General features: G+C 49.1%; 3 protein-coding genes and 1 long non-coding RNA gene across 11 annotated transcripts; 2 read left to right on the forward strand and 2 right to left on the reverse strand.

Moving 5' to 3' along the window:
- Window positions 1–28,290: 28,290 nt before the first annotated feature.
- On the reverse strand, window positions 28,291–30,040 carry TLNRD1 (talin rod domain containing 1). The gene has a single exon (XM_058542587.1). The coding sequence runs from the start codon at window positions 30,037–30,039 to the stop codon at window positions 28,951–28,953; it is 1,089 nt and encodes a 362-aa protein (XP_058398570.1). The 5' UTR covers window position 30,040; the 3' UTR covers window positions 28,291–28,950.
- Window positions 30,041–31,493: 1,453 nt separating this feature from the next.
- On the forward strand, window positions 31,494–41,549 carry LOC131406524 (uncharacterized). Its single transcript, XR_009220165.1, has 3 exons — window positions 31,494–32,232; window positions 39,187–39,337; window positions 41,148–41,549. It is a non-coding gene; the product is annotated as an uncharacterized LOC131406524 (long non-coding RNA).
- Window positions 41,550–41,678: 129 nt separating this feature from the next.
- On the forward strand, window positions 41,679–50,264 carry MESD (mesoderm development LRP chaperone). Its single transcript, XM_058542589.1, has 3 exons — window positions 41,679–41,905; window positions 48,203–48,435; window positions 49,753–50,264. The coding sequence occupies exons 1-3, from the start codon at window positions 41,702–41,704 to the stop codon at window positions 50,009–50,011; spliced, it is 696 nt and encodes a 231-aa protein (XP_058398572.1). The 5' UTR covers window positions 41,679–41,701; the 3' UTR covers window positions 50,012–50,264.
- Window positions 50,265–67,885: 17,621 nt separating this feature from the next.
- CEMIP (cell migration inducing hyaluronidase 1) lies at window positions 67,886–227,504 on the reverse strand. Of its 8 annotated transcripts, none has more exons than XM_058542597.1 (30): window positions 227,346–227,485; window positions 141,498–141,580; window positions 140,064–140,173; window positions 134,909–135,055; window positions 134,258–134,396; window positions 133,307–133,543; window positions 130,660–130,839; window positions 127,826–127,896; window positions 127,164–127,259; window positions 126,448–126,569; window positions 120,859–120,991; window positions 119,870–120,061; window positions 108,723–108,898; window positions 106,561–106,770; window positions 97,498–97,703; window positions 96,687–96,756; window positions 95,721–95,849; window positions 93,306–93,391; window positions 92,229–92,360; window positions 89,241–89,276; window positions 89,004–89,159; window positions 86,254–86,434; window positions 84,860–85,075; window positions 81,979–82,190; window positions 80,835–81,020; window positions 76,965–77,169; window positions 76,685–76,771; window positions 75,863–76,020; window positions 72,590–72,690; window positions 67,886–70,940 (listed from the first exon to the last, which is right to left on the reverse strand). In XM_058542597.1, the coding sequence occupies exons 3-30, from the start codon at window positions 140,155–140,157 to the stop codon at window positions 70,813–70,815; spliced, it is 4,086 nt and encodes a 1,361-aa protein (XP_058398580.1). In that variant the 5' UTR covers window positions 140,158–140,173; window positions 141,498–141,580; window positions 227,346–227,485; the 3' UTR covers window positions 67,886–70,812. The 8 variants fall into 8 exon arrangements, with proteins under 8 accessions (XP_058398580.1, XP_058398575.1, XP_058398574.1 ...); XM_058542592.1 differs by lacking the exon at window positions 141,498–141,580 and adding an exon at window positions 224,106–225,027 and having other exon boundaries at window positions 226,349–227,413; XM_058542591.1 differs by lacking the exon at window positions 141,498–141,580 and adding an exon at window positions 224,106–224,312 and having other exon boundaries at window positions 224,853–227,413.
- Between the last annotated feature and the right edge of the window lie 13,568 nt (window positions 227,505–241,072).

The raw sequence follows: 241,072 nt of genomic DNA on the forward strand, positions 1-241,072 counted from the left end.
TTTGAACAAATCTTGACAGAGCAACAGGAATTTTTCAGATGCACAAAGGCAAGAAGGGCACTCCACACAGGAAGAACAGAATGTGCAGAAGCATAGACCTAGTGCCCAGTGGCGTAGTGGTTAAGTTTGGCACGCTCCACTTTGGCAGCCCCAAGTTTGTGGGTTCGGATCCTGGGTATGGACCTACATGAATCATGAAGCCATGCTGTGGCAGCAACCCACGTACAAAATAGAGGAAGGGTGGAACAAATGTTGGCTCAGGGCCAATCTTCCTCACCCCCCCCCCCAAAAAAAAAAAGCATACAGCAAGAGACCTACCAGAAATGGGAGTGCAGATTGGGAGCGAGGGAGAGATGGAGCTGGGGAGAGAGATATAGGGGCAAAATCAGAAATCAGTTTAGGTCTTTTTCTTTGGAGCAATAGGGGAGTCCTTGAAAGCTTTAAAGCAGGAAGATAAAGAGGAATTTATAGTTTGGAAAGATAACTCTGCCAGGAGAGCATATGACAGATAAAAGAAAGAAGAGAGGAAAGTGTGGAGGATGCTGGGAGATTATTGGAATCTTACAGGTAAGAAACGCTAAGACCTGAACTAAGCAAAGGATTTGTAAAATAAATGTTGGAATCTAATCTAAAATTGCAGAGAACTATACCCACACATGCATGAATGCATATAAAAACTGGTGGAAACTCAATAAGGACTATAGTCTGGTTAACAGTGTTGTATCACTGTCAGTGTCCTGGTTGTGACACTGTACCAAAGTCATGTAAGATGTCACCATTGGGGAAGCTGGGTGAAGGGCACACAGTACTTTATGGACTATTTTAGCAGCTTCCTGTGAGTCTATAATTATCTCAAAATGAAAAGTTTAATAGGTTTTAAAAGTTTTTAAAATTTTTCTATAAGAATCTAGGCTTTTAAAAGAAAACAAATTACTTAGGGAGGAACAGAAGTCAAGCAGTCTCCAAAAAGCTAAACGCCAAGCAGACAAGAGAGTGGTGTTTACGACATTTTGAGGAGAAATCAAAATTAGGATCTCAAGAATGGGGAAGACATAGCTTGCAAGTACTAAAAGTGAGCAATGTAATAATTTAAACAATTGAGTTGTCTTTTGAGATTGCTTCTGATTTACTTTTAAAACATTTTGCTAATGTAAAAATATAATTCTTTAAAGACAAGATGTATGTTATAAAAATAATTATTATATACATACATACATACATAAATAAATAAATGTTGGATTATTTTTCCTTTTGCTCTTCTAACTCCTGGGCCAGTGTATGCTCTCTTGGGCTGGTGGTTTTTGCATTCCGTTTTCAAGAATGAACGTTCTGGGGCTGGCCCAGTGGCATAGTGGTTAAGTTCACACACTCCGCTTTGGCGACCCTGGGTTCACGGGTTCGGATCCTGGGCGCAGACCTATGCACCGCTCATCAAGGCATGCTGTGGCAGCATCCCACATCCAAAAAATAGAGGAAGATGGTCACAGATGTTAGCTCAGGGACAATCTTCCTTGGGCAAAAAGAGGAAGATTGGCAATAAATGTTAGCTCAGGGCCAATCTTCTTCACCAAAAATAATAATAATAATAATAATACAAATTAAAAACATTTTAAAAAAAAGAATGAACATTCTCTTTGGCCATCAGCCTCTAGGAGCAGGTCTGAGGTCACCCTGGCCTAGAAGCCTGTGCCCTAAGCCACCAGAGTAATGGCCTCCCTTGGCCCCTTCTCAGGGCTCTAAAGGATCTTCCACGAGCTCCAGAGCTGCCACCCAGGACCCAGGCACCCCTTCTTTCTGCTCTGTCTGATAGCTCTGCCTGCACTGACCAGTAGCCACACTGGCCCTCTGCAGTCACGTGCTCTCTTGCTGGCCTGACCCACACCCTCTGGTTGCCCTGAGCCTCTGGTGTCTGCTCTTCTATCGCGCTGGCCCTCCAAACAGAATGAGCCATCCCCTACCAGGCTGGGAGACGCAATTTCTCCCAGTCTGTGATTTCAGATTGGAAGCAATAATTGCAGGACAGCATTCCCCAAACTGTGTTTTATAAAATACTAGGGTCCCATGAGATGTTAATGGGAAGTTTAAAAAAAAACTTCCACTATTAAACTAAGGCAAAGTTAAACAGTGTTATTGTTACCATAAATCATCTCAGAGTTTTTAATAAGATAATATATATCATAAACATTGTGTCCAAAACTAATTTGAGGACCTTTATTTGTGGAAATCCTAGTTCCCTTACTCAGAATTTTAGACATTTCTAGAACTATAGCTTGGAGAAATGCCGTGTCAGGGTGAGTGTCCCCAAGGAATAACAAACCCCTCCTCTCTATCCTTTCCTTTCCCTGCCATATTCCCAAGCCTTGCTAGCAAAGGAAAAATGGCTGCAATCCAGGAATAAGAGTCCAGTTCCTTCTGTGCAAGAAAAGGAGGATGAAGCCACCCAGTCCCTTGAAGGATTGGCAATGAGATTGTGAATGCACAGGGAAGACAGACAGGAGGGAGGCTGAAGAGGTGGAAAAAGGGTGCGGACTCTCTTGCTTCCCCTGATACAAAACCCTCTGGTTATTAGAAATGCCTCTGCTCACTCAGGTTGTTGATATTTCAAAGCAAAGAACAAAGTAGGTGGTAAGTAGAGAAAACTGGAAGTGGGGCAGGAGAGGAACACAGAGCTAAATATAGTCCTCTCCTTCTGGATGCTCTTCTATTTTAGTCTCTTCCTCTCTCCCTCCTGTGCTCTTTCTTTCTTTCTCTTCCTCTCTCTTTCTAAATGCCAATTACCCTAATGCTATTTGACTCTATTTCCTCTGTCAAAGCTGTCTTCTCAAGCCCAACAAAACTTTACTTATCTCACATTTAGGATCTGGTTTGAAACACCTTAGCAAAAAATAAAACAAAGGAAAAATGTTCATAGTAATTGAAGTCGGGCGATAGGGGTTCATCATACAACTTTTCGTATTTTTTTGTGTGTGTGTGAGATCAGCCCTGTGCTAACATCTGCCAATACTCCTTTTTTTTTTGACTGAGGAAGACTGGCCCTGGGCTAACATCCATGCCCATCTTCCTCCACTTTATATGGGATGCTGCCACAGCATGGCTTGCCAAGCAGTGCGTCGTGCACACCTGGGATCCCACCCGGTGAACCCGGGGCCGCGGCAGCGGAGCACGCGCACTTAACCGCCTGCGCCACCAGGCCGACCCCACAACTTTTTGTATTTTTAAAAGCTTCCATGATAAAATAAATAAACAAAATCAACATGTCCTTTGCCTCACTATGGGAATAGACTTACCTAGCAATCAGAGTTCCTACAAGAAGTTACAAGACAAACCAAAATTCATAAAACAAAAGAAACAAAAGCCAAAGAAACAAAAAGCCCAAATATGCATAAGGCCTTGGCGGTGGGTAATCACAGAATTTTAAAGTTCAAAGTCCTGATGAGTCTGCTGATAAGCGACCAGTACTGCAGTTGCCTCCAGTCACAGCCCGAAACAGGAGTCCAGGACGGATGACGAGAACCTGCCCTCGGAAACAGGGCTCCTGAAGTCCTGGTGCAATTTTAAGCCTTAATCATATCAGAGGTGTAAATAAATACTGCAAACCTACCCAAAAAATCATCTGAATTTTCAGTTATTCAAGTTTCTTTTAGACCTTTTTAGTTTTGTGAATTTGGAACAATCCATTTTTAATTTTAATTTTTTGTTTCAGTCAATGTTTACCATCTGCAGGCAGGAACAATATTTTCTTCTATTTATTTATTTATTTTTTGTGTGTGTGAGGAAGATTAGCCCCGAGCTAACATCCATGTTAACCCTCCTCTTTTTGCTGAGGAAGACCGGCTCTGAGCTAACATCTATTGCCAATCCTCCTCCTTTTTTTTTCCCCAAAGCCCCAGTAGATAGTTGTATGTCATAGTTGCACATCCTGCTAGTTGCTGTATGTGGGATGCGGCCTCAGCATGGCCGGAGAAGCGGTGCGTCACCGCACGCCCGGGACCCGAACCCGGGCCGCCAGCAGCGGAGCGCGCGCGCGCACTCAATGGCTAAGCCACAGGGCTGGCCCTTCTAAATTTCTAATTAAAAAATGTATTGTTCAAAATTCACAAATTCACTAAGTGTAAATGAAATTTAAATAATTACATTTTTAAATGACCTCTTTTGTAGGTTTAATTTATACTCCTGAAATTGTTAAAGCTTAGAATTGCACTAAAGCTTCTGGAATACTATGCTATACATCTTAAGTATGACCAGATAGTAATATGTTATTGGCTTTGGGGACCTGGGGGCGGTTCTCAAAGGGCTTGAAATTTCCCCAGGTCATGCCTGGCTCCTGATCCGCATTCTCTCACACCTGTGTCTGTCTCTACCCGCCTCACCCTTGACCACCCCCATTCGAGAATTAGACTCTGGTTGTGTTTTGGGGCCGAGAGGGGGATGGAAGCACTGGCAGGACACTCAAATTTCATGTTTTTGCCCATCTTTCTCTCCTCTGAGCACCAAAGGGCTTTTTACACCTCATTTCTGCCTGACAGGAATTCCCCCGTCTTCTTTCCCTGCCCCATGAACTATTATGTATCTGTCCTCTCCTTCCTATGGGCAAATAAGCCTTATGGTTTTGCCTTGATGATTAAAATGGCTACAAGGAAGGAAAAACAGACAATAATCAACAAGAGAGAAATTGGGTATTTTAAGCTAACATATTTTCCCTTTTTCCCCTTTCACACGAACGTCCTTCAAATCTGAGAGGACTGCCTTTCCCACATTCCTACTCCAGCGGTTCTGAAATTCTGCTGTCCATCCTGGTCAGGTGGCGTGCTTGACACCAATGCCTGGGCCATTCTTGTCCAGTAGGTTTGGGGCAGCACCTAGGGCGGTCCCCGTGGCCACACGTGGAGAGACTTTGACTTACTCCCACCCTCTGCCCAGGCTTCTCCCCTCCCCCAACGGCCCCTCTGCCAGTTGAGGAGCCCCAGGAAACGAAGTGAGTCTGGACATGTGAAGAGGGGTGGCCTCATGGTGAAGAGGGCTGTCTTTGGAGTTAGAGTGGGCTGTGGACCATGACCCTGTGGATCAATGTCCTCAACTATAGAAATGGGTCACTAAAGGTAACCCTCCTCACTGGATTCTGGTGAGCATTGACTAAAACAATCCACACGGCACACTGATTGGTACTTGGTAAGTCCTCAATAAAAATAAGCTATTTTAATTTCTAAGTGCATGTAGACCCCCAATAATATCTATTTTATTTCCCAGCTGTTCATATGCCATCATCTTTAGAGACTCATCTAGAAATGTGCCATAAGTTAAAATTAATTCACTGTTAGAGAGTTTCTGGATTACCCCTTTTCTTCTCCCTTTATTAAAAGAACTTAGAGCAAGGTTGACCATTTCTAATTTCCAACTTGACCCCCCCCTTTCCCACTGCCCTTGGTTTCTGGAAGATTACTAACACTGCTTCTGCTTTCACAGCTGCACTTCCTCTCAGGCCGTTGGAATTTAATTCATCTGAGCCCAAAGACTTGAGTCCAGTTAAAGTAGTTAGACACTCTCTTCCTTCCCCCTCACATACCTTTATTCATTCATTCAACAAACATTCTTGAGCAAGAGCACTATGCCAGTGCAGCGTTAGTTAGATGCTGGCAAGACAAAGGCCATAGTCTAATGTCTTAAACACCAGTTCCCTTTGCGTGCCATTTGTCTCATCCTTTTTAGATTAAAGATGATTCTTCTTGCTGTGGAAAATGGAATCAAGGTAGGAGTTGAGCAGCTTGGCTTCCTCTTTGTCCTTGGTAATTTTGTCATCTCCTCCAAGCAAGGGGCCTTTCCTTGTCTTGTTCTTCTTCTGGATCTAAGCAGAGCCTTAAAGGCCCCTTCTGATGAGTTCAGCATTTCCCCCAAGCCTCTGCTCCTCCTAGGTTCTATTTCTGCCTGGAGCCCCACTTCCATCTTTCATATATGATCCAAAGCTGTGCCTAGGGAGAGCTTCTGTGCAGCTGCACCAGTTTCCTCAGATGCCTCTCCCTTTCCTCTCTCACTGTGAAGAATATTAGTCAGGATTAGCCAGTTTTTGCTGCAACAACAAACGCCACCTGTGTCTTAAAGCAACAGTGAATGATAGTTTAATTCTTAATGACTTAGCAAAACAGGCTGACAGAGGCTCATCATCCTATATGGCCTCCCTGGAACACCAGCCCTTCTCAGTCAACGTGGTGGGGGAAGAGAGTACTGGAGGGTCTCATGCCAGCAGGTAAATGCTGCAGCAGGGGCGTGATGCACGTCACTTTCACTCACAAACCAACAGCCAGAAGTTGCCACATGGCTCCACTGAACTGCAAGGGGGTCGGGAAGGGAGGACCAGAAAGGAGAAGAGCAGAGATGGGTGAACACAAGAAGTTCATACCATAGTCTGAGTCACAATCACACGATTAGAATTTCATGTTTCAGACCCTCCCAGTCCTTAAGCAGTACGGATCCTTTGAGATCCTCTGACTCTAGGATCACACCTATTTCTTGCTGACTCCTCTTTTCTAAAATCTGTGTTCTATGTCCAATGGCTCCCAAACTTTCCCTTCTCCACGCCTGATCCTCCTTGGTGAGATTCCTCAGTGAGAAACTCTAGTTGTTCTGACTTTATTCCTGAATACTCTTTTGAGCAACTGAGGGAGATTTGATTTGAGCAAGATAGCCCTGTTGGGGACAATGAGAAGATGAGAGTTTAGGCGCTAGAAAGAGAAGTAAAGCAGATGACAGAGAGCGAAGGTTTCTGCTGAGGGGTTGGAGACACAAAGCAGACTAAGGAGAAGAAAGTGTCACACTGGGGCCCTGCCTCGACACTCAGAGAGAGGGTCCCTCACTAGCCGCCCCTGCATCCTCTGACTCAGCCCCACCCCAGACCTGCTGGGTCAAAACCTGCATTCTCACTGGATCCCCAGGGCTTCATGCACACAGCACAATTTGAGAAGCCCTGCATCAGAGTACGTCAGAACACACCTGCTGGGAGGGAAGCCCTGGAAAAGATCTTGGAACCCAGTGAGAACCGGCAGACAGGATTCAGCAAACCTATATCTTAAAGACAGAGTGGTTTAGACAGTCACACACAGGGTAGAGACTGTATGGTGCTGGTGGCATCATAGACATATTTTCAGCAGCAAAACACGACAAACTTACAAGCATCTTGTTAAAACCAATGAGGAAAGAGATTCTGGAAAGCTTTTACCAAGTAGGAATAATAAATGAGAATTAATTATCTAATACTTACCATTGCTGATATGAGGTATGCTGAATGTTACTGCTGTTCTCTTAATTTAGTATTTCATTTTAGTAAAAGTGCAAATATTACACTGGCTTTCCAAGGCCCACTTGTGTCCTCAGCCCTCACATGCTCGTTTTTGGTCAGTGTTAATTCGCATTGGAAGTGTCAGGATCCAACTGTCCCTCTTACCACCACTGGTTAAAGATGAAGAGACTGCAGCGTTCGCTTCTGTCACTTCCAAATGCCCAACTTTCTTACTGCCAACTCTCCAAATCTCCTTTCTCTGGACTGCACTGTTGGCCCTTGTCTCTGAACCGTTGCCCTTCTTCATTTTAAGAGGTCACAACCCCCAAATTTACAGACTATTCTTCACCATTTCACTGGCGGTTGGTTACTTTCTAATGGCATCTGGAGAGGCATCTGAGCCGTGGGTAATTGGGAACAAATCCCAAATGAAAAGACTGATTTCACTGATTTCAGAGCCAAACAGATTTCACTCAAAGGAAGAGCTATTGCCTGCACTTCTGATCTGCCAGGCTTGGTTTGTTTCACTCTTTGGTTTGAAGAACTACTTTATATCATCATAGATATAGATATAAATATAGACATATATGTATTCATTTATTCATGCATGGATATAGAATATCTGTTTTCCACCACGTGGACCATAAGCGGTGGTCATGCCGCTCACCATAGGGAAAAATCTATTGCTTAATGAGAATGAAGCCAACACACCAAAAGATGCAGAGCAGAAGGGAGAGCAAGCCCCCTGAGCACTCAAGGCTCCAAGATGACGATTCCAGAGGCGTAGTGACCATCTGCTTCTTGACTCAGCCTTTTCTTAGAGACCATGAGCCAACTCCCTTTTGTGCAAGTTAGTTCAAGCCAGGTTTCTGTTGCCTGGAACCAAGAGCCATTCTCTAAGGCCTCACCTCTCCCTCCTCAGCACTACTCTCTGGATAGGCCCAGAGCCTAACTATAACAGGCTATAATATCAGAACATTTTGACCACAGCAGAAATAGAGGCGGGGCTACTTGCAGCCATATCATGATGCTAGTAATGGAATTAACCCATCCATAGATTAAGGGAAGAAAGGCTCTGTCGCCTCCAATCTTATATCCCCGGGCAAGCTAACCGAGAAAGCAGGAGCTTGTGAGCAGCTCTGCATGTCTTTCACCATTCCAGAACAATTCAAATGCATGCCCTGTTGAACTCAGGCAAGAGTGGGGCCATGGTCCAAAACATTTCCACTAGAAGCCTTGTGCTGTGGGAGGCTGAACGCACGCATTCCATTGCTCCTGGGGCTGGGACAGTCTGGGAGGAGAGGGAATGTTTTTGGAGAATCTACACCTGCCAGGCTTTGTGCGTTATCTCCACTGGCCATCCGTTGGCTTATAAATGCCGTAGCATCGGGAACATAATCATCATTACAGAGGAGGAGACTGTGGCTCAGTGACAGGCTCGAGGTCATCAGATAGTAAATGGCAGAGGTAGGACTTGAACCCAGATCTGCTAGATTCTAAAGCCCGTTCTCTCCTCCGACGGCTGTGCTTCTCAAGTTGTACCGAGCATGCAAATCACGTGGGGACCTTGTGGAAACACAGTTTCTGAGTCCGAAGTTCTAGACTTCAGGGTGGGAACAGAGTCTGCACTTCTAACAAGCTCTCAGGTGACGTCAACACTGCCAGTCTCTGGACCCACTTTGGGTAACAAAACTTTAGAGGACAACATGGCCCTGAGAGCTCCAGTTCCTTGAGAATTAGGAGCAATCATGGGGAGGGATTTTGACATTCATGAACCATGGAATTGGTAGAGGTTTGAGCTAATTTTACATAGCTCTTATGGGGTGAGGAGGCCTCCAGCTAACATCTGGGCTACATAAGTATTTAGTTGTACGGAACACAACTCTTTTTTATTTTCCTAAGATGCAAAGGAGTTTGAAAATTCCTTTTTTGGTCTGCAAGCAAAAGCTTCCCTGGAGAAAGAAGACATCTCCTGCTGGACCCTGTTCCTTCCAGAGCTTGTTCTGCACTACCCAGCTCTTCGTGTCACCCCGGCCGTCTGTGGGCACCCTGGTCAGCCAGCCATCAGCTAGCTGTAGCAGGAACTGCCTGATCTCCTCACATCCCTCTGCCACTGCATGCTTTCCAAAATGTTAAAATCACAGCAACTCTGTGAATTGCTGTGAAAGATGGAACTGTGAGAAATGGATTAGCACAATGGAGCACATATCATAAACCCAGGGGAAAGTCCAGCTTTTCAGGAAAAACAAAAATTAAAAAAAAATTTTTTTTTGCACATCTTCCAGAAAGGGAGGCGGGAGGGAGGGCAAAGAAAGTTGGCCTAGGGAAACTCCTAGCTGAGAGTCTAGGAAACCTAAAATGACTGTTGGCAGCTTTCTGCTGGGATGGGGTGTGGTCCCCTCTCATGACAGCTCCAAGACACTGCTCAAGGACGAAAGTGGCTTTGAGCTGCATCTCAAAAGCAAGTAAGATGTTGCTACAGCTTTCTGTCATGATATGAAATTTGAGCTCATCTCCAGTCTATTAGGAGCTGCAGCTTTAACCCCATCTCCCAACTTGTTTCACAGCTGCCACTTAAAATTCAACCTATCAAAACCCAGGCGCGTGTTTGCCAGCGTCTACACAAGCTGAACGCACACACACTCTGTGACCCTGCAAGTCTACTCCTCAGTACACACCCGAGAGACGTGTTCACGTGTGCACCAAAGACAGAAACGAGGCAGCTCAGGGAAGCCCTGTTCCCGACAGCTCTGAACTGGGAACACTCAAATGTCTGCCTATAACGGATGAGATGAATGAGCTGTGCTACATTCACAGAGGGATACTGGGGATGAATGAGCCATAACCACACGCAACAACATATTGACAGAAAGACAAAAGTAACCTACGGTTTTGGAAGTCACGTGGTGACATCCTTGCCAGAAGGGGAGAGAAAGGAAGGGGACCCAGAGGGAAGGGGGTCTGGGGTGCTGGTGTGCTCAGTTTCCTGCTCTGGGTGCTGGTCACACCAGTATGTTCACTGTGTGAAGATTCGTCAAGGTGTGTACTCACCTATACTTGAATTAAAAAGTTTACTTAAAAAAAGAGAAAGCTTCACATTCCCTTCTAAATCAAAACCTCTTTTCTTTTAATATTTTCAAAGCAGCACCTCGAAGGTGTCTGAACCTTTCTCCCCTGCCTCCACAGTCCAGCTTTGTGGAATATTCTGTGACTGGCGTCCGTCTCCTCCCTTCCTGTTTCGCAGCCACTTCCCCGGCCAGGGCCTCAGCCCCTCAGACCTGTTGTGAATGAAATCATGGGCTCGCTAGGCTCCCTGCTTCCTGTCTCCCCTCCAGCAACTTCCAAAGTGATTATTCCACATCTCTGCTTCATCGTGACCTTCCTTTTGAAACCTGCAGTGCCTACATCACCACCACCGTCAAGTCCAGAATAAAACCCAACTCCTCTGCATGGCACTCAGGTCCTCTCACTTTAACATATCAGGCCACAAGGTCCCTTCCAACTTTATCTACTCTGTGCTCCCTAATGAACCAATCCTCCAGCCGAGCAGCCTCCTCGCTGTCACCGCCCCTCCTGCTTGTTGCCTGCATCCCGAGCAGGCGAGAACACCCAGGTCTCCTCAGTCTTGTTCCTTCTTCCCAGAAGGGCCCACTCGGATTTCTTTCGCCTTCCTGGGGAGGACTTGACCTTGGCCTCATCCAGTCCCTCTCTCCCCTGAGTGTTGGCTGTCCACGCTTACTTGCCCAAACCGTTCAGGGTGTATCCCTTGAAAGGAGCTGGAGAGAAAAGTTTCTGAATGTTTTTTTCACCCCAGACACCCAATCTGGTCCTGAAACTTCAAAATACACAAAAAGTAAACTCAGCAGGGAGAAAGCTGCCCACTGACTACTACAGATGACACAGTGTGAGTATTTCTTCCAGCTACACCATGGGGAAGCTGAGTAATAGTGGAATTCACTGAGGGACGGAGACTAAGGTCACAGGGGTTTTAAGGTCAGCTGCAACCCGACTGCCATATTTTCCCTTCCTCTTGGGTAAAGCCTCTCCCAGAAACCCCGCTTTTTCAGAGCATCCAGGCTGGAGTCACTGCCCAGGCAGTTCCTGGCCTGCCGGCCTGGGCTGGGCACTTCTCGGCCCTTCCCCTGGGGTCAGGCGGCAGGAGGATTTGAGACAGCATGAGGCGATGCTGGCGCGGCAGCTGCCGAGGAAGCCTCTGAAGCTCTGCCCCAGTTGCAATTGCAGTACTGAGCTTGGAAGGAAGCAAATCAGCAGAAGCAAGCAGTAATTTGCATGCAAACAATAGGAGTCAAAACGGAATTTCTGACCCTGCACAGGTGCTCCTCCAAAGAATGTAATTACAGTAGTCATCAACAAGCCAGAAAAAGGCCAGTGAAATGGTCCTGAAGAATGCACACGTCAGAGTCAAGACAATTCTGGGTCCAAATTCTGGCCCTGCTATTCATTTACTGTGTGACCTTGGACAAGTTGCCTAAAATCTCTGAGACTCTGATTCCTCATCTGTAAGATGGTGATAATAATGTGCATATTTCACAGAGGTGTTGTATGAAAGGAACGTCTATGTAAATTCCCTACCACGTAGCAGAGCTCAACCAATAGCATTAGGTTCTATGGGCTTATGGGAACCTCTGCCGTCTTTAGTTTATTAATCCTCTACATTTAACCCTCCCTCACATGTTTTGCTTACCTTGCCCTGCATCCTTGCAAACACTGAAGCCGCTGTGAAAGCTGGGAGGTGAAAGTGAAGACGTTATCCAAAGCAAGTCCAGTTCAGCAGAGTCGGCCAAGGGGGCAGATCCTAAACAGGATTACTCTATTCCTAAACATCTCTCTCCTATGCTGTCTCATTATCTGAAATTCTACCAATCTATTGGGTACCTAGCATCCTCTTTGCAAACCCTTCTGTGAAGATGAGATCTCTGTATTTGTCATTCACAAGCTGGAGGTAAATTAGCAATCTGTTCCATACGGGACTCAGGGTTTTGACTGGGAGTTGAAGGATGTAATTAATTCAGGAGCACAGACCATTCAGAGGGGTAGGCCTGGGCCAGATGGGGCTTCCCCTGAATGGCTCTGGGTAGCAGCATCCTTAAGGGCATGGATTCTGGAACCACAAAGCCCAGGTTCAAATCCCATTTTCATCACTTACCAGCTGTGATCTTGAGAAAGCTATTTGATCTCTCTGGGCCTCAGTTTCCTCATCTACAAAATGGGGATGATGATCATAGGGTTATCAATCATAAAGATGAGTCATTATGTATAAGTGCTTAGAACTGAGCCTAGAACATAGTAATATCATATACATGTTGGTTATTACTAAGAAATTAGGGAACCTGGGGCAAAGGATACTGAATTACAAGGAAGGTGATGCCAAAGACAAATTTCTCCCATTTCCAGAGTTGGGGCCCAGCCAGAACCACTGTTCTTCCCCTCAACCCAGCCATTTCCATTTCCACAGTGCTTTGCTGCCAACGCAGGGCTCCTCTACTATACAGCTCAGCCACATTCGGGGGAACAAGAATGTGGGGGTTGCTCAAGGATCCTAAGCAGCAGTTTTAGTACATTTTCCACAGGCTAAATGCACTTAAGGCTCCAAACTACCAGCTTTTACCAACGGTTTTGTGGGTCAAGGTCTTATCTGGCTCATCCTAAGGCATCCCTATGGAAACAGAAAACTGCAGGAGGGGGACATGCAACTTTGTGACAGGAGGAAAGATGCACTGGAGCTAAGAGGGGTGTGGGGGGGAGGCTGTTACTTTTATAAACACAGTGCCTAAGATTAAAGCTCTTATTATCACAATTATCCTTCTAAAGAAACCTCATAAAATACCCTTGTTAGACCTTATTTTGCTTTTCTTTGCATTTTGGCCATGACCTCACTTTCCCTGTGGCAATACCCTAAAGCAGTTCGTGTCTCCTCTTTGAGCCTCAAGTTCCTCATCTGTAAAATAGGGATAAAACACTTACCTCCCAGAGCTTTAGAAGTTTCAAAGAAATAATGTATGCAATGAGTGTGGAGACACCACCGCATAGTTGCTGAGAGTTACATTGTTACCATTAACATTCATTTCCAATGCCAAATAAATTGCATCTCCTTAAAAAGCTCCTCCTTTTAAGAGCTCTTCATTTCTCAGCTCCTCTTTGCTATAAACCTGGACCCTGCTCCTTCATCAATAATTTGGTTTGTACAAAGGTGTCACTGTAGAGACCCAGAGCAGAAATGAACCCTGGGCTACCTCAACACCTTCCAGTAAGTCCCACAGAAACTGTCCCAGATTGTTAGACATAACCAGACACCTAAAAAAGGAAAATATACACTCATGCTCACCCCCACTCTTCAACCATGTAAGGGGCAAAGAAAGGCACCAGGAGCAGTGACCTAATCCAATGACCTCATTTAAAGGTGAGAAAAGCAAGGCCTGGAGAGGACAACTCACCCAAGGTCAGGAAGCAAGGCGAAGGCAAGCCCCCCTTAGAGCCCTCGCCCTTGACCCCCAAGGAGCACTGAATTCTTCTTCCAGGTGCTCACGCACCACAAGAAGGAAGGTTCTTCAGAAAGCACTTGTAGAGATAACAGTAGTTCTCTTTCTCTTTGAGATGAGAGCTATTTGTGTTTCCATCTTATTCGCCACCTAGACTCTGAGCTACCTGAAGGCGGGAACCAAGTGCAGGGATTTCTCCACCAATGCCTTGTACTCACCAAACACATGTTGCTAAGTGTAGAGACAGTTTGTACACAGTTCAGGTAACTTAAAATAAAGCTGTTCACTTATTTCTAAAAATCTATCCCAGTAAGTGATGAGAATACAGAGGAAAAACAGCCATTCATGAAAATGTCCATGCAGGGACTACTTTTAATAGTGAACTGTTGATAAAAAACAACCAAAATGCTTAACTATGAGGGAATGACCAATTCTATTGTAGTTTACCCATGCAATAGTATTGAAAGCATATTTTAATAACATTTTAGTTAATTTTAACAAAACGGGAAAATGTTAAGTTAAAAAGCAGATTACAAAATAATTTTTTTAAAACAACCATGTCAAAAAATATAGAAAAAAATTCTTGGAAGGATACACACCAGAAACTAAGAGTGGTTATCCCTAGATAGTGGGTTGTGGGGTATTTCTTTTCCTTAGATTTTTTGGTATTTTTTAAATTGTCTACAGTGGGCAAACATTTTATGACAGAAAAAATGTCACTGTAAAAGTAACAATTGAGAAGCCACTTTTTAGAAGAGTATCTGGATCAGATCTCACTGTACCAGAGAATTCTCATTGCAGCAGAGAAATTTATTGCTCCCCAAATGCCATGTGCTCCTCTGCATTCCCAGTTCTCTTACAGTTCGGGCACGTGACTGCCTCTGGCCAGTCAGAGCTGACGCAGAGCATTCTGTGCCACTTCTGGGCTGACTTGCTGAAGAACCAGCTGACTAGCTCTTTCCCTGCTGTGGGAACTGAGATCACGCGTTGCAGACGGTGTGGACTGCACCCGCCTGGGCACCTGAGTGACTGCAGACCAGAGCATGCCCCTCTCCTCCACATCCTATTTGGACACATAGCATGAGAAATAAACTTTAATGGGTAAGCCACTAAGATCACAAAGATTTTCAGAGTTAAATCTGTTACCTAGTCCCGTGGTCCTCAGACTACCAATTACTTGGGGCCCTTCTAAGAATCCCAGTGCCCAAGGTACCTCAGATAATTAAATCAGAATCTCTAGGGGTAGGACCCAGGCATCATCATTTTTTGTAACTCCCCTAATGACTCCAACGTGCGGCAAAGGTTGAGAATCAGGTGCTGCTCCAGTGGTTCTCAGTGTGTGGGCCCAACCAGCAGCATCAGCACCACCCGGGAACTTGTTAGAAGTGCAGATTTTCAGGCCCCACCCCAGACCTGCTGAGTCAGAAACTCTGGGGGTGGGATCCGACAATTTCTGTCTAACAAGCCCTCCAGGTGATTCCAATGCATGCTCAAGTTTGGGAAACATTGGCCTGGTTGCCTTGGCCTTGAGTAATATACTCATATTTCCTCAAGTTGGTTAATGGAAGATAAATTTATTAATAAAATTAAGTAGTGGTTCTGTTATAACGCGGTATGTTGCAGTTCTTCAGAAATGCTTCTTTTCTTGGACCTACCTTTGAAAGTATTTTTACATACACTTTTCCAAAAATGATTGCACTAACTCAAAAACGTTACGAAAGAAAAACCCTAGGACTCAAAATATTTCATGGATGCCCAAGGTAAGTGGTTCTCAGACTTTGATATTTTTGTGTATTTTTGAGTACACAATATATATATTTTTTAATGTTGGGAGCACCAAATAAGGTTAATGTCTAATTTTACAATGCAACAATATTTTTAAAAATTACAACTACTACCAGCCACCACCATTGCTTTTATAAGATGACATTTTAATAAGAAAGAAGAAGGAGGGATATAATCTCAGAATAAAGAAAGTCCACAAAAGTCCTTGTCATAACCTTACATTTCACTGTCTTCTTTTCCCATTTTGCCCTGATTGGTGAAATCTTTGTCACACACAGTCTCTGGTCCTCAGCCAGCATCTTGGAACCACTGATCTAGGTGACAATTAAGGCCAACTCTCTATTCCCCAGGACATTATGTAATATCCAAAGCCTTCCAAATCGTACCAGGAGTGGAAACTTCTAAGCACTGCTATAACCTTCAGCACCAAATTGCTACAGCTCACAAATTCTTCTCCTTCTTCCAGTGTCCCCATCCCACATAGGCCTCAAGGCTTAGCTATTTCATGTCTACAGCAGAATTCATGCATTCCCCCAATCTTCAACACTGAAAGCAATGACCAGGCCAGAGCACGTTGTTAAGCATGTCCGTAAGTAAGGCCCATTTATGAAGACAGAAGTTGTGCCCAGTCTGATCCCCCCTTCCCCCAGGATGACCCCACCACCACTCTAAAGGGACAGAGTACTTCTCTCCCAGGGGACAAGTCACCAAGTACAATCTCAATAAGTTTTTGTCACATTCAGTTATGAGTTGGCGGATTGTCTGGGCACCAAGCATAATATCCTCCCTTTTGAGTTGGTGGGGAAGGCCTGAAATTGATGCTCATAGATGAGGTTATGAGTACTAAGGGCAGAGAGATGCCAGTTGAGCAATTCAAAGGGCACCAAGTCCACATTTCTGTTTCAAATATGTTTTGCCCAGGAAACACTACCTCGGATTTATTCCTCTGAGCCTTTCAGGATTTGGGGTTTCAGTGATAGCTACTGAAATGCAAGTTATGTTCTATGAGCATTAATTCTTCTTTAAGCATTGGGAGTGGATCTTACTCTTGTAACATTGATGCCCGACCCGAGAGTAGGTTTCCAGGAGCTGCTAGCTGAAATGATTCAAGCAGACCCAGGCTGGCAGTGGACTGGCTCTCGGCCTATTGAGAAGGACCCACTTGATAGGAGGTACGGTATGTTAGGCATCAGGCAGTCAGCCGAGGAAGCGCTCCCCTCAGAGGATCTCACGGCGGGGCTATTGTGAGAAGGCTGGTGAGCCTGCCCAGCTGCTTGAGCCAACCTCTGAGGGTTCGGATGCAGGCTTCCCAGGGTAGGACATATTCGAGGAGTGTCTGGGGAGAAGGCAGCGAGGCGCAAAGTCAGAGAGCACACACTCGGCCTCTCACAACTGCCCTCTCCCTGTGAGTCATGACTCTTCCTGGTGCCGGGGCTGTGGGGGGTGGGGTAGGACCCTGGGTTGTGTCTCTGAGCCTGACGCAAGTTTTCACACATGCTTAAAGCGGGGCCACTAAAATCATTCTTCTTTTCCCTTAGCATTTCCTTCAAAGACAAAAACCACAGTTCGAGAGAAGCTGAGTTACTTGGCGACCAACATACCACGGCCCTACACCACAGCTGCTCCGCTGGCGACAAAAGCAAGACCTCCAGCCGCGTCCAGTGCTCTTACGATCCATGTCACATCACCAGAAAGGGGACATGAGCAACTCAGTCAGTTTTTATGGAAACTGATGTGGCAATTTACTGTGGCTGTGGTGACTCTACCTGCTTATCACTCTGTTGACACTGGAACTTCAGTGCTGGAAGGAGAAAGTTAAATAATTAAGTAGATATAATGCCTTTGTTTTAAATAAATCCTTTAATTTCAATAAGATAACCATAATCTTATATTTTTAGGTAGCATCAACAATCAAATGCAAAAAGAAAAAACATTTCATGAAACTATTCAGACTGTAGGTATAAAATGGAAATTCAGCCCGAGGCCCAGGTGCCAGTTTGCTGCTGACATTGAGGCCTCGAAGGCTTTCAGTGCCCCCTATTCTGGGTGGCCTTGGCATAGCACCCCCTTTCTCTTCCCTAGGGCTTCAGTTTCTTTCCTCCACTCACAGGAGCCTGGGGCTGGCAGGAAAGCCATACGCAGAAGCTGCTGCCGGGCACCGCTCACCCCAGAGGTCTGCTTAAGTACACTAGTGCAACACAAACCTGATTACGGAAGTCGTGGGTAAATTCCATGTTATAACAATCATGAGACTGAAAGCCAGGACTCACTCCCGAGTCCATTCTCATGCTGGCTCCAAGGGCTCCCCGGAGAATATGGTTCTAAGTCCGTTTGCGAGAAAAATGCTCCCTTCCCAGGGTGGTGCATGGTTTCCATAAGCCCACTGGGCCCAGCACCACCCTGAGGAGGTTGATGAGAATCATCACCAGGTCAGCATCCAGTCTTGCAGGATGACCCTGAGGAAGACAGACCAGGTGAGGGAAGAGGGTTTGGTCCCTCCGGGGCCTCTCAAGTCTCTCCTTGGAATCCACCCAGACCTCTGGAGGGTCTTGCAAGGACCAGACATATCAGGACAGCCCTGAGAGTCCTACTCTTAGGACCTTGGATGCAGTCTGGGCTCAAGGGGTTAGCAACTGTTCAGAGGGACAGGAAAGACATTTCACGGAGAGGCCAACAAGGAGAGCTAGGAACAAGAGCACGTGGGACGGCATGAAGTCCGTCATGCTGGAACAGCGGCTTAGGCTGGGGGTGGCAGGAGATGACGGCCACAGCCCGAGTAGGGCCTGGTCCTATCCACTGTGGGACCAGTCCAGCGGCATACTCTAGGTGCTCAATACATGTATTGAAATATTGACTACTTGAAGTTGCAGTTAAAAGTCTAAACTTATTGGACCAAAGCACAAGTGATGGGCAGGGAGATGATGAGAACAGGCTTGATTTGGCCACATGATCCAGGCTCCAGCCAGGAGACTCATTACGTAGGCTCGCCCACGTGGAGGCCAGTGAGGACCTGGACTAGGGTCCCAGCCATGCAGCTGGGGGTGAGGAACAGATGCTGAGGGCACTAGAAAGGAGAATTCAAAAGAACTTAGTAACTGATAAAGGGATCCCAGACAAAGGGAAAGGTTAGTGAAATACTTCATTCCTGGGCCTCCTCTCTAAAAGCTCGATATGACCCATGAACAACACATGTGTTCATGTAGAAATGGGTAGTGGGGCCTACTATGTGTTAGGGAACTGCGTTAGTCACTGGAGATAAGATGACTCTACAGATTTGATGATGATGCTACAGACCCGGGACATGGACAAGTAAACAGAGAATTATAATAACCCGATACGTACTAATACAGGGGAAATTCTGGGTACTACAGGGACCCACAGGAGAGGCTGCACCCAGGCTGAGGAGGCAGGGAGGCAGGAGGGGCACAAGCAGGGTGCAGGATGACTTGTCCAAGAAGAGACAGCTTGTGCAAAAGCTCAGAGCTAAGAAGACAGCATGACAATGAAAGGAACTCTGCAAGTATTATTATGGAGGGAAGGTAGTTTGCAGGGAGCTGTGAGACCAGACTAGCTAGAAATGCCTCAATTTGGAGTTTGGCTTTCATCCTAAAGTCAACAGGAAAACCATGGAGTGTTGCAAGTGGGCAAATAACAAAAAGATGTCTGTTTTAGAAATGTGAGTGGAGGTTACTTGACAAATCAGAGGTCGATCTTCCTTGAGCATCTTCCAGGATACCAGGATCACGCAGCAGGTAGAGAGCCATCTGTCCATGTAATCGGCTCTGCCTGAGGCTTTATGAGGGAGCTGTGGGCACCCGGGGCCCTCTGCAAATGGTCCAGGAGGGGCTCAGACCAAAGGCTTATGTGAGGCTCAGGAAACCCACAGAAATCGTCATTGGTAAGGTTAAAAAATAATGGAGTTGGGGAGCATTTCAACCTCAAAGGGCAGAGGGACTCCATCCTAGAAGTTCACTCATTCACTGTAGCCAAGTGGCCAAGAATGCTGGGCTCTGTCAGACAGACCTTGATGCTCATCTTTATCCCACTAGTACTTCCTACTTTGTGATCCCAGGCAAGTGGGGGTGAGGAACAGACGCTGAGCGCACTAGCAAGGAGAATTCAAAAGAACGTGGTAACTGACAAAGGGATCCCAGACAAAGGGAAAGGTTAATGAAATATTTCACTCCTGGGGTCTTCCTCTCTAAAAGCTCAATATTACTCACCTGTAAAATGAGCACAGCACGCTCATCTGTAAGATGAGAACAACTCTTCGTACCTCAAAGGGTTGCTTTAAGGACTGAGAGACACGGTGTAAAGTTCCTGACATACGTAGTAGGAGCTCAGAAATGCCAGCTAGCACTTTTCTTCATCAAGCAAACATTACTGAGCATGCTGGCCACCTGCTAGGGATGACAGAGATGAGAAAGACCCGCTCTCGGGAGGCTCCCAGTCTACCAGCCAGACCCCGCTCCCGGCCGTACGCAGGTCCAGGGGCCCTAGCTTAGCTCTCGGTGATCCGAAAAGATGGCAGGCAGCCAGGCCTCGGACCTCTCTGCAGGTAAGCTGGTCCCACGGCCCACCCCGGGCTCCTGATCCAAGGCCAGGCCAGCAGCCTGAATGGAGGAATGAAAAGTTGTTCTGGTCCCTGCAGAGCAGACCCAGTCCAGGGACAGGCCTCTACTCTGCATCAACACTACTCGAAATTAATGAGCAGAAAAGAAAGTGACCCCTGGGCCTTGGAACAAAGCCCACTCTTTACAGCACCTGCCATCTTTAACTGAAAACTACCTTCCAGCTGCACAGAAAATAAATTCAATGAAATTCCCACTTAAATTATATGCAGTCATCTGGTCCTGAGAGTAGGAAATACCGGTTCTGATGCAACATCCTTGGTCCTCGTCACCACGACAATATATCCAATTGGATCAAATCTAGGGACTACAAAATTCCCAAGGAGCCAAAGACCCAGACTAGAGGGCCCTTATTAGCATGAGTTATCTTGGTCTCCTGTAATTTGTTCTCCTTTCCTATCACTGCGCTACATTCTAAACCAATCATATTCCCAGTGCCTCGTACGGAATCAGTCTTAAGAAATCTCTATTGGACACAGCCAAAAAACCGAGGGGGAGGCTCCCATCTTGATATCCCCAGGAGGCGCCAATGAATGTCCTGTACTCTGTATGGAGTTTGTGAGCCGTTTCTCTTCTCAGCCAGAAAAAATGGGCCAAAACAACGTAGGAGGAACAATTTAGGTTAGGCAATTAGGAAGTCCTTCAAAAAATCTAAATGGACTCCCAAAGGACACTGCAGAATTCACTTCTCAAGTTATTAAGATGGTGGAAACATCTAAAGTCTCTCAGCCCCAAGATCTGAAAATCCACAGAAGTTCACACCACATGGAATCTCATGGACACATTTACATGGGAAAAGATCAAATTGGCTCAAATTTTTTTTTTAATAATTTTATTTATTTATTTTTTCCCCCAAAGCCCCAGTAGATAGTTGTATGTCATAGCTGCACATCTTTCTAGTTGCTGTATGTGGGACGTGGCCTCAGCATGGCCGGAGAAGTGGTGCGTCGGTGCGCGCCTGGGATCCGAACCCGGGCCGCCAGCAGTGGAGCACACGCACTTAACCACTACGCCACGGGGCCGGCCCTCAAATTTTTAATATATGTTTAAAACCTTTTCCTTGTAGTATTTAATTTGTTTTTTTTCCCCAAAGGCCCAGTAGATAGTGTATGTCAATCCTTATAGTATTTAAAGAGAATAATCCTCATATGTCCAAAAAGGAATCAACCTCTATACTAAAACAATTTATCAAATCTAAAGAGATGTTCTGGCAAATCATGGCAATGCCTACTCACTACTCTTCAGTGATCTAAACAGTGAGTACTCCTAAAGCCATGCTTTCCCAGGCCTGTTCTTTCCAGTTATATCGATGTGACACAAGAGCATGATGTACCTGGAAAACATCTCTACTGGAAGACAAACAGCATCCCAAATTGATTTTATTGAGGAAGACAAAGAATGGGGCATCTGGGATTGTTTCTAACAGATAGTAGCTATGTGGCTTTGAGTTGTTCCTCTTAAATAAGGTAATATAGAGAACGTGACTAATACTGTCCCAGACACTTAGTAAATGTTTGCTAAATCATAAACGCTTTACCATCAGACTTGCTAAACCCAACACTACTTTAGCCCCAACTAATGACGTAGTGTCATTGTCAGCAACCTGACCCCATGTGACAACGGTCTCACATACCCATCTATTATTAGTGTGGCTCTATCAGGTGTTCTGTGGATGCCCAAGATGAAGCAAGAAGTTCTAGTGAAGTCAAGAATTGCCAGTGTTTTCAGAAGCCTTATTGGGCAAGAAGCTTCAGGTTGAGCTCCAGACAGAGAGGGATGAAGGACCTGGAACACTTGAACCACCTATAAGGAGGCATCTTTTCTGTGTGTGTATGAGGAAAATTAGCCCTGAACTAACATCTGTTGCCAATCCTCCTCTTTTTGCTGAGGAAGATTGGCCCTGGGCTAGCATCTGTGCCCATCTTCCTCTACTTTATATGGGACGCCCCCACAGCATGGCTTGATAAGTGGTGCATAGGTCCACCCGAGAACCCCAGGCCGCCGAAGCGGAGTGTGTGAACTTAACCGCTACACCACCAGGCTGGCCCCTGGATGCATCTTTAAAATTATTTCCTATCTATTCTCGATAGTTCTGCTTTAGTCATACAGGTAATCTTGGTGGAAAAACTCCTATTTTGTCCTGAATTATCAGAGTCATTGTGGCTGAGCCAAAATGGACTTAAAGCCATATTCCTGGGACTCCCTTGGGTCACAAGCCACATCTATCTACTGCCCATAGCACAGCCTCCACTTAAAGAAATAATATCATGGAAATTGCTATGGATTAGTATGATTCCATCATCAGGAGAGCTGAAATATCAGATGATCTATTTTTGTCCGTTCTATGGACAACTTTCCATAGCATTACTACCACAAAATACCTACGCACCTTAAAAAGTAAATTCCAAGTGATAATAAAACTAGAATCATATTTATGTTTGTAGAAATATCTTTATCATGGAACTTACAGGAGAAGGAATGTTTAAGTAAAACCTGGCTGCCAAGGAAACTTTTAGGAAAATCTTTACACTAAAATTCTATCTGAAGGAAAGTGCTGGAATGACTTGGCCATTAATTTTAGAACAGGAAAGCTGATGGTCGTCAAAACAAGAAAAGTTGAAACTGAAAGGGAATCAGAAAGCACTAAATTGACCTAGGTTTCCTACAATATATCTCTAATTTCTGGAGGTTTGACATCAATCCAGGTCTCCTAAAAAGTTGACTGATAGGGCCAGCCCCGTGGCTTAGCGGTTAAGTGCACGTGCTCCGCTGCTGGTGGCCCGGGTTGGGATCCCAGGCGTGCACAGACGTACCGCTTCTCAGGCCATGCTGAGGCTGTGTCCCACATACAGCAAATAGAAGGATGTGCAACTATGACATACAACTATCTAGTGGGGCTTTGGGGGAAAAAATAAATAAATAAATAAAATTATTAAAAAAAAAAAAAAGTTGACTGATAATATAACCAAGGCAACTAATTAGTGATTTTTCACTTGATCAGTATGTTAAGTACCATCTAAAACTTAGGCAAATTAAAAGGAAGTTGGAAACTATTAACACTTTGGGGATGCTCTGCAATTTCAGCAAAAGTTTTTCAGGGCGGTATCCTCATTAATCCTGAATGCATGGCATACATGTTTCCCTTCCTGAAACACAGGATGAAAAAAAGTTCCCTCTCTGTGTCCTAATCTGGATACATGTATGTTATTAATGAATACTTAAAATAAAGTTTAAAATCAGTAAATGAATTCATTTTTAAATTATGCTAACAAATCTAAATCAGGATGCAAACGTTTCCCTGCAGCTTGAAACATCTGACCGACGTTGTGGTTTTAAGAACTTAACATATCCGATGTTTCAGAGAACCTGGGCAGTCCGCCACACAGAATAACAGAGGAAGACTTAGAAGACAGGGCTATGCTCTTTATCTGGGCCATCCTTGAGGGTGTCACAATACACTTGCTGTGCCAAATTACCGGAAGGATAGAGGCAAGATTATTAGGGGAAATTGACTTTAACATAAAGTGTTTTAGATAATACTTTCCACGACCTATGAAGTAGATAGAACGAGTCTGTGGAGCTCAGCGTGAGGCCTTGGGCTGCATGGAAATTCATCATAAATATTTAACTTGTACAACGGGAAAAGCGGGGTACAGATGTTTAGACATGTACAATGAGTTATACCTGCCTACCTCAGAAGACGGCTCCAAGGACCCAGTTACATAACATACATGAACACGCTTTATAAACCGAAAAGATCTCAATAAACATGATGAATGCCTAAGTGCCCATAGGAAAGAATAAAGCCATGATTCACCCATGGCCATGACATTTACCTCCTAAAAGACTGTTTCTCAAATTCAATGTGCACAGACACCACCTAGAGATCTTGCCAAAGAGTAGATTCTGATTGGATAGGTCTAGGGTGGGGCCAAGATTCTGCCATCTACCAAGTTCCTGGGTGATGCCAATGCCAGCTCCCAGGACCACACTTGTGAGTAAGGAGGCTCTAAAAATCATCCTAACTCTTTGTGCACAGTTGGCCTGAAGGGGCATATTTCCTGAGTATGTTGCAGACTTCAGTTATCTCTAAGATGAGCATTGGAATAAGTCTGTATGCTTCATTGGTTCTGAACATTTTACAAACTCCATAGCAAAGTGCTCTTTCTTGGGCAGCCAAAGAGCTACAGGGCTGATTTTTAATTAGGTTGTATGCTAGTTCCAGTTTTCCAGGACCAGAGTCAACAACACGCAAAAACATAGAAAGCTAACTTGCCAGCTTAAGGCGGGTGGGAGATGGGGGAGAACTCCGTACTTATAAACACTCACACATACACACATGTGCACCCCAAAAGAAAAACCTGCCAATTCCAAATTGGCAGGAGAGACTAAATTATCTTCTCTATCTGAAGAAAAGGGCTCAAAATATCCAGGAGAAAAAAACACCTGAGCAAACAAGAAACTTGCAAAAATGCTGCCACCTCCTGACACAGCAGCATTGTGGACTTACAGCGCGGGAGGAGAAAAAAGGAAAGCAGCAGGCTCCACAGACCAGTGGTTCTCCTGAGTGGGCATGCATCAGCCACCTGGGAGGGACTGATAAGACTCAGACTGCTCCGCCCCCAAAGTTTCTGACTGCGTAGGCCTGAGGTAGGCCGAGGATGAGGCTGCTGCTCATGCTGTGGGTCCACCAACCACGCATGGAGCAGCACTGAGTCTTCCCAAGGGGAGGAACCAGGTGTCACTCACAGCTGTACCCCGTGCCCAGCACAGGGCCTGGCACACACATTTGGCCCCCAGTAAATATTTACGGAATGAATGCCCATTATAACCTTCATTTCCAGAAACAATTTTACCACTTGCTTATGTATACGCGCTGCAGGCATCCTGTACACACATTCATTTCAAAACACAACTACACACGTGCCAGACACCACAGCCCCTGACCTGAAGAGGCCTTGCACTTCACTTAAATCAACTCCAGTCACAGACACTAGGACCATGCTTCCTCTATACACACTATCTGGACAGTTCAATCTTTGAGATTTCTGCCACTGAAGTGGAAGCAGACAAGTCATCTATCCAAACAACCCTAAAGAAAAACCCTCCTTAGGTAAACAGGCCAATTCATTTCACGTACTCATGCAAAAAAAAAAGTTTTTTTTAATCAAGACAAGAATTTGCCTGCAGGGAACAAATATCTGTGTCCACGTTGGGAACCAGAGACGGTCTCCTTCAGGGCTCCTCCCGTTGCTGCAGACCAGAGCACCGGGCCAGGGGACGGCCCTCAGGCAGAAGTGCTGCTCAAGTCATATGGATTTCTTCTCTAACTCCTTTCCCGTGGCTTTGGCAGGCGTTTTTCAAATCCTCTGCCTGATCTGCATGTTACCAGAGTCACATTCATTCTGAAAAACAGTTGTTTCTGTTAAAATTAGCTGTTCCAAACTGTCAAATATTTTAGATCCCTATGCCACCTTAAAAAAAAAAGTGTTTGTAAAATAACCAATCCGATGTTAACTAACGCTTCCAGAATTACAAACTCTTTCGATATTTCTTGAGAAATATGACCCTAAATTAGAAAAAACTGATAGAGATTAGGATGGGGGAGAAAAAAAGACACACACACACACACACGTAATTTTTGCATTTACTAACATCAACTCAGAATAAGTAATAGAAAAAGGCCAAGCTTAAAACAGCCAAGGAAAGACAGAGCTGTGCTTTTCTCTAGTTAAGTCAAGTCTTGAGTTTGAAAGCCTTTTGTCCCATTTACTTGGGCTGACTGTCATAAATAACAGGTTTTGTTCTGAGAACTTAGCCATAATGATTTCCTTCTCTCACGACCATTCAAAGGAAGAAGGTTTTCAACATTCGAGGTCAGGATGGTGCCCATTAACACTGTGTAAGAAAACTTGCCCTTGGAAGTCAGAGGAGCCCAAGGACTGATGTCTTAAAATAACTCTGGCATGGTTTAATTAAAAAAAAAAATCAGGCCACTCTGATTTTATTCCTGGAACCACCATCTCTGCTGACCTTATTAAAAGCAATGAAATAGGTCTGAGATGCTCCTTTTTAAAAATCAGCGCTATTTAAAAAACACGTTTAACAGCCTGGTGCACTGGAAGAAAGTTAAAATGTCAGAGACCTGTGCCCAAATCCCTTGCCTAGCTAAGCAGTACAGACACACAGAAACCCTGTGCGTTTCCTCACTCTGGTTTCCTGAAACCTGCTGGAAAAAACATACACAGAATTCATTTCAAGCCACCTGCTGGAAGAAAAATCCCAAACTTCATCTTAGAGACAGATGGAAAAAAAAGAGGTTAGAACACCACTGAAACTTATAACAACTTCAGAGGACAGAGATTTTGAATATTACAAGTCAAAATCTTTAACATACAGAATCATTAAGAGCAACTGTCACTTGGCTAAGAGAAAAAGAAGTTTCAAAATTAATTTGGTGACTAGCTGGTTAACTTCATCTAAGTAGATAAGGAAAGTGATTTTTTTTTTTTGGCTTGCATTGTCCTGAAAATTGCTTCTGCAAGGAATGAGTCCAAGGAACAATCAGCAAATTCTTTTTTTCTTAATCAAATACCAAATTTACAGATTTCTGGCCCTAATTTTATTTTACTTTTTTCCTTTCAATTTACTCTTTGTGATCTGCATAGGCTAAATGAACCTTGTAATTATAAACCGTAGCATTACTTTCGTAAATCCAACAAATAAAAATAAGTAAAAATTCCTATATAAATGCAGGATTCTCATTGGCACATGGGTTAGGTTTTCTACCTCCAAAATACTTCCTGAACTTGACTGATCCAGACTTAAAGAAGGACAGGGGAAGAGGAATAGACATTCTCAAGGTCATTTTCATCCTTTAAAAACTTTAAAATTTAAATCTACCAGGACCTACGAGAGAAAAACAATGGCTTCCCTGACCACTTTTTTAAACACACACACCCTACCATTCTGAGACTTGTTCAAACTTCAAATCCAGAAAAGCCGAACAGTCCTAGTCTCACCCAACACAGGTTTAAAGAGGTTTGACACGTGGAATAGGATGTTCTTGCAATAAATACAGGCATTCAAGTAAAACAGTCAACATGACTTTCCTCTCTCTAACATACTACAGTGAAGAATTCTTTCTTTATAGATCTATGGAGGTTTAGGCACAACAAATCCCAAGAAAAATGTAAATTGACAAATTTAAAGCATGTATGAGTTTTTCCCCATGTGGCTTTTCAAGGGCAAGCACTGCAAATAAATCTGCTGTGCTTTCAGGGGGAAAAGGTTCAAAACCTAACTAGGGTCAGCAAAACTATACAACCTTCTCCCTTCAAAAAGTTCTTCTTAAAATGCCTGCAGAAAGGACACACTGTCTTAAAATAACTCCAAATTTCAATTAACAAAGCATTCTTGCAACACACAATCAAGCAGGGTATCTTAGATCAAGGTCACAAAAATAAGTCCTTTGCCTGCAATTATGCTGTGGCTCTAGAAAGTTCTAAACACTTTCCAGAATATCTCTCTCTGTTAAACAGTCTAGAACACTCTATGCTTTTTTCTAAAATCATGAGTAAATGGATTTTGTCTGAATAGATCTGTCTACGTGAAAGAGGCCACATACTCTCATTTGATATACAGTACTTTTACTGTTCCAGGCACAGACCTTCTGACCTGAGAAGGCTGGCATACCACTCGAGATTAGGAAGAGTCTGGAAAAGACAGGCAGAATACAATCAGACTTCAGTCCGCCTGAACCACTGTTCATCAGGACAGAAAGATGAGCAGAGACAAAGGGTTCTAAATTACTTTCCAGGAGAAACTAGAGACAAGACAAAAACCCCAATAGCCCCGTTCCAGCACTGTACACAGTCCAATCACGTTGGTGTCACCTGCCTTTACAAGGTGAGTGTTATACACAGTTCTCTTGTCTTGAATTCTAGGCTACTCAAAGAACTCAAGGGTAAAGCAGAAAGGGTTGAGGATTGGGGACCCCTACCTCACTGCTACTTAAGTAGACTTTCCAGGGCACCTTTCCATAGATGACATGCGGCATGCAACATTACAATTATTGAGAATCAACAATAATTGCAAAAAGCCATCTGAGAAACATAACATTTTAATAGATGAAATAAATACTCCAGTACATGCAAGGTAAAAACTTGACATTGGGGGAAGAAAATCACTCTATAGTGTAAATTAAAAAATAAAACACACACTCACAGTAGCTCCTCCCCCCATTTGCAAATCACATGGCAAAGTAATACTCTTTCCACACCAAGAACACACCTAACCCAACACGATTGCTTAAAAAAATACTATACAAAAAAGTAGCTACATCCATGTCTAAGGAGTGAAAACTGAGGTAACTTTTCTTTTAATTAGAGGGAAAAAAAAGACCAAAAAAGAAATGAACCCATGACTTCCTTCCTGCCCAATTAAGAATAAAATTTAGTTGAGGAATTCCAGAAGAGGAGCTGGGGTGGGGTGTGGGAATTACACCGCAACCAGCAGATGACACATCTTCCATCTCCCGGTCCCTACTGAGGATGGGCTGGTGGGCCCCAGGGCCCTCCAAGTGCGTGTGTAAATCGTATGCACGGCCCTGTCTTCTGGAAGATTCCTCTCGAGCATTCAGCATGGGGGGGTTGGGAGTGGGGGGCACTTCACCTATGATTTCTTTGGTATAAATGGAGAGGGGCAGAGGATAAGTATCTTCCTTTAGTCTGGGGGTGGAAGAATGGGTATGGGGCCGGGGATGCTAATTCACAGAATTGGAATTCACTGGCGGTAAAGTCCTGGGCGAAGACCTCTCCCTTAAAGCCTGAGATAGCAGGGTGCAGCCTTCAGACACGGCGCAGGCCGAGTTCCTCAGCCTCTCCCTGTGGTCCGACATCTTGGCGCCCCCGTCGGGGTGCTGCGCCAGATCCCTGAGGCACTGGGTCAGAAGCACGCAGGCAGACACCACGCTCATGGCGCCGCCCAGGATGGCGGTCTGCACCGCCTTGCCTTCGGCGCTCACGGCCGCCGCGCGACCCAGGAACTGCGGCTCGGTGGCGAAGCCCACCAGGGCGCCCACGGCCTGCACCAAGGGCCCGCTGAAGAGTGCGCAGCGGCTGCGGGCCAGCTCGCTGGGCGCCACCTTAACCTCTCGCACGCAGGCCAGCAACGCCGACGCACTCGTGCTCATGCACTTGACGCCCAGCTTGAATTGCTCGCGCGAAAAGCGGTCCCGAGACTTGTCGCTGGCCAGGGCGCACGCGTCCGTCAGGAACTTGAGGTTGCGCGACAGGCCCTGCGATACCTCCAGCAGCAGCTGCGGCGTCATATCGGCCAGCGGCGTGGCGCGCAGCACGGCGCAGCCCTGCTCCACCTCGTGGCGGCAGCGCGTCACGCGGTAGCGGTCCACCAGGCCGGGCTGCGCGGGCTGCGCGCCCGGTGTGGCCACGGCCGCCAGATAGGCCGCGTGGGCAGAGCACTCGGTCAGCGACACCACCAGGTCGCCCAGCTCCACCAGGCTGTCCCCCGCCTCCCCGAAGCGGCCCATATTGAGCTGGCTCTGCACGTCGTGGGTGAGGATGGAGAGCCCCTTGGTGCGCGCGATGATGGTGTCCCGGCACTGCTCGAAGGACTCGGTGCCGGCACAAGAGGAGGCGGGGCCCTCGAAGAGCACGGGCCGCGCCTCGCTCGACAGCAGCAGCAGATCGGCCACCAGCTGCATCTTGCCCTTGCAGTGGTCGCAGACGGTCACCAGCCTCTTCCGCGGCTGCGAGCAGGCCCCGCCGACGGCGCTCGCAGGAGCCGGAGAAGCCGCCTCGCCAGTGGGCTTCCCAGCGCTGCCGCTAGCCATCGCGCCCGGGGGGCACTGGCATGCCGCTGGGGAGCCCACTACCACCGCCACTGCCACTGCCGCCGCCCCCGCGGCCGTCGCGACTCAGCTGGCCAAGGCCGCGGTGCCTTCTCCGCACCATCATGCCATCCACCGCCGCGGGCAGAGGGCACTGGGCTGCGGCGGCCGGAGCCCGGGCGGCGCGGGGCGGGTCCGAGGGCAAGGGAACGCAGGAGGCTCTTCGGGGTGCGAGGAGGCGCTGCAGCGTTCGGCCTCTCCGAGGGCTTGCCGGAACCATGAACCGAGGCAGAGCGAACTCACAGATCCCGCTCCTCGTCGCCGGGCTGCCAGGAAAGTCCCTTCGGTTGGGCCGCCGCCGCCGCCTTCCTGGGCATGGCCCGGCCCGACCGCCGAGCGGGGAGGGCGGGAGGGGGGAGCTGGGAGTTGTCTTTCCTTCCTTCCTTTCTTTGAAATCAAAATCCTTTCCTCGGGGAGGAGCGCGGGCGGCGGCTCCGCGGACTCTGCTGTCAGCCACCTCGGGCTCGGCGGCGCACGTGGGCTTCAGGCGCCGCGACCCCGCCGGGCGGCACTTCCCCGCGACGGCCGCCGGGGCTGGCGCTTCGGGACGTGCGGCCGCCCCGGGCGCATCTCCTGGGTCCGGCTCTCGGGAAGCGGCGCCGGCGGCGGCGGCAGGGCCGAGGGTGTGGCCGGTCTGGCGCGGCCGCGCCGAGTCAGAGTCGGGCGGGAGCCTGCCCCGATTGCGCACAGCGGCCGTCCCGCTCGCGCTCTCGCCCGCCCGCCACGCCCGGGTGTGCCGCGCGGTCCCTTCCCGCCTCGCAGTTCACAGAGCGCGGCCCGGCGCCCGGGCGGCACGCCCTCCCTGCCCGCGCGCCCCGCGGCCCGCCGCCCGCTGTCGGCGCGAGTCCATGCCCGTCGCCTCCTCGCCTCGGGCCCGCGGCGGCTGAGCTCTCCCCGGACCCCGGGCCCTGCGCATCGGACGCCCCTGCGCGCGTCTCCTCGCGGCCACGCCAACTCAGAAGGTCCCCGCGGCGCTGCGGCACCCCGCCCGGGCCCCGGCTCCTGCCATTTTTGTCAACCTCCAACTTCCGAGCGAGCCGGGAGAAACTGAAAGGAAGGGCGGGGGCCGAAAGGCAGCGGGGAAAACACCCGCCTCCTCTCCCCGCGCGCTTCACCTCGGAGCGCGGCCGTGGGTGCGCCGGCGCCTGCTGGGGCCGCTGGAGGCTTTTCCTCTTCCCGTCCGCGCCTCGCCCCCGGGCTCGCCGCGCCTCGGCCGTAACCTCCCTGGAGCCTATAGAAATCTTTTGTGTGGCGTCACCGCCTTTCGTTTAAATCCCGCTTCCTCCTCTCGCCCTTCCTCCCGCCCCCACCGCCGCTCCCGGATGCTTGCGCGATGCGCTGCTCCTCCCCCGGGAAGCTGGGTGGCTGCGGGCGGACGCCGCCGCCCAACGCCGTCGCCGCCGGCGCCCGGCCCGGGGTCCCGATCCTCCTCGGCGGTCCCCGGCCGAGAGCGGGGGGCGCGGACGGGAGGGAGGCCTGCTCCGGGCCGGGGGCTCCGCGCACACCCTCGGGAGACTGGGGCGCAGCCGCCAGTTGGCCTTACGTAAGCTCTCAGCCAGACCGGGGGGCTCCACGCGTCCTTCCCGCCAAGGAAGCAAGTCTAAAAGGTGGCCAGTTCTCTGGACTGAAGGGCGGCGGACACTCCATACCATCCCCTAGTGATAAGCTGGGGTCCGACCATCGCGTTTTGCGGGACATGGAGCAGCTTTCCAAGCTCTCCCCCTACGCTTTGTTGTGTTTGATCCTCTTCTATGGTGGGATTCTGAGGAGGCTGTGCAGGGTAATGAAGGAGCACTGGATATGGAGTCCAAAGAGCGGGGCTGGATGCTCGCCGCTTCCTCCCTTTAACTAAATGCCCCTTACATAGAGCGCGGGCTTTGAACTAGACTTCCCGGCGTCAGTCTCTCCCCAGCCATTTCTGAGTTGTGTGACCTTGTGCAAGTTCTGTCTCGAAGTATCCGTTTTCTCATCTCGAAATCAGATACTGTGCACCGACCGAGGACTTGGCTCATAAATAGTAGCTGTTAGAATTATGAGCCTCGATCGTCACAGTTTGCCCTCTCGTAACTTCTGTGCCTTCGGCTCAATAATGGAATAATAGTGGCCACTGTTAAATGAAAGAAGCAGCCTTTGGAGGTAAGCATTGTTATACCCGTTTTACAGGTAAGGAAACTGATGCTCAGATGGCTTAAGAGCCTTTCTAAGGTCAGGAAGACAGCAGATGGCTGCGGAGGAGCGCACCGCCAGCCTCTTTTCCTTTTACCCAGACCTTGTTCTTCAGGAAGTGGTTGAAGGTCCTGGGCTTCCTCCGCCTGAAGTGCCCCACCCCTTAGTCCTCAAACAGGCCCTGTAGGTGCCCAGCCAGACAAGCTGGGGATGTTTAGCGAACGGAAGTGTTTGTTTCTCTGTCCCTTCCTAGGAGCCAGGGTCACCTTTTTTCAGTTACTTATAACTAGGATGACCTTAGAACGTGTCGTCCAAACCGAAACAGTTTTGAGACATGCTGTTTGAACTGAGACATGCTATTAATAGATTAATCAGGAACGACAGATACACACCCAGATGGTCTCCCCACTTATAACTGAAAGCGTCCCTAAAGATCTTCTAGAATATAGACAAACCCACTTACTTTGTATACTGAGGCCAATAAAACTGACAGTTTTCTAAACAAGCAGCAATTCTGTAGGGTTAATCTATGTTACTTTTCTACGAGGGAAAAGCACTTGGATAAATCACGCTCTTTTTCTGGTAGCCCAGGAATAGCACCCTAGTCCTCCGTAGCTCCAGAAACTTATTATAAATGAGAAAGAAGTCAGACCCTTCCCTCTATGCCTGATGTATTCGCCAAACCGCTCTAAGACCAGCGATGCTAGGCACACAAGTAATATGAGGGCGCTACACTTTCTGAAGGGTCGAGTCCAGAGAGGGCAGCAGAGTCACACGAGTCATCACAGTTTCACTATTGGTGTAGTGAGGGCACAGAGTAGAGACACTACAGCAAAGATGACACTGCTCACCAAATAGTCCGATTGCAATCAGGCAGGGGCGTGTGATCAGTTCTGCCCAGTGAAATGTAAGTGGAAGTGATGTGCGGGGCTGAGGCAATAAAGAGCCAATCTGGGGGCCTGCCGGGTGGTGTAGTGGTTTAGTGCACGCAATCCGCTGTGGCGGCCCAGTGTTTGGATCCCTGGCGCGCACCTACGCTTGTCAGGCCATGCTGCCATGGCATCCCATATAAGGTGGAGAAAGATGGGCACAGATGTTAGCCCAGAGCCAGTCTTCCTCAGCAGAAAGAGGATTGGTGAGAGATGTTAGCTCAGGGCTAATCTTCCTCACGAAACAAAATATAAATTAAAAAAAAAAAAAGAGCCAATCTGTATTTCTCCACTCTTATCTAGCAGGAACAACCGAGGAGACTGCTAAGTGGTGCAGCTAAAACATGGCAGAGTCTCCATTAGCCTAGGTGACTGCGGAGCAGACCCTCCATTGACCTGTGTTGCACAGGTGACACGAGCCAGAAGTATACTCCGTGCTAAGCCGTGAGATCTGAGGGTGGTTTGTTGCTATAGCATATTTTAGTCTAACTTGATTAATAGAGAAGGGCCGTTTGTGTCTGTCCCTAGAGTCCCTGGAGTGAGGGCTTTCTCTTTAGAAAACTCCACCTATTATCCCTTTGAACCCTCTTTTAAAAATAAAACATGGTATGAACTAAGGTACTATGCAAAGTATTTTTCATTAAAATGGAAATTGAGTGAGAGAAGAAAGCTGAAAACATGTGGCCTGGGGGCTTGGCTGGGCAAGGTGAAGGGAGCAGACCAGCAGGTGCAGAAGATGGCATGGCCACTGGAGAATGTAGCCTCAGTGCCTGGCTCAGGGGCAACACCTAGTAGGCGTTTAGTAAATAAATGAATGAACAAGATGCAAATAGCGAGCCAACTGAGGGTTTGGGGAGGAAAGGTGGAATTGACCGAGGTTGGGGCAGTCAGGATTGGGGAAACATCCTTTCTGTCCTTCCTTGCCTTGTTCTAGAAGGTGCTTCCACCACCTGGACGTTAGGCAGGTATAAGACAACAGGATGAGCACTCTAGATTTTTTTTTTATTGCGGTAAAATATTCATAATGTAAAATTGACCTTCTTAGCCATTTTTGTGAACTTAACCATAGTTCAGTGGTATTAAGTGCATTCACGTTGTTATGCAACCATCACCACCATCTAGCTCCAGAAATCTTGCATCTTCCCAAACTGAAGGTCTGTACCCGTTAAACAACAACTCCTTATTCCCCGTTCCGCCAGCCCCTAGTAACCACCATTCTACTTTCTGTCTCTAAATTTGACTCCTCTAGGGACCTCATAAGTGGAATCATAAATAGTTGTCCCTGTGTGTCTGGCTTATTTCACTTAGAATAATGTGTTCAAAGTTCATTGTTATCGTGGCAGGTATCAGAATTTCCTTCCCTTTTAAAGCTGAATAATATCCCATTGTATGCATACGAGGCAAGGAAAAGCCAATCTGTAATTCTGTGAAGTTGTAATCTGTAAAGTTAGATATGCAACTTGCACACCGCACCCCAGACTTTATAGACCAATAACCAAGCTGTGTCTGATCTACAGTGCCGCCTGCTGGTCAGTAAGGGGCATTCTTTGTCCTAATGTGTCTTTCCTTCTGCGCACTGTCTGTGCTTTCCGTTTGTGCTCACAGATGGGCCAAATCAATCTCAGGCGGTCTTTCTTACAAATAGCCAAACATCAGCCTTTATTATCTTCCTTTAATATCTCTTCTAAAGAAAAGAGATTTATATCTGGAAAATTTATCCCTACCCCTCATGTCCCCTGACTCACTCATGCCTCCCAGTGAAGGATGAGAGTCTGACATTGGTTGGGCCACAGTTCATAAGGGAGCAGGACCACTCTGTGACAGGCCACTCTCCTTACCCAGCGTGTCCTCTTGCTCTCTGGTGTGTTTTGTTCCCAGCAGGATTTCGACCATCATTCTCACATCCTCCCCATACCCACCTCCCACCCACCCTCCCTCCCTCCATGCTGTCTCTCTGTTCACCTGAGGCTGAGTGTGTGAGGGAGGCCTGTGGGCAGCAACAGTCATACCTTGGCAGGCACACCTGGGCATTCAGGTCCCAAGACCTAGGAGATCTGGAATCTTCTCCAATCTAGTTTATCAGAGAGCCCTGCATGGAGATGAAGACTGCTTTCACAGATCAATTCTCTACCCCATTTCCCTACTGGCCCATGATCTTGGGATGTATTTTCCGTTCTCCAGAATCCTGTAGGGGAAAAGAGGTAAGTGTTAAGATGCGGGCTCCTGGACTCCTGACACCACTCATGCCTGACCAAGTTTTGACATCTCTCACGGTGCCCAGCACACACTCAGTCAATAACCATAGATTGACAGATTTATTGTTCCTTCGAAAGGAGCCTGCTTGGCCCCCAGACAGATCAGGCATTTTCTGCCCGTCTGCACCGACTGTGCTGTGTGCACAGCTTCAGTGTGGCCATTAGTGTAGTGTATTTGTAACCATTGGTGTGACTCTGTGTTCATCTCTCCCCCACACCTCATGCACTGCATGTCATCAATAAATGTTTGTGGAAGTAATAAGTTAATGAATTAGTTCATTTGCAATTCTCTGTAAGAAAGGCGGCCTGAACGAAAATCTGGTTGCCCACAGCTTTCACTCAGTAACGGACAGAAAGTCATGGACATTCATGAACGCACAGCAGGGCAGCCCTTTTGTGATAGTGATCTATAGCTCAGGGCTCTAAGATCGAAGCGTAGGTCCGAGGCCTGTTTGCTTAGCAAGTGTGTTCACCCTGTTCCTCTTACAGCTTGTTTGGGAGAATCCAGGGAGATGATTCTTTGGAAACAGAGATCGAGTTCTCTAAACAAAATTGCACATATGTGCGCTGCAAAGTACAGGCAATGTTTCAGATAACACAGATAAAAGTCTTGCCTTTTCCTCTCAGGAGATTCAGATCTCATCCCCAGATTTTCAAGTCAATTGCAGTATTATGGATAATTTGGATTAACTGTATTATTCTGAAAATTTCGGTTGAAATTGGACTTTTTCTTCTCAAATCTTAGTGGAGAGAACGGTATCAATCAATATTTTGGGGGCATCAGTGTGGTTATGTGCATTCCCTCCCTTTTAAAATACAACCGATATGAAATCCCACTCAGAGGTAGCCATCATATACATATTTGCTTCTATTTTCCCATGCATATCCATATAATTTTAATACCATTTTATAACATTATATCATTTAGTAATATAAAATGAACATCTTTAATACCAACAAATATATATCTATGATATCATATTTAATGATTGCAGTGCTTCTATTGTATGAGTGGACTATAATTTACAATATGTAATTACAGGTTTTACCATCTACTATTTTTGAACATTTAGAATGGTTCCTGTTTTCCCCTCTTAGGAAAGTGTTAGTAGCATCATTACAATGAATGAATGAAGAAATACACGTAATGCATTCAGAAGAGTACCTGCCACATAGCGAGTGCTCCATATTATTATCATTACTATTATTTCCGATGTTTATTCTTGGAGTCAGTTCTCCGAAGTGGAATTGCTAATCAGAGATTATGCACATTTTTGAGGGTTTTGATACATTTCATCTAAATTTCATGCAGAAAAACTCCACCCCCAGAGGTGAAAGAGAATATTGTTTCCGGAGCCTTGCCAGCAGTGTACACTATCCTTGTTTTTATCCTGGCCCAACTGACAGGCAAAAAATTAGATCTTGTTTGAATTTGCATTTCTTTGATACCTAGTGAGGTTCTGCACTTTTTTTCATATATAAATTCGTCATTTATTTATTTTGGATACATAAAAATATTGTTCATATCCTTTCCCATTTTTCAATTGGGGCGTTCATCTTTTTCTTACTGATTTGGAAGATATTTTTGTATGTGCCATGTTGGAGTTTTCCTCCCACTTTACTATTTGTCTTTTAGCTTTTTTTCATGGTGTTTGGCAAACAGAAATTTTTTTGTTTTTTGGGTTTTTTAAATACAGTTTATTTATTTATGCTTTTTTTTTTTTTTCTGGGGAAGACTCGCCCAGAGCTAACATCTGTTGCCAATCTTCCTCTTTTTGCTTGGGGAAGATGCACCCTGAGCTAACATTTGTTGCCAATCTTCCTCTACTTTGTATGTGGGATGCCACCACAGCATGGCTGCTGCCGAGTTGTGTAGGTCCATGCCCGGGAACAGAACCCTGAGCCACTGAAGCATAATGTGCCAAACTTAACCACTAGGCCACGGGGCTGGCCCCAAACACAAGTTTTAATTGTTATATTTAATTATATGAGTCCTGCTCTCCTGTTCACAAGTAATGATGGTGACCAGGAATGAATATCCGTCCCAGCCTGGGCCAATCACATTCCCTCCTGAAAATCAGGAATTACAGTAAAAGATAATCAGTTGGTTGCTATATGTGAGTAAATTTAGGGGCGGGTAAAGGTCAGGAGATGCGCGATGCCTCTTCTTGCACTGGATTAAAAAGGAGCAAAAGAATGGTAAATAGTCCCTGCCTCCCCTATCTCCAACCTGGTCCCACCCCCCAGGACCTTCCTCGCCCAGTGCCCCATGATCCAGTCTTTAAAGGGTTAATGTTTGCTCCACCAGAGCCTCCAGAACATGCTTTACCTTTCAGGTCATAGGCCTCAGTTCTGATTACATGGTAACTGTGCCATTTCAGTTTTTCAATATTTTGAGGATCACCCCTGCCTGATTCCAAACATTGCTAGAACTCTTGCTGCACCCTCCAGCTGAGGCATCCTTCCTTTGTTGTGGGATGACACAGGCCAAGATGACCCCAGGTTAGGACACAAGTTAGATCTGAGATTCCATTTTACCATCTGCAGTCACCAAACCACTTAGAGGTGTGGTTAGTATTAAATCCCAGAGCAATGAGAGGCTAGTGGCTTCATTTAGGCCATAACCATACAATCTCTTTCACTTTTGTCCCCTCCTCTCCTGCTCTGCTACCCTGCCTCAGACCTGGTTCAGATTCTCCTCTCACCCCATCTGAGCATTCCCGCCTTCAGACTCCTTTTCAATGGAACTCTCATAGGGTTCCCAGTCCAACTATGCTGAGTGCCTGGATGAGTAACCCAGACCATGCCATGGTGGAGGAAAGACACACCTCATCATCCAGTACCCCTTGGCTCAGATTCTTGCCGCTTCACTAGCTGTGTGATCTCAGACAAATTATGTAATTCCAAAACCAGGGTTTCCTTTTATTTGAAATAAGGATATTATTCTCATCATATCAGGTCCTGACCTCCTGTAATACACACTCTACTCACTGTGTGTTGTTTCTCTTCTCTGCTGGCCTGCAGTCTCTGTGGAGCAGGGACCTTGTTCAATTAATCTCCCCATCGGTGTCTCGCCTGGTTCTTGGTTGACAGGAGGCCCTTGGGAAATAAATTCTTGCAGAGGTGAACTGAATCAAGTTCCAAACACCAAAATGGTGAAAATGCCATCAATCCAGATGTTTTCACATCGGTGGATTATAAACTGAATTGATTTCCTCCTTAGATGAAAGTCAGTAGCCCTGGAATTTTTTTACACAATCCCAACAGTTTCTGTAAAACACTTAATGACTTTTATTCTATAGAACTAGATACTGTGGACAAGAAATCCCAGCACTTCTGCACCTTAACTTGGCAGCTGGCAAAATGGATTACCAGGGTGACCCCTCCCAGAAGAGCACATGATCGACCACAGCTGTGCATGTTTTTTAGCATGACTGCACCAGGACACGGCTCCAAGCCACTGGGTGGAGCAATGCGCCCTGGGGAGAAAGCTTATGACATTTCCCCTATGATTTCAGAAAAGAAAAGAAAAGAAAAAACCCTCTTTCTCTTATGAGTTGTTTCTGCTCACCGTCGACAGAAAACGCTTGTATATAGATACATGCACGCATATGTAGAACATCAGCCACCACTCCAGGACAGAGAATTTAAACAGCAGTGGTCCTAAGAGCGAAGGTGAGGCAGACATCGTCAGCTAGCTGCCTACTCGACATCCACTTCCTCTTCTCCCTTGTTAACAGAGCCCAGCGTTATTTGGGGTGACAATGTATGGAGCTGGAAGGCTGTTTCAGCCTCCCTTGGAGGGCTGGGTTCCAGCCAATGGAATGTAAACAGCAGTGCTCCGTGGCACGTCCAAGAAGGCTGCTTACAGGAAGCTGACTCCATTGAAAGGTATGCTCCCTTTGGCCTTCCTCCCTTCTTTCTTCCTCTGGATGAAAGTCACCTTGATGGCTGGAGCTCCAGTAGCCATCTCGGAACTTGCGGTGAGCTTGAGGATGGAAGCCATAGGCCAGTGTGATGGAGCAGGATGAGAAAGAGGCTAGGTGCCAGATGACTGGGGAGCCACAATATCAGCCCTAGATGCTCAGTTTCCATAAAAGAAAAATCAGACAATAACAACAAAGCCCTCTGTCTTGTTTAAACCACTTTTTAAAAAAATTCCATTTTCTGGGCTGGCCCCGTGGCTTAGCGGCTAAGTGCATGCGCTCCGCTTCTGGCGGCCTGGGTTCGGATCCCAGGCGTGCACCGACGCACCGCTTCTCCAGCCATGCCGAGGCCGCGTCCCACATACAGCAACTAGAAGGATGTGCAACTATGACATACAACTATCTACTGAGGCTTCACGGGGGGAAAAAAAAAGGAGGAGGATTGGCAATAGATGTTAGCTCAGAGCTGGTCTTCCTCAGCAAAAAATGAGGAGGATTAGCACGGATGCTAGCTCAGGGCTGATCTTCCTCACAAGAAAGTAAATAAATAAATAAAACTGTTAAAAAAAATTCCATTTTCTGTTATATGCAGCTTATTAATCCTATCCGAAAAGGTGTATTAGTGTGCTAGGACTGCCGTAAAAAAGTACCACAGACTATGTGGCTTAAACAACAGAAATTTATTTTCTCATAGCTCTGGAGGCTAGAAGTCCCAGATGAAGGTGTCAGCAAGGTTGGTTTCTTCTGAGATCTCTCCCCCTGGCTTGCAGACTGCCATCTTTCCCTGGGTCTTCACATGGTCTCCTCCCAAACATGATTATGTCCAAATTTCCAGTTCTAATAAGGACATCAGTCCTATTGGATTACAGCCCACCCTAATGACTTCATTTTAACTTAGCTCTTTAAAGACCTTACCTCCAAATACAGTCACATTCTGAGGGGCTGGGGAGTAGGACTTCAACATATGAAATTTTGGGGGATACAATTCAGCCCACAACATGAGGCATGAATAAAGAGAGATATCATGGCTCTATTTTTTTTGTAATAGGGGAAAAATTGGTAATAAAGGCCCATCAAAAGAGTAATAAGGAGCGGCCGGTGCAGTGGTGCAGTGGTTAAGTGTGCGCGCTCCACTTCAGCAGCCTGGGGTTTGCAGGTTTGGATCCCGGGCATGCACCGATGCACCGTTTGTCAAGCCATGCTGTGGTGGCGTCCCATATAAAGTAGAGGAAGAGGGGCACGGGTGTTAGCCCAGGGCCAATCTTCCTTGGCAGAAAAAGGAGACGTTAGCTCAGGACTGATCTTTCTCAAAAAAAAAAAAAAAAAGAGTAATAAGGAAATAAACTATTTGTACAGTATGTTGCCATAAACACACATATAAATGCAACAAAACCATTTCTAGAGACATTTGATGTTTGTAAATGCACAGAAAAATGTATATGGTACGCAACAAACTGGTAACTGTGGTGGGTGTGGAGTAGAATTGTGGGGTAGAGTCAAAGTCTGGAACTTTGTATAATGTTCAAACGTTTTACAGCTGCAGTGAGTGATTCATGTCTTTCTTATGTAATTAAAAATGTAAAAGAAAGCAGATCAGCCATTTAGAACTTGTGGAGTTTTAAAGCGTCTCTAGCCAGAATCTTTTTAAGTAAGAAAACAAAAGATAGAATGATTCAACCTTGAAAAGGATTAGTCAGAGCCTACAGTATGAGGTTAAAATCAGAAGAAATACTGAAGCGCTTTTAAAAACGAAAAGTAATGACTTTTTGAACGAGCTTTCCGAGTTGGAGCGATGACAGCGGCATGGAAGCCGGCGAACTGAACCTCCGAGCCCAGCAGGAAGCCGCGGGCCAGACGCCCCGCCCTCCTCTCCCCGGCCACTCTCAGGGACCGCGGAGAACCGGGGACACTCCGAACCGGCGGCCACCGAACTTCCAGCTCCACTCCATCCCACGGCAGAGAGAGAAACTGAGGCCCCGGAGGATTTGAGGGTTCCTGGCCGCGTGGGAACCCGTGACCCGGCCCGCGCGTCAGAGAACGGAAGGCCGGCCTCGGGCGGGAAGTGAACCCGAGGCCTCGGTGCGGCCAGCCAGGGCAGAGAGGCTCAGCGCGGCCGCGGGGCGGAGCCGCGGGGCGGGGCGGGGCCAACATGGCGGAGAGGCGGGGCTCCCGGGGGCGGAGGCTGGAGGAACTAGGACGGGGCGGGGCCTGGTAGGCTAGCGCGGGCCGGGGGCGGAGCTAGAGGCGGCAGGGGCGGGGCTAGAGAGTCAGCGGGGGCGGGGCCCGACGCGCTCACGGCTGGTGTGCGCGGCGGCACGGCGCGGCGAAAATGGCGGCGTCCGGCTGGGCGCGCGCTGCCGTGGTCCTCCTCTGTGCCTCGGACCTGCTGCTGCAGCTGCCACCGCCTCGGGCCTGCGCGGCGGAGAGCCCGGCCGCGACGCCCGGCGAGGCCAGCCTGTCTCCCCGGAAGAAGAAGAAGGACATCCGCGACTACAACGACGCGGACATGGCGCGTCTCCTGGAGCAGTGGGAGGTCCGCGGCGCGCTCCCCCGGCTCTGCTCCGTCCCGTCTCCAACCCCGCTGACCTCTCACCCCGACAGCTAACCTCTCTCCTCTTGCCGTGCGTCCCTGCTGACGCCCTCGAGCCCCCGCTGACCCTCGGTGCCTCCTCCGACCCCCGCCCCGGGCCTCTCCCGGGCCGCCCGCATCCCGGGTCAGCCCTCACTCTTCAGCCCTGCTGTGCGTGCCCCGCGGTCGGTGCGCGGTGCGGGTGGGGCGGGAGACCTTCCCCTCCGCTCCTGCAGGACGGGGCGAGGGGCGGGCGAGGCCCCCTTTCAGGAGGGGCCTCGCAGCGTTGGTAGTTCTGCCGTCCTCTAAACCCGTGGGATTTCAGGCTCCCCGTTTTGGTATATTTCCCTGCTGAGAGTTTTGGAGTTTTGTGGGTGGATTTACTTTGGGGGGTGGGTGGGCGCCGCAAAAGCTGATAGCTCTCTGTCGCGGAATTCACACTTTTCATATGAAGGAGGAATAACTTGTTTTTCTGAGAGTGAGTTTTTTGGTTTGTTACTTGAATGCACTGCAGCGTATAATTAGAGGGTGCGTATACAAGGTGTTTAGATAAAGTTCACTAACCAAAACCACGTTGCTGCCTTTCTTCCTTCCATAGCGGGTTGAGCTGCCCTGGTTATTTGGCACGGCTGGTGGAGTAGAGTCGGAAACATGCGTTCTCCCCACTGTGTAACCTTGGGCAAGTCCTGTCTCTTCTCTAGGCCTCGGGTTTCTTATCTGCAAAGTGAGGGCATTTTACTGGATGATTCCATCCGACACTCTTTTATCATTTTGTGGCAGTCTCTGTGCGTGCCTGTCTGAGGAGGCTTTCAGACATGAGTTTGAGTGCTATCTGCTGCGTTTGACTGGAAGAAAGTGGACGTGTGTTTTCGCGTTTATCTGCTGCTGAAGGAAAGGTGGGGGCGGGTTTGAGTGTGCAGACCGCTGATGAGGAGGGAACTTGCAGCAGTTCCTTCCCCCTTCACCATCGCCGTTGAGACCTCCCGATTTACTTCTGGACTCGAGCAAATGTTCCTTTCATCTGCTCCAGTAAGAACGCCTCATGAGGAACCTTTCCTGGAGATACTCAGACCTTCAGCCAGAGTGCTGCAGAGATGAACAAGGGGTCCACTCATCGGGGACAATAGATGATGATAAAAATAACCATAATGCAAAGTAGAAACTGCTGAGCCCTATAAAAGAAAGTGCTGTGCCAATCTCAGAGGGTTTCAGGGAAGAAATGGCATTTTAGGCCAAGGAAAGTGTGGGAGAAGGACATTACTGATGGAGCAGCCTGAGCTGAGGGTGGAATGTGTGGGAACTGGGAAGAATGGTGCAAATATTGAAAGCCTGGGCTGTGGAGTTAGACTGCCTGGGTCAAACCACTGAAATGTGAATGTGGGCTCGTAAGGAAGCTCTCTCTGCCTAGTTTCCTTGTCTGCAAAACAGAGGTGTTAGTAGTACCCACCTCGGAGTAGTTCTAAGGATTCACTGAGAAAACATGGAAAGAACTTAGCCTGGTGCAATCCAGTCATTAGCTATGCTGAAATAAATGATCTCGGTGGCTGGAGCAGACTGCGTCTGAAGCACAGTAGTGGGGAGCAGGTATGGAAAGGTTGGTGGGGACCAGGTCATGCTAGGCTTTGAGTGCTATGAGCTTTGAACTCTATTTAGAAGGAAACATGCAATCTATAATGAGTTTGAAAAGTTGTGTTACCTAAACATTACAATACCGGAATGTTTATATTTAATCGTCCATAACTTCATCCCAAAACATGTGTTCACTCTTGTGTGTGCCCTTCCATTTGCAGACGTAATTTTTGCAGCTCAAAGCAGCATCGATGGAATTTTCTGCTGTTCCTTTTTTCATTTGAGATATATTAAGCATTTCCCCAAGTTGCTACATAGTCTTCATAATATTTTTAAAAGACTTCAGAATATGCCCTAGAGTGGATGTTTTAGTTATTGAAGGTTTTTGAATAGTGGAATATCATGATCAGGGCTAAACTTCAGAAAAATTATTTGCTCAGCAAAGTTTAGGATGAATGGGCAGGGAGAGAATCTGAAGGCAGAGATAACTTAGTATTTATTGAGTGTTCATTAGGTAACAGGACTGTTCTAAGCACATTATCTCATTTAATCCTCTTACCATATTGATGAGGGAGGTTCTTATCCCTATTTTCTAAATGATGACATTGAGGCACAGAGAGGTTAAGTAACTTGCCCAAGGTCGCACAGCACGTTAGCTGAATTTCAGATTAAGTCACTTGATTTTAAAGCCTGTTCTTTTAACTGTTTTACTACACTGCTGTGTGCTTTGGTGAACAGAAGTGCAAATGAGGAGGACCTAGATTAAGTTAGAAGCTGTGGGAATGGAGTAGAAGGGAGAAATGTGAGAGATTTTACGCTCTTAACAGGACTTGGTGGTTGATTGTGTGACCAGAAAGATGACAGCATAATGTAGTCAAAAGACAGAGGTGTCAGACCTAGCTCTACCACTAGGTAACTGTGGTCCTCACTTTCCTTGTCCGTAAAGCCGGAGAACATCCCACTTTGCAGGGTGCCATGCAGACAAAGGAACTGATGTTTGCAGGCTCTCTGCGAATGTGAGCGTCCTTCCCTAGGAGCAGTGATTTCTCTGTGGGAGTGCATCCGTGTCTGTGGTGCTTTTTGTGGGAAGCAGTTCTTCCCCCAGTGGCGATCCCTGAATCCACCCCCCATTCCTTCCCGATAGTGTGGGCACCAGAGCTTCAGCGAGAGGCCTGCCTCCGGTGTGGAGTAGGGAGCAAAGGGGAGGACTCCTTCCACTGTGGTAGAGCTGATGCTGAGTCCCCAGTGGTATAGAAAAACCAAATTTCATTTCTTTCATTTTACATCACGGTAACAGGTGCAATGGGAAGGCGCGGGTGAGGGGATTCAGAGCCAGAAATGTGGGTCTGCTTTTCATTGCCACCCCTCCTAGCATGTGACCTTGAATAAGTTATTTATTTTATCTGAGCCTCATCTTCATATATTCAGTGGAGACCTTGTAGGGTTGGCCTGAAGGTTGGAAATATAAAATAGAAGGTCCCTGGGATATAGTATCTACTCAGTAGATGGTAGCTGGTGTTGTTATCAGGGACAAATGGGAGGAAGGAAAGGATTTGCAGAGAAGGGGAGTTCATTGAGTTTGACAGCAATGGAGAAGTGGGGAAGCCATCCAAAAATGCCAGACTGGCCTGGAGGCAGGGCTGGGCCTGGGGTCTGGGGAGTGCCTCACTTGCTCACGCCATCCCAGCCCTGCCTGGGGCTGCAGATTGACTGCTTCCAGCATAGAGAAAGTGATGAGAGCAGGTAAGGTTACCCAGGGAGGCACTGGGACTGTCAAGGGTAGTACGGAGCACGGAGCATTTCCCTGCACCTAGGGCACGATGTTTCAGTTTTTTTTTTTTTTTCCTGCAACTGTAACACAAAGACGTATAAAATGGAAACTAAAGTTTCTTGAAACAGTCCTTCCCCCGGTTGAATGCATTACTAGACTTCTGGTTATTTAATTATATTTTCATTAAAAAAATGCTGCTTGTGACCTACTGAGGTAATTTCATGGCCGTTAGTGAAATCAGTTTGAAAAGTACAAATATCCTAGGTTACTAAACCAACTGGAAGTCTTGAAGTGTTTAAAGAGAGCATAATGAATTTTGTGGACAAGTAGGAAGGAATGAAGACAGAAACAGATTGTGACTTTGGCAACCAGGAGCTTCTATGTGACTTTGAGAGTGTGATCTCCATGGTTGGTTGGAGGCAGATTACAGGGGGCCAACAGGTCCTGAGTGTCTGCTGCTTGCCTGTGTGTCAGTCAACCCCCCAAACAACCCTACGACGGAGGTACTGTTATTCCCCTCTCTTCCACTGTAGGTGAAGAAAGTGATTTTCAAACTTGTCCAAGGCCACAGGGCTAAAGGGTGGAGCCTGGAGCTGAACCCGAGCCCTCTGATGGCAGCACAGGCCACTGTCTACCGCCATGAACTCTTAAAGCAAAGAGAGGAGGAAACGGGGCGGCTGAGATGGTGGCTGAGTTGAGGAGAAAGCCGGTGTGTTGTGTGTGGAGATCACCAGTTGTGCCTTTTCTTTCATGGGTGAGGGGCAGGCCTAGAGGAGTGAGGAGTCTTCCCACAGTCCCGCGGGCAGTCAGGTAGAGCTGAAGCCAGAGCCTAGGTCGCCTTCACCTGCAACCACTGCTGCAGGATTTTCTTGTTCTCATCTTCCATTAAAAATATGTTAATGCAGGGCCGGCCTCGTGGTTTAGCAGTTAAGTGCGTGCGCTCCGCTACCGGTGGCCCGGGTTTGGATCCTGGGTGTGCACCGACGCACCGCTTGTCCGGCCATGCTGAGGCCGCGTCCCACGTACAGCAACTAGAAGGATGTGCAGCTATGACATACAACTATCTACTGGGGCTTTGGGGGAAAATAAATAAATAAAATTATAAAAAATATATATATATTTTAATTCAATACATTAGTGTTGGTGTCTTAAGTCTCAGCCCTTCAATGATTTGTCAAGAGGACCAAGTAAGAGTGATATAGGGGTTTTTGTTTTATTTTAGGGTTTTTCTTAATAACAGCTTTATCAAGATATAATTCACATGCCATATGATTCACCCAAATGTACAGTGTACATTTCAGTGGTTCTTAGTATATTTGAGTCGAGTTGTGCAACCATCACCACAATCAATTCTAGAACATTTTCATCACCCCAAAAAGGAACTCTGTGGTCTCCATGCCCCCTCCTCCATTCCTCCCCGCTCTCCACCTGCCCCAGGCAACCACTCACCTACTTTCTATCTGTAGATTTGTTTCTTCTGGACATTTTGTATTAATGGACACATACAGTGTGTGGTCCTTTGTGTCTGGCTTCTTTCACTCACCTTAATGTTTCCAGATATCGTCCGTATGGGAGCCTCTATCAGTACTCCATTTCTTTTTGTTGCTGGAATTAGCCTTTTCTCCACGGAACACTGGTTCTTTTAAGTACTTTTATCCATCTATCTATCTATCTTCTATTTATTAGTTGGTATTCTACTGTTAGTAATTTATTCATTCATTTATATCAATATGGACTCAGTGGTTTATAGTTTATTTTGGGGGTTATAAGTCATTCTGTCATTTATTTTCATCTTCAGAGTATTGCCTATTAGGCCCCTGAGCCCTGCGTCACGTCGGCTTCTCTGTCCCTTTGACACTTCCCCTCATTCTTTGAGCACTTTCTTACTCTCTGATACAAAAAGATGTTCCAGGCTATCTTCTGTTTTCCTTGCTGGAATTAACCTTTTCTCCAAGATACCTTAATTCTTATAAATATTTTTTATCTATGTATCTATCTATCTATCTATTAAAAATCATGAGTTCCTTCTGATGCCTCCAGTTGCAGCCTGATACCACAGGGTACATTCTTCCTCCTTCCGTATTTCTGAGTTCCTTTCCAAAAGTGAGGAACCCAGTTCTCATTATCCTCATATATTTACTCCTTTACTCAAGCCTAGAGTTCACAGAAGGTAGTTTCAGAATTGCTATTTCATACTGCTGCAGAAACCAAACCTACAACTCGATTGAATATTTGGTTACAGTTCTTACTTTTTAGGTCAAATAGGTGTACACGAAATGCAGATTTTAAGTATCCAGTGCCGTGAGTCTTGACAAATGGGTACATCTATGGTATCCACACCCCTGTCAAAACATAGAGCATTTCCATCACCCCAGAAAGTTCCCCCGTGTGCAACCTCAGTCAGTCCCCCTCACACACCCCTGCCAGGGGCAGCTCTTGCTCCGCTTGCTGTCATTCCAGATTAGTTTTGCCTATTCTTGAACTTAAGTAAATGAGATTGTACATCTGATTTTGTGCTTGGCTTCTGTCAATCAATATGATAGTTTCGAGATTTGTTGCATGTGTCAGTATTTATTATTCTTCATTGCTGTGTAGTATGTCATTGTATGAGCAAACTGGAATGTGGCCATTTTTACAGTCTCTCAGAATTGGTAGATGCTTTGAGAGTGAAAAAGCCTGTAGAAACTCGTCACATGGGGACTCTGACTGGTGACCTGGAGTGACGGGTAGTAGGCAACTGCCTGAAACTGAGACTTTGCTTGAAAGTCCAGGAGAAGAGGAACACTCCCTGGGTTTTCCCTTTTCTGTTATAACTTAGGTCATAACCTGCACCTGATGTGATAGGCAGGTGTTTTTGCCCGTGCCAGTTGAAAAGCACATTTCTGATGACAGGTTGAATGCTTTTTCCCCCGTCCTGATAGAAAGACGATGACATAGAAGAAGGAGATCTCCCGGAGCACAAAAGACCCTCCGCACCGATCGACTTCTCCCAGATAGACCCGGGCAAGCCCGAGAGCATACTGAAAATGACGAAGAAAGGGAAGACGCTCATGATGTTCGTCACGGTGTCAGGAAACCCCACTGAGAAGGAGACGGAGGAGATCACCAGTCTCTGGCAGGGCAGCCTTTTCAACGCCAACTACGACGTGCAGAGGTAAAGTGCCCACGTGTGTGGAGAGCACCATGCGGGTGTGGGGCCTGTTCCTGGGGCGGTAGAGCAGGTGCCCTTTCTGGCAGTACTGACGGCCCTGGACTCGCCTCTCTAGTGTTTCTTCTCGTACATTTATTTAGTTATCTAATTGTTTTTCTTTAAAGAAGAGCATTCATTATTGGTCAAAGCCAGTAAGTTGTGTTTTTTTTAAAATGTCTCATTTGATCCTGAAGGTTTATGTATCTTTGTGTCTTTAACTTGTATTTTATCTGAGTAAACAGTGGTGGGGGCAGATTCATTGTGGTTTGACAGTGTGCTTCCTTTAGAAGTCTGCTCCCTGGAGGATGCCTTTGTGTGCACTGTGTTTAGAGTGCTCAAGATAACTAATTTAAGGTGAAGAGGTCTGGTTTTCACAGCTCAGTTTGATCCTGAGGTGCAATTTTAAGGAATTTCCTTTTTCCTCCTCAATAATAGTTCTGAAATTCAGGGTCTTCAAATGTCTTAGCTTAGGAAATATGAAAGCAATGAAAGAAGTGGAGGAATACTAGGAGATGCAGAATGCTGTTCCTTAGCTTAAGTGGACACTCGAGGAAACGAATAAGTGTTTTGGTAATGACTGGCCCAGAGCTGCCACTGGTCTCTGGAGGGCTGGGGGCAGTAACCTGAAGGTGGAAGTGTGGGGGTAGCCCCTCAGCAATGGAGCGATCATAGCCCACTGGCCACACTGGTGGCCCACCCAGCCCCATCCCATTCCTCTTTGCTCCTGGGGACCTGTTGAGTGTGGGCATACTTGGGCTACTTGCTGTTAACCTCCAGGGTCAGCATTTCTGTCCAGTAGCTGGGTGTCCTCTCGAGCCCTTCCTGGGTCTCTTTTCATGACTCCATCTAAACCAGTGGTTTTCAGCCTTTATCAGCAGAAGCCTTTTGTCAAATGAAACTCACTGGGCAGCTCAGAATGTAAACAAGACTCATCTGGCAGCCTCCCCGCTGTGTCTACCACAGCCACCCCCGAGTGGTGTCTGCAGCACCCTGAGAGCTCTGCCTAATTCTGACTCTCAACAGGAGCATCCCCTTGTACCCTAAAGGGTCATCTGGGTCTGTTTCTATTTAGATCTTAGCTGAGGTATTAAATAATTCAGCCAGCTAGTATTTTCAGACATCAAGTGTCAATAGCTACTAGGCTTTGGAATATAGGATTTTTTGTTCTGTATTCATGTAGAATTTGAAAGGAACTGTTTTTCTTGGTTAAGAGCCATAGAATCGCTCTGAGCCCTTAGTACTTTACTAGTGTGTGCTGACTGTAAGGTCGCGTCTGTGCAGGTTCATCGTGGGCTCAGACCGTGCCATCTTCATGCTGCGAGATGGGAGCTACGCCTGGGAGATCAAGGATTTTCTGGTCAGTCAGGACAGGTGTGCTGATGTAACTCTGGAGGGACAGGTGTACCCGGGCAAAGGAGGAGGAAGCAAAGAGAAAAATAAAACCAAGCAAGAGAAGGGCAAAAAGAAGAAGGAGGGAGACCCGAAATCTCGGGCTCCAAAGGAAGACAATCGAGCTAGGAATAAAAGAGAAGACCTGTAATGGGGCAGCCCTGCGCTCTGCGGAGGATCACACGGGACAGAGCACGGCCAGGGCTCTCAGGGATGGGGGTGGACGTGGAACTGCACACTGGATGAGATTCTCGTTTCTTCTAGAAAAGGTCTGCCACATGACCAGTTTGTGGTCAGTATAAGATTTCTCATTTTAAAGGCTTCACGTAAGAAGGGAGCAGTTTTTTAATTAACATTGGACACTGACAAATTCATGTTTACTATAAAGTCATTTTAAATGGAAACCTGACTGTGTTGCTTTTTCTCGTTTAAATTTGGGGAGTTGTCAACACTACTGTGGCACCACTCCCCTCATCGCACCTGCTCTGATCTGGTGGCCTGCTGTGTCCGTGCTTTTTATTTTCTGTTAACTGAAAGGATACCAGGTTCTAATCAGACGAACTTAAGACTCTTGACTTAATTGAATCAGGCTCTTCATTCTGCAAACATCATTTTCATTACTGTGAAATTAAAACACGCCATGGGAACACCACATGGAGCTCTGGTATTTAATATACTATCAGGACGCCAGGATGTGTAAATCCCAAATCTATGCAGAGAACACCTCAGAGAACAGAAGATCATATGATGTGGAAGTCCTAAGTATTCACTTTGAATTTCTTTGACTTGAATCCTCTCGTCAGTTACAGAGAACTCTTGGTATCCATCAGGTTTAATGTGGCTGAGTTCAGGGGTTCTGTTCTGTGTCCTTATTTAGGAATGAGTAATGCTGGTGTTGAGGGTCGTATGTTCCATTTAATGTGACGGTTTTAAAGGGTGTAAATTGGGAAGCAGAGTCCTTTGCAGAGTATGGCAGAAGACTCCATAACCTCATTCATTTCTAAATGTTTTTCTTTGATAAACTGCCTAAATTTGTGGTGTTTTTGTATGGTACTAACATGACGTGCTACCTGTTAATGTCTGATTTTGCAGTTCATGTTTAGCCTACTCTGAGTAAGAGTGACAGAATTTATATACGTGTCATTTTTAAGAACTAAAATTATTTGTAAAAAACTTCCGTTATGATTTTTAACAAATTAAAAATAGCACATGTACATGGTTAGACAATGTCGTGTGAAGAATGGTACAAAGTGAGAAGTCGGTGCCCACGCTGCTGCCACTGCCTTGTCCCAGAGGGAGCTGCTCTTCATTTGTTTAAGAAAAAAACATGGGCATTTACCAGCTCATAGTGATGTGTGTGTTGGCCTCGCAGTATCTATTTCTCCTTACTTTGGTAACTCAGATTTCCTACTGGTGAGCCACACCCTCTCTACTCCCACTTCTGTGCTTTGAGTGGGACATTCGCCCTGCAGGCCGTCCCCTTCCAGGCCCCCCTCTCCAGGGGTGAAGGGCAGGAGGCCCAGGCGGAGCTAATCCTGGGTGAATTTGCTTGAGCCACCTCGGGAGGAAGTGGTTTTTGTTTCTCCTACAATTTGAACCTGGGGTATGTGCAGCTGGTGCTGCTGCAGCCATCTTGCCCTGTGCAGAGGAGAGCTGTCAGGAGGGAGCCGACACGGGCAGTGTGAGAAGCGAGGAGAGCCAGGTCCTGGTGGTACCATCTAGGCCCCTGAATCCAGCCAGGTCTGAGGCAAGCCTTGTCCCTCAGTGTTGTCAGGTTTTACCGAGGGCAGTTGGTGGTGTTTCTGTCATCTGTAGCCGTGATGGTCCAGCATAGAGCCACTTTCCTGACTGGATAATTGTTGTAACGAGGCAGAGGGGAGCATACCCCGTGCTCTGCCCTGTGCCTTATGTTTTTATGTGTCAGAATGTACACCTCCATCGCACTGCTTCCTGCACAGCCCTCTCAGCCCGTACTTACTGAATGTTACGTGCTGGGTCCTACTGGGTGCCAGGGACAGTGCAGATATAGCCCCTGCCACTGTGAAGCTTAACGGTTTGGTGGGGAAAGACAAATATGAATCTCATACAGGGCCGGCCCCGTGGCTTAGTGGTTAGGTGCGCGTGCTCTGCTGCTGGCGGCCCGGGTTTGGATCCCGGGCGCACACTGATGCACCGCTTCTCCGGCCATGCTGAGGCCGTGTCCCACATACAGCAACTAGAAGGATGTGCAGCTATGACATACAACTATCTACTGGGGCTTTGGGGGAAAAAAATAAATAAAAATTAAAAAAAAAAAATATGAGTCTCATACAAAGTAAAATGGCAACTGGTAGAAATATGAAGGAAGTCCACAGGCCAAGAGGTGGGGTGGAGGTGGGTGGAATCTCGGGATGGTCAGAGAGGACCTCTGTGAGGCAGGAGGAGGCGGGAGAAATGGAACCATCTAGGCAGAGGAAACAGTCCATGCAAAGGCCCTGTATTTAGAAGTAGCAGAGGAGGGACAGCCCATGTGCGGGCTGGAGAGGTAAGAGGTACATGGGGTCTTGTAGGAATTTGGGATGCCCTGAAGGATTTAGAGCTGTGGTGGGGTGGGCATGAGAAAATCCATTCTGTACTTTTTGCACTGAAGGATTGATTGGCGGGGCTCCAGTGGCCGTGAGAGCCAAGTTGGGAGTTGAGGAGTTAGGCCTTCGTTGAAGATGGCCCAGATTAGCAGGGCGGTTGTGGGGTTCGGCACAGTCTCTGCTGATGGGCTTTCAAGTTTTCAGGGGTTTGCTAGTATATACAATGGTGAAATGGACATTTTATATACATTAATACGAAATAATTACATTACAAAATATTTTGTAATATATCACATTGCAAAATATTTTGGTAAACTTTTGTTTATATCTGAAGGGAAAATTCCTAGCAGTGGAATTGCTAGAACACACCAAATTTAACATTTTGGTGTATACTGCCAAATTGCTCTCTCAAGTAGTTTCATTAACTTAACCTTTGCTAGCAATAGATCCCAGCTCCTTGCCAGTACTGGGCCTTACACTTGCCAGTTTAATAGATGTAAACACTGTATCTCCATTGGCTGCGCTGAAGCCACCATACTGGAGAAGACATGTACAGAAGCCTCATAGAGGTAGAGATACCCAGGCAGCACCAGCTGTCTGAGCAGGTGAGCCTTCAGATGCTTCCGGCCCCAGCCTTCAAGACGTCCCAGCTCTGAAGAGAACAGAGGAGCTGTCCAGAAAGGCCGTGCCCAGTCTGCAGATCCGTGAACAAGAAAAATGTTGAGTGTAAGGGAGGTGGAGGGCATATATACACGTACATATATAAATTTACTTTTACTTTTTTCTGTTGGTTTAATGATTCTTGGTCTAATACATTTGCATGCTGCCTTTTGACCCTCAGCCATGAAATGTGAGAAGTTAATCAGATAAACACCCTTCCACTTCCTTTCATCTTCGTGACCTCTAGTTTTTGATGGCTGTCCTGTAGTTTTTAGTACTTCTGATGGTTGCCTTTACAATGTTAAACCTCTTTTTCTTTTTTAATAAACCAATTTAGATAGTATGTATCAACCTCTAGTCAAGGGGAGAATTCAGGAACTTCCTGCTGTGTCCCCGATTCTTGTTTTAACAGGGTTGTTTGTACACTGACACCATGCAGTGTATCTCCTCCTCCACTGGGGCTCTGAGACCGGCCTTACCTCTCCCCCTAAAGTGACTGCTTTGCTCTCTGAGTGCCTGGGGAGCCGTCCTCATTCCCAACGGTTAGTAATTTTGCTAGGAGAAGTCTTAGTGTTGATTTTTTGGGGTCATTTTTGCTATGCTCCGAGAACATGGGGGGTCATTTCCAATTACAGATTCAGGTTTTTTCCCCATCATTTTGGAAAAATTTATATTCTATTGTTAGCTTAATTTTAGTTTTATGTTGGTGTTTTCGGCATCAGTTTTTTCTTAGCTCTGAAATGAGTTTTTTTTTTTTTTTTAATCTCATTCCATTTTTAAGCTGCTGAGCTGTTTTTATTAAGTTCCATGAACTCAAAAAGTCCAAATGGAGAATCTCCACCTTGGTTTATAATTTTTTCCCAGAACAGAATAGCTACCTGTATTTGTATGTGTATTTTGTTGTTGTTTACTGATTGCAGAAGGTTCGGCTGGATGCCGCATCTTTGTCTTTCTCGATCGTGTTTATGCTGAGCAGACACGCTTTCCCCCGACTGTGGCCACAGCATCTGTTTTGGGTGCTCTCCCCCGACCCCTCTGTCCTTGTCTGAGGTTGTGTTTCCCTGGAGCTGTGATTCAAGGCTGAGTGTTGCTGTGCCTCAGCCTTTCTAAAACTGAGCAGGACAGGGAGGGGCTCAGGAAGGCTGCGTGTGGCCTGGCCTAACAGGTGCGCTCTGCCCTCCTGTGGTTTTCCCAAGTGTCATAGACTAGGCTTCTCTTCCCCCGCTGTTCCTTGGAGGTTCCTCCAGTTAGCAGTGGACCTTGGGCCCTTGCTCCCCTCAGGGAGGTCGGGCTGCGGTGTTCCTTACTTCACTTATCTCCCTCCAATAACTGTTTTCCTTCCGCCCCCTGCAGGAGGAGGAAAGGCCATGCAACATGCGGCTTTAACCCGGGCAGGTCTAGGGCGTGGAGAGTGGGCCCTTGCTGCAGGCGCATGGTGTGAGGGGGGCCACAAAACTCAGTCATCAAGAAGCCATATTTCACGCTGTACAGCCGTCCCTCAGTGTCTGTGGGAGATTGGTTCCAGGACCCCGGCAGATCAAAATTCTCCAGTGCTCAAGTCCCTCAGTCGGCCCTTTGTGTCCACGAGTCCCACATCCAAGGACATGGAGGGCTGACTGTATCTAAAAAATCAAGTTAATGTTAAAAACACTACCGAACAGAAGATGTAAATGTTCAAGACAGGCTCGGGCAGGGAGGGGGTTAAGGTGAGGCCTAACCTCACAGCAGTGAGGCCAAGCTGTGCCAGAGTCTGGGGAACCTACTGTTTTAGACCCGCAGTCTTTAGTATTTCTTCTTAAAAACTCGTATCACCTGACTTCCTGGGTTCCTGCTTTCAGACTAAGAACTGAAGTCTTTATTTTCATTAAAATAATGTGACAGTGACATTAAAAGATCTTTGTAAAAGAAAGACATTCATCTACCAACACACCATCCCAGTTATTCAAGCCATTTTCGTCTGACCGAGCTTCCTTTCAGAGGAACCATTATCTCTGAACTTTATATTCACAGAGTAGTCATCATAGTGGAAATAGAAATTTGTTTTCCGTGTTTCCCACTTAGCATCATATTCCAGTGAAGTTTCCACGTTGCTGCATGGTCTTTAAGTCTGATGTGTAGTGGCTGTGTAATATTCCCATCCTTTCACTGTGCCATAGTTTTACTCAACAGACTGATGTATCGGAGAAGGTCAGGCCAGACCACGGCTCCAGGCATGGCCCTGTCACTTACAAGGGCACGAGTCTGATCTCCAGCTCACCATCAACATCCCCTTCCAGGAGCGTCTGCTTCAACCCAAGACTGATAGCCCTGTTTGCATAAGTGACTCTCCCCCACTCCCACCCCTTTGGAGGGTTGTGGCCATTTGGACCAGAGGTGGGCACCTCACCTGGGGCGCCACACACCAGGGTGGCAAATCAGACCCTCTCTCGGCCAGAGCCTGAATGATTTGGTAGCTGAGTCATCAGTAGTGGAGCAACTAGAGGGAAGGTTTCAGAACATATGTTGGTAAGTTTCTAGACTTGCCTTGAGTTTCTGACTTCTTGGGTCTTGATTATTCAGGTTGTCCCTGGATTCTGAGAACTCTGGATTCTTATACAGTGATGCGTTCCTTAACGATGGGGATATGTTTTGAGAGATGTGTCATTAGGCAATTTCGTCATTGTGTGAACATCACAGTATACTTACATAAACCTAAATGGTATAGCCCACCACACACCTAGACTGTGTGGTCCTAATCTTATGGGACCACCATCGTATATGCGGTCTGTTGTTGACCCAAATGTCGTTATGCGGTGCATGATTGTAGGTCAATATACATGAACCTCTTAATCACAAACCAAAAACCAACAATAGATACCCAAAAAATAAAGAGAAGAGAACTCAAACATAACACTAAAGAAAACCATCAAACCACAAGGGAAGAGAGCAAGAGAAGAAGAAAGGAACAGAGAAGAACCACAAAAACAACCAGAAAACAACTAAGAAAATGGCAGTAAGTACATACCTATCAATAATCTCTTTAAATGTAAATGGACTAAATGCTCCAATCAAAAGACATAGAGTGGCTGAATGGATGAAAACACAAGACCCATCTATACGCTGCATATAAGAGACTCACTTCAGATCTAAAGACACAGACTGAAAGTGAAGGGATGGAAAAAGATATTTCATGCAAATAGCAATGAAAAGAAAGCTGAGGTAGCAATACTTATATCAGACAAAATAGACTTAAAAACTGTAACAAGAGACAAAGCAGGGCACTACATAATGATCAAGGGAACAATCCAACAAGAGGATATAACACGTAAATATCTATGCACCCAACACAGGAGCACTTAAATACATAAAGCAATTATTAACAGACACAGAAGGAGAAATAGACAGTAGCACAATAATAGGAGGGGACTTTAATATCCCTCTTACACCAATAGATAGATCATCCAGACAGAAGATCAATAAGGAAACATTGGCTTTAAATGACACCTTAGACCAGAAGGACTTAGTAGATATATACAGAATATTTCATCCAAAAACCACAGAATACACATTCTTTTTCAAATGCTCGTGGAACATTCTCCAGGATAAGTCATATGTTAGGCCACAAAACAAATTCAATAAATTTAAGATTGAAGTCATATGAAGCATCTTTTCTGACCACAACAGCATGAAACTAGAAATCAATCACAAGAAGAAGACTGGAAAACACAAACATGTGGAGGCTAAACAGCATGCTACTAACCAATGAGTTAACAAAGAAATCAGAGAGGAGATCAAAAAATACCTGGAGATAAATGAAAATGGAAACATAACTTTTCAAAATCTATGGGATGCAGCAAAAGCAGTTCTAAGATGGAAGTTTATAGTGATACAGGCCTACCTCAACAAACAAGAAAAATCTCAAACAGTCTAACTTTACACCTAAAGGAACTAGAAAAAGAAGAATAAACACAGCCCAAAGTTAGTGGAAGGAAGGAAATAATAAAGATCAGAGTGGAAATAACCAAATAGAGACTAAAAAAACAATAGAAAAGATCAGTGAAACTAAAAGCTGGTTCTTTGAAAAGATGAATAAAATTGGGGGTGGCGGGGTGGTGTAGTGGTTAAATTCTGCCCACTCCACTTTGGTGGCCCAGGTTCGTGGGTTCGGATCCCAGGCACAAAGCTACACCACTCGTCAGCCACACTGTGGGGTGACCCACATACAAAATAGAGGAAGATTGGCACAGATGTTAGGTCAGGGACAGTCTTCCTCACAAAAAGAAAAAAATAAATAAAATTGATAAACGTTTAGCCAGACTCATCTAGAAAAAAAGAGAGAGGGCCCAAATAAATAAAATGAGAAACAAATGTTACTAAGAGGAAGTTGATCCGATATCAAGGGAGGGGGATTTCGCAGGATTCTTTGCTAAAACTGGGCTCAGCAGGCCAAATTCGAGGCCTAGATGAGACAAGGGCTCAGAGGAGCCTAACTGAAGTTTGGTCCAGGAGGGGTCTCCAGTTTTTGTATTGTGTGTGCTCTTTATTGAACACAGAAATTAACCCTTTAACTGAAATCTGATGAAAAAAATGTTTTCCTGCAGTGCGCCAGTGCGGGACCTTGTTGACCAAGTAAGATGAGGCCAGGGCCTGGAGCTGAGAGGGCCTTATGGTGGGCCAAGATGGGCTCTTCACTGGTGGTTTTGGAGGAGGGAAGTCTGAGAGAAGTCCTGAAGAACAGGAGGGGCCGGGTGGATGCCCAGGCTCAGCTGGGGCCGGGGGCAGAGCAGGAAGACGCTGATGACAATGACAAGCACGTTTGCACTCGAGCGGTCACCCACGCCTCCCGTCACCCGCCTCCCGGGGGCCTCGCGCCCTGCTCTGGCGGGGCTGCAGCCCCGCTGTCCCGGCTGCGAGCCCGGCCCGGCCGGCGGGCGCTCTCCTGCGCAGAAGCCATCGAGAGGCAGCGCTTTGTTCTCCTTGCCGGCAGTCCAGGAGGCCCACAGCTGGGCCGGGCGAGGTGGCCAGAACTCCCTACAGTGACCGAGACTGCTCCCATGTAGGACAGCCAGGTCAGAATGAGGGGATGTGGCCACTAGGCGGCAGCAGAGGCCGGCCGGGCCCTGGGCCTCCGCGCCTGACGCTGCTGGGCCTGCGCCCAGCCTTCAGTGAGAATGCTCCAGCTGTGGTTTTAATTAAAAGACCACTCAATCTGTGCTTGCCAAGTATCTGTGCAAGTCTGCATACACCTCTCTCTCTGAATTTCTCTTTGAAACCTGAATTTCAGGGATGATCTGATCCGCGTGCACCGTTCTAGATATATTGATTTACCTCATAGCAATTCCGTGGGGGAGATATGATATACCATCCCCGTTCGACACAAGAAAACTGGGGCACAGAGAAGTTAGGTATTTTTCCGAGGGTCACACAGTTAGGAAGTGACAAAGCCAGGATTTGAACTCAGGCGGTAGGGTTCTGCCCGGGAAAAGGGCTGCTCCTGTGCTCCGGACCTCGTCACACACCCACGTGCCGTTGGTGCACACGCTCGCCAAGTACGCTGAGCCCCAGCCAGTTCCTGGAGCCGTGCGGGCGCAGGCGGTGACGGTGTTTGCAGACTATTAACAGCAGCGCCGTGTCTGGCGTCCCCGGAGCGCCGCTGTCACAGGTTCTCACACCTGACTCCCTCCTCTCCGGGCCCCCGCGCGGTCGAGCGCGTTGGACCGGAGGCCCGGAGAGCACAGCTCGGCCGGCGGCCCTGTGCGGGGAGCCGGGGGTCTCGGCGTGCTGGAAGCGCTCCCCGGAGCCCTGGGGACGACGGGGAGCCCCTCCTCGTGGAGGTGCAGTGAGGGGTCAATGGGCGGACCCTCGGAAGCGCACCACACGGCACCGGCCCGCGGTAACCCGCCTGCCCACAGAGAAAGGCTCGTGAGGGCTAGCCCCTTGCCCCTTGTCACTGCTAGGAGCAGGCAGGATGGCGCCTGGACTCGGGGTTCTCCTCCGAGGCGGCACTCCATCCACTGCGGCACAGCACCCTACGGGAGGGCCGGGACGGAAGTCTGGACGGCCGCAGAGACCGTTCCAGAAGGAGAACGGCCGTCTGCGCGGTGCCCTGTGGGCAGGAGCCGGGAGGGTCTGCTTCCCTTCATGCAGGAGCGTCTGCGGGCCCCGCTCCTTGGAGCCGTCCTCTCAGGCGCTCGCCTGACCGAGGCCTTCCCTCTTAGGAAAGGTGGCTTGGCCTTGAGAGGGGGAAGACCAGGGCAGAGCTGCCCGGGGCCACGAGGGGCCGCAGGAGACCGCAGGCTGACCACGCTGTTTGCCAGGACAGGGGCATTTACGGTGGGCACATTTCAGGAGGTCCCACTCAAGTGTCACAAGCCAGAAACTGGGGGGCCCTGTGCGTTTGGTCCAGCATCTGGGGACACCTGAGCCTGAGGCCGGGTGCATGGTGAACTCTTCATAGATCTTGTGGAGTTGACTCATGCCCACGGTCAGCCTGTCATTCAAGTTCTAGCACCCTGGATCTGAGCAGCCCTGCCCACAGGATTTATATATTCTAGAGCACAGCACCCTGGCCAGCCCAGAACAATGTTTTTTTCTCCAGAGAAGTCTGCCAAAGTTTCTAAGGTGAGGTTTCCAAGCCCATGAATCCAGAGTTAGGCAGCACCCCGGGCAAGGAGGACTGCTGTCCTGGAATGTCGGGAATTCCCAGGCACCTCTGGTCTGCTCTGCATCTGCTCTTTCCGCCAGCACCGCATTCTTCCTTGCCGGGAGCGTCCTGGACACACTGCGGCCTCTTTGATCCTGGCCTCCCGCCTCAGCCCTGAGTGGGATGACCTTGAGTGCAATATTTGATGTCCCTGGGCCTCACTCTTCTATAGAAGGGTGACAAGTTCTGCCAGCCTGAAATTTACATACCAGGGTCTGGAAGAAACAGGACAAAAGGGACTCATTCCAATGCAAAGGAGGTCTCCGAACCCCTAGGATAGAACCTTCCTTACCAATTCCCCGAGATCTTTGCTCCTCCTTGAGAACCCTAGAGGGTGAGGATGGCGCTTCCTGCCTCTGGGCTCCGTCTAAGCTTAAATCAATGTGTGCCCCAGGTCAGAATGTCTCACCTCTCTGGACCTCAGCTGGATCGGACCAGCACTCGCCAAGGAATTCAACCAGGAGCTCTCCAGATGCAGAACCAGGAGTGGGGGAAGAGGTTCCGGAGGAAGAGATGCAAAGGCCTTGGTGGGAGGGAGAGTGGACGCAGAGGGAGGCACCTTGAGAAGGGATGGGAGGGAGGGTGGCCTCACGGCCTCAAGGGGCGGTGGCAGAGCTGGAGGGGGGTGTGTGTGTGTGTGTGTGTATGTGTGAGAGAGAAAACATCTCTAATGTGGGAAATGCTCAGCCAGCTGAGCTCTAAGGTCTTTTAGCCTGTAATACTCTGTGACCTCCAAAACCCACGGGGATTCTGCAACTGACTCTGAAAATGAGAGTTTGTTATTACAAACTCTTTGTAAATATTTCAACGAGGTCTAATAGTTCATGAAATGAAACCATGATCTATTTAGTCATTCCTGTGTAGTGGAACATTTAGTTTCCTTGAACCTGTCAAATGATTATAAATAATGCCATAATGAACATCTCGATATCTAAGCTTTGTTTCCTTAGGCTAAATTCCCAGAAGAGTAATTAGTAGGTCAAAAAAAATGACTATTTTTCAGGCTCTTGATTCGTAATGCTAAATACTTTCTAAAGCAGTTATTTCAAATTTTCAAAAACTTTTTACCGTGGAAATTTTTTAAATGTACACACGCAAAAAATAGAGTGAATGGTATAATGAATCCCCATTCCTTAACATCCAGCTTTAATAATTATCAGCATTTCAACAATCATTTTTAAGCTTTATTTTGGGAAAAGGAGTATATCTCAATTTAACCGATCTCTGATTGTTGACTATCTAGGTTGTTTCAGAGTTTTCATTATCATATAGAATGCTGCAGTGACTATCCTCGTCGCAAATCCCTGGGCACCCCTGGAGCTCTTCCTGTAGGATAAATTCTTGGGCAGAATTTTGGAGCCAAAGTTTGCACACATTTTCAAATCACTTTTACGTAATTGTTTTGTAGAAAAGTTGTACCAAGTTATTCTTCTATCATTGTCTAAGAGTGTCCAGTTCCTCTTGTCTTTTAGGGTTCTTTTTAATATTTTCAGTTCAATGGGTTATTAATAGATCTCACTGTTGTGTCAGTTTGCATCTCATAATTACCAATGAGGTTGAATTTTTAGATGTATTTATTTCCCATTTCTGTTTTTTCTTATGTGAATTGGCCCCTCCTTGTCTTTCTTTTGGTGTTTTCCTTTTTTTCCTACCATTACTGCTTTGTCAGAGCTTCTCATGTATAAAGTGTCAGTAGAATCCCAGCAGGAAGCAGATGGCATAGTAAGGATCCTTTGACGAAGGGGCCATTTGCAAATTATGTGAATAAAGTTTAGGGACCCCAACAAGGAGCAGTGCAGTAACCCTGGGCTTGCAACAGTGGGGAGCACTTACCACCCCTTGGCCCAGAGACACCAGGAGCCAGGGCACTTCCTGGGCCCCAGGGGGATGGTGGTGTAGAGAGACCCCCTGACCGAAACCCTGTCTTCCTCAGAGGGAGACAGCAACCCACAGAGACCCGGCAAGGAGGGGAGTGGAGACATAAATTCCCTGACCCAGCACTTTCCTCCCTCCCTTCCATCTCCTGAAGGTGCCTCCAATTGGCCAAACCAACAGGAAGCAAAGGACCAAAGACCTTCTAATGGCTCCTGTCAGCCCAAAGCAGGGTGTGGAAGGTGTAGAGATCTGGGAGCAAACAGAAGATGCCAAGCACGTATCCAAAAATATTAATTTTCTTATCTTGGATATATATTTTAAGCTCATTTCCTCAGTCTGTCTTCAGTATTTTTTAGGATTTTAAATTTTAATAATTTCACATTGTCATATCAACCAACTGTGATGGTTTCACCTGTGGAGTTTGCTGAGGAGAGCATGCCCCATCCCCAGCATTGTGTCATTGTTCAACCAGATACAGTGTTTTCTCTAGAGAGCAGGAAGAAAAAAAAATTGGCTTAAAAGACAGAACAAAGCAAAACTCCATTTTAGCAGCTTCTTCTTCTAGCAGAGACTACCTATTACCTTTCAGCGGTGTGTAATCCTTACGCTCCTCCCTTGCACTCTGTGTGATTGGCTTGTTGAAGGAACTGATCTCATAGGGCACAAACTGGCAGAGGGTTGTATGTTTAATCAGTGCTGCTTCAGACCCCTCTGTTGACTCAGCCTCCAGCAGCGATGAGCTGGAGTCGACTAGGCCCAGCTGCAAAACCAATGGTTACACAGACAGGAATCTTGGGATCTGCCATTAAACCACTGGAGCCTGAAGCTGGCCTTGGTGGGACTGTTTACACCACAGGCATCGGCAGACGCTACAGATCAGGGCTCTCCCCGCTGCCCCCAGAGCCCATTTACCGCACACCCCTGCTCTCCCACCGCAGGCCTTCTCTTTGAGGCCCTGTGGGGAGGACAGGGGCGTGGGCTGTTCTTTTCTCTTCTTCTGCCTTGCTTTCCTTCTCCATTTCCCCCTTCCGTCCCCATGCCCACTGGCTCCTACAGGCTTGGGGCACAGAGCGGGGTTAGAGGGAGTAGAAAGTCTGCAATAGTTTATGTGCTCGTAGACTGTCCTTGAGTGCTCTCTGTTATGGCAGGTGTTACGGCTCTTGGATATGGGACGTGTTCTGGATTACTCCAAGATACTCCTTGCCCACTTTGATCACCAGTTCTAGACTGGTGAAGCTCCTCCCTCCTCCAGCTCCTGCCTTTGGTGGTATCCCATAGCCTCTTTCTGTCAGGAATCTGCTCACCTGAGCAGGCAGCCATTTGGGGCCAGATCTCTTCAAGCCAGCTCACCCCGTGGCTAATTCCTTGGGCTAAGCTCCATGTTGTGTGCTGGGCTCGTGGGGAACCTCCTGCATCCTTGCTCAGCCAAAAAGAGACAGTGCATTTACCTAGAGGCTGTCGTCTGTTTTCCCGGGAACTGCAGGCAGCTCTAGCCTGCGTCCACTTTCAGTTACCCCCAGACGAGAGGAGAGGCACCTTCAGCCTCTGCTCTCCTAAACGGTGGGGACTTATGACAGGCTCTCCAGAGAACTCTCATCCCCAGCTCTGGTCGCAGCTGGGTGGCCTGTGAGTTTTGGGGCTCAGCAAGTGTCTAGCTGAGAAGTGAAATGTCAGTCTCCTCTTCCTGCAAATACTCCCAGTCTCCCCAAGAGGGGCTCTCTTGGTGCCTCCCACTTGGTGTAGGGGGTGCACCCCGAGAGAGGGGAAACCCCAGAGCACAGTCTACCCTCCTGAATTCCCTTCAGAGAATTTCCCCTTCCATGGATCTCTAGCCTTCTCTTCCCACGCCTGGAGGTGGGCAGTGGAGCCCAGTGCAGCCATCTCTTTCCAAGGCCTTCAGAGATGAGTCTAGCAGCTCTTCCTTGGAATGTGGGGGTAATTGTCACCTGTTGTCCTCAACGAGTCCCATTCCATGTACTCACCCATGGAGGTCTTTGGAAAAGACAACATTACTTACAACTTGATCATGTTAAAGAGGCTATAATTGCAAGGGCTCTGCAGATTCTTTGTACTGCTAAAGGGTGGGGACCCAGAGGAAATAGTTCTTTGTTTAGTAGAACACCTGGAAGATGCCTGGGACAAATTTTTTTATTGGTGAGGGGAGAGCAACAATGCTATGTGCCATAAGGTGGGGAGAATTCTGATGTTCCAGAAATGGCCTGAATCGGGAAACTACTTAAGGTATGTGTGTCGCGGGAGGGGAGGCGGAGGAACTTTCGGGCAATGATGACTAATATTCTATTTTAACTTGTTGCTATGCCATATTCCCAAACCTTCCGCAAAATTCTGTGACAAGTAACTTCCTTGTGTTCGTGTAATTTGGAGAAATCAAGAAGGAAGGAGGCAAGTTTCACATGGAGGTCATTGTGGGGTGGAGAAAGAGAACAACTCCATCAGGTGAGACAAAGGAGGTCAAGAAGTGGAAGCAAGCAGGACATGGGAGAATATAGGCTCATGGACTCATCATCCTGTGTGTGTGTGTGTGTGTGTGTGTGTGTGTGTGTGTGTGTGTGTGTGTGTGTGTTGGGCAGTGGGTGGAGTTACTGAGTTTTTTCCAATCACAGGAGCTTAAGCAGGTTCATTGAACCATTAAGAGAAGAGGTGGTCCCCAAATGCTGAAGACACCAGATCAGCCAGTGTTTATTGTGATAAGCCTACAGTCAGCAAATTGTTAATTTTGTGTTCTTAACGGGATCTGAGGGTCTTTGATTTCTAGCCAGGAAACTGAGGTTGTTTGTGTCCTATTATCGCTGGAATGGCTGTCAGCAGCTCTGACAGCTGACAACCCCCACGCTGTGTGGTCGTTTTTATGTGTTCCCATCGTAATCTTTCTAGTCTCACCTTAAGCAGACTGGATGTCATTTGCTTCCATCTCCTGTAGTGGTCTGGAAAGGAGAAGTCGTTTTAAATGCTATTAATCACCGTCACTAGCTTTTGTTTTCATTCTGAAACCTACAGTTGCAAAACTCTCAATGTCCAAGACAAGTAAGATATTTTCCTTCCGCAACAGAAGACGGGAATTCAACGCCACCCCCCCTACACACCCCCACCCCCCGCTCACTCGCTCCTCCTCCTTGGGTTCAGTACCAGTCTGGGTTTATGAAACCCAACTTCCATTTGTGAATAACACCATTCAGCTGTCTCAAAATGGCTTTTGGCTTTGCACCCCAATCACAGTTTATATTTATAAAACTCATTTCCATATTTTTGTGTGTTTAACTGATTTTGAGGTTTTCTGTCCCCTCTTCCTTATTCTTGAATTCTTAATTTTGTTTCTTCTGTCTGATTTGGAGGATACTCTGGAGGAATTTTTTCAGGAAGAGCACTCAGGTGACACTCTTTCTAGACACACATATCAGAGAATGATTTTCATTTGCTCTCACCCTGAAAAATGCCCAAAGCTCCAGCTTTTCTGTAGGCACAGCCCTTGTCGCCTGGAGTCCAGGGAGTGGGGACCAGCGGAGGACAGGAGGAATCCCCTGCAGTAGAGGGAACATTTCGACGTCTTCTGATTCTTAACCCCGAGCCCTCTGTCCACCACACCCCACCTCCTCGTGGCTGGGCACCTCATTTATAAAGTTCATTCTGAGTTTGTTTCCTAGGCTCTTACTGGACCCTCAAGCCCACGCTTCTTAAACGTTATCTTGCCAACAAGTGCCCCGGGTCTCTTATTAAGATGCAGAGTCTGAGTCAGCAGATCTGGGAAGGCCCGCGAGACTGCATTTCCAGCAGGTTCCTGGGTGACGGTGCTGTTGCTGCTGGTCCACAGACCGCACAGAGTAGCAGTCTTCAGAGCTGGCAAAGCACTTTCGTGAATATTGCTTACCGCCTTTGATTCTCGTGACTGTTTTCTCCGAGGGAGGCCAGGGAGAATAGTGGGGGAGAAGGGGGCCCCTGGCCTGGAACAGTGAGTTCCTCTCCCTCCTCCCATCCCCACCCGCTCCCCTGCCCACCCCCAGCTCAGCCCCGAGGAGTGAGGGCCCTGCCAGGTGCCTGCGGACCTGCTTCTCCCCGATGGGAGCAGTGCTTCTCCCCTCCACTTCCTACTCCTTTCCCTGCCCTGAGGAGAAGACTTCCCCCTTCCCCAGACCCTGGGGTACGGGAGCTCAGGGAGGAGCGGAGAGGAGCTGAGTCCTGACTTCAGTGACAGAAAGAGGAGACTGGGTCAGCTATGCCTTCATTCAGCACACGATGTCCATCCATAGAGCAGGGCTCTGCCCCACGGAAGCCTCTGGGTGGAAGGGGTGAGTGACAGCCTGCCGTCCTGGAGGAGGGTGCCATGGGGCCAGAGTGGGTCAGAGAAGGCTTTTTGTGGAACAAAGGCTTAGAGAGTGAGTAGGCATAAGCCAAGTGGAGAAGACAGAGGGAAAGTGTGCCAGGTGGAGGGGACAGGTCACAGGCGATGCTGTGGGGACACTAAGCCCCTTGGGTGGAGAGAAGTGATGAGATTTCTATGTGCCTGGGGCTCAGCGGGAGATGGAGAGGCAGTGGCGGGTGATGAGGCGGGAGATGCAGGCAGATGCCAGGTCAGGGACTGCCTATGTATCCAGCTTGGGTTGTCCTGTGGATCTGGGCACAGAATTCCCAAACTCCTGCTTCTGACTTCATACTACTGCATTTAAGCAGATGGTCTTCACTCTGACTTTACTGACCTCTCAAGGCCATCCCAAGTTATCTCTGAGTGGACATCTGTCTCCTCCCTCCCCTCTGTGGGGAAGAGCCCCACCCCCTTCCCTGCAGCCTCTCCTCCTGCCTTTGCCTCTGGGCTTTGTAAGCCCTATTCTCATCAGGAATGTTCTTCCTGCCCTTCTTCACTTCCTCAATTCCTACTCGCTCTGCAAAACCCCCTCTGCCTCTTCCCTGACCTGCGTCCCCTCCCAGATGGTCAGGTGGAGTGTCTTCCTAGTCTGTCTCCGTGCAACAGGGGCCAGTGTGCTCCCCTTGTCACTAACGTCCTGTGCGGTGATGTCCTGTGGACCTCTGGGGACTCGACGGGACAAATGTTGATGGGTACCCAGTCCTACCTCTCTCTCCACTCTGGTTTATCTATGGCTCCTCTCGCTCTGTGTCTAGCTGGGGGCATCTCCCGTTGCCCAGTTGACTCTTCATTTGAACCTGTTCCCTAGCCTCCCCAGATGCCTTTTCCACGTCACCAACTGAATCAGCCAGTGGGCTGTGCCCTCCTCCCACCAGTGAAGCTGCTGAGAAGTCACTAGGGACCCCCATCAGATCCAGTGGTCCCTGAAACCTGTCCAGTGACTGGCTGACCCACCTTCCCACCTCTCTTCTCCCCCCTGCTCCCAATTTAGGCCCAGCCATCCTCAAGGCCACAGCTCTGGCACTTTCCTTTTGCCCAGGCTGTGCCTCATGAAAAGACCCCATCCCTCATCTGCCCCTGACTGCCAGTCCCGCCTCCACTCAGTGGCCCCTGACAACTCCAGGAGATAATTCCTCCCTGCCCGCAGGACTCTACCCCCCCCCCCCCCACTTACAGGACGTGGAGCTACGTGTTCTCCATGGGGTCTTTTATGTTCTTCTTTGGGCAGTGCCTGGCACAGAGCAGGTGCTCAAAAATATTTGTCAAATGAGTGTGCAAATGTGATCTCTTCCTCCAAGTGAAGTTTCCTGAGGGCAGGGCTCTTGTATTCTCCACCGCATACTGACATGGAATGCCTAAGCTGGTCTGCCAGGTGTGTTTGTTGATTCACAACTTGATACCCACCAATCTGATGCCAGTCCCTTTAAGTGGACTAAGTAAACATACACACCCCCTAGGGGCACGGATGTTAAAAGTCCAATGTATGAGCCCCAACAGCTCTCCGGAAATCAAGAGAGCTTTCTGTGAGGCTGAGAATGTTTTATATCTGCTTCTAATCCAGACCCTGTTGGCCCCTCCTGGCTTCCCTCGGGGGAGGGTGCCGCTCTGACAACTTACTGATGGTTTAGGAGCATAGCAGACACAGCATGTCCCCGGGCATGGCCAGTCACGTGAATGACATCTTCTTTCTCATAGGACCATTTCCACTAGCTCTTATGGGCGCCCCTTTGGGGCAGGGTGAGGTCGAACTTTGATATATGAATAATTCTTGGGAACAAGGCTATGGAAGTGAGAGAGGCGGATCCATCAGGTAATTTCATCAATCTTATTTTCCTTAGATATCTGGCCTAAAATGAGGCCCACATTAATGGAAAACAAAACAAGCAGACAGGATGATGGCATTCTTTGTATGTTTACTATGATATACCAAGATTTTCCAAACCAGAGCTCGTGTCCTCTGCTGCTAGCAGAAGGCTCTGGGTACACTCCTTCAAGTAGTCCAAAGGACATCCCCAAACGTGACATTTAAGACAATTCTTCATTTCTGTGACAATGACTTCTCGAAGTGCATATATAATAAATAAATAGAAAATATATCTTTGTTGATGGTGATGCCTACAAGAAATGTTCACAAACAAAACAGACTATATATCTAATTCCCGAAAAAGGACCAGCTATTTCGGCAACAGGAAAAAGACAAGCATTTCAGAGGAGGTTGTTTTCCTTGCAGGCCTAACTTGTTTTCGTGCTTACAAACAGGATGACAAGAACAATTCTGTAAGCAACAAAAAATTTGTGCTCCCAAGAACACACCTGGACCCTGGCTCTTGGTGAATGGTTTAGAAAAGAAGGTTTTATGTGCAAATCCTGCACTGTCAGACATATGTACAACTCTGAGGATTTTCAAATAGATATTGTTTGAAATGAATGAACCAGACAGTCAAAGTTCCTGGCCACTTGAAGTGATCACATCCTAAGTGGTTCACAGTGTGAGACCCTTGCATTAAGGAGTTTGGAAAACTCAACAGAACTTAGACAAGAACATGAGGTCATGTAACTCCTCCCTGTCGCCACTAATCTGCCTGGAAGAGTCCTTCCTGGGATTAGGGCCTTTGAAGCAGCCATGTTTTAAGAGGCGGAGTCCCATCACCACCTCCTAGCAGCTGAAAGAACTGTTTGGTTGGAAATACCTCTCTGCAGTGGGTTCAACCTGGGGTGTGGACTCGCTGGCTGAGTCTCATGGTGCAGCTGGACAGAGGGAGCCAAGAAAGCCCTCCTAGAAGGGAAGAGTTTGTGGGTGGGGCAGGAAAGGGGACAAATGCAGCTCCTCATGGGACCCAGGAACCCTGGCACCTCACCAGAGAGTATAAACCACAGGTGGAGTTTTCCTCCTTCTGGGAGCTCTCTTAGCTCCCTCCAGGTTGGGCAAGGGAGAGAGCAGGGCAGGAAGCAGTAACTGCGAGGGCCTGGGGTGGACCGAGAGCAGCCTGGTTGGCTCACCACAAGCACTTTGGCGAGCCGGCGCTGTCTGCTGGGTGCACCTGTGGACCTGCAGAGACAGGTAGCACAGTGGGTCACCGCAGCCGCCCTGTGCCCCACGGGGCTGGCAGGTGGTCTGAACAGAGTGGAGGCTGCGGGGCCGCCACAGCCAGAGGAGGGCAGCCATATGTGCGCAGAGGGCCGGGAGGGAAATAGTCATTGGCCAATTCTCTTTCTATTCTGGTCATTTTCTCCCTCCGAGGAGGCTTGCTCCCATTTCAGGAAGCTCCTGCAGGAGCGCCCAGATGCTCCAGGCCGGCGGGTGAGGCAGTGTGGTGTGGTATCAAGTGCTGGCGGTGGGCTTCCGGCCTGGCCTGGCCTTTGCCCTGTGGTTCTTCCCCATCTCAGGGTCTCATGTGCCCCATCTGTAAAAGAAGGCTTTGGACTAGATATTTCCTAAGGTCCTTTCCAGCTCTGAAATCCCAGGCTCACTGAAGTGTGAGCATGTTCTCGGGGCCTCTGGAGTGCTCTCACGTCCCCGAGTAAAGAGCAAATGAGGCCTCAAAGTAGGAGCTCGCTTCCCTCGACTTGGCTCCACCCTCTCCTGAAGTCAGAGATGGGGCTGGCTGGGGACCAAATTCCTCAGGGATCTGGGCATAGCAAGCCCAGCCCATTCCTCCCTCTACGCACGCTTCTCTGCTTCTCCTTTCTGAGTAAGCCAACAAGTCAAGGGCAAAGGGTGACCTTGCAGTCACTCAGCTTTGGCAGATGGGGGCAGGAAGGGCTCTGCCTCTGAACCACTCCAGAGGCTGCGTCATCTCTGCCCACTATTCCTGCAAGCCCATTGCCTCCTCCTATAGGAAGCCCTCCTGACCCACCCAAGCATATAAAACCTTTCCCTCCTCTGAACTGTCATTGGTCTCCATTTGACCTCTCTTCACTCTCTCTGCCTGGCATCAGAGGGCACAAACACCTGACTGCCATCCTACCAGACGGCAAGCCCCTCGCTCCAGGCATTACTCCTCACCCCTCCATCCTGTATGCCCCGCTGGGGCAACCAGCATTATGGATGTTGGCTGAAAAGAATGTTCTCATCCACTGCTGGGTTCCAGGTACAATGTGAAAAGTGACAGTCTTCAGGAATCTCAGAACTGAAAGGGCCTTTAAAAGTCACCTAGTCCAACTCCCAAACTGGGACCTGAAGTCTCCTGAGCGGTTGAACCCCTCCAGAGGCAGGCCTCACCCTTCCCAAGGGTAGATGGTTCCACCTTGGCAAGCTCTGCCTATACAGCAGCTCCTAATCCCAGGGATTAGTAGTTAGCAAGTTGGTTCTTGCTTACAAGAATAAAGATTCCTTAAGACCAGGGCTCTTTTTCCCACATCTAGCACCCTAATGTACGTGTTGGAGAGCATGGGGATCTGTGAATGACCCAGCCCCCCAGGCTGCCTCTCAGCTGGAGCAGGACTCCTGCCAAAGGGGACCTTGGTGCCAGCACAGCCTGGGTCTCCTCGTATGGTCCCCACACCCCCCACTGAAGAGGCACGGATAGGAGAGAAGCACCCAAGAGGCTGCAGGAAAGAAGTTTCCAGCATCGGCCAACACCGCCCCTGGGGCTGCAGGTAGACACTTGAGTAGGGGCAGCTGGCAGCACTAGGGGTCTCTGATAGCCTTCTCTTGGCCCATCAGGACTGACACATGGCCCTTCCAGTAGCTGCTAGACAGGGGCCAGGGGAACCAGCCATCCTGCCCTAGTCTGCTGCCAAGAGTCCACATCATAGTCCACCATGGGGCAGCACCGAGGAGGCAGCCATCCTTACAACTTCTTCTTCTTCACCACAGGGATGGGCACAACTTGGAAGATTTTGGCCTTGTGGTCATCAGTGTCCAGAGTCACCCAGGTGGGCCGGAAGCTGCCTTTGAACCCAATGAATGCCATTTTCTCTGAAAAGCAGTGATGAGTCACATGAGCAGAAACCCCAAGAGAGAAGAGCTATACCCCACCACCTTCCAAGGCTCCCCATTGTCATTCTGCTGCCCCTACCAGGCACCACATGGCCTAGCCACACTAGACTGTGTCCCCCTGCAAAGAGCTCTGTGCCCACCTACTGATGGCATCTGACGTTTGTTTGTACGGGGCACTCAGGGTCTCACTGAGCCTCACAGCCACCTGTGCAGGACGGTGGCTCTGCTTTCCACAGCAGACCTCCCAGGAGCCCCAGCCACCTTTGAGCTGACCCTATGATCACCGGTGAGTCCGTGCCCGTCTCTTAAGCCCAGTGTCCCCATCTGTCAAACATTTATCTACAAGATTTCTTCTCCCACTTTCACGTTCCGTGGCTTTAGAAGGAATCGTCCAAGGGCAGACTAAATAGTGCAGCCCAGACCAGAGCTCCAGACCCTGAGCCCACGCAGCACTCTCTGGCTGGCATTCAGAGTTTGACCATCGGAGGAGTGTGGGGATCTAAGTCTACACTCTGGAACGGCCCAGCTGGCAAGCAGGACACATTTATCACCACTGGGAAAGTACCATTCAACTTAGGTCACCCTATGTACATCAGCTTTTGGCAATGAGGTCTTAATTTAAAAGATAGAGGCTCCAAAATGATTTCAAGATGGGGCTGGAGAAGATGCTTCTCTTTCGGCTCTTTCAAAGGGTTTTCGTTGCTCCCTATTTTACTCTGGGATAAATGTCCCATATGACGGTCTGCTGGTTTTGATGGTTTTTGCAGTCAGGATAGCATGGCAGCGAAGAAGCCTGGCTTTGGATTAGAAAAACCAGGACCCAAATTCTCATCTTAAGCAAGTTACTCAACAGTCTAATTCTCAGTTTCCTCATCATAAATGGAAATAGTAGTACCTGTTGCACAGGTTATTAATGAACAAGTGACATAATTATAAAATGTTCAGCAAGGTGCAGGGCTGAACATTACATGGTAACTACAATGGGCACGCTCATTATCACCTGTAGAGCTGTTCCGCCTCCCCCCATAACCTCCCCAGGACCCTCTCTGCAGTCTGTGATCATGGTAATGAGTGTCATGCTGACATTTCTGTCCTGGCTGGCTTCTTCTCTGTGGGGTCTGTGCTTGGCTTTGTCACCAAAGAGCTGCGTGACCTTGGACAAGCCACATAGATTCTCTGGGCTTCCATTTTCTCCCTCCCTCCCCACCTCTGAGGAACAAATAAGAGCTCTGAAAGCTGTCAAGGGCTGTACAAATGTTGGACACTGGCTGGCATGTTGAGGAAGAGGTAGGACCTCTGGCCGGTCTGAGCAGCAGGAACTGGGGTCAGAGGGTCAGACCAAGCCACTTTTCTGCCTATACTTTTATTGACAAAAGGGCCACTTGCTGAGTAGATGGGTGAACAACTCTAGCGATTTCCTTCCAGCGTCTGGTCGCAAGTTAAAGTGAAGCTGCTGTTGTGCAGGGATGGTGAATAGGTGGCATCTTGCCCATGTAACCCAACAGACCTCTAGTTGTATTGAGGATTCTGAGGCCGTACCCAGGTTCTGGTCTCAGCAAGGGGTAGCAGCAGCCCACACCCCGCAGCTGGACCAAGGGTAAGTGTAAATCCCAGTGCCACCCCATTACCTTTCAGCTTGAGACCCTTGTCTGCCCCGAGCTTCTCCAGCACTCTGGTCCACGGGCCTCTGGAGATGTATCTTCCCTTCGATGCCATGAGAACTATGGAACTGAGCAAGAAGGGACCCATTAGAGGACTAGAAGGACAGGGCGAATTAGAGTGAGTTCACTGGGAGGGCTGTTGGATTGTGTGTGCAGGGACTTGACTTAGCAGTCCCAGAGGCCCGGCCAGGGACTTGGCAAAGGGCAGCCTCTCCTGAGTTGTGAGTTGACCGGCTCTTTCCATGTGGTGACCGACATCCTCAACACCCCTCCCACACATCTGGCCGCAGTTGGCGCCCAGGGCCTTCTCCAAGCCTGCACTCAGCTCGCTGCCTTTACATGTCTGTCCCCAAAGAGGACACAGTAGGTAGGCAGGGCACACAATCTGGGGTGTGGGGGGCAGCATCTATGCCAGGGCCGGGGACACAGGAGGACTTCAATATGCATTTCTTAATTTGAATGTTCTCAACCCTGTTTGGATGGAAACACAGTGATGGAGAAAGTCAGAACAGAGTTACCATGTGGTCAGGGGAGGGTTAATCTCTCATGTTCGTGTCACCTTCTCCTCTGGTCAGGTGAAACAGGGTTACTGCTCTATTTTGCAAATGGGGAGATGGAGGCAAATAGTTACTAAGTATCTGAGAGGACCTGCTGAAGGAGAGCCATGCTTGGGTCCAGGCAGAGCCTAGAGCAACGGGTGTGCCCAGCCTGAAGGTCCCAACTTACAAAAGCCCAACTTGGGAGCAAGGAGTCTCTACCCCCTGCCCTGGTTGTGTTCGGGCCAAAGCGCTGGGACAGCAGCCTTCGTGGTGGCAGACTCAGCATGCCAGGCCAGACAGGAGGAAGTGAACACCTCCCTAGGAACAGAAACAGTGCAGAGGCCCAGTGGGGCTTCTAGTTCGCATCTCAAAGGAATCTCATAACCACAGACCACAGTCCAGACATGGAAAAATTGTATAGGATTCTGGAACTTGTTGTTACCCCCACTCGTGTCCCATTGGGAGCAGAAGTAAGGCTCTTAAAATGCAAAGGGCTCGTGTGCAGTCAGAACAGATGGGAAAGGAGCTGGGGGCTGCATTTGGCTCTCAGGAAACTGGGGAGGAAAGCCCAAGGAGTGTGTGGCTGTTAAGGAGTGGGAGCATCACAAACACATCCTCAACTTTGGATTTGGGCTCTGTCCCCAGGAGGCTGTTTCCCCACTGTCCCAATTCAGAAGAAAAGCTAAAGGCCCTTTGGCTCAGCTGAGCCTTCCTACTGGGGTGGAATTAAATAAAGGTCATGCCCTCCACAAGGGGCTCTGGGTCAGCTCACAGGATAGGGACACAGAGACAGGGCTTCTCGGCACCCAGGAGCCTGCCTGCCCGCTCTGGGTGTTCCTCTGCCTGGTGGGAGGTTCTCACGGCCTCCAAGCCCCTGCACCTGTCAGCATGGAATTTCCCACAGGATGTCAGGGCAGAGGCAGTTCCTAGAAGCCACCCTTGATGTTTTTGGTGTGAGCAGCTGCCTCCTTCTTTCCTGGGATGCTGGGCCCAGTGGCAGTCCTATGGATGGGGTAGGAAGGGTGGGCAGGCCTGGGTTGGGCCTGTACTGACAGTGGGCAGAACCTGCCTTGCCTCATTCCCTGCTCCTTTCCAAGAGGTCAGAGGGGGTCTGGTGGTACCCAATTCCTGCCTGGGTACCCAGCGCCAAGCAGGGCCTGGCTCCCACCAGGTGCTCTGTGAGGGCTTCCCCCAGCGAGGTGCCTTGGGGCTGCTGCCCGGCTGAGAGGAGCCCCGGGCCGGGTGGGCCCACGCCGCTCACCCCTGTTCTAAACAGAGTAGCTCTGCATTTCAGTTTCTTGATTCTAGGCTTTCGCAGCCTGCTGCATTTCAAGAAAAAGTTCTCTGGCTAAAAAAGGCATGAAAACGACTGATCTCTAGACGATAATGTATTTTCCCCAAATTGGTAAGTCTGATCTTTCTGTATGAGTCTGCATGTGGAAAATGTAATGCTGAAGAAGCTTGTGCTGGGGGAATGGAGCGGAGACTAAGTGGCTAAGAAAAACCCCGTTCTCCAGAATCTTACACAGTGTCCAGTTCAGGTCATGCCCATCACACAGTTAGCATCTGGGAAGTCCATCTATTTCATCAATAAGTATTTGCCCAGCACCTACTAAGTGGCAGACACCACCTTAAGCACTTTCCTTAGACTTTCTGCTGTGCCAGGTGGTGGCTCTTGAGTGAATTCTCACCCGTTTAACTAAATATGCAAGTATGAGTTAGACATGGTCCCAACATCAAGAAGTCCATGCTCTAGATGGGGGAGTGGATGTGTCCACCGGTCCTAGGGAGCAGTGCTTTAATAGAGGTAGGACGTTTGTTTGGATTGGAAGAGACCTCACCAAAGAGGTGATCTGCATGTTAGGTTTGGAAGGTGGTGGGGAATTACCAAAGATTTCTAGGAAAGGGCTCAGCAGATAACTACATGTAAGAAGTTCAAACCCGCGGCCAGTATGGTAGATGGATTTGAGTGGGGGAGACTGGAGGAGGAAGGCCTATTAGGAGACTGTGCCAACACTATTGGCACCAGACAGGAAGGGCCCGGGCAGAGCCGTGATGGAGAGGACACAGTGGAGGGGACTGGTGGGAGAGCAACAGTGCATAAAGAGTTGATGGGATCTGGTTATAGAGCATGGCCAAATGAAAGAGAGAGAAGAGCCAAGCACGATGCCTAGACTCTGGTCTAACTATCTGGCTAGAGGATGACCATTTAATCAAAACAGGGAAAACAAGAGGAGTGGCTGGCCTGGGGGGGTTAAACAAAAACAACGAGAATTCAGTTCCATAGGAGACATCCAGGTGGCACTGTCCAAATAGCAGTTGGATAGGAATGTCCGAAGTTTAGGAGAGATTGGGGCTAGAGATACTCAAAAGCCACCAGCATTTGGATCGTATTGAAGGTGTGGGAGGGGATGACAGCATGCTGGAGAGTGTGTCATGACTGGGGAAGAGGGCCAGGGCAGGCTTCCCATTTGTGTCTGCCTCAGCCTGATCTACATTCACAGCGGCCCTGGCTCCAATGTGAGGGCCACCAGGTGGAGAAGTTTCCCAACCCAGCACCCAGTACTTGTGCACAGACTGTAGAGACTCCCTAAGCTTTCCCAGACTGCACTGTGACAAAGGTCCCAGGGACAGGGAGGGGGCCTAGATCAGGGGTCTGTTGTGCCATTGGCCAGTTACAGAAGCAGAGGCACCGACTCACTTGTCGGGGATGGCTGCCACGTAATTGAAGACCTGCCACGGTATGCCCTGCAGAATGGCGTTCCTGAAGCTCGCGTGGCTCACCACATGCCCTTGGCTCCCGTCAATCACTATCACCTGGATGCCGTCTTCTGAGCCTGAGTACTTCTTCCCATCCACCTGCAGATGACAAGGAACGCGAAGTGTGAGGTGAGGTCCTGAAAGCCCCGAGGATGGCCTGCCGGGGGTTCCCATACAGACTCTAAAGATAGAGGTTGCCTATGCAGCTGTTCAAAGCATAAAACCCACTTAAATCAGTTCCTTGTAGCCCTCTGTAGTGGGTTGAATGATGGCGCCCCCCAAAAGATATGTCTACCTGGAACCTGTGAAAGTGACCTTATTTGGAAGGGCCTTTGCAGATGTAATTAAGTTGAGGATCTCAAGAGGAGATCATCCTGGATCAAGGATGGGCCCTAAATCCAATGATAGGTGCCCTAAAAGAGAAGGCAGAAGGAGATGCAAGACTCAGACACAGATGGGAGAGACCATGCCAAGATGGAGGCAGAGATTGGAGGGATGCATCTACAAGCCAAGGACCATCAAGGATTGCCAGCAGCCACCAGAAGTCAGAAGAGGCCTGGAACAGACTCTCCCTCAGAGCGTCCCGAAGGAGCCAACCCTGCCGACACCTTGATTTTGGACTTCTGTTTCTAGAAGTGCAAGAGAATAAATTTCTGTTGTGTTAAGCCACCTGGTTTGTGGTCGTTTGTGACAAGAGCCTTACGAAATTAACACCACCTCTCAGTGAGCAGACCAGGGCCCAGCAGGGGTCGGAGGAGCTTACTTCAATGTAGGCACAGTCATTCAGCAGGTGGAAGAAGCGCTGTTTGGAACTCTCCATCTTCACCTCCAAGAAGTGGTCCTTCGTCTTCTGGAAAACACATAAAACCCCGTGTGGTTGTTAGGTTTGAGGAGTCCAGTATACAACCCGATGGGTGGTCATCTCCCATGAGCCACCAGGCACGGGAAACGGTTGTGCAGCTGAGCAGACATCCGGGAGGATCCTAACTGGGTCTGGGTCTGACAGAAGGCAAAGGGGGCCCAGGTCACTGTCAGCCACTCACCAGCTGAGACCCGAAGAGCTTCTTGGGCATCGGCACGTCCACCACGGCCCTCTCGGCGAACCTAGGGTAGGCTGTGGCCGTGCAGTCGCTGACGCCTGCGTTCTTCGGGATCACAGCTTTTATCTTTATTCTCTCACAGCCTTTCACAGAGCAGAAGGCAAACTTCTCTCTCTCGTTCTGAGCCTTCAGCTTCAGGAACAGCAGCCTGCACATGGGGGCACAGCTGGATGGTTTGCTTTGGCATTCAGAAGCTCCTCCTCCCCGTCTTCCTCCTCCTCTCCCTCCTCCTCCCACAGAGATATCTACCAAGCACTGTGTGCTGGCCGCTGTGGTTAGAGCCAGTAGGCCTTACAAAATGGAGCTGTGTCTCCCCAGAGGATTATATGTGGTTGGAGAAATAAAAAAACAAATGCATTGAAGAAAAAGCTAATAGTACTGACAGTGGTCATTTTCTGAGCACGTACTAATATGCTATGCTAGGCATATACCATAAACTGACATATGATCTCATTTAATCTTCCAACAATCCTGTCCAATAGGTACTGTTATCATCCTGATTTCTCAGATGGGGAAACCATGGCTCAGAGAAGTAAAGTGACTTGCCCAGGACCACACAGCCAGGAAAGGACAGAGCTGGGATTTTCCATCCTATCACGGTGCCTGGTAAGGAAAACACCATTAGGTTTCCTAACTCAACTTTGCTCCAAACCACACTTTGTTCCCACTTGTTGTGAAGGACTGAAGCTGAGCCAGGGGTACAGGGAGGCAGAGATGAGGAAACAAGGAATTAACTTGGGTTTCATGATCATTGTTCTTTTACCTCTGAAACATGCTTTCAGGCTGGTTCCCACATCTGAAAGAGCAGAAGTGTAATACAGGCTCTCTGTATTAAAGACTCCTGTCTGGGAGCAGACCCTCCGCTGAGCCCAGTCTGCCCAGTGAGCTGGGTTTGCACCATGACGCCATGACTCCTCCCCCCACCGCACAGCTGACTAGACCAGGGGCATGCACACACCGGACCTACAGAGGGGCCACTAGTGGCTACCCAAGGACCAAAAAGATTCTCCCTCTCGTGAATTTGAATTAAGAGAGCCAGTGGCTCTTGTCAACTACTGGTTGGTACTTGAACTAAAAGGACACGGAGCTGGGGTTGGAGCAACTGTTTCATGCCTTGTGCTGCTGAGGAACTGGAGAGGAAGGCAGTTTGCAGCAGGAAGCCAATGCAAGAGGCCAAGCAAGCAAGGGAACATGTGTGAATGTGAGGAGAAAGAGGGAGGCAGGAGCTGGGCAGGCCACCTCGTCCTGAGGGCTTTGTAGTTTTCAGCACCAGAGCCCACGGGGCCAGGGCTGGGCTTATTTCCTGGATATGCCTTGGGTTCCTCTCACGAACACCTCCACTTTATTTGAGCTCACTTGAGTGGCTTTATCCAGTGATCCCTGCATAAAATAGGCAGGATGGCTGCAGAGGCTCATGCTCACGGCCAAGAGCAGAGCTGCCCCGTCTCCGTCCGTGCTCTGCACTGGGGAGCTGGGGAGGCAGGACGGGTGCCCCCTTTGAGCAGCTTAGGAGAAAGGGGATTCAGTGCTGCCCGCGGTCACATCTCCAATGCAGGCTTCCACACGTGGTCAGAAAGCAGTCCAGGAGACCAGTTCCAATGGCAAGGTCCTGCAAGGAGACCTAGGTGCAGAGTGGGACTGGTCCTAGGGCTTCTGCACAGTATTCAGTCCTCCTTGCTGTCACGATGTATCAGATTATCTGGACTGGAGAGGCCTGAAAGGCCATCAAGCCCAGGCCCCTTATCTTACAGATAGCAGCTGCCTTCCCTAATCCTCACCTGCTATGGATGTGGCCAAGTCACCTGCACTGGGAGGCCCTAGCAGGTAGGAATGAATACGGGCCCTGGCATCAGTAAGGCCCAGGGCCCAAATCCTGGCTGTGACCAGGATTTGTAAGGTTTCTGAGCAACGCTACCAATGGCTGTGCACCTAAATGCTACACTTATCTTTAATTTAGCAACACCTCACTCAGGTGGCATCTGGCAAACTCAGCTATCCAGAACACAGCTAAAATCACGCGAGTGATTTTTGTTAACCTTGGAAAATTATGAGAGGTGATTCAGAGCTCATATATTTCACACTGCAGAAACCCCTCACTTTTAACCTGCTTATTTGTATTCTACCCCCAATTATAGCAAGCTGGTTGTCAAGCAGCCTAGCCCACAGCAGAACAGAAGGTAGCCACCGAAGACAGGTGCTCTGAGTCTGAGCAAGAAACAACAACAAATTTATAAGGCAGAAAGATCATTAAAAACGGCTGTGAAATTCAAAAAGCCCAAGAGTTTGGGCTTCTGCATAGGAAACAAACATCTTATAACCCAGCTCAAGTCCCCGAGGACATCACTGAATTAAAGCACAGCCTAGTAATCAACAAGCAGAATGAGAAACTAAAGCTACCAACAAAAAGGTTGAATTATGCAGCAAAAACTGCTTAAAGGTAACAAGGGGGAAAACCATAGATTTTTAAATGTTTTGATCAAAAAGGTTCAACTTATTTAGCGGCAGTTTCCATTTGAAAAATTCACATCTTTGGAACATCCCGTTTCCCAAGATCCCAAAAGAAGGGAATATGCACAGATGGTACCATAAGGATCTGGTTTTTTAATCATAATACTTTCTACTGGTGTATGAGGGATATGTAATTCCTCCTCTAGTCTTCATATGGAAGGATTTTTCTAAACCCCCCTGGACCCAGGCCCATCCCTCACTCACTTCTTCCCGGAGGAGGTGGAGTGACTCATCTGACTGGTGGGCGTAGGTATGTAGGTCAGCCTGTGGAGTGCGGGCACTCTGGTCCACCCCTCCATACCTCAGTGTTGGGGGTTGGGCTCTATGTGGGGAATCCAAGACTGCTCAGCACTGCCTGGGGCTGGGTAGGTATAACTGGGGACAGTATTGGGGAACTCTGTTCTCCAACAGCTCCAGCATCAATAAGACTGACAGTTCCCTCTTTACCTGCTGTCTTGTCTGTCCCATGTGTGGGGCAGGGGTGCTATTTACTGCCCTCCAATCCCAACATTTTACTTATGCTTCTGATTGTCAAATTACAATTTTCTTTTAATCAAATTGATAGAGCCGTATCTCTCATAACAAAAAAAAAAAGAAAAGAGAGCACTTGTTATCTATTTCCTTATCCTTGATGTCAATACAAGGATGGAAAAATGGCTGTGAAGTGATCCTTCACCCTGACTCCCCAGAGGGCTGCTTTCTACAGCCTCATTGCTATGGACATGTGCTGGCCTTCTTACGGGATTGGACTAACTCTCTTTTTGGGGGAGAGGACCAAATAGCTCCCTTATCTCCACAAACAGGTGCTACCTCCACTATATCTCTGTTGAATGGAACCCAGTGCAGTTTAGCAAAGGGTGAGGGCTCTGGGTCCAGAGAGACTCAGGGTTCAGCACCAGCTGTGCGAAGTCTGTGCTGTGGCCTCTGGGCAGGTCACTGCTGTTTTCCCTGTGCCTTCTTCACCCATCTCTAAGTCAGAGATGTCTCATCAGCTCCAGTTGGGTTGTCCTGAGGATTGAGGTTATGTACCATGTTTCCTTGATTCTGAGATTCACTGATTTCACTTCTCTGAATTAGGCATATTCCCTGCAATCCACGTGTTTATTTGTTTGTTTTACTCCCAAAGCTTAACAGCTTTAAAAATGTCACTGGTGGACGGTACAGTCAGCCTTAGAACAGAAGTCCCTAGCAGGGTACCCTGCTCTCACCACACTCCCTGCACTGGTGGTTCTTAGGCTTCCTGGAAGGGCCAGGGGGACACAAGAGGCTGAGCTGCTTTCCTGCAGCCTCGTGGGCACTCCTCACCCTGAGTCCTCATCCCAATAGTAGTGGCTCCTGCCGGGAGGGCTCTGCTCCACTTTGTCCATTTGTAAGGTCCTCACGAACGTGCCTGTCTTTGACGTTTGCTTCAGCAGGCGATTGTGAACATCTGAGAGGATGGAAAAGCTGGTGCCTCTCGGGTAGCAGAGCCCCACGCGGATCCAGTCGCCCCTAGGACGGGAAGCAGAGTCAGTTTACAAGCAAGGAGGCCAGGCCACAGAGCCTCCTGGGTGTGCCTCAGAGAGAGACCAAGAGACTTCTCCACCACATGGCACCTCCACTCTGTCATGGGAATTCTGAAAGAACACTTGCTGTTGGTAATGACTGAACCACAAAATGTTCCAGGAGAGGGGGAGACGGTGACCAAGGGGGATCATTGGAATGGGTCAGGTGGGCATCCCCAGGGCCTACACCGGGGTGCTCCGGATGGGACTTTGGTTGGGAAAGACGTCCTTTCCACAGGGCAGTGGTGAAAGAGCCCGGGACCTGCAGGACCTGTAGGACCTGCGTTCAGCCTCTGCTGGTCCAGCCTGATCGTGGGGCCCATTTCATCTCTCTGGGTCTCATTTTCCACATCTGATAAATGTCTGTTGCACAGAAATGCTGTGATGGGCAAATAACGTGGACAGAAAATACGTGACCATAAATATATGCAGCCTTATCGGGATGCCCTCAGCTCCGTCTCTTTACCTCACAGAGCCTCGTTTCCCTCTCTGTAAAGTGGGCACAGAGCTGCCAGGCGTTTTTTGCCGTCTATTGAACACTTGGTCAAGCAGGTCCTGGGTGAAATGCCTGTCGTACGTTATCTCACTGATCCCGGTTGCGTTCCCGCAAGGTGATACCACCCCATCTCCTAGGTGGAGGGACTGAGGCTCCAGGGGTTAGATGCCCTCCCTGAGGTCACCCCTGCCCAGAATGGGGGCTCCACTCACGTCTTCTGATTCTTAACCTCTGGGTGAAGTCAACCCTTCTAGACACATCCTTCTACAGGGATGACGTGGGCTAGCCTGAGGGTCTGTGTGCGGCAAGCCTGGGACTTTGCAATGAGGCATTGTTACCCCCACTGCCTTGAGCTCCATCAGAGCAGCTGTCCCTGGGTCACACTGCTCCTGGGTGGGCATCCACTCACTTGTTGAAGTTGATGAGCCAGATGGTGAGCTCAGTGGGGGCCGTCTGGTCCCAGTGGATGGTATAGCCCTTCTGCAGAGTGATGACTGGCTGGTACTGCTGGTAGTGGGTACTCCTGGTCAGAGCCCCCTCCAGGTAGAGAGGGTGGCTGGGGAAGTCATTCTTGATGATCTTCATTCGCAGGTTACTGGTCTTGTAGGCCTGAATGTACATCTTTTAAAACCCAAAAAGGAAACACACAACCAGGCAATTACAAGGGATCCTTCCAAGAGCGTCTGGTTAACATCTGACTACAGATTGCACTTTCAAAGGCACTCTCTCTTAACAGAGCCCTTTTTAGAAGGCTTGAAGGAAAGAAAGGCCAAATAAGGAGGCATCTCTTTCTGCTGGTGGAGGCAGCCCAACCTGTACTGTGCAATCTACCTAATGCTTTCTGTGCATCTTCAAAAAAGTGCTCTATTGAGGAGATACCAGTGGAAACTTGGGAGGAGTCTGCTTAATGGTCAGATGGCAAATTCTGGGAAAAGGTGGGGGATCTGCAAGAAGGAGGAAGGGAGAGAGAGGGAGAGAGAGTTTTTGCAATCTGCTGCAAATGCAGCTCCCCCTTCATGGGCTGTTGTCCTGCCTGCATTTGAGAGAGAGCCTGGGTGTGCTGCCCTGCCTCTCCCTCTGATTCCCAGTGTCTGGCCCATGTGGCCAGTCTATGTGGGTGTCAGTACACGACAGATGAATGAATGGCATCTCATCTCAGAGGAAAAAGTGAAAGCAAGACTGTCAGCCACTGAGTCCCAGGGACCAATGAGCCCAATGCTTTGGGCCAGCCTCAGTATAAAAGACTGTGTCCGGTTTAACGACATGTCCCATATTCATAAGGTGACATCCCTGTAGCTGTGGCCAAGAGAGACCATCATCACATCAATGTGTAATAACGCTGTGCCTTTGGAAGGAAGGGGTTATCTTCCCCTCCAGTTCTATTGCATGTAATATGGAAAAAGAAACTTTAACCCTGCCCATTATATGGAGTAGTCATAAGTATAAAAATTTAAAGGTACATTAAAGCACTTTGTAAGCTGTAAAGTGAAGGAAGGAGGTTATTAATAATTATTAACCAGTAGCCAGTTATGATAACCTGGCAAGTTCTAATAGAAGGCAAGCAATGTATCAGGAAGAAAGGGCGGGAGGGAAGATGGAGATCAAGGTTCCACGTGGGATATCTCGTCTTTGAATCAGAGATGCCATGTAATGCCCAAAGTATGGATGCAAGGCTTGGGGGCTTGGTCACCCTCAATTATTCAGGGCGTGGCTCCCATTATCGACTCCCTTCTGACTCAACTTCCCTTCTTGTCTTCCTTAGACCATCACGTCAACTGCTTGCTCCCACAGCATCAAATCCCTTGCCTTGTCTACAGATGCCACAGAAATGTTGCCCTGGATCATTCCACAGGTCCGCCTCCTCCACCAGGGCTCTCGAGTGGGATGAGAAAACCCCAAAGCCTGGGAGTGAGGTGCCCCTTCCAGTGCACCATCTTCCATCTGCACTGGTTTTCACCATGGCCCGCGCTCCTCCCCACGCCTCTTGTCAGCATTTTCCACTCTACAGCAGCTCCTCTGAACCTCATCACTGTCTGCGCGCCACCTCCTCAGGCCCACTCTCTGCCTCCTCAGCGCATGACCTCACCTCCTACTGTAGAAAGAAACGCCCTCGACTTCCTGCCCCTGACCCCTGCCCTGTCTTCCTCTGGGCCTTCCTCCTGCTAAACGCCGGCTCCTCCCACCTCCGCTGCGCCTGCGCCCACCTTGCCCACTGGCCCTTTCCCTCAGCCTCACACTAGCTCCTCTCCCATCCCTCTCCAAACCTCAAACTACTTTTTAGCTCTTTTCTACCCACGGACAGCCACAGTGGTGATAACAGTGTGTTATCTGCCTTGTAGGATAGCTATGAGGACAACCTCTTCACTCACACACGTTTCCTGACCCCTTGGGCCTCTCTCCTCTTACGCATTTATTCATCAGCCATTCGTCCAACTCATAACAATAACAATAACCATAACATAATAATAGCTAACTAATACTCTTAGTTCTGCCACATTGCAGGCACTGTAAGCCAGCGCTGTTCCACGCAATAGCCATCGGCCACGTGTGGCCACTGACCGCTGGAAACGTGGCCAGTGTGGCTGAGGACATAAATTTTAAATTTTATTCTAATTAATTTAAATTTCAAACCAAAAAGCAGTGCAAAATATTTTCCGTTAAACCCAACTTATCTGTTTTGGTAGGACTAGCTGTCACTTTGTTGATAAGTTGCATCCAAATTGAGGGAGCTCTAAGTATAAAATATACAGTGGATTTTGAAGACTTAGAACAAGAAAAAATATAAAGTGTCTCATTAATGATCTTTTATATTGATTACATGTTGAGATGACTATTTTGAGTCTACTGAGTTAAATAAAATGTATTGTTAAAATTAATTTCACCTGTTTCTTTTTCCTTTTTAACATGGGTACTAGAAAATTTAAGATCACGTGTGGCTTGCATTACACTTCTGGAGGACACAGCTGGTGAAGCACTTTACACGCACTATATGAAGCCAGCCCCAATTCCGATTTTACAGATGAGGACACTGAGGCACCAGGAGGTTCACTTGTCCAGGGTCACATAGTGAGTAAGTGCTGGAGCCTGACTGGAATCTGGGCACTTGACTTCAGAGTGCTCTTTTTGTAAGCAGAATGCTTACAAAGTGTTTTCACTTTGACTATTTGAAAACTCTATTGGGTGAGGAGGAAAAATAAAAAGAAGGAAAAAAAGAAGGAAAAAGAAGCGTGGGCTTGTCGCGGGAGTGAGTGACTGGTGACACCCAGGGAGGTGCGCCCTTGCGTCTGCACCTGTGCATAGCGCCCACTGCAGATGGCCCCTCTCCAGTCCGGGACGTTGATGCAGTCTGGGTGCCGGACCAGCCAGTTGTCATCCTTGGTGAGGTAGGACCCCGGGTACTCGGACACGGAGCCATCAACATCGTGGAACACCGACGTCTTATCCCCATCCATGTCCAGCTGATTGAACCAGGGCCCAGGCTCTCCGAAGAACACTCTGGAAGTAATCTAAACAGATCCCGGGAAAGTTAGGCTGGGCCAGAAGGTGCAGGGAAACTGCAGCCGTCATCAGGCCAAGGGGAAGTTTCCGATTTCCGCTGCCATTACAGACCAGCCAAACCAAAGATGCTCTCAGGCACTTGGGAAACGCATGGCTGACGTCACAGATGGAGCTGGAAAAACAGCCAAACGTTCACTGGGCCTCAACTCTCAGACGTCTGCTCACGGGAAGGTTGGCTGCTGTGGGTGACCCTGGAGGGTGCTCTGACACACGGCCAGAACACTGCAGAGATGGGAGGGGGACGTGGGAGTGTGTGTGGGTGAGAGAGAGGGAGGGAGAGTGAGACTGAGGTGGTGGGGAATGTTTGTATGAGAAAGTACACACACACACATGTGGGGGGCATGTGTGTGAGAGAGAACGTGTGTGTGAGTGTGTGGTGTGTTTCAGGAAGACAGTCTTTCAACATGAGCCCTTGGAGATTTCCATGACTGACCACTTTCAGGCCTTCAGTGGCCTGAGTAAAGAAATTAAGTAACTTAAGTTTCACATCTTTTCCCTCAGCCTGCCAGTAACTGGGCAGACAGGCAAAGGGCAGGAGCAGAGGGACGAGGAGGAGGAGAGGTCTGGGAACTGCGTAACCTGAAGAAAACGCACCAGGAGGTCTGGGCGGCCCAGCCTCCAAGGGCGCCCTCTGTCCTGATCTCCTCACTCCCAGATCTTGATCTGTCGGCTGTCTTGGGGAGGAGGCCCCTGTTTATTATGCCCCATGCGCAGGGGGAGATTAAACAGAGCATCTTCAGCAAAGATTCCTTTGGACACTGTTGGCTTTTTGGATTAATTGTGCCAATTCAAGTGGCCCGGTCACAGGACTCACCAGGTCAAAACCAAGACCCTTGGAGGAACAGCCTCGAACCTTGAGTCCAGCGTAAGGTTCCTGCTGAGGCTTGGGTGGGTTTTGGGCAGGGTGAGGGCAAGCTGGCATTTACCCAGACTTGACCTGTGGGGCAACCTAGGCTCGTACTTTTCCAGTTTGGATGCAGACAGAACTGGGATGTGGCCCAACCTACTTGGAGGAGGCTGTTCAACCCCTGTGGTGGTGGCAACAGCTCAAACTCCAGCTCCGGGGACTTGTGAATCACTGCCCCACGTCTGGTCTGCCAGGAGCCTGCCCTGCCGCCTCACTCACCGGGACGTCCTCAAAGGCGACACTGGTCACATTGTTGTGGGGGCAGCTCTGCCAGGCATTGTTCAGGCGAAAGGCCAGGGCGCTGGTGTGCCGGCCCTCCAGGGCTGCAAACTTGCGGAAAGTGCAGTTCTGGATGTTGATGGGGCCATCGTAGAACTGAATTCCTCGGATTGGAAAATTCCTGTGAAGTTAAGGAAGTCAGATGTCAGGCCAACCACCACATCGTGCCACCATGTTGTTTGTACCCTCTGAGGTGGATGGTGACAGAGACTTCCTGGTTAAGCCATTGTTGATTCCCACCCCAAACAACTCCCCCACTGCAGAACATTATTGATTCATTAATTAATTCACTGAGAAAGCATTGATGGACACAGTCGATGACAATAAATGATTGCTGGATGAATTATTGGATGGCTAGATGGATGAATAAATGAGTATCTGTCTAGTTGCTGGCTTGGGGTTTACAGGATATTCAAGCATTTTCCACAATTTTTCCATCCTATGAAGAGTCACTGGGTAAATACCGTCAATACTGCTGGAGAGGGCCAACGCTATGTCCCTTGGGAGAGTAGAGCCATTAGTCATTATCGCCTAGTCTTAGTTGCTATAACAGTTTAATCAGATGAAGACCCAGATAAGTTTCCTCTCTGTGAGTAAGCCTTTCGATTGGGAGGATGCTGGGTTTGGGAAACAGAGGGCAGAGGAAAGACAGAATGGAAGGTGATAACCATGTGGTAAAATAACCTCGATGTAACTTGTCAAGCATCCCTAGAAAAGAGGGCAGGCCCCCAAGAAGGCCCTGATACCCAGGAGGCAGGGACAGGATGCGGGAAGAGGCAGCAGATGGAGATGGAGGTAGGAGGGACTAAGGCTAACGGGTGACTTGAAACTCTTCCTTGGGCCCAGCAGGGGCTGGGTGCTCGGAGACGCCTCCCTCATCTGCCTCAGACTCCTGAGCAGGGCGTGGGAAGCAGGGGCCTTGGAGGGGCTGGCTGGGTTTCCTGGTGGACCTTCTTGGGCCTGGCCCTGAATCTCAGCTTGCTCATTCTTCAAGCCCAACATTTACGCTTTTACTAGTATCTCTACCTCTGGGCCAAGGCCCTCTCCTTCCACAGCAAACATAAAGAAGAAAGGGTAGAAAGAGGGAAAAGAAAGCAGAAAAGGGATCTGTCCATGGGGAGAGCCCACACTCTAGCCATCCCGTCTTCAACACTGGGGTCCCCTCCATTCAGATACAGATCCCTGAGGAAGACCCTACTCACACCAGTCTTGGCAATGTGCCTTCAGTGGACACCAAGGACTTCTTGTATTTCTGTATTTTTCATATTTGTAATTGGTTAACATCCTCACCTTGATCCCTTCTTGATTCTCATGGGGTAGATCTGTACATTTTTCCATTTAAGGTATTTCAGAGACAGCCCGTTCTTACTAGCTCTATATTTAAACTGTGGCTTACTTTTCCTTCAGACTCCAACCCAGGCCCATACGGGATGAATTACCCACGATTAGGACGGCACGGTCCCAGGTTCCTGCTCACAGACGTAGTTTGAGGAACCTGCCTGAGTCTGACAGAGCTGTCAGGCCTCCATAAACAAAGTCACCTCTGGAAGTCATCAGAACACTCCGGCCCTGGGAGGCTGATAACCTTCAGCAAAGCAACCCCAAATGTGCAGACCCAGAGTTGCTCATAAAAATGATCTGAAGGGACCGCTACATCACTTAGGTTAGACAGAAACAAGGGATTCTCTACAGCGTATGCCAAAGGACGCCATGGTTCCATCTGCAAAACCTTTTCAAAGATACACATGCCCTCAGGTTGGGAGTTTAGGCTGTGTCTTGCCTATAAAGGTAGGCATTATATTTTCCTAGAGAAAGAGAAGAAAGCTCAGGGGGGCAGGAAGGGCTGATCTCAGCACTCGGAGAACAGGGACCCCCATGCTGCTCAGAGCCTTGCTCTCCAGCTTGAATTCATATCTGAACAGAAACACCATCAGAAGGAGGAGAGACTGACCCAGGCTGTGGCTGAGGAATGGACCAAGTCCATTTGCTCTGTTAATTCTCCAAGTCACCCCTCCCTCTCCAATCACCCAGTCGTCAGAGCAAGCCCCCAACTCCTCAGGACAGCTCCACTCTTCTGTTGTTGAACAAATCTGATGGCTAGAAAATTCTTCCCTGCACCAAACCAATTTTAACCCTCAGGGTCCACGTAGAATGAGTTTCATCTTATATGCACGAGGCAGCCCCGAGAATGTATGACAACATCTCTCATGCTGTCCCCCAAGGACGATCTCATCTTCTGGTTGAAGATCCCAACCTGCATGTAGCATGACTTTGGGTTTTGTCCCCCTCCTGGTTATTCTCCTGTGAGTGTGCTTTGGCCTGAGTCTATCACTCAACCGTCCTCAGAAGTGGATAAAATGCTCCAAGTGGGTGTGCCGTCAGAGGAGAAAGGAACCCGTGGTCACTGATCCTGGACACCGAATTCCCACCAACGTGGCCCAGAACCACACTGTGCATTTTGATAGCTATGTCCCCTGAGTTATATTTAACACAGTATTTTGACTTCTCCCATGCTCGATTTCACCCCACTGCTGGTTAATCTCCGTTGTTTCAGTGATTGCTCTGACTAGTAGAGGACAGAGGAATTCATAGTCAACAGGTAGAAATCACATCCTAGCATCTTTCCTTCCATTGCTGCCACTTAGGCTAAGCCATGCAGAACAAGGAAGCTGCCATGGTTGCAAACCTACTGGCCTATAGGAAGGGTCCTTCCACTGTGGTCCAAGCCGCCTGGGCCCCAGATCCTGTTGTCCATCATCTCTGTCCCCACGTTGCCACTCTCACCAACAAACAGGCTGTTCTTTATCTCCTGCTTGGAGCCATCATCATACGGGAAGGTTCCACCACTGTAGAGAGAAGATCTCTGAGAAGAGATGTCCAGAGACAGCCTCCCACAGAGGGCTAAGCACAAGAACAGCTGCTCTTACCTGGCCAGGGTCAGGCCGATGCCATTGTCAGCAAACCTGGGACAAGAGCAGACAGTCAGAGCATGCTCTAGCTCCACATTCAGCGAAGTCATGGCAGGAAGGACCCTTCCCTGCCTGGAGTCATACTGTGGGTACTGTGTGGGGAAGGAGTCTTTCCATGAGTGTAGAGGGTTTCCTGAGGGAGCTGTGGCCTCTCCCATTCTGTATAATAAGGGGACATTCTAGGCCCCCTCCCACTCAGCGTCTGATGCCACCTTGCATTTGCAGCATGCAGCCTGGGCTCCATGAGCTTCCCTCTCCAGTCCATGCTCATCTGTGATTCCAGGGCTTCTGGGAGGTGGGGCCAGGGGCACGTGGAGGGCCTTGCCACTCCCAGGGCCAGCACTGGGTAAAGGCGGGCTATGTGGGTGCAGTTCCATTTCCCCTTAGCCATCCTCCCTGCTATGTCAGCTGTAGCAAGGAGGACAAATAGCACTGAGGTCCAAGTTTCCCAGAAGTCAAGCAGACGCTGGCCCTGAGAAGGACAATTACACTGTGGCCATCTCATCAGCTCCCTTTTGCCTCTGTCTCCTTTGAGGGTCAGGAGGAGCACACTTCTGGAAGGAGTCTGGTTGTGAGTGACAAGGGATGGCACAGAATCTGAGCTGAGCCTTGGGGCTGCCCTGCCCCAGACCCTAGGGCCAAAGATGTGGCTGCCTTCGTTCCCTTGTCCCCGGGGCAGATGTACCTGGGTCTCCTTCCGCCTGTTCTGTACACCCGCCAGGCTCCTCTCCTCAAAGTGCCATTCTCCCCGACACTCTCTGCTTCCTAAACTCCAGTGGCTTCAAATCGTCCATAAACCTAAGCCCAAATCCTTGCGCTTGTGCTCAAGGCCATGGGGAGTCCACTTTCCCACTGCTTCAGCCACGCCAGGCTGGTCCCGGTTGCCCCAGTGGTCTCTGGTTCCTGGTTTGCTCCTGCTTGCCCTGCTCCCTCTCCTCTGGGACACTTGCACTTCTCTCTCTCTCTGAAGCCCATCCAGTTCAGATCAATCATTCACGGCCATCTTCCAGGGCCTTGTGCTCTCCAGTTCTTTCCCCAAACTTCCTGGGTCTTGTCTCTCAGTCCCTTCATGGCTCCTCCTCACCGTTGCTGTCCCCCAGTGCTCTGCCCAAGGTCCTCTCATGCTCCACCATGTCCCTGGGGACCTCACAGAGACTCACAGCTTCCATCCCTGCTGGTCTGCTGCTCACTCTCAAATCACCTGCCCTTCTCGTCTGCTCTTCCAAAGTTTGGGGTATTTCCACTGAATATCTCAAAAGCATCTCAAGGTCAGCATGTCTAAAACAACACAATTATCTTCCTTCTAAGCCTGTTCAGGGTCCCGAAAGCTCGGTTTCAGCTAAGCTCTCGCCAGACTGTGGCAGTAGTATCTTAGTTGTCTTTCCCACCTCCAGGAGAGCCCCCTCCCACCCCCGCCTGCATCTCATGGTTGCTAGAGTGATCTTTCTGGAATGGACACAATGGCCAAATGTTCAAAGTCCTTGAAGGGATCCCCATCTTCTGTCAGCCCCTGACTGTGCCAACCCTACCCCTTGGGGGCCTGCCCCCTCGGCGCCAGCCAGATTCTGGGCTATCTCGAAGGGAGTCTGGCAGAGGGCTGGAAGATCCAACCCCATTGGCAAGGGCTTCACAGCTTGTCTTGCTGCCCCAAGTCTGGCACCCACTGTCTCTGTGGGTACTTGACCTCTTGGGAACCAAGATGTTCCCTGGCCTTGGAGCGCCGCAGAGGCTTGGCGCAGGTGCCGTCTGTCTTCTCCCCTCCTCACCTCCTGCAAAACCTCTCTCCTGGCGCCATCGGGCCTCTGCTCTGGGGATGAACAGCTCACCTCATTGACTAATACTTTGTCTTGCGGGAAAGCTCCTCCTTCGGTTGAGCTGGAATTTGCCCTGTGCCTATAAACTTCTGCCCTCCAGAGCCAATCAGAACAAGCCTGCCTCCTCATCCCCTAAATGCCTTCAGAAACCCCGAAGTGGCTCTCTTCTTCCCTTTCCCCTCTTCTCAAAACCCATGACCTCTCTGACCCCATGAAAAGAATGCCCACCCGTTTCTCTGCCAGTGACATTTCCTTTGCCTCTCCCAGCCACGTTCTGCTCTCTCTGGGGCTGCCTGGGGCTCCATCAGTGTCTGTCTCTCCCTGGCCTCTGCTTTTCTGAGCAGGCTTTCTCTCTCTCTCTCCCTGTCTTTCTCTCTCCGTGTATGTATGTGAACTCTGTGTCTCCATGTCCCTCCTCACACTCTTTCACTTCCTCTTCCTCCCTTTCACCTTTATTGCTCCTTTAATTGGTCACAATAAAATGGAGAAATACATTTACTTCCTATGTAGAGTTTCTGATCTCCGACTTTTAACACAAAAGGCAGACAAGGAGAACATTTCATGATATTCCTTTAAAACAAATCCCAACTCAGCGGCCTGTCCCTTCCGACCCTTGTCCAGCGTGGGCTAGTGGCTCCCCAGGGGGCCTTATATCAGAACTCAGGGTTCCTTGTCTTCTGTGTTTGGGCCTCGGAGTCCAATGAGCTAAAATTTCAAGTCTCAGCTCAACCACTTACCTTTTGGAAATTCACTGAACTGAGCCTCAGTTTGTCATCTCTAAAATGGAGATGATAATTTATATCTTTGAGAAACATGGTAAGAAACGCAACCAGGGATTCAGCACATAGTAGGTGCCTAGAACAGGCTAGTTTTTCTTCTTCTTCCTTCCTGTCGCTGACTGGCTGTGTGGCCTGAGAGAGCCAAGCTCAGTGACTATTTGGGGGCAAATCATGACCCACAGCACCTGGCCTTGTGGGCTGAAGCCATATGCTATTGTTAGGGTTTTTTGGGGGGTTCCTGCCTGCTGCCATTCTATGCCCCTGCCTGGTTGGGGGACCAGAAACCAAAGGTTGGTGTGTCTTGTTTCCTCTCTCTGCCTTGCTCTCATCTCTCCCCTGCCCGGAGGACTCACCGGCAGCTGTCCAGCCACACATCCCCACCGCGCAGCCAGGCCCCGTGGTCCTGGTTCTTGTAGGCGGTGAAATGCTTGATGATGGCCGGCTCCCGAGGCTTCAGCGGGTCAGCATCCTGGTGAGGGCTGTATCTAGAACACACACAGGTCGGGTGTTGGGGGGGCTCCTGAACAGACTCCCTGCTGGGCTGTGAGCTTCTCTCTGCTCACAGTGCCCTGGAAGACACTGACTAAACAGCAGCCGACTCACATCCCCTGGGCTCTGGAATGAGCTTTCTCAGCTCAGCCCAGAAGCAAAAGATCTTTTCTCTAAGGTCCAGCCTCATGCAGGCTACAGACACTTCACTTCTCTTGTTCATCTGCACCACTGAGGAGCGCTCCCAGGCAGCAGCAGAGCACAGAGGAAAGTTCAGACAGCCAATCCCAAACCCAGCCTGCGATGCTGCCCCACTAACCGGGGGACCCTTGACCGAGGGCCTTTTCTGGGCTTCTGTCTCTCAGCTACAAAATGGAGTGCTGAGCGTGGATGCTCACTGATGTCCAGTCCAGCAAAAGTTTTCCGGGGACATTATCATGTCACTAGTGTCACCCACTTGTGACGGAGACCAAGCAACTTGGTCTCGTTAAAGGGTACTGGTTTTCCTAATTGCCTTGAGGTTTTGACAGCACCTTTTAAAAAGTGGCCCCTGGCCTTCAGCTGAGCTCCAGATTTATTTGTAGGTACCACCTGCGTGTTCTTTCCCGTTAAATTGATGGTGAAATTCTTCCCTTCTTTTCTCTTCACCTTTTGCTCCCAGCCCAACCCACGGTGGCCCCAGCCACGCCTGTTGACTAACCAGGTATTGGCTTTTGCTGAGGGATTCAGAAACCTCTAGGAATTTCTACTTCCCTTCGGGTGCTGGAGCCTAAACTCTAATTCTGATTTTACCCCTCTCAGTATCCCCAGCAATTAGTTCAATGTGCAGGACATAGAAAGGGCTCAACAGATACCTAATGAACGAATGAATGAATGAACAAAGGGAATGGGGCTGAGTTGAGTGGTCACATGGAGTGTATGTGTTCCTGAGGGTTGATTACCTGGCAGAGATGATGGAGAGGAAGGGCCGTTTGTCCTTGGCAGAGGCCTCTGTAGTTTTGACTCCATTGTCTATGATCATGCCAGCCTGGGGAGAGGAGACATTCAGGGACACATTAGCTTCTACTGCAGACCCAGGCATCTTCTCACCCAGCCTCACTGCACATTCTTGAGTGTTCTGTTAAACCAGCTTTGCTCTCAGGATGCATTAATGGAAGCAGGGGGTCTGCAGTGAGGGAGGTGAAGAGCCTGCATTGTTATGCATTGCTCAGCTCAAATCTGGAATGTGTCCTCTTTGAGGTGCAGATGAGGAAACTGAGGTCTAGAGGGGTTAAGGATCTTGTCTAAGGCCACACAGCTAAGTCCATGCCCAGAATTCACACTGCTTTGGGCAGTTATGAGCCCAGGCCCCAAATCAAGGATGACAGGTATGCATTCTTGGGAAACGTGTCTGCAGAGATTTAATAAAATGCTAAACTTAAGTCTTGCCTTGGCCTTGGGCCAGGGGTCTGTGATCCTCCCACGGTCTTGTCTTGGTTCCTGCCTGACTCGAGGACAGAACCTCACTTTCTTATTTGGCTCCAAAGGTGGCACTTTGTCAGCCAAGGGTAAGTGGGCATTGAGGCAGCTGGAGGATGCTGCCCAGGGGGCACGTTCAGCCTTCCTTCATTCCTGGACTCCCGTGGCCTCTTAGGAAGGCTCCAGCTCGGGTTTCGCTTCTTTAGACAGTCGGAGGACACTCTGACCGTTGTATTCTTCAGCTGACTTAGAGCTAAGCAATAGTGATGCGAGTCAGGAGATGCGGAGCTAGACTCCCAGCTCTTCTCTGATGAGCTATGACTTTGGGTAAGTCATAGCTCTGGAGCCTCAGTCACAGCCTCTGTAAGATGGGCTGATAACACTGATTTCCCAGGAGGGCTGGGAGGACTACGTAAGCTAGCCCAGGGGCAGAGTCCCGGGACAGGACGCTCACACAGTGGATGTGGACTCAGGCTCACTGGGCGTGGACATCAGCGGGGGCTTCCTCCTCCACTCAGACAATGAATCAATCAGCTGGGGCTTCCTCTTGCTCCTTTCCTGCCCTGCCACCTTCCTCCAGGCCGCCCGTCCCCCTGTGCCCATGAGTCCTTGCCTACTTCTTTGTTGGAAACTATCCTCCCTCGCATATTCCTCCCCTTCCAACCTCTCCAAACAGCCATGTACTACGTGGCCACCCCTGCTCAGGGGAAGGCTTCTCAAGGGCGAGGTCTCAACAAGCAGCCAACATTCTCTCCACGGCTCTCGCTGCCCCCACAGCGGATGGCCCCTGTGCCTGTTCCACATGGCGACAGCTCTCCCAGGCCACGGCCCTCGGAAATGCCCATTCTGAGGTCTGCACTAACTCCCTCCTCTGTCAGGGTGAGGCTGTTGCCCTCCTCGCCTCTGTCCTCTCTCTGTGACACTATCCTGTCTTAGCTTCTGGGAGACGGGGTCTCCCCCTCTGCCCAGGCTGCCCAGTACTCCCACAGGCCCTTTCCCTCCCCCTCCTAGGTGCAAGTGCTGGTCTATCCTGAGATGATTTCTCTTCTTAACCGTCTTCTCCCTGGTTAAGCCTTTTTTTTTTTTTGACCCTGAATGTGTCTGTTGCCCTCTAGTGGGCCTCAGTTTCTTCATCCGTATCCTTAGGGATTGGACCAGAAGACCAGCCTTGACATTCGGGCGTCCATCTATGCAGTGCCCTAGGGTCCCCAAGAGCAGCGTCTCTGGTCTCAGCCTCGCTCCCAAGCTCCATTCCCGCGTCCCGTGGTCTTGATGCTGTCCCAACTGGGGGTCCTTGACACACTCGAGATCTCAGTCTCTTCCCCTAGCACCTAGCTTGGTTCTGGACCACAGAACTATTGATAAGTGACTGAGGGATTTCTGTTTTCCACCTGCCTCCTCAACTCTGCATGGACGGAGCAACCCATTTCCCAGGAACAAAACACAAGGGAACAGAGGAGAGGATGCTAAGGCTGCCTCCACCCTCCTTCAGAACCATGTCCTGATTCTCTCTAGCTTATGGGTCAGGCCTCACTTTTCACAGTCCACACTGCACCATCCCACCGAGTGAACTACAAAATCAAATTCAGGCGTCCAGCTCAGGAGGAGAAGGAGAAGCCCTCCTCCCGTCGGCTGGAGTGAAGGGGCATCTTGCTCATCTTTTGGTTCTAGCCGGATGCTAAGTCAAGGCCAAGGCAGGAGGAGCCACAGGAGATTCTTGCTAAGAGTGGCCAGTGGCCTGGGAGGCCTTGGAAGGCCGCTTCCTTTTCTTCAAGACCAGCGCTGGGAACGCAGTTGTCCCCGTCGTAGCCAAGTGGCCATCCCGGCTCTAATCATTTGCAGGCCTGGGAAGGCGGACTGATTGGCCGGCCGGGGAGGCGCAGTCTGCAAAGTCTTACCCGGTAGTTGGAATGTGCCCGGTTGTTATGGAATTTTCCCAGTGGGATGTGCTCCGAGTAACCTGGGGAGTACATTCCCACTGAGGGGCCCGTCGGGACGTGGTGAAAAATGAACCAAAATCCAGTTTCCTGTTAGGGGAAGGCACAAAGGGAAAGCCACAGAATCAGCACCAGCAAGCCCCTTGTCAGGGTGATTAGGTGGGGTGGGTCTAGTACCATCACCACCCATCCACAAACACAACTCCCTGTGGCCCAGTTCTTGAAGGAAAACAGCAAGAAGTTTGAGGCAAATGTATTTTGTGGGGTCCACCCTGACTGTTAGAACCCTTCATAGGGTCCTCCTCTATCTGCTTCAGAGTTGCTGCTGGGTTCACCACCTCCTCCTGACATAAGGGGAGGATTTTCCCTTTCATTCCACAGATATGGGAGCTGAGGCCCTGAGACAGCACCTGACTTGCTAGGGTCCCATGGAGGGTAAGCAGCAGGGAGGGGTGGCTAAGAGCAGGGCTGTGTAGACAGAATGCCATGTCTGTAACCCGTGCATGCCCCAGGGCACGTTAGCTCTCCCTGCCTTCCTGTCCTCACTCGTCAGGCGGTAGGTAATGATACCTACACCTCATAGGGTGGATATAAGAATTAAATTATTTTAGCTTAGAACACTGATGTGCCAGGCACTGTTCTAGGCTACAATAATTTCAATCTAATAATGAGTTATTACACGTACTTAGTACTTAGTGCTTAGTACTCATTAGCTATGACCACCAGTGTGATGAAGTGACAGAGCCATCACTTAAAATCCATACATCTGACTCCCAGTCTGGCTTTTTGCCTCTTCACTCCCAGCCTGACTGCATGGATAGCTAGACTCGGGGCTCAGGCACACATATTTCCAGGCTAGCCCCGGCCCTCTCCTCTCTCCCAACCCCCACCCCTACTTTCTGCCAAAGAAGTGATGTTTCTGCTCACCTCGGATCCTGCAGCAGCGCAGTTTATGAGGTTGTTGTTGGGATTGGCAATCCAGAAGGTGGACACAGCACTGCGGGGAGGGGAAGAGATGGAATAGTGTCATACAAAAGTCTACCAGCTCCCACTCTGCTGCATGGACGGGCCCATGTCAGGCAAGCTAATATCGGTTTGAAGAGCCTCTTATCAGTGACTTGAGAAATCCTTGATTTGTTGATCTGAAACCCAGTTTTCTTGTTAAACTGTGGTGCATTTAAGCACTTAAAATTTTCAGACCTTGAAAAGGGCATGGCTCTTTAAGGTAGAAGCGTTTGTGGGCAAAGTCTAAGATTGGCTCTAAAATAAATGTAAGTCAGAAGCACCAGGAAAGTGGCCATTTCTAAGGGAGAGGCCCTGGACTCAGAAGGGTGACCGCATAGGAAGCTCTCTCTGTCTCTGTCTCTGTCTCTGTCTCTCGTGTCTAGAAATGGATCAGTGCGGCTGGTGCCTACATGTACACACTGTAGGAGCCAAGGGGGCAGCCGCTCCCTCTCCTCGGAGGAGCACCGTGTGTGGCCTCAGGAAGAGCCCGAGGATGAGAACAGTGCTTTCCTTTGGACAAGAACCATGCACACGAGGCACACTGAGCAGGGAGAAGTAGAGAACATGTTCTTGCCCTTTCTCCAAGACGCTGAGAGCAGTACGGGTTGAGGCTGTGAGGTCCGAGCTGCTCAGAAGCCCAGGAGTGCAGCAGTCAGCTGCTCTATGTGCTCAGAGAGCCCTCCCCGGGCATGGGCCTGCAGCGGCATGTGGGCACAGAGAGGGAGGGGCTTACTTGCAGTCCTGCCTGGGCTTGGGGATGTACCCCGGATAGGAGTCTTCTGTGATCATCTTGCACATCTTGCTGTCACGGTCAGAGGGGAGGAGGGTTCCAGACTTGACAAGGAGGCCAAGACAGTGATCAAAGGTGTTGCGTTCCTCTGGCCCATCTTCCGTGAAGAAGCAGTGGCCCAAAGAGTTATATCCCACAACGTCCTTGACCTGCAGGGGTCAAGACAGGGGACATTTCCAATTCCAGCATCCAATTATTCACAAGCTCATTCATTTGACAAACATTAAACAGCATCAGCCGTACACCAGACCCAGGAGGAGTACTGGGGGGTTGGAGTTGGACCTGACACAGGTGTTGGGCCTGGGAAGGGTGGGGCAGAGGGATGGAGCAGTGACTTTAAAGTCCCTTCCAGCTGGAGGTGTTGGGGTCGAGGCTCTGTGGGGTGAGAAAGGGGACAAAATGTTAGATATGGGTCCCAGAGGAGACCATAGACTACGTCATGTGAGCCTACTCTGGTGAGGACACAGCAAGCACACAGCTGACAAGGACTTAACGTGAAGGGGTGGCATAGATGGGATTCCACTAGGAAGGTGATGGAGAGAGCTTCACCTGGGAGGCAGCATCTGAGCTGGGCCAGGCGGGCTTTCTAAGAATACTGGTGTTGATGTTCCTCACTGTGCCCTCACTTATGAATCCAAGCCAGCTTTGTAGCCCATCATGCACATCAAGCCACATTTGCAACCCCTGGGCTGAGAACCAGAAGAGGTTGTAAACTCCAGCTCTTCAATATCCTTCTTGGAATCACAGAGTCAGTGGGGGAAGCAGAAAGACCATTAAAGACATTGAGAGACCTGGGGTACAGTCTTAGCCATGCATGCAACCAGCATGGGGACCTTAGATAAGTCCCCCAACATCTCAACTCACTTTCCCTGCCACAAATGAAGGACTCCAACTCCATGATCTCTGAGGCCCCTTTTGGGTCTGAATCCTATGAACTCATCAATCTCAGAACTAAAAGGCCTCAGAGGGCCTCTAGCCTGAGCCTTACCTCTTCTCCAACGACAGACTCGGTTCGCAAGCATCCCTGACAAATGGGCATCCTGCTCCATCTTGAACACCCCAGAAACAAGACACTCACTACCTCACAAGGTGGCCTGTCCATAGCAGGACACTGAGGATGGCAGAAACACCTCATTTATCTTGACTGAGATCTTCCATCCACGTCCTCAGGCCTGGGTTCTGACTGCCCAGTGATGTCACCCAACAAGGGAAGCTCCTGCTGCCAGGACATCAATTCAACCCACACCTAGTAAGTACCTCCCATGGTGCCAGGCCCTGGAAAGTCTGTATACCACCCAAAAACAATGCCATCCTCAGGACTGTTAGCATTTCAAGGGGCTGTCCTGGGCCCTGGGAGATGTTGAGTAGCATCCTTGGACTCTACCCACCAGATGCCTCCCTCCTCAGTTGTGACAACCAAAAATGTCTTCAGATATTCATTGCCAAATATTCCACTGGGGAGGGGAGTGACAAAACAGCCCCGACTGAGAAGCACTAATCTAGGGTAAACACACCAGTTCCCTCCAGAGTCTTTATATGACAAAGTTTGCCTACTCGCCAACTCCTGGGCAGCCATGCTCTGGAAGCATCCAGAATCTGGACCCTTCATGTCCCAGCCTCGGGCTGGGCTCTTACACCTTTTAATCTTGCTTAAGTCTTACACAAACCTATAGTAAATTTTTTTTTAGAGATGAGGAAAATGAGACTCAGATAAGTTAAGTGATTTGCCCAAGGTCACACGACCCATGTGTGCAAAGCCAGGGCTAGAACCTCAGTTTTCTAGTTGGGTCCCTTCACCTCGTAAGGGAGGATCCAAACATACAAGCTTCCCTGCTCCAGAGAGGCTCTCTATTCTCTCAGACAAGCAGCTCTCCCTGAACCTTTGGTGAGAGGCAAGGGCGTGATCTTAATCCTGTTCAGTCCCTCAGTCAGCATTTCAGTCAATACCATGGCCATCCAATGGGCCTGCTCCCTTTTCTCCCATGATAGTCTGTTATAAGTAGCCTAGAAAGACGAGCATGGGAGGACAAGGCTCAAGCTGGCAGGGACATCTGAGAGCAAGTTCAAGGCCTTCACTTTACCGAGGAGGACACAGACGCTCAGAGAAGGAATGCCCATCAACTTCATGGTGGAGCCATGTTCAGACCCAGGCCTCCTGCCTCCTCCTTGTGGCTCCTTTAAAATCCTACGCACCCACTTGCCCACTGTCTGGATCACACTTTGGGTAGCCCTTCCCTGAATGCGAGTGAGTAATGAATTAGGTACACTTTTGTTCTAACAAATGCCTGAGGAAGAAATTCCCTCCAGACTCTTAAAGTGTACTGTGGAGAGAAAAGGAAGAAAAATAAGACTGTTTACTGGGTGTCAAATGTTTTACACACATGATCTCATTTAATCCTCATCACAACTACTATTACCTTTCTACAGATGACACTGTTGCCCAAAGTCACTTCCCTTGCAAGGACAGAATTGAGACTTGATTCTCTATCCGTCTAATTCCATAACTTGTGTCCTCATCAATTCTCAAAAGCAACAGAAAGAAACAAAACCCTCTCATCTTGGGCTGTGTTTCATTCTTCTCATTAGGAGTGAGGTGAGGATGGCATATAGAGTCAAGAGAGAAGCATGATAAATAAGAGAGAAGAAAGCCCTGGGTTGGGAGTAGAAGACACAAGTTCAAGTCTTGGCTCAGCCACAAACTTGCTGTGTGACTTGCCTGAGTGTCCCTGTGTGACAGGGTGACTTTTAAACTCCTTTTCAGCTCTATTTTACAATTGTTCTTCCTTAGAACACTTCCCAGAATTAGATATCTAAACTGTGACATCGCTTGAGATAGATAGATAGCTAGATAGATTGGTAGGTTGTAGCCAGATAAACAGACACATACATACAGATTTATAGGTGGCCACCATGTACCTATGGATGCTAACCAAAAGTAACGTGTAAGCTCCCTGCCTTTCTCTTACACAAATTGTATTTTTCCCTTTCCTCTTCTGGACATCTTCTTCCCTGTTGATGGTTGACAGTCATGAAATTGACTCCTGAGAGCTGTTTTAAGTCTTCGACTGTTGTTAGGTGGTGTCTACACATGAGACTGTGGAGGAGAAAAGTCCTCAGCCCTCAGGGACTGCTTCCGTGAGGGTGACCATTTAGTTCATCATCAGAATCAAGACATTTTTGGGAGTGAAAGGGGTGCTATTAGTGATTAAGCTGGGACAACAGGTATAAAATGGAACTGTCCTGTGCAAATGGGGATACAAAGTCACCCCAATGGTAATGACGTCCACCATCAACCTGTACACGGCAAGAAAAAGAAATTGCTGTTTAAAACAAACAAATGCAAACAGAAATGAACTATACCTGTTTCTGCCTTCTCGGGTGGGTGCGATATAATTCATATTAGCGAGAGACTTATCAACAAATACGATCATATTAAAAGGAAGACTGTAATTTCCAAGCTTCTGCCATTTATTTTTTATTTTTTTGAGCTGCTAAAGAAAAGATCCTTGGAGTAGGAGGTAATTTGTTTTGCAGAGTGTGTTAAGGAGTGTTTGAATATGCAAATAGAAGCTGGGGAAAGGAAACAGAACCAAATCACTCTGCCTAATAAGGAAAAGAATAAGTTTCTAAGGCAGCCCTGGAAGAGGCAGAGAGGCAGCGAGAGAAGGAGGTGAGAATTCCACCACCAGGTTGAGGGAGGGGAGGGCTGAGGGACCAGTAAGAAAAGAGGGACCTGTTACCCATTTGCCATTGATTTCTGTGCTGATCTGTAATGGACTCTTGCCCCGTCCCCATCTCTTACCCTAGTCTGCCAGTAGAGGCACTGGCCAGTGACACTTTTGGGGAAATCAAGGACAAGAGTCTGGGTTCCTCACTTGGGCTCATGTGGGAAGGAGAGATGAGAGAAGCTACATGGATCAAGAAGTGGGTGAGACTGCGAATTCAAGAAAGTGGAAAAAGGGAAAAACAGAAGCCTTTCCCACGTTTCCCAGAGCTTCGAGGTTGGGAGAGAGGGCAGTGGGTTTCCTGCCATCTACCCATCTATGTATGGGGCTCCAGCCATCTGTAGTAGAATGTCACAGGAAGGCTGTCTCCCTAGGGCTGAGGGCTTGGAGACCTACTGCAGTCCACATATGGCGCTCCCTGGAGGTGCGCAGGGCAAACCTGCATAGCCACATGTGGCAGCCTGTTGGGGACATCCTGGTTTCAAGCATTTGGTTGCTCTTGGAGGCATTTATATCAAGGATAACACATTTTGAGCAGTGCAAGAGGTGGAAATGAAGGAAAGGACACATTTTCTTCTCCCACCCACACTCTGCCCAAAAAAAGGAAAGGAGGAGAAAACAAAATTGGAGAATCCATATTGGAGTCTTTTCTACCTTCCTCAAAAGTACTAGAATGGATTCATTGTGTTCCAGGAGGGAACAGGAAGGTGATGCCGCCTGTGTCCTGCCTTAGAGCTCAGAAACACACACTAAGTGTGAGCCCATCTTACATGCCCAGCTCTCTAGCCTGCAGAGAATGCGCGGTGAAGCCTTCCTCTGAAGGCAGGCTTCACCCTACATCGGCCAGCATCCTGGAGCTTTGGTGTGAACCACCCAGTTTCAGGTAGAACACCATGGATGGTGTCAATATAATGAGAGGCATTTCCCAAACTCTTTTCCATAGAACACTAACTCCATAAGATGCAAAAGTTGTCTGAAAAAAAGGGCTTTGTGTTTAAATGAGTTTTGGCATCACTAGGATAATCAACATTAAATGTGTTTTCACTGCAAGCCTTGACTGTGCTAGCAAGGGGAGACCTACTAGGTCTCATGGGACCAGTGAGGTTTACACAGATCACAATCAGAGAGGCATAGTGATAAGACTACTTAATATCATTGCTAAGATATCACATACATTTTCTGGCTTAATCTTCCCAAAAAGCCTTTGAGATGGGTTCTATCATCATCCTCACTTTACACAGGAGGAAACTGAGGCTCAGGAAGTGTCAATCAGCCCCCCAAGTTCACACCGGCAGGATGAGAATGCAGGTCACTGTGACTCCATCCTCTTTAACCTCACTGTCCTACTGAGCCTGCAATAACAGCCTCGATGAGAGAGAGTAAGGAGTCGGATGACGAGGGAGAAGGGGGAGGTGGGTTTGCTGAGGAGGAGCTTGGTGGTGAGGTGTGGAATGACATCACTGAGAGCCATCACCAAGGCCCAGGGGGGCAAAAGCTGAGAAGCCCACACTTTTGTGAGTTATGAGAGGAGTGAGAAGTGGGTGTTGGTGGAAATGTCAAGTTGAGACCACTCATTCCAAAAGTTGGTGTTGAAGAAAGAGAAAAAGCAAAGGCAGCTGCCCCGGGTTGTGGAGGGGGGGGAGCGGTGCAGATGTTCGCTGAGGATGGAGGGTACCAGAATGTGTCTACAGGTGGCAGGCAGGGAGGAGCCCACGGGGAGGGGCTGCCCAGGACACTGGGATCAGCTTTAAGGCACCTCTCAGGTCTGCACAACTAGGAACCTCTCTTTCCAATGAACCAGTGACTGCCCGTCTGGAGTTTAAGGCATCTCCAGATGGGAGAAGGCATTAGGGAAAAGGTACCCACGATGCTACTGAGTGGCCTCTACATTCTAAATTAGAATCAAGTCTTTGTATTTGGCCTCCTTTCATCCCCTCAGCTAAAAACATATTTCTAAACATAGTCAGCCATTGGTAAATCCTTCAAGCCAAAATGAAGGGAGCTAACGTAAAATACTGATGGAGCGAGTCCAGCTCCCGAGGCAGCATTTCTGAATGTGGCCCTCTCTGCCCCAGTGGTGGGGCATTTATAGGGTAAGGTGCCAATCCATAAACCCCAGCTCCTATCCAGAGATGTAGCTCTTAGGGAAGGGTAAGGAATGCACTCCTTTGTGGCGCTGCCTCTTTGGCTCAGAGAGTTAGAGGCCTGCACTTCATCTAGATTCTAAGCCACAGCAATTTTGTTTCACCTTGGGAAGGCTACACGGGCCGGCAGGCTCCAAACCTAACCCACCAGCTTGGCCATCAAGCACGGCCCTGAGCTGAGCGTGGTTGGAGTCCCATGTGGCCAGCAGGAGAAGGCTGCAGCTGGCTCCCCGACCAGGCCTGTGCAGGGCACCTGGGCGGCCTGGTGTCTAGAAGACACCCAGGGAGCTGACAATGTTCCCTCCCAGTCTGGTGGTTGGCATCCTTGGGTCCAGAAAGGAGGGAGACTTTGGTCTGCAGGACAGCAAGGGTCTTCTGGTTCCAAGAAGTTGTCCAAGGCTGTAGCTCTAAAAATCTGACTCTACCGTGGGTGCAGCTGACCATCCGGCTGCTCCAGATGAGCCAGTTCCGTGCACCGCTCCTCACCTGCTGCCTTCCCTCCTGCTCCACACATCTCTCCCTGCTCTGCCCATCTGCGTTAACTGGGACTCCGGCCTCGTGCTAATTCTCCCAGCCTCTCTCCAGCCTGCATTCCCAATGAGATGCCCCGATGAGTGCCCCGAGAGCTGGATGATCCTGGCCCGTCCTCGGTGCTCCTGCCCTGCTTCCCCCATATGCGCCCGTTCCTGCGGCTGAGACCTGGGCTCGTGGCTCTGAGGCAGCTCTGTGATTATGAAGTTGGCCAAAAGCATTTCAAACGTGTTTTCTAACCGAACAACCCAGAGAGGTAGTCACCATGCTCTCCATAGCACACATGAGGAAACTGAAGAGCCAGGTGATTAAGTAGCTTCCCCAAGGTCACACGGCAAGTGGGTGGGCAAGCACAGCCACACTGTGTGTGTGTGTGTGTGTGTGTGTGTGTGTGTGTGTGTGTGATTGCCTTGAGATTTAGAACAGATTCCACTCAAAACGGTCTGTAATTACAGGCTTCTAGTAATCATAATCTCTTTCTCTTGACTAATGTTAAACGTAGGTGAATTTAAGCTAAATTTAAGGACACAACTTTAGAACAAACGCTTAAGGCAAGTAAAGCTCCTCAGACTCAAGCCTGTTATCTTTCTTCACCAATTCTTGTTCCTTTCACCACGTATTCTGGGCTTAATCACCAACCTGAGGGAGAACGTCTATGATTCCCTTCATGCATTCACTCAGCAAACTGCACGAACAGGACAGACCAGAAGCCTGCCCAGGGCCGAGCGTACTGGCCTGGGCTTAGCAGTCTCCACGTCCTTCACTCACTCCTTGCATCAACCACATAGGATAGGCAGCAGTGTCCTCCCCATTTCACAAAGGAGGAAACAGAGGCATGCAGAGGGAAAACGTCCGGCCCAAGGTCCCACAGCTGCTAAGTGGCAGAAGCCGGATGGGCCAGAGCCCAAGCTCGTCCTCGTCCTCTTCTGCATCCCTGAAATTCTGAATTGATTGTATATCCTGCTGTCTTTCTGCTTCAGACAGAAAACATTCTCCTTTGCTTCTTCCTTGAACTGTAAAAACATCCCATGTCTTCCAGCAACTGCTCTAGCCTCAGCCCTCTGACCTCTTGCTGGGGAGACTCGCCCCGGTTCCTGGGCAACACCTCCCTGCGAGCTGCGGGCAGGGCACTATCTAGTCTCCCCAGTGGCACTGTCTAGTCACCTCATGGCCCTGTGTGTTTGCTGTGATTTCCCCACTTGACCGAGGAGGGAACCGAGGTTTAGAAGGTTAAGCAACTTGCCCGAGGTCCCACAGCTCATAACCTGTGGACCAAGCCCTTGAACCAGGCCCTTCTAGACGGGGCCTCGAAGCCCATGCTCTCTCTCCTATTCTCAGTGGGATTTTAAATCGAGCATTTAAAACACAGAGACAGCAGGCAGTCTTTCATAATATGAGAGTACACTGAACAGAATGGAAAGTGGCTTCACCAACAACATGCTGACAAGGCCCCCTCGTCTTCCCACTACCACACGCCTGGTGGGGAGGTTCACTGTGTGTGTTTAAAGCAGGGGTCACAAACTAAACACCCATGGGGGCCAACAGGCAATGAGATGGGTGGCTCCGGCCTGGCTTTGCAGGGCGGCCACAACTCCGCCCCAGTCCACTGCTGCCTTGCAGGAATGTGGGTCTAGTGCCACCAACTCAAGAGAAGCCAGGAATCCAAATTTTTATGCGAAATCTCAATTTTTAAATTATGGAAACTCATTCAAATGTTTCTTTAAACGCTGTTTAAGCCAAACAAAACACATCTGTTCACAGGGTTCAGCTCACAGGGTATTGCTTTGTGAGATCCGGTTTTAAAGTTCATAGAGGATATAAGTTTAGTCCATTTAAAGAAAGTTCAGTGTAGTGTAAAATTATCAGTCTAGTGTAAAAAATTATCAAATGTTTCTCCAAACACTGCATTAGCCAAACAAAACACAAGCTGGATTCAGCTGGCAGACTGCCATTTTGTACTGTCCAGTTTTAAAAGTTTATAGAGGATACAAGTTTAGTTCATTTAAAAAAGGATCAATTTAGTGTAAAAATTATCCGTTCAAATCAAGACAAGCCTCTGACACATACGCTGATTTGCTAATGAAGGCTTTTCTCCCAGCAGCACTTGCTCTGAAGGACACTTGGTTCAACAGAAGAAAAGAGCCCATTGCTTGCTAACACTGCCTCAAGTCTGTTGGGAAAAGGCCACAGCACAGAGTCTTGGCACAATCCCCCTTGTCTGCAGTTAGCAGATCTGTCATGCCACGCAGTCACAGAATGCTCCTCAGATTTCCCATCATTCTGGTGAGGCGCAGCAGGGACCAGACTCCAGTGACCACTGCAAACTAATTACTCACCCATCTCTGTAGCTTGGTGCCCTTTGGCAAGGATACAGCCTTATTTTCTCCTTCTTCTTTTGTTGGTAACCTGCTCTCAATTGATATCGTTCTAAAATCTGAGCTAAGGGTGGTTCAACCCCCAATGGCCCCGGACTAAGTGACCAGATCCAAACATCCTTCCAGTGCTCATGGTCCCTGGGCCCAGCAGTGAGTTGACGGGGATGGGGGAGGAGAGGAAGGGATGAGGGAGCTCTAGATCCTTTGCTTCCCCAGGAACCAGGCGCTTACCAACAAGCCATTGGAGCCGTGGACGGTGACGCAGCGAGAGAACGTGTGGTGGATGGAGAGGTCCCTGACGTACGTGGGTGGGTCGTAGCCTCCCTTTTCATCCACATCACCCACCAGGTGGAAGTGAATTGGGTACTGACCCAACAGCTGCTGCCCCATATGCTTCAGCTCGACGCCCTCCAGGTGTGCTGCCTTAAATCCCAGTGCAAACTGGGAGAGGAGAGCTGAGGGTCAGAAGGAGTTCATGAGGTGCTCCCTGACCCCCCACACTGGTGCCCACACTCCAAAAATGCACACATGTTGTCCTCAAAGTGCTTCATTAATCCCCACCTTGGATACTCAGCAAATCAAAGTTATTCTCTGCAAACGAGTTAAGATGCCTCGCCCTTCTTACCCCAAGGAAGGAAAGGCACTGCTAATAACATAGGGATGTTGCACAGCAATGAACTGCTTGGAATCAAGAAGTGCAGAGGGACCAAGCAATAGTTGGGGCTTGCTTCAACCCTCTTTTCCTGCCTCCTAAGCCAGTGAGTGTTATGATGAAGGCATACCTCTGGAGGGAGGCTCACTAAAAGCATGCCCTAGGAGGGTTGGGGAATCCAGGACAGGGTGGACCGTGGGGCAGAAAGAGCCTGTGCCACGGTCCCCCATCTGAGCACCTCTCCTGGGGGAGTGAGGGGATACTGAGCTGGGAGTTTTCATGAGCCCATGACTCCGGTAGCCTGTGTGTGAGTTGTTGGGTACTCCACATGCTTACTTTATAGTACACCTGGAGCCATTCCCAGCTTGCTCAAGGGAACCACCTGACCACACTGAGTGCCTGCACTTCAGGAGCTCAATGTAAAAGCACAGTCTGAAATGACTCTTGTCAAATGTTGGGCTCAGCCAACTTCTACTAGAGAAGGATGATCTTAAGGACATGTTAACCATTCCTTCCAAAAATAGGTGTCAACTGGAATGCCAACTCCAGTAGTGGTGCCCTGAAAAGCTGTGTTGAGAATAATTCTGAGGCCTAGTTTGGGAAAAGTGGGGAGGAATGCTCTGAGCACTAAGGGATTACTCTCAGAACTGGAAATGGGGTTGCAGCAGCTTGTGTGACACAAATCTGCTATTTCTGCTCTAGTCTCTCTAACAAGTTTCTCAACCGTGGACAGTACCGCCACTCCAGCCCCCAGCCCATCCTCATAAACTGACTGCAAATACGTGTAAGTGTTTTTGGTGGTTGCAATGACTAGGGAGCACTACTAGCACTTAATGAGCAGGGACCAGGGATGCTAGAAATCCTGTAATATAGGCCAGCAAGACAAAAAATTGGCTTACCTAAAATACCAGTAGGGCACCCATTATGAACTCTGTAAGTTTCACTTCACTGTTCTTTTCAGTTAGATTACCAGAAAGTCGTATCCTTAAAGCCTATGATTTTAGCTTAAGAGAATTGTCTTCACAAAACTCTAAGATACTATTAATCTATCAGCTTAATCCTGATTCACTGAAAGCAATGGCCACGTGAAGAACTTTTGGGTGTCTTATGCTATTCAATATGACAGATAAAGCCACTTTATATGCAGATGCAAAAGAAATTCTTCTTTGAGCTTAATACCAGGAAATGTGAGCTCCAATGAACTAATATCATTTTTCTTTATTGCGCAGTGAGAGCTCTGCAGCTCATTGTCCCATCACTGCCTTGATTCTCCACCAGGAGACTCACAGGTAAATTTAATGCTAGAACTTCTAGTTCCTCTTGCCTGCTAATCATTTATCTGTATTTTAATGGCTCTATTGTGAACGTGACTTTCTGTGAGTTAAATGCCAGTTCTTTTAGAAAGTGATCAGGGTTAAATAATGAAGAAAGGGAATGAAAGCAATGATTGGGGTTGAAAATCATGAAGGCAGGGAGCACAGTGTGACAGGTGCCACATGCCTGGGGAGTCAAGAGACGTTCCCAGGTTGGCTCCATCACCTCTCTCGTTGCCAAGTATTGACAGGCAGAACAACATGCCAATGGATAATACATAAGACTCCTCCAACTTCCAGAAGGTATTCTTCCCTTGGTCCTACCTCCTACTCCTCCATCCTCTTCCCTACCAAGAGCTCCCACCCACAGGCTGGCATTGTGGGAATTCTCCTGGCTGGGTTGTAGCCTCAGCCAGGCAGACTCATACCTTGATGTGGCCTCCAAAGGTATCAAAGTCAAAGAAGTTGCAGATGTGGTTGCTGTAAGGGTAGCATTCATCCTCCGTCTCCCCCATCACCACAATGTTCCGGCTCAGGAGCCCGACCTCGGCTCGCATGTCCACGCCATCTATCTCCTCCCCGATGTGCAGGTACACTGGTTTCCCTAGGGCAGAGAGGGGGAAAAGTGGGAAGTCAGAGGTACTGCGTGTGCCACTGTGTTCCAGGCCCCTGCCAGGTGCTTCCACCAGCTGCTTATGTATCAACATGACCTGTGTGCACGGTGCTCCCCATGGTCCTTGGTCCCATTTTATAGAAGAATGAAGCTCAGGGAGGTGAAGTTACTTGCAGAGCCAGGATTCACACCCATGCATGCTTAGGTCAGAAGCCCACACAGCTTCTGACAAATAGCAGAAATGGCTATTTGTCCCCCAATATCTGTTCCTTCTTCTGCTTTTGGCACTAGAATCTCCTGCATTTTAGCTTGGCACATGGCTCCCCAGAACAACCACATTCCCCAGCCTCCTTGCAGTCCGGTGTGGTCATAAGATGAACAGAAGTGATACGTGCAACCTTCGGGTGGACCCTGCTCTTGCTCTTTCCCTGGGGGCTGGAATGTGGACATGTACCGATGGGTCAGCCTCGCCCAGCAGGTGAGAACCATGCCCTAGAGATGGTGGAGCAACGAGAGAGAGGAAACCTGGCTCTGGATGAACCCACAGAGCTGATGTCCTTGACTGCCCACCAGCTGGGATTCTTATGGGCACAACACAAACCCCATCTCTCTTTAAAGCCACTGCTATAAAGCAGTGCAAATCTGTATTCTGTTGGGTAGGCAAATCAGTGTTCTACTTTCCTCAACCTCATGTGCAGTGTGCATCTACACTGGATTTTCTAGAAAGCCAGATGGGAGCTTCTGTGTCCAGCACTGTGGCCAGGTTTGGGGTGCCTCTGTGGTGCCACTCAGAACAGTGGAAAAGAGCTTGCATCCCACTCTATATTGACCTCATTTTGACCTCCCTCCCTCCCCCGGCCTTGGAGGAGAGGATGCTCTCTCTCTTGTACCACTGACCCTCAGCTCCACACCTTCCCATAGTCTCAAAGTTCTTAACTCCAATAGCCAGCCCTTTCCAGTAGTTTCATTTCTTCCCTCATTTAAGTTACTTACGTTCTGTTTTCAAACTCATCTAGGCCTTCCAATCCTTAAAAAACTAACAAACAAAAGATCTTTGTACCCGACTGCACTACCCCTTCTAGCTACTGTCAGTCTCCTTCCCACCATGGCCAGAGTCCCTGAACTTGTGGTCTGTACCCACCCCCTCGGTTTTCCCTCTACTATCTCCCTCCCACCACTCCGCTCAGTCTCATCAGATCCACTTGACTTCTCCCTTCCAGTCTCCTCCTCCATCTGTGCAGCAAATGCACCTTAAGAAAGGTGCAGGGTGACAAAAGCTTGGAAATTTGGAATTGTTTTTGATTTACAGCCCCAATTTTGCCTCCACACAATCTCAAATTCTTTTCTGGAATAAAGACATCTTAGCCTGCCTCTAAATTTGGCTTGTCGCTAAGACTGCTGACCTGGCTTGTAGGCACCGTCTCTTCCATTCGAGGATGCAATTACAAAAAGCAGCAATCTCTCATGTGGATTTGCAGCCTGAACCACACCACATACACCACATAGCTTTTCACCTTGACTTGAGCAACAGAGCACACACCTCAGCCCCAAGACACGGCTAGTGCCCACATGCAAAGGCCGTGGTTATACTAAGCCCTAAGCAGCAGCCACCGACAGTGACCTCGCTCTGCTGTCTCATCCACAGGAAGAGCCGGCTCCCCTGCCCACCCCTTCACCCGGCACACGTCCTGTGGGTGGGTCTGCAATATTTCTAAGGATGTCTATTGTTTTGGAATTCTGCAGACTCAGGGAGATGGCAGTTTCTTTGAAGCATCTTAGTTCAAGATGTGAAACTGGTACGTGGCAAAGCTGAGAAAACATCCCTTTTGGAATTGGCATTAGCTTTCTGTGGCTACTATAACGAATTACGACAAACGTAGTGGCCTAAAACAACAGAAATTCATTTTCTTATAGTCTTGGAGGTCAGAAGTCCAAAACCAATCTCACTTGGTCAGCAGTTAGGATGTTGGCAGGGCTGGGGCCTTGCAAGGCTCCAGGGGAGACTCTCTTCCCGGCCTTTTGCAGATTCCAGTGGCCGCCTACATTCCTCAGCTGGTGGTCCCTTCCTCCTTCTTCAGTGGGGATCACTCCACCCTCTGCTTCTGTCATCACATCACTTTCTTCTCTGTCTCTGACCCTCCTGTGTCCCTCTTATAAGGACCCTCGTGATTCCACTGGGCCCACCCACATAATCCAGGACAATCTCCCCTCTCACAAGCCTTAACTTAATCACAGCTGCAAAGTCCTTTTTGCCAAGTAAGGTAACATTCACAGGTTCTGAAAATTAGCATGTGGACATCTTTGGGGGCCATTATTCAGCCTACCATAGAGTCCTTCCTAAAAAAAGTCTCAAGTGTGAAAAAAATTAACTTTACAAAGTCTGTTTATTATAATGCACTCATCCCCTGAGAAATCTGACGCCAAAGGCCTGTGCCTCCTGCCAAAGGGTCAGGAGTGGATGCCATGGGTGGGGGCTCTCAGGAGTTTGGTTGCATCCAGGGTTCTGACATCAACCAGAGGAGAGAGTTTGAAACAAGGTAGCTTTGCAAAATGCGGGGGCCTATTCCTCCAGCGCATCCCACTGTGGCCTCCGGTTTGGGTCACAGGGCCACGTGGCAGTTTTACAGTTTTAAGGTCCAGGAGCAGGGTCCCCTCTGGCCACCTGTATGGAAGCCTCTTCTTCCATCCCTGGCTGCTCTCCTGCCCATTGGCTCTGGGGCCTTTACAGGCACACCAGTCACGGGGCCTTATAGGGGGGTCCGGGGCTAGAGTCTTTTGCAAAAAAATTGCACTAGGTTCTGAGAGGCCCCAGCTGAGGCAGCCAGACAGAAGGCTGCACCTGGAGCAGCGTCCAACTGCTGGTAAGGAAGGAGGCTCGCACACAGGCCGCTTTAAACACCCCACGTCCAGCAGCTGATACACTGAGGATGGACTGTAATCCTGACTGAGAATCTGGTCCAGAGGGCTTTCTGCAGTCGCTTCGGCCAGCTCCCTCACTTCACATTTAGGGAAACGGAAGGTTGGACAATGCCAAGGGCTTGCCCAGTGACCTGATAGAGGGTCAGGACGAGAATGTGGGGTGCACGACTCCCAGGAAAACACGCCCCCTTGGCACCTATGACTGGTGCTGGGGGCTGTCTCTCTTCTCCACCAGGTTCTGGCTCTGGGACCGAGCGAGTGCCATGAGCCTGGGCCTTCGCCAGGAGCACCTTTCGCGTGATGTTTCCATTCTGTGACTTGACGACTGTGCCACACAAAAACGTGAGGGTTGTCTTTCCAGAACCTTTTACCTCGTAAATCCTCGACTCTGACTTTGAGGGCTGAGCCTGTCACCTTATCTCCAAATAGAGGTTCTCTCCACAGCCTCGGGAGTGTGCTGCCTCCTACCTCTCTCCAGGAGAGCCTGCTGCAAGGAGTGCAGGTGGCAGATGGCCTCCAGCGGCCACAGCTTCAGGAGCCAGCTGTGTTCGCTCCAAGCCTGTGCTGCTCTCGGGCCCCTCCCCGTGTTGGCGCACAGCAGAGGTGCTGGAGCCGGGCCAGTCCTGCCCCACGCAGGACTCCTCAACACGCAGCCTTGACTCTGGAGCCCCCGGTCGGCCTGCCGGAGACTTTCTCAGAGCTGCACTGTAGTCTGAGCTCCTCCGACCTAATCATCCTTCCTTCCCTCCCTCCCTTTACAGGCATCAGACCTGCATCTCAGTCTGAAGACTCTCCTGGCTCCTCTACTCCCTCTCTCCTCCCCCCAGTAAATGTCTTGCACATCTAACTCTGTCTGGACACACCTTCCTGCTTTATTTTTCCCTTGCCAGTGGAAGATCTTGGGGATCAATATGGAGACCAAAGAATTTTCAGCACTTTCTGCCTCCCTGCCTTCCCTAGTCTCCCAAACCATCCCAGTTCAAAACACTCCCTGTGGATAAACAGGTAAGTAAAAATGGGCCCTTCTTCTGGTCTGCCTCATGCCTCCGGGCACACTAGATCCAGACCTTCTTTCTCCACTGCTGGACACCCCCACGGACAGCTTTACTGGCAACACCCAGAAAAGCTTCCAAAGGCTTCCTCAACCAGCAAGTCCTCGGATTGGTCTTGGGGTACAGAAGGAAGAACTCCTGCCAGCACCCCAGAGGCAGCTCAGATGTCCACGAGCTGGCCAAAGCAAGTGCAGAGGAGCCCTAGGGGCTGTCCCGAGAGGCACAGCACAGAGTATGCTTCCCAAGGGGATGCCCCCCAAAGGCTGAGCACATTAGGGAAGAGGCTGCACAGGGAGCAGCAGGCATGGTCCTGCCAGCCAGCAGCATGGGAAAAGAGCTTCCTCTGCAGCTCCAAGGAGCTTAGATCCCCGCCTACCAACCCGCAGGATGCACAGAGAAAACCCCAGACTCTGTGTGGGCTTATCTGCCATCACTCCCATACAACCCCTCCTGCTCCAGCCAGACCATACCACCCACCCTTCCCTGAACAAGGCTTTGCTGTTTTACACCTCAGAGCTTTTATCTAAGCTGCTCCCTCCAGCTGGGACAGCCTTCCCCGCCTTGCCCATGAAGCAAATGGCTTTGTCCTTCCAGATCCAGCTCCCATGGCTCCTTCTCGGTGAAGTCTGCCCAACCATCCTCCACGCTGCCTTTGCATCTCAGTGTGGCCACAGCACTCGGCAGAGCCAGGAAACCAGGCCAAGCCTCCCCATCTCCAGGATACACATTCCCAGACTTCCAACCAGCCCTCAGAGCGCATGCATTTCAGGGCTCAGGGGGCATCTCTCAGTTTGTCGGCACCTCCCTTAAAGATGGTGTCCAGGCAGGACACTGACAAGAGGCTTCTGTTCCTCAGGGATCCAGTCTCAAACACAGCTGGAGAGGCAGGAGAGTGGATGGGGAAGACTGTGGCTCTGGAGCCAGGCTACTCAGATTGGATCTGGACTCAGATGCAGCTGTGAGTCCCTGAACACGTTATTTAAGCTCCCTGAACCTCAGGCTCTTCATCTATAAAATGGAGATAATAATAGCACATATCTCAGATGGTAGCCATGACTGTTAAATGAGTTAATCCATGGAATGTGCTTAGGAAGCTCTTGGGACATGGTGGAGTCTAGTGTAACAGAAGGGACACATGCGGCTGTCACCAGCATTGTCCCCAAGTGGAGTCTGGAATCCAGAGCTCCCACCACTAGCTTCATGCCTATAATGACGGGGACTTGGTAGAAAACAGGTCTGGCGGCTTTCTTTGTGCTCTGGGGAAACAGCCTCGGTGTAGGAGTGACTTCCAGGTGAGGAGGGGCTGTGTTGATCAGACTCCTCTGAGTGGGGATGGAAGATAGACCGAGAGCTGGAGGAGTATCCAGTCATACCGCCTCCTCCCCCTGGATCCCTCATCAGGACCTGACAAAACCGCACTACTGCTGTCCACGGTGGCGGCCATTTTATCTGTCCTGCTGCTGCCTTCACAGGCCTCTCCCAGGCTGCTATCCCAGGGGAGCTGCATGCCCCAATTTCCCGGCACCCCATCTGGCCTGCAGAATTCTCCGTCCCAGCTCCACCCTCCCTGCCTTCTCGCAGCACTGATACATGGAGGACAGCCAGGGGAAGCAGATGTGGCCACGCTACATTTGTCCTGAATGATCCAGAGGGGCTATGAGCATGACAAAGGCGGGGAGGAGGCCTGGGAGCAGAGGGGCTCTGCATGGTCGCCCCACACAGGGCTTCAAACCCTGACCTTCCTTCCTGGCGCCCACCTGGCAGCCGCCCTGGTCCCCTCTACGGGTAGGCACGGTCCTAGGCACTTTGGGGTCAAGAGAAGAATATACATCAAGGACCTTCCAGTGGGGGAAACAGACACGAGTACTTGTAGTTCAGACCTGGCAGGACCCCGTGAGTCTGAGGGAGGGGGCGATGGGACCTGCCCTTCTCAGACCTTCAAGGACAAGCCCAGAGGGAGTCTGGCTGGAGCGTCCCAGAGAAACAAATTTAAACCACAGAGCTCCCCAGGTTCCTCCTACAGTCCAGTCAACTCCAAGTGGAGGTGCTGGGAACAGGGTCCTTCGTGGTGGAAGGATGAAGTAGAACAGTAGCCTTGGAGCCAGAGCCCTGAGTTTGAATCCTGGCTCAGACAGACCAAGTAGACTTGCTTGGTCTACACCAGCACCACCCACTAGAACTTTCCGAGCTGATGGAAATGCTCTGTTCTGCGCTGTCCAATATGCTAGCCACTAGCCACATGCGGCCACTGAACACTTGAAATCTGGCTACTGTGACTGAGGAATGGAATTTTAAATTTTATTTAATTGTAATTAAATTTAAATAGCCCCACATGACTGGTAGCTACCATATTGGAAAGCACAAGTCTAGACATTTAATTTCCAGGACGCTTGGTTTCCTCATCTGTGACATGGAGAAAACGGTAGCCCCCACCTCATTAGGTTATCATGAAGGGTGAACAAGTTGGTTTACGTAAAGTTGGCATATCATAGGAAACTCAAAAAATGTTAATACTAATTAATAGTAGTAATATTTAAAAGTGTCTCTGTGCTGGGGGTGGTTATAAGCAAGTGGGAAGGTGAGAAAGAAAATGGGGCAGAAAATGGAGGTTTCCCATTGCCATGTCAGGAGGTGTTAGGAATCACACTGTGGTTGGCAAAACTTTGAAATATTTTTTTAGATGATTCACACATTTTCATTACTTTGTAACCCCCATCTGTTTCCCATCAGAAAACCCTTAAAACGTAAAAAGGCCTATTTACTGGAATGGGGCATTGAGAAAGGAAGATCTAGGAAGGCTGTGTCCCTGTCTACAGGCAGCCTGGGGAGGGGGCCCTAAGTGATAGGTGGGGTGGGGGCCGGGGGCACAGCTACGAGTGGACAAGAACGAAGCAGGCACCATCCTCACTCCAAGTCAGCGGGGGATGGAGAGGCAAAGCATGGGCTTGGGGCCGAATAGGAGAAACGCGAGCCTCCCCAGGACACACACACACACAACCCCCCTACCTAGGGCTTTTCTGATGCTGTCCACCAGGAGGCGCTGTTTTCACGTAAGCCACAAAGCAGCTAAGCAGAGTAATGTGGATGGTCCACTCTGAGCCTAACAACTTGAAGGGAGGGAGGTGGTAGGCTGGGCTGTGGGGCTGGTGGAGATACAGACACAGGCAGAGCTTGACCAAGGCAGTGGGGAGGGTCCTGAGGGGGCTCCAGCCTCTCCTCCACTTGTCCATCGCCCCCCTGGTACTCAGGGCCCAGAGCAGCCACCTCACTCCACATCCTGCCTAAGAGGCCTCAAGAGGCAGCTGGACCTGTTGGCCAAACACTGTTGGCAGGAGCAGCTCTCCAGCCTCACACACAGACCACAGTGCTGGGTGAGGCAGGCATGCCCTGACATCACAGGGGTCCCTTGTGCTCAGGCCACCCTTGGCACCCAGAGCTGCCCCTTCGGGACCCGCTCAAAGTGAAGTCCCTCCAGTCCTCGGGGCGCCCAACGCTGGGTGCAGGTGAGGGCTGGTCTGAACAGGCCCCGAGGGTCTCTCCCAGGGGAGCACCTCCTTCCGCCTCTGTGCAGGACTCCAAGGCAGGCTTTTCCCCCTCTTAGGAGCACAAATGGCACCTTACAATGAAGACTGACATCAGCTCAAACGGTCTGAATGCCACTCCTGCCAAGAGTCCAGGAGGACGACATCCCAGAAGGACTGTACACAAGGATTGTCCCTGGAGGACACAGGAGTCATCCAGTGGAGACCCAAGGGTCACTCGTCGTTAGGAACCTGCTTCTCTTGGTGCTCTCTTATAAATGGGGATATAGGGAGTCTTTCCTCACCAGGGGAAACCCAGTGGGCCACTGCACTCAGAGCCCCAAGTTGCCACTGTGGTGTCTCCTGCTCTCTCCAGCCCCACGCAGCTCTGGCGTTCTCCACTGTGGCTACTCTGCTCCTCTTCTGCGGCTGGAGCACCGCATGCTCCTCCCAGCACAGGGTCTTCGCACTTGGCTGTCCCTCTTTGACTGTGCTCTTTGCCCCTCGTCAGCTTCTCCTCTCGCTCCAGCCCTCCGCTCTATCACTAATTCCTCTCGGAAGGCTCCCACCCCTGTTCTGACTTTGACAAATCCCCCTTTTCTATGCTCCTATCACCGCCCCTATGTTCTTCCTCCAGAGCAGTTCTCTCATTTGGGATTTTCTTTTCACTAGGATGATTCTTTGCTGGATGTCTCTTCCCACTGCAGGACTGCAGGCTCCCTGAGGGCAGAGAATGTGTGTATCTGGCTCACCATGGCACCCCAGAGCCTGGCACACTGCCCGGCACATATGTGCTCTCTAACTGTTGGCTGCATAAATGATGAAACGCTCCTTCCTGTCTCCCCACGCGTGTTCTTGGGAAGGAGGAGTGAGGATGCCTGGCCAGCCCAAGGGTGGGAGAAGGGTGGGGCATGTGCACTCACAGACACGGCCTCCACACCTTGAGGCCCCCTGCAGGCCTCCGAGAGACCTCACGCGCCACTTACTCATCAAGACAGACACGGTGTGCTGCTTTCTCGCTGCAACTCCCTTCACCTGCACGTCCCAGAGGACAGAACTGATAAGCTACAAAATATACAAGTTTCAACCACTGGCCTGTGGGCTGCGCCCCTTCCTTCCTTTCCATCTTTAAGCTTAGGTTCTCAATTATTGCACCTAATACAACTAATAATAGCAGCTGACATCGACTGAGCACTTACTGTGTGACAGCACTATTGTAAGTACCTCACCCATACGAGCTCCCTGTGAAGTACTGATGACCATCGTCTCCACTGGACAGACACGGGAACCGAGGCAAAGGGAAGTTAAGTCCTTGTTTAAGGTCACACAGCCAAGAACTGGTGTCCCTGGAATTCAAATCCTATGCTCTTTAAGCGATTCTACCTCTACCAAAAAAAATAGAAAAGCCTTTCTCAAAATGTCTTCAGAGAAGGTGACCAACAGCATGTCCCCTCACCTGATACCACCAGTCAAACCACAGACAGCCACACGTGGAGCGTCTTTGCATCACACGCGTCCAGAGTCGCTGTTCTCACTGCTGTGCAGCATCCTTCACTCAGAAACTCCCATGACGCATTCCTCAGCAGCTCAGAGCTAAGGGAGAGCCGCCCCTCTCGGCCTCTGTCTCCTCCCTTTTTTTGGACAATAATAGTTAAATAATTTGTGAAGTTTCTTTTCTGCTCTGGTTGCCAGGAAGCTCAGAAATACATTTCTTGGTCTATTTCAGCAGCTTCTGCTAACTTCCGTTTCCCTGCTTTTTGCTGAATTGATTCTCCTTCCATCAGTCTTTTATTACTGAGACACACATCTTTCAATCTGTTTTTTTTTTTCTGTATGAAGATTTACTTGGGTTTGAGTTTATTGTAAGATACCCTCAAACCTTTTTCGAAGAAGGTAAGGATTCCAACAAATCACCCTTTAAAAAGGCAGACTCTGCCACCTTGTCGGGGAACGAACGTTTGGTCACCTCAGCTGCTACCCATGAGCTGCTGCCTCCTTCCCCTCTCTAGCCACAACCCCCAAATCACCATCTCCTAGAAACATCACCAGCCTTCCTTTTGCAGGTTCTGAGTCCTGCAGGGTCAGTGCCCTGGGACCATAGCTGCGGTGTGTGTGGGCCATCTCAGCCATGTGACCTCCAGGGTCCCCTTCCCCCATGAGTAAAATAAGGGCTTTGGACTCCATCACTGTTTCTCATCTTTTTTAACCTTTGCTCCCCCAAATTCTTTCTCAAGCGCAACCCCATCAGCCAAAAAGATTGTGTTGAATTTTATTTTCTGTTGTTTTATTTCCAAAATAATAGGTATCTGGAATACATTGAAGATGGTTTTCCACTCCACAGTCTTCCTCCTACCCCAAATTCTACTACTTCTCCAGGTGCAATGTCCTGTAGCGCTGGTATTTTTAATGCCCAGTATTGATTCTCCTTTCTTCTGGTAATACATCCCAACTTTCCTTTTGGGAATGACCCTTTCTCCATTCGACACAGTCTTAGAGGGACTGTCAACGAAGATGCGCTGCCTCCTCCTAGCCACCAGCCCAATTAGGGCTCTCTCCCTGGAAGGTGACCTTTGGGCGCTATGTCCAGTGGCTAAGCATGGTTCCTGCAGACAGTGATGCCCTGAGGATGCTGCCCATTCGCTCCTGCTACCCAGATCCCTGAAGCTGCCCTGTTCCTTGTCCTTTTGCAGCCTGGCTGTGCAACTTCGACTTTAGTTCTCTAAGTTTAATAGCCTCCCAATGAATTCCTTTTTCACTGAAGACAGTCAAGTTGGATTCTGTTGCTTACAACCCAAAGAACTCTAACTGATCCACAACTCTCTCCACCAAGAATAACTGACCTGGACTATACCTGAGATCTCCTTGTACCTCTAACAATCTGTAATTCCAGCAACCTCACACAACATAAATGACAGGGCACCTAGGTCAAGATTTAGGAGAAGAGAAAGGAAAACCCAAAAACTATAAAAAAAGGAGATGTAAAATTTTGTGGTAGATTACATTATTGCCTAAAAAACATTCACTCCCCCCCGAGTCAGGATGGGAGACACAGGCGCCCCCACGTTGAGCCTGACCATGCGATCTGCTTTGGCCAATGGAATGTGGGTTTGAGAGTGTGTTATTCTCAGCCCAGGCCTGAGAGTCCTCTTGTGTGTCCATCTCTTTCTCTAGGAACTTTCAACCTCCTCCATGAGAAGAAAATGTCTTGGAAAGAATGAGAGTCACATGGAGCTGATCTAAACCCAACTCCCAGCCTGGAGCCAAGCTCAGTCTGGAGAAGTTGAGCTCTAGACAACCTGCAAGGCATAAGTAAGAAATAAATGCTTGCCTTGAGATTTTAAGGTTTTTTTGTTATGCAGCATTATTACGGCAATAGCTAACTAATACGGATTTGCTGTGATTTCAGGCAACTTTAAGCCTAACCGTTTTCAGAGTCATCTAGCCCAGGGAGGAGTTAGTGAACATCTTACCTGCTACTCTGACCTGGTTGGAGGCACAGGCTTTGCAGGGAAGCACCTGGAACTCTTCCGCCTGGTACATGGAGTAATCAGTACTGGCGACCACCAAGGTGTCCCCAGGCTTCCATGACTGTACGTTGTCTTCCAGATTCAGGACGGTGCTGTTCACGTTGGTGTCGATGGTGACAGTGAGTCTGGGCCTCACTGGAACCCAGAACAGCAGAGACTGAGATACAGCCCTTTGCTCTCAGCAAACTTCCAGCTGCCCACCTCCTCCCTGCCCCTCCCTAAATAAGCAAATGCCGGGTTTGCCTATCCAAAACCCAAATCACCAGGCTCACCCATCCCGGTCTTGGTGCAGGTTTTTGAAGTCAACAAAAACCCTACCAGAAAAGAGCCATTCATTAGGTCTGGGCAGGGGAATTTTCCACTACCTCCTTAGCTGGAGTTAAATGTGGCTGCCTCACCACACCCACTTTGCTCAAGATGTAAAACAAATATAGTTCCTCTCAACCATTATTTACAGTAGCCGGGAGCCTTTCCCCCAAAGAACTCCCATCCCTAATGACTGCCTTCTGGAGGTGGCCAAGTGCCTCCTCGAATGAACCCACCATTTCCAATCCCTTCTAAAGAGCACGTCGGGAACTGAGTTTAAAATAACAGCATCCAAAGAGTCAACCAGCTGCGTGTCTCTGCAGGGAGGGCTGCAGGGAGGTCAGCTCTGTCCACTGGCCCCTGGGTTTCTTGGACCAGGCCCTTCCCCTTCCTGAAAGGCATATGGGCAGGGTGGGGCTCTGCTGGCTCCTGCCAACTCCAAGGACCCTCCCACTGCTCCTGTGTCACAGAAGAGCTCTCCACTGCGAGCTCAGCAGGAGCAGTGTGTCACTGTGATGCTCGGAGGCGGCTGACCCAGCCAGCCAAGCTCACAATGTGTAGCTGCCAGCTCAAGGAGCAGAGCCACGGTTTCATTTCTGTCTGCAACAGAAATGAGAGCTGCTTACCAGGCTTCCCACAAAGGAACCGCACACGGTAGCCCCGGCAGGCTCGGCCCCGGTCGTAGCACACAAACCTATAATCCTGGCCTCTTTTGTAGACAACCTCGGTGGTGAGGTTAACTCCATCCACTGTCATGGCCTGGAAATGGCACAGAAATTATAGAGCAAAGTCATTGCTTTTTGTAAAGAAGGAAGGTGATGATTAATGTTATAAACATATACTCATAAGTCTAAAATTGTCCCTGCTGCAAAAACTATTTGCAATGGTCCAGGATTATTATTCCAATGAAAGCCCCCATCAGTTTTGTTGTAAGAAAAACAGCATGCAGTCGCAGGACTGATAAACGCCTTGCCTGGGGTCCTCCGTTACTCAAAATCCACACCCATGATTTACTGCTCATTCCCGGGGGGACAACTTATGGGGCATCCACAGTAATCAGGCGCTCTGTGAGGAGCTGGGCTGGCTTCTCACAACTCGTCCCACCACCACCAGCACCACGAACAGTGGCCGACATTTACCGAGGACTCACTGTGTTCAACCCACTGGTACCCAAATGTGATTCCACATCACACGGGGAGCCTTTAAAATGACTCATGCCCAGGCCCCATCCTCGGAATCTCAGAATTGATCATGTCTGGGGCACAGCCTGGGCATCAGGACATTTTTTTTTTTTTTTTGTGAGGAAGATTAGCCCTGAGTTAACATCTGATGCCAATCCTCCTCTTTTTGCTGAGATTGGCCCTGGGCTAACATCCGTGCCCATCCTCCTCTACTTTATATGGGACACCACCGCAGCATGGCTTGATAAGCGCTGCCTCTGTCTGTGCCTGGGATCCGAACCCGCGAACCCCAGGCTGCCAAAGCAGAGCACGCGAACCTAACCACTACACCACTGGGCCAGCTCCCTGGGCATCAGGACTTTTAAACTGTGCTGGCCAATATGGTAGCCACTAGCCATACGTGGCTAACGAACTCTTGAAATATAGCTGGTACAAATTGAGATGTACTGTAAGTATAAAACATATACCAATTTCAAAGGCTTAGTACCAAAAAAAATTGTAAAATATCTCATTAATAATTTATTCTATTGATTCCATGCTTCCATTCTATTAATTCCATATATTGAAATTATGATTCCATAATGCCAATTATGATTCCATAATTCCAATATATTTTAAATATATTGAGTTAAAAACATATATTACTTGAATTCATCTAAAAAAATAATAAAACAAATAAACAAAAGCTGCCCAGGTGATTCTAATGGGCAGTAAAGTTTGAGAACCCTTCTGTAGCTCCGAGCTAAGTGTTTACATATATTATCTCATTCCAGCTTCAGAGCTACGAGGTCGTTACTAGTTTTACAATAAGGAAACTGATATGCAGAGAGGTTGAGTAACTTGCCCAGAGTCACAAAGCTAGTAAGTGGCAAAGCCAAAATTTGAATCCAGACTCATCCAACCACTGGGCTTGTGCTTCTCGGCCCCTCCCACTGCTGCCCTCCAGCACCCACTGCCTAATGTCTTTTGTTGGCCTCCTCTCACTGGACTGTGGGCTCTGGGGAGGGCGAGGACCAGGTTTTTGCCTGTCTCCCAGGTCCCAACATCCAGCCTAGGGCTGGCACAGAGTGGGGTCTCAGCCAATGGGGGCAGACGGGAGGGCGAGCAGCTTCAGGGCCAGGTAGAGAATTTAGAGAGCAGCTCAGAGGAGAGTGTGATGCCTGCCAGCTGGGGCTCATCCCAGGCTGGGTGTGTCTCATCGAGACTGTGGCTGTCATCAGAGACATGCGATTTAGAGCCAGGGCTGCAGCTGTTGTCCTCTTTGGCACGGAGACCAAAGCGAGCAGGGCTGGGCACACAGGCAGGCAAAGTATAGTCAACCCAGAAAAGGGGAGGACTTTTTAGGAAACATTGTTTTGAACCCAGCAGATATAGTTGTCTTTGGCTGGGAAGGAGAGCTCTGGGATGTGAGCTCCACCCTCCCCACAGGCCGCACCACACAGCAGTGGTCTCGGGTGGTCTTGCTGCAGCAGAGGCGGGCATTGAGGCCGGCAGCCATTGGAGGACAACACCAAGCCTGGGAGGGGTTAGAAGCCAGCTCAGCTGGCTGACTGGCAAGCCCAGCTCCCCGACCCCTGACGTTCTCCGATGAGGCCAGTATGTTCTTCGTAGACCCCAAAATATTGAGAACCGAGCCTGAAAACACCACCGAACGGAGTGGGACAGTTTCCAAGGTACAACGTCCAACAACAATTCCAAGGAAACTACTCATTTCTGCTGCTTGTCTCTTCTTCCTTTTTCTAACCTGAAGAATGACCTCAGTTTTGGATAAGAAGAGTAAAAAGGGCTCTATCACTGTTTATTGAAACTCATCTTCACTTTAGGCACAATTTTATTGTTGTTCATGATAATAACTAATAATCATAAAATAATTAACAATATTATTATAATAATAAAATAAAACAATTTTAAAATAATAAAAAATTTATGAGCATTCACTATAGGTCAGGCACTTCATATATTGTTGCGTTAAAAATCACAAAATAATCCTCTGAGGGAACAATACTATCCCCATTTTTGCTTATGAGGAAATTGAGACAGAAGTTAAGTGACCTGACTGGAATCTGTGGCCAGGACTGTGAATGAGGCATCCCGGGTGCGACATTTGGGGCGGTGCTCCCCGTCAGGGTGGCAAGAGGGCAGAGTCGGCCCCTGAGAGGGAGGGCCACCTCAGACTGTGTGCCTGCCCTGGGCTCCTCACTCGCCTGGCCCGGTCCTGGCACTGCTGATGCACCTCAGCTCACAGTGGCAGAGCTTCGAGGCAAACTCAGATTTCTCCGGTGTCAAAATACATTTTCCTAACCACCAGGCTAACCACCAACCACCATGCAAGAGCTGTGGGGGATGTACAGACTGCCCAATGCGGTATCATCCCCAAGGAGATATGAGTCCAGGAGGTCCCACTGGCCTCAAAAGGTGGGTGGGTTTTAAGTGAGAAGGTGGGAGGAAAGGGGATTTCAGCCAAGGAGAATTGCAAGGAGGACAAAGACATGGAAACTGGGCGGGGTGGGGGTGGGGGTTGGGTTTTGATTTTGCAGAATCACAAAATATCAGATCTTGAAAGAGGTTTCCTTGAGTTGAGGTCGGCTATGCCAGTCTTGCTCCTTCCTCTTTCTTTCCAGCCCTCCTCCTCCAATCCTGCCTAGGTCACAGATGTCCTTGACACACCTTCCCCTCCGGAGGATCTGACTATGTCTAGGCAGAGCAGGCGTCTGGGGCCCTCTATGTGTAAGACACAGGCTCGGGGGGCAGCCACAGCCCTGAAGAGGAGCATTCGGCCCATGCAGTGGTCAGACACGCCAAGTGACCACAGTAATCTGTGATTTCCAATAGTGCCAAAAATGGACATGTGGGAAGTTCAATTCTGTTTCAGTCTCTCCTGTGGGTTAATTAACTAGGGCATTTAGCTCCTGGCTGATGTGTCTGACACTCATAACAAGGATGAAATTCTGCTTCTCTCATCTGTTGCAGACATAGAACCAGGCTGGCTCCGCTTCCCTAACTTTGGAAAAAGCAGGAGTGTATTATGCACCCCCACTGTTGTCTTTTATGAGTTCAAAACAATGCTCTAGCTCACTCTGGGCACCATGACTGACTGAAGGTTGATGGTGAGAAGCACGGGCAAACTTCACATCTCTAGGACAGCAGCACTTTCTCCTGGTCTCTAGAGACAGAGGTCTGAATTCACTTTTGGAGGCACATGGCATATTTTTAAATGACTGCTTCAACGGGCCTTTGTTTTGCCAAGAAAAAGCCAAGATCCTATTCTGGAATTGAGAGTTTTGAACTAATAAGGGGCTACAATGCTCAGCAAAATATTGTCAAAGAATGCGATTTTGTAGGAAGGCTGTTCCAAGCCTCAGGGTAAGCGGGGAAAACTGTTGTCGGGTCTTTTATTCTTCTCCAGACCTCAAATAACTTAAACTCAGGGAATTCACTGTCAAGGATCCTCCTTTTGTTGGAAGGAAACTGGACCCTGCACTATGGCAGCAGACTGGTGGTTAGAGAGTATGAGGTGGGGGCAAACATACATAAACCAGTCTCCTCTGCTGTCTTCGAGCCTTCGGTAACGTGTTATTTAATGTTTTAGCCTGGGATTAGCCATGCTTCGACATACTCAGGGAAGAGCCTGTGTCTGTGCTGGGAGCAAAGTCACTGGATGAGGGGAATGCCTCAGGAAGGCTGTTTCCTTGGCGTGGAGAAGTGGTCTTCCAAATAGCAGTGGTCTGGAGCCAGACGGCTGGCAGGGCAAACACGAGGGATCTGCAGACTGTGTCAGCACTCTGTGAGGATTTCCAAGAGTACTTGGGAAGAGAGAACTGTAAAGGAAGGGGCTTCCTCTAGCCAAGGAAACTGGAGGAATAAGATTATGGCTATTTCAGAATTAAAGCTGGAATGTTCAGGTTGCAAGAGAAAATTAAAATTAAATCCAGGACCTATGTGCTTTGCGCGAGTCAGTGTTTTTTGTTCTGTCAGACCCGAGAAGAGCCTACAACTTGCAACTTAATCTGGGTAAATTCTTTTCAATTAACATTGGAGCCGCGTGAAGGGAGAGCCCTAGCCAAGTAACGAGAAAGGTTTCCTTGGCCTTTGCTAACTGCAGAACAGAGCGTCCTCCCTTGGAAAAGTGGCCACTTGCCCCCTGGTCCCTGTACAATGCCAGGCAGAGGGCAGAAACTGCCCAGCATGGTGCAGTGGGGTGTGAGCACAGTCAGGTGACCTGCCGCCTGTGGGTGGAGAATCTGAGAGACGGGGTGGCACAGATGCTGATCACCACTTTTATTGGCTGAAAGAGGATAAAATGAGCAAGGATGGGCTTTCAAAAATGATTTCTAATTCTACATCAAGCATTTAGGTGGCCTCAACTCTCGTTTTGGAACAAGACCGGCCATAAGGAAATAAACTCCATTTTCTTTGCCTATGCCTTACCTGTCATCCATTGTGCCCAGTAGCTCACCAGCTGAGCTGTTGAATTGTGAGGGCTGTGTATGTACTCAATACTTCCATGATGAGAAGTCTGAGGTCCCCTCTGGATAGGGTAACTCCAAGTGCAGATCCTGAGCAAACACTGTTATTCTATGAATATTGGCTTTCATTTAGCTCTGCAGAGAACAAGGCTGTAGGGTGTGTTCTCCACCTGGGCTGGGCTCAGCCTGCACCCCAAATCCCAGCTGGATCCTGTGTACTTAGGGTCCCAAAGGAAATCAACTGAGAAGTGAGATGAGGCCGACCCATCCCTGCGCTGGGCACTCTCAGCCATGGCTGCAGGAGCAGGTTAAAGAGAAGGCAGGGAACTTGGAAGGTGGGTCCAGGAAAGAATTTGAGTCCTCACTCTGGAACTCACTAACCGGGAGGCCTGGAACTGATAACAAGCTTGCATTTCCGTCTCTAAAATAGGAATGTTATTCTCTGGCTTACCCGTGTCACAGGAGGGCCATGAGAATCACACCACTCAACTGGCCAGCAAGTTTGTGATGTGCAGAGTCTTCTTCAAAATAAAGCCTTTATAACCACTGATTGTTTTGAGTTCGGTACCTGTATATCAATGGGGCGGTTGCAGATTTTTCCTGGGTGAGCAGCCCGGACGTCTGAAATTTTCTCCCCACCTTTAGTCTGCGGCACTTTATCATGTTTGAACCACTCTGTCCACTCCACGTCTAGGCAGAGAGCAAAGAGCAGGGTCAGACAGGAAAGGCCCGGGAGGGCCAGCCATGCTCAGTGTAGTCCCAAGCACCCTCGGCACAGCAGGACTTGAGCACCATCTGTCCAAGCTGCACCGGCCTGGGGCACCGGAGGCTCGTAAATAATCGGCCAACTCTCTCATCTTTTAATTCAAAACTCCTCGTATTGACTCTTAACTTTATAAAAGCAATAGATACTCTTCATTATTGCAAAAAGAAGAGAGATGAAATCCATCCACAAACCCCTTATCCAAGGACGGCTGCCTTGTGCACCCCAATCCCCACGTTGGGGCTACTTGAAGGCGGGGTCCTGTTCCTGTCTGCATTTCCCATTCAGGGCCTTTGCCTGGCACAGAGAGGTATTCTGTGGGGGAAAACATCCCTCTGGACTATTGCCCACTGTGGCTTGATGAATTCAAGGCAGCTTCCAGTTGCAAATTCAGCTGACTCTGCAACAGTTAAGTGGTCTTATTGGCACAAAAGAAAAATCCTTGTTCTACAAAGATAGTAAGTCCTGGACTTTTATCTCACTGGTAGGTAGGTTTTACCAGGTTGTCCCAAGTTCCTCACCTTGAACCCACTCGCTAGATGAAGAAACATTGAAAAGCTCGCCATGCTCTGACCGGAACAGTTTGAATACGCGGGCAGCTGCAGAGCCGCGGTGTCCTATAGGAGAGACCAGACGCATTAGCAACACGACAGACTCCCACATCCAGAAGGATGTGACTCTAAGGCAGAGAAAGCCCTCTACACAGACTCATCTTGAGCCATTTATTAAAAAAAAAGTTTCAAGTCAATCTTTCCATTTGGGAAGCAGATTATTGTCCCTTCTTGGATGAGATGAGACTGGATTTGAATGGGCAGCGCCTTCCTCAACCTCCTCTGGGCAGAGGAAGCCGCCACTATGTGGTAAAGACCATCCAAGGTGTCTTTTTAGCTCAAATATCACCCCTGCTGGCTCTGTCCCAGTTCTCATCTTTCCTGTGTCACGTGTTTTGGATTGTCAATGCCAATTTCTTTGAAAATGTAAATATCACCTTACTGATTGACTTTAAATCAGTGTTGACTTTTGGCACTTTCACGTGACATGGCCAATTAAGCGGCTGGTCACTCAACTGGGTGTGGGGAGACGACCACCGAGTCCTGAGGGAAGTGGGTGGTTTGGAAAGACCCTGAGCCTCTTGCTCAGAGAGACACTGAGGGAAATAGGCCTCTCGCCAGCTGTTTATTACCGTGATATTCAATATGGTCTTCAACGGAAGACGAGGGATTTCCTTTCACGGTTACAAAACTCCACGGGTGTCTGAAAAAAACAACACCAGAAAGTGAAGTTCTTCACACGCTTGAGCTTGTTCTGGAGGCAGAGCTGAAACGGCGTCCCGAGAATGAGCGGCCCTCCCGGCTGTTCACGGGCTGGGCTCCCCTTCTGCACGGCCTTTCTTTGCAGCCCTGGCCTTCAAACCACCTGGCCGCCGGATGTTTGTGGATTGTGAGCTTCTTCAGCTCCATTCTGGCAGGAGACGGGGTACGAATCACAAATTAACAAACAAGCCCACAGACCTTCGTACCACAAGCCAGGCTCAATTAGGTCCTGAAGCAAGTGCTCTCATTCCTTTAGGAAAACAAGGAACAGGGTCCAAGAGAGAAAGGTTGTTTCCCTCAAGCCCAGCTCCCCAGAGTAAAGCTGGAGGAAGATATCAGTGGCTGATGTGACTGATTACCCAGCGATCTGCACTGGGTCTTGGGATGGAAAGAGACACTACTTCTTCATGGGAGTGAAGGAGAAAAACAAAGGGGAACAGTTTGAAAAGTTGTGTATCCATCTTTCCTCTACTGACGCGTGCACTGCTATATGGCAGGGAGGTTTTCTCACCCATTTTTGTCTTCCCCCTAATGCCTAATATAGCCTCTCTCTCACTATGAGATATCAATAGATTTTGGTCCTCAATAGCTTTTATTATTTTTGTTTTGATCTCTTATCTTGGAAAATAAGTCTTTATTGAGGTTGGAGATTTGACTGTGTCACTCTTGTGTCAAGTCCTTCAATGGCCCCCCATTTCCCTTTGGATAAACCAAGCTTCTTGGCACAAAGCAAAAGGCCCTCCTGTGCCCGCCTCCTCAGCCTCATCCTTCTCCCCTCCCGCTCTTGCAAGCCCTCCTGCTACCTGTACTTCCCCCACGTCTTCAGGAGAGCCACACATTCACCCCTGGGCCTCTGCACATGCTAGTCTCTTGTGGAGAATCTCCTTGCCCTCATCTTCACTGTAGGTCTGCACGAAAGCCCCCCTTCTGCCTTTTGCCCACTCTCTTGCTCTCTCACGTCCCATCATCATTCTCATTCAATGTCTGCTCTCCCTTGAGAGCTCTGTACATCTAGTCTAGCCTACGACTTACACCAGTATCTGCTCAACAACCACCTCTTCTATGAATGAACAAACGATGGGTTCAAGTCTCAGTTCTTCTACTGATTTTAGATGCTTTGAGTTTATCATTCAAAGTGTGTCTATACAAATGAGGGCTAAAAATGTAATTCCTGCCTACCTATTTCCTTTACCCATGGGAATGGCCAAGACAAAACACTGTACGCATCCTTCCCATGGCTCTTGTTTATAAGAAGTGAAAAACTGCTAACATTTACTGGGTCCTTATTCTGTGCCAGACCCAACGGCAAATATTTTGCTCACATTATCACATTTACCTTCCCAAAAGCCCTTTGAGATGGCTCCTGACAGATTCCCATGTTACAGATACAGGAACGACGCAGAGAGAGGATGAGTCACTCGCCTGCGGCCACACCTAACAGGAGGTGCAGCCCAGACTCAAATTCAGGCTAAATCAGGTGCCACATCTTAGACCTTCTTCTGCTGAGGCCCTAAGTAGCCAGTCCCTTTGTGGTTCTGTCTCTCATTGTAAATTAATAAACTGGCCTTTTTTGGGCCGGCCCCATGGCTCAGCGGTTAAGTGTGCGTGCTGCGCTGCTGGTGGCCCGGGTTCGGATCCCGGGCGCGCATCGATGCACCGTTTCTCCGGCCATGCTGAGGCCGCGTCCCGCATACAGCAACTAGAAGGATGTGCAGCTATGACATACAACTATCTACTGGGGCTTTGGGGGGAAAAATAAATAAATAAAATCTTAAAAAAAAAAAATTAACTGGCCTTTTGGCTTACAAAACAATGAAATGGAAGTGCTGTCCGTTTTTGCTAACAAAGGAGCTTTGCGACACCAAGGTGTGGTTGTCATCTTTGGCTGCTTGAGTTTCCTGCCCAGACCCTTCCAGAAGGAGCAGCCCCGGGGCTGTTGGAGAATGCAACCTGGAGCGCCACTCCGTGCCCAGGGGATCTCTGCCCAGCCAATAAAATCGCTTTGCTTGCAGCCCAGAAAAGCCTCTGCCCTGCCCACGATCCTGCCCATGATCTTGCCCACGATCTGTGGAGCTGAAGGGAGGGGCATCATTATCTCCCAACAGCCACGGGACAGACAACCTCAACTTTCCACTGAGGTGAGATCTGATTCAACATGATAAAAAGGTGTGGTTACTTTGGGGTAAACGGGGTAACCGGTTTTCTCTTCATGCCAATGTGTGTGCATACCAAAGTCAGGCGTGACGTAATCTGAGGCAAGGAAAACACACGCTGGAGCACGTCAAAGGTCCTTCTCCCTGGGTGCTTGGCTGGGCAGAGACACTTTGCATGATCTCTAAACAAATGTCTGCCTATCCCTGAGGCACAACACAGCCCCTTTGCCATGAGCATCTGCTGTACATCTGAGGTGTGGCCTTACACACAGCAAATGCTCAATGAATATTTTCTAGGTGATTGCCTGAATGAGTTCATATTAATGAGACTTTTTGTGTTTTAAGAGCGGAATATGCTTGTAAGAAAAACCAGACTCCCTTTAAGAACAAGCCCCAATATGTCCGATGCAGATGCATAATGTGCCTGCATCTCCCTAAGTCACCACCGAGGGTGGAGTGGCCACGGGGAAAGGAGGAGGCAAAGGTCAACTCTGCCTGGGATGTTGCTCCAGTGTTCTGGAGCCTTGGGAGGTGGAAGTGATGGGCAATACCTGAATCCAAGGTGTAAGAAGTGCTTGCTGCCTAGTCTGGTCATCGCCTTCCTGGCCACGTCATCCAAGTTTCGAGATCCTTCATCATTCACCGCAACAGAAAGGATCCTGCCGTCGGGTACTGCATTCAAATACTGGACCAGACGTTCACTCTCCTTCTTGGATCTATAGGTGTCAAACCTAACAAGGGCCGAGAGAGGGGACTTTAATAGTCCTAGAAGCAGCCAAAAAAGAGAGATCTAAGCACATGTCTATATTGCCATGTCATCCAAAGATCCCAAGGGCTGTGACTTTTAAAGAAAGACGCTTTTATTACAGCAAAAATCGGTCATCTCAAACTTGACACAGATCCTCATACACATAAAACATCCATGAAATATAGATCTCAAAAAATCTATACCACTGGTGACAAGAATTTACAAAGGAAAGACACAATTTTGTAATGATCCCAACTCTGCCCCATGTTAAGTATAAAGATTTTGTGCAATTACAATGGAAATTCCAAAAGAATTTGCCTTGGGACTTAACAAGCAAAATAGTTCTAAAACAAATCTAAAAAAATAAACCAGCATGAATAGCCAAGATTTGGGAAAAGGAAAACACTGGAGGCACGGTGGTCACTGGACAGGTGCTCCTGAGTCCTCAAACCTGTTTTCAACTGTTGGCATAACCTGGTCCCACCCGCCCAAGCCCCTTACTCTCCCCGCCCCTCCCCAAGAATCACCTGCGGCAAGCCGAGCACGTCCAGGGCCCTGTGACCACACCACATGCCCACTCCTGTCTTCACTGATGCAACTCCACGTTTTCTCCACCTAATCAGGTGCCTGCTACCTTCCAAGAGCTGACCTGAGTTCTTACTCCTCTAGGAAACCTTCCCAGGTGACATAGCCTGCATTTACGTGTGTGTGTATGTTTAGTGTTTATTAATATCTTTACTCATGCACATTTAGCTATCAGATTCTTGAGGCCACTGACACGCATTTTGAGCAAAGGAGACTTGGAAGGAGCAGGCATTCTGTCTCTGGAACCTCCACATCAGCTGTAAGGATAACTTCTCATTATCCAGTTCAAGAATGAATTCAACTCAAGGTTGGCTTGCTGCAGTAACCATACTGCACTGATTTAAGAAGCAGCACATGACTGAGGAGACTGTTCTCTCCCGTGAGAAGGTGGGGGCTCTCTGACATACTTTGTGTCAGCCATGCTCACCCTGGCCTCATCTGTCACCTGTGGGGTGAGGACTGCCACCAGGGTACTGTGGAGGCAGAGAGTGGTCAAGGGTCTGGGCAGATCTGGATTTGAATCCCAGCTCCAACAGTTACCAGCCGTGTGATTCTGAGCAAATTTAGCCCTGCTGAACCTCAGTGTTTTCATCTGTATAATGCGGATAATAACAGAACCCACCTCTCAGGGGGTTTATGAAGATTCAGTTACATATGGCAAATAAAGCGGGTAACACAGTGTGCTGCACAAAGTCCAGTGATTGTGTTATTGTTACTAATATTCACCAGAGGGCAAGGTTGGCTATCCAGCCTGCTCCTGCCCAACCTGCCCCTGTTGGGGCATCCGGTTCCCCGCTGTACTTCCTGTGGACACAACAGTTCACACCCTGTTCTCGAGAGTTCCGCGTCTCCCTCCTCCCGCAGCACCAGGATAGCTCTCTCCGCTTGTCTACCCCCACTGCGTCCTTTCTGGTGGATCTTTCCCTCCAAGTGGCTTGGGAAAGCCTCTGTAGGGCCAGGACAAGAGCCCCCGGGAGCTTGTAGGGCAGGTCCTGCCTCTGCAGAATCTGCCAGCTTACATCAGAGCCAGGGAAGGCGGTAGAGAGGAGCGAGCAAGACACCTGCGTTCTCTGCCACCTAAAAAGCTCTCAAGTTCACCCACTTCTATTGCCACGGCTTCTACTTGAGTCCTCGCCAGCAACATCTCTGGCCTAGACCACCACAGAGGCCTCCTCACCACCTTCGCCATCTCTATTTTGGCCTCCACAACCAATTCGTTCTCTACACAGCGGCCAGAATGTTCTTTTAAATCAGATCACACCCTTCCTAAAGACCTTCAGTGGCTTCCCATCCCACTTAGAACAAAACCCACCTCCTTCCCGTGGCCTTCAAGGTCCTTCCCCTGCCCCTGCCTAAAACTCCAACACGATCGTGCACGTTCCCATTGCTCTCCGTGCTCAATCTCTCTGCTGGCCCTCCTGTGCTTGGAGGACATCACACTCTTTCTCACCCCTGGCCCTTTGCACCTGCTGCTCTCTGTCCTGAACACTCTTCCCCTGACCCATCCTCACCCTGCAGCTTAGAACTCTCAGCTTAGGCGTGGCTTCCTTGCCCTCCCCTGACCACTTGAAGCAAAGCGATCTTCCTAGTTACTCTCTACCATGTCACTAGGTCTTTTTTCCCCTAATAACCAATTATCACAGTCTGAAACTCTGTTGTGTGTACATGCTTGTTTCTGTTGAATCAGCTTCACACGGCAGATGCCTCAGGAAGGAGGCATGGAACTCCTGAGGTCAGGGACTCCTGTCTGGGTCTTTCACTGCTGCCCTCCCAGCACCTAGAGCCGCGTGTGGCTAGGGCCCAGGCTCAGGAAGTGTATGCTGAATGAATGAATGAGTATGTGTTTATGCGAAGGCAAACCTTACCGGTCAGAATGGATGACTGTCCCTGATTTGGGGTCGATGACATGAACAATGACTCCACGGTGACCCCAGCTCCTTTCAAAAAAATAGCCTCCCTCCTCCATGCCACCTGGGTGAAGAGTCTTGTTCAGAAACGTCCAGGAGAGCTTTTTCCGTCCATGCAGCTCAAGGGTGCCTCCTTTGCCGACTCCAATGTACTTCAGGCCATAGTAAGGGTCCGGCTGAACACCTTCGTCAGCCCTACGAGAGAAAACAGCTCCCCAAAGTCGGCCGACACTTCTCTTTGCTGGACGCTGAGCCCAGAGGGGCCTGCACTACTCCTGACTCCCACTGTGGCTGGCATAGAGCCAGTCACCTCGGTGATCGCACAAGGCCAGGAGAAACAGCATTAGCGCCCAGGTCTTCCTAAGCCACACCAAACGAATCCAAAGGCCACACGGAAATATTGATCATAGTTTACGTATTGGCACTTCTTTTCGGTTCTAACTGCTCTGTATTTTGGTCTATATCAGATGTGGAATCACCTGAACACGTGCTGCATACCCTTGCATACTCTTGGCGACCACTTCTTAGAACTCTCAATTACTTGAAGAGGGAGCAGAGCCAGAGGCAAATACTGCATGGAATGGTTCTTTATCTTGTCCATTGTAATGTTAAGTACACATTTGCAGAGATTCCCTGAGCCATGACATGATTGGAAGGTGGCTGAAAGCTTGGCAGGGACTTCTGTAACTTAAGTACAGACCCAGGTCAGGATAAAAATGCCTCGTGTACTTCTCTAGCTCACTCAAATCACCAATGTCTGTCTTGTTCATGATTACGATCTGGCAGTACATAATAATAATTCCTGTATTGCACTAAAACCTCGCCATCTTGCCTCCCTCTCTCCTTTGGAAAGCCTCCTTCCTGTCAGATCCAAGAGTAACATTTGACCCATGGAAGCTGTCTACCCACCTTCCATACAAAACGATGCTGAAATTGCCCTGGAAAGGGCAGAGGGCACTCCCAGCATGCAGCTCTCCTCCGTTGTCAATCAAGATGTGCCGGGTGCGCAAAACGATTGTCTCATCATGATCTTTAATGACTAGCTTTCCTGAAGAGGTGAGGATGGGGTGAGGTTTCAGAACACGAGTGTTAGTGGTGAGGTTTTAGCAAAGCCAAGGGCTGACCTCCTGAGCCTCCATCTCAGGCAGGCCGGCAAGGAGGCACATCTTTCAAACATTTCTATGCTTGCTGTGTTTACAAGTGGTTACTTTTCTCTTCTCTCTGCCTTGCAATGCTTAAATAATGCCTGCCTGGTTTACTTACTGCCATCAGTGCATGCAACGCATTCAATGAGCAAGCATTTGAAGGTAAGATAACAGGACTGCTCAGAGCACCAATAGGATTTTCCTCTATAAATGCTTCTTTCACTAAGATCGGACCTCTGACAAGCCATTCCTAAGTGCTCAGAGCTGACGGTTTCTCAAACAACCAGATGCTCTGACACGAACCCAAAGTGTGTGACATTTGTTCTGTCCCTCTGAAGTTATGGCAACCTGCATCTCATCTTCTAGGATCTGAGGCCATGCAGTGGGGAGAGACCAGGGGGAGAAACTGGCTTACCTCCCTCTGAGATGTGGATGGAGTGGACCGTGGCGGAAGAGGTGAGCAGCAGTGTTCTGCTCTGACCGATGTACACATAGTGGTCCTTGTCATGGCCAGGGTTCCAGGGCTGCAGCTCAGGGCTCTGGTCAGGACACTCGGTTGCCACTGCCAAGGACAGACAGATGTCACCACTCCTATCGACCAACCTCACCAAGCAAGGATTGCCACAGACCACAAGAGGGGCTCTCATGCATCTTCATGGCTCCTGCCTCCTCTCTACTAGAGCTAAAAGCAAGGCCTTAGAAAGCAAGTGGACCCCCGGAATACAGAAGCCAGGAGCCCGGGGTCCAGTCCTTGTCTTTCATTAATTCATCATGTATCTGTGAACAAGTCACTTCCCTCTTCTGGGCTCGGTTTTTCCATTTATAAAATGAAGGGTAGACCAGATGGCTCCTCAAGACATTCCAAGACCTAAAGTCAGGCCATGGTATACCTAGATGGCTTGTATCCCAAGACATTCTTTCCTTTGGGAAGCAGTTATTTGAAGAGTTAACAAAGCCCATTCCCCCTCTGCATGAGAATTTGACTTTTAGTTAATTTTCTAGCTCTGTTCCCCGGGAAACCTGAGAAAGATAGTATTATATAAACTATGTTACCAAGCAACATTGCTTATATTTTCAAAAGTGACCCCCAATTAGTAAATGGCATCTAAACTGGGAGGAACTACACCTAATTTATATCTATCCCTGGTGGGGCTGTCTCGCTGAGGGTTCCCTGAGGGTGCTCGTAACTCGGCACGTCCCAGTCAGGAACTCTGAAAGCTACATCTGTGGAGTTGCTATAAGAAGCACTGCCTCTGGTAGGGCGTGAGGCTTCTAGGCCAAGGTGGTTCCCACACCTGTCCAGCGACAATGCTGTCTCCTCTCACCTGAGGAGCTGTCACCTGGGGAACCAAAGAGGACAGCTCTGGAAGGCTGTGCGGCATGCTGCCAGGACTACTCTTGTGGAAGAGAAAGCTCATGCCACTCTGAGGGCTGGCTGTGTTTCTGTCCTAGATCCTCCAACGTGAGTCTGGCGCCAAGTGTGGCCCCCGGCAGCCGCATGAGTCTGAACGGCTAGTTGAACTGAAAGCCCTGTGCTGGGTGCTGCAGAGGCTCTTCTCCCGGCCCCAGGGGAAGCACCAGGAGGAGCCGCCTCCTCCTCCTCTGGCTCACGGGCTCCAATCCAGCAGTGCACCACGGATGGAGGAGGGTGGAGGGCTGTCAGAAACTGGAAGGATTTCCCTGCATAGCAAGGAAAAATCCAGAGGGAAAGAGGTGGGACAAGGCAACGGGCAAAACAAAACGAGGATGACTTGCCTCAAAGAACAAGCCCCAATGCCTTCCTTTTTTCCACCCCTAGAAAGTCGTGAAGTATGAAACAGAAGATGTTAAAGTACCCTGGGGTGAGGACAGAGAGGTGGGAAGGTGCTCGCAGTGAACCCACGGCAGGGAAAAGCTTTCGGGGAGTGAGGACCCTGGGGAGCTGCTGGAAGGAATGGATGCAAGCGCCCCAGCTCAGGCCCTCAGGGAGGGTGCCTAAGGGAGGTCATGTCTCCTGAGCAGAGTGGGTGCCGTGAACAACATCCACAACAGGAATGGGGACCCCAGAAGGGATTCTGGCTTCAGTACAATGGCTAGCATGTCAGTTGTAAATGTTACTTGATTTTTATTCGGCTCTCTCTGGGGCAGAGTGTCTGTCCCATATTTATGTATCTCAAGAGAACTGGAAGGGAGCTGCTCCTTTATCTATACTCAGCGCCAGGTATCAGCCCCCGAGCCCGTATTGCAGTGTGGGAGATCAAGATTTGGCCACCCTGAAATCTATCTCTTTGCCTTGGTTGTTTTCTCTAGGGACATTTGACCTCCCCCACTAACTGCCTAAAGAATTTGACATGGTGGCTCCTTCCTGGAACAGATCTATCATGATGGCTGTAAAGATAACGTAGGGTAAATGTTACAAAAGGAAAGGCACCAACAAGCCCCTCTTATCAGAAGTTCTGTCTCTCTGGTCACATTCTCTGGATGACCCTGCGAAGAGTTGCCAGACAATCATTTACATTTATAAGGGAAATCTCCATTTGTAAAGGTATCTCCCTCTCTGTTTGGAGAAGAGAGGGGGATGAGCTCATTTCTAGTGACTTATCAATGTGGAAGGTGAGGCCTTGAGCTACATAATAAACCTTACTCTTGTTTACTGTGCTTTAGTGGTAATCTCCTGTAACTGACTCCCCCTACCCCCAAAATCCTCCTTTGTCATTGGCTGAAAATGATATTTAAGATGAGAATTTCTGCTATTGTGTTGAGAAACGCAGTGTCCCTGCTTTCTCCCATGTATACATGTTATTAAACTTGGTACTATTTTCTCCTGCTAACCTGTCTTGTTGATTTTTTGGCCAGCCAGAAGAACCTTAAGGGAAAGGGCAGAGGGAGATTTTCTCTCTTCCCCCGACAGCAGCATCTGTGCCCATCTGAGAGCAGTGCCCGGCCCTCCTCTTCTCTGCAGAGCACAGTGCAGGCATTCAGCGCAGTTTGCTGAGTCCTGTTCCCCATCCTCCACCACCCCCCAGCCCCACAACACCTGTCCTTTATGCTCATTTGCCCCACTATCAGTCCTAATTCAGGCTCTGGATCTCTTTCATTAAGAAGAGAATTTCACATTTTTTGGACTTTTACTGAAGCAGCTCTTCCAGCTGTCATAAACCCTGAGGGACTCAAGTAGTGGCAAAGCAATGAAAAAAAGTGGGGCTTGCTCATCAGAGGACTTTCCATTTTCACATAAGAGAGCAGGGTTGCCAGCGAGGTGCCAGGCTGGGCCGGGGGGTGGGCTCTCTGCTTCAGCAGTCAGCAGCCAATGATGGTCATGAGGGCTCTGGAGCCTCCGACCCGCTGAGCGGCTTCTGAGAGCCAAGGTCCCACCCTGGGTTTGTCTTCAGATGGGTCAAGTGCTTGGTTGGCTTCCAGCAGAGGCCAATCAGGAGCCCTGGGCTGCCCTCCACCTAGTCCTGGACCTGGAGCCTCCGTTTTCCAGGAGGTGACTCCCCAGCCATGTGGGGAATGCACGTGGCCAACTGGCAAGCCCAGTGGTCCAGGCACGGAGCCGTGAGCATTCTGAGAAGGAATCATTCCAACTCCCCAGGACAAAGCCTTAGAGTGTCACTGCCCACATCTCCCAGGACAATCCTGACTGTCCCTTTCCTCTCCAAGTGCACGCGCTTGCGTTAGTCTCTGCATCTGCATTTGGAGGTGGTCAGCCTGATCTTAAGCCTCTCCTGTCATCAGGAGCACAATGCCCCGAGCTCCAGCAGCTCCGACTCCCCCAGCAAAAGCACAGCAGTTACAAGATTGGTTCCTTTGTTGGGGCTGGATGTTTTGCTCTTGGTAAAGGTCAGTTTCAGTGGGTTTTTATTTGTATGAACGAGCTAGTGGCTGGAAACAGTCAATGTCTCTGCTGAAATATCACCATGGCAACCACCCTTCCTGGGAGGGGCCACAGGAAGCAACATTGCGGATGAACACAAGCCCCACCTACTCGGAGCATGAATGGCAGGGGCTGGTGCCTGCAACTCTCTGACATCAGAGGAAAGCACAGCCCAGAGGGGACCAGAGGCACAGCCTCTTTTCCAAATGGTTTACACCCAAACAGAGAGAGATATCCAGGAAGTGGGAGGAAATATCCAGGGAAGTCCCTGATTAGACCTTCCCAAGGCCCTGAGGTGGATCACACTAAAGGGAAATCCAAACCCAGTTCCTGGCACAGAGTCCATGACCTCTTGGTGTCTTTTAATTGAATAAATAGTGGAAGGATAAATGAACGAATTCAGGGAACATCGTCAATTGTTGCATTGAAAGTTAAAATACAGATTTCTTTTTTTTTTTTTTTTTTGAGAAAGATTAGCCCTGAGCTAACATCCATGCCAATCCTCTTTTTGCTGAGGAAGACTGGCCCTGGGCTAACATCCATGCCCGTCTTCCTCCACTTTTATATGGGACACCACCACAGCATGGCCTGACAAGCGGTGCGTCGGTGGGCACCCGGGATCCGAACCTGGGCCTCCAGCAGCGGAGCGCACGCACTTAACCACTACGCGACAGGGCCGGCCCCAAAAATACTGATTTCTTGCTACGTCCCCTCAGGATAGGAAAGATTCTACAAGGAATGACTTTGAAGGAATTTCATTAGTTATGATTAGAGATTACTTCCTTCCATCAGTGGGTTGAAAAAAATAGAATATAATACAATGGAAGGTCCTTTATTCTTATTGTAGAAAAGTATCCAGCTCAATTAATAATAATAGCATTGAAAAAAGAGCAATCAATGGTGATGGTAACATTACTAAACTTCTAGTAAAAATTAAAAAACTGTCCGCCATCTCTCACCTTCTTCTACCTCTAGTTTGGGTTATTCGATTGCTGTTTTCTGCAGCCCGTGCAAACACTCCTCATGCTTCTGGATGTCGATTCAAAATCACTCAAAGCAAAAGCAGACGATATTGAGAAAAATAGATCTAAATCCCGTCCAGAACATCACAGCTGACAAGGTGCTCTAATGTAGCCAGATCTTAGGATGGCAAAGCAGGAACAGAACATTGAGATCAGGTGGCCCAGAGGTGGCAAGCTGGCTCGCAGGTGTGTGTTTTTTTCTGGCCCCCCAAAGTGGTTTGGAAAATTTGGATTGATTACCAACACTTAACAGGTAGGGAGCTTTTACGTGAAAATCTAGATTTCTGCCTTCTCTTAAACTCACGAGATCCTGCCACAGGGACCCCACCTTCACACGCGGCAGCAATTGGCCAGAACCGCAAAGTGGGTTCCCTTTAGAGGGGTCTGAACTCCTCAGGGGACCACCCTTACCTGGCCAGCTCCACCGGTTCATGCCACTTGCCTGCCTCCTGTAGACACTGAGTTTGTAACCCCTCAGTCTAGTCCAACCCCTTCACTTTGTGTATGACAAAACTGAAGCTCAGGATGAGACGTGCCCAGGATTAAGGAATTAGCAGGGACAGGTCAGAGCCCAGCCACCCTGAGCCCGCCCCCGTGGCTCCTTCTCCTGGCCTCCCAGCAGCCTTGCTTCAACAAGGGGCTGTGCCTTCCTCGCTGAGATGCGAAAGTCCAACTGGTTTGCGGTGGCTCACCTGTGGATGTGGCCCCAGGAACGTGGGCCAGGATGAGCCCACTGATCATCAGCATCACCTCGAAGGAGAAGTCCTGCCCACCAGCAGCTCCCATCCTGGCACAGTGCGTCCTGCAATGGAAGCACGCCGAGTCAGACCTGCAGCCTCCGCAGGCTGGAGCCAGCGTGTGGGGCAGACGCAGACACAGACAGGGCCACATGCACACACAGAGGCAGTGCCGGCATGGGCACACTCCCGCCGGCCAGCACAGAGTCCTCGGCCACCATGACTCAGGGCTGGGCAGATTGGGGCATGTAAACCCCGTCATCACTCGTGGCCTGCAGCTCAGAACCCCAGTGAGGGATGGAATTTCATCCTTGGCGCTCACGTTCCCTCCCCTCCAGAATGAAGCTTTTTCTTAAGAAACAGAAAAAACAAAACATACTTCTACTGAACGTGAGCTGGAAATTAGAGGCCACCAACTTGCTGTGTGAGCTCAGCTGATATGATTAACTGCCTCGGGCCTCAGTTTTCTAATATGAAAAATGAGAATGTGGACAGGCTGATTTCTAAACTTTACTCCACCTTTAGCAGTGTAGTTTCTAAAACAAGTCTTGATAATAATATTGAAATCCTAAATATGGATGCCTGTGTATTACAAACCCTCTTCATACCACCTATCCAAGAGGAAAGTGGGGTGGAGATAGCTGATTGCCCCCCAATATCAAATTGTCTCTCCTTACTCAGTAACACAACCCCTGATTTTTATCTGGGCACATGGCCATCTAGAATAAAGGCTACCTTCTCCAGTCTCTCTTGCATTAGTTGTGGCCTTGGAATTAAGCTCTAGCCAATATAGCAGAAGTACAGTGTGTGAATTCCAGGAAATGTCCCTAAGGGCAGGCAGGAAGACTTTCTCCCCTCCTCCTCCTTCCTGCTGGCTAGAAGTGGACCTCACGGCCGGATCTTCAGCAGCTGTCTTTGGCCACATAGTGGGGGCCAGGCACTGAGGACGGCACAGCAAGCAGAGAGAAAGAACTGAGGTTCCTGCTCTGCAGAGAGCTGAAATGGCCTGACTATGGATATACTTTTATGTGAGAGAGAATTCAACTTCTATTTTATTAAACCCACTTATTTTTTTTTCTTTTACTCATACAGAAGGTGAATATGGGAATCTGCCTAGATAAACTTCAAGAAAGGAACTTTGAAAAGAAGATGCCAGATTCCCCTTTCAGAATATAGGGCCACTTGGGGAAACATTTTTGTCCTCAAGTCCTATGTGGCACACACAGATTGCTCAGACTGGGCTTGGGGAATGGCCAGTTCTGGCTTCCATGCCGTCGTTCCCAGAAACAAACAGACATTCTCCCACACTGAGAAAAGGGCCTGAATCTGTCTCACGACACAGGCTCCTCCCTCTGAACTAGCTGAGGAACAAAGCTGACCATCCCTGACCTTTCAGCTCCAGGTGAAACCCTTTGTGTGCGCTCCGTGAGTCGGGGCAGGTGAGAGGGTCTCACATGGAGCACACAGGCGTGCTGGGGAGGAAGGGGAGCGAGGAAATGATACTCAGAATCAATGCCCGCGGTGTCCCCTTAACGGGCACCCTGCCTGGCCCAGGTCTGATCTGCAGAGAACAATGGGGCCCATTCTAGCCTCTTCAGTCGATCGCTGGAGTCACCCATCGCAGCATCTGGGAATGGCGCCTTTCCCATGGCCCCCAGGAGAGGAGTGTCTGCTTTGTGCCCTTTGCAGTAGAAAGGAGGGGAGAGTGGGGACAGGACTGTCTCGTGGTTCTCAGGGGAAGCCAGGGCCCTGCTCTCAAGTCTAAAAACCAAAGGCAGTTTTCTGTCTGCTGCCGAGAAGCCCCGAATTGTCACGGGGCTCCTCTTAAGGGAACCTGGATGTTTAGGCCATGAGCTGGCACCTTTGCGTGGTAAAGGAATGTGACAAGCACCAAGGTTGGAGGTGACAGGGCACGGGAGGCAGTCTGGCTGCAGGCAGCTGTCCTGCTCTCACTGTCGGGTGACCCTTGTCACGGCACCTCCTTCTGTGGCCTGGGACTCCCCAGGTGCAGAGTGGGAGTTGGCACACAGGGACTTTAGAGCTCTGACATCTTCCAATTATATCATAGGTCATTTCAAAGACAGAAAAAATCACTTTCTGGACAGACGTAAAACAATTCCACTTGGAGGGATGATGCTCAAATCCTCTTGTTCCTAACATTAAAGAGACCAGAGTCTGCTGTCTCAGAGCCAGCCATGTCTGAGCCATCAGATCAAAGAGACCCCTCTGTCCACACGGGTGAGCCCCACATTGCCGGGGGGCGGTCCTCCATGCCTTCTCGCCCTTCCAGCGCCTAAGTACAGAAACCCTGAGAAACTTTCTGTTGAGGTGAATCCCCAAAGATTCTCAAATTTCACTTGGGAATTCTTCACCCAGGGAGGATGGCTTTCTCCGTTGGCCACAGAAAGCCTTCTGGCAACAGGAGATGCGATCCGGCTTCCCGGGCTGACAAGACACTGTCTTGAAACGGGTCCCAGCTATTGAAGGCCTGAGAAGAGTGCATGGTGGCTAACAGTTCTAGAAGTTTCCGCAGGAAGCTATTGGCAGGAGGCTGGCTGACTGCTGCGCTTGCTGGGTCCTGATGGCCCTGAGCTGGCCTTTTCCTTAAAGGTGCAGCAGACCCCTTCAGCAGAGCCTGTGTGGAGGAAGAAGGTGTCCGCGCTTTTTGGAAGGCTGGCACTTCGGGATATTCCTTAAGTCTTCACAATAACAAGCTAAAGTTTTCCAGCAGCTCAGCATTCCCTAGTCCAGCTGCTGCTCGTCCTTGTATTTATCAGGCCTCCCAGGGATGAGGAGCAGAAGCAGGAGCAAGAGACGCTGCCCGCGCTCACACACCAGGCGCCTGGTCTGTGCTCTTCCTCCGGGCAGCCCGGCCACAGCTGCCCTGGGGCCCAGAGCTTGTCACCTGCAGAGCAAGAGGAGCAGTGTCATTCCAGCCTCCAGAGACGCCCCTGAATCCTGGCCAGACCTCCCAGAGCAGCCGCACCAGCAAGAGCACACCCACGGCGTCCTGGGCCCAGGACGAGAGTTCACACTGCCTGCAGAGCCGCGGAGACCAGACCCTCTTCAGGGACCACGGCGAGCAGAGGGAGATGCAGGTGGGGACAGGGTCAGTTTAAGCTCGGAGCAGGGGCAAGCTGAGATCTACGGGGTGATCCGGAAGCTCGTTTTGGGGAAGGAGAAAGCACAGGACAACTGTCACACTCCCTGGCAAATGTGCACTAAGAGAATTCTTGTTTCACGGAAACCGAGACGAGGCCCAGCTCAGTGACTAGCAGCACAGTGTGGTGACCAAGAGCCTGGGCTCCAGAATCTTCCATCATAGCCAGGCAGCTTACACTGGGAAAACCATCTGACCACCTGGGCCTCACTTTTTTTTCTGTAAACCTGGAATAAGGCATCCTAAAGTCCAAGGCCGTTGTAAGGACCAAATGAGATGCTCCACATGAAGAGCATCCAGCTCTATGCCGGACCCGTGGTCAGTGCCGAGTCATGGGAACTACTGGTGTCAAGGACACGTGGTAGCACACATGAAAGAGCCTGGGAGATGGAATCTGAGGACCTGGGTTTGAGTTGCAACTCTGGCTCTCACCAGCTGTGTGATCTTACACAGGTCATTCAACCTCTCTGTGGCTTAGCCTTCTCATTTTTAAAATGGGAACATTAATACTACCCATAACCAGGAGTTACTGTTGTGAGGCTCAGTGGAGATAGGCTGGCTCTAAAGATGTTAGTCATCTATCGCTGGTCTCCAGATTAGGTCCTGTGGGAGGTACAGAGGAACCAGATGTGAATCTTGCCCCCCACCCCATGCCTGGAGTATCTTACTGGCAAGAGGAGAGAGGGAAGGAAGGAGGAACTATGCCCCCGAGTGACGAGCTGTTGTCCTCCTGGACAAAGGTAGAAAGAGAGATGGTACCACTGTCCAGACACGACAATCAGTATGAAGACCACTCTCTCTCCTGCTGAGATGTGGGAGACTGGGAACCAACAACACCCTCACAAATTCTCTTGGAAACAGTGTGATTTACTCTGTTATGCCACTTACTGGTTATGAGTCTGTTATGTGCTGAATTGTATTCCCTCAAGATTCGTATCTTGAAGTCTTCACTCTTAGTACCTACTTCAGAATGTGACTATTTGGAGGTAGGGCCTTTACAGAGGTAATTAAAGTAAAATGAGGTCATATGGGTGGGCCCTAATCCAATAGGATGGGTGTCCTTATAAAAAGAGGAAATTAGGACACAGACACACACAGAGGGACGGCCATGTGAGGACACAGCAGGAAGGCGGCCGTCTGCAAGCCAAGGAGAGAGGCCTCAGAAGAAATCAACCCTGCCAACTCCTTGATCTTGGACTTCCAGCCCCCAGAACTGTGAGAAAATGAATTTCTGCTGTTTAAGCCATCCAGTCTGTGGTACTTTGTTATGGCAGCCCCAGCACTCTACTGCAGCGGCCTTGAGTCAATTAGCTCATCTTTCTGAAGCTCATAGGTCTCTCATCTGCAGTAACAGTAATAACAATAGAAGCAAACACCAACCCAGGCTTTGCTTTTCATATGTTGACTAATTTACTTTTTCATAGCAACCCTCTGAGTTAGGGATCATTATTACCCCCAGTTTGTGGATGGGAGGACTCAGGCACAAGGAGTCTAACTTGACTGAGGTACACAGCTAGTGGGTGACAAAATTCAAAGCCTGCTTTCTTCTCCAGGAACTGTGCTTCTAATTCCTAAAGATAAAATTATTTGCAATATAATCTCAAGCTATTGGAATGCAGGTAGAAAAATGAGAGATAACACAGCCAGCACTTCTCAAACTATACTGTGCACGTAAATCTCCCAGAGGGCTTGGTAAAGTACAGATTCTGATTCAGCGGTTGTGGGGCGGGGCCTGAGACTCTGCCGAGGGTCACAGAGCCAGCAGGTGCACAGTCAGGATTGAGCCCAGGAGTCTGGCTCTGGACGCCGTGCTCTGTGAAACAGGAACAATAACTCCCCCACCCCGCCATCTCTCGGCCAGGCTCACTGAGGGAGGAGACGTTTGACAGGTGATCTTTCTCTGCCCCTCGTCAGCAGATTAATGACCCTGAAATCAAGCTGAGGGGAAGGGGGGAGGTGGGCAAGAATCTCCCTCAGCTTTCTTGCGTTGGGAAAGCCTTGGTGGCCCCCTGTCATTACAACCTAGGTTTCTTGTTCACGGGCCTTAAAATCCATGCCATTATTCCTGGAGGGCCCAATGGGGCTGGTGCAGGCTGGATCCCCTGCACAGACTCAACTTAGATCCTTTTCTGGATAAGAACCCACAAGTCTATCCCAGCGGCCACGAGAAACTGTGGAAATTGGAAGGCAGAGGCCAGAGATCTGCTTCCCTCGGGACAGAAAGCTCCTCTGACAAATCGTGGTTCAGAAACCCTTCTGTAACATTCCCTCTCCCGAATCAGGCAATGGGCAGCTGGCTCCCTGGTCTGCCGCTCGTCCCAGCCCAGGCCCAGCTCTCGCAGGCAGAGGAATGCACCTCTCTGGTCACTGGTCCTGACTCAGCACCCCCAGGGAGAAAGAGGAGGTGGGAGGCAGAGCAGCCACGCACCCTCTGGATCACGGGTAAACACTGGAAGTGTCCCACCTCTGGGGATTCTCCAGCAGTCCTGAGCCCTTTCTCAGAGGAGCTGCCATCAGCACCGTCTCCTTGGATGGGATATGTGGGGCTGCCATGTTAGGGACCCCAGGGGCAGGGGGACCCGCCCTCCTCAGAGAGAAATGCTTAGAAGACCCTTTGCTCCTGCAAATCAGAGCATCTCCCAGGGTGCTCCACGAAACGTGCTGCTCTGGCTCCAGCTGCCCCTTCCTCTTGAGAACACGCCTGCCCATACCTCTCTCATAGCCACCAAGACCAAAAACACTCCAGAAAAGACCAGGGACATTCCAAAGCCTGGTCTCCTCTGCAGAAACTGTGCTTCTAATTCCTAAAGACGAAGTGACCGGCCATTGAGTGTCAGTCTCACAGAATGCGGGGTCTGTGTTTCAACACGATTCGCGTGTGTGCCCAAGTTTGCGAACCACTAGTTCAGAGTGCTAACTCAGCTCAAGAGAGATTCTTGTCAATCATCTATGTGTCAGCCTCATGAATATTTGACAGAGCATTGGCTAAGCACTGAGCATTCAGGCTGTTTCACAAGATAGATACAAATTTAAGTCTCAGATCTGCCCTTAAGAATTGTGTGTGAACTTGGTCATTCATTTAACAATCTAAGCCTCAGTTTCCTCAGCTGTGAAATGGGGGAATAATTGTAGCCGCCTTACAGGGCTACCAGAAGGATGAAATGATGCATGCGATGTGTGTGGCAGGGCGGGTGGCCCAGGGTAATGCTCCATCAATGTTGGTTTATCACCATCATCCATGTCTGGCTCCTGCTCACTGCCTGATGTGGCTGACTGTCAGTGTGACTTACTGAATGGGATTTTTAGGCAGCCTCCTGCACGGATAAGTTGGTAATACTCCGTCATCAGTGAAGAGGTACCTCTAAACGAGATGCTTTCTCAAAAGCTTGACATAGAGGACTTGACAGAGGAAACACTGGAGTGGGGACACAACACAAATGCGACCTCACGGGGGCCCCACGCTGGGCTCCGGGCACATGCCCCGCCTGGACAACGGGAATCGTGCCCACGGCAGCAGGCCACAGCCCTGGGCCCCGAAGTCGGAAGCCCTGTTCTTGGAAATGGGACACAAATGGGTGGGGAGGTCCCCGCGACCTCAGGGGTTCAGGGGCGGCGGGAGGAAGCCCTTCCTGTTCCGCAGCTTGTTCAGTGTTTTATTCCAGGAGTGCTTTGCTTGTCCCTCACATTCGAGCACAACAGAGCCCCCAAAAGAGGAGAGGAGGGAAATAAAAGATAAAAGACGACTTATTTACACCTCCCACTCTTCCGGACATTCCGTGGAGGAAGACAAGACACCTGCTGGCGAGGGGGCCATTGGGTGGGGGGTGGGAGGGAGAACCGCGCCCGGGAGCGGAGGGTTCTGACTCCCCCGGCCCGCTGCGCTTGCTTATGCTGCTCCCTTGCCCTCCTGTTGTTTCCCCACCGCCGTCCTCCCAGCAGCGCTGCGCCCCCTTGCAAATCTGCAGCGTGTCCTGAGATTCCATTTCTCCCTCCCCGGAGGCGTTCTCCCGGCCCTAGAGTCTGCATTAACTGCTTCTTCCTCTGCATCCACAGCCTACTGATCAAACCTTTCTTTAAGGTATCTCATTCTGTCTCTGGAATTTACTGGATGATTTCCATTGGAAACCTGGGCTGCAGGTTCCCTGAGGGCAGGGCCTCCATTAACCCATTTTTCTTTTCCCACAGACCTTAGCCCAGCAGCTTGGTGCACAGTGGCTGCCCAGTCCACACTGGACAGTGAGTGAGTGTGTTTGCCAAGCGACTGCTGAATGAACAAAGGACCTGGATACCTGCCTGCTCTGCAACGTTGGGCTCTTTGTCCAGTGCGCTCCAAAAAAACAGGTGGGAGTGTTGAAGCAGAAATTGGAGACAGTTAAACAAGCTGATCATTTTTTAAATTATAACTCTTTTTTAAAAAACTTCTTTTAAGCCTTATCCTCAGTTGAGGAAAAAAGGGTATCTTCCCTATGAAGCTTGGTTTTCTCCCCCAGGATCGTGAAGGAGGAGGGGAAGTCATATTACTGATATGGCTGCCTTCTCCCCAGACTCACCAAGTCCGGGGCCTCTGCTGCAGTCTGAGCGGACTGGAGGCTGCAGCGAGGAATGGTCCTGGCCTCTCCTGCCAACCCCAGCACTCTCTGGAGAGGGCACTGCAAACTCTAAAAGGTAACCCAAATGTCCCAGGGTCCCCTAATCTTGGTCCCCAGGCATTAGATCCTTGACATCTCCGAGCTCACTTAGTCACACGGGAAGTCTGGCCCCTTGCACGGTTCCTCTTTCCCTCCAGGTGTATCCAAGACCCCTCACGGTGCCTACACAAACCCACGAGTCAGCCCTGTCACCGCTCATTCTGCCAACGTCCAGGGATGCCACAGCCACAGCCCCTCACGGTCCCCAGTCTGCGGCTCGGGGCTCAGCAGGGCTCCGGCTCCGCCCCTGCGGCTGAGCTCAGCCTCCCATCCTCCAGGAGGAGAGCCAGCTGCTGCCAGCTTGGTGCATGGCTCCCGGGAGACTCCTCACCACCGGAGCTGCTGCCTGCCTCCTTGTGGAAGCTGCCTGTCTCATCTGCATGGAGGGGTAGAGCCTGTGCCCCATCACACATCCCATAGCCAGCTGACCTGGCTCCTAAGGTGTCAGGTTAACAGACAGGTTCTTTCAGTGCACACAGGTCCAGGCAATGCACCCTGCTAGAGTAGCTGGGTCCCCTTCTATCCGGTCCCTCCGGACCCGACATGGAATCCGCAGGGCACACGATGGCTTCTTCCATTTCCAGAAGCCTCACTGCCCTTTCCTGCATTTGGGCCTCTGTCTGGCCTCCCCAATCCCTCAGATGGGTCTATAAACAAGCAGGTCTCATCTGGAAAGAGCGTGTGCATTCTTCTCCTTCTTCTCCTTCTCCGTCATGGATGTAAGGAGGTACTGGGGACAGGAGCTGCCACCTGAATTCAAGGACAAGTTGGCCTGGGTCCCAGCCCTGGCTTTGTGGGATCGTCTGCAGAAGGCCCAGCAGCAATGTGAGCTGGCTCTCCCCTCCTCGGGGCAAAGAAAGCCTGGGTGGGGGGAGCTGAGGAGGCTGCCTGGCCGTGGGGCTTTTATCCTAGTGCCTTGCCCTGGGCAAATGCAGTGAGGCCTGGCCTCAGAGTCCTGTGCCCCCAGGGCCGGCAGCTGAAAGGTCAGAGGATGCCCAGAGCAGCCTGATCACAGAGTTCAGTGACCTCAGAAGGAAGCCTCTCCTAGGACTCTGGGTCAGAACTTTGGGGCTGCCCAAGTCAAACCACCAGCCCCCACATACCTTCCCCACGGGTTGTGTACACTCTACTGGCTGGGTAAGTGATTGTGGCAATCAACACTTCATCTGTTGTGTGTTTAACTGAAAATACCAGCATCAGCAGTTGGCTTGGCATTTCTCCTGGCCTGAAGTTGCCCCATGTGTGCCCACTTGTTTCTGAGGCTCCAGAAAGATTTCTGCAAAATGACCCCTGCCCTCTCCTCCCTACCTCCTTCCAGTGTAGGACCTGCTCTGCTGCTCCTGGGATATTTGACGGCCCCTCCACTACGTAATCCTTCACCCTGAGAGGTTCCTGCCTGATGGGGGAGGGAGGTCATTCCCACTAATAGCTTTACTTCCAAGAGCATCAAGCCAGTGCTAAATAAGAGTGAGGCTGCAGGGGTGCCGAGGAACAGCAGCGATGAGCAGAGCATGGGGCCCAGGGCTTGAAGTTCCTTTGGTGCAAAGTTAAGGAGTCTGGACTTTATCCTGAAAGCTTGGGGGGCTGCTGGTGGGGACAGGGGGAGGGATGGGCGGGGAACCAGAGTGCAGCCCAGAGGACTCTGCCTGCATTGAATTAATTCAACACATACTCATTAAGTGCCTACTGCATGATGGTTCTAGGCCCTGGGCCACAGCAGGAAACAACTCAGGAAAAGACCCTGCCCTGGGGTAGGTTAGAGCGTGCAGTCCAGTGAGGGGCGGGGGATAAAGAAAAGTAAATGCATCTGTGTGCGTCTGACAGTGTTAAGAACTATGGAGAAAAATCGAGCAGATAAGGGGGGCAGGGAAGTTCTCACAGAGAAGGTGACACCTGAGCAGAGACCTGAAGCAAGGACAGGGCGGTGGTGCCACGGGATATCCAGGCAGAGGGAACGCAGCAAGTGGAGGGTGCCAGGTGGCAGCGGGTTGGCATGTCCAGGGAGCGGAAGGAGGCCGACAGGAGCCACGCGAAGGGCAGAGGACGGAGGGGGCTGGCTCAGCCAGGGTCGGGGAGCCCGGTGCGGGGAGCGGACGTGCGGCAGGGAACGGCGGTTGTGGGGGGTGGGGGGCCTGTAAGGGCAGGGTTGGGGTGGGAAGGGAGGGCCGTGTGCTGCTGTTTGCGGCCCGGCATACGACGGACACGACGCCTTTCCTCTCAGCTGAGGCCTCCTTGGCTCGGTGCTCCATCAATTATCTAGTCAGGTGGGGTTGGCTTAAAAACACCCCCGACTCGGGCTCGCCTGGTGGTGGAGTGGTTAAGTTCGCGCACCCCGCTCTGGCGGCCCGGGGCTCACGGGTTCGCATCCCAGCGGACACCTACACCGCTTATCAAGCCATGCTGGGCAGGCGTCCCACATACAAAGTAGAGGGAGATGGGCACCGATGTCAGCTCAGAGCCAATCTTCCTCAGCAAAAAGGGGAGGATTGGAAACAGGGCTAATCTCCCTCACAAAAAATAACGCACCCCCACCGGTGGTGGTGTATTTGCGGTGGTGTGCACCAGTTTAAGCGAACTGCACAGCACGCCTGCGTCATTCCTACTCCATCAATGGCTTCAACACTGATCGCTAACCCTTCTCGAGGGATGCCTCCAGGCCTTGCCTGTAGATCGCTGTGCACTGCGTGGGCCCAACTTACAACTGTCCTCAAGATTCTAGGGCCCAGAAGGAAGACAGGGCATGGGACAAGGTCTAAAAGGCTGCCTTCTGGCTGAGTGGGCCACACGGAACACGCCTGGAAAGGAAGGATGTTCTCAAAACCGTAAGGCCCTGGAAAACGTTAACTTATTAGAATGGTTCTGAGTGTGGCTCTGTTCTGTGTGCTTAGACTGTGTCTGTCACAGAGCTGCAGTTCTGAAGCACCCATTCTCGGATGTAAGGGAAGGGAAGGGGGATGGCGCACCAGGGAGACTCATCGCAGGGGCCCTGCCAGCAGCTGGAGCTGTCTGACAGCCTGAGTGGGAAGGGCTGCAGCTGTGTGTGTGTGTGTGTGTGTGTGTGTGTGTGTGTGTGTGTGACAGAGAGAGATATTCCTCTGTGGAGTCTGATAAGCACACAGATCACACCCCTGCCCCAAGGGCTCCGACGCCCCTGGCCTGGGCAGGACCCAGTGATCCTTGAGTTTGCACACACCCTGACCCCCGGATGATTCCGATGCAGGCAGTGCCCTCTCAGAGGCACAGGCGGAGACCTGTGTTTAGACTCAGGACAGACCCCCACTGCACTCTGGCCCATGGATTGTGAACTAAAGGCATCCTTCAGACGGCAAACAGGCACCTCTGGGGGCAAAGGCCTTCTGACCCGGGCAGAACACTCCTCTCCCAGGGCCAGGTGTCCTCAGGAGAGGACAGGTCCAGAAATAAATTTAACACAAAAGGTGATGAATTTGAGTTTTCCCTAAAGGGAGAATCAATCTTAAAGACTGGTGGGAGAATGTGCTATAGTCAAAGGGAATGAGACAGAGGGAGAACTGGGCAGGGGCAGCACAAGGAGAACTCCAGGAAGGGCAAAACCGGGCTGTGGGCCTCCAGAGCCCACAGTGGGTATCTGTGGGTTTTCCTGGCCCGCTTCCCTTCTCCAGCCTTCGGCACCTCCCTCTTCCTTTGGCAACTGTCTCTCCCTCACTCTCAGTCTATGTGGTTCAAGTGGGGCTGACCCAACCACCTTGGCTCCCCAGGTAGACATGCGGCCCAGCCTGGCCAATGAGTTTCTTCCATTCCCTGGCTGCTGTGATTGGTCCAGGGATGGTCCCATGACCCAACACAAAGAAAGGGGACGTGGAACTATTGGGAAAGCTGGTTCTCATCCCACCGTGGTCGGCAAGCCTGGAGTTGCTGGGGCCTTCTTCGCCTCTGTACTGAGACAGCCTACCTGAGAACAAGGCTTGCAGAGAGGCATGCAGAGCTCAGAGATGGAGGGAGATAATACCTGAGCACCCAGATCCAACTCTGCCTGAAGCTAGTACTATCCCTGGACTTTTCAATTACTTGAGCCAATAAAGTTCCTTTTGTGTTGAAGCCAATTTGAGTTGTATTTTGACATTTACTGTGGAAACAATCCTGACTAATGAGCCAAAAGGGGAAGGCAAGATGAAGGTTAGTTCCTTACAAGTCTTTTTGCTCTCATAAAATGTCCATTTTAATCAATGAGGCCTCATATTACTTTATTGGGAAAAGAGACTTCCTTTCTCCAATTGTAGCATGTCCCCAAAACATGCACGTCCCTAGGAAAGTGACCCACATTAGAAAGAATGAAAGTTATTGCCATCACAAGTACAAGACTCATTCTTGTAGGCTCCTGTAAGAGCCATCTGACGGCCTACTCTCCATCCCTACCCCAGTCCATCTTCCACAGACCACCCAGCGTGGATCATGGCACATTTTTGTTTAACACCCTCCAGTGGCTCCCACTGCACCTAGAATGAAGCCAGGCCTCCTCACCCAGCCCTGCATGGCCTGGCCTCCTCTCCAGTGTCACCTCACACCCGTCTCCGCTCCTGCCACCTTAGCCTCTTCGTCATTTCCTTTGAGGATGCCAAGCTCATTTCTGCCCTAGGGCCTTTTCACACGCTATCCTTACTGCCTGGAATGCTTCCCCCTACTCCACCCATCCTCAGGTCTCAGTTTAAAGACCTGTTCTTAGAGAAGCTTTTCCTGATACCCCCTTCCCATCTGAAAGAGAAGGTCCTCCCTGTAAACACGTTTCGTAGTGTCCTGGTTGGTTTCTTCACTTGCCACAGTTTATAATCATATATTTGCTTGTGAGTTTGCTTATTGTCCATAAGCTTCATGAGGGGAGGGATTGTGGCCATTGGTAGAGTGTGGTCCAGGGACCAGCAGCATCACCTGAGGGCTTGTCAGAATGAGAGGTCTTGGCCGAGGCCTCTGACTGGCAATCCTCAGTGATTCACGTGCACATTGAAATTTGAGAACTTCCCTCCTGAGGGACCTTCCTCTGCTCTAAGACACCTTCTGGCCTAATCTTTCCCCGACTGCTAGAGGAGTCAGACCTGCTGGTTTCTGTGCATCTCCTTCCATCTCCCTCTTCTACTAGCATCATTGATATTATCCAGTAGGGCCACCAAACTTAGGACAAAGGAGGTAGGCCATGAAAAGTCCCGCAAAGAGCTGGGGGCCCCGGAGGGCTTATGTGAGAGCCCTGAGACAGTTGTGCGGCCCACAAGGGAGGGAGCCCGGGATTGGACACAACAAGAAGCCAATTTGCTGGCACCTGCTGCGTCTGGAAGTGGGGCTGGAACGTCATGAGGCTGGGCCTGGCAGCAGTTCAGAGAGTGTAGCCTTCCTCCTGCTCTCGTTCTCAGGCTCACACAAACCCAGGAAGGGCAGAGACAGGGGATGTTTGCACAGCAGATAGACTCTCTCCACTCCTCCGTCTGCCGGGCCAGATTGGAGTCGGGAGAGAGCACGCTTGATTTGGGCCAGAGCCCCTCCTTTGATCTGAGGGGCTTGTCTTCTGCTGGGTTATTTATTTGTAGAAACCACTCTGGTTTCCTACTACTTCAAATACACCTACAGGAAGTGACACCAGGTGGGTCCCAGCCCAGGGTAGTTTTACTGCCCTGTGTGCCACTGGCATGCTGTGCCTGGGATGGGTCATCTGTACTCCTGCATGCAGGTGTGATTCACAGCCCTGGGTGACAGAAAAAAGCCCGCGATCTTAGGGGGAAAATGTGTTCTGATGAACCTAACGAGGAGGAGTGACTGCAAATCAGGAGCCCTGGGTTCTGGTGGGAGACCTTGGGAAGGCCCCTCTGAGCCTCTGTTTTCTCTCTGTAAAGGGAGACCCAGGGAACCAGCTATTTAGCGCGTCCTCAGAGCTGTGTCCCCAACAAGGGCTGTGACAGAGAGGAGTAAGGGTGAAGGTGCCCACTTGGAGAAGCTCCCCTACCAGCCCTGAGCTCTGGGGACCCCTGCTTGACCACTAGGGGACCCCTGGGCTCCACATAATTGCTTCCCCTCAACACTTCACTGTGAAGATTTTCACACATACAGCCAAGTATGTGCACACCAACATGCCCACACCCAGATGCCACCAGTATCATTTTGCTACATTTGCTTTATCTCCTAACGATTCATTCATCCATTCCTGTCTCCATCCAGAAATCTGCTTTTTTAGGATGCATTTCAGGGTAAATTTCAAGCACCAATACACTTCCCCCTAAATACTTCAGCATGCCTCTTATTAACTAGAGTTCAATATTTTTTTAATCTTTTGAGGTAAAATTAATATGTAATGAAACACAAACTTTCAGTGTACATTTTCTGAGTTTTGACAAACGCATATACCTGTGTAACTCAAGCCCTTATCACGGTACAGAATGCTATCATCACCCTGGAAAGTTCCCTCATGCCCCTTCCCAGTCAATTCCCTCTTCAAGAGGCAACCACTGTTCTAGCTGAAAAATATCAGAAGCATCCTATAGATTCATTTTGCCTGTTCTAGAACTTCATATAAATGGAATTATCCAGTATGATGGAAGCTTCTGTGTGAAGCTCCTTTCCTTCAGCATGTTTTTGAGATTCACTCGTGTTGGTGCATGTATCGGTAGTTCATTTCTTATAACTGCCGGGCGGTATCCAACTGCATGAATACACTACCCATACCACATAGTTGCTTTATGTTCCTGCTCTAGGGAACCGCAAGTGAAATAGGGTTTGGGGGGAAAAAAAGGAGGGACAACTTTGCTACCATAACAGCCGGACAAAGCCATGTTTGCCGCTGTCCTCAAACCCAACAAGATGCTCTGGAGGGAGGTGCCCTTGGGTCAAATCCCAGCTCTGCCACTTAGCAGCTATGAAAGTGGGCAAGTCCTGGGAGCTCTCTGCTCTCTAGCTTCCTCATCTGTAAGATGCTTGTGGTAATGGAATCCTCCTCAAGCGGCTGTTGTGAGGAATAATGAGGTGAGGCACGCAAAGTGACTGGCAGGGTACCTGGCACAAATAGTAAGTGTTCTAAGTGTCACTATATGTTGGTGGGAAGGAGCTTTGATTTTAAAAGATGTGTTTGAACTCCACATGTGCCACTAAGTGGCTTTGCAATTCTGGGAAATTTCTGTAGGTTCTGTTTAAAATAGAAGTGGCTTCATAATATTTTATGATATTACCTTGTGGATTTATTATTCCTGTTTTTCCCCTTTCCATTCAACTTTTTAAACCACCTCCCTTCAACATTGTAGGCTAAGATTCCTCTCCCACACATAAAGCTGTTAGTATCGTCTACCTAATGAAGATTTTGTGAGAATATATACAAAGTGCTTAGGAAAGCCCTCGGTATGCAGTAAGTGCTCTATAAAAGCTACCTTCCATTACAGCTGTGCTCTCCAAAAGGGCAGAGCAGCAACTGATTCATATTTGCTGAAAATAGTGGACGCTCAAGGAATGCTTTTGAGAGAGTCTCACCCTGAGAAGTCAGGACACCGGCCATGCAGGTCAGCCTCGGGCTTCCTCCCAACAGATGCTTATTGGAAATGGAATTCAAAGGGAGCGACAGCAATGCCTAAAGCATCCCCTGGGACCCTCAGCCCGATCTCCCAGGAGCTGCAGCCCACACTCGGTTCCCAGCCAGGAGGAGCCACCAGGCAGTGCACAGAGCCCCTGCTTCAGGCTCTGGCTTCCTTTGCTGAGCTGAGCTTTGGCCCGGGGCCCTGGCCCGGGTTCAGCCCAAGTTGGCTGTGCTGCCTAATATCTTCTAGAGGCTACAGCTGGAATAAGTTATTCCTTGCTTTTCAGCGTAAAATGGAAGAGAGCTGGCTAAGAGAGGCGGTGGCACTGTCTGCTCGGGGCAGGACTGGCTGGCTCACCGAGGGCCTGCAGAGGCTGGAGTCAGTGCCTGGGTGGGATCTGAACCCAGAGCTATCTGACTGCAGCTGTTTCCTGCCTCTGACTGTCAGTTTGCTCCTAGGATTAAATCCGGAAGTTGTATCTCCAGCGCCTTGCAGCAAGCAGGAACCTTCAAAGCCATTGAGCCCATGACTTGTCCAAGGTCTCATAGTGAAGATTCAAAGCCAGGTCCCAACTCAGTTCAACGGAGGTGTATCATATGAACAATATGAAATTGTTGATGTTCAACCGTTTGATCTACAAAAATGGTAGTTTCGTATGATTCACCCTATACATTTATCTAGCCCCCGTTATGCATATACCACTGTCTTTGAGGCTGGGAGGTGGGAGTGGGGGGCCAGAGACGAGAAAACGATGCTTGCCCTCAGAGGTTACGTGGTGTCTATAATCTACTCTCTGTTGCGATCTCTTTCCTAAGGAGTCCTACCTCCTACAATGAGATCCACACCTTCTCAGGGCTTCAAAGACCCTCATATTCTGAGGCTTCCCAAATCTCTACTTTGAGCCAAGGTCTCAACCCTGTGCTCCAGACCCACTGTGCTCTGCCCGTTCATAGAGTGGGCTCCTGGAGCCATGCTTGTACAACGGGACTCCTGGCTCCCAGGCCAAACTGACTGAACCAGGGGCACAACTGACCAAAGCCAGGCTGATGGTTTTTCTCCTGGTCCAGTCCCTTCTTGTGGCTTGCCTCTATACCTGCCTTTGATTCTAGGAGACACCTTCTGTGTCTTCACAATAAATCCAACCTCCATGCTTTTTTTTTGCATTTTGTTAAATTTAGCTCAACTTGGTTTCTATTACTTGCAACCAAAAGAGTCTTAGTGTTTCATCCCCATAAAGAAGTGATCGGCCTTTCTCTCTCCAGGTCTTAAATGGTCACTGGAACTTTTAGACATGACATATTTTTCTGCGTGGATTTCTACCCTATTCTCCTTGGCTCTCCTGTGTGGCTATAACCCCGTCTCTGTGTGGCCAGAACTTTGTAAGGACAAAGGATATGATGCCTGGGACTCACTGTGTCTCCCAGGGCTGGACAGGAGCGAGCTGAGCAGGACTCATGGAGGATGCATGAAGATGGCATATGTGACCGTGGGCCATAGGGGGCATTTTGCCGCCCAGCTATTTGGGCACATAGTAGGATCTGCTCTTGTGTGCTTACAATTCAATTCATGTTGGAACAAAGACAAACCAAAAATCAAATAAACAGCTTCCAGACACCAGCACTGCAGGCACTTTGTCTTCCTCCTCCCTTAGGATTGGAACAAGAGAAGCACCACTTCGTTTGGCTGTTCTCCAGGGCCCTGGCATAAAAGAGTAAAGGGAGGAGCTGAGAACATCACTCAGAGCATGTTGGGACATGAAAGCAGAGGAGTAAAACCCTTCTTTGAATGGAGACAAAAGATTTTCTAAAAACATGCTTCAGTATAAAGGAAGACGATGCCAGAGGAAATGCCTGCAAGCTGGGTCAGAACGTTTCTCATGCCATAAGAACAAAGTGCTGTCCTCAACACTAAACCAACTCCATTGCCCCTATTAGTTATTATTCATACCTCTCCAATTTCCAAAAAAAAAGCAGTGAAAGTAGCCATTGATTCCCAAAAGGTTCAGATTCTGATTCAAATACACATGTTGTGTGTCTCCTACGTGCCAGGCATTGGGCTACGTACTATCTGGTTTACCCCTCGCCATATCCCAGAGGTCAAGTTATTTGTCCAAATTCACATAATCAATAAGTGACATGTCTCCTCTAGGGTCCAAATGGTCAGACTGTCAAGCCATTGCATTTGCTCTGGCTGCTCTGCTTTTCTAAGAAACTAACCCTTCTTTTGAAGAACAGCAGTGAACTCAGACAAGCGCCCCTTCCTGCCGAGCAAACTCTGCCTCCTCCTCTCTTGCTCATGGGCTCATCCACCCACTTTGAAGTTCACAGTGACCTCCTCCCTCCTTATCGTCTCTCCAGTCATGGGCGCTAGTCCAGGACCTCTGTATTGCCTTCCCCGACATTCACAGTGGCCTCCTGACTGGTCTGCCATCTCCACTCTTTTCCTCCTTCTGATCCATCTCCTGCACTGCCACCAGAATAGTCTTTCTCTAGGAAAGATCTTGTACTTTGCACCCTTCTAAACCCCTTGATGCCGTAGGAGGCCCCTCATGAAGTGGCCCCTAGCTGCCCATCCAACCTCACCTCTTGCCACTCTCCATCCCCTACCCCACCTTCTCACCTCCACTCTGGCCACCCTAGACCACCAGAAGACCCCTCCCCCAGCACCCTATGACTGTGTGTTCCTCACATTGCTTTCTCTGCCTACAAGGCAGCCTCCAGCATCACTGCCTGGAGAAACCCTACCACCCGTCAAGGGAGAATTAAAAGTCACCTCTTCCTGGAGCCTTTATTGGATTTCAAAGAGGAACTGATCACTGCTTTCTTCCTTATTTCCATCTCCACTGAGCACTTGTCATTGTTCACTACTATTATTACTATTGTAGAATTTGATTACATGTATCTCCCATGCTAGAAGGTAAGCTACTGGAGGAACCTTACTTTTTTCACCTCTACAGCCCTGGTCCAGGGTCTAGCACAGAACAGGGATTCTGTAAATGCTTGTTGGATGAATAACAGAATCTATGCACAACAGGTCAATGAACAAATGACTTGTCTTAACTCTAAAAAGAACCTCAACCAGAGAGGGATTTAATCAGTCAGCCGATCACTGACCCATCTCATTGTCTCCTTTATCCTCCATGTTTCTCCTTGGTCCTGCTGTGGAGCAGTGGTGGACCCCACAATGGTCTGCCCACTTCCTCTCTTCTAGGACCTGGACCTCCCTCTCCATAGTCTCTGCAGGGACTCCCACGTGAGTCAGCACCACCCCGGTGCTGGCCCCCGCTGACTGGTCCACAGGTGAGCATCTGACTCAAGCCAGACCAGTGAGTCACTTCCCTGGGGTTGTGGACTTGGGGCAGAGAGTGAGTCTGAGAACAATCTTGTTGCTATGGTAGAAGCTGTTCCATACAAGGCAGCAGCCCCTCAGCTCCCCTGTTCCCTATCAGTCTACCCTAAAGGACCTAAAAGGCAGTGAGGAGAGAGGAAACAAGGGACGCAGGTCAAGGAGAGAAAGTCTCGAGAGCATCTGTGCCCTGCCCTCAGCTGTCCCTGAGGTCTGACTCCCCTACTGCCCCGTCTACAATTTGGCCTTTCAGTCCTACCTAGGATTCTTCAAGCCCTCACCTTCTCCCTTTGGCTTAAGTTACTTTGCGTTGTGTCTCTGTCACTGACAACCCCGGGCCGGATGAGTAAGGAGGTGAGCGGGAGACCTGGAAGAAAATCGGGCCTGACCCTGGCTGCGGCACCCCGCTGTGTTCCAGCTCAACTACTGCGGGCCAGCTGCTGTGGCAAGAGGCTCCCCCCTCCCCTTCAGTGGTCAGCAAAGTCCCTTACAACATGGCTCCTCCTCACCCCACAGTTCAGGACCTGTCTCCTTGGAGGAGTGAAAAGGAAACACGAGAAAGAAGCTGCCAGCTACTGTCTCCTCGAATCGCTGCCACAGCCAACTCCCACCCAAGCTCTCCCTGTACCGCCCACCCCTCTCCTGGACAACCACAACAGCTCCCTCTCTCTCCAGCCCATCTTGCCAATGGAATCTTCCCCAAACACATATTCATTATGTTCTGGTCCTGCTCAAAAGCCTTCGGTGCTGTCCCTTCCCCACCACCATGGCCTGCAAACTTCTGATGGCTCAGCAGAGTGTGGCCCTTATCTAACTCATCGCACTTTGTGCCAATTAATGTGCAGCATTGTGGGCCGCACACTGCCTCCCCTGCAATCCTTGACCGTTTCTGCCTCTGTGTCTTTGCTTGTTCAGCTCCCCTGCCTGGAAGCCCTTACCACCTATTCATATATTTTGCTTACTTCCACATATTTCCATTCTACCTCACTTTTGAGAACTTCCCTGATAACCCTGACACCTTGCTTCCTGATAAACTTTCTTGCTTCTTTCTCTCTGTTGCTCACTCCACTTAACCAAACATGCCTTTCAAATTAAGAGAAACCCCCCATGTCCTTCGTGTTCCTCCACCATATTCATCTAGCATGTGCCTACAACGAAACCAGGACTGGCCCAGTCTCTTAGGTCACTGGCGGAGCCAGTAAGCCCTCCTGCTGTGCGAAGGGGGTGAGCAAGAGGGAGGAGACCAAGATGACTCAGGGGTTTGAGGCTGGGGTGGAGGGTGGGCCCCTGGCCAAGACAGATCTCCCAGCCGGCTGAAAGTGCCTGCTGAATTTGAGATGCTGTGGGAGCCAAGTGTCGATGTGCAGTAGGCAGTTGTGTGGGTAGGTCCGGAGATCAGGAGAGAGGTGTGGGCTACAAATGCAGTTTAAAGCCATGGGGGAGGGGGTGAACTCATCAGGGGACACACCAACTGTGAGAGGAGAGGTTGAAGCCGGAGCCCTGGGTGCACAGAACAGATTCAGCTGGGGTGAACTTCAAAGTCCACTGGACCCTTTTAGGGGGTTGCAGTCCTGCTCTCAGAGGCTGGGGAAACCTGCTTCTGGGGAACAGCTTCCTGCACCCTTTCCTCACCCAGGCACCCCTTCCTGCCCATCGGCGGGCAGGCTGCAACCTTTGGGCCAGCAAAGCTGTCAGAGCATCTGAAGTCCCTGCCTGGTGCGTGTGGGGACAGCAGTCCTGCCGCCAGCTCCTGGCTGCCACCCAGGCCCACCACCTGCTCTGCCAGGTGCCCCACATTTCCCTGCCACCAGCAGCTGCCGACACGGCCTCTGCCCCACAGGCTGTTCGGACTCTCAGAGGATTCTTCCTCCTTAGGAACATCAAGAGGTGGTTTCCTTCCTTTCCTGCTGATGCCTGTTGGAAGAATAACCCCAAGAGATGCTCTCCACAGCTAGGGTGATATGAACCGAACTTCATCTCTCTCCCTAGAAATGCCAGCTGCGTGAGTCTGGGCCGAGGAGAAAAGGCCCCACGGGCTTAGGTCTTGGCATGCTGAGCTCTGCCTCCCCACCACCTGTCCCTGGGCCAACAGGCCTGTAAACGTGTTACAAGGTGTTGAGTGGTTGTGTGAGGCCAACCCAAGGTGTCCGAGCCCGCGGTAGGAACAGCTGAGGGCAGCTGTCCAGGAGCAAAATCTCTCGCCGGCCCCTTTCCCAGAACCACGGAGCGTGAGAGGCTTCTCTATAGGTAAAGGCTGGCAGAGGCCACGTGATGAGGCCAGAATAAGAGGAATTCACATGGCTTGTGGAGGCCAGAATAAAAGATCTCCACCTTGGCCCTCTCAGACCATGCAGTATCCTGCAGGGCTCCCTCTCGGTTTTTTTGCAAAGTTTCCAGTGAATAACACACTTTCTGTTTTATCTGGGTCTTCTCCTTCTTAACGGTCTGAAGATCATCCCTGTTCAACCTGCCACATTTAAGTGCAGAACCCTGTGGCCCCCTCTTGGGGATAAAGCCCCCTTTGTCCCTGCAGGAGTGTTGGAGGAGGGAGCACACAGGCTGGATAGCTGTGCATCGCGACATCACCATCTCATTGAAAATCATGGAGGGAGTCCCAGGATGAGCCGTGTGTCCCCGCAGCTCACCGTTCACACCTGCTGCTCCTGGTCCCTCTTGGCTGGGCAGGTAGGCTGATTACCTGGCTGGCGACCACCCTGCCTCAGCATCCTGTCTCTCTGTAACATTCTGAACAAGCCCACAGTTCTGCCATGCTGGGAGAAGATGGCTTCAGAATGAGTCTTCTGAGCACACAGAGTGAGAACCTGTCTTCTTGGCAGCATTGCTGGCTACTGCCTTTGGTGACCAGGATCATCACACAGCCACAAATTGCAGCTGACGATCAAAGGCATCTTGCTGGAAAGAGGGGGAGGAAATATCTGATGCTGAGGGTCCTGTTCCTGGGTGGCACTGGTCGCCACCCCACAGTGGCTCCTCAGCTCTCTCTCCTCACACAGTGGTTCTGAGTCGCTGATGGAGGCTCCACCCCACTCCTGGGAGCCTGCGGTTGGCTCATATTTGCCTGATTGAAGTACTTTTATTCCCATGGAGCCTGAAGATTACTAGTCACTAGTTTCCAAAAGCTACCTAAGAACCACCCAGGGCATTTTTAAAATATACAAATTTTTGAGCCCTTTCCTGGAGATCTTGATTCTGTATGTCTGGGATGGGGCCCAGGAAGCGATCTTTTTTAAAATACTCTTAGGGCTTCTGATTCACAGCCAGCAGATGGAAACTACCTGCAGCCCCCAAGTCTTTTCACCAGAACAAGAGTGATCTTTAGGCTTTAATATTTGTGGCTGAGTTGCTGAACCAAGAAACAGGTTCAGGTTCACACTAATGCTTAGGCAGTTTCCTTTTCATTTCAGCTTCCCGTGAATGTTCAGATTCTAAGCTTCCCACCCAAATCCTGCCCCAGCCAGTGGCATCAGAACCTCCAGCAGGCAAGCCTTTTTCACTTCCATCCGCGTCTCTGAAAAAAGAGATGAGCTGGTCTCCAAGCTGCCGCTTGTCACCAAGCAGCGTCCTTGGCCAGTGGCCTGCAGGCGTCCAGCCGGGGCAGCAGCACACAGGACTCAGCTCACTGCCTGGAGCATATGCCTTCTCATTAAACGTTGAACTTGTGTGTTGGTTGTTGCCATTATGCATTTGCCAAATCTGCTGTATCAGGATCCACGACCACCACCACTCCAAGAAGAAGACGAGTTTGGGCACATCCTGTTTGAACATCGGTTCTATTGGCCCAGTCAGCCAAGCACGTGAATAGCTGCTCCACAGGCCTCTGACTGACAACCAGGATTAGTGCAGGCAGGTAAGGCACTACACCGAGTCAGCCACCCGGCAGTCAAGCTCAGGCTGGGTTTCAATGCGGGCGCTCCCTCAGTCATAGATGGTGGGAATGTAAAAGGGTGAGGCAGCTTTGATAAACAGTCTGGTGGTTCCTCTAATGGTTAATCATAGAGTTCCCATATGATTCAGCAATTCCACTCCTAGGTATATACCCAAGGGAAATGAAAACATATGTCCATACAAAAACTTACCCACGAATGTTCATAGCAACATTATTCATAACAGCCAAAAATGGAAACAATCCAAATGTCCATCAACTAATGAATGGATAAACAAAATGCGGTCTATCCATACAATGGAATATTATTCAGCCATAGAAAAGAATGGAGTACTGATACATGCTACAACACAGATGAACCTTGAAAACATGCTCAGTGAAAGAGCCAGACACAAAAGGCCACTTATTATATGATGTCATACAACATGTGAAATATGTGAACATAACGAAACGTCCAGAATAGCCAAGTCCATAGAAACAGAAAGTAGATTCATGGTTGTCAGGGGCTGGGGGAGGGAGAACGGAGAGTGAGCGCTCATGGGTAGGGTATCTGCTAATTGAAATGCTCTAAAAATAGATAGTGGTAGTGATGGCAGCACAACTCTGTCAATATATTAAAAACAACTGAACGGTACATTTTAAAAGAATGAATTTTAGGACATGTAAATTACATCTCAATAAAGCTGTTACAAAATAACCTAGGCACTGTCACTTGATCCCATCTGCCTTTGGACGAGTCACTTAGTCCCTCTGAGCCTCAATATTCTCATCTGTAGCATGGGGATGAGAATGCCCTAAATTAGAGGGTGCTTGTAAATCATGTGACACATATGAGCGCTCAATAAACACTAGTGACCATCATTGTTATTATTATCACAAGAATAATAATACACAGCCAGGCTCTGTTTACACTGGTTTACACACTTCTCTCAACAGCACAGCTCATGAATAATCCTGCTTCTGTTTACAGGTGTGGAGGGAGGCAATGCTCAGAAAGACACTCATGGTCCCACACCCAGGAGGTAGCCGAATCAAGATGCAAATCTTGATTTGTCTCACTCCAAAGTCTATCATTCATTCATTCATTCATTCATTCAACAGTCCAGCACTGAGCCAGGTCCTGGGGAATCGATGTTCAACAGCCCTATTCCCCTCTTCTTGAGGTTTACAATCCACTGTGGTGGCCAACATTTATCAAATAGTCACAAAACCAAATGCATGATTACAAACGCTATAATAAGTTATGTGAAGTGAGAAGAGGGGATATTGTGAGAGGGTGTAACAGGAGACTAAGTGTAGGCTGGGAAGAGGGTGGGAAGGGAAGGCCTCAGGATATTCAGAGCTCTGGGTGTGACCCACCCAGGGGGAGAAGGGCAAGAAGGCTCCTGGCTGGTTGAGGGACTAAGTGAGCACATGAGCGCAGGTCCCCACTGACCTGCGTATGTGAGTATACGGGGGTGGAGGGAGGCGTCCAGCACCACACCAGAACTCTCTGGGACCGATACTGCAGAAGGATTAGGCAGACTTGTTCATGACTGTCCTTTCTGAGTGTCTGTCCATCCCTCTTCCACCTGGTCTGGCGCAAAGCACGTGGTCTATGTGGCGATTTAGACGGACTGTGGGTGGGGACAGGCAGCACCTGGCCCTCTTACTGCAGGAGTGGTTTCAGGGTGGGGTGGGTGTAGCAGAAGGCAAGCCCACAGAGGACAGGCTCAGAATGAGGTGTAGGCGGGGTGAGAGAGACAGGGTGTGTTGGGAGGGCTCCCCCAGATCTGGATTGTGGAGGCAGGAGGCAAGGGCCCTGGAATGCCTACTGGGCTCCCCAGTCGTCCGGGATCTCAGCCTTCTCCAACTTTCCCACTCTGCCTAATCCAGCCCCGCCAGGTCACTAGATCTAGCTCACCAGCAGGACTTTCTATCTTGTTATGGCCTGCCCACCCCATCCCAGGCCACCGCCAAAGTCACCATGGAACTGTTAAAGGCTGGACTGAGCGCTCTGCTAGACCCACTAAACCGAAGTCAGTTCATGGAAACGTCACACTCCAACACGGTCTTCCCTGGACGTAGACCAGGGACACGTGGGACAGAAGGAGACTGGAAGACCAGAGTGAAAAGGGCGGTGAGGACTAGCCTCTCCCGTGTTTACTCATTTATATATCACCGATAGGTTTTTTTTTTAATGCTGTGATTATATACTAGCTGTAGCACAATATTTCACTAATACATTTCTTAAATGTACTCCTCTTCAAATATTAGCTTCATCCTCCAATAAATACTTGTCAAATCACTGATTACTACAAATTTTTTTTAAGTTTATCCATATATTAGTTTAAAATCATTTCATAAATCATTATATTTAGGGACACTCTGGACTAGCTGATTTGGAGGATAAACAAGAATTGGGTGTGGTGTGTCCTGGGCTCTGGGCCTCTGGGCCCTGTCCACTGGAGTAGCCAGGTCAGGACTGACTGTCCCCTTCTCTCTCACCCAAGGCCAGCCCAGCCCTACTTTACTCCCATCCTTGCCCAGCCTCATTGCCCGTCTAGACCAGTCTCAGTCTTGCCATGCTGCTGTCTGTCCGCAGGTACATCTCTGGGGATGGGAGGCCCTGAGGGGAGGTGGGACACAGGAAGTGGGGCAGGCCCATTTGGCCCAGGCTCCAGCCCCCTGTGAAGCAGCTGGTCAGGTCCAAGTGGCTTAAAGAGCTTTAACTGAAATGAGAAGTGAGTCCTCTCCAGGCTGCCACAGCCCCTGAGTCATCCTGAGGGCGGTTTTCAGGACCACGCTCACACCATGGGGGCAACAGCCACCCAAAAGCGCGGGGAGGAAGGAGTAGGGCAAAGGGGTCACCTGGCTAAATCTGGAAGAGGGGCCTGCAGCTGTCTCCACCCCCGTCCTGCCCCTCCATCCTGGCATCTGGCTTATTTAATGGCCTCTGCTCCTGGCCGGAGCTTTGCCAGCTCTTTCTCTGGGACACACTGAGGCATTAGGGAAGGGGCATGGGCTGGTGGGGGGGCTCAGGCAGCTGCAGCTCATCCCCAGGAAGCGGGGCTGGATAGGGGTGGGGGTCACACGAGCAGGAAGCCCACGCCCACTGACCAGCTGCTCCTGAGGCCGGGTGTGGGTGTGGTGCCAGGGAGGCTGTGTGGACCTGCCCGAGCAGCTGCTGGTAGAAGCCATGGTGCCCCGCCCTCCTGGGAGGTGAGTGTGTGGGCCCCCTGCAGGCAGGCCACACTGAGAGTCAACCATTTGGGCCTGGGGCGGCTCAACAAACACTGGCTGCATTCTCACTGGGCTCTGTCGCTAATTCACCGGAGGCCTTGGGCAATATCTGGTTCCTCCTGCCTTAGTTTCCTCATCTGTAAAATAAGGTGCCACACCACTGCGATCCTGGCTCGCCTCCTTAGTGAGGGGCCGGCCTCTCTCCTGACCCCAGGCTGGGCTGCTGGGAGCCGAGCGGGAGCACCCAGGAGAAGAGCTCCCGCACGGCCTTGCCTTCCCCACCTGTGTGTGGGCAGCGTCGCCAGCCCCTCCTGCCCAAAACCGGTGCCTGCACACTCAGCACCTCCCAGCAGAGGCGGTCCATGCAGTGGAACAGGATCTGCATGTGGCAGGGATTCTCGACTGATAAATCCACCTGCACAGCACCAGCCTCCCAGGAGGTGCTCGGTGAACCGTGGTGAAGGAACACATGAACAAATGGGTGGGAAGATGGGCTCTCAAGTCAGACCAGCTCCGCTTGCTAGCTGTGTGGCCTTAGACCAGTTAGTTACCCAACATTTCTGACCCTCGATGCATTCACCTGCAAATGGGGATAGTTATGTGCCTACTCTCACAGGGCTGTTGTGAATATTCAATCAGATACCACACTGCAGACATTCATATGTGTCTGGCACACAGCAGGTCCACTATATACTCACAGGGTAGTGCCACCTGTCCCACCAACATCTCAAAGGTCATCTTGCACAGTCTAACTTGACTCCTCTCACTAGCACAACTTTCTCTGCCTCTCTCACTCTCATTGGGGGCATCCACCCCATCGCCTAAACAGAAGCTGGGGCTTCCTCCTAGCTCTTCCCACTGCTTCACACCACCTTCCCTCTACAGGTCTCATGGCTCCACTTCTTCTCCCGTCCTGCCTCCACGACCCTTGTCCTCTCTCAAGCCTCACTCCAGGTATCATTGGACGTCCGCCCTACCCCAGGCCCCTCCAGCACCATGGGCTTCCCTCTATCCCACCCTGCTGCAATCATCTGTCTGCCTATCTGCCGCCCTCACTGGCTATCAGCCCCTCGAGAGTGAGGAGCAGTTCTTGGTGTTCAATAAATATTTGTGGACTGACGAATCAGCAAACACAGGAGACCAGAGTAAAGGTCCTGGTGGGTGAAGGGCAGCCAAGTAGGAGGAGAAGACTGAAAGCCCACTTTGTGCGTAATTTATTACCTGTTAATCTACCATGGTTTTGTTTAAAAGAGACTAAGGTAAACGATGAAATGGAAATACATCAATAAACACTTACGGATGGCATCCAACTGGTTTCTGTTCCGAGAGTGTGTTTATAAGTTGGTTGTTTAGAACCTGGCATTGCATCTTCTGTTAGAAATTCACATCAAGAGGAGTTGGAGATCAATTACAACTATTGATTAGCTCTTCATCTATGCCAGGGACTGTGCTAGGCACTTTCCACATATCTTCATAGTTATTCCCCTCCAGCAAGGAAATACTATCCCAGTTTTACAGATGAAGGAAGAGAGTTGTAGGAAAATTGGATAACTGTCTCAAAGTTGTATAACTAGTTAGGGAAAGAGTTGTGAGTCAAATCCAGGTCTGCCTGATCCTAAAACTTGTGCTTTCTCCCTCTGTGCTCTATTGTCATTAATTCCCACCAATACAGCCAACTGCTGATTGGTCAGCCACCAGCCTCCCAGCCTTGTCATTGGCCAAAACCTCCTGGGGGGAGGGCTCTAGTGGCCACAAGGACCTAGCAGGGAGGAAGCTGTGGACAGAGAAGGGAAGGAGGGAGGGAGAAACAGCCTCCTTGTGGCATACCTCCAGCTAAACCAACAGAATGCCGTCAGGCCAAGTGCACCTGGCAGTGCCTGAGAGAGAAACAAGGTCCAGGTTCTGGAAACCATACCCCTCTCCTCCTGTCCCTGTATCTGTGCCAAGGTAGTGAACGAGAAGCAAGAAGAACTGGAGCAGTTCCTGCCCATTCTAGGGAGTGGGAGAAGGATTGTGTTCTTCTTGCCTGTGGACTTTGGGGCCCTCCTCACACCTTCTCTCCACCCCCACTTCCATCCCATCTCTGTCATGGGGACCCTTTGCTTAGGTGGCCCTTGGATTTGAAGGCCAAGAGCAGAGGTCACTAATTGGCAGCCTAGGGACTGAGTCTGGCCTGCAGATGTATAATTCAGCCTGCACAGCATTTTTAAGAATTTGAAAAATTGAGAAATTTCACATAAATACCTGGATTTCCAGGTTTGCTGGAAAATCTGAAGATCTGGCAGCGCAGGTCCCAATTCCTACATGGCAACAATCGGCTGGAGCTGAGTGCAGCTGCCCCCTTCACGTTGGGCACAGTCTCCCCGCTCAGAGGAGAAGAGGAGGAGGGAGGGGCTCATAAGGCACCCCTGGCCCTGACCCCACACTCTGGGATAGCAGCTTGAATGTCTCCAAAAGCTGTGTCTCTCTGCACTTGTGGCTGGTGAGGACAGAGAACGGCTTTGTCAACTAATGAAGATGGAGCACGGTGGCCGCAAGGTGGGGAGCCAGAGGGCCGCCAAGCCTGCCTCTTTCTTGACCGCTGGACTCGATCCACTCCAGGAAGCCTGCGGCTATCTCTAACGTAACATAAAACACCTCCGGCTTCCTGGCCTGGGGGCCTTAGAGCCCCTCTCAGCAGCCACGGCCCCACACCCTGGGCCCGTCTATCTAGGGCACCTGCATAAACACTGGGGCACTGCAGGCCCAGGGCTGCCTCCCTCGCCGCAGGCTGGCACCCCCAACACTGTTCCTGGTGCTCTGGCCTGTTTACTTCCTGAGGGAGCACTGTGGGAGCCATGCTGGCTCGTGGGGGAGCCATTTCAGAACAATCTGGCAGATGCTTCATTCCAACTCCAAGAGCTTCCAGAAAACCCAAACAAATATTTGACGATGACCGCCTTGCCCAGTCCTAGAGCAGCACCAAGGAGCAGAGCACGGACAACAGGCCCAGGGGGTCTGGTCTGGGGAGGGTCGGGACAGGCCTGGCTGGCCTGGGAGACTCCACTTGTTTCCAGCTGACTGGCTCTGAGCCCCTCATTGAATCAGCTTCCCGACCCCGCTCACTGAGTGGAACTGAGTGGACGGGTCATCTACTCCTACTCTGCCAGGCATTCCCTCCCCGCCAGCACGAGTCCAAACCACACACACCCTTCCAGGCCCCTCAGGAACGCTAGCCTCCTCTGACGGCTCAGGGCGAGCTCTGACCCCCTCTGCAGCCCCTCTGGACTCTGAATCTCTCTTTCCACTTTCCACCTTCTCCCAGAATTGACTGTCTATGATTCCTCTCTCCTGCTGGCCTGGGGGACCCTTGAGAGGAGGAAATTCAAAAAGACTCAGCTTCAAGTTCCAACCCCACCCTTACCAGCTGTGTGACCTCGGACCTGTCACTTCCCTGCTTCCAGTTCTGTTTCCTCGGCTGTAAATGGGGTTAACAGTACCTCCCTGGCAGGGCTGTTGTGAGGATTAAGGAGGAGAATGCATGTGATGTGTCTAGCACCGTGCCTGGGACATAATTGGGGCTGCACGAATGTTGGACAAATAAAAGCCCTGAATGGACAACCGCCCAGTGAGTGAGTTGCCACACACACACACAGCTCTGCTACACACACACATAGCTCTGTGCCATACACACAGAGCTCTGCGACACACACACAGCTCTGTGCCACACACACACAGCTCTGCGCCACACACACACAGCTCTGTGCCACACACACATAGCTCTGCGCCACACACACAGCTCTGTGCCACACACACAGCTCTGCTACACACACACACAGCTCTGCTACACATACACAGCTCTGCGACACACACACAGCTCTGCGACACACACACAGCTCTGTGCCACACAAACACAGCTCTGACACACAGCTGTGCGACACACACACAGCTCTGCGACACACACACACAGCTCTGCTACACACGCAGCTCTGCGACATACACACAGCTCTGAGCCACACACACAGCTCTGCTACACACACGGCTCTGCTACACACACAGCTCTGCGACACACAGTGCACAGGCAGGCAGGGAGATGAAAGGATTGGATTTTTCTCATGTGCCCTCCCTGCCTGCAAGGGGCCCTCTTGACGAGTTTCCAGCACAGCCCCGTGAGAGCCTCTCATCCTCCATCCCTTTCAGTCAGCACCAGGTTGTCCGGCTGGAGCGGCCTCGAGCACGCGGGGAGCCAGCCCTGCTCTCTCGGGCCCACTTAGACGCTGCAGGAGTCACGAAGACAAGCGCAGCGTTCCTCCCCGGCCACCTCCCCCGACGCACGGGCCCCGGCAGCCTGTGCCCACTCTGCTGAACGCCGCCCTTCTGCTGCCTCGGGAGGCCGGGAGGGCTGGCTGGCTCTGTGGCCGCAGAGGGTACTGTCCTCCCGCAGGCCCAGCTTGGGGCAGGGACGCAAAACGAAGCAGGGAGCCCAGCAGCGGATCTGCACTTGACTTCCTTAGACGCTCGTGTGCCCCCCCCGCCTCGCTCCACACCAAACCGCCTCTACTTAGGACAAGCTTCCCTTGCTTGTCTTCCTAATTCATTCTTAAGTCTGGTCTCCAGTGAAGCCCCACACACGTGCGCGCACGCACGCACGCACGCACGCACGCGGCCTGGGCTCCTGACTGGGCCTCCTTTGAACAGAGGGTTCCTGTGCTGTGGAACGTTCTTCCTGCTGACTGAGGAGAAATCGCATTCGGGCCTCTAGGCAGTGAGTGTGGCTGCCCCCTGCTCCCCCAGTGCTCAGTAGCTGCTTCTCCTCCTCTCTTACGACCCCCCTGCCCCAAGCCTCAGCCTCACCTCCATTTCTCCACCTCAGTGGCATCAGCTACAAACCAAGACACCTCAGGGTGGCCTCGGCTCCCAAGTGCCGGACCCCTTGACTGGATTGTCCACTGCCTTGGGCACCAAACACACCCAGAACACTTCAGATGCCCAGGGAGAACAGGGTGGTGGCGAGGAGCATGTGTTTGGAGCCAGGTAGGCCCCATGTCAAACATCCACTACGCCCCTTCCTAGCTGAGTCATTTGAAGCAAGTTGCCAAACCTCTGTGAACCTCAGTGTATTCCTCTGTCAAGTGGGGATTCCTCCTCACATCCAAAGAGATGACGCAGAAGCACTCTGAACTTGAAAGATCTGTATGCATATTGGTTCCCATTGAATAGAGGGCTTTGGTATGCCTCCTAGTAATACAAGGATAGGTCATACAGGGATTCTGCCCTAAAGGACCTCCCAACCAGTGAGGTGGGTGAGAACCATAGAGAAATATAGAGGAAAGAGGGCCTCTTAGCGTGTCCAGATGACATGCCCAGGGAGTTCAATCCAACTGAACGCATCTGGGCACGAGGGAGGTGGCATTGCTCCTGGCCTTGAACCGAGAGCAGGGTTTGGACAAGCAAAGAGTCTGAGGCAGCGAAGAGCAGAGTAGAAACCTGGGGGTGCCATAGCACAGAGCACACGCAGGGACCAGTGAGAGGGGGCAGGATGGAAAACACTCCTGTTGAGTTCAGTGGGAGAAAGAGTTTTCTCATCTAAGACCGGTGAAGAGAGAAATCGGCATGCCCGGATGGAGAGTATAGAGAAGGGCCATGAGAGACCACAGTCTGCATGGGGGCAGTTTCCCTGGTGCAAGGGGATACCTCTAGCTGGTGGGGTTACATTAGCAACTCTGTGTCTACACCATGAGCTTAGTTAGGGCAACTCTGCTCCCACCAGCTGGCATCTTGAATGAAATGAGCACTAATAATGTCCCAAAATAAATGCAAGAATGCTTGGTTTAGATGCTCTGCAATATCTAGGCACTTCCTCCTGATGGAAGGCAGATGGGGAAGAAGGAAAGCATTGTCAGATAGTGTTTGGCACAAGAGCTCCAGCAAGCCAGCAGCAACGCGTTGGAGGCAACATGGCACAGGGGCTACAGCTGTGAGCCCTGGCATTCCATCTGAGTTCTGGCTGTGTGACCTCGGGCAGCCTCTAGTTTCCTCAGCTTCAGCAACCTCTCAGGGGTGTTGTGTGGCCTGACACAAGATGGTGCCTATACCAGGCTGGCATAGAGAAATGCTCGTTATTCTTTTAGGTCTTGCCATTTTGAACGCCTCTTCCCGAGGAGCCTGGGAAACCCTCACCCACCTGATTCTAGACTACACCACTCATTATCTCTACCCCTCCCATCTCGCTCAGTCTATTGCACTTGCACATCCGTCTGTCGGTCTGTCAAGCATGGAATCTGGTATAGCAGCACTCTTCCACAACCTGCAGCATTTTGCAGTGCCTGGTTCAAGTCCTGTTATTTCTATGAAGCAAACCCTGCCAGGTGGCCACGGTTTCCCTGAGGGTCCGGGCTGTCAGGAGGGCCTGGCTCCAGTAGGAGGTTTCACAACCACTCCTTGGGTTCTGGGACCCGGCTAGGGCCAGACACATCCCTTAGACCACAGTCAGCTAAGGGCTGCAGACAGAAAGGGACTGCTGGGTGTGTCCCCAAGAGAAGGGTGATTCCTGGGCCAGCTCTGGAGGGTGGGAGCTGGGGGCTGAGAGAAATTGGAAATAACCTTTCTATAATTGGGCTCAATGCAGCCAGGGGCTCAGAAATTCTTCCCGGACTTCTCTGCTTAGTTCTTACAATACTATTCTGTTATTCTGTCTTGTTATAAAAATATTACTAGAACTTCCTACGTCCTGGTAACAGCCCTTTGCTGACAACCCTGTTGGCTGGAAAATAAAATCTGGCATGGAAGCTGACACCAGACAAAATTTCTGTGCATAGTGTAGGAGGAGGGCCTTTGGATTCGATGGGGGAGGTTGGGAGGGGCGGCTGGCAGAACATCCAGGAGGAAAGAAAAGAGCAAGAGCGTGCAGGCGGAGCTGAGGAGGGGCATCTCAGGGGCACAGAGCACCTGAGAGCCCTTCTCCAGCTGTTTTGTGTGAGGCGGGCGTCGTCAAACCCTCCTTCCCCGGGAAAACTCCTGTAAAATCTCTGTCATGCTCACTAACACTTTTGGTGCAAACAGACAACAGCAGGGACAGCTAGATGCCAGCAAAAACTATTGTTTTCAACATTTCCTTAATTTCCCAGAGAAAGGCCTGCTTCTGCTCTTCAGAACATTACTAACACCAGCCCTGAAATGATGCTTTTCTCTCTTAAAGAGAGAAGCAGAACTCAAGGTCGGACAAAGCTCAGTGTATTCAACTCTTCGGTTTGGGAAACGGAAGGCTGGACCAGCATTGTGAGGCCAGGAAAACACACCAGCAGTGGAGAGGGTGGAGTCATTTTCCAAGCTCTTTTTGGTTTGAAAGAAAACTAGAGAAAAGCTTCATACGAAAAATCACTTGTCTCTCCTCTCTAAATATATCAAGTATAAGCCTCTTTTTATGAGCAGACCAAGTTACACATGGCCTATTTTGATGTTTCCCAACCAACAAAGGGACTTAACATTTTAAAAGGACACTCAAGGGGCCGGCCCGGTGGCGCAAGCAGTTAAGTGCGCGCGCTCCGCTGCGGTGGCCCAGGGTTCTCCAGTTCAGATCCTGGGCGCACACCGACGCCCTGCTTGTCAAGCCATGCTGTGGTGGCGTCCCCTATAAAGTGGAGGAAGATGGGCATGGATGTTAGCCCAGGGCCAGTCTTCCTCAGCAAAAAGAGGAGGATTGGCAGATGTTAGCTCAGGGCTGATCTTCCTCACAAAAAATAAAAATAAAAAAATAAAATAAAAGGACACTTAAAAGTAAACATGTAGATATTTCCATTTTCACCTAGATTTTATTATGTTTTTTTGAAAAAATTCCATGGTTCCAGGTGGAGCAAGGTTCTGCTCTATCTAAACCAGCTGTGGCCAATGGTGAAGCAGAGAGGAGGGAGGTGGGAGAAGGGAGACTATGATGGGCACAGCACTATGCCCCAAGGTCCCTAAGGAAGGAGGAAGAAGAAGAGTCCTGGGAACACAGGGGAACCTGCACAATCTCTCCATGGACATCTCCAATCTATAAAGAATAAGATAATTTATCTGTTTCCAGACTGTGGACACCCTATAGATTTAGACCACCCAAAGACAGGTGGTAGATTCCACATGCTCGAGACAGATTGGACCCTTCTATGGGCCAGAAAACCCACCCACCAGGCTGCCCCTGGAGGGTGAGGGTGGCCATGCCGGGACCTGGTCTATCACCCAGGCCCAGGACATTACGAATGTCACAGTTGAGCAAATACTGACGGAGCTCTACCCTGCTGTGTGTGGACTACTCATTGGTGGAAGGCAGGTACTCCCCCTTCCCTGCCTAGAAATTCCTACTTATTCTTCAAGACTCTGCACTGGTGCCACGCTCTCCATGAAACCTGCCCTGACACGGCCCACCCCAGTGCTAACTCCAGGTGCAGTGCTCAAGGCCCCTCTTCTGTGCCTGCCTGGATCAGCAGGTGTCCCACTGTACTAGAGTTGTCTCTGTGTATTTGTGAACTTTTTGAGGGCAGGGTGTGTGGTTTAGTCTTCTGTGTCACCCAGGAGCCCAGCACAGGGACTGGCATCCAGAAGGACCTCAGGCCATGATTGGCGAATGGATGAACGAATGAGTGGATGTTCGTCAACATGGTCCCATTCCACACTCTACTGCAGGAGGCAGACTAGAACGTAACCAACCCCTACACAGAGTGACAAATACAAGAATGCACGGTGTGACAAGAAGGCTAGGGGACACAGAGGATGAAGTAATTCATTCTGCTTGGGGCTGGGGATGCTCAAGGAGCACTGGATCTGGGCCTTGAAATACCAGAAGGATTTTACCTGGGAGTCACCTGTGACAAGGACAGTCCAGGCAGAGGGAACAGTAGGAACAAAGGCATGGTGAACTGGGGGAACTTAGAGTAGCTTCATATGACCAAAGGGAAAGACCATCGACGGGATGAGGGAGGGCGGGAGGAGAGCGTGGCTGGGTCGCTGAGTCCATTGCATGTGCGCTTGCTCTCTCTCTCTTTCCACAGAGAGGATTCATAATATTTTTTAGTCCAAGAGATATAATCATTTTTTTTTTTTTGTGAGGAAGATCAGCCCTGAGCTAACATCCATGCTAATCCTCCTCTTTTTGCTGAGGAAGACCGGCTCTGAGCTAACATCTATTGCCAATCCTCCTCCATTTTTTTTTTTTTTTACCCCCAAAGCCCCAGTAGATAGTTATATGTCATAGCTGCACATCCTTCTAGTTGCTGTATGTGGGACGCGGCCTCAGCACGGCCAGAGAAGTGGTGCGTCGGTGCGCGCCCAGGATCCGAACCCAGGCCGCCAGTAGTGGAGCACGTGCACTTAACTGCTAAGCCACGAGGCCAGCTGGAAATATAATCTTTTTAAATGCAAGTAGATCCCTATTTTGAAAAATAACAACACTTCATTACTAGAAGCCACACACACACACAAGGTTTATTTTAAACCTAAAAAGCTGAAGTGGTGTCTGACATGGCAAGTCACAGGCAACACAGATCAACGAGTGAACTGCTCATGACTGTGCCTGGAAGAAAATAAGCTCATACCCATGGAAATGTTGGTAAATGAGGAAACGGCAACATTTTTTAACCTGATTTCGCGAAAAAAAAAAGGCAGGCCGACTTGGAAAAGAGCTTCCTGCGTGGTGCATGCCAGGCATGTAGAGCTTTCTGCAAACATATTCTTGTCCCTTGCGGCCAGAGCAGGTGATGCTTAAAACAAGAGCCATTGAATGACAATACATGGACACGTTTACCACAGGTTCTTTCTCTCTCTGTCTCGTCCTCACTGTCACTCCATTTCTAAATCCACCTTTCCCCTGGAGCTCCGTCTGTATACAGAGCGGTGTGGAGAGGGCCAGGAGAAGGATTGGCACTGTAGTCCTGTGTCCAGCAGCTGCCCCTGGAGGCTCTCTGAGAGGAGGGACAACAAGCCATGACTTGTGGTCAGCCTGGAGACACCTGACCCTCACCACCGTGCTTTCCCAGCATGAAACTCTCTTGAGGTCCAGAACTGCTGTCTCTGTAAAGAGATCGATGACCAGGAGCTCAGGGAGCCCAGATGCTTCTGTGTGGGCTCTGGAATTGCCAAGGTATGGAGCGCTCACAGGTGCCCTCCAGGCATTATCTCCCCATGGGACCTCAGTTCAGACAGGTCAGTCTTTCCCTCCCCACTGCCTGCTCCTTGAGTCTGGAAGTGGCATGACTAGCCCAGGGCACAGCTGCCTCCTCTTAACCCTGAGTCAACACCCCCATACATCCTGCCCCCAACTTAGCCCTAACCCACACCCCTGTGCCCCCCAGGAGACTAGTGGGATCAATTGTCTTGGAAATGCTGTGGCCTGGTGAACCTACCGTGCTTCATTTGCTGGCAACCTTGGACATTCCCAGAAAGGCATCCTCGCAGGCTTTCTGTCCTCTCCCTTCACCCTAGCTGCCCCATGCTTTTTCTGAGCCTCTCCCTATGATGCCTTCTGGAGCTCCATTTTGTAATTCACAACCTTACCTAAACCTCAACACCTTCACAGAAGGTTCCTTCCCCCTCCTACCTAGAGCAGGCCTATAGAGTTCTTTCCCAAGTGCATAGAGTCCCCATCAGCCTCCTGAGGCCACCCAGTTCCCATACCTCCCATTTCTCTGAGTTGGAAGGTGGGGTCATTGTCCTCTAGACCAGCGATTCCCAAACTTGACAGTACCTAATCTCCCTGTATCGTAACAGCTTCTAGATTTACTTCCCCCTAGACACGAACTCCACGAGAGCCTGTGTCTGGGCCTAGCACGTGGTTAATACACACAAAAAGTGCATAAAACATTCACAATTGTTGAAGGACTTAATAAATCTAAGGCAGATGTTATTGCCCCCATTCTACAAAAGAGAAAACTGGGGCTCAGAGAAGATGACAGACACGCCCATCACACAGCTAGGAGGCAGCAGAAGCACAGCTTGAACCAGTCACCCGGATCCACCACATCTCGCTATCAAGTAACATTACTCAGCCCATAAGGTCCTGATTAGATAACGAAGCTAAAACATAGAAATGATTTTGTTTCCAATTTATACAGACTTCCAAAGAGCTCATAAGATGGAAACAATGAGGGGTAGGGAATCTCTTGAAAGAAACTACAGACATCCGTCCATGAGGCAACTCCACGGGGCCCCTTCCCTGCACACACCGCCCGTTAGGCAGGAGAAAGGGGACAGTGGTTGGTTCTAGTAGGTTCCAGGGCCCCTAAGACGAGCCTTAGCCACGGTTAGAGCACGGAGGGCAGAGAAGTCACAGTTCCAGAACCAGAAGGACCCCTCAGGGACACGCCAGTCCTGGCTCTTACTCCCTCCTGGGATCAGTCCCACCCTACGAGAGACAAAAATTGTGAGTCCAGTCTATTACGGGAGTCGTGATCGTGGTTATGGGCTGGCACTTGACGCTGATTACAGTAATTACTGCGGAAAGTTGAATTGTGATTTGCTGGCAATAGATGAATATGAAAGAAACTAAATTACAAAATGTTGAGCAAACGACAAATGGGAATGTTGAACAAAGAAAGTTCATAGGCAGATGTAAAAGTGACCAGCCATCAGCCCAAGCAGGAAACCAGACTGTGTGGGATTTAATACAAAGAGGCTTCTGTACGGAGAGCCCCAGACCCCCTCAGACACTAAAACCAGGTCGGAAGTGGCCAGAACCTCTGGAGCCTGGTGACCCATTGGCAGGATGCGCACACAGACACACACACACACACATACACCCCTTCGGCTGTGCTGGGTCAGGATGCCTCAATTCACGAGAGGCTGTTAATGAGAGAGAACGGCCTGCAGATTTGCACGAGGGGATTCATGCACAATAGGATTTGGGGAAATTCCACAAAGAAGTGCTGGTCTGCCAGCCTTCCCATCCCCACGAAAACCCAGGACTCTTTGGAGGAGTTTGGCCAATCTGTGGAAACCCCTGCCTCTGCTGTGCATTATCCCAGAGCGGGTGTGTCCACCTGGGGATGAGAGAGAGGAGTGCTCCATGTGGACACCAGGGTCTCAGATTGCATCTGTGAGCATGAGCAGCAAGGTCTTCTCTAATAATCTCCATACAAAGTTCCCATACTTATAGGTAAGACGCTCTGGTGGAAGTGGGGTGAGGGCCATCTTGCTACCTCCTCCCCTCAAAACACCTGAGAAACCTGTGTAACTCCTAGGGTTCCATGGAGCACAGTTTGAGAACAACTGGTCTAAATTGTGCAGGGTGATCCAAAAGGATGATAACTTTGGTGACTTTTGAAAGAAGAGCCTCAGTGGGGCAGTGATCGTAGAAGTTGGACAGCAGGAGCTAATGAGGGACTGGGTGATGGGGAATTGAGGGCGGCAGATGCAAGCCTCTCATTCCCACGTGCATCAGCAGAGAAACAGCAGCAGCCAGAGAAGGTTCAGGAATCACATGAGGATGTTCAGATGCCAGGAACCCAGGCGATAAGAGGAGGTGGAGGGAAGGGCCCAGGTGGGAAGGACAAGCCCCTCGACCTCTGAGCCCAGGACAAGCATATGGGCAATGACAGGTATTTCAAGGTGGGGAGTGGAGGGCACTCAGGCAGCTGGCTCAGGGGTCCAGCAGGGCCGGGCATTCCAAGAGCAAAGGACAGGAGCTGCTGTGGGATGTGCTTGAGAGACCCTCTGCAATTACACAAGGTGGGCCAGTGTGGGGCCCCGGCATGGGCTCCTGGGGGCTGTGGTCCCCTTTAATTGCATAATCCACTTTCTGTGGAGGGAGAAGGGGCAGGTGTCATCACCCCCAGGTAAAATGCACAATCCGGAACCAGACTAAAATTCCAGTCTCCAGATTTCTACCCAATTCCTCGTTCACACAGATTCGACCAGCACTGAAACATGGAGCCATTTCTGAGTCTACGAAAGACCACTCCAATGGAGGCTTGCTCGTTGGTATGACCTTGTCCAAGAACTTATTCGTAATTACAGACCCTGCAACACAGCCCGGGTGACGTGAGAGGAAGAAAGTCCCCAGTCATCTCAAAGCTACTGGTATGTTCCTCAGCAGATCCGACTCTGCCACGCCCTGTTCTTAGAAGACCCATGTGTGAAACTCACAAGTAGGCTCGGGAGAATATGTTCACATTTCCAGAAAAATGGCTGCCCATGCAAGAAGGCAAGTTATGCTGCAATGAGGAGCCATAGGGTTGCGTGAGAGAGCCAGCTCCAGGGTTCGATATGTCCTGCGCATCAAGCTCAGTGATCGAACTATTCAAATTGTTTACAGTCCTGTTTATTTCGGACAATTGGTATTTGGACCAGACCTTTTACTTCCAGATTCTAGGACTCAGTGTCCTGAAGAAATCTTGGGGCAGACCAACATGCTTTTCTTTGTTCAAAATCGTTTCTTTAAAAAAAAAAACTGTGATAATGTCTTTTCCCTTTATGCTTCACATTCAAACATCTCAACTGGACCTGTCTACTTAGGATCCTGACAGAGATGGTGTAGACCTCTGTTCAAACCTTTTAGACAGGGAAGAAGAGACGAGGACAATTTGGATTTACTGTAGAAATGCCAAACGGTAACCTGACAGTAAATTAATTCTGCCGGCTTAGAGACTCAGTAGATTCGAGGGGATGGAGGGAGATGTCGCTCTAGTCTCCCACTCACCATACTTCCCAAAATCTCTCTGAGTCTCAGTGGCAAAGTAACATTTCCTGTTATAATTTGTTTGGCTGTTTCAGCGGGATTTTTCTGGGGAGAGTTTTTTAAAGTTCTTCTCAGATCACTGTGTCAGATCACTGGGCTGAAAACTGTCAGGTTACACTGTAGTCTCTGTTTACAGGCCAGTTTCCCTTCCCCACTCTCCACTCCTACGGCGATGGCCTCAGGGGGAGTGCCGTGTTCTCTCTCTCCGTCTCTGTCTCTCTCTCTTTTTTTTCTCTCTCTCTCATTTCGGCTACAGAGCATTGAGTTGATCATATGCTTTGGGTCACGGAACAAATTCACCACTGGGGCCAGGTCTTTCCACCCCCCGTCTCAAGGTCAGACCTGGCCCACCACAGTGCATAGTAACAATTGTTCTCATGGATGAAGGGATAGACTGGAAGCAGCACAGTGAAGTGGAAGTGCAGGGACTGTAACATCAAACAGATTAAGCCCACCATCAGTCCTGCTTCTTACTGTGGGATTTTGGACAAGTTACATAACCTCCAGGTGAGCCTCAGTTTCCTCATTTACAAAATGTTCTTCATCAAGTTATTTTATTTTATTTTTTTTTGTGAGGAAGACCAGCTCTGAGCTAACATCTATTGCCAATCCTTCTCCTTTTTTTTTCCCCCCAAAGCCCCAGTAGATAGTTGTATGCCATAGTTGCACATCCTTCTAGTTGCCGTATGTGGGACGCGGCCTCAGCATGGCTGGAGAAGCAGTGCGTCGGTGCGCGCCCGGGATCCGAACCCAGGCCACCAGTAGCAGAGCACACGCACTTAACCGCTAAGCCACGGGGCCAGCCCCATCAAGTTATTAAAAAGATTAAATGAGAATGTTATGTTAAGCAGGAGATGGAAACTCAAATCTGTCCAGGAACAGGCAGGTAAGAAACAAGAAGATAAACTGGGTGAGAGACAATAAGGAGTGGTAGAGACTGTGGCAAACTGGAGAGCACCCTGGAGACCGAATGCCATACTTAAAGACATTCAGATTATAATAACAAAGGCCAAATGCATTACTTCTTCTGGCCAAATTTTGCCTGTGACTGTGACCCCTGCCTCCCAGGCTGGCACATAGCATGCCTTCAGTAATATTAGTTAAAGGTAGATGGCTCATGATTTGAGGCTGGCTTGATGTAGAAGCCAAGAGACCACAGCCCACGGTGAGGCCTTAGTTCTCTGCCAGTCTCACCCTGAGCATGTAATGATTTGTGACATAAAGTAACAACTGAGTGTGCACACTGATAACCTGGGACCACCCTCACTGTCACCGTAAAGTGGTAAGTGACATTCACGGTGCTCAGTGGGCCATTAAAGTAGCCCTCTGTTCATCCTCAGGCAAGGCCTGGAAGCACCACAGAATCCAGGGCCACCAACGATGACTATGCATGGGAAGGCTGCGGAAGGGGACCGGGAGCAAAGAGCAACGTGCAGATAGCCCCAAGGAGACAAGCAGCATGCACAGCTGGCACCCTGACAGCAAATGCACAATTTGTGGCATCTGGAGAAAGTGTGCTATTATGTATAATATAAGATCTTTGAAGGCAGGATCATATATTTTTTTAAGTCCCCTACCATGCATAAGGAGCCTGAGCCCTCGGAAGGTGCTTGGTTAACTGCAGATGAATGAAAGTGATTGGAAAGATGTGCAGACAGTGAAGTTCCCTAGCAATGACTTTGCAGCTGTGGGCAGGAGAGTCTAAAAGATGAGTCTGTGTGTGTCACACGAGTGGGGAGGAGGACCGGGATGCAGTGGTCTTTTCTTGTGTCATAGATGTTTCAGCTGCCTGGACAATAACAGACACAAATGTCCCCGCAGGCAGCCTGCGATGGTCGGGATGGTGGGGGCAGTGGCCCAGCTTCACAGGACGACTGCCTGCAGGCTCTGAACTGGGGGGAAAGGACAGCATTCTCAAAGCCTAAGGGGTCACACATACATCCTGCTGCTCCACCTCTGACCTCTGACCTGAGCGACACCTGAGATGTCTGGCAGCCGTGAAGCCCATGGCTGGGCTCCACTGTGATACGGCTGATGGAGACTGGGTTCTCTGACTTTTCTTCTCTTCCTAGATGCTAATAAGAAGGCGTGATGGCCTTTCTTACTTGTTTGAACCTTGGCCATTTGTACTGTGGTTTGGCTGACTCCCAGCATGTGGAGTGGTTTAAATAGCAGGTCAGACAGAGGGCTTCCCAGCCCAGCCCTGTCCTGGAAATTCTTATTAATATTTCCAAGAATAAGAGGAGAAAATAATGCCCGCCTCACTGAGGGTGGGGGAAAGGGCTTGAGCCTTGGAGTTAGGAATTTCACATTGTAATCCTGGTTCAGGTCTTTCCCCGAGTGTGTCCTTAGACACATCATTTAACATCCCCCAGCCTCAGCTTGCTCATTTGTGAATTGAAGGGAAGGCCATGGTAGGTTTATCGTGACCAAAATCAGATGAGATTACACACACACATACATACACAGCAGTGATACAGCGCCTGCCTGGTACACAGTAGACACTCAACAACTGTCTCCATCTATAAACGGGCATACCAAGACCTCTCAAATATGTTTCACATGTTCGTTATGACAGCCCATGAGATAAGCCATGTGAGTAGCTTGGGGTGCTGAATACTCTTTCCTTCTTCTCTGCTGATGGAGAATACACACAAACCCCAATGGAAATCAAAGTATCCACTTTACTCAGGCTCTCTGGTAGCAGCTAGTTGGAGAATGTTCCAGAACATCATTTGTCCCAACCCAAATTGATGAAAACTGGGCCTACATGTAGGACCAACCTGCTTCTTCCACAGGTCCAGGCAGGTCACTTTTTGAGCTGAGCCAATTGAATCTACCCCAAATGGTCTCCTTACCACACAGGAACTGAAAACGTAAGCACCCACCCCCTCCGAGCCCAAAGAGGTTGGAAGAATCTAAGATGAAAGACAGTGAGTCCTTCCTACACAGTAATGATCTTTCAAATTCTTAATGAAGTATAAAGCAGTGAAACGAGACGGGAGAAGAGGACCTGCTGCCCAGTTGAGGAACACTGGGCCAGGCTGCTGATGTCAGAGTAGGGTGGAGGGGGAGGCTGGTGCAGACACCTCTCCCGCCCCCAACAAAAACAGAAGCCAGAAATTCCAGATGTGCCGGGTCACGGTGCAGTAGCCGGGGACACAGACAGCTCCCAGCGCCCACAGGGAGGGAGGCTGCTGGTCTGGAGCAGAGGATGCTGGTACTAGGAGGAGAGGACAGGAGTGCCATGCAGAATTCTTGAGGGCAGACTGCGGGATGCCAGCTGAGACTCTGACAGAGCTGACTTGCCTGGTGGCAGTTTCGGCCAGAAGCCTAAAAGACGAGAGTCTGAGGCCCAAACAAGAAGAGACCGTGTGTCTCCAGAGGCCAAAAGAAGAGGACGGGAGCAGACGAAGAAAGCACCAGCGGGGGAAAGCGGGTGAGCCGGAGCTGTGAACAGGGCTGCCGGGACCCTGGGGCAGAGTCAGCCAAAGGTAAAGCAAACATCCCTCCCTTCCCCTCTCTAGCGCCCAGCAGATACCGCTAATCAGACAACACCCTTTCCCAGGGGCCTAAATGTGCCTTCACAGTCCCTCTCCCTTGAGTTGCTAAGCAAGATGAAACCTAATTGCCATCCCAGTTCTAGAGGAAAGACCAACAGGAGGGAGTGTTGGACCTGCCGAGTCCACGGTGCCATCAGCCAGCCCCTCGTTTGTGTTGTGCTACACTGGAGTCTTGGGGTCTGCACATCAGGGTTAATTTTCAACTCTGCCACTCAGCCGTGCAGTTCCCCATCTGTGGAGACCGGGGTGCCTCGGGGTGGAGGTGAGCATTCCTGCCCTGGCCTGGCCTGCTACTGTGCACGCAGTCGACGTCCGAGAAAGGTCAGTTGTCTTGTTTCTTTGATCCATCATTTCACCCTCTGGAGGCTCCCTTGTCCTGACCTCAGTCCAAATACACAGCTCACTGAACATTCTTACTATCTCCCTTTCTCTCTTAAAAATGATTAAACCTGCTAAGATGTACTCAGGCGGGCTTGGCAGGGGCACGTCATAAGAGCTGAGATGGGAAAATAGCGCCTCCCCACGTCTAGTCTCAGAACAGGAGACCCTAGGTGGTGGTGCGGGATGTGAGGACCATACAGGAGGAGAGGGCACTGAATCTCCAGGGCCCATGGGAGGAAGGACCCTCTTGGAGAGTTAGCCTGGGAGTGAGAAGGCCCACAGGGGCCACATCAGGAGGCCTCTGTGGTTTGCCAGCAGGATCCTGAGTGCCCTTCCCTCTCCTGAGTAATTCTGGCCCTGGAATGCCAGCTTGGACTCCCCTGGCTGATGGTCTCATCTCCAAAGGCCCTCACACAGGTAGATGCTTTGCTACTGGCCAACCCTCTGGAGAGCCCAAGTGTGTCTGAAGCTGGCTTCCATCAGTGGCATGACTTGTACTTAACTCAATGGGAATTAACACGTACAAACGTCTGGAAAACCACACAGGCTGACGCTCCCCAGGGGAGTAAACACAGGCGTACATAACAACAAGGAACTCAAACCAACTGCTTTCCCAGTTCATTTCCCAGAATCCTGTTCTCTCTCATTCAAATTGATGCAAGAGAGGCTCATGGTTTGTTGTTGTTGCTGGGGTTGTTGTTTTAATGTGCAAGACAGCTGAGGCCGGGAGAGGGGCAGCAATTTTCTCAGGATCACACAGTCGGTAGCTCAGCCAAGACTGGATTCTGGCCCCTGACTTCCAACGCCATGTTCTCCCTGGGTTTGATGATTTCCCAAACTTGGCTCTCGTTCCTGACCATCTGCTTGAAAAGATGAAGAGTGAGGTGCACTGTGTGGTGGCAGATGAAAGTCAATCAAGGCGTAGAAACCAAATGGCACCACATTGGGGGTAGTGAGACTCTCAAACTGGCAATGTCTTCATTTTATGCCACAAGCAACAAGAGAAGAGGAAATAAAACCAGACCGTTAGCCAAGCAGCTGTGCTTGCTTCTACAAAAACGGAGCCCCTTACAATGTCAATCACCACTGGGCAAATGACAGTTTAAATGTGGTGTTGACTCTGCTAATGTCAGACCAGAGCTTTCTGCTCTGGGCTTGTCCACAATCTCTTCTGTCCTTCCTGTGGAAAATCGAGGAGGGAGACAGTGGCTTGTGCAAACAGAGTTCCCGCCAGAGCCGGTTGGTGGGAGCTTAAAGGGAAGCTCATGATACCCACGCCAAGGGGAATTTGGCCCCCGTTTCAGAGACCTGATGCCTGGCACAGGCTGGGTTTAGCTTGGAAAGGGACAGAGCTGTGACTGCACACATGAGAAGACCGTCAAAACACCGTGAGGTCATTACAAACATCAATCACCCTCACTTCCTGCAAGTTCTCGGAGGTGCTGGCCCCAAGGGGCAGGCAGCAGGGAGGTGCATTCACGCAGCCAGTAACCATGCTTTGAGGGCCTGCAGGGAGCCAGCCCTGGGCCCAGCCTTGGGAGTTATGGAAAACACATATATGGAGGGCCTCCTTGGAGCTAGGTGGCTGTGTACAAGGGGCATCAAGGTTTCAGCCCTGTCTAGGAGCATGGGTTACTTCCTCAGAGACTATCAGATCCACCAAATATCAGAGACAGGTGAGGTTTGGACAAGTTGGCACACTTTCATTTATTCTCAGCTTGATGATGAAACACAATCCAATCATTGGACCAGAGTGTCAAGCTGCAACAACCAGGAGGAAAAGGAAACTGGCTGTGTCATTCTTCTTGTGCCCAATGGCAAATGGTAGTCTTCCAACATGGTGGTCTCTAGAAAGTTGGAGAGCTCTCAAGAGCTCCTGACTTGCATCCACTATAGTCCCAAGGTGAGGCAGAAAGGCCACCTGGGCACCTCCCTCAGAGTCTCCTTCAGGAATTTGCCACCCAGAGCTGGACCTTGAGTTAGTTCTCCATCTCCTCTCAGCCCAACTCTGTTCCATGAGCCATGGCATGTCAAAGGTAGCCATGAGAGGAAATTCCACAGAGAGGAAGGAGACCCAAAGGATGTCAGTACCTCTCTCCTCCCCCAACAGACCTCATCCTCCCTCCCTCACGTGTCCCCATCTCACATCTTGATGAATAGCAGCCCTGTCAGCCTGTTCTCTTGGATAAAACCTGTCGACTTTATCTCTTCTAGACCTCTTGAATCTGTCCCTCTGTTTTGGGTCCCCGTCATTTTCACCTGGTTGATGGAAAAATTCTCCAAGCTGGTCTCCCTGCCTTTGTCTACCTTCTTCCACCCAACCCCTATGGCTGCCAGTCATCTTTCTAAAATGCAAAGGTGCTCATGCCTTTCTCCTACTCACACTCTTTCCATGGCTCTCAGTTGCTTGTGGATTGTAACTTCTTAGCATGACCCTTTATAACCTGGCCTCTGCTCATCTTTCTGGTCACTCACAGCACTAGGAGATGAAAGCACTGGGAATAAAATGGAAATCAATCTTTCGCAGTACGGTAAGCAAGGGCAGAACGTGGTCTTCTATGCTCCGTGCTCTCTCATTACTCTAAGCCATCTCCATCCTCACACTGTACAGTCAGTGGCTGTCTCCCTGTGAGATGATGTGCTCCAAGGGGCCAGGGGATGGCTGAAGTTCATCCCTAAACTCTGAGCAACCAGCACGGATCCTGGGGTGCAGTAGGCGATCGGTAAATGTTGGCTGAATGGATCTCTGGTAATTGAACAGTTCCTTTCTAACTGTTGCCTTCTCAAATTTTTACGTCCTTGTGTTAAAGACCAAATTTAACTATTCTGAAGCACCTATTATATTCTAAACTCCACATCAGACACTTTCACATCATTAGTTTATTTGAATCTCACTGCAACTTTGTAAGCTAGATAATAACAGTAATATAGTAACATCTGATATTTATTGAGCATTTATCATATGCCAAAAATTGTCCTAAGTATTCCCATGTTTTAATTCATTTTCTGTGCACAACAACCCAGTGGGTTAAGTGCTACTGTAATCTCCATTCTAGAGATGAGAAAACTGAGTTTGTAAAAGGGTGAGGGACTTGCCCAAAGTTACCTAGTTTTTAAGTCCCAGGCCCTCAAATCTAGGCCCATCAGCTTCTACAGCCTATGCCTTTAGCAATTGTGATCACTCCATTTTACAGGTGAGGAAACTGAGGCTCAGAAAGTTTAGGGAGCTGTTCAGAGTCACACAGCTAGTGAGTGGCCTCGCCAGCCCTCTTGACTCCACGTCCCTCACTGAGATCCACTACCAGCCCCCGGATCTGGTGATTAGACCTGTGGTTCAAGTAGCCTAGGGAAAGAACACTGACCTGTCAAAAACCAGGTTCCTAAGATAAAAAGACCCCGGGAGAGCATGAGAATCTATGAACACAAAGGATGCACTGTTCCAGCAGTCCTCGGAAATTTATGCAGGCCGAAGGAAGAAGGACTTGGGTTCTGCAGAAATGTTCTTGGCAGCTAGGAAGACATGTGACTCATGGTATTTATAAGCAGCAGGCTGCCCACTTTCCTCCGACCAGCCCGGGTAGCCGCACTACCATGGAATACCACTGCCTGAGAGAATTCCAGATTAAATAAAGGAAAAGCAACCGGGGAAAAGAAACACACACACACAGAAAAAAGGCAGCATGCTTTTGCACAGCTCCACAGAATTCTGGAAAGGTCCAGAGCAGGAGCTGCGACTTGAGATGAGATTGAAGGATTAACACTGAGCACGAGAAAGGCTTGATTAACCTTCACGCTCCCACACTCACTGTGCTGGGCAGTTTGAGATGCCCTCTACTCAATTCTCAGGCAGCCTGCAGAAGGCCGGGGGGTGTTCAGACTTGCCTTTGAATCCTGACCCTGCCTTAATGTGGCCCAGCGCCCAAGTCATTCACCTTGACTGAGCCTCAGTTTCCTTACTGACAAAATAGGGTTATTGAGACCCGTGTCTCAAGGAGTGTCGTGAGGATGGACGAAACGACGTACGAGAAGTGCCTTGCACGAGGCTTACGCATAGTAAGCACTCAACAAATGGTCCTCCATTCCCTTCCCTCCCTCTGTGGAAGAGAAGGTCCTTTTCTCTCCCCTTAAAATAATAAAATAGGCTGAAAACATCTAGCCCATCATTCTAAATGATGAACACCCCCAATATCTTGTCATGAGTGCCAGAGAGAGTAAGGACGGAATGTACAGGACGTGTTTTCAATGGCTTTAGTGACTATAAATTTGAGGAGCTACACCAGTGCTCCCACTCCAGGTCACAGCCTGTCATGATCAAGACATAAATGGGTACGGCAAAGATCCCAGGAGAAAAGCAATTTCTGAACCGCAGCCACTGGCCTCCTGAATAAAGCAAACATAAGCGAGCTGAGCCCAGCAAGACATCTGGGACCATCCTAAAAGCGACCATCACTCTCAACAGGACCCAACCCTGCCATGAGTGGAATCAACTTCCTGGCTTATGAGGCTGCAGATTTCAAATCCTGTGCTTCTCCATGGCTTCCTGAGATCCTAACCACACAGTGACAGCCATGGAATCCTGCAAGAAGGGAAATGGGTGAGGCCAGTTTGAGAATTATATAATCCTCCATTTGTAAAAATAGGAGTGGGTATTTTTGGAAAGAACTGGCTGGGTGAGTTGTTTAATAGTCTTTCCGGATAGCCTGTAAAAGCTCAGAAAATGGCTTTCTCTCTGAGTCTCTAGAAAGATGTGTTACCTGGTATAGCCAAAGAGGAATGGAGATGCCCAGGCTGGGCTGAGCCACCAGACAAAGCAGCTCACATTGGGACTAAGCAGACACAGAATGACCCTTTGTAGGCTATGGAATGACTCAGGAATGCACCCTGGGAGGAGAGGAGTTTGGAAGCCATCTTCAAGTGGATCTCTGCAGGCAAATCCTTTCATCAGCTACCATGAAGCCCTCTAAGGGACACAACTGATAGAGGATGACAAAGGCCTGGCAACTGCTTCCACTCCCACCTCCTGTTCCCATGTTAGACATTACTAATCAATCACAGCTCTTCTTCTCAATGGGCCCCAGACTCAATCCTTTTGCACAACTCTTCCAGAAGCCACCAATTACGAGGAATTGGCCTGAGGTGACACTTCTTCACTCTCCCTGCAGTAGCTAGTGAGCAGCACACTGGCCTCAGTTTGGATCCCCCTATATCCTGGGGCAGACTTGCTGAAACAGGGCATCGGGGAGCTGCTCCCACAGCTTAGAGTTCAGAGCTTCTGTTGTGATACAAACACAGTTGGTTGAAGAGTAGAAACATTCACATTTGTTTGGCGGCAAATAATAAGCACTTTCAAGTACACAGCTCTTTGCTAAAATTAAAACCCTCCACAAACACTCTGACTCGCCCCTCTTTGGACCCATAGTGACTTTGCACTTCCCGGCCCCCTTTGAAGCTGGGCGTGGACTTGTGACTTGATTTGCCCAATGAAATGTGAGTAGAAGTGATGTACGTCACACACATGAAGTTTTAAGAGCCAGTGTGTGGCTCACTATGTCCCTTCCCTCCACCTGGTGATGACATAAGCACTGGCTGAGATGGAGCTCCCACCAGCCTGGGCCCTGGGTAACTCTGACCCAGGGTTGCTGAAATTTATGTGCTCTGATCAGAACATTTTCACAAGAGGTGGGGCATGTAAGCAAGTCACAGATCTCACTGAAAAATTAAATATTATCTGAAAATTGACCCAGACACACCAAAATTGTTTTCAAGATGACCAAATACGACCATTTAAGAATAAAGCCAGAATTTAGCCCCCCAACCTCCTAAATTCAGGCCCTTGCTCATCTTTGTAAAAGTTACCCAAATCCTCATATCCAGCCACACCCCACTCCTGAATGTTCCCATAATGCTCTCTGCTTCCGTTCACACATTATTTATGGAAATCCTATTCTCCTGTAAGCAATATCTAATTATTTAAACCACTTTCTCTCCACTCCTTCTCTATCAAATGACAGATACTCATATTCTAGGGCAGCCCACCCCATAGCCTTCCACATGACCCGTTCTGAGCTATATATGTAATCATAATAATCATATTAGCTAATGCATCATAATTTTAGCTCCTTCTTCCTTCTACATGGCTTTCCATTTATATTTCTACATAAATAACCTTATTGTAAACTCTTTACTGTCAGCCAACCCCATTCTTTTCTGGAAGTAGGCAGAGAATATGTTACAAACATAAAAATGCAGTAATAGATTTCCCCTTACTCTCTTCACGCATATAAATAATAGCTGTCTGGTGAAGCCATGGGTGAGGGAGCCATCTCTTCCACTTTGTTTGTAGCTCCTCTCCCGGACTCAAGTGCACAGCAGATTCCGAATCACAAGTGTTAGTTGACCGCTAGGTCTGTGTCCAGTGCTGTGCTTGGGGCTATGCAGATATAGGACACGGCATTCCCTTGCCCCAGTTTCACCTCATCTTCCCTTCCAATGCCCTGTCCTGATACCCATCCCCAGCCCTCCTCACACAAACAGAAATGAGAAGAGTTTAAGCACAGCCAATGGCGCCAGGTCTGAGTACTGGAGCAGGTCCTGCACACTGGTACAGAGCTGGTTTCAGTGGAGGCTCTGAAGGACCCAGGAAAGGAAATGCTGAGATCTGGAGTGATCAGGGAAGGCTTCCCAGAGGAGCTGCAGCTTCAACTGGACCGGGAAGCACAGCTTATTTGTGGGGCAATGGGAGGGCTGGCCGGGGTGAAGCAGAAACACAGTCAGAAGCAGGGAGGCGCTAAGACCGTAACGGTAGGCATGGACATCGGCCTGTAGGAGGCCCTGGAGTAGCGGGCAGAGAGGGGTCAGAGGAAACATCCAAGCAACTCTCCCGCCCCCTCAAGGCCCCCTTCCTGTGGCTGCAGAGCTTCCCCTCCCTGGGGAACTGTCAGTGGCGTCTGCTGTAGCTTGCCTCGCCACCTTTCAACGGTGATATGGAGAAGGGAAGCATTTAGGGTCAAGGGGTCCTACTGAGATGGAAAAGTATGGGAAGATCCTTTTTTTTCAGCTTTATTGAGGTATAATTGACAAGTAAAATTATAATATATTTAAAGTGTACAAACGGTGATTTGATATACACATACATTGTGAAAGGATTCCCACCATCGAGTTAAGGAACACATCCACCCCTGAGAGACACTGTCTTGATAACTTACCCAAGGAGTAGACTCCTGTGTCTGAACCACAGCGCTGTAGCTAGGATCCTCTTCCATGCTGCCTGACTGTCCCATGTGTGGGCTGGCCAAGACCATCACCCCGCTGGTCCCGACCCTTGGACAGTGGATCTGTCCCCTTGGCTGTGTTTTTTCAGTTGAATTCATTCTGTGGGTGCATCTATGGAAGGATTCTTTTATTCTCTCTCTCGTGTTATCTAGGTCAGATAAGTCCTTCAGGATTACCATATACACACTTTGTACTGAAATCCACATGCAGCCATCACACCTTTTTAAAAAGAATAGCACAGACTTTCCACTGCGAAATAGCATGGCAAAGGATTTGCTTTAGAAAGCCACAGTCTCTCTTAACTCACTTGGATTTTTAAGCATAAATTTCAATCTGGAAGAATACTGGAAAGAGGGCACTGGTAATGGACTCATCCCAGGAAAAGTATTTATTCTTGCCTTTCCTTGGCCAAAGAAAGTTTCTAAGCTGGAAAAAGCACCTCACCATCCATGGAGCTGTATGGCAAAGATTATAAATAGAAATAAAGAAGTCATTCTGACATGTTTATCATTTTGCCTTTAACTCCCAGAGCAGATAAGATCTTGATCTTCTCCCTCCTACTTGGAAAAAATTGTATATCTTGAGGTTTCCAAGTAATATCCCACTAATAAAATATGGTCTTTTATTTTTTTTAAAGGCACAGGCTCAGTCTCTTTAATTAGAGGATATCTATCCTAACTCCTCATTTTTATAACTAAGAAACAAAGGCGAAGAAAGGAAGGAAGGGAGGAAGGAGAGAAAGAAGGTTCGTTGAGTCTCCAACCATTCCAGGCACTGTGCTGTGCGTTTTGCATATGATATCCCATTTAATAGTCATGACCTTATTCTCATGATCAAAAAATTTGAGGTAGAGTAATTAAGTGACTTTCCCAGTCTTACACAGCTAGATAGGGCAGAGCAAGAACTAGCAGTAACCTCCTTGACGTGTGGTCTAAATGCTCAAGTCTGGTGTATTCATGATCCTGTAAGACCAGCTCAATAAACAGCATTCTTGCTTGTCTTCAAGATTTTGCCTTTACACCCACCCCCAGCTCCGGGCTGTGGAGCAACCCGAGGAGGAGTCCAGGAGTACACAGCCTGCAGCAGAGTGAAGTGAGCAGCTCTGTCCCATCCTTAGCCCATCTAGTCTTCACCACAGCCCTGGGAGTTGGGCCAGGCAGCCACATAACACGCATTTCAGAAGACACTGAATTGCAGAGAGCCAGAGGGGTCTGCCCGCAGTCACAAAGGGAGTGAGTGGTAGAGGTTGGGTAAGAACCCAGTTGTCCCAACATCCATCCAGTGTATTTTTGACTGTGCTACACATAGGCTATAGATGGTGGGTTTTCCTTTATGTGGGGCAGGAGAGGGGGCAGTTTTCCCAAACAAGTGAATTGCTACTGTGATCTCATTGGAAAGACCTTCTCAGGGTTCAGAGAGAGGAGGAGGGGAGCTGTCCACTTGCACTGACCACCTGCCGGCCATCAAAGGAAGGGCACATGTAGCAGACCTCACCACTGTGCAGGGTCCACGGCCCTTGGTTCAGACCCATGAGTGTGCACGTGCGGGGAAGGAAGAAGAAAATTGATGCCACTGACTTTGCCTATCCCACGCCCATATTCCAGAACTGCCACCAGGGTTGCCTCTTGTTCCTGTGCAACTGATTCTGTCCTTATCTTAAAAACATGATGTCTGAGCAAGATCGTGCTGTTAGCAAAGACCTCCACCACCCACCCAACACCTACCCTATGAGATTCTCATGGAAATGAACACTGGCTGTGAACACGGGGGCTGCCAGTGAGGGGAGGAGACCAGGAGCATGCTGGATATATTGGGGAGCTTCTGCTCAGTGTGTACAGTTGGCCAGAACAAATGGAGACATGGCATGGAAACTAGGAATTCTCCCTCCTGAGAAAGTACATTACTGGGAGGAAGATGAGGCGATTCCGGGCAAACTCCGCCAACGTGCTTTAAGAGGTGGAGGCAAAAGGGGCTGAGATGCAACCAAGGGACAGATCCACGGACTCCATTTGCCCCTGAGAACCCATAGGACAGAGGGGCCCAAGATGCTGAAACCATGCAACAAATGGAAAACAGACACGTGGCCATAACCACCCAAAAGGAAGGGGATGGCAGTCAAAGATGGGACCTCCTAAGGAGGGTCCAGAAGTCTGTCCGCCATGCCGGGAGCGGGTTTCCTGGTGGAGACAGCCCTGGGAGCTCCACGCCCTGCAGCCCACCGTGTCACCAGACACACCCCACAGCCTACGGAGAGCACAGCTCGCTGCTTTTGTGCAGGCCGAGATAAACCTCCCATTGTTTACAAATGAGTGAAAAAGCCTATGAAAAATCTCTGCCAACATAAAAGAAGATCAGTATCCCACCAGAGGCCAGAAACAAAAATAAGTTCGACAAAATATCTAATGTACAGTCACAACAAATTTTAAGAATACATGGGCTCCACAAAACAAACATACCAAAGATGAGACGGTAAGGCTACAGCAAAAACAAGGCAGCCCCTGAGAAACAGGGGTAAGAAAGACACTGTAGGGTCATCAGAAAACTAAAAATGCAGCAGCAGAACTTAAATCTGCATTGGGAGGAGAAAATAATAAAATTAACACCGGAGAAAATAATGATTTGGAGGACGTACTGGGTGTCTCTCTCAGAACCAGGCATTCTTCCAGGTCTGTGCCTCTGCTATGCTGTTCCCTCTGGCTCAGTACCCTTCTCATCTTCACAAGCCCAAAGCCGACTCATCCTTCGAGGTCCAAGTGAACACCCTCAGTGGGTGAAGATATCTTCTAAGGCACCCACATGCTCTGCCTTGAGGTTTGGGAGTCGAGAAGAGGCAGAGAAGGACACTAGGAGGTGGTGACATTGAGCTAGGTCTTAAAGGACAAATCAGAGCTCGTCAGGAAATATGGACTTTTCAAGGCAGAGGAATATGTGAGCAGAAGAATGGAGTATAGGACCAGTGTGCTGCCCTGGCTGAAGCACAGGGAGATAACTGTGGGGAGTCAGGCAGGATTGGAGACAGTGGCCCAGCCATGAGCTGCTCTGAGTGCCACACTGAAGGGAGTGGACTTGATGCTGCTCTGGATGGGAGGCGGCATCTCAGCGTTCATCAATAAACCTTTGCAGCTACCAGGTATAAAGCCCAGTGCTGGAGACACCTCAGCAAATGAAACACGCCCTCCCACCCTTGAGAAGCCCAGAGGCTAGTGGATTTTAAGTGAGAGAAAAATGATCAAATTTGCCTCCCAGAAAGATATTTGTAATTGATATAAATCTTAATTCATACTTGTACAACATCAAAATTATTCTGAAAAGCGTAATTCAGAGTGCTGGCCCTGAAATCACCTGCCTGAGTTCACAGCGGACAGTGCCACTTGCGGTCTGACCTCGGGCGAGTTACCTCACCTTTCTGGTGCTTCAAGTGCTGACCCTTCAAACAGTCCACTGCTCCCATCACAAGGATGACACAGTGGTGACGGGTGACGATGGCGGCTAACGCTCATGGAACCCTTACTTACCGTGTGCTGACCGCTGTCCTAACAGCATCTGCACCAACCCGTCTAATCCCCACTACACCCTTCTAAAGGAGGTAAATTACTCCCATTTTCTTAACCTCTCTGCAACACAGAAGTGACCCGCTTCTGGTCACAGAGGGTTAAGGAATTTGCTCAAGATCAAGTGGGGATAGTTGTTATTGGCTCTTACTTTTATTCTTCATATTCTACATTTATTTCCAAGAGACAGACACATTAGTAAAGTTACCATTAATGGTGCATTGTAAAGGGAAAAACATGGCGGTGATATAAAACACCAGGCTTCTTTTGAGGCCCACCCTCCTCGACTTCAGCCTGACCCCAGGGTGGGGTTATCCACCTTGAATAAAGCGGTTACTGGCATCTGCCCCATCGTTTTCCACAACGGGGCATGTTAACCTTTCAAGATAAAGTGCAGTGATGATTCCCCGGCCTAAGCTAAGTGTTTGTTAACAGCATGATTCATTCCAGTGTTTTCTTAGCCTAATAAATTAGACCTAGCAATTTGCTATCCTGATGCGTTAAACAAGACTCGGCTAGATGTTTTTTATGAGCATGTTTAACCATAAATCCGGTTAGTCTGATCAGTGAGCCAAGTCTGCCCATGTGAAAATATGAGAATTCTCCCAATGCAACTTGAGATATCAAATGTCGCTGGAAATAACTGCAATAAGAGTGAGGAGAGAGAGCAAAAGGGGTAAAGGGGCACATTTGTATGGTGATGGTTTAAAAAATATATTATTAAAAAAAGAGTGATTATAGCCAAGAAGTGGAAGCAACCTAAGTGTCCCTCAACTGACGATTAGATCAAGAAAACGTGGTATATATATACAGTGGAATACTACTCAGCCATAAAAAAAGACAGAATCGTCCCATTTGCAACAACATGGATGGGCCTTGGGGGTATTATGTTAAGTGAAATAAGCCAGAAAGAGAAAGACAGACACTGTATGATCTCACTCATATGTGGAATATAAACCAACACCTGGACAGAGAGAACTGGACTGTGGTTACCAGGGCAGTGGGGTGGGGGTGGGCACAAGGGGTGAAGGAGACATATATATGGTGATGGACAAACCAAAATGCACAACCCCAAATTTCACAATGTTAAAAACTATTAAAACATCAATAATAAAAAAAAAAGAGTGATGACAAAAGCAATTTCCATTCTCTGGGTGTTTACTATGCTCTGTGCTCTGCGCTTCCCGTTACTTGGCCCGAAGCATCCTCACGGCAAGCCCATCAGCAGGCATTGTTAGGTCCCTTATACAGGAAAGAAGACTGAGGCTCAGGGAGGAGGCGTGCTCACACAAGGCCACGCCATTGCTTAATGGCAGAGCTAGGATTTGAATCCAAGTCTCTAACTGTCTCCAAACTTCATGCTCTTTTGTACCAGCTTGGAATACTAATAGGAGGGTAAGAGGAGTCTACAGAAATGACCTTGAAGCCTCTAATCGAAATTAGCCTCAGATGGACATGAGGAGAAAAGCATCCCAGTGGTCCACAGATACTGGCCACCCAGGTAATCACAACACAGCTGAACAACAACACCCTCACACAGGTTTGCCAGAGTTGGCTACAAACAACCTGTGTTAAAACAGAGGCTGTGGAATCAGAGCAAAAGGCACGCTGATTGTGAGCTCCCAGGCACCGTGACATCAATTCCCTGGCACTCAAAGCAGCTGGTCGATTATGCCAGAGACATGCAGATGTTTGTGGACAGTGTTTAAATCAGGGTCACACAAAGTGTGATAAAAGATGAGACACTCATCACTGTCAACTCGGCAAGGTTGCCTCTGGCACGTCTCAATTTTCCCTGTCATTACTACACTTGACCATGTCCAGGAGAGAGTACAACCAGCGGTCGATCTCGCCCTCTAGGACCGTGCTCTGGGATTCCTGCAGCACATCCGTCACTGTGCAAACGTCACACCCAGAGGGAGCCAGGGCACTGGCCGTCTCCGTGACGCAGGGATGCTCGCAGCAGGCTCTCCCTCAGGGTCAGACGCTGGGTCATCCTCAAAGGGCCACTTCAGATGTCTTCTCCTTTCCTGATGTCTCCAGACATGATTAGTTCCTACCTCCTTTGGGCTTCTAAACCACCTGACATATTCTTCTATTACAGGATTTTTCATGTTGAATTATAATTATCTGTTTACTTTTCTGTCTCCTTCCCCCACTAGAGTATAAGCAGGTTAGGGGAGGTTTTATCTTGGTAGGTTGTATCCTGCTGCCCACTGCAGGGCCTAGCATGTAGTTAGTGTTCAAATGGGTTTACTAAATCAGTAAAAAAGATGATGTTCAGGTGATGGGTAGGTTGATGGATAGATAGGTGAATGAGTGGGTGGAAGGTTGAGGAGGCAGATGAATGGGGGGAATGTAATTGAATATATTGTTGGACAGATGGCCAGACAGATAGAAGGCTAGATGGATGGGTAAGTGTGAAGGTGGATGGATGGATGGATGGATGGATGGATGGATGGATGGATGGATGGATGGGTGGATGGATGAATGGATGGATAAGTGGACAGACTGGTGGGTTATTTGGTAGATGGAGAAACTAATGGATGGGTAGATAAATGGACAAGGAAGATAGATGGATGGACAAGGAACAGACAAGTTCTCAAGAAGCCAAGTCACAGAGCCATTTTAAAGACAAATTCAAAGAGCACAGAAGATTCAAAAAAAAAAATGGAAAGCTGTTTTTCAGGAAAGTCCCAAACTAATCTTATCCAGATCAAAAGAGGAAAAATAGTTTTAAGGTATATTTGTAAGACTTCTTTTGCATTATAAGACATTGATGTTGGTCTCAATGATGTCACATTATTGTACACCCATATTACTATTAAGAAAAAAATCAATTTATCAATTATGGTAGGATTCCCCTACCAACATTCCCACTACCTGGTGTACACACACCTGCTCCCAGCTATTCAATCAAACACTAATGTAGATGCTGCCATGACGGGATTTTGCAGATGTAATTAAGGTCCCAAATTAGTTGACCTTAAGACAAGGAGATTAGTCAAAGCACGAGCAAGATGTGACGTGCCATTGTTAGCTTGAAGATGGAGGGGGCCACATGGCAAGAACTATGGGTGGCCTCTAGGAGCTGGGAGCAGCCCCTAGCTGACAACGAACAAGGAAATGGGGACTTCAGTCCTACAACCTTAAGGAAGCGAATTCAGCCAACCACAAGAAGCAGAAATGGATTTTTCCCCAGAGCCTCCAGACAAGAACTCAGCCTGGCCAACACCTTGATTTCAGCCTTGCAAGACCCTCAGTAGAGAACCCAGTCACTCTATGTCAGACTCTGACCTACAGAACTGTCAGCAAATAAATGGGTGTTGTTTTAAGCTGCTAAGTGTGTGGTTAATCTGTTGTGCAGTAATATTAAACTAATACGTCAATTTTCCCCAGAGCAATTCCATAAAGGAAATTTATTCTCGATATAAATTGAATTTATCTTCTTAATGATTGAGGAAATATTTAACAGCCACATTCTTTTTCCTATTGGTTCAAATGCTGACTTCACAATATAAACATTTTCCCATGTAAATAAATATTCTTTTACGAGATTTTAAATAGCTCCATACTGTTGCATTATATGGAGACAGAATAATTGACTTAACCTCTCCCCTACTGCTGGGCATTTGGGAGGTTTCCAATTTTTCATTACCGTAGATATCACTGTTATAAAAATTCTTGTAAATGCATTCTTGTACTCTTCCCTGATAAATTAAGATAAGGTCCCAGAAGTGAAATTGCTGCCTTAATATAGTGCTCATTTTTAAAGCTTTTGCTACAATTAACACTTCCACCCACACTACATGAGATGGCTCCAATCCCCACACCTGGCTGTAGCCAGGTAATTTAGGAAACATCAATAATTCACTCTTGCATCTTCATTCTCTGGCATTCATATCTATCATCTGGCCCCAAATCCCTGGCATTTCTTTATTTTTCTCTGCATTTTGGGACAACAGCACATGTTGTTGATCAATCAAATCACTAACAACTTTCAGCAAAATCAGTTCTATTCTCTAATTTTTTCTAATTCTGCTTTAAATTATCTTAGTCCACTGTTGATTTCCTTGCATGTATTTTTTAGCTTTCTCATATGTTATTTCATTTCAACCTGTTATCTCTCATTTCATACAGTTGGTTTTCTTTTATTGCAGAGACTTCAAAGCAGAAGCTACCTAAAATTTACTCTACTTCCTGCAGCAATGTTTCCTATTGTTCTTTCTCTACCTCTTCAATGCTACGGCTATTTCCTTCTTTTCTGTTGCATAACATTTTCATGGACCTTGATTTGTTTTGCTTTGTTTTTTTTCCAATGTACTCATCTTTGATAATACCACTCTCTCCTGGTTTGTTAATTTTCACAACTGTGGAATAGGTAGATGCTCTAAACGCCACCACTGGCTCCATGGGTGCTATTAGAATCCTGCCTGCAGACCTGAAGTTGGGAGAGAGGCTGGTTGATATTCCCAGTTCACTGAGGCAACTGCCCAAGTGAGGGCAACGGGAAGCAGCTGGACCCTGACTAGTATCTTCTGTTTACCGAAATACCTGACCTAGAGACTGGTTTTCTGTGGGCGTCATCTGTACTCCAGGATCAGAGGGTCTGTGTGACTGGCTACCTTCCCACCTAAGTACTATTAATGCTTCTGAACGCCATTTCTCCTTGGAGATCAGGGGACTTCAGCTGCATGCACCTTGCCCCCAGTCCACCTTTTCAAGACATTTCCCTCTTTAATATTAGGGAGAATTTATGGGTTTTGACAGGGTCTCCTGTACTGATTTCCTGCAAGCCCACATCACTTCCTCAGGAAAGAGAATCATGAATCATGTCCTCGGGTGACACCTTTGTATTTGAGTCCACATGTACTATTTTGAGTAGAAATGTCTTGACGTTTACGGCACATGGATGGCACCTCCCCTGGTACAATAAGCATCTGACGTTTTTGCCTGTTGCCTGGTGAACTGCCCCCCGCCCCCAACAGTGATTCTAGTGGGGCCTTTGATCACTGAATCACAGGTATGGAGAGCTAGAATACCCATTTTTCTGGTCACAGTGATTGATCTAGAATGAGCATGTGATCAAAACTAGGAGAATTAGAGGCTTCCTCTGGATTATCTTTTCCAATGTGGAGCTTAGGGAGAAGAGTCTTGCTGTTAGGGTCTCAGTGGCAGAAGGATGTGGATTAGGGATCCCCACCACCAGGCTTGCCTCCTGGGGCAGTCTGCCTCTAAGCACCACCTACTACCCCTAATAAGCCACACAAGGCACAGCCATAGTGTGATCTTGGATGACTTAGATCTCCCCAGTGAGTCTTAGTGTCCTCATGGTCCAATGGTCTAATGACTTCAAAGTGTTAATGAGTGCTATGAGATGGGTGTTCAAGAGCTGTATAAATTGCCCACAAATCCTGTGTAAAGTATCATATAGTAGGATTATAGGAGGATGGAGTTTGCCAATGGGCTGCAATGAGTAGGGAGAGGAAACATGAAGAGAGAAGGAAGATCAAGTGGACGCTGCCCCAATTCATCCTCAATTGTCTGACCATCTAATGACAGCAGATGCCTGAGGGCCAAGTGCTCCCTGCCCAGGGACTGCCCTGACACAGGCCCTTTCCAGAGTGCACTTGCCTGCAACACACAGAGACAATCTCAGCAACACGTCAACCATCCCAGAGGTGAGGCCATCTCTGCTACAAACAGATCTCCACAAACGTCAATGGACAGCAAAGCACTGACATAAAGTTGGAGAGAGAACGTGCTAAGTGAAGGCCACCATGTTAGAGGGAAGAACTTCATAGCCACTGGACAGCCTCAGTGGCTTCTCGAGCGTCTACAGCACGGATGTCTTAGTGTCTCCACACAGTTGATCAATGGCTCCCACGGATTACAATACAACGCACACTCTTGTCCTATCATCCAAGGTCCCCAAAATTTGGATCCAATCTACCTTTCCAGACATACACTCCCTCTCCTTCCTTATAAACATCCTCCCCTCCATGCTTTTGTCCATGCTCTTCCTCTGACCTTGAATGCCCCCTTCTTGATGCCTACGATCTATGTTCCACTCATCCCACATCAAGTCCCATCTCTTCTCTTTTTTTTTTGTGAGGAAGATTGGCCCTGAGCTAACATCTGCCAATCCTCCTCTTTTTGCTGAGGAAGACGCCCTGGGCTAACATCCGTGCCCATCTTCCTCTACTTTACATGGGACGCTGCCACAGCATGGCTTGCCAAGCGGTGCGTTGGTGCGCGCCCGGGATCTGAACCGGCGAACCCCAGGCCACCGCAGCGGAGCGCGCACACTTAACTGCTTGCGCCACCAGGCCAGCCTCCCTATCTCTTCTTTAAACCTGTCCTGAGCAAGTGCAGCCACAATCTCTCAGTAAAACTCATAGTATTTTGTGTTTCTGATGGTCACTTGGCCTTGATCATCAATTCACTTCCATGTGCTATTCCTTGTGCTGTAAAATGAGGCTGTTCTATTGTGAAGAAACACACCAGAACTTAGACATCCAGAGGGTTATTATCTCATCCCACACACCCTCTGAAAGGACTGGGGACTTATTCTAATGTCATCCTTGAGGGAGTGGCCTTCAAAGCCTGTGGCACATTCTAGAGACTATTCTTAAAGGTGGCAGATTTTTATCCTTCTTGGGATCTGATTCCTGGAAATGGCCAGAGGTCACTTGAAAAGAAAAGTGGAAAGTAAAGATGATCAAACAGTATAACACTGTGCAAAATTAGTGCTGTAACTCTAAAGCTTAGATATTAATTCTCTTCTGGGGCTCATAATGTAGTTTACAAAGCAATTCCAAAGGGCTTTTCAAACTCCCCCAAGCCTCTGTCTAAGGGAGCAGTGACACTGAATTTCACCACCGCCCTTTGTCCTATCCCCTATGCTAGGTGTTGGAAAAAGATAGAATTCCAGAAATATGTAGTGAATAAGTCATCAAATGGATAAATTCCATCCCCTCTGCTCTTTCCTAGTTCCTGGAAGAGAACTGTTCTCTTGGAGCATCACACATTGCGGAGAGACCTCTTTCCCCTCTGGGAGCACCCACCATGGGCTTCTCTCCAGAAGAATATTTTTCAAAATTGGGGTCCAGAGATCCCTATGGACATAGTCTCAGGGGCTCTGTAATACAGCATATTCAGGATCACCTGGACGAGCACCTTATAACACAGCGCTGCACACAATTTCAGTGTCCACATCCACTTTAGTGAATACTTTGGACCAAGTCAAGATCAAATAACGTCTAGGTGCCCTCCAAAAAGTTTCCACAGCAATCAGAGTAAGTGGTAGAAGAACCAAGTCATCACACGGTACGTGTGGGAACGGGCATGCCAACCACCCCAGAAAATGTCGTGCAGGATGCTCTGGGTGCAGAATGCATTACACAAACCTCATCTTTGCCCACAGTGACACTCAACTGTTCACTAGCAGTGAGCAAATACATAATAAAGAATATTCTATTAACCAGCATTCGAAATTTTTCCAGTGTTAGATGTTAAGAAATTTCCTTCTACAGCAACTAGTTTAATAAAATAATGGCTTCATGTCTCAAAATGAGTTCAGTGTTAAAATGTGGGAAAAAACGATACATGATAACTCAAACAATGGTCCTTTATACACAAAATCAAATAAATCAAGACCCTAACAAGTGAAATATGAAACATGAAGATAAAGCTTTTTCCTATTATGCCCAACATCAGAGATTTAGATGTGGCATATTGAGTTAATGTTGACAATTTGAATGTCATTCATGTTTTGTTTGCATATCATTTGTAAATTTGTTTTAGATTTATAGTGTATAAGAATCAAGCTGAAGGAATTTATACCTGGTTTTATGTTTGTATATATTTAAATAACATAATAATAAAGGTTATTTAAGTCAACACTGGACATCCTTGAGAATGTTTTCTCTTACAAGGGGTCTGTATCTTATGCAAGTAAGAGCACACTGCTCTGGACTTCCTAACCACACCATAACGACCACGGGGCAGGCAGGCTCAGCTGGCAGACGCACTCTCTAAACAGCTACCTTGGTGCCGGGCAAGGACTCCAGCAAGGGGAGAGCCTGGCTCACGAGGCCATTTAAACCTGAAGAGAAGGTCCGCTTGTTTGCATGTCTGCTTTGTAAATATTGTCCTGGGCTGGGCAGGAAGGGGCAGGTTTAAAAACACCCACAATCATCTTCTTCTGTATACTCCTTTTGCTCTGGCCTGACTCACAGAATGCAAACAGCCTCAGCAGCCTTGTCAGTAGTGAAGCAGACCAGTTCCTCCAGGGTTGATATGATCTCTGAGCCGGCCCTGATGTTGTCAGTGGACAAGCTTGTTCTTTGGGCTGTTTAGGCAGCAGTCTGCCTCTCCTGCTTTCATGTGGCTGTGGGAGCAGGGGGAGGATGGGTGCTGACACGGAAATCGCGGTCCTCATGCTAGCTAAATGCATAAAGGGAAACATGTGCAATTCCAGGGCAGCCATATGACTTGCCGCTGGCATTGGCTCTTCTGGAATTCAGGCCTAGGCTACCTCCCAGGTCAGAGATGACCTAAACCTTTCTAAAACGACAAAAGCAACATCAAAAACCTTTCCTGTGTGGCCCTTTTGCTTGTCATCTGGTTTAAGTACTATGATAAGAACTCTGTCTCAGTTGTTATTGAAAGATTTTGGTTTTACCACAAAAGGAAGACACATTTGCTCTGACATCAGAGTCTTTCCCAGAAACTTTGAAATGTTCACCTGATGTGAAGGAACCCCAGTCACCCATTAGGAAAGACACGTACAATTCAAGCGAGTCTAACCCCGCGTGCGAGTTTGCCTGTGGACGTCTGGAGCAGCGGGTGAAGGGGGCCGGCATCCTCACCTGGGTGTCAGAGCTGGAAGGAGCCTAGAGATGATCCAGTCCAACCTTCTCATGTCACAGGTGGGGAAACTGAGGCTCAGAAGAGTCAACCTGTCTCAGGTCATACAGCCACTTGGAGTTAAAGCTGAAAATAAAACGTAGGGCTCCTCTCCCTGGCTCCAGAACTCTTCCCACCAAACGACAATTATGTCTTCAAAGACAGTTTTCCAGCTCTCAACACGGTCGCACTCTCTGGCTGTGCAGCACCATCATTCACAAACAGGGCACCCAAAAGGCGCCGTTCTCTTCAGCGAGATGAAAATCAGAGAGATCAGAGTACTTTAGAGCTAAAAAGAGATCTTCGAGTCCAACTGATTCATTTTCCGGATGGGATCTTGGAGGTCCAAAGATAGTCACTTACCCACAACAGAAAATGAGCCAGAGGCAACGCAGAGACCTGAGCCCAAACAGATGCCTCCCCACCCCCACAGATTAGCTGTGTGTCTCTGGGCCAGTTGCTTAACTTCTCCAGGCCTCTTTTATCTCTTCTAGATAGTCTGGGTAGCATAGAACCAACCCCTCAGAGCTGCTGAGAGGGCTAAATGAGATAATGAATGCAAACATTAATCCCAGTGCCTGGAGGATAGGAGGTATTCAAAACCTATAACCACCATCATCACCTTCATCGCCTTGCCTCTTAGTCCAGGGAATTTTCCAGTACAATACTTTGCATCCTGTAAGATTCTTTTTGTTTTTGCTTTTTTTTTAACATAAATCCTAAAATTAAACATTCTTGGTTTGGCATTTCCTAATCCAATGCCTAAAAATCTGAGTTAAAATTGCCCTGAATACTCTCCACACATCCATCAGGAGGATGGGCTCCAGCCTGGTCATCCGACAGCTGTGCGAAGTCTTCCATGGCCTTCTGAACAATGCACACTCTTTCCAGGGAGGAATGCTGCCCAGCGACCTCCTTGTATATGAGTGGACAGAATCCAGCCACCTCATGGCCCCACGGGAGGTTCTGTCCAAGCTGCGGTGGTCCATGGAGGTGTGAAGTCTGGTTTACAGCCACCATCTTTTGCGACTAAGCCACCTCTGCACTGAGAAAGGAAGGTGAGGCGGTGGCCGCTGGCCTCCTCACGGGAGGAAATACACAACGGGCGCTCGGGGCAGCGGCCATCCGTGATTGGGCTCAGGAGTCACCCTCTTACCCAGGGCTCTGGGAAACAGCAGTGGAGAACAACAGCATTTAGAAGTCGTTCTGCATGAGAAGGTCTGTACCAGGTGCAATTGCAACATGGTTTTCTCCTTCCTGCCAGGACCACGGGGGACTCAGAGCTGACTGGAATGTTGGCTCTCCGAGCAAGGATGGAGAAACTCAACAAAGTTTCTAAATTGAGAAGACACAACTCCTCACCCACGAGGCAGTCTTCAAGGTAAAACCAAGGTATGAGGGAAGGAAACAGTCAATTCAAGTCTCTGTAATCCTAATTTGTGGTCCACAGACGACTCTTTCTTACCATTTAGGATATAAAGGTCTGTTAAAACAGTGACAAACTCAAAGCCAAAGTTATTCTAAGGGGAGAAACCTTTACCCGATGGCAGAGAGCCCAGGGCCACCGTGAGGAAACTTTCAGCAGGAAAAGAGGCAGGACTGTGAGGCCTCATAGGTACCTTCATGAGTATCTAGAAAAGGCACCTCCCTCAGCTGATGCAGCCCCAAGAGCACACAGCCCAGCAAGCTGGTAGTGCCTTTGTGCCAAGAGAAATGTGCCCCTTCCTTGAAGCAGACACAGACCCCAGCCAAGGCAACCAGCTTGGTGAGCAGAGTTGGGCGGGAGTTTCAGCTCTCATTTTCCCCTTGCTCCGGCACCTTGGTGCAGTTCACAAACTCCAGCAGCTCTGATGGAAGATTCCAGTTCATCTTCGTCATTCCTTTACAAAATCAGGGGTTGTTCCACCATTGCACAAATAAGAAAATTCAGGCTTGGAGAAGTTCAGCTGGTAGTCCAAGTTCAGACAGAAAGCCAGTGGCAGAATCTTGAACCCAGGACCCTTAACTTCAAAGTCATTGCTCTTCTCACCACATCACAAGATGGCCATGTGAACATGACAGAAACCTTCCAGGACATGTACCCAACCAGTAGATTTATTTCAGTTGTTCAAAGATGCAGGGAAAAGCAGCAGGAACTGATCCAGAATTGCAGGAAAATGATGTCACTGCTCTCGCCAGCCCACGCCCCACGGTCATTATTTTAAAAGCGATGAGACCATCCATTAAAGCTGGCGCTGGAGCCATGCCCCTGTCAACATCCGGGACAGTAGGCAGGGCCTGGAGCAGATCCCCTAGGGGCTGCATTACTGACATTGTGGGTAAGGGCTGGAGCCTCAGCTGGCGGGACTTGCTCACCCACGCCCAGCTGAAGGCAAGGGCATTAGGAAGGGTAAAAGGGGCCACAGGGCTTCCTTCCAGCTCTGGGACCTGCTCTGCAGTAGTTGATGGCTTAAGCCAGCCTTCGGGACATGCAACCAAGACTCTGTGCAGCATGTCTCCTTCCTATCTCAGGGTCCCCTGCCTCCTGGGGACTCCCACTCTCAGGTGCCAGCCTGTCCCGGCAACTGCACTCAAGGATGGATGGGCAACACATCCCAAGGACATTAACTAATGACTTGGATGCCAGCTGAGATTAATGCAAGTACCAGGACATGTTTGCAGAATTAGGACTCAGATAAATAAACAATGCAATGTGTCACCATATAAGTATATCCAAGTGCAATAATACTATGGAGTAAGAAATTCTATCAAAAGTGGGTGTGGTGGACTGATCACAAATATGGCCCCACTCCCCCCACCCTTCTCTCTTCTCCCCAGATCCATGTCCTTTGGGATATGGCTTTGCAGCTTCTCCCATTTAAAGGTAGAATTGGAATCTCCTCCCCTTGAATATGAACCAGCCTTGCTTTGGCCAAAAGAATGAAGCAGAAGTGATGGCACACCACTGAGTTTTGGGATCCATGCATGCTTTTTCTCCCTCTCACAGAACCATATCTGTCACCTTGGGACACACCCAGGCTAGTCTGCTGGACGATGAGAGATGGTCCAGCCACCCTCATCCCCTCAGTAGAAAGCCCACCAATGCCAAACATGTGGGTCAGGACATCCTAGACCAGCCAGTCTTCATCTGTTCTGCCAATTAAATGTAGACACAGGAGTCAGCCAAGATCAGCCAAGCCTATCCAGACCAGCTGAACCAGCTGGCTGACTCACAGAACAATAATACAAGGCTATTGTCTTAAGCCACTGGCTTGGAGGGTGTTTTGTTACACAGCACTAGCTTACTGATACATTGGGGAAGGAGGATTAGGGAACTCTTCACAGAGAAGAGGATGCCTGGGCAAGGTCTGGAAGGATGAACAGTAGTTGCTGGATATTTAGGCAGAGAAAACAGCATTTGCAACAGCAAGATGGTGAGAAGCAGCACTGTGTCAGCAGGAGCATAACAAGTTCTGGAATGGCTAGAGTCTAACGTCAAAAGGAGCAGCAGCTGGACAGGAAGCTGGGGAGGGAGCTGCAGCCCAGCCACGCCGGCCCTGCGCACCCGGGGAGGCTGTTTCTCCACTGGCCCCCAAACCTCTAGGCCAATAGCTTCACTTCATAACAGGTTTTGGGAAAGTTAAAAGAAGAGATAAATGCAATGTTTTTGCCCCCAGTCCAAGGACTAAAGTACCTCAGATATGACCAGAAGCAGTGGAAACGTCAATTACCTTGCAAATCTTTTTAGAACGTGAATTTCTTCTCTAACTTTGATATAAAGTAGGGTTTTTGAAAACATGGTTTGTAAAGACTCCTCAAGAGTGTGACTATAACACGTATTTGATGAAAAATAAAGCCTGGAATTAAGAAGACGTCCTAAAATAAGATGACATTAAAGTCAAGGTTTTCCCAGGATTTTATTAAAGAGAAATACCAGCAGTTTAAAAGGAGATGCCACAGCTGACGTTGAGTATCCTAGCTGTGGGGAGACACGGAAAAGCAGCCACAGTCAATCACTGATTGCTCATTCATCCGCTCGTCCCATAAAGGCAGCAGGCTTCGGCTGTCAGGGCCTGCAACAGGCCCCGCAGTACAGATACATAGGACACGAGCCCCACACTCTCGACAGCCCCAGGCACAGGGAGAGAGGGACCTGCAACCACGCCACACCTACAACCCACACGGTCTGTAACTGAGGTGCTCTGGGAACCCAGGGCTGGCAAAGTGATCTCAGCCACCTCTTCAACATAGACTATAAACAAAGTTCTTGATGCTATTTGTGAAACAAACTTTGCATAAACTTCCATTTCGTAGGAGAGACTGCACATGACGCTCAAAACAGTGCCATCCCTCTGGACCAGGCCTTCCCTAGTCTGGGCCACCTGTGGGAGCCCCAGTGGGTGGTCTCTCTCAAGCCGTGACTCACTAAGAGACGCGCTGATGACACCACTGCCCCGCCTTCCCCCGGAAGAACTCTCCAGCTCTTTCCCCATCCAGGGCTGCACAGGGACCACCGTGATCTGGAGCTCACAGGGTGGCGAGCGGCCCAGTGTGCCACAGACTGATCCTCATTCGGCTAACTAAGTCCTTAGAGCAGAATGGCCAGCAGAGCTGACGGTGTCTCTGCAGAGCCTTGGACACACAGCGAGGCATGGTTCCCTGAGATGGAATCCCTGAAGTCTGCCCGGATGGTCCGCCCAGATCAAGTGTCTGGCTGAATTCCTGCCGTGCTGGCCTTATCGCATTCCTGTCATCTTCCACACTGGTAACTGGACCAACTCAGCTTTTACTGGCAGCACCAATCAACAGATAAAAGAAAGCTTGTTCACTAAAGTTGGGCTTGGTGGGAAAACTGAGTTAGGGTCTCTCTTTGTACCATGAACTGAAATAAATTCCAGACTGGTCAAGGAGCTTAAAAATCAATCCTCAGTACCACCAGAAGACTCTAGAATTGTTATGTTGATGGAAGAAATCAAGAAGTAAACAATCAACAGATTGGACCACACGAAAATATTTCACATATTTCGTGAAATAACCAAAAAGGAAGACAGAGAGAGTGCACTGTACAACTATGTAAAGAGAGCAGGTATATTGATAAGAAAGATATGACTACCCCAAAAATGGGCATATGACATGAATACACAATTCCTAAAAGAGAAAAAAAATAACCAGTTCAACAAACATAAGGGATAGTCTTCAACTTCACTAGTAATCAAAGAAATACAAACTTAAATAATCAGATGTGACTTTTCACCTATTAAAATGATTTTTTTTTTTTTTTTGGGGGAAGAGATCAGCCCTGTGCTAACATCTGCCAATCCTCCTCTTTTTGCTGAGGAAGACTGGCCCTGGGCTAACATCCATGCCCATCTTCTTCCACTTTATATGGGACGCCGCGACAGCATGGCTTGCCAAGCAGTGCGTCGGTGCGTGCCCAGGATGCGAACTGGCGAACCCCGGGCCGCCGCAGAGGAGCGCGCACACTTAACCACTTGCGCCACTGGCCAGCCCCCTAAAATGATTTTTAAAATTTTAATAGTTATCTAATGCTGGTGAAAGCGCTGTTATAGTTTGTGGTCATGTTAATTTGAAGAACTCTTTAGAGGCTATGTGGATAAAGAATCACACAAGTGTCCACATACCTCGACCCACTTAATTTCAGCTTCAGGAATCTTTCCTGTGGAAATCACTCAAAAATTGGGAAAAACATATACACAAAAGTGGTAATTTTTTTAACAGTAAAAATTTAGAAATGAACTTAATGTCCTTTTACAGGAATTAAAATGATTTTGAAAACTGAGGAAAAAACTTTTAACTTGTTTATGTGTAAGACAAAATTATATCAACACTGTAAAAATACACACAGTAATAAGTAAATAAATAACTAGAAAAATATTCACCAAAATTCTGTCTTAACTGGTGGAATTATGGTATTTTTTTTCTTTTTTGTACTTTCCAAGTGATAAAAGAATATACTTATACAGTTACATGACTTATATAATGGAAGTATGTATCATATGCATACAGACAAATGTGTATTCTTTTCTTGTGTGTGAGGAAGATCAGCACTGAGCTAACATCTGATGCCAATCCTTTTCTTTTTTTTGCTGAGGAAGATTGGCCCTGAGTTAACATCCGTGCCCATCTTCCTCTACTTTATATGGGACACCACCACAGCATGGCTCTACAAACAGTGCGTCGGTGTGCGCCCAGGATCCGAACCGGCGAACCCCAGGCCGCCACAGTGGAGTGCGCGCACTTAACTACTTGCGCCACCGGGCCGGCCCCTGAGTGTTCTAAGAAGTAATAGAATGCCTCCGTGACCACGTCTACTCCTAGTCATTACCCCTTCCTCTAAAAGTCTTAGATCCAGGCTGGGTTAGTACTGACCCGAGATGGCAACCCCAAACACTGTGGAAGGAATGAACAGGTGGGCATTTCCTTTCTAGTTACCAGAACATAACTGCTGCAGTAACAAACAACCCCCAAACTGCAGGGTTCTTTCTCGCTCAGTCCACATGTCCATCGTGGGTATGGAGCGGACTCGGGGCTTCATCTCCACTCAAGGACTCCGGCTGACCCCTCCATCCAGACTACTGCCAGTTGCCACAGCAGAGGAAAAGGAGATAGAGAATCAGGCACTGGCTCTTAAATGCTCCTTTGGGAAGTGACACACATCACTTCTGTTCATATTTCATTGAACAGAGCAAGACATTTGACCACAACTAACCTCAAAAGGGTGGAAAGTACACTCCTCGCCTGTGCCCAGAAGGAAAAGGCCTGGGTGTTGGTGAACAGCAGTGATGTCTACCACGGACTGCTACTTAATTTTTCGTCCTTACAGGTGTCTCTATCCAATTAGACAGTGAGCCCCCATGAGGGGCGGAGTGCGCCTTGCACATCTGTGTTCACTCCATGCTCTCCCTACCAAACGCACATGCACAATGGCCACGCCTGGCAACGTGCCCAGGACATTGCAGGTGCTCCCTGGCACACAGAATAGTGATGGAGGCTGTGTCTACACCACACCAAATGCAGTGATCTCAGACTGCAGTCGTGCAGATTGGTTCCAGGACTCCTCGGGTACCAAAAGAGGCAGATGTTCATCCTCCCGTGTGCTTTAAATCTTCTCTAGATTACCTATAATACCTAACACAATGCAAATAGTTGTTATACTGTATTGGTTAGGGAATAATGACAAGAAAAAAAAGTACGTGTTCAGTACAGACGCAACCACCGTGGGCCTTTCGATCCGAGGTTGGGTGAATCTGCGGACGCGGAACCGGCGGATATGGAGGGCCGACTGTATGTTCAAACAGACATTGTGCCCTGTTTATAATAATCTGGGTCTGAACTCTCTCTACTCCTCAATTCTGACACCCACAAGTTGCTGCCCACCGTCCTCTCAAGCAGCTCTGGCCAATCTCATCAAGTTCGGGCCATTCAGAGGCACTGAACTGCCCTATGAGACTCCCTGGGCATCTCTCCTTCCAAAGCTTCACCTCTCACCACATTTCTCCATCCGTACACTCTAGCCACACCAAGCTGCTGGTGGATCATTTAATATACATAATTACCTAATGTAATCTCCCTTTGACCAAAGAGCCCTGCTCTGATTAACAGACAAATTCTTATTTTCTTCATAAGATTCAAATCAAGCACAATTTCCCCCAGGAATAATGGAGCTCTCTCACTTTTCTGCCCCCTCTGTGCCTTGTACGGGTGCAGAATATCTTATTATTCTCATTTACTCACATGACTGGCCCTCACCCTGAATTGTAAGGTAGGAGCATGGATTATTGGGTTTTGTATGCTCCATGTCTGGTGTAGAGTGGTTGATTAATACGTGTTTGCTGAATAAACTGGCTAAGCAAATGCAGTCTCTCGTGGTTTTATTGATTCTCCTGGTACTGAATCAAAGCTTCAAGCCCCTGTATCTTTTTCAGGAAACAGTTCAGACTGATAAATGCATTGGTGGCTTATCACTCACATAAGTGGGACACAGAGCATGCACCAAAAGTCCTGTGATAAGAACATTTCCTCCAGAATACCTTTACTCTGCTCACTCATTTCCTGGCAGTCTCCTTTTGAGTATATCCTGGGTTTCAAGTTCTCAATCAGAGCTATCCAGGATGAAAAATGGAGCCACGAAGGATATACATCAGTGGTACTGAATTTCTGTATAGTCCCACCCATTTACAAAGCACTTTACAGTTCTGAGTGTAATCAGCAGAGAGGAGCTAATCCAAGTATCTATTTAAAATCTTTGCTAAGTTCTGTTTAAACGTTGTTTAAAACGTGTTGTGGAAAAAGGCCTCTCTTTATGGAAGTATTTTCTGGTATAAACTGTGTATAATTGCAATAATACATTGCAAAATGGAACAATAGCAATTTTGTACCTTACCCTCAATTAGAGATAACCACTAAACCCTCCATAGCATTTAAAAGTAATTGATTTTTAAAAAGCAATGAATAACCCCTGTTGAAAGATGCAAGGTTTCTGGCTTGGTCATGCCCCTCAGTGTCCTGAATGTGTATCTTCAGCCAAACCTTCTCCAGTCTTCCCAACACCCACCCAGGCCCTCAGCTCCCAAACCCAGGAGTTTCCCTGGACACCTCCATCCCCCTAACTCTAGGGTCAAGCCACCTCCAAGTTCTGTCCACTGTGTCTCCTATACACCCGTTGGATCATCCACACCACTCCTGCTCCATTGGCACGGCTCCAACTCACCATCACCATGCCCCCACCCCAGCACCAGAGCCCCCTCTGCACTCTTCCTGCTTTGGCCAACCATTGCCCATCACCCCACCCGCCCACCCACACGAAGGCATCTGCAAGCAGCCAGAGGGATCCCTTTTAAAAACAAAAATCAAACAACCATAACTCCCTTGCTTAAAACCATTTAATGACTCCCACTGCTTTTAGGATGAAGTTTGATCTTGAACATGGTTTGAAAGAAGCTGCATCATCTCCACTCTGCCCCCCTCGTCCCTTCCTTCCCCTCCAGTCCTGCCTTGCCCCTCTCCTTACTTTCCCTGACCCAGCCAACTGGTCTTCTCCCGGCTGCCGTCCCAGGGCCTCTCCCATCCCTGCGGCCTGAGACACACCTGCCCTACTCTTGGTCCATCCGACTCCTAGCAGCACCTCCTCGGCTCTGCCTATCGTCGCTTGCCCTGAGAGGCTACCGCCCCCACGCCCTCCGTGTCCACCTCCACCACCCCCTTCCCCGGATCCCTTGACTATTTCCTCTCCTGGCACCTCTTTGCCTCATATCGCTGACCACAGTCTGCAACCACACACGCACGTGCGTTTCTTTATACATCTCTCTAATCCTGCACCGCCCAGCACAGTAGCCCCCGATGGCGATGAAGCACCCGAAACACAGCCCCTCCGAACTGAGATGTGCTGTGAGTATACAATATGCACTGATTTCAAAGACTTGGTAAGAAAAAAAGAATGTAAACTAGCCCAACATTTTTTATATTGATTACCTGTTGAAAATGACAATATTTTGGAAATATTGGGCTAAATAAAGTATGCTATTAAAATTCATTACACCTGTTTCTCTTTACTTTGTCTTAATGGGGCTGCTAGAAAAATTAGAATTCCACGTGTGGCTCACATTGCCTCTGTGTTTATTGCACAGCGCTGCTCCAGACAGTACCCTCCGTGAAGGCAGGGCAATTTTGTTCACAGCTGCATCCTCCAAAGCCTAGCACAGCCTCTGGAATATTATGAACTGATTTCAGTGAGTTGCCAAATGAATGAATAAATGAGTGAAAGAGTCAAGTAAACAAAGAAAAAACTTGTGGTTGAAAAGACACTCATATGGACGGAGACACTAGAAGTTTATAAATTCAGTCTCATTTTGTGTGAGGTCAGAAGGGGGAGAAATTTCTCATCAGGTACTGTTTAGAACAACAAGCTACAGCCCTCTCTTAGAAGTGAAACAGGGCTTACAGGGCATCTGAGGTTAAACCATAGAAGGTCATGGACCACAGGAAAGCAAAGAGAAAGTGCCGAAGGGCCGTTGATCCCAGGTCATACTGTTGTTCAAATCCTCCAAACCAGGAACACACTTGGCAACATTTTGGCCCCAGAATAAAAGGATAAAGATAATAAAGATAACTTGACAAAAGTATTCTACTCCAACTCAAAGTAACACTAGTGTTAATAAAATTGTAATTAGTACCAATTAAGGATTTGGGTCAGAGGTGTGTTTGTTTTTCTTTCCAGTCCACTAATCAATACGTAGCCCAGAATTTCCAGCATGTGCTCTGCAGCACGTGAGTCTCACCAGGTCTTCTGTGCGCTTCAGAAGTTCAAATCCCCTCCTGGAGATTCATCACACACACTGGTTTACAAAGGCATTGAGAAGACCTTCAAGAATGAAAACTGGTCGGCTTTGTTTAACTCAGCTTGTCCCCAACTTATTTGACCTTAGAATACCTATTAATTGCCCAAGGAAGTGATGTTCCTGAGAAATGCATTTTGGGAAATGCTCGTCTAAGCTTAGTTTTCAAAACCATAATCAGCAATAAATTGTTCTAATCTTGTGGATAATCCTGCCTGGGGGGACCCAGCTGTGATAAATAGACTTCCACCCATCACCCACTCAGCTGCCCTTTTCCTTGGGTAAGAGACGAACACCTATGGCTGAAGCCTCCCACAGGCTGTTGACAGTGGGTGCAGCCATCCTGATGACAAGGAAATAAGGAACTTTTAGGATGTCGGCCTTACACACTCAGACCAATTATACGCCTCCCACTAGCTCCAAAGTGTGGAGAGCAGCAGTGGAAAGGCAGCCCTCCATGAAAGCAGAATGATTTACCAGCTCAGACGGCACGCTGGGCCATAAGCTTTGGCCCTTCATTATCATTGTCACACTGACCTGTCACAACCAACGCAGCCCTCAAAAACCATAGCTCCATTCACTCGCTCTCTCAGCGTAACACCCTGAGCCAGGGCACGATATTCTAGGAAATCTGCTTTTTACACTTTTCAAACTGCGTTTCATTCAAAAATGTCTAATTCCTTTTTCTATTCTACTTCCTACCAGCAGCCCTGAGGTAGGGCACTATGGTTCAAGGTTCTGGAGCGAGATGGCTTGTTCTGGAAGCCCAGGTATGCCACTCTCTGGCCGTGTGACCTCGGCAAGTCACACAGTCCCTCAGTTTCCTCATCTATAAAAGGGAGACAACAGGGCCGGCCCCGTGGCTTAGCGGTTAAGTGCGCGCCCTCCACTGCTGGCGGCCCAGGTTCGGATCCCGGGCATGCACCAACTTCTCCAGCCATGCTGAGGCCTAGTCCCACATACAGCACCTGGAAGGATGTGCAGCTATGACATACAACTAACTACTGGGGCTTTGGGGGGATAAATAAATAAAGTTAAAAAAAATAATAAAATAAATAAAAGGGAGACGACAGAAAAGCAGCACTCACCCTGTGGGCCTCTGTGAGGGTGGGCGCGTGGAGACTGTGTGAAACACGTACAGAGACACGCGTGGACACGCGGCTCACACTAGGGGGCAGGCAGCGCCAGTGGGCAGCTCTTCTCTCAGAAGGGCGTTCATTCACCTGTGTGCGCTCAGCATTGACTCAGTTCTGGAAACGGGAGCTGATCCAGGAGGACCCAGTTCCGGCACCCACGGAGCGCTGAGGCTGACACACTCCACAACAAGGGCACACAACCTGTGCCCTATGAGGGACCTCTGGAGCACGTGCCTGGCCATTCAGATGGTGGCTGCAGGAGTGGCCACTGCCAAAGTTTGCAAGTTTGAAAGCTCACCCAGAAGCCACAGGATTGCCTTCCCCATTTAAACATTTAAAATGTCTGCTAATTCAATCGAGTCTGTTGATAAGCAGAAGAGACGTGCCAGTCTGTACACCTAGTATGCACCAGGTCACAACTCTAAGAAGTTTCCATGTATTATTCCACTATTTGCCATACGTTAGTCTCAGAAAAATATACAGTCATCCCATTTTAGAGGCTGGATAAACAACTAAGGCACAGAGGGGTGAAGTAACTTGTCCAAAGTCGCAAAGCAAATCAGTGGGAGAGGCAGATTTGCAGCTAGGTCTTTGGGGCTCCAAAGCTTATGCCCCTTTCCAGTTCATTACACCAGTTTCTATTCTATAAACCAAGGAAAATACAAGCTAAAGAGCCTGAAAAAGTGATGAGGAAGGAATATGGAAAACAGCTTATTTTGCAGTCAGTGAGATCCAAGGGTGTCTTTCCTGAAATACTACCTTCACATTTCTCTCTGCTCATCTGCTTAGAACCATCTTGGAAATATTGGTGATCTGAACCTAAACTCAGACGTTTCTGTTGATGGCAGAGCCCCAGCCTCAGTGAACTCTCTCTCCTCTGGCCACTTGATGGGCACTCTTAGATTTGCTTTAGGAGCAAGTACAGTTGTGGGCCCAGGGGCGGCACTAGAGAATATCTGAGGACTGATTTGGTCCACTGAAGTTTCCTGAATGTCTAATTATGAATACAGAGCAGAGAAGAGATGAAGACAGCAGCAGGTCACCCTGGGACCTCTGCAGACTCAGAGCATCTGCTTCATCCAGTTAAGCTTTTCCAACATCTGAGCTGGACCAGCGACCTTCACAGTGACTACCACCTTCTTTCCCAGGGTGAGTTTTACATGAAAATTTCATCCCTTTACCCTACATTCCTTCCACCATCTCTGCTGCAGGTCAGTCAAACAAGGCAGTTAGGAATTTTCCCAGGAATTGATAATTAATTATGAAGGTGATTACAGAAATCAGCACAGAGGCCACAGGATGAAGTCTGGAACATTCGGGACCCCACACTGCGACTGGATAGGGAGAACAGGGACGGGTCAGTCTGGAGGGATAAGCCTGAAGGTTCAGGAATATGAATCTCGGGAAATTTGCCTCAAAGGCTTGGGGCTTTCCCTGCAGAGGGACCAGATCTCACGCTGGCAGGGACTCAGGCCACAAGGTCCCCAAACACTTCCAATTTAACATCCCTCTCCTGCCTTCCATGCCTTGTTGCCCTGGCACCAATAATTCACCCTGGGCAGTGCAACTTTCCTTATTGCCTTTGCTGGGTCCTGGCAGCCACATTCTCAGGGGAGAACTGGTATTCTGGAATGAACTTCCCATCAAGAACACCACCCTTAGGACTGAGGAACACCAGCCCAACCCAAGCCACCTGCTGCCAGGAACAATGGCCTAACCTTCACCTATTGATTACACCCCTCCCTCATCAAAGTCACGTCATTTAAAAGCCAAACTCCCTGACTCAGCTTTTAAGGACCATCACCACCTGCCCCCGCCTTTATGATCTCATTTCCAGCCACAGGGAACTTGGAGCCCTTCCCCTGGTATCTGTCTTCTGGATTCTCTGAACCTAGTTCAGGCTCTTCCTGCCTTCCTAATCCTCCTTGTTCTGCCAGCAAACTGGACTGTCCTTCCAGGCCTGATCACATGTCAATCTGCAGTGCTTTCACATTGTTCGCACCTTTCTCCCAGCACAGACTGGAGGCAGCCGAGGGTCTGTCTGTCTCCTCAACTGGACTGTGAGCTTCTCCATTGCAGGGAGGTGCAACGGAGTCATTTCTGGAATCTCAGGAGGCCAGAAAGAATCAGTGAATCAACAATGAGTGCATCTGGGTTGCAATTACTCTCAAACTGCTTCACTATGAATTATGATATCCCCATAAATTATAACAATATAATATATAACATAGTAATATAATAAGTTATAGTATTCCCATAAACATGCTTTCTCAGAAGTCAAGAATCAAGCAACATCAGTCATTATTCAGAGCACAGGCTTTTGGACTCACACAGACCTGGGTCCTGTTCCAGCTCCATCATCTCCAGCCGAGTGAGCTCAGGTGGATCTCACCGAGTCTTCTCCATCTGGCGCCTTGCTCAGAGTGGTCAGGAGGATTAAATGAGGCGATGCATGTAAAGTTCTTTGCACGGTGCCTGAACTCAGTAAGTGCTCAGTAGCACTGGATATTAATAATAATGTGGGAATAACCACAGGGCACTGGACTACAGACCTGTGAGGAGGTGACTGGTGGGCTCTGATTCCATTTAATTCCCAAAGCAGAATACACAAGAGTCAGCATCAATTTATCCACCAACAAATGTATATGTCTGAGAGGCTGGCGCTCAGATGCAGGACTCATGCATTTGTATATCTAATAAATATTTGAGTACCTACTATGTGCCAGTCCTTGGGAATAAAAGAGAACATGAAAGAGTTCTGAGCCCAGGGATGTCCTGTCCTAAATGAAGAAACAACTGTCTTGTATCGGGAGGCGGCTGAGATGCAAGCCGACCCTCTACTCCACACGGAGGGAAACCCCAGCCTCCCGCCCCACGTTTCCCAGAATGGCCACCAAAGGGCCCTGTGGGAAGCAGGCACGCACCATTCAGAGTGTGACTATACTCTCTCTGTTCCCCGGACCTTGGAGAGCTGATGTCCTCAAACAACCTCAGCAGAACAGAAGCTCAAGTTCATGCTTATTAAGCAAGATTCCATAGAAGCATCTTTTTTGTATGTTAAAACAGCTTCTTATTAAAGGAACTGTATATGGAGATGTTTTAAGTAAAAATGAACTTCACTATATGGTCACACTCAGAAAATCCCAGGATATGTTTATATGTTACCATTTGTAACAACATTACCCAATGATTTTAAAATTTAAAACAGATTTAAGCTCCTTCTCAGCCCCCTAGAAAGCTAATGGATAGACACAACCCACAGTTAAGTGGTCAGAGGGATCTTCGAGCCTCTTCAAAGCTGCAAACCAAACAGACACCCCCGAGATTACTGTGCCTCTTTATTTTTACAAAATAATTTAAGTGAGAAGAAATCCTTGCTTATGGAAGTTCCAAAGCCAAAATTCTACAACTGCTTTCTCTTTCACTACCAGGAATTGAATTGAGAAATCTGATGAACTCAGCGCCCTCTGAAGAAGTCACAGACATCGTGTGTCAACTATTCTTCAATTAAAAAAAAAGTCACAGGGGCCGGCCCGGTGGCGCAAGCGGTTAAGTGCGCGCGCTCCGCTGCGGCGGCCCGGGGTTCGCTGGTTCGGATCCCGGGCGCGCACCGACGCACTGCTTGGTAAGCCATGCTGTGGCGGCGTCCCATATAAAGTGGAGGAAGATAGGCACAGATGTTAGCCCAGGGCCGTCTTCCTCAGCAAAAAAAAGAGGAGGATTGGCGGATGTTAGCTCAGGGCTGATCTCCTCACAAAAAAAAAAAAAAAAAAAAAAAAAGTCACAGATATAGTGACCATCAGCCCAGCAGAATTTGCAACATTCTTCCATGGAACACCACAGTTCCTTCCTCTCCAAAAAGGCAGATAAGCAAGGAAGAAGGGAAGAGATGGGCTCAGACCATGTGGAAGTCTGAAGAGGACTCATGCACCTCTCTTCCACACTTTCCCTAATTGTCCGACACCCCAATTCAAACCAACAGGTAGGCAAAGAGCTGGAGGCACCTTCAGCGTCACCAAAAGCCTGTTGCCTGTGCCCAGCAGTGATCTCTGCGTGGGAAAAGACGGGAGCCAAAAGGAAGGTAACCAGCTCATTCCAACCACGAGCCCTGGAGGGGGCGTTTACCAGGGTTGGGAGGAGGGGGAGGCGAGGTGCAGAATTTAAGAGAGAACAAAAACACTCAGCCATCAACATAACTAATGTAATGCAACCTTTTAAAAATCGAAATTCATTCAAAAAAATCCATACTGAACCAAATATCAAAATTTTAAATAAAGACAGGATCAGTATTACTTGTTTTTCCTTTTGCCCCCAGTGCACACATATACTCGTGTCTCAAAAAAGGCTGTAGAGTCGCTTGCGAGGCCCGGGCTCAGCTGTGAGAGCAGTTGGGTGCAGCCTGGGGATGGCTGCAGGAGGGAGGAGAAAGGAGCGAAGCACACTCATGGCTTAGCAATGTTGGTGAAAAACAACCTTTTGCTGAGTAACATGGAAATGGATCTGAAACATATGGATTAAATTTCTCCGAAAATAAACACAATTTTTAAAGGAAAGGAAAAGTACTTAGCCACGATGTTTGAGGTTTTCCTGAACCCAAACCTTTGGAAAATTAGCATACGCGTGAATTACTCAGTGCCTGTAATATGGTCAGCTTTGAAATAGGCGTGTCATAAACCACCAGTTTGTTTTAAAAAAACAAACTATGGTTTGTCCAAATCTGCTCCCCTCCTCACTCCTCTTGACGTTCAGTCCTGTTGTTCTTTATAGGAAGGAGAACAGCTCTGCACACTCACTGTTACCTGAGAGGCTCTGGAGACCTGGGAATCACGGGGGCTTGAGGAGACAAAGCTGAGAGTAACTGTCCCCAACACAAAGAGCCAAGAGCCAGACAAGAGCCCTGGAAAGACGGCAGGTACATGATGCACTGGACTAGGAGCTAGACAGATGTCCAAGGTGCCATCCTGTACCAGCTCTGCACTTTTAGGCATCCGTGTCCTCATCGCCCACCTGCCGACACTACTGGCCCCAAGGGGAATGGAGGCAGATGGCACGGTGAGAGCCGCGCAGCAGCCACTGTATCCAAGTGGACAGCTCGGGCTGGCCACTGACCACCCCCCAGATAGTTCCATGGGATCTAGGGAATCAGTGTCTTTGCTCAGGGCAACCTAGGAGCCAGCCTAAGTCCAGCCGCAGGAAGCAGGCAGAAGCTGAATCCCCGTGGTTTGGGAGTCAAGTCTGCAATTCAGGGAGTTCCAGTTTCCACGGCGATGAGGGCTGATGCAAAGACCTCTGGATACAAGGGCAGATGTCCCCAGATAGTGAGGCTGCTGATCACCCACTAGCACTCCAGTCTTCCCTGACACTGCCCAGCTCAACAGGTTGTTGGTCTGGTAGGCAGAACGAGCCCCAGGCAACTGCAGATGCCCATCCCAGAGGGACACCTCATCTGCCCCTGCCCTCCATTGGGGTTCCTCACATTCCAGTGGACTTCTTCCAGAGGTGGAGTGTTGTCTAAATTCTCCAGACTGAAGATGACTTACTTTCGTCACCTTAAATCAGTCACATGATTGTTTTTAGAGCTGGCTTCATGCCCAGAGGGGTTCTTCAGATCCCTTCTAAGGACTAGGACCACCCATCAGTGAGGGGTGGGGCTCTCTGGGTATTGTCCCATTCAGAGTATCAATTTCCTCCTTAAGAAGAGCTTTGTAAGAAGCACAAAGCAGCCACAGCTTGAACAGGAACCTTCCGCCTCACCCTGGGCCAGCAGAACTTTTCCATTCTTACACTTCTGGCTTACAATCCCTTTTCAAATCCCACTTTCAAAAACATCCTGCATTCAAATTTGGCTGCTTTACATCAATGAAAAGGGATGTAAGATCCTGGATAGAATTTGTCGAGTCTTATACCCTGGAAATAAGCTATTTTTTTTTCTTGCCAAATTTATGGAATTTGAAAAATCTTGGGAGATTAGACAAGATTGATTGACAAGGCTGAAAATAAAAATCCCATTTTGCAAGAAGCTCACAGCTCTATTTGCCTCCTCTGGTGGTCAGCTACAGCTTGATTTTCCTGACTTAGCACCTGTCACACACCCTTTCCTACTGGTGGCCCATGTACCCCACATTTGTTAGACTGACACACACAGGATAATTTTGGTTTCATTTGACTGAAAACTGTTGACACAAAAACCAGCAAGACATCCAGAATACTAAGACATACCAAGACAAACCACAATAAAACTAAGATACTATTAATATGACCGCCAAAAGCAAAATGAAATGATTCAGGACAGAGGTTTTCAAACTGTGCTCCTTGGAACACACAGAGCTCTGTGAATCCCTTGGGGGCCTGAACACAAAAACCAAGCCCCTATTCCCAGGCACAGCCACTTTGTATCCTGGTTTATCAACTGGATTTAGTAAGATTTTGTTGGAAAAAAACAAAACGAAACATTTTATAGTTAAAATAATTTTAAACCACTGGGCTAAGAGACTAAATGCCCCGGAGACCCACAGCTGCTCAGACAGACTCTCTCTTCTGCCAGGTATTGCCAAAGGTCTGGGCAGCTAAGGGAGCTTATACACCTGAGGCAGGTAAGGAGCTTCATGAAGCTGAGAGCATGGAGGAGGTGAGCAGCTTAGGCCTGTCTGTGCTTCTGGATCTTTTCCCATGGCCATCTGTCTGTGTGGAATGCCTTCTGAACTCCACTCCCCACATCCTACCTTTGCCCCACCAGAAAATTCCTGTGAACTCCTGCTAATCCTTCCAGACTTCAAGTCCTTCTCAGGATGCTTCCTGGGATGTTCTCTGGCTTTTCCCTCCCCCAGCAGGCCCCCCACCAGCCACTCCTCCTGACCCCTCTGTCCCAGCCCCATCACACCACACGGCAACTTCTGATGCAGACATGTGCTGCCCACACTGGACTGTTAGCTCTGGAGGGCAGGCCATCGATTCACCTCGGCCTCCCTTGGGGCCAGCACAGGCCTTGTTGTAGACGACCAAACCCTGTGCTCGAGTTCCTCTCTGCTTCTGCAGGTGGCGGCAGGTGACACACGTGTTTGGCTGACCAGAATGCATCTGTGACTACCAGCTCATCCTCACAGGATGCCACAGGAAGGGGCTGAGGAAGATAACTGAGCTTTAAATTTCATTTTCAGGTTCAAAAAAAAAAAGGCTGTGATCTTCAGAGCCAAGTAAAGTTGTTTAAATGTAAACACGCATTCTCAGTGTCTGCAACCAGAGTGAGATGAAATTCCCCAAGTGATCTCTTAATACCATCGAAATTGCACTCAAATGCCTCTGCAATGGTCTTGTACTTAAAAGTAACTTGGTCCAGAGAGCTTTGGAAAATTTATTATGACAGGAAAAAGGGGAAACTCAAAGGGGTTCAAGATATTTAGTCTACTGATAAGACAGCTTAGGAGCCACAACAATTATCTGCAAGAATTTGGAGGGGCGTTATAAGGTCATTAGGAGGATGCAGACCAGCTGTGCCCCATCTACTCGGACATCAGAAACTGACTTAACTTACACTAAAAAGAATTGAGCTAGAATCACAGAAAGTGGGCGATGATGTAGGTCCCGGAGACTAAAGGGGAGCTCCTTGGACCAGCAGCATCACCTGGGAGCTCGTTGGAAATGCAGATGCTCAGGCCCTGCCCCAGATCTGCGCAATCAGAACTTGCATTTTAACAAGCTCTCCTCTGATTCGCTTGCATATTCAAGTCTAAGAGGCACCGGCCACTACACTCTCCACAGTCCCACAGGCTGCGTCCCTGCCTTACAGCCCTAAAGACTCAGGCCAACAGCATGAACTCCTGACCCCAGAGAAGGCCAAACGGTGCAGCAGCCTCTGGGGAAGGCTGAGGCCCTCCTGCCCCCTTGTGACATCTAGAAACAGGAGTGGCAGTCATCTGGCGTGGATACTTGACATGCCAGAGGGCCCAGCTCTTAGCCGTGCCGTCCCTGTAACAGAAAATGCCGAATGGCTGAGCTCTTCTGTGGACAGCTGATGTGAAAAGACCACAGGGCTTTCCAAAGAGTTGTCTGTCAGAGCACTTTAAACCCAAGCTGTATCTAAATCTATCCTGTGGCTGCCCTTGCAGAAGATTCAAAGATAAGGCCTCAGCAGTTTCCCAATGCAAGGTGCCAGACTGTCTAGAGCTGGAGAGAGAAACCTGCTCTGAGCACCAGGGGGAGGAAAGCAGGCCTGTTGTGCCCCCCAAGACTCACTCACTTGCAGGAGTGGGAAAGGAAGGGTGGATTTGCATTCCTGGAGCCAAGCTGAGCCTAGAGAGGGGCCCTGGAAAATAACAGGGGCAGGGAAGAGTGGCAGTTCCTCTCCCTCTGGGTGGGCAAGTGTGTTTTCCTGGCACCGAGGGAACTAAGCAGAAAGCAAATGTATATTTGATGACATTTCTCTGCATGCAGCCTCACTTCTGAAGAGCCAAGTTCAAACAAAGCCCGGCACCAGAGCAGAGAGAAGAAAAAGAAAGGATTGGGGAACCCACCAGAGAGGCTAGGTGGCCCCTGGAGGGAGTGGGCTAGGGCAATGAGGTGTAGATATTCATAAGAGTCATCATGATAGCCCCCATAGTCCTACCCAATTTACCAATGTTCCCATGTGCCAGGTTCTCGAGAAAAGAGGCTCAGGGCCCAACTGAACAGCTGGCAAAACAGTCAAAAGGATCTCAGCAGTAGGAAGTCTTCCTCCATTCCCATCACCACCCCAAACCTCCTACCGACCTAACCAGATACCAGAGAGTAATGTGATCTTGTCCCGTTCACTGTTAAAAGGAAAGTGAGCTGCCTCCTTATTTTGGTAAAAACCAAGCCAAAGGAGACACTGATGCATTACTCTCATGAGATCAAACATCTGGGTATTTGCCATCATGAGGAAAGCATACATGGTTCATGCATATGGGATCCTGTGGATGGAACCCATAATCATAACTTTGTTCCCTGTAGGAACCCAAACCCCATGCTTGCATTTCTCATTTGAGCTACAACTACAAATGCGAAAGGCAGTTATCCTAACAAATTGTGCTGCTCTGTCTATACCACAGAGGGACTACAAGGGGGTCACTTAAGCGGTGGGTTTCACAGGAGGCTGAGAGGAACTGAAGTCACCCCTCTCATCCCGCTGGCCTTCCCTGCTGAATGCCACACTTGCCATTTGATCTGTCTGTCCCAGTGACTCAGACACAGCTACAGCAGATAGAATGCCACAGGACCCATGGAGAAACCCCCTCTACCTCTCCCGCCCCCTCCTCCCCTCACTGCCCTGCACTCCAAGAGTGTTCTGTAGTTCAGTAGATTCCCTACCAGAAAGCTGTGTGTGCTGGAACCGGAGCCTGCATGAGAGTCCAGAAAGGAGAGCCAGGATGCCAGGGTCTGCCAGGGCCCACTTCCTCCTGCTCCATCCACATCACTGGGTCGATGAAAGTCACAGAAAGACTCCCTGCACGTGTGGACCACATCCTTTAGCTCCATTCCTTTCAGATGGAGGGAGCTAAGATTACTTCTGATCTACTAAGGAAAAAAAAAGATGGAAAATCTAAGAGCACCAGAATGTGAAACTGGCAGAAACACACACACATACACACACCTTTTAGAAAAAAAAATCTAACTGTAAGATTGGGCCCATTATAACTCCATTATCCAAACTTCTGTGGTGTGTCACATATTAATGATTTCTATCAGACAGAACCCCGAAGGCAGAGTTGGAGGGAATCTTCAAATCCAGCTGGGACCAAGTAAGTGGCCAGTGCTCCAGGCAGAGCGAGTGTCTTGGTCAGGATCTCATAGCTACACAAGGCTCAGACAGATGATAAGGACCACTCAGGGGGTTCCTTGACATGGTGCTGCCTCAGAGCAGTCAACCCTCACTTCACCCTGCAGTAATCCAGAAATGGGGCCATGGAGGCCACTCCCCATCAACACCCAAGAGAACTTCACCCCCAGCAAGACAAGGAGGCCCCTTCTAAAATCCTGCATTCTCTTTAGAGAAGGATTAGGAAGAACTGATCATCTGAACCAGAGGGCTGTGACAGTATTTTGAAAATGACTTACTTTATCTTTCCTCCAAGCGGTACAGGTGGGAAAAATAGATGACTGATTTGTCTTACACAAAAATTCTTCCATTTATCTTTGGCTAAGATTTTTTTGGCACTGTGATGAACTTCAGCACTTTCATCAGTTCCATCAACAAGTTCTCAAACATGAAAATAAAGTGGAGATGGAGTCCCTATCAAACAATTACTAGGTTAGGAGAGAGAGCAGAGGGCTGGGGAACATAATTCAAAAGAAATGCACAACTGTCTTTAAAATACACCTGTAGTCACTACCATTTTAAGAGCTTTCTCTCTGCTCAGCTCTGGGCTAAGTGCTCTACATCATGCCACCTAATTCTCACTAGGAACTGCGAGGTAGATTTTGCTGTCCCCAGTTTACAGACAAGGAAACAGGCAACTTTCTACAAGTCACACATCCTGTCTCCAAAAAAAAAAAAAAAAAAGATGCTTAATTGTTTTTACACTCCATGAAGCTTCATCAGTCACAAACAAAAGACCTTCTGAATTCCTTGCAATTTTAAAATGAAGGAAAATACACACTTCTGCGTATGTGGAGATGACAAAAAGAAGAGCCCCAACCAACATCATCTCTTATCAGAGAAGAGAGATGTTTAATCTGCACAGATTAACCCCTGCAGGTTCTCTCCTCCCTGTTTCCAAGCAACCAACTTGAAAAAATCATCTACTGGGCTAAAGAGGAACCATTGGAAGCTTCTTTAAGAGTGTTATGCACGTTGGAGGAAAAGATTAGGATCAGAAAACAGCATTCTTGCTTTTGCAAATGCATCCAAACATTCTCCATAAATTTGTTCTCTTTGATTCTTCTCCATTCTGTCACTGGTAACTGTGAAACTAATATATCCTCCCAATATCGTATTTACTAAATAACATAATAAAACATAACACGACCTTGTGCGGTGCACAGAAAGCAGTTTGAGCGGGGTGCCTAATTAAGTCTGGCATTATCTCACTGCCTCAGCAGGATGCTCAGGTGTCGCACATTTATAACATCTTTGAGGGGCCCCGCGGTGCCACAGGAACGCCACAGAAGTCCCCTGTGACACCACACCAGAGGCCGCGCCCAGAGCTCAGCAGCAGGCCGGTCTAGGACCCGGCCACAAACCGCAGCCTCCCTTTATGCTCCTGAGTGGCTCACGCCGCCTCGGGACAGGATACCGAGGGCTCCCGCATTCCAGCCGTCTCTCTCCTCCTGCCCTGCGCCCCAAGGCCCTGAGTCTGGGAGGAGAGCGCGCGACTTCCCCGGAGACCCGGGGCCACAGACCCGGAGTGGAGGCAGCGGCTGGGAGCTGTCCATGGTGGTGCTGCGCCTGGGCACGCAGAGCCGCCGGCTCCCCGCCCCGGGGCGCGCCCGGGATCACTTTCCAGACCGCCGGAATGGAGTGACTGGCTCTCAGGCTCACCGTCTCCGGGATGGGGCTGCAGCCAAGCACTGGCTCACACATCAAAAGGTTAGTTTAAAAAGGGAGTTCTCACCTGTGGGCAGCGTTGGCTGCACAGAGCAGGACTCAGGACTTCAACCCCGGCTGCTGGCGGCACGTCTGGGACGACCGTAGTGTTCGACCCCGGGAACCAAGCTGCGGCGGTCGCTGAGAGCGCTGAGAGCGGGTCTGCGGCTGAGGACCTCGGACGCACTGAGCTCCTTTCTCAAGAGCATATGCGTCCCGCCGGCTCCATTCCAGAATGTTTCTGGCCGTCGTTCCCAGAGTGGCGAGCAGGAGACCTGGCCTCGGCCCTGGCCTGTGCTCCGCCAGGTCCCTGCCTTTCCTCCCAACCTAATTTGACCCTTCTTGGAGCTGACGTCCCTTGCAAGGGACCATCAAACCCTCTTCCAGCGAGGCCAGGTTTGGAATCTCAGTCTAAACATCAGCAGGAGCCCTCCTGTCATCTAACATTCAATTGCCTCCACCCGGTCCCGCGCGGATGCCTGCGCGACGCTGGGTGCCTAGCGCTGTCCGGGAGTGCGCGAGCGAGGTGATAGCGGGAGGCGGAGGGAAACCAGAAGGAGGACCCTGCTGAGGACCAGCAGCAGGGCGCAGACCTGTTGCCAGGCGCACGCACACTAGTGCACAGTGAGCCGGCTCCCTGTCGGCTGGACTCTGGGACCTGACCCTCGGAGCAGTCCCTCCTTGGAGAGACACTGTCCGGGGCGCAAGACCCCCGAGCCATTCAGAAGGGAGGACTCTACGGAAAGCAAGGATCTGCCCCCCGCTGGATGCGCTCCGGGACACCGGCGCCCCCGGCACCTGCTGTTTGTCAAGGATCACACGACCGCAAAGAAATCTCAGAGGACAGTGACAGGGGCGTGTGCCCATCAACAGACGTGTGGACAGACAGACAGACGGACTGCACAGCGCAGAGTGGACAAACAGAAGCCAAAGACGGGTAACGTTTTCCCTAAGACGGGTGGAGGCGCCAGACCCCCGTTCTTTCCTTCCCTCCAAGGCTTGGGCGGTCAGCGTAGCCCTCTTACCTCCCGGTGGGTAGCCGAAACAGTGCCACGCCTCGCGGGCCAGGAGCGCAGCGGCCGGGAGTTCTGGGAGCAAGCACACCGACGGGCCCCGGAGCTCCTGTGACGTGGGCTAGCAGAGGGATAGTTCGTCTGGGGAAGCGAGACTCAGAGCCTGGCCGCGTTCAGCCCGCCGGATCCTGGCCAGCCGCCGACACTCTCCGTGCCGCGTGCGCTCGCCGCGCTCCGCCCGATTGCCCTGCGCTGCACTCTGCCCGCGCGCTCCCTGGCCCGCCGGAGCAGCGGCTTTTATAGCAGCTGCGGCCGCAGCAGGCAGCGCCGGCTGGCTCCTCCCCGGGGCCCCTGACGCCCGCGCGCCACCGGCCCGCCCCCCGCCTAAGCTCCCCCCTCGCCCCGGCCGGACCCGGGCGGGCTCTGGCGGCCGCTCTGGGAGACGCAGACCCGAGCCCGCGGAGCCCCGGCGCGCGGGGTTCGGGCCGCAGCAGCCAGGTGAGGGCGCTGGAGCCCAGGACTCGTGGAGCGGCGTGGCGGCCGCCGAGAGCACGTTCCCGGGGCGCAGGGAGGTTAGGGTCGCCCGTGCGCGGGCTTACAACCCCCCTCGCGCCTGGTGGCTTCCCCAGAGGAGGAGAGGCCATCGAGGAGAAAGGAAGTCCTGCGTCTGCCGCAGAATCGCCGCGAGATGGGGTTCAGGGCTATTAAGTCTCACAATCTTTTTTTAACTTAGCAGCCGAGTGGCGTTAGAAAGAGATTCTGGTCTAGGGACCTAGCAGGTCCTCAGAGAGGGAAATGCGTGGGCTTTCCGTCAGAGAGAACTTCGTTTGAAACCAGAGTCAGACACACCAGTTATATGATTACGGACGAGGATTTGAACCTCTCTGGGCATCAGTTTCCTCATCAGGAAAACGGGTTCTATGATGCCTCCTCACCGGACTAGTAGGAGGACTTACATGAGGTCGCAGTAGTACGGGTGCCTAGTCCATAGTAGGTGCTCGGTAGGTTGGAATCCTTCCCGTCTGTGGGGGAGGGTCTGTTCCTCTTTAGACAGAGAGAGGTCCTCCAGGATCAAACCAAGAAGATGTGACAGCTCTAGACATTCCTCTGCCTCCGGAAACAGAACTAGGGGAAAGAGTCTGTGACAGGTCCCAAGGGCACCTGGAGTTGCCTCTGAACTCTGCCATTAACTTGCTGTGTGACCCAGTGCCATCTACTCCCCCTCTCTGGGTCTCTGTTGTTTGTAAAATGAAGGTTTGAAACCAGTTCTCCATCCCTTCCACTTTTTTGGAGCTTACAACTCAGCCCCCTCACCTGGTTAACTAGAGTCCTCCTAGAATATACAGTTCGTTCTTCCTTCCAGCCAGTGCCCTGTGAGAACCAACTCTGCAGGCAACATCCGCATTCTAGGCAGCACACACCAGCTCCATGAATCTAGTCTGGGCTTTGGGGCCAAGCTACAGTCAGATGGGAGCTGCTGTGTCTGTGTCCTTGATTACCTGGCTAAACTAGAGAAGCCATGCATTCCCTCTCCAGGCCTTTCCCAGAAAGCTGGTCTTCCCACTCACTGGGGTCAGTTATCAGGATTCTCAGCCCTTCCTTGACTTCTCGGGAGGTAACCAGCTGGATCCTATGGCAGGCCTCCCTCCTGAGCTTTTTCTCTCCAGCAAATTTAGGTGGAACCCACCCAAGTGCTCCCCTCCTCACGTGGTAATTCCTGGCTCCTTTCCTTTCCTAAGTTGGAGCCCCTGGACCCCAGGACCATTTGGAGGATGGTGAGCACCTGGCCCAGATGGAGAAAGGTTGGTCTTGAATCAGCCTTGCTTGGAGCAAGGAGAGCGACACATGAGATTTCCCCTCTGCCGTCAGGAGAGAGTAGATTTGAGGCCCATGGGGCACAGTCTCTGGTGGGAGGCCCCTTCCACAGGCATCGGAGTGATGAAACAGTAAAGGAGGACCCTCGTCTGGTGGTGGCTCTGAAAAGTGCTCAGTTATGTTTTCTCCAAGCACAGAAATGACCAGCATGTTCCTCTGGTGTCCACCTTTCTTCATCACAGCCCAGTGCCCCGGGGAAAGAGCAGCACTGACGAGGTGCAGACAGGCTCCGCGTGTCTGAAGCCAGGTTCTTCATCCGGGGCTCCATTGGGCACTTCCATGCAGCACTCCGTGATGGACGGAGTGTGCAGGTGGTTCTTCTTTGGTCAAATGCTGGCACATGGCTCTGGTGGAACTACTCCCACACTTCCCTCAATCCGAGATCTTGGCCCCATGAATGCAGATACAGGAACTGGTCAGGAAAGGCTGTGTTGGTTTCCTGGTTCTTGTCAGAATCTCCCAGCAGAGTCTCCAGATACAGAGGAAATGCTCTTAAATGGTGTGAACCTCCGCCCAGGAAGCCTGCTGTGTGTTTGCCTCCAGCCCACCTTCCTGAGTGGGATGCAGCCCCTCAACCATGTGTGTGTAGCGGAAGGCCCGCCTGCTCCCTGCTCCACGAGCTGCCCACGTCTGGCATTTTCAGTCAGCTGGCAGGATCCAATCTGTCCCTTAGAGCAAGAGTCAGCACACTCTACCTGCTGGCCAGCAAAGCCAATACCCTGCCCCCTAGCAGCCTGCCTGTGTGAAGTTTGAAAGGCTGGCCACTCCTGTGGCTCCATCCTCCAAGCCTGATAACCTGCTTTTCCCAGAAAAACAGCAGGCAAGCCTGAGGAGAGAGGGAGCATGGAGAGGTGGGGAGCAGGACGCAGCCGGGATAAGGAGCCAGCGGGCTGTTGGCTTCAAGGCTTCCAGCAGACTCCACAGGATATTAACACCTCTGGCATCCCAATCCTAAGAGAAGAGGCTCAGGAATAATGAGCATATTTAAATTCGACCAACAGGGGTCGCCCTTGGACACCGAGCCTGAAGCAGGCCTCTGAAAGGGGAAATCCCAGCCCTGGGCCCTGGGGCCAGATTTCCAGGACTAACAGCTGGTCGGTTCCTGTTTTGCTGGATGCAGATGAGGTTCCCTGGCGAGAAGAGACAAATCCTCAATTTTTCTGGTGAGTGGAGGTCTGCGTTGGAATTGGGACAAGAAGTCCTAGAACACTGGCCGACGGCTCAGGAGCTCTAAGAACGCATTTCCACACCTTCCTCTCCAGGCTCTTCCCTACCACAGAGAAAGAGCGTCCTTTCCTGTGTTCCTTATCTCTAAAATACATGTAAACTGATGCGTGTGTAATGCTGTTTTCATATCACGTATTTCTTTTTCCTAAATGCAAAATCATGTGTTCCTTGAAAAAAAACCCTTTGAAAATTCAGAAAGTTAACAAAGGAGAAGTCACCTAATTGCAAACATAATGTATGTACATTACAAAAAGCTTGAAAAATATACAAAATCACAAGGGAAAAAATATCACTTCTACTCAAAGATCATCTCTGTTAACTTACAGTAGATAGCCAGGTATTTTCCATGTGTAAGTTACGTAGATAGATGCACAAATACGTCCATGTATGTAAGTATTCCATGAGGAGTTCAACATTTAGCTCAGAATCTTTCTCGTCCACTGGATTGTACATTTTGGGAGAGCGGGAGCTGTCTCTCGATTCCCTCCTTCACCTGCAGTAGCCCCTATAGTGTCCAAATAGAGTCAGTATGTAGGAGGTATTTACATTATGAATGAATGGATACACGGATGAGGATTTTTAATTAAAATAATATACTTCTACATGCAGTTCATGGACAAAGAAACCCAAATGGTTCAAAAACATTTGAAGATGCTCAACTTTGCACATAAACAAAGAAATGCAAATTAACATTACACTGAAATACCTATCAGATTGGCAAAAATCCAGAAGTTGGATAATAGCACCTGCTGGCTGTTGGGTGAGGGTGCAGAACTGATGCTTGCCTCATGCATTGCTGAGGAAAGCTTAAATTGGTACACCACCTGAGGGCAGTTTGCCAAGATTTATGGAAATATACAGAACAGATGACTCAGCAACTCCACTTCCAGGAATTCACTCTATAAATATATTTGCACAGTGCGTGAAATGACATGTACCGGGTTATACATTGCAGCCCTATTTGTAGTCGTAAAAAATTGGAAACGGGGCTGGCCCGGTGGCGTAGTGGCTAAGTTTGCACGCTCTGCTTTGGTGGCCTGGGGTTCACAGGTTCGGATCCTGGGTGCAGACCTACACACCACTTATCCAGCCATGCTGTGGCATGCGTCCCACACACAAAAAATAGAGGAAGATGGGCACAGGTGTTAGGTCAGGGCCAATCTTCCTCAGCAAAAAGAGGAAGGTTGGCAACAGATGTTAGCTCAGAGCCACTCTTCCTCACCAAAAAAAAAATTTGGAAACAGCCTAAATGCCTAGTAGTAGGGCTAATTAAATTATGTTACATCCATACAATGGAGACTATGCAGCTATTTTAAAAAAGAATAAGGATACATTTTATGTACTAAAGTGAAAAATTAAAGTGTAAAGCAACATATATAGCAAGCTACCATTTGTCCAAAAGTGGAAAGGAAAGGATACATATTTGCACTTACTTATAGACGCATAAGAAATCACCTAGAATGATACACAAGAAACTAATAACATGGTTTCTTTTGCTGGTGATGGTTTTGGTGGGGAAGTAGGAAGATGGAAGACAGGAATAGGAAATAGACTTTTCCTTGTATACATTTTTGTACTTTGTCATTTTTGAACCAAGTGAATTTACTACCTAGAGAAAAAAGTGAATGATTTTTAAGTGGCAAAAAAATCATAAGCCTTTTTTTCATGTAATAATATGCCATAAACATTTCCCCAAGTCAAGGTCTTATTTTTAAGTGGTATACCATTTCCTAATATGGACATAATTTATGTAATCAATCCCCTATTACTGGTTTCAGTATTCTAAATAAGGCTGTGATTTTGGACATATTTGCACTTCTCTTATTTCTTTGGGATAAATTCAAGTTTCCAAGAACTTAAAGCCAAATTACTCTCTAGAAAAGTTGGACCAATCTGTGCTCCAACAATCCACATATGAGAGGGCCTATTTCCCTGAATCTTCTCTAACACCTGGTATTCTCTTTTTGCAACCCACTGCCAATTCAGTAGAAAAATATTATATTTCATTTTAGTTTTAGTTTTTATTGCTTCTATTACCAGCCCAGCTAAACACTTTGATGTGAACTTTGGTAGTTCTTCCTTCGGAAATTGCCTGCTCATGAAGAGGATGTGTTGCCGGCTGATCACACCAAGCATTTGTGAGCTTAGTGGATGCTCCCAGAGACATGCTGCGGGAAGGCTCTCAACTGCCTCAATGTTAGACAGTGTCCTGGACGTCAAAGAAGCATTGCCCGTTTCTCCAAAGAAGACATTCAGATGGCCAATAAGCACATGAAAAGATGCTCAACATCACTAATCATTAGAGAAATGCAAATCAAAACCACAATGAAATATCACTTCATATCCATTAGGATAGCCACTATTTAAAAAACAAAAACAAAATAAGTATTGGTGAGGATGTGGAGAGTTTGCACACTATTGGTGAGAGTGTAAAATGATGCAAGCACTATGGAAAATAATATGACATCCTTCAAAATATTTAAAATACAGCTACCATATGGTCCAGCAATCCCACTTCTGGGTACATATCCAAAGGAGCTGAAAGCAGGGGATTGAAGAGATATTTGTACACTCATGTTCGTTACAACATTATTCACAATAGCCAAAAGGTGGAAGCAACCCAAGTGTCCATCAACTGATGAATGAATAAACAAAATGTGGTATATCTGTACAACAAAATATTATTCAGCCTTAAAAAGGAAGGAAATTCTGACACATGCTACTACATGAATGAAACTTGAAGATGTTAATGCTAAGAGAAATAAGCCAGTCACAAAAAAACAAATATCATTTGCCTCCTTTTTTATGAGGTACCTACAGTAGTCAAATTCATAGAATATAAAGTAGAGGGGGCCACGTGGCTTAGTGGTTAAGTGCGTGCGCTCCGCTGCTGGCGGCCAGGGTTCCGGATCGGAGCGCGCACCCACGCACTGCTTCTCTGGCCATGCTGAGGCTATGTCCCACATACAGCAACTAGAAGGCTGTGCAACTATGACATACAACTATCTACTGGGGCTTTGGGGGAAAAAAAATAAATAAATAAAAATTATTAAAAAATAAAAAACAAAGGGCTGGCCCCATGGCTTAGCAGTTCAGTGCACGCGCTCTGCTGCTGGCGGCCTGGGTTCGGATCAGGGGCGCTCCGCTGCTGGCGGCCTGGGTTTGGATCAGGGGCGTGCACTGACGCACAGCTTCTCCGGCCATGCTGAGGCCGCATCCCACATACAGCAACTAGAAGGCTGTGCAACTATGACATACAACTATATACTAGGGCTTTGGGGGAAAAAATAAATAAAAAATTAAAAAAATTAATAATAATAATAATAAAGTAGAGGGGGCCGGCCCCGTGGTGTAGCAGTTAAGTGCGCGCACTCCGCTGCTGGCGGCCCAGGTTCGGATCCCAGGCGCGCACCAACGCACCGCTTGTCAGGCCATGCTAAGGTGGCATCCCATATAAAGTGGAGGAAGATGGGCACAGATGTTAGCCCAGGGCCAGTCTTCCTCAGCAAAAAAGAGGAAAATTGGCATGGATGTTAGCTCAGGGCTGATCTTCCTCACAAAAAAAAAAAAAGTAGAATGGTGGTTGCTAGGGGCTGGGGGAACACAGGAATGGGAGGCTGTTGTTTAATAGATATAGAGCTTCCATTTTGCAAGGTGAAAAAGTTCTAGAGATTGGTTGCATGACATGTGAATATACTCAATGCTACTGAACTGTAAATTTAAAATGGTTAGGATGGTAAATTTCATGCTATGTATATTTTACCATAATTTGAAAAAGAAAAAAAAAAGCATTATAAAGAAATTATGGCTAGAGTTTTCTTTCCAAAACAGATGTCAGAACACAATCCTTCTCTACTCAAAACCATCCAATTTACTCCTCACTCAGAGCAAAATCCTGAGACGTGGTGGGGCCACCTGCTGCCACTCCAACCACAGTCCCTCATCATCTTGCTCACTCAATTTTAGCTCCCCCGCCCGCCCCCACCTTCTTGATGTTTCCATAACACATCAGATACATTCCAGCCTGAGGCCCTCTGTCCTTTCTGTTCCTTCTGCCTGAAATGTTCTTCCCACACCCTCCCCTCTCCAGATATCTGCATGACCCCGTCCCCTACTTCATTCAGGTCTCTGCTCAAAAATCACACACTCAGAAATGTCTTTCCCATCCTCGCTGTACATGTTCCATCCCCATCACTTACCCTGATTTATTTTCCTTTTTTCCTTTTATTGGTTTGTTCATTGCCTGTTGTCCCAATACCGCTAAAGCGTAAATGCCAAAGGATCAGAAATATAGTCGTTTTATTAACTGCTGTATTCCCAGTGCCTAGAACAGGGCCTCAATAGAATAGGAGCCACTCCATAAATACTCGTTGACTGATTGAATACATTTTGATTACTTAACTACAGCATCAGCTGTACAATAGCCTATTTACAGAAGGTGGATATAGTAAACGTGATTTGTCTTGGATCTTTAGATGAGTGGGATCTTTCTCCAAATATCAACTAATTCATTTCAATTCCATAATGCCATTGGGAGTGGAGTGTGTTCAGTTGGCAGCCCCATGTTTGCATGTCAGGAAAGTAAGACCACTGCTCAGAAGAGGTCTCCTCATCTCTTTTCTGCATGGCAAACACAAAGCTACCCTTCAAGACTCAACTCAAATGTTGCCGCCATTGGGATAACTTTCCTGATCTCCCCCACCCTGAGTTCTCACGGGAGCTAGTACAGAATTCTGTTGTAGAATCACAGCAGTGTGCATGTGCCATCTCGTCCTCCACCTCCCCACCTCCAGCTGCGAGCTTTGTGGCAGAGAAGCATCTTACCCATCTCTCTGATCCCAGACTAGCACAATGATAGACTGAGTAGATGCTCAGTAGATGCATAAATAACATTTCTCCACTAAGATTTTTGCTAACCCCAAAGAGAAACTCCCGGCGTGAAAAATAAATATAGGTAAAATGCTGTTTAAATATTCCCTGTAATTCCGAGATAACCAAGAAGTAGATTTGCTAACACTCTTCGCTAGAACATGTAAAGCTCCTGGTTTCAATGGCAACATAATAAGCACATTTGTTATTTTTTTATGATGCCATGAAACCTTTGCCTTCTTTCCAAAAGTATAGAAAGTACACCAGTGTGGGAACGGGCTGTGTTTAAACTGCCACAAAATCAACTTCTGTTCCTGGGCAGTTCCCTTCCCCTGCATCGCTGGATGGCCTCTTGCATAAAAACAAAGGGGAAGGACTAATTCGGATATTGCAGACTGACAGCCCGTAGACCCCTTGGTCCACATGGTTGTGTGTATTTGTCAGAACATGACTGCCTCTCCGTGTCACCACTTCCACTCTACTCAGTATCGCCCACACCTGGCCCACCTCGTGGATTTACAATGCCTGTCTGCCCCTGTAGGTGTTGGGGTGTCACCTCTGCACCAAATCCAACTTTTTGCATGGGGTGTTGAAGGAAGAGGCCACTACTCTACATCTGCAGCAAAAAGCGGGGTTCATTGCTTGCTGTGTGACAAACACAAAACACTGCTGATCTCCTACAGAGTGTTTGAAAGGTGTGGGGCTCAGGGCTTGGCTGATTCTTAACAGTGGTAGTTTTTAGGCAGTAAGTGACCTTTTAGCAAAGGAAGCTCGTTCCCTGGAGCAGGGCTGTTGCTGACTGGCTGACCTTCAGAAGCGTGTGTACCGACCGGAAGAAGTTGTCAACCTGTTCTCCTGGTTATTTGTTACAGAGGCCAAACAACAGCAAGTCTTTTCTTGACCTCAGTAGGACCCCTTTTTTATTTAAATGTCAAATAATCTAGCCCAGAAATTTTCGAACTTGAACATGAATCAAATCAGATCCCCCAGAGGGCTTGTTAAAACGGATTGCTGGGCCCCTCTCCTCCAGTTCCTGATTCAGTAGGTCTGGGATGGGTGCCAAGAATCTGCACTTCTCTTGAGTCCCCAGCTGCTGGTCCAGGGACCACACTTTGCGAACTACTGGTTTAGCACTGTAGGATTTGCACTTAATTATTTGCTAGTTAAGAAAATATTTAACATAATAAGATACTAGTGAGTCTAACAATTCTGAAAATGAACTTGTAAAATGGTTATTAATCACAGCCACCTCTATATATGTTTGAAAAATAATGGTAACTATATAGGTGAAACATAATATTTAGTCCATCTATCGATCATGGTTAGACAATATGAACGCCAGGACATACAGCAGTAATTTTGTCCTGCCCCTCCCCTCCTCTCCCATTTCCCACCTTCCTCCTCAGAATTTGCAGCCTGTTCACACTGGGGAATCCTAACTGGATGTTTCCCAGGGAGTCTCCCAGGTTTACGACTCTGTGTTTGCAGCAGATCCCATTTTGACACATGACTGCCTCTAGAGCCACATCAATAGACTGATGTGCTTGGAAATACAGGAAGCAAGGTTACAAAACAATTGGTGATGGAGAAAGAGTGAGAGAAAGACTGACTAGAAATTCTCCACGGCATGCAGGAGAACTGCTCCTTCTCACGTCAGTGTAAGCGCTGGGTGACGTCAGACGCTTCTGGTTCGGTGAGGATGGACCGTTTTGCTGACAGGACACATCCTAAGATTGTAACTGCTATATTCTGGGGTGGAATACCCCACACTGTAAACGTGTGGAAGACAAATGAAAACATTTTCTGGGTTCTGAAGACAAAAAATTTTTACAAAGAAAAGTATCACCAAAAAAAAAAAAAATCCAAGGAATACTATTATACACAAAAGCTATTGCTATGCATGATACAAGCCCAGAACGAATGAAGATTCATATTGAATGAATGATGCCATTTACCCGTACATTCCCAAGAGGCTTTTACTAATGTGTTAATGTGAAAATTCTTTCAGTCGAGAGTGAAAGGTTCTATTTCTACAAATGATAATTGCTAGTGTTTACTGAGAGCTCAGTACGTTCTAGGCTCATATAATCCTCATATTAGTATTATGAGGTAAGTACTAAATCATCCTCCTTTTATGGGTGAAGAAACTGAGACACAGAGAGGTTAAATATTGTCCCTGTGACACACAGGCAGTAGCCAGTGGAGCTGAAATTCAAGCTTGGGCAGATGGACTCCACTGATGCATGCCGGACCTCTGCACCATAGTCCTCTCCAAGGTCGAGATCTTTGAGCTCTGATTCCCTTAATCACTTTCTCAGTGTGTTTCTTCTTTCCTTTATAACACACATGGTGATCTAAAGTTTTTTATTTGTTCACCTGTTTATCGTCTGCTTCCCCTCCTAGAATATAAGCTCCAAGAGGACAGGGGCTTTGTCCGTTCTCTGCTGCATCCCCAGAGCCCAACCGAGTGTTTGGGGTGGTAAACATTTGGGGATGGGAGGGAAGGAGGGAGGGAGGGAGGAATTCTGTATATATCAGTTTGATAAATGAGATCTGATTAAAAGAATGTCTATTATATTTTATTTTTTCTATTGGCCACTGATTATCCACCAAACGGTCTTGTTTTTAAGGAACAGCCACCTGTGTCTTGCACTGGCAGGAACAGAGGTCATCTTTAAGGTGACGGGAGGCGGTGCAGAGGTGAAGCACTGCCCAGCTATGTCAACCTGCCCTTCATGGACATCTTTCCTTAGGTGACTCTGAGAACCTGAAGGCACTGGCCTGGCTGTATGTGGGAGTCCCAAGGTTCCCTCCTAATTAGAGACCAGCATGTCCAGTGGGTCATCTCTGAGGATAGGGATTAGTGAAGTGGGAGGGAGGAGGCGAGAGACTCTCACCTGTGTACTGTACATACTCCTGTATTGTTCGAATTTTTCCCCCATGAGCACGTGTTATTTTTGGAATGAAACACAAGCGAAAAACAATATTAACAGAAGGATTTGTAAGACAGGGCTTGGCAAACTGTGGCCCGTGTGCAGCATCTGGCCCACTGCCTGTCTTTGTAAGTCAGGTTTCCTGGGAACACAGCAGGGCTCTTCATTAGTGTCCACGGTTGCTTTAGTGTGACACGGCAGAGCTGAGTATGGAGACCACACGGCCTACAAAACCACAGGTATTTACTAACTGACCCTTTATAGAAAACATTTTCTGACCTTGATCTAAAATCATTTATTATAAAGTCCTTACAGGATTTTCCCCCCACAGAAACAAGGCCCAGTGAAACAGGTTAACAGAACTGGCCCTATCTGCCTGCTAGGAAGGTAGTCACTGGCTGTATCTTGTTAATTTATTCAACAGCGGTGTGCCTTGTTCTGTGCATATGCGAAGAATATAAGATAATTGCTCAGCTAAAAAACAAAACAGCCTTTCTTCGCATTTCTAGGAACACAGATGTCTGCCTGTCTGTCTGACAAAGCTGAGAAGGGAGGGGGCGGGGGCAGCTTTGCAGCCACTGACACTTGGCATATTATGCATTTACTTGATTACTGCCTGTTGTCCCACCGCCACTAGAGGGTAACTTTACTGGATTAGGGACGAGGTAAACTCGACTTATGTACAAAGAGCACGATACTTAGACCGTCTAGATATTTGGTGCTGTTGCAATTGATGTATTTATCGATTTCTTCTTGTGGTTTGAAACAAATTTTAATATATTTTGAGTCTACTTATTCAAGTAGTAATAGAGCAAAAAACCCACTCAGGTTTACCCGAGTAAAACTGAGAATATCTGTTCCTCAAAAGACTTCATGGGGCCAGCCCGGTGGCGCAGCGGTTAAGTGCGCGTGCTCCGCTTCGGAGGCCTGGGGTTCACAGGTTCAGATCCCGGGCGCGGACCCATGTACCGCTTATCAAAGCCATGCTGTGGCGGCGTCCCATATAAAGTAGAGGAAGATGGGCACGGATGTTAGCCCAGGGCCAATCTTCCTCAGCAAAAAGAAGAGGATTGGCATTGGATATTAGCTCAGGGCTAATCTTCCTCACACACACAAAAAAACGATGTCATGGAGAAAATAAAAAGTCAAGCAACAAACTGAGAGAGTATATTCGCAGCATATGAAATAAAGGATTAGCATCCAGAATATATAAATAATCCCCATGGAAAAGAAAAAGATAGAAATCTATCTAAAAAGTGGGCAAGAGTCGTGGAGAAACATTTCACAATAGAGAACTTACAAATGGCCCATATGTTTTTGAAAAGTTGCTTTCCTCATGAGTAATGAGGGATATAACATTTCACATCCACTGTTGAGGCAAAAGTTCGCAAGGTCAGAGGGCGGAAAGTGTGGAAGACTAGAACTTCCATCCAGTGTTGGTGGGAGGGTAAACTGATGCTCTTCCTTTGGAAATGACTTGGCGTTACCTAGAGAAGTTGAACAGACAGGTCCCCTATGACCCAGCAGTATTCACAATGGGGCCTTGGATGGGCATCGCCTGGGAGCTTCTGGAAATGCAGAATCCGGGCCCCCTCATGGACCTGCTGAGTCAAAATCTGCATTTAGATGCCCAGTGGGAACCCCTGAGGAGATCTAAAAAGTCCAAATGCCCAGGTTGCACCCCAGACCAGTTACATTGTAATCTCTGAGGGTGGGACCCACACATCAACATTTTAGAAAGCTTCTCAGGTAATTCCAACATGTAACCAAGGTTAAGGAGAAGCAATCAGAAGTGTCTCACATAGTGAGAAGTACAAAAATACCTTTAATGGCAAAAATCTGGAAGACAACCTAAACATCTACCAACAGTGGATTGCGCGCGCACACACACATAATCTTCCTGACTATAAAGAAGGGCAAGGGAATGACTAACAGGAAATTCAGGACAGTGGTTACAATGCGGGGTGGGAGAGGAAAGGGCCTGTGATGGGAGGAGAATGGGGGTGAAAGCGAGTTCCTAAGGTCCTGGTAACATTCTATTTCTTAGGTTTAATACTGGCAATATGAGTGTTCGTTTTTTCCCCTTAAACTGTACAAATGTTTTATCCACTGTTTTAGATAACATTTTAAAATTTGAAAGATGTTTTAAAAGGTCATTTTTCATATATGTTCTTCTGAGTCCCCTTCTTAAATGCACCTTACCCTTCCCCAGACATCCTTTGCTGCTCTCTCCTGAGCTGGTTCCCTCCCCTCTTGCTGAGACATCAGGGTGGTGAGGACCCACCTCTCTACCCATGGGGGTCTCTTTTATCCCAGAGAAAGTTCTGCATGGGCTCAGGAGCTACATGTGTCTCACAGGTCCATCTAAAGGGCACCTAGAAGCCCAGAGAAGGGATATCTGGGGAGAATTCAGACCGGAGACAGGATCTGTGTATGTCTGGAGGCCCCTGGGCCCGTCTCCACTCATACCCACAGAGCCAGACAGGGCCAGTGTGAACAAGCTGGGACCAGCCAAACGGTAAATCATTTAGCAGCAGGGTAACGATTAACTAACAATGTAGCAAGGGCACCAACAGGTAGACCGTCTTAACCGCGAGTTTTCAAACTGTTTTCTGTTTTGTTCTAAACCCAGACCTCGGCCATCCATTTCATGAGTGGTTCCAAGCCTCCATTGCTTCTTGCAAAGCATTTCCATCTACAGAATTTCATCTGATCCGCCCATGACTGTGCAGTTGTTATTAGCAACATTTTAGAGACAAGGAACAGGCTTAGAGTAGTTAAGAGAATTGCCCAAGGTCACACAGTTACCATGGCACAAAAACTCACTTCTAGGCC

Source organism: Diceros bicornis, chromosome 5 (genome assembly GCF_020826845.1).
Source record: "Diceros bicornis minor isolate mBicDic1 chromosome 5, mDicBic1.mat.cur, whole genome shotgun sequence".
NCBI lineage: Eukaryota > Metazoa > Chordata > Mammalia > Perissodactyla > Rhinocerotidae > Diceros > Diceros bicornis.

Bases quoted from the DNA above. Each gene is read 5' to 3' on its own strand.
- TLNRD1 (XM_058542587.1), bottom strand. From the start codon at position 30,039: ATGGCTAGCGGCAGCGCTGGGAAGCCCACTGGCGAGGCGGCTTCTCCG.
- MESD (XM_058542589.1), top strand. From the start codon at position 41,702: ATGGCGGCGTCCGGCTGGGCGCGCGCTGCCGTGGTCCTCCTCTGTGCC. The intron at 41,906-48,202 runs GTCCGCGGCGCG...CCGTCCTGATAG, and splicing joins GTCTCCTGGAGCAGTGGGAG to AAAGACGATGACATAGAAGA. The intron at 48,436-49,752 runs GTAAAGTGCCCA...GCGTCTGTGCAG, and splicing joins GCCAACTACGACGTGCAGAG to GTTCATCGTGGGCTCAGACC.
- CEMIP (XM_058542592.1), bottom strand. From the start codon at position 224,260: ATGTGGTCCACACGTGCAGGGAGTCTTTCTGTGACTTTCATCGACCCA. The intron at 127,260-127,825 runs GTAATAAACAGC...TCTCTCCTATAG, and splicing joins AGACCATATTGAATATCACG to GACACCGCGGCTCTGCAGCT. The intron at 81,021-81,978 runs GTGAGTGGATGC...TTCCCGTCCTAG, and splicing joins TGGCTCATCAACTTCAACAA to GGGCGACTGGATCCGCGTGG.